This window comes from Staurois parvus, unplaced genomic scaffold (genome assembly GCF_062004578.1).
Source record: "Staurois parvus isolate SC_StPar_1 unplaced genomic scaffold, SC_StPar_1.0 ptg001447l, whole genome shotgun sequence".
Lineage (NCBI taxonomy): Eukaryota > Metazoa > Chordata > Amphibia > Anura > Ranidae > Staurois > Staurois parvus.
Window position 1 is genome coordinate 53,403 of NW_028319243.1, and position 288,358 is coordinate 341,760.

A 288,358-nucleotide genomic window follows, 5' to 3' on the forward strand; every position below is an offset into this window, starting at 1 on the left:
CCTGTTGTCTATTGAATTAGCAAGCAAATGAAGAACATGGGTCCGCAAGAGGTGGAGAAGTGGGACCCTCAATACTCTGAACAACACATTATATAATGACCACTATGGTCATGGAGGGCAGAGAAACCAACAGATCATCTTCCAATTTAATTGGATCTGCCATCAAAGTGGCCTGTGAAGGAGAGCACCTCAAGGATGATGTGGTGATGGGCGTCCCCTTTTAGGGAAATTCGCAATCTCTAAGCCCTGTTGTCCATTGAATTAGCACGTAAATGAAGAACACGGGTCTGCGAGAGGTGGAGAAGTGAGACACTCAATACTCTGAACAACACATTATATAATGACCACTATGGTCATGGAGGGCAGAGAACTCAACAGGTCATCTTCCAATTTAATTGGATCTGCCATCAAAGTGGCCTGTCAAAGACAGCACCTCAAGGGATGAAGTGGTGATGAGTGTCTCCTTTTGGGAGACTGGCGATCTCTATTTGCTCTGTTGACCATTGTCACCAGGGTTAAAATTGATGGAAAAAATCCAGTTGTCACCAGAACAGGAATAGAGATGGAAGTCTTGCAATGGGTGATACTTCCTTTCTCTGCTTTCTTTTGTGTCTACACTCTACAGGACACATGTGCAAAAAAAACTGATATGGTTTTTAACTAATCCCTTCGGTCTTGGACAAACCTTTAATCTTCTCCCGGTCACTCTAGGGTTGACCAAACCCAAATGCTTGATATCTATCAAGCCACCAAAACCTTCAAATTCCTTCCTGATCTTTTCAGAGAGAACATTTGTTTGGCTGGGACCTCCAGGAAACTAATATCCCTGCCCATGGCCTACACCTAAAATGCCCACCTTCTGGGTGGTCCCGCCCAGATTATGCCCATGTTCCCAGACAGTCCTGCCTAGATCACACCCACTTATCAGGTCGTTCTGCACCTATTTATGCAGGTACCGCCCACTGACAGCTAAACCCAATCACTAAACACATCTCATTGTCATTTTAATATTAATTTGCAATCTTCCATCTTTTGTTAAAATAATCTCTGGTGATGCTGACATGGAGGTCCTTGTTTAGGCACTTTCTGTTATAGCTTGACAACGCTCAGTCCCTGTCTCCCAACATGGCCAGGTCTGGAGGGTGGTGGGGTGGGCTTCACCACCTCAGACTTCAGTCATTCTACCCAAAACCCCTGCCTTCCTTTTCCCTGGTGACCTCCCATCCTCTGCCTTCTGACCTCCTATACACTGCCCTGCTCCCTCCTGTGCTCTTCCTTGCTGACACCCTGTACACTGCCCTGCTGCCCCCTGTCCTCTGCCCTGCTAATACCCTGTACATTGCCCTGCTGAGCACTGTATAATGCCCTGCTGACACCCTGCACGCTGCCCTGCTAATACCCTGTACACTGCCCTGCTGAGCACTGTATAATGCCCTGCTGACACCCTGCACGCTGCCCTGCTAATACCCTGTACACTGCCCTGCTGAGCACTGTATAATGCCCTGATGACACCCTGCACGCTGCCCTTCTGACACCTTGTACACTGCCCTTCTGCCCCCTGTCCTCTGCCCTGCTAATACCCTGTCACTGCCCTGCTGCACATTGTATACTGCTCTGCTGGTACCCTGTATACTGCCCTTCTAACACCTTATACACTGCCCTGCTGCATCCAGTATACTGCCTTGCTGACACCCTGTATACTGCCCTTCTGACACCCTGTATACTGCCCTGCTGTGCCCTGTACACTGCCCTGCTGACACCCTATATGCAGCCCTTCACACCCTGTACCCTGCTTTGCCCTGTCCTCTGCTCTACTGCCCCCATCCTCTGCCCTGTTTACACCGTGTACACTGCACCACTGCCTCCTGTCCTCTGCCCTGCTGACCCCTTGTACACTGCCCTGCTGCGCCCTGTATATTGACCTGCTGGCACCCTGTATGCTGACCTTCTGACACCTTGTACACTGACCTGCTATGTCCTGTATACTGCCTTTCTGACACCCTGTACACTGTCCTGCTATGCCCATCCTCTGCTCTGCTGCCCCCATCCTCTGCCCTGCTGCCCCCGTGTACACTGCCTCACTGCCTCCTGTCCTCTGCCCTGCTGACACCATGTACACTGCCTCACTGCCTCCTGTCCTCTGCCCTGCTGACCCCGTGTACACTTCCCTGCTGACAACCTGTACACTGCCCTATTGCCCCCTGTCTTCTGATTTGCTGCCCCCTGTCCTCTACCTTGCAGACCCCCTGTACATTGGCCTGCTGACCCCCTGTATATTGCCCTGCTGACCCCTTGTACACTGCCCTGCTGCGCCCTGTATATTGACCTGCTGGCTCCCTGTATGCTGACCTTCTGACACCCTGTACACTGCCCTGCTACGCCCATCCTCTGCTCTGCTGCCCCCATCCTCTGCCCTGCTGCCCCCGTGTACACTGCCTCACTGCCTCCTGTCCTCTGCCCTGCTGCCCCCGTGTACACTGCCTCACTGCCTCCTGTCCTCTGCCCTGCTGACCCCGTATACACTGCCCTGCTGACAACCTGTACACTGCCCTATTGCCCCCTGTCTTCTGATTTGCTGCCCCCTGTCCTCTGATTTGCTGCCCCCTGTCCTCTACCTTGCAGACCCCCTGTACACTGGCCTGCTGACCCCCTGTATATTGCCCTGCTAACCCCCTGTACACTGCCCTGCTGACCCCCTGTATACTGTTGTGCTGACACCCTGTACACTGCCCTGCTGCCCCCTGTCATTTGCCCTGCGGACCCCTGTAAAGTTCTCTGCTGCCCCCTTGTCCCATTCCCCCCCTGCCTTGCTGACCCCAAGTACACTGCCCTGCTGACCCCCCATCCTCTGCTCCCTTGACATTTTTTACTGCACCCCCTCATCAGACAGGCCAGATCCGGCACTGTCCCCTAGTGGGGTCACCCTGTCACATGAGCTTCTTCTGGTGACTACAAGTGGGTGCTTCAGAGCACATTACATAAACATGGTTCATCGTTGTCACCATCAGGAAACCTTCCCTGAGAAATGCTATGCAGCCATCACTGGAATGTACGTAGACAGGAAGTGGCTGCAAAGTGGCTGCGGGAGATCAGCTGCACCGAGATACAACAAAGGATGAAAAATGGTAAAATCAAGTATTTTATTTCAAACCAAGGGAATTAGTTATGATACGTAGTGCTTTAGCACACTAAAGGTCACGCAGTTGGGTTCACATCTACTGTAAGCAGACCACATGGGATGGCTGGTGGCTTGCAGATCCCTTCCCAGCCTTGCAGCTCTGCACAGTTCTAATGATGAATTTCGGTGGTAAAAAAAAACCGCAGTGACAGCTGCAAACAGGAAGAAGGAGAGCCGCCTAGATTGTAGAAGTAGACTCTCGGTAATAATACCCGAATATAATGTGTTGTATGGTCAGCCTCGAAATGACGCTCGCTTCCTGCGGAGGTGACAACGCGGTGTGCGCCATTCTATCCCGAGGCTTAAACTTTGTCATCTCTCTGCTCTTATCTTCTGTAAATGATTCAGAAGCCCTGACTGACGTGACAATTGTCATTAATGCTGAGCTACAGGAAGAGATCAGAAAACACCATTTACAGGTGAAACTCGAAAAATGAGAATATGGTGCAAAAGTTCATTTATTTCAGTGCAGCAACTTAAAAGGTGAAACTAATATATGAGACTCATTACATGCAAAGCAAGATAGTTCAAGCCGTGATTTGTCATCATTATTATGATTATGGCTTACAGCTCATGAAAACCCCAAATCCACAATCTCAGAAAATGAGAATATTCCATGCAATCAATAAAACACGGATTGTACATAGAACAATATCGGACCTCTGAAAAGTAGAAGCTGCATATGTACTCAGTACTTGGTTGGGGCCCCTTTTGCAGCAATTACTGCCTCAATGCGGCGTGGCATGGAAGCTATCAGCCTGTGGCACTGCTGAGGTGTTATGGAAGACCAGGATGCTTCAATAGCGGCCTTCAGCTCTTCTGCATTGTTTGGTCTCATGTCTCTCATCTTTCTCTTGGCAATGCCCCATAGATTCTCTATGGGGTTCAGGTCAGGCGAGTGTGCTGGCCAATCAAGCACAGTAATCCCACGGTCATTGATCCAGGTTTTGGTGCTTTTGGCAGTGTGGGCTGTGCCAAGTCCTGCTGGAAAATGAAGTCAGCATCCCCATAAAGCTGGTCTGCGGAAGGAAGCATGAAGTGCTCCAAAATCTCCTGGTAGACGGCTGCGTTGACCCTGGACTTAATGAAGCACAGTGGACCAACACCAGCAGATGACATGGCTCCCCAAATCAACACAGACTGTGGAAGCTTCACACTGGACTTCAAGCATCTTGCAGTGTGTGCCTCTCCATTCTTCCTCCATACTCGGGGTCCTTGTGCCTCTCCATTCTTCCTCCATACTCGGGGTCCTTGTGCCTCTCCATTCTTCCTCCATACTCGGGGTCCTTGGGCCTCTCCATTCTTCCTCCATACTCGGGGTCTTTGTGCCTCTCCATTCTTCCTCCATACTCGGGGTCCTTGTGCCTCTCCATTCTTCCTCCATACTCGGGGTCCTTGGGCCTCTCCATTCTTCCTCCATACTCGAGGTCCTTGTGCCTCTCCATTCTTCCTCCATACTCGGGGTCCTTGTGCCTCTCCATTTTTCCTCCATACTCGGGGTCCTTGGGCCTCTCCATTCTTCCTCCATACTCGGGGTCCTTGTGCCTCTCCATTCTTCCTCCATACTCGGGGTCCTTGGGACTCTCCGTTCTTCCTCCAAACTCGGGGTCCTTAGGCCTCTCCATTCTTCCTCCATACTCGGGGTCCTTGGGCCTCTCCATTCTTCCTCCATACTCGGGGTCCTTGGGCCTCTCCATTCTTCCTCCATACTCGGGGCCCTTGTGCCTCTCCATTCTTCCTCCATACTCCGGGTCCTTGTGCCTCTCCATTCTTCCTCCAAACTCGGGGCCCTTGTGCCTCTCCATTCTTCCTCCAAACTCGGGGCCCTTGTGCCTCTCCATTCTTCCTCCATACTCCGGGTCCTTGTTCCTCTCCATTCTTACTCCATACTCGAGGTCCTTGTGCCTCTCCATTCTTCCTCCATACTCGGGGTCCTTGTGCCTCTCCATTCTTCCTCCATACTCGGGGTCCTTGTGCCTCTCCATTCTTCCTCCATACTCGGGGCCCTTGTGCCTCTCCATTCTTCCTCCATACTCCGGGTCCTTGTTCCTCTCCATTCTTACTCCATACTCGAGGTCCTTGTGCCTCTCCATTCTTCCTCCATACTCGGGGTCCTTGTGCCTCTCCATTCTTCCTCCATACTCGGGGTCCTTGTGCCTCTCCATTCTTCCTCCATACTCGGGGTCCTTGTGCCTCTCCATTCTTCCTCCATACTCGGGGTCCTTGGGCCTCTCCATTCTTCCTCCATACTCGGGGTCCTTGGGCCTCTCCATTCTTCCTCCATACTCGGGGTCCTTGGGCCTCTCCATTCTTCCTCCATACTCGGTGTCCTTGTGCCTCTCCATTCTTCCTCCATACTCTGGGTCCTTAGGCCTCTCCATTCTTCCTCCATACTCGGGGTCCTTGGTTTCCAAAGGAGATGCAAAAGTTGCTCTCATCAGAAAAGAGGACTTTGGACCACTGAGCACCAGACCAGCTCTGTTTTTCTTTAGCCCAGGTAAGACGCTTCTGATGTTGTTTGTTGTTCAGGAGCGGCTTGAGAAGAGGAATACGACATTTGAAGCCCATGTCCAGGATCCGTCTGTGTGTGGTGGCTCTTGATGCACTGACTCCAGCCTCAGTCCACTCCTTGTGAAAGTCCTCAACACTTTTGAATGGCCTTTTCCTGACAATCCTCTCCAGGCTGCGGTCATCCCTGCTGCTTGTGCACCTTTTTCTTCCACACTTTTCCCTTCCACATAACTTTCTATTAATGTGCTTTGATACAGCACTTTGGGAACATCCAACTTCTTTTGCAATTACCTTTTGAGGCTTTCCCTCCTTATGGAGGGTGTCAATGATGGTGTCAGGTCAGCAGTCTTTCCCATGATTGTGATTCCTACTGAACCAGACTGAGAGACCATTTAAAGGCTCAGGAACCCTTTGCAGGTGTTATGGCTGAATGAGCTGATTAGAGTGGGACACTTTGAGCTGAGAATATTCCACCTTTTCACAATATTCTCATTTTCTGAGATTGTGGATTTGGGATTTTCATGAGCTGTAAGCCATAATCATCACAATGATGACAAATCACGGCTTGAACTATCTTGCTTTGCATGGAATGAGTCTCATATATTAGTTTCACCTTTTAAGTTGCTGCACTGAAATAAATGAACTTTTGCACCATATTCTAATTTTTCGAGTTTCACCTGTATATCACATAATCCAGCCTTCCCTCCTGTCTTGTTGTACCGCCTCCTCTCCTGTTTTGAAACGGCTTCCTCTGATGTCACTGCACACTGTGAGCTTCTCACATTGTGCATTAGAAGCTCCAGCAAGTCAGATAGAGGTCCGCCCCATTTCCTGGCTGGAGGACGTCCAGCATCATCCAGCACTTTCCTCCCCAGACTGTCCCTGGCCCTCTCAGTCATTCAGTGGGTGTTACCTACACATCCAGCCTGCCTTGTAACGCCCACTCCTCCAGACTGACATCAGCCCATCAAAGCATTTTGATATTTGCATAGCTCCTCCCAAGAGCCAGCCCACTGCTTGCATCAGAGCCAAGGGCTCTTGAGTGGAATACTCAGCCAGGGTGCTGTAAGCTATGAACAGGGCCCCTCCCAAAAGCCATGATCTACCTGCATTGCATAGAGAAGCACAGAGATCCATTGATGATGTAACTGGGTCTAAAATAAAAATGGAAATGTTTTTCCTAATCATTTCATTAGCATATTGATGAGACCAGAAAGGAGAAACCAGGGATGGCAAAATACAAGCAGATTCAATGTCAGGGGTGGTCCACATCTGTGTGGTCTTGCGGGCTGCGATTTGCATGGGCACGACAGCCCATTCATTTGAATGGACTCCCATACCCCAAGACATACAGAGAAGTCCCTGCACTACTTGGGAAATCGCAGTCCGCACGGGAACAGTTACGATTTCTAGTGCGGGCGGCATGCCATTAGAGTTAATAGCACCCACCCATGGGTCCCGCATTCCTCTGTGTGGGTGATGCAGCTGCAGGTATTTGTGCGGGCCCCGCAGTGGCACCACCCGCACAGATATGAACCAGGGGTTAGGTCCTGTTCACTACTAGGTGTTTGCGATCTCGGGCAAAACCGCCATGATCCCAAAGCGCTCTGCAAAAATGACAAATGGCACCAGGCGCATTCGAGTGCCATTTATTTTTAATGGCACCTAAACGCGGTGCGCATTTGCTGCAATAGTTGCAGGCAGGGGCGGACTGACAACTCATGGGGCTCCCGGGCAATAGGGGATCATGGGGCCCCTGTGTCCTTGCTCAAGCTCAAAAAAGCCTATGAAAAAGGTACCAGGGGCATCTCATGGGGCCCCCTACTGACCCTGGGCCCTCGGGCAGTGCCCGAGTTTCCAAATGGTCAGCCCACCCTTGGTTGTAGGATAAATCGTGCTGCAATCGTGGCAAACCGCATCTGGCAAAGCTTGTTACCCAAAAGAGGCTCCTGCTCCGTTTTGGGCATCAAGCGTCGCTTGATGCGGTTTGTCCTCAACACAGGGACAAGGTGCTTTGGGGGGGAAGCCCCCCTGCCTCAAAGCACCCCCCCATGTCAAACGCATGTGGCCTGGTATGGTTCATTAGGGGGGGCGCTCGGTCACCTCTCCCTTCCTGATTTGCCGGGCTGCATACTTGGATAAGGATCTGGTATGGATTTTGGGAGGGACCACCTCACCGTTTAAAAAAAAAAAATTGGCATGAGGGTTCCTCTCAAAATCCATACCAGACCTGAAGGGTTTGGTATGGATGGGGAGGGGACCCTACGCATTTTTTTTTTTTAATTGCCGGGAAATTCTTTTACATTCAGCTGACAGCTGAAATATAATAGAATGTGTTTAGTAGCTGTGCGGTATCTCACTGCGTACTCAGATACCGCTTAGTGAATTGTCCCCTCTGTTCAAAGTTCACGGTTCAACTTTCGCTATGTTCGAATGTGAACCGGGGGGGGGGGGTGTTCGGCCCATCACTACTTAACAGAGTGCTGTGATGGATTAGTCAGGCCTGCTCTGGCGCTGTTTGAATTTGTCTTAGTTCCATCTGCCTTCGGGAAGCTATGAAAACCTTCCAGAACATGGGTAGGGGCTAGGCAAATGTGCAGCATGAATATGGATACAGCCCTGGCCAACTGCATGGGAGGGTGGCTCCATTGCATGGTGGGAGTGGTACTGTAATACCTCGGTTCAGGGGCAGACTGACCATTTGGAAACTCGGGCACTGCCCGTGGGCCCGGGGTCAGTATGGGGCCTCATGAGATGCCCCTGGTACCTTTTTCATAGGCTTTTTTGAGTGTGGGCAAGGACACAGGGGCCCCATGATCCCCTATTGTCCGGGGGCCCCATGAGTTTTCAGTCCACCCCTGCCTCGGTTTATGAATTTTATTTGTTCTGCAGGACATTTCATATAGCAAAAAATTTGTAAACCGAAACACTGTGTCCCATAGGAATGCATTGAAAACCAATTAATCCGTTTCGAAGGTCAGAAAAACAGTAAACGCTACTAAAATACCACATGAGTTATTTTATTAACTCATGCGGTCTTTTAGTAGTGACAACCATGTGTTAATGTTTCAGCTGTCAGCGGGATTCCCCACTGACAGCTGAATGTAAAAGAATTGCCGGCAATTAAAAATAAAATTTAATTGCCGGCAATTCTTTTACACTCAGCTATCAGGTGCCAGTTTTTAAATGTAATTACCAGGTTTTTATCTATTTCTTCACAATACAGTAGTTCAGAAATTCAGCTGTCACTTTCCCCCTCCAGCAAAAAGAGAGAAAGTTTATTTTACTTTATTTCCCCAAGTTAAAAGAAACAATGTTTCCTTTCAGTTTCTTAAAAGATACAAAGTAACCTTTAGCTCCTGGGAAAGTGACAGCTAATGTTGTGAGCTATAGTGAAGAAAAAAAAAAGACGACAATTGCATTTACAAATCAGCACCGACATACACTTCGTATTGTGAACAAAATCAGTAAAAAATGTGTAAACCGAGGCATTATTTTCAATGGATTTTCATTCGTAAACGGAAAATTACGTTAACAGAGGCATTCGTAAACCGAGGTATTACTGTATTTATGTTCTGTGAGCACATGGGTTCAGTGTCTTTCTTTGGAGAGGATTGAACCAAGCGAGGCTGGAGGCAGGCTGCCTCTCCTGGCACTTGCTGCCATGCGGCCTCAGGTGGGTGGACCTGAGGGCCTGAAGTTGGAGAGAGTGTCCCTGGTTCTACAGTAAGCTGACCGAGGGGAGCTGTCTGCCAAAGATCTATATGGTGTCACTGGATAGAGTCGCTTGGAAGATTGGAAGGAGGCTGCCATTCTGTCCTTGGATGTGTGAGTACAGACTCTTGGGGACTCTGTGTGCTTTGCTACCCCTCTGGTGCTTGATAGTCAGCATGGGTCTGAGGAAAGGGAACACTGGCTGGTGTTCTGAAGAGCTTGTCCAACTGTTGCTACTGCAAAGGTCTTCTGCTCAGCTTTATTACTTCTGGACTGCCACAGTCTGCCGTAACAGGCTTGTACCTGAGGAGCTCAGCCCTGCAACTACTACTACCATCAATGGCACTTTGCGCACTCCTAAACTACTTGTATCCTTGTAAATGAAAGAGAAGTCAGCTACTGGTTTTCAGCCAAGACTTCCAAAATGCTCAACTAAGAGATCAGCTAGATGTCCTCGGTTGTGAATAGTTCTCATTTTGGAGTATCCGACTACAATTCCCCATCCCTATCCCCAGTTCTACAAGAAAACTCCAAAAACAAACATTCCCTAGACTGGTCATTGAAGACGATGAGAGAAAATGTGTGTATTTGGCTGTGGAAAATACTTTGTGCATGGCTGCAGGGCGAAGCAAGGGAAGACCTGGGCAAAAAAGCAAGCGGCTCCCCCACCTGTAATGCTACTCATGGAAGAGCCACTTGTATATTTGCCCAGGTCTTCCCTTGCTTTGCCCCGCAGCCAGGCACAAAGTATTTGCCACAGCCAGGTACACACAGTCTTCCGTTCTGTACTTGGCTTGCCTCTGGTTTCTGCTCCGCCTTCTGCTTGTTTGCCTGCCCCAGTATTGCTGACCTCTGCCTGTATTCTGGCCATTCCCTGCCTGCCCTCCATGTCTGAACCTGACTGTTGCTGACCTGGATTGTCTGACCACACATCCAGTTATCCCTCTGCTCTGCATGCTACCTGGTCCCTGCTGGTTCTTCTCCTGCTGTGTGCTCCAGTCTCTTCTGTCCCTGCGACCATCCAACTACCAGCCAAGCAGTTACTAGCCTGCTGTCCGCCAAGTCCAGGGTGTGCTGTCCCTGCTGCCACCTGCTATTGTGGACCATCTGACCCATCGCTGGAGAAGCACCTGCTACCTACCACTACCATGGTGAAGCAGGGGTACCACCAGTCCTCCTCTACTGGCCCTGGCCAGTAGGGGGCCCAGGCAGCTGGGTGAATCAGAGGTGCGCAGGGAAGGTAATCTGAAAACGGTGTGGGAGCCAGGGGGGGCAATTACTGGGACCGATCCCCTGTATGGCTCTCTCTGTAGCAGCTGAAAGACAACTTCTTCTCCTCCCCCTCCCGCTGGCTTTCAGCTGCTGCAGAGAGAGCCATACAGGGGATCGGTTCCAGTAACTGCCCCCAGCCGCACCCATTACCCTTCCTTTGCATCATATGTTTCCCTCTGCTGCCCAGGCCCCCTTGTGTGCCTCTACCCCCACAGTCTGCCAGCATCCCTCCTCTACTTTCTAACAGCAACTGCATGAACACAATAGGATCTTTCAGAATGGAGAGTTGAGGAAGCATCTGGTAAATATATTCCTTCCTATCCTAAAGAAACACAATGAGTGATCATTACCTCACTGTGTTCATTTATTACTGAAGCATAGTAAACTGTGTTTTTTTTTTCTCGAGGGGGGGGCTGTCAGGTTGACTGTATGGGGCCCTGTGGGTTCTGACAGCAGCACTGCTCACAAGCACTCATGCTCAGTCTTGACCACTGTCTCCATATCATTGGTTCTGGGGTCGAGGCTGTAAGAAAGGCCTCCCTCTACAGGTCAGGCTCTGCTATAAGGTACATGACACCAGAATAATTAAAACTGCCGCTGACCACTAATGCAGCATAAAGGGATTCATTAACTGCCACTGACCACTAATGCAGCATAAAGGGATTCATTAACTGCCACTGATAAACATTGGGGCCTAATAACACCAGACACATTCCTCCCAATGACACCAACAATGGGACACAATTCCTCCCAATGACACCAATAATGGGGCGCAGTTCCTCCCAATGACACCAATAATGGGGTGCAGTTCCTCCCAACGACACAACCATTGGGGCCTAATAACACCAGAGACATTCTTTCCAATGACACCAGTGATGGGGCACAATTCCTCCCAATGACACCAACAATGGGGACACAATTCTTCCCAATGATACCAATGATGGGGCACAGTTCCTCCAAATGACAAACATTGGGGCCTAATAACACCAGACACATTCCTCCCAATGACACCAACAATGGGACACAATTCCTCCCAATGACACCAATGATGGGGCACAGTTCCTCCCAATGACACCAATGATGGGTGCAGTTCCTCCCAATGACACAAACATTGGGGCCTAATAACACCAGAGGCATGCTCTCCAATAACACCAGTGATAGGGCACAGGGCGGACTGACAACTCATGGGGCCCCTGGGCAATAGGGGATCATGGGGCCCCTGTGTCCTCGCCCAAACTCAAAAAGCCTATGAAAAAGGTACAAAGGGTATCTAATGGGGCCCCCTACTGACCCTGGGCCCTCGGGCAGTGCCTGAGTTTCCAAATCCTCAGTCCGCCCCTAGGCACAATTCCTCCCAATGACACCAACAATAGTGCTCAATGACACCAATGTTGGGGCACAATTCCTACCAATGACACCAACAATGGGGCATTGCTTACTCCAACTGATGCTGGGACATTTTCGACTCCCAATGGCCACAGTCCGGCCCCCCTAAAGTCTGAAGGACAGTAAACTGGCCCTTTGTTTAGAAAGTTTGGAGACCCTTGCTCTATAGTAATCCCCTCTGCTTCTACCTTGGCAGCTACATAAAAGATTAGGTTGAGGGGGAGCGACAAAGGAGCTGGGCCAGCACAGGCAGTCATTAGACCACCCCAGAAGAGGAGAGGGCTATGACATGCAAGGAGGGAAGGAGCTGTGCTGGGGAATCGACTCTTCTATTAAATGCCTATATCATCTTATGGGAAGGTTGCTGTTGAGATGAATGGTCCGATGACAGGGCGCCCTCAAAAGGAGCAATAAAGTGGCGCCGCCCACGCCATCTTTCTCCAGAACGCCGCGGGCATTATAGAAAAATATGCAAACATTCCAAAGCGTGAAAGTTACAATCTTCTCTTTCATGTGCAGCCGGCGTTAATTTTCCTTTTCCGCAGAAGATCTCTATCGCACCTTCATACGAAAAACCACCTCCAGAAGACCTTATCTGATCTACTGTACAGAGGGGGAAGTTCTCTGCTGAGCAACAAGGAGACAATAATATAGAAAAAAGGAGAAGAAAGAAGAAGAAGAAGGAGACTTTCTTTAGATTGTGTAAAACATCTGCCCAGGAAAGTAAACCTCAGCCCTCCCCTCCCCCACTCCAGGGAGGGCGGAATTCGCTCTTCTGTATGAACAGCAAAACTTTCATTGTAACACATTGGGTGGGGGCAAAAAACGACGAGATTCTCTGCATCATTCTGATCCGGGAAGATGGACAGAATATTTCTGTGAAAAGATAAAATGTTACCAAACTTCCTGTAATTACCGGGGAAAAAAAAAGGCGGTCTATATTTTATGTCATTTTATAGCGGCTGTATTGGTGAAGTCATTACTTGGGACACTTTGGAGTCTTCTTTATGAAAAAAGTTTCCGTGTGAACATCTGAGCGTTTGCACATCTGTCACGAAAAAAATCCCCCGAAACGTGTCGAATATGTGTGTGTCCCCCCTATGATCGCCGGCTCCATCTAGTGGCCGCAAGGCAGTATTTTTCTGAAAGACCTCAATCAGGAAAAAAACCATTGTGGCCACTAGATGGAGCCAACGTTCAAACAAAATAAATGTAATAAAATATATAGTAAAAAATAAATATCTATCCATTCAGTCGTATCCAACCCTTGGAGATTGCATGGACTGTCACTCGTAAGCGACTTTTTCCATGAATTCTCGTAGCAATTATTTTACAGGGTAGGTTGCCAGGTCTTTCCCCAACCCCCACCATGCAGGAGATCCCGCGTGGCCAGGGGTGAAACTAGGACAATTTAGACAGGAGCCAATTAACCTACCAGCGTGTCTTTGAAGTGTGGGAGGAAACTGGAGCACACGGAGGAAACCCACGGGAACACAGGGAGAACATGCAAACTCCATGCAGGAGGCGCCATGGTTGGGAATTGAACCCATAACCCAATAACTGCAAGGCAGAAGTGCTAACCACTAAGCCACTGTGCCGCCCCCCCCCCCCCAAAAAAAAAAAAAATTACATAAATTTCATAAAAAGACTGAAGGGGAGTCCGGAGATCAGATTTAATCACTTTCCTACCGTGCTATAGCCAATTCTGGGAGGGCGTCATATGACATCCTCCCAGAACGTGCCCCCCCCCCCCCCCAACGCGCTCAGTCAGCGCACACCTGGCACTATCCATCATCGCTGTGTCCTTTGGCCACAGCTGATCACATGACATGTTAAAAGGCCAATCACAGCTGACCACTAATGTAAAATACACTTGCTGGCTGTCACAGCGTGAGGAAAGTACTGCTGGTAACTGGAAACCTTCAAAGCAGACATCTGCACTGATGATCAGTGCAGCCCCAAAACTGCCCAACAGTGCAGCCCATCAATGCTGCCCATCAATGCCCAACAGTGCTGTCCATCAGTGCCTAGCAGTGCTGCCCATCTGTTCCCAACAGTGCTGCCAATCTGTGCCTGTCAGTGCTGCCAGTCAGTGTCACCAATCAGTGCTGCCAGTCAGTGCCCTTCAGTACTGCCTATCAGTGCTCATAATTGCTGCCTGTCAGTGCTCATTAGTGCAGCCACATCAGTGCTGCCTATTAGTGCCCATCATTGCCGCCTATCAATGCTCATCAGTGCCACCTCATCAGTGCTGCCTATCAGTGCCCATCAGTGCTGCCTATCCGTGCCTGTCAGTGCCATCAATCAGTGCTGTCAGTCAGTGCCAGGGGCGGACTGACCATTTGGAAACTCGGGCACTGCCCGAGGGCCCGGGGTCAGTAGGGGGCCCCGTGAGATGCCCCTGGTACCTTTTTCATAGGCTTTTTTGATTTTGGGCAAGGACACAGGGGCCCCATGATCCCCTATTGCCCGGGGGACCCATGAGTTGTCAGTCCGCCCCTGGTCAGTGCCCTTCAGTGCTACCTATTAGTGCCCTTCAGTGCTGGTTATCAGTGCCCATCATTGTTGCCTATCAGTGCTCATCAGTGCTGCCTATCAGTGCCCATCATTGTCCCCTATCAGTGCTCCTCAGTGCTGCCTATCAGTGCAGCCTCCTCAACACGCATCAGTGAAGGAGAAAAAATTACTTATTTGCAAAAATTTAATAATAGAAACAAAGAAAGTTTTTTTTTTTCAAAATTGTCGCTCTTTTTTTCGTTTATAGTGCAAAAAATAAAAACCCCCAGTGGCGATTAACTCCCACTAAAAGAAAGCTCTATTTGTGTGAAAAATGTTTAAAAATGTCATATGGGTACAGTGTTGCATGACTGCGCAATTGTCATTCAAAGTGTGACAGCGCTGAAAGCTGAAAATTGGACAGGAAGGGGGTGAAAGTGCCCGGTAGGTGAGGGGTTAAATCCAATGCAGTATCATACTAGCCCTTGAGGCTTCATAGGCGGATTGGACCCTCAGAGCCCGCAGTCGGCTGCCATTCATTGTGTTTACGATGCAGAATCGGACTGTCGGTTGATCTGTAGTCAGTGTTGGGCTGAGTCAGCTGCATGCCTTCCAATATCGTCCTCTAGTGGCAGCTGGGAGTAATGACTACACAAAGAGTGCAGCATCTGACACCATCTGAGGTCTAAAGCAGCAGAGCAGGAGACAGGCTCACCGTCAGGAGAGGTCCTTTCTGGGGGTTTTGTTTTTAGTTACAGGATACAAGGTAATAAATTCAGGACAAAACACACTTAATGTCCACCCCAAATTTATATTTTAGTTGTGGGTGGAGACAGGTGGCCTGAGTCAGCTACTGGCTTGTTATATGCCTGGGATACTTCAACAGCAGGGGCGGACTGACCATTTGGAAACTCAGGCACTGCCCGAGGGCCCGGGGTCAGTAGGGGGCCCCATGAGATGCCCCTGGTACCTTTTTCATAGGCTTTTTTGAGTTTGGGCAAGGACACAGGGGCCCCATGATCCCCTATTGCCCGGGGGCCCCATGAGTTGTCAGTCCACCCCTGTTTAACAGTGAGATCTCCCAGTCATCATTCTGACTGTTCCTGCCCACCATTGTGGTTCCCAGCTCCTCCTTTCAGATTCCGCATAATAAAAGGAAAAAAAATCCAGCAGGGATGGTGGGAACCTCTCACAATGGGCGCAGCGGGTGTACAGACCTGGGAACTCAGCACAGGGATGGTGGGAACTCCTCATAATGGGCACAGCGGGTGTACAGACCCAGGAACTCAGCACAGGGATGGTGGGAACCCCTCATAATGGGCGCAGCGGGTGTACAGACCCAGGAACTCAGCACAGGGATGGTGGGAACCCCTCATAATGGGCACAGCGGGTGTCCAGACCTGGGAACTCAGCACAGGGATGGTGGGAACTCCTCATAATGGGCACAGCGGGTGTACAGACCCAGGAACTCAGCACAGGGATGGTGGGAACCCCTCATAATGGGCGCAGCGGGTGTACAGACCCAGGAACTCAGCACAGGGATGGTAGGAACCCCTCATAATGGGCACAGCGGGTGTACAGACCCGGGAACTCAGTACAGGGATGGTGGGAGCTCCTCATAATGGGCACAGAGGGTGTACAGACCCGGGAACTCAGCACAGGGATGGTAGGAACCCCTCATAATGGGCACAGCGGGTGTACAGACCCAGGAACTCAGCACAGGGATGGTGGGAGCTCCTCATAATGGGCACAGCGGGTGTACAGACCCAGGAACTCAGCACAGGGATGGTGGGAACCCCTCATAATGGGCGCAGCGGGTGTACAGACCCAGGAACTCAGCACAGGGATGGTAAGAACCCCTCATAATGGGCACAGCGGGTGTACAGACCCAGGAACTCAGCACAGCGATGGTGGAAACTCTTCATAATGGGCACAGAGGGTGTACAGACCCAGGAACTCAGCACAGCGATGGTGGGAACCCCTCATAATGGGTGCAGCGGGTGTCCAGACCAGGGAACTCAGCACAGGAATGGTGGAAACCCCTCATAATGGGCACAGCGGGTGTCCAGACCTGGGAACTCAGCACAGGGATGGTAGGAACCCCTCATAATGGGCACAGCAGGTGTACAGACCCGGGAACTCAGCACAGGGATGGTGGGAACTCCTCATAATGGGCACAGCAGGTGTACAGACCCGGGAACTCAGCACAGGGATGGTGGGAACTCCTCATAATGGGCACAGCGGGTGTACAGACCCGGGAACTCAGCACAGGGATGGTGGGAACTCCTCATAATGGGCACAGCAGGTGTACAGACCCGGGAACTCAGCACAAGGATGGTGGGAACCCCTCATAATGAGCACAACTGGGATACAGAGCCGGGAACTCAGCATAGGGATGGTGTACAGACCCGGGAACTCAGCACAGGGATGGTGGGAACTCCTCATAATGAGCACAACTGGGATACAGAGCCGGGAACTCAGCATAGGGATGGTGTATAGACCTGGGAACTCATAATGGGCAGATTGAGTGTACAGACCTGGGAATTCAGCATAGGGATGGTGGGAACCCCTTCTTAATACATAACAAATAGTTGTGCTGTCCATGTAAACCAATTTTGTACCCCTTTGGATAGAATAGAATTGTCAATTCATGGCCCATTCAGGACAACAGGAAGTGAGAGGAAATCTCACTCTCACTCTTGGCGAATCAGTGATCACATGATCGGGATCTCGCACAGAGGTCCCGTCTGACAACTGGTGTTTCACTGTCTCCGGAGGACACAGCGGGCACCGGATCGCAGTGCTGGACGCCCCCAGGGAGCGCGCACAGCTAGAAATGGCGGGTGCCGTTTATGAACGGCAACCCGCCCCTGGACTGCCACCGCCCTGCCGTTTATAAACAGCAGCCGGACAGGAAGTGGTTAATGATACTGCACCACGAGCTTTCTTCTCTCGATTCCCGAGTTCTGCTATGATCATACGAAGAGGTGGTGACCATAAAGTGATATCCCACATTTGCTGAGTGTCCTCCTGCAGAGTATTGCTCACAGACCATATGAAAATTGCTGACCATTTCCCTGCAGAGCATCGCTCCCAGAGCAGAAAGCGCTTATTCTGATTTATAATTTGATCAGCATATGGCTCCGGTGAGTTCATTCAATTTATCTGGTGGTGGATTTTGTCACGGTGAAATTATTTGGACACTGAAATTTTAATTTGAAAATTTTCCCTCAGACACAGCTGATCGCATGTAATCAGGGAAATGCTGGTTATAGGCATTTCTCTCCTTACGAGCTGTCATGCTGACAGTGGAGAGGAGAGCCGGAAATCGGCATTCTGCGGAGGGAACATCTACACTGATCATCAGGGCACTGATGGTCAGTGTGCCATGGTGATATGTGTAGCCCCAGCAGTGCCACCTGTTAGTGTCCATCAGTGCCTTGTGTCAGTGCTCATTAGTGCCACATCAATGCCACATATCAGTGCCCATCTGAGCTGCCTTTCAGTGTCACCCATCAGTGCCAGTCAGTGCCGCCTATCAGTGCCGCCTAACAGTGCCAGTCAGTGCCACCTATCAGTGCCAGTCAGTGCTGCCTATCAGTGCCATATATCAGTGCCATGTATCAGTGCTGCCTTTCAGTGCCCATCAGTGCCACCTACCAGTGCCTCCTCATCAGTGCCCATCAGTGCCACCTATCAGTGTCCAACAGTGCAGCCTATCAGTGCCCATCAGTGCAGCCTCATTAGCGCACATCAGTGAAGGAGAAAAATCACTTATTTACAAAATTTTATAACAAAAACTAAGAAAAAACTTTTTTTTTTTCAAAATTTTCTGTTTTTTGGTTTGTGTAAGAAATAATAAAAATCCCAGAGGTGATTAAATACCACCAAAATAAAGCTTTATCTGTCACAAAAAAATGATACAAATGTCATATGAGTACAGTGTTGCATGACCGCGCAATTGTCATTCAAAGTGTGACAGCGCTGAAAGCTGGAAATCGGCCTGGGCAGGAAGGGGGTATAAGTGCCCTGTAGGCAGGAAGGGGGTAGAAGAGCTCCGGTAGGCGTGAAGGGGGTAGAAGTGCCCTGTAGGCAGGAAGGGGGTAGAAGTGCCCGGTAGGCGGGAAGGGGGTAGAAGTGCCCTGTAGGCAGGAAGGGGGTAGAAGTGTCCTGTAGGCGGGAAGGGGGTAGAAGTGCCCTGTAGGCGGGAAGGGGGTAGAAGTGCCCTGTAGGCAGGAAGGGGGTAGAAGTGCCCGGTAGGCGGGAAGGGGGTAGAAGTGCCCTGTAGGCAGGAAGGGGGTAGAAGTGCCCTGTAGGCAGGAAGGGGGTAGAAGTGCCCGGTAGGCGGGAAGGGGGTAGAAGTGCCCAGTAGGCAGGAAGGGGGTAGAAGTGTCCGGTAGGCAGGAAGGGGGTAGAAGTGTCCTGTAGGCAGGAAGGGGGTAGAAGTGCCCGGTAGGCAGGAAGGGGGTAGAAGTGTCCTGTAGGCAGGAAGGGGGTAGAAGTGCCCGGTAGGCAGGAAGGGGGTAGAAGTGCCCGGTAGGCAGGAAGGGGGTAGAAGTGCCCGGTAGGTGGGAAGGGGGTAGAAGTGTCCGGTAGGCAGGAAGGGGGTAGAAGTGTCCTGTAGGCAGGAAGGGGGTAGAAGTGCCCGGTAGGCAGGAAGGGGGTAGAAGTGCCCGGTAGGCAGGAAGGGGGTAGAAGTGTCCTGTAGGCAGGAAGGGGGTAGAAGTGCCCGGTAGGCAGGAAGGGGGTAGAAGTGCCCGGTAGGCAGGAAGGGGGTAGAAGTGCCCGGTAGGCGGGAAGGGGGTAGAAGTGTCCGGTAGGCAGGAAGGGGGTAGAAGTGTCCTGTAGGCAGGAAGGGGGTAGAAGTGTGCTGTAGGCAGGAAGGGGGTAGAAGTGCCCGGTAGGCAGGAAGGGGGTAGAAGTGCCCGGTAGGCAGGAAGGGGGTAGAAGTGTCCTGTAGGCGAGGGGTTAATCACAGTGTTTATATATTTTTGGCGCTTTCCATATTATTTTTGAAGGTACAATCACCTTAAGCCCGGGTTCACATACATGTGGTGCGGTATATCACATGTGATTCGCACGGGAACCGCACCGCATTCCTTCATCACATGCGATTTGTGTGCGGTGTGATCGGAGCCGTAAATTACATATGGCTCTAATTACACCGCACACTCAGTACCCTATTTTTGGGTCCGCAGTAGAATTGGATCGCATGGATATTCACACCTATGCGATCCGATTCTGCACATCGCACCGCGTTTTGTGGAACAATTTCGGGGTGTTGTTAACTTAACATACACACCTGCAGCGGTTCGCATGAACGGGGTGCAGGGGCGGACTGACCATTCGAGCACTTGGGCACTGCCCAAGGGCCCGGGGTCAGTAGGGGGCCCCATGAAATGCCCCTGGTACCTTTTTATAGGCTTTTTTGGGTGTGCTTTCATTATGGGCAAGGACACAGGGGCCCCATGATCCCCTATTGCCCGGGGGCCCCATGAGTTGTCAGTCCGCCCCTGATGGGGTGAGATTCTGAATTCGCACAGAAAACACTGTAAATTCCACACCACGTCCGTGTGAACCCGGGCTCAACATGTGTGTTTTCTGGAAACCCAAAGAGGAAGTCGAACTATAAACAGGAAATTCATTAGCTTTGGTGTAGCAATTGTTGGCAGGGAGGAAACCTCATGATTCACCTGACATCATCCACTTCTCTAGACTTCGTCATGAAGTTGGGATTTTAAAAAAGATACACGGTGAGTGAATGTTGTCACCCAGGACAGGAAATGTGTTACTGGTGGGATCACCAAATGAAAACAAAGGATAAAAGTCTCAACAAAGAAAATGAATGTAGTAACCACACCTAAGGGAGGCCATACACGCTTCAATGAACGATCAGTTTCTTTCCTGATCAATTCTTCCAAAAGATATAATGGATCTATAGCAGGGGTGTCAAAATGGTGGCCCTCCAGCTGTTGTGGAACTACAAGTCCCATCATGCCTCTGCGTTTGGGAGTCATGCTTGTAACTGCCAATCTTACAATGCCTCATGGGATTTGTAGTTTGGCAACAGCTGGAGGGCCACCAGTTTGACACCCGTGATCTATAGTGAAATGACACCTCTTCCCAGCAAAGAAGACCCCTAATTAGATCGAGGTCAAAAAGCACTTGTGCCCCACACATAGGCAGATTATTATTTTTATACAGGATTTATGGCGCCAACAGTTTGCTCAGCACTTTACAATATAACGGGAGACAATACAGCAACAATACAGTTCAATACAAGAGGGTTAGGAGGGCCCTGATCCTGGGAGCTTACAATCTAGGAGGGAGGGGCTAGTGGTACAAAAGGTAGTAACTGTGGGGGATGGACTGGTAGGAGTAGTATTAGCTGAGGGCAGGATAGGCTTCTCTGAAGAGAGAGGTTTTCAGAGATCGCCTAAAAGTGAGCAGAGTAGGCGATAGTCTGATAAATTGGGGTAGAGAGTTCCAGAGGATATCCAGTATCCAGTAACTGATTCAAACAAGATGTTCTACAAATAGTGAACAGAGTGAACACCCAATCAAGAAGTAATTTTTTTATTTTATATATATATATATATATATATATATATATACCGCACCTAGCATAATACCATTCAAAAGGATCTGGGTTTATTTAAAGTATATACTCACAAAAGGACTGAAAGCTGAAACCACATCAAAGTGCGGTGCTCAACATCAGATTGCGTGCCGTTCCCCTACGCGTTTCATCACAACTGATGTCAGCAGAAACAGGAACACAAGACTTGTTCCTGTCTCCCCCCCGACAATGTCAGCTGTGATGAAATGCTTAGGGTAGAATGGCAATATATATATATATATACACAGGGGTGGACTGACAACTCATGGGGCCCCCGGGCAATAGAGGATCATGGGGCCCCTGTGTCCTTGCTCAAACTCAAAAAAGCCTATGAAAAAGGTACTAGGGACATCTCATGGGGCCCCCTACTGACCCCGGGCCCCCTGTATATATATCTATATATATATCTATATATATATTGATTTATTTGTTTGTGGATATTAGTGGGAGCTGCCGTTAATTTTTTTTCTACTACTTATTTATGTTGACGTTTTACACTAGCGCAGGCTACACTTGGGTTTTGAGCTTTGATAGTTGAGATATGATGATGTCAGTTGTGACGAAACGTGCAGGGAAGGGCATGCAATCCGACATAGAAGTAAGGAGCCACCTCACCCTACATGTCTCTGCCTAAACCATGCCCCCTGATGTATTTCACGCTGTCCACCACGACTTAGTCATAGGGCCTACGACTAAGCCCCTATGGGCGAGGTGAAATGCGTTGGGTGTGTGGTTTAGTTAGGTGAAAATGAGTCGGGGGCGAGCAGCTCCTTCCTTAGCTCCACAGATGGTCCTCTCTCAGAGGGCTGGTGAGGTTCAGCTTTTCTTCTGTCAAGTCTCTCCTGGAGGCAGGCCCCTTCCCTGGGCCCCCTCCCAGGCTCCACACTCTCCTGCTCTCACTTCTTCCACCAAAACTCTCTCTCTCCTACTGAGCAGGTTCAGTTATGCCTAAAGGCTGTCCCAACCCCTTGCCAAGCCTCCTGCTTGGGGATCGGTTGAGATCTTTTAGACATGCAGACCAGCCACTCAGTTCTAGAGACTTCTCCAAGTCTTTAGATCAGGTCAGGGGGAGGTTTCAGAGAGCTGATCTACAGAGCCTCTCAACCCTGACCCAAATATGACCCACCTGGCTATTCCAGATCACGTCAATTGTGATGAAATGTGTAGGTAAGGACGTGCGATCTGACGCTATCAAGATTGTGCATTGAGCAAGTGAATGACAATATATGTTCTGTATGTAGATATCAGGGGTGGACTAACCATTTGGAAACTTGGGCACTGCCCGAGGGCCCGGGGTCAGTAGGGGGCCCCATGAGATGCCCCTGGTACCTTTTTCATAGGCTTTTTTGAGTTTGGGCAAGGACGCAGGGGCCCCATGATCCCCTATTGCCCGGGGGCCCCATGAGTTGTCAGTCCACCCCTGGTCGTTCTTTTTTTACTACAGAATTATGTTGGCCTTTTTTACACCAGCACACTTGGGTTTTGATCTTTGATAGCTAAGATACTTTAATGCCAGTTATGACGAAACGTGTAGGGAAGAGCATATCATCGAACATAGAAGTAAGGAGCCACCTCACCCTACATGTCTCTGCCTAAACCATGCCCTTCTGATGCATTTCACCCCGTCCACCACAACTTTGTCATAAGGCCTACGACTAAGCCCCTATGGGTGAGGTGAAATGAGTCAGGGTGTGGCTTTGGTGGAGACATGTAGGCTGAGGCTGCACCTTTCTTCTATGTCATATGGGCTGGTTAGGAGAGCGAAGTTCCTTCTATTTATGTGCACAATACTTTCTAAATGATTGATCACCGCATTGATTTTGGGATGTAATCTCTGATCTGATACTCTTCCACTCTGGCTGATCCTCTCAGTTTGATCGAATACAATCTATATTGATCTGATGAGAGGTAATGGCTATTTAGCTGTTTGCAGGTTTGATCATTTTAATCGATTCACACATCGATTGGATAATAAAATCAAAGTGTGTATGGTGAGCTCAAGTAGATAACATGTTTGCTCCTGAGTTTGGACACGCTTTATGATAGGAACCAACGCAGGATATCATAGAAAAGTCGCTTTAATAGTTTATCTTTTTTGTTTAATTTTTGGATCCGAAAAAGATCTCATTGAAGCCAGTCCTGGTATGTGGTACAGTACAGTGAGGTGAGGGTGTCGTGGTGTCAGACTTCCATCTACTGGAGGAACAGACTGGTGATGAGAGATACACACAGAACACCCAGAGAGGCCGTCACAATGGTCCCCGGAGACAGAGGCTCCGTGTTCTTCTCCAGCCACTTGTACTCCTCATGGCGGCCCTGTCTCTGCAGCTCCGGCAGCATGATCTGTCTGATCTTCTCGTAATATTTGTCTACATAGCGGATCTAAAGGGAGCAACCACAAATAGCAACATTAACAACTTCAAGTGTTACTAAACCCCGGACCCTGCATTCACTATATCTGCTTTCCCTGGACCCTGCATTCACTATAGCTGCTTTCCCTGGACCCTGCATTCACTATATCCAGTCTCCCCGGACCCTGCATTCACTATATCCGCTCTCCCCCCGGACCCTGCATTCACTATATCCGGTCTCACCAGACTCTGCATTCACTATATCCGCTCTCACCAGACTCTGCATTCACTATATCCGCTCTCACCAGACTCTGCATTCACTATATCCGCTCTTCCTGGACTCTGCATTCACTATATCCGCTCTTCCCGGATCCTGCATTCACTATATCCGCTCTCACCAGACCCTGCATTCACTATATCCGCTCTTCCTGGACTCTGCATTCACTATATCTGGTCTCCCCGGACCCTGCATTCACTATATCCGCTCTCACCAGACCCTGCATTCACTATATCCGCTCTCACCAGACTCTGCATTCACTATATCTGCTCTCCCCGGACCCTGCATTCACTATATCCGCTCTCACCAGACTCTGCATTCACTATATCCGCTCTCACCAGACTCTGCATTCACTATATCCGCTCTCCCCAGATCCTGCATTCACTATATCCGCTCTCCCCGGATCCTGCATTCACTATATCCGCTCTCCCCGGACCCTGCATTCACTATATTCGCTCTCCCCGGACCCTGCATTCACTATATCCACTCACCCCGGATCCTGCATTCACTATATCCGCTCTCCCCGGACCCTGCATTCACTATATCCGCTCTCCCCGGACCCTGCATTCACTATATCCGGTCTCCCCGGACACTGCATTCACTATATCTGGTCTCCCCGGACCCTGCATTCACTATATCCGCTCTCCCCGGACCCTGCATTCACTATATCCTCTCTCCCCGGACCTTGCATTCACTATATCCGGTCTCCCCGGACCCTGCATTCACTATATCTGGTCTCCCCGGACCCTGCATTCACTATATCTGGTCTCCCCGGACCCTGCATTCACTATATCCGGTCTCCCCGGACCCTGAATTCACTATATCCGCTCTCCCCGGACCCCGCATTCACTATATCCGCTCTCCCCAGACCCTGCATTCTTTATATCCGCTCTCCCACAGTACACAGAACATGGAAATGCAATTATTTTATTAAATATAAACTGCTGAATCCGTTTTCTCATCAGCAGTATATAGCAGTCTTGTGACTTCTATCAGTGTCCAGCTGAGCATTGGTTAAAGCTTGTAGGAGGAGTTTTCATTCTCCCCTATGAAGCTGCAGAACCCCTGAACATCTGCCTTGACAGTGCTGATTTTACCTGTGCTGATCACATGCACTCTTCCAAGAAAAAAAAAAAACTCTCTAGCAATACACACCAAACTGAGCATGTGCCGAGTGACTCCTATAGCTCTGTACTATTAATGGATGGATTGGGGACAGTAGAAGAAGGGGAGGATCAGGGAAGACAGGATCAAGACAGGACAGAAGAAGTTTTGGCTTCAGGACAGCAGTTCCCAAACTCAGTCCTCAAGTACCTCCAACAGATCATGTTTTCAGGATTTCCTTCAGCTGTAGAGGTGGTTTAACCCTCATGCTACCAGAGCCATTTTTAATTTTTTTTTTTCTTGTACTGTACACATGTTGACAAAATCGCTTTAGGCCTGCAGATTACTTAAAACCCCCAAACATGAAATATTTTCTGTGTAGCACTACCCCCTTAGGAGTTGCAGAAGATTTGGGTCCCCCCCTATAGTACTGCACAGCCAGGCAAAACGCATTTCCTTCAGAACTTGCTCTTCAGAGACAGTAAACAGACCTTGAACTGGGTTTCTATTTTATTATTGGATGTAAACTAGGATGGAGATGAGGGATACATGGGCTGCCCAAGGAACTGAGGACAACTTCGGGAAACTATATACAAGTGCTCAGAGGGGTTTTTCTCAGTTGGAGAGGTCTCCAGACTCTCCTGGTGTAGAAATCCCTGGACACGGGGATCTAGAGTCTGACTCTTTACCAGCACAGTCCAGCTGGGGGCTAATTAGGTTTCCCACCCAAATGCCCTCTACCCTACTGTAGTCCAGGGGGGTGTAGAAGTACTCACTGTCCCTCTTCTGTAGGTTGGCAGCTGCCTTCAAGCCTTCTGCTAGGCTGGCTCCTTCCTTAGCTCCAAAGATGGTCCTCGCTCAGGGGGTCGGTGAGGTTCAGCCTTCCCTCTGTCAAGTCTTTCCTGGAGGCAGGTCCTTTCACTGGGCCCCCTCCCAGGCTCCACACTCCAGCTCCAGCTCTCACATCTTCCACCCAAACACCCTCTCCCCTACTCTAGTAGAGGGGGTGTAGAAGTACTTACTGTCCTTCTTCTGTAGGCTGTAGGTTGGCAGCTGCCTTCAAGCCTTCTGCTAGGCTGGCTCCTTCCTTAGCTCCACAGATGGTTCTCTCTCAGGGGGTCAGTGAGGTTCGGCCTTCCCTCTGTCAAGTCTTTCCTGGAGGCAGGTCCTTTCCCTGGGCCCCCTCCCAGGCTCCACACTCCAGCTCCTGCTCTCACATCGTCCACCCAAACACCCTCTCCCCTACTCTAGTCCAGGGGGTGTAGAAGTACTCACTGTCCCTCTTCTGTAGGCTGTAGGTTGGCAGCTGCCTTCAAGCCTTCTGCTAGGCTGGCTCCTTCCTTAGCTCCACAGATGGTTCTCTCTCAGGGGGTCGTGAGGTTCAGCCTTCCCTCTGTCAAGTCTTTCCTGGAGGCAGGTCCTTTCCCTGGGCCCCTTCCCAGGCTCCACACTCCAGCTCCTGCTCTCACATCTTCCACCCAAACACCCTCTCCCCTACTCTAGTAGAGGGGGTGTAGAAGTACTTACTGTCCTTCTTCTGTAGGCTGTAGGTTGGCAGCTGCCTTCAGGCCTTCTGCTAGGCTGGTTCCTTCCTTAGCTCCACAGATGGTCCTCGCTCAGGGGGTCAGTGAGGTTCAGCCTTCCCTCTGTCAAGTCTCTCCTGGAGGCAGGTCCTTTCACTGGGCCCCCTCCCAGGCTCCACACTCTCCTGCTCTCACATCTTCCCAAACTCTCTCTCTCTCCTACTGAGCAGGCTCAGCTATGCCTAAGGCTGTCCCAACCCCTTGCCAAGCCTCCTGCTTGAGGATAGGTAGAGATCCTTTAAAAATAAAGACCAGCCACTCCCCCCCCCCCGCCGAGTTCTAGAGACTTCTCCATGTCTCTAGATCAGGGGGAGGTTTCGGGGAGCTGATCTGCAGAGCCTCTCAGTCATGACCCAACTTTGACCCATCTGGCTATTCCACCTGGCTGCTATTCAGCCTCCTACTAACAAAACTAGCTCCCCCTAGCTTCCCTAGGAGGGTGCTACATCTGAAAGCAGAGACCCTGGAGAATGAAATAATGGTAGTGCCAATTTATGTGAGGTTGCAGTAAGTAGATACCCAACATGTCAAGGCTTGGAATGACTTGCACCCATTAGACGGCGAGAAACTTCGATACCCTACATTTTCCATAGGCAACGCCTTAAACCCCCTTACAAGTCATCATTTCACAGCTAGCTGTAAATAAAGGGCGCCTGATGCATGTGTTCATAAGTGGGTCTATATTGTGGTGGGGGGTAAGTGGGTGTATTTTGTGGTGGGGGGTAAGTAGGTGTAGGTTGTGATGGGGGGCTCAATGTTTTTTATGCTTTTTTTTTCCAGAAAACAATTTTTCATCAAAACAGTCAAATATTTGTTTTTTTGTGTGACGGGTTCTCTTTAACCACTAGTCTACAGGGCACTTCTACCCCCTTCCTGCCTACAGGGCACTTCTACCCCCTTCCTGCCTACCGGGCACTTCTACCCCCTTCCTCCCTACAGGACACTTCTACCCCCTTCCTGCCTACAGGACACTTCTACCCCCTTCCTGCCTACAGGACACTTCTACCCCCTTCCTGCCTACAGGACACTTCTACCCTCTTCCTGCCTACCGGGCACTTCTACCCCCTTCCTGCCTACAGGACACTTCTACCCCCTTCCTGCCTACAGGGCACTGATACCCCCTTCCTGCCTACAGGGCACTTCTACCCCCTTCCTGCCTACCGGGCACTTCTACCCCCTTCCTGCCTACAGGACACTTCTACCCCCTTCCTGCCTACAGGGCACTTCTACCCCCTTCCTGCCTACCGGGCACTTCTACCCCCTTACTGCCTACAGGGCACTTCTACCCCCTTCCTGCCTACAGGACACTTCTACCCCCTTCCTGCCTACAGGGCACTTCTACCCCCTTCCTGCCTACCGGGCACTTCTACCCCCTTCCTGCCTACAGGGCACTTCTACCCCCTTCCTGCCTACAGGGCACTTCTACCCCCTTCCTGCCTACAGGGCACTTCTACCCCCTTCCTGTCCAGGCCAATTTCCAGCTTTCAGCGCTATCGCACTTTGAATGACAATTGCGCGGTCATGCAACACTGCACCCATATGACATTTTTAGCATTTTTTTGAGACAGATAAAACTTTATTTTGGTGGTATTTAATCACCTCTGGGTTTATTTTTTCTTAAACAAACCAAAAACCACTGAAAATTTTGAAAAAAAAAGTTTTTTCTTAGTTTTTGTTATACAATTTTGTAAATAAGTGATTTTTCTCCTTCACTGATGTGTGCTAATGAGGCTGCAATGGTGAGCACTGATAGGCTTCACTGATGGACACTGATAGGTGGCACTGATACATGACACTGATATATGGCCCTGATAGGCAGCACTGACTGGCACTGATAGGCGGCACTGACTGGCACTGTTAGGCAGCACTGACTGGCACTGTTAGGCGGCACTGATGCGCACTGATAGGTGACACTGACTGGCACTGATAGGTGGCACTGATTGGCAGCACTAATAGGTGGCACTGATTGGCATTGATAGGTGGCACTGACTGGCACTGATGGGTGACATTGAAAGGCAGCTCACATGGGCACTGATATGTGGCACTGATGAGCACTGACTGCTGGCACTGATGGACACTGACAGGTGGCACTTCTGGGGCCACACTGATCATCAGGGCACTCTGATCATCAGTGCCCTGATGATCAGTGTACATGTCCCCTCCGCGGAAAGCTGATTACCGGCTCTCCTCTCCTCTGTCAGCGTGACAGCTCGAGAGGAGAGAGCGCACCGGCGATCGCCGCGCTGCGCGCTCCCTGAGCCGCGCACGCGCGGTGAGAATGGAAGGACGTCATATGACGTCCTATCAGAACGAGAGAACCACCTTGCGCCCGTCGTTGTACTATATGGTGGGCGGAAGGTGGTTAATAAGACATCAAGGCTGTTCCCCTGCCCTCCAATGTAGCCAATGTAGTGAAGCTCTGATATTTGTTTTACAGATGGAAGTGTCTTGAAAGCTAAACTCCCATGTGGGTGTTACCTAGGACGGTCTGCATGCAAATACAGCCTGGCTAGGAACACTCAGGCTGGCCATACACTGTACAATTTTCTGTCCAATTTTTGCCCGATTTCCTTTAGATTTACATTCAACTATGTAGTACAAGAGCCTTCCTAATTGGATACAATTGAAAGCGTTGTTTAGGTTTGACCTCCTATTATATGGTTTTTCGTAAATCTAAAGCAAATTTCTCAAGAAAATTGTATAATGTATGGCCAGCCTTACTCTTTCAGACTGACATCCACCCATCTAGGCATTTTGATATTTGCATAACTCCTCCCAAGAGCCCGCCCATTGCTTGCATCAGGCTTGACTGCTCTTGAGAGAAAGCTATGTACAGCACCCTGCCAGCCCCCTCCACCAGGCTTGATCTGTCTGCATAGAGATGCACAGAGACCCAGTGATGATGTTACTGGTTCTAAAATAAGAGATGTAATGAAAGCAGAAAAGTTTTATTTAAAAATGTTATTAATATGTTGATGAGGGGGGTGGGGGGAATCAGGGAAGGAAAAAAATATGCACAAAGCACAAATATCCTTAGCTTTACTTTCACCATTTGACTCATCATTAAATCTCATCAGACTCATTAGTTCAATTATTACTTTTTTGAGAATAAAGATTCTTATCCCGGGGTGTTAGTCTGCAATTTGAATCTATAAAAGTACAGCTCTTGTGAGCCCTCTGCTGGGTGCCTTATATATTACTGCAGATCTGCCTACTGATTTCATTCTGACATTTTTATTATTGTTATTATCATATTATCATCATCTTGGTGATAATAATAATACCAATATTAATAATAATAATAATAATAATAATAATAATGTATTATTATTATCACCATGATAATGATAATATAATAACAATAATAATATTAATAATAATAGAAAAAAAACAACAACAATAATATTATTGTATTATTATTATCATCATTATTATTACTATTATTATTATCATATTATCATCATCATCATCGTGATAATAATAATACCAATATTAATAATATTAATATTGTATTATTATTATCACGATGATGATGATAATATGATAATAATAATAATAGAAAAAAAAAACAACAATAATATTATTGTATTATTATTATCTTTACTATTACTGTTATTATTATTATCATATTATCATCATCATCGTGATAATAATAATAATATTAATAATAATAGAAAAAACAACAACAACAATAATATTATTGTATTATTATTATCATTACTATTACTATTATTATTATTATCATATTATCATCATCATCGTGATAATAATAATACCAATATTAATAATAATAATAATATTATATTATTATTATCACCATGATAATGATAATATGATAATAATAATAATAATAGAAAAAAAAACAACAACAATAATATTATTGTATTATTATTATCATTACTATTACTATTATTATCATATTATCATCATCATCGTGATAATAATAATATAATATTATTATTATTATTAATATTGGTATTATTATTATCACGATGATGATGATAATATGATAATAATAATAATAGTAATAGTAATGATAATAATAATACAATAATATTATTGTTGTTGTTGTTTTTTCTATTATTATTAATATTATTATTATTATCACGATGATGATGATAATATGATAATAATAATAATAATAATAGTAATAGTAAAGATAATAATAATACAATAATATTATTGTTGTTGTTTTTTTTTTCTATTATTATTATTATCATATTATCATCATCATCGTGATAATAATAATACAATATTATTATTATTATTAATATTGGTATTATTATTATCACGATGATGATGATAATATGATAATAATAATAATAATAGTAATAGTAATGATAATAATAATACCAATATTAATAATAATAATATTGTATTATTATTATCACGATGATGATGATAATATGATAATAATAATAATAGAAAAAAAAAACAACAACAATAATATTATTGTATTATTATCTTTACTATTACTATTATTATTATTATTATTATTATCATATTATCATCATCATCGTGATAATAATAATAATATTAATAATAATAGAAAAAACAACAACAACAATAATATTATTGTATTGTATTATTATTATCATCATTATTATTACTACTATTATTATTATTATTATTACTACTACTATTATAATTATTATATTTTATTATTCATTTTACTATTAATTTGTATTATTATTATCATCATCATCATCATCATCACTATTATTATAAACCTAATGGTGATATTATTATTACCATTAGGTTAATAATAATAGTAATGATGGTGATAGCAATAATGATAGTATGATAAGATTTATGATGATAATAATATTAACAATAATTATAATAATAATTTTTTTTTATTAACCTAATGGTGAAGATAATAATAATAATATACTACTACTACTACTAATATAAACAAAATAATAATAATATTAATAATAATAATATCACTATCCCACAACTTCCTTGCAGAGTGACAGGAGTGACCATGGCAATTACTTTCAATATTTTATCAATTTCCCTTTATTTAAAATTTCCGCAATACCGCTCATTTTCCCAACAAACCCATCACATGTTGTGGTCATCACTAATGCTCTCACATTTGATACAAGACTGAATTAAAAATGCTGGCTTCAGATGTACGCGTACTTTAAATATATATATATATGTGTGTGTGTGTGTGTGTGTGGTGTGTGTGTATATATATATATATTGAGCATACACATTATACTCTTTTTGCGTGAATTGATAAACACATATATTAAGTCACTTTTTGTTTGCTTCATTTTGAAACGACAGAAGCTGCGGTAGTTCCTGTAAAAAGTGAACTCTCACCTGTGCCTCAGTCATAATACTGGTGTCCATCAGATTTCGGTCATATGGCACCAATGTCACCGTCTCAAACGTTAGATATTTCTGTCCTCCAAATGTGTACTGCAGAAGAGAAAGAATAAGTTCAGTTCATCCAGCCATGAAACAGTCTGCAAGTGTCATTGAATACATTGTATTGTTTCATTGTTTTCATTATTTCATTCTTACGTAGTTCAAACATAATGCTTGATCTGTATATTACATAACCTAAAGAAACCTGGCAAGTTAAAAACATTTGTATAAAATGTTTTACTATTTAACCCCTTCTTAACATACAGTTAACCCTAATTACCTCCTTCCTCCCCTTCTCACCTTAGCTATTATTTTTCTGCATATTTTTTGTATTAGGTCTATTTTTTACCAAAATTATTATTTTTATTTTCTTTCATTCAGTTTGTTAATTTTTCTGGATTGCGTAATAAAAAATATGGAAAATTAAAAAAAAAGAAAAGCTTTATTTAAATTTGCAGATAACTCTGTACCAGAAACATTATTTTAGTGCATTTTTTAAAGAACATATTATAGAATAAATTGTATACTTTTTATTTGCAGCAAAACAATTTTTTTTAAGTAAAATGTAAACATATAACCTGGGAATCATGGACACCACATCCCAAGAAGTATTATAACAATATGAAAGAATGCAAAGGTATTTTTTAAGTGCCAGAAGCAGGGGCGGACTGACCATTTGGAAACCCGGGCACTGCCCAAGGGCCCGGGGTCAGTAGGGGGGCCCCTTGAGATGCCCCTGGTACCTTTTTCATAGGCTTTTTTGAGTTTGGGCAAGGACACAGGGGCCCCATGATCCCCTATTGCCCGGGGGCCCCATGAGTTGTCAGTCCGCCCCTGGCCAGAAGTCACACTCCTAACCTCCTGAGGAAGCAAATGATTGGCAAAACATGTTGATTTGAAGTTACGACATGTCTATTCAAGCCACGTAGATATCTCTTCATGGTTTTTAAAAACCTAACAACCACATAAAAGTTGTTTTTTACAATGTTTATTTTGTAACAAAATGTAGGATTTTGTTACTTGTGTGATTTGTGGCACCTAAAAATCCCTTTGCCTTCTTTCATATTTCTACATTTATTCTTCTTTTTTTCATATCAAAAAATAAAAATGCACTTTTTCATGAATAGATGAAATAGGAAATAAAATAATTTTTGGTAGACATTATTGCCAAAATAAAGCCTATCCCACCCCACTCCCACCCCCCCTCCAAAAAAATTGTATGTGTTACTTTGTAAACTAAGTAATGAAAATGTTATCGCCAAAATAACAGACCCACAGTGAAAATGGAAACTTTGCTCTGCTCCAAAGGGGGGGTGGGGGTTGGGGAATCCAACCTGTGTTGGGGGTTTCACTCACCTCCTTATCAGGGTTAATTAATACAGTATTAGACTGAGGAGAGTCTTAGGGGAATAGAAATGGTAAAGTATACATTGTAAAAGGTGTCAGGTAAGTGTTTTGGATGGGAGTGGGAAGTACTGCAGGGAATACATTAAGATAAAAAATACCTAAATTATTACATTCTTTCATAAGGTGGACTGTGCCTTTAAGGTGTGTATATCTATTTTTTTTTTTAATTGTATGAGGCAGTTGGGGGTTGAGGTTTGCAAAAATGGGCATTATCTGGCATAAAGTAAACCAGCAGTATACAGAGTTTTTTTTTAATTTTTTAGGAATATTTAGGAATATTTTTAACTGCTGATAATATTTAAACCATTTATGTTAAATACAAAGTATTCCTTTAATCATTATTCTAATTCAGGAGTATTGTTAATGATATTGCACGCATGTTTGTTGCAAGCCAACATCACATCAGACCGAATTTAGCTAGAAAACAAAAAGATGACCTTAGTATGTGCCTCCACCACCAGTACAATATCCTCAATCCGAATACCAAAATATCCATCATGGTAGTAGCCCGGTTCTAGAGAGAGGGAATTGTAAAGAAAAGAAGAGAGGGTCAAGGTGTGTCTTCGAGATTTTTCTGGGCATAACATACTTACAGTTAATTGACATCTATACGATCAATGACTGCTTGATTTAAAAAAAAAAATTATTATTATTATTATTAATAATAATAATTTTAAATAAATAAATTATAAAAAAAATTATATATTATATATATATACACACACACATAATATATATATATATATATATATATATATATATATATACACAGTGGGGATCGAAAGTTTGGGCACCCCAGCTAAAAATTTGTATTAATGTGCATAAAGAAGCCAAGGAAAGATGGAAAAATCTCCAAAAGGCATCAAATTACAGATTAGACATTCTTATAATATGTCAACAAAAGTTAGATTTTATTTCCATCATTTACACTTTCAAAATAACAGAAAACTAAAAAATGGCGTCTTCAAAAGTTTGGGCACCCTGCAGAATTTATAGCATGCACTGCCCCCTTTGCCAAGCTGAGACCTGCCAGTGCCATGGATTGTTCTCAATCATCGTCTGGGAAGACCAGGTGATGTCAATCTCAAAGGTTTTAAATGCCCAGACTCATCTGACCTTGCCCCAACAATCAGCACCATGGGTTCTTCTAAGCAGTTGTCTAGAAAACTGAAACTGAAAATAGTTGACTCTCACAAAGCTGGAGAAGGCTATAAGAAGATAGCAAAGCATTTTCAGATGTCAATATCCTCTGTTCGAAATGTAATTAAGAAATGGCAGTCATCAGGAACAATGGAAGTTAAAGCAAGATCTGGAAGACCAAGAAAAATATCAGACAGAACAGCTCACAGGATTGTGAGAAAAACAATTCAAAACCCACGTTTGACTGCACGATCCCTCCAGAAAGATCTGGCAGACACTGGAGTTGTGGTACACTATTCCACTATAAAGAGATACTTGTACAAATATGGTCTTCATGGAAGAGTCATCAGAAGAAAACCTCTTCTACGTCCTCACCACAAAAATCATCGTTTGAACTTTGCAAATGAACATATAGACAAGCCTGATGCATTTTGGAAACAAGTTCTGTGGACCGATGAGGTTAAAATTGAACTTTTTGGCTGGAATGAGCAAAGGTACGTTTGGAGAAGAAGGGGCACAGAATTTAATGAAAAGAACCTCTGTCCAACTGTTAAGCATGGGGTTGGATCAATCATGCTTTGGGGTTGTGTTGCAGCCAGTGGCACAGGGAACATCTCACGAGTAGAAGGAAAAATGGATTCAATAAAATTTCAGCAAATTTTGAATGGTAACTTGATGCCATCTGTGAAAAAGCTGAAGTTAAAGAGAGGATGGCTTCTACAAATGGATAATGATCCTAAACACACCTCAAAATCCACGGGGGATTACATCAAGAGGCGTAAACTGAAGGTTTTGCCATGACCTTCACAATCTCCTGACCTCAACATAATTGAAAATCTATGGAAAGACCTTAAAAGAGCAGTGCGTGACAGACAGCCCAGAAATCTCAAAGAACTGGAAGACTTTTGTAAGGAAGAATGGGCAAAGATACCTCAAACAAGAATTGAAAGACTCTTGGCTGGCTACAAAAAGCGTTTACAAGCTGTGATACTTGCCAAAGGGGGCAGTACAAGATATTAACTCTGCAGGGCGCCCAAACTTTTGCAGACGCCATTTTTTTGTTTTCTGTTATTTTGAAAGTGTAAATGATGGAAATAAAATCCAACTTTTGTTGACATATTATAAGAATGTCTAATCTGTAATTTGATGCCTTTTGGAGATTTTTCCATCTTTTCTTGGCTCCTTTATGCACATTAATACAAATTTTTAGCTGGGGTGCCCAAACTTTCGATCCCCACTGTATATATATATATATATATATATACATATACATACATGCACATATATATATATATATATATATATATATATATATAAAAAAAAAATATATATATATATATATATATATATTATACTCCAAAGACATGCTGGTTGGTTAATTGTCTCTTTTCTTGCCTAAATTGGTCCTAGTCAGGTCAGGGCTCTCTTAATGAATGGGCACACCTGGGCACTTCACAGGGTCCCCAGGTGCATGGGGGGGGCACACGGTCAGGGCCAGAAAAAGGGGGGTGAGCGCTGTGTTGGGGGGTGCACTGGCAATTTGGCCTTTCATGCCGCTCTTCGACAGGAGTAACTGCAATGTCACTCCTGTTAGAAGGAGCAGTGGCTGGCTTCTGCTGGAAAGAGGACTCCAAGCTTCCTCCTCCATCCTGCAGGGGGCAGAAGAGAACCGGCACTGAGACTGAGAACTCACTCAGTCTCAGCATGGAAGAGGAAGGAGGAGCTACTTTCATTGCAGATGGGGAAGGCATTTGTGATCTGTGTGTATAAGGGGGGAAGGGGAGGGGGGGCGGCACAACTCTGATGGATGGGGACACTGCAATGGGGACACCATGATGGGGACACCTGATGTAAGGCAAAACTATGATGGGGATCACCAGATGTACAGGGACTCTGTGATAGGGGAACCTGATGTATATTAAAACTGTGATGGGGGACACCTGATGTATGGGGACTCTGTGATAGGGGAACCTGATGTATGGGGACACCTGATGTAAGGGAAAGCCGTGATGGGGGACACCTGATGTACGGGGACTCTGTGATAGGGGAACCTGATGTATGGGGACACCTGATGTAAGGGAAAACTGTAATGGGGAACACCTGATCTATGGGGAGTCTGTGATTGGGGAACACTTGATGTATGAGGACACCTGATGTAAGGGAAAACTGTGATGGGGGATACCTGATGTACGAGGACTCTGTGATAGGGGAACCTGATGTATGGGGACACCTGATGTAAGGGAAAGCCGTCATGGGGAACACCTGATGTACGAGGACTCTGTGATAGGGAAACCTGATGTATGGGGACACCTGATGTAAGGGAAAACTGTGATGGGGAACACCTGATGTACGAGGACTCTGTGATAGGGGAACCTGATGTAAGGGAAAACTGTGATGGGCGACACCTGATGTACGAGGACTCTGTGATAGGGGAACCTGATGTAAGGGAAAACTGTGATGGGGGATACCTGATGTACGAGGACTCTGTGATAGGGGAACCTGATGTATGGGGACACCTGATGTAAGGGAAAACTGTGATGGGGGACAATTGATGTATGGGGACACCTGATGTAAGGGAAAGCCGTGATGGGAGACATCTGATGTACGGGGACTCTGTGATAGGGGAACCTGATGTATGGGGACACCTGATGTAAGGGAAAGCCGTGATGGGGAACACCTGATGTACAAGGACTCTGTGATAGGGGAACCTGATGTATGGGGACACCTGATGTAAGGGAAAGCCGTCATGGGGAACACCTGATGTACGGGGACTCTGTGATAGGGGAACCTGATGTATGGGGACACCTGATGTAAGGGAAAACTATGATGGGGAACACCTGATTGTATGGGGATTCTGTGATAGGGGAATCTGATGTATGGGGACACCTGATGTAAGGGAAAACTGTGATGGGGACTGTCTGGTAGAGGCTCCAGTGCATTACTTTGCCCAAGGGCCCACGATACTGGTAATTTGACACTGGCCCTAGTATGTACAGTATGTATATGTGATAGGGGCCTTAAATTGTAAGCACTGCATAAATTGATGGCGCTATACAAATACCTGTAATAAATAATGAATATATATATATATATATATATATATATATATATATATATATAAAATATATCTTCAATTGCTTCTTTGTTGTTAGAGCTGTTGATAGCGTAGTTCTACCTCTAAGTTGCACCGAGGCTTGTGCACAGCAACCAAGTAAAGTCAACTAAAGGTCGAAGGGCAAAGTCTGAAATCCAGTTGAATTTTATGTAAGTGTAACAAAGATCCCTGTGTGAGTCTAGATGTCTCATTGCTTTCTAGTCATCACAGAATAGACTTGTTTAATGAAATAAGACAATCAAATGTAAAAATATACCAATTGATGAGAACATTCCTTTGGTCAATGCGATATTGCTGGACTGAAATCCTACGGGCCCTGGAGAAGAAAATAATGATATACTGTAGGTAATCATTTACATGACGTATTTTTGCAAAGGTAAGCATGACTGTAGACACGACTGTCACCTGATCTGGTAATGAGATGTTGTCCCTGAACATTCTGGTGCCATATGTTGGGGAAAATTGTTTCAATAAGATAAGCTACCTCTAGAGATGTCTTTGTGTGCCTCTCCTGATCTATAACATCCTCCAATCTTCTGGGAAGAGATTCCAAAATTTTAGAGCATGCTTCTGGAAATTTGAGCCCTCACAAAGAGCATTTGTGAGGTCAGATACTGATGTCGGATGAGAAGACCTGGCTTGCAATGGACGTAGGGGCAGGACTCCATGAAGGCTACTCAGGTTCCTCCACACCAAAATCATCAAACCATGTCTTTATGGGGCTGGCATGTGTAGAGGGGCACATTCATACTGGAACAAAAAAGAGCCTTCAACAAAGTATAGTTAGCCCACCGATGTCTATAGAGTTCAACCAATAGAAAAAATATAAACTAAAAACCTGCAAGGATAGAAGAACCCTAAACCCACACTTGATCCTGAGGAAACATAAAAAAATCCCTTGTAATGCAGGGTCCAATTATCTCTAACAGGTAATAAAATTCCTTGCTTTCCTTCCTACACTATATTGCCAAAAATATTGGAACGCCATGGAATTCCAGTCTTCGTCCGTAGGGTTCAATATTGAATTGCCCCGCTCTTTGCAGCTATAACAGCTTCAATTCTTCTGGGAAGGCTGTGCACAAGGTTTAGGAGGGTGTCTATGGGAAGGTTGGACCATTCTTCCAGAAGCACATTTGTCAGGTGAGGCACTGATGTCAGGGGAGGAGGCCTGGATCACAGTCTCTATTCTAATTCATCCCAAAGGTTGAAGTCAGGACTCTGTGCAGGACAGTCAAGTTCCTCCACCCCAATCTTGCTCATCCATGTCTTTATGGACCTTGCTTTGTGCACTGGTGCACAGTCATGTTGGAACAGGAAGGGGCAGGGGCGGACTGACAACTCATGGGGCCCCCGGGCACTAGGGGATCATGGGGCCCCTGTGTCCTTGCCCAAACTAAAAAAAAGCGTATGAAAAAGGTACCAGTGGCATCTCATGGGGCCCCCTACTGACCCCGGGCCCTCGGGCAGTGCCCGAGTTTCCAAATGGTCAGTCCGCCCCTGGGAAGGGGCCATCCCCAAACTCTTCCCACAAGGTTGGGAACATGAAATTGTCCAAAATGTCTTGGTATGCTGACGCCTTAAAAGTTCCCTTCACTGGAACTAATGGGCCAAGCCCAACCCCTGAAAAACAACCCCACACCATAATCCCCCCTCCACCAAACTTTACACTTGGGGGTGGAGTTGGGGTTGCACACTGTGCAAAGAGCATCCCTGAACCCTGAACTCTGTACACAGCACATCCCTGAACTCTGCACTGTACGTAGTGTACTCCTGAACTCTGCAATCTGTAAGTAATGCACTCCTGAACCCTGCACTCTGTACACAGCGCACTCCTGAACCCTGAACTCTGTACACAGCACACCCCTGAACTCTGCACTGTACATTGTGTACTCTTGAACTCTGCACTCTAAGTAATATACTCCTGAACCTTGTACTCTGTGCATAGTGCATTCCTGAACTCTGCATTCTGTACGTAGCACACCCCTAAATCCTGCATTCTGTGCACAGCGCACCCCTATACCCCACACTCTGTACATAGCACACTCCTAAACCCTGCACTCTGTACATAGGTCACCCCTAAACTCTGCACTCTGTACATAGGTGACCCCTAAACCCTGCACTCTGTACATAGGTCACCCCTAAACTCTGCACTCTGTATGTAGTGCACCCCAGATACAACCTGCCCTTTGAGGGCAACCATACTGCTGATGTGGCCCGCAATGAAATTGAAATTGAGTTTAACACCCCTGCCCTAAGGCCATTGTTTACTGTATGGATCATCATAAGTCTATGGTATTATTACTTCCACCATACATGTATTCAAACAACATGAACCTATTCCTCCATCTTCATCTCAACAAAGAAAAAATTCAGTTAAGTTAAACTTTTCTTCATAATCTGTAATACTCACCTTTCCTGGTATTCAGCTCTGGGTCTTTTCCTATTGCCATGGGCAAACACGAGCCAGCTCTCCTGATTGGCATTGGCTTAACCACTGGCTTACATGTACATGATTGACTGCAAGTGGTTATACTGAGGGTATGGCTGCAGCTGTCAGCCATAACCCCAGTATTTTGCTTAGAGCAGACAAAACCCTACAAAGTAAAAGCAATCCTAGGGGCTAATTGGCCCCTGGATTGCTTTTACAGGTGGCGGAAGGGGGTCCACTCCCTCCTGCCTCTCTCCGGTGCCTCTCTTTACTCTTCCGTTCCAGCATCCAACCCGGCGATTGGGCCGGCTTACAAAAGAGGTGACTGGAGACTGGATTGTCTTCGATCAACTCTATGGTCAAGGAGACTGGAAGCGATGTGTGGTTTTGCCGCTTCCGGTTTCCCCAGGTTTAAACAGAGCCATTGATGAATAATAAAAGCATCTGATCACACCATTCTTGATGTGACCAGCTGCTTTTAAGGGCAGAAGAGACATCTGTGCACCTCCATGTCTTCAAGTGCACTCCTTTGCCTCCATGACATGTGCCTTTCCTTTGCTGGCCCCTGGGATCCAACCATTCCCCCATTGGGCAGAGCCATCTTAACTCTAACATGGCTTAGAGTAGTGCAGTCAGGCTGTCAATCACAACCCCCCCCTCAAAGACACCTCTGCCGTTCTTGTTACGGTCATGTATCACTTGTCTCTCCTGAGGTAAGTGGCCAGAGGGAGAAGTTGGAGATGGAGATGAGAAAAGTTCAGTTTCATACAAAAAATTCTTGACTTTATATTGGTTGACTTACACTCATGAACCGCAAAAAAGTTTCCTATTCCATGTCCAGTTCCATGTCCATAATTCAGTCCCGCCTTCCATAGGGCTTCCCTGGCAAACGCTTCTACAAGTCTTCCTGATGGAAACATGACATTACTATTAGAAATCTGATATAGTATCTAATGCCGAGATCAGACACTCTCAGCTTAACTTTATTAAGTTGTAAAGATATTTAGATGACGGCTTAAAGGTGTAGCGCTGGCCCCCGAGAGGGCCCACTGATTTGCCACAGGTTCCTCTCTCAAATTAGTGCAGTTGTAGCCAGGCACACAGCAACAGTCACTCCTCCTGGCTCAATGAGCAGTCCAGGGTTTGCCTTTTTGAAATTTATTTCTGAATATACGTAGATGGGGCACAGGGAGCTGTGGGATACTCTAGTAACCAGGGGCGGACTGACAACTCATGGGGCCCCCGGGCAATAGGGGATCATGGGGCCCCTGTGTCCTTGCCTAAACTCAAAAAAGCCTATTAAAAAGGTACCAGGGGCATCTCATGGGGCCGCCTACTGACCCCGGACCTTCGGGCAGTGCCCGAGTTTCCAAATGGTCAGTCCGCCCCTGCTAGTAATACTTTACTTTGTCACTACTTCTTAGAACAGATCCTTTGGTAGAAAACAAGGGGATGGGCAGCATTGAGACATCCTAATGTAGTGCTACCCCCACAGGAGCCGCTGAGTTTTGTTTTGGTCCCCCTAAGTGTTGCAGGGCCAAGCAACACACATTTTGCACATCTTCACACAAAGTTAAGTCAGTGAGTCAGTAAAACAGACCTTGAGCTTGTTTTTGTGGCTTTTATTAGGGCTTGATAACTTGGATGGGGTATAGTGGTATATGGGATGCCCAAAGAACAGTTAAACTTGAGGACAAACTTCTTTGCAACCTGTACACTGTACAAAAATTGGATCAGAAATACAGCACTGTCTCTTTAAGGAGCACTGAAGTCCCCTTTGGTCGTTTGGTGTACCTCCTCAGACCCCAGAGGTTATCCCTGGGCAAGGGAATCCAAGGTCTGGCAATTAAGTAGTCCTGGATGAGAACTAGTTGGGTCTTGCACCTAACCACTTTTTCCCTTTATCTGGCCCAGGGGATGTAGAAGTACTAGCACTGTCCTGTTAGCTTGGTGGGTTGTGGCTGCTTTCGGGCCTTACGCTGGGCTGGCTTCTTCCTGGCTGTACAGGATGTCCTCCCTAGAAGACTTGGAATAATGGAGATCCCCCTGTCCCGCAACCAGCCTGTAGGTAGGCTCCCCTTCCTGGGGCCCCCTCCCAGGCTCCACACTCCAGTCTTCTCTTCACCTGACTCCTCTGCTGCACAGGCTCTGCCATATTTAAGGGTTGCCCTTGGCCACTATGCCCAGCCTCTGCCTGAGGATTGGCCAAGTTCCCTGGGCCTCCTCCCCTTCTCCGGCCCTCTTCCAGAAAGTTCAAGCAGTTTCTGGAAGAGTGGGAGGGCTCCAGAAGCCCTGACCTGTAGAGTCTCCCAGCCTGTCCTGAGGTGAACCAATTACCTCACTCCCAGGCTGACTCATCCCAGGCTGCTACTCAGCCTCTGACTAGCAAAAATAACAAAGCTTATCACTAGAGGACGCTACATCAAGAAATGTCCCAGTCCATGCATGCTCAAGCACCTATGCTCAAAGGATAGTAGGTGCAACAGTCACTACACTCAGATTAGTACTCACAATGTCCCTTTCTAAGCAGGTGCAGTCTACTTTCTGCGCGGCAAGTGGAGCTCTTCTGCAGTGGCCCTGTTGTTACAGAGGAAGTCAAAAGGAACAGGGTTCCTGTATGGTTTCCTGGGTCACTGGGGAAGCTATCCTATTGGATTCTGCCGCCCCATGTGACTCTAGCAGCCATCTTGGGTCAGGCAGAGCTTATTTAAGGCCCTGGCTCCCAGGCTTGGTGCGCTTTTTGCAAGTTGGTAAAGTAGGGACAGGTATCCCACTTGTTAGGGACAACACTGGCTTTAAAGGAAAGGTTCCTGAGTAGGAGGGAAGGTGTAGGGATGCCTCTCTTTTGGACCTCTTCAGATCTGGGCACAAGATGGCCAGGCCATATTGTGCTCTCTTAACAGACACTGTCAGTCCGGCTGATACCTGCTCTCTTCACATTACTGGAAAACGTGAGGGCAGCCGGTTGGGCACTTTTCCCACCAAGTTCGTTGTGAACTGTTGCTGTTTTATTTCATTACAAGTTCTTCACTACACCTGACTGTGTGAATTGTTCTTCTTGCACCACACTGCACCCCACCTACACCTGGGGATACCTCCTTCCAATATCAACCTGACTTTTCTCCTGAGAACTCTCTAGATCAGATCCTTGGTGAAATCCCTTAATTAGTTCCTGAGATGTTCAGCAAAACAGGCCCCCAAAACTCTAGCATAGCTGGGACTTCGATGAGCATGTGGAACTTCAGCTGGGCTAAGGGTAGTGGGGATGATGGGAAATGTGAACATATCTGCAAACCAGCTTTAGGTCATGTTATCCAAAACAGGTCTGCATCACCGTTTGTTATATTAACATTTTTTTTTTTACACTTTGACTGGAGACATGACCTGCAGTCGCGGCAGAGTTACATTGACTCAGCACTCTGATGTAATTCTGTGGTGACTTCAAGCCATGTGACCATGAATTGGTACGTCACAAAACCTCCTCATTACAGTTAAATGAACAAACATTAAGCGTTAGATCATTTTATTGCCCATGTGAACTTACCCGATGTTTGTGGTGGGAATACAAGTCTACTCAGTTCAATATTCCCCATCAGGACCCGAGTGTAAGTTTCCTAGAAGATAAAAGTTAGACAATAAACTCAATATAACAAGCATCCCTGCACTGCTTCTCTAATCCTGTAGCTTTCTAGAAGCCGAGGGGGGTATGTGTTCCTTTAAGCAGTGGACCGAAACATAATATCCCAGAGGTGTTCTATTGGATTTAGGTCTGGCGAGCGTGGGGCTATTCATTGGTATCAATTCCTTCATCCTCCAGGAACTGCCTGCATACTCCCCCCACATGAGGCCGGGCATTGTTGTGCACCAGGAGGAACCCAGGACCCACTGCACCGGCTTAGGGTCTGACAATGGGTCCAAGGATTTCATCCCGATACCTAATGGCGGTCAGGGTACCATTGTCTAGCCTGTAGAGGTCTGTGCGTTCCTCTATGGATATGCCTCCCCAGACCATCACTGACCCACCACCAAAACGGTCATGCAGAACCATGTTACAGGCAGCAGAATGTTCTCCACGGCTTCTCCAGACCGTTTCATGTCTGTCACATGTGCTCAGGGTGAACCTGCTCTCATCTGTGAAAAGCACAGGGTGCAAGTGGTGGACCTGCCAATTCTGGGGTTCAATGGCAAATGCTAATCGAGCTCTATGGTGCCAGACAGTGAGCACAGGGCCCACTAGAGGACGTCGGGCCCTCAAGCCACCCTCATGAAGTCTGTTTCTGATTGTTTGGTCAGAGACATTCACACAAGTGGCCTGCTGGAGGTCATTTTGTAGGGCTCTGGCAGAGCTCATCCTGGTCCTCCTTGCACAAAGGAGCAGATACCGGTCCTGCTGATGGGTTAAGGACCTTCTACGGCCCTGTCCGGCTCTCCTAGAGTAACTGCCTGTCTCCTGGAATCTCCTCCATGTTCCTGAGACTGTGCTGGGAGACACAGCAAACCTTCTGGCAATGACACGTATTGATGTGCCATCCTGGAGACGTTAGACTGCCTGTGCAACCTCTGTAGGGTCCAGGTATGGCCTCATGCTACCAGTAGTGACACTGACCCTAACCAAATGCAAAACGAGTGAAAAACAGTAAGAAATGATGAGTAGGGAAAAATGTCAGTGGCCTCCACCTGTAAAACAATTACTGTTTTGGGGGTCGTCTTATTGTTGCCATCGAGTGCACCTGTTTGAATTTAATTAACACCAAAGCAGCTGAAACTGATTAACAACCCCCTCTGCTACTTAAAGGATAAGTTCACATTTGGACAAAAATAATAAATACACATTTTTTTGCAGGTAAAAAAATGTGCATTTATCTTGCAACCCATAGTGATCCGTGGGATCAGCTTCAGTGGTTTGCAGCCTGTAAGGGGTTAACTGTGGCAGCTCTGTGCTAAAGTCGGAGTTTGACTTCTTCGGCCTGAAACCGGCACATGCGCAGTTGCTTCAGGAGATACATATCTTCACGGTCTGGATACTCATTTTACAGCTACACCGGCACCGCTCCTTCCTCTCTGGAGGGGTGACACCAACCCTAGGGACGCCTCTGTATCTGAGTGCCCACACTTAAGATGCCGGGGAGAGAGAGACGGCCAGTGAAACCGGCTGCGGTAAGGACACCGAGGGACCGAGGGACAGGTGAGTGACTGTCTTTAAAAGTCAGCAGCTACAGTTTTTGTAGCTACTGACTTTTATTTTTTTTCAATTTTGACTGCAGCTCTGCTTTAATAAGTCCTTTAGTGTCCCTGGTCAGGTTTTTTTGGCCCCATTATCTCATTAGGCAGGATGCCAGGAGCTTCCCAAAACCATTCTTTATCATTCGGCATTGTTTGCCGCTCTGTAGTGCACACTTTTTCAGAGCGCAATATATTCAATGGGACTTCAAGGTCTAATTTCAAATTTTGGAGTTTTGCGAATTTTGGTCAAACTACAGTTAATCAAACTTTTATTTCTCCAGGTGTACCTCGGTTTACGAATGAAAATTCATTGAAAATAATGCCTTGGTAGAAATTTTTTTTGCATTACGAAGTGTATGTCGGTGCTGATTTTTAAATGCAATTTCTGGCTTTTTTTTTCCTTCACTATAGCTCACAGAATTAGCTGTCACTTTCCCCGGAGCTAAAGGATACTTTGTTTCTTTTATCTCGGGAAACAAACTAAAAAGGAAACATTTTTTTTTTATCTCGGGAAACAAACTAAAAGGAAACATTGTTTTTTTTTATCTCGGGAAACAAACTAAAAGGAAACATTGGGTTTTTTTATCTCGGGAAACAAACTAAAAGGAAACATTGTTTTTTTATTTCAGGAAACAAACTAAAAGGAAACATTGGGTTTTTTTTATCTCGGGAAACAAACTAAAAGGAAACATTGTTTTTTATTTCGGGAAACAAACTAAAAGGAAACATTGTTTTTTATTTCGGGAAACAAACTAAAAGGAAACATTGTTTTTTATTTCGGGAAACAAACTAAAAGGAAACATTGTTTCTTTTAGCTGGGGGGAAAGTGACAGCTTATTCTGTGAGCTATAGTGAAGGAAAAAAAAAGCCGGAAATTACATTTAAAAACCGCCACTGACCTATACTGACAGTGATTTTTTCTTTAACTTTTTTCTGACCTCCGGAATGGATTAATTGTTTTTCAATGCATTCCTATGGGAAACCGCATATTGGTTTATGAATTTTTCGCAATACGAAACGTCCCGGAGAACACATTAAATTCATAAACCAAGGTACACCTGTATTTTTTTAACCGTAAACCAAACTTAAACAGTGCCAATTTTTATATCTTTATGGCTCCTTTCAGGTGGACCCGATTGGTCCATCCATAGACTTCTATGGCCGGCATCCGATCCTGTACACCAAAAACAAGCGGTTGGGGATCCGTTCCCCATATGTCCAGCGGATTGGATGACAATTGGGTGGAAACGGACAGATGTTCCATTTCCATCCGACTGTCTCATTGAAATCAGCTTGCAGTGTCTGTGTCTGCTTTACAGCAGACCTGTCATCCGCCTGCTCAGTGGGGATCAGCGGAGAGATTCCCCACTGAGCAGGTGGATCACGCTAACGCATCCACCCCGTCTGAAAGGGGCCTGTGGGAACTGAAAACATGTTTTTGATATATTTTTGGCTATATAAACCAAAGAATTGCTGTTCAACCCTTTACATTTTCACTGTCTGAGAACTTCTCTGACCATGGAATAGTTGACTTGCCGGTTGTGTTGAATAGACATACTTTTTCAAAAGCAGTAGGTTTCCCCCAGTGAACGGTTCTTGTAATGTCAGTCGTTCCATCACTATAAAACAATAAATATTAGCCTAGTTTACAGTGGAACTTTACCCATAACAATATCTTTAGCAAGGAATAGACTGTACATTCCACATTAATAATCATGTTACCAAAACAGGGGTGACTGACAACTCATGGGGACCCTGGGCAATAGGGGATCATGGGGCCCATGTCCTTGCCCAAACTCAAAAAAGCCTATGAAAAAGGTACCAGGGGCATCTCATGGGGCCCCCTACTGACCCGGGGCCCTCAGGCAGTGCCGAGTTTCTAAATGGTCAGTCCGCCCCTGTACCAAAATTAGTGTGTGCTGTAAATTGCCTCCAGCAAAGCTCCTGTTTCTTCTTGCTGGAAGCTGCCATTTTGCTAAAGTCTGGAGCCCCTGAGCAGCAGTAAATCTTTAGGCCTCATGTACACTGATGCTCCTAAACATGAGTTTAGGAGCTTTTGGTATTTTTTTGCCAAATCCCCTGAACTCACCTCAACAAAAGCCAATGTGTCCATGTACACATAGGCTTTTACCAAAGTTTAGGAGCAGCAGAATTTAGGGGCAGTTAAACGTTCCTCTTCTGAATGCAGAATAATCACGTTCAGGGGAGGAACATTTTGGCCAAAAAATGCTAATCACAGCAAAACCGTGTGTAAATGTGACTAAACGCATCAAAACGTGGCTAAACACTAGCCGCTCTTGGGCATTTATCCATGTCAATGGAAAATACTCTGGCCAATCAAATGAATAAACATCCAAGCTCTAAACATGGCTAAACACAGCTAAACGCAGTACTACATTTATTTGCGTTTCTGCCGCATTTAGCATTTTTCTGCTGCCAGGAGAGTTTAACGACTAAGGGAGTTCATGATGTTCATGAGGCCCTGTCAGCTGATCAGCCTCTAGTGGCTCTAATCTTTCGGCACAGCACCAAAATTTAGAGAGTAACTGAGCATGCCCACATGGAAGAAAAATATATGTGAAATATATTTTAAAAATATTCTTCCCATATATATTGACATATATTTAAAATGCTACAATTTTGGCCGTATTCAATATATTTCAAAAAAATAAATATATATATATTGTGGCAGTGCGGTATCCTGCCACGGTGGAAATCACAGTGGTGACCCAGGATTCTCAACCATACAGGTTGAGGGGCTCCAGGCAGATCTCCTAATGCAGAGGAAACTGGTTTATCAGTTTCCTCTTTGGTTGGTAAAGCCTGTTTTGGGACCTGTAGCCTGGAGATTTCTAAGAGAATTGGGAGGGATGAAATCTCCAATCCTGGGCCCATATTTTGGGAGCAGCCAGCGTGCTGATTGCACAGGTGTGTGCAGGCCTTTTAGGGGAAGCCAGGCCATGATTCTGGGCTCCACCCCGGCAGATAGGAGTCAGGCGGCTCCACCCTGGCAGACAGGAGGTCTCTTCCGTGGAGTCATGTGGGCTACACCTAGGAGAGGTGGAAGCCAGACTAGCTGTGTGCTAGTGCCATACTTTGGGAAGAGTCTGCAGGAGGCAGACTTAAAACTGCGTACAAGCCAGGAGGCTGAATATTATTTGAATTCGTGTGATGGTGGATACCCCTGCGTGGGAAATCTTTGTTATTGAACTGTCATTTAAATAAAAGTGGGCAAACAGGCCCTTAAAAAATAAGCGAGTTGCCGTGTGCTTTGAAGAAGCTCTACCACTTGAAGCGAGTTCCCACAATATATACATATATCTATATATATAATCTATCTATCTATCTATTTATATATATATATATATATATATATATATATATATATACTGCATGTTCAAATGCTTTTTTATTACAACATATATGAAAACATTTTTTAAAAATACATGTAAAATATACTGTATGTTTTTAAGAATACAAATCTACATTTTTGGAATGCATTTACAAATATATGTAAAAAAATATGTAAAAATTACTTTTTTATATGTTAAAAGAAATCTGAAGAATATATTTAAATATATTTCTATATATATTTAGTATATATTTGTAAAATATTTTGTAATAAAAATGCATTTCAACATGCAGTATATATGTATAAATGTATATCTATATACAACCTTTGATCCCTCGGTGGACGGTTCTACGGAGGTCGATTTATCCACCTGTTCTGGATCTAGGGCTCTGCGCGCTGGAGATGTTCTCTTTAGTGCAGGGGCGGACTGACAACTCATGGGGCCCCTGGGCAATAGGGGATCATGGGGCCCCTGTGTCCTTGCCCAAACTCAAAAAAGCCTATGAAAACGATACCAGGGGCATCTCATGGGGCCCAATACTGACCCCGGGCCCTTGGGCAGTGCCTGAGTTTCCAAATGGTCAGTCCGCCCCTGCTTGAGTGTCACAAGTGTACCAAGTTCTTTCCATTTTTAATAATGGGTTGAATGGTACTCCAAGGGTACATATCTTTTTAACCCAACCCTGATTGGGGCTTCTCCATATCTTATTTCAGGGTTGTTTACAAAGATCTTTGGTCTTCATGATGCTATCAAGTCAGTTTCTACTACATTTGTGAGTACACATCTTATTTTAATAAAATCTTTGTATTGCTGAGGTAATGCGCAATGTTGGTGTGCTTTCTTTTGTTCTTATTTGTACACTTGTAACACTGCCTAGACAAAGCCATTCACTAAGAACTCAGTAACCAGGTGAGGAGAGTATTTGTCTGAGAAGCAACAAAGAGGTCAACAGTAACTCTGAAGGAGCTGCAAAGATCCACAGCTGAGATGGGAGAAACCTGGGATTTTTCTCCACCAAACCAGGGTTTATGGAAAAATAAGGAGATGAAATCCATTTGCTGGAAAAACACATCAAATCCTGTTTAGAATTTTCCATAATACATGTGGGAGGCACAACAAATACAGGGAAAAATATTCTCAGGTTGGAGAATAACATTTTGGTCCTAGCGAAAAGCTCTGGTATAAAAGCCCACAGAGGGCATCATCTCCCCCTTAGAGAAATGCTATGTTGGTGGCTTCATGTTGTCTAGAGACTTCATAGTATTCAAAGTAGAATGGATGAAGTAAAATACAGGGCAACTGTAGAGGAAAACCTGGTTCATTCTTCATCAGACCTGAAACTAGAGTAGAGCAGGGGCGGACTGACCATTTGGAAACTCGGGCACTGCCCGAGGGCCCGGGGTCAGTAGGGGGCCCCATGAGATGCCCTTGGTACCTTTTTCATAGGCTTTTTTGAGTATGGGCAAGGACACAGGGGCCCCATGGTCCCCTATTGCCCAGGGGCCCCATGAATTGTCAGTCCGCCCCTGGAGCAGAGGTTCACCTTACAGTGGTACAATAACAGCCAAATCTATTCTGGAGCGGTCCAGAGCAACCCAGTGGGGTAGTAATCATGACAAGCCTTGTGTTTCCAGCGTCACTCTAGAAATTTTATATCCCAGAATGCTCTGTAAAGATTCTCTGTAACAATTTCAACCACAGCAAAACTTTGCCCTTTCCTGCCACCTTTAATCCAAATGCCAAATCTTTGCTATGGACTGCTGCTGTCAGGACCTAGATCACTGGCTGGTTGCACAGTGGTTACCTGGATAGAGAGTTGGAATTCCAATGTCCACCAGCGAGTGTCTCCCAGCAGCCAGCAGATTCCAGTAATCAGTCCCCACTTGGCTGCTGGCTGCTGGGAGGGTATTTACTCTCTCTACTATTACACTTCGCTACAGTGTTTTGCATTTGCATTCCAACTAGATGCATGCTTGCTGTTATATCTTGAGCTTGATTCATAGTTACATAGTTAGTCTGGCTGAAAAAAGACAAAAGCCCATCCAATTCAACCATAAAAAAACCTAAAAAATGTATAATCCTACATCCACAGTTGATCTAGAGGAAGGCAACCAGCAAAGCATGGTCCAATTTGCTCCTGCAGGGGAAAAAACTCCTTCCTGATCCCCCGAGGCAATCGGATATTCCCTGGGTCAACTTTATCTATAAATATTAGTATCCAGTTATATTCTGTGTATCCAATAAAGAATCCAGGCTTTTTTTTCACATCAATCCACTGAGCTGGCCAGAACCAACTCTTGAGGGAGTCTATTTCAAATTTTCACTACTCTTACTGTGAAGAAACCTTTCTGTATTTGGAGAATAAATTTATTTTCCTCCAGATGTAAAGAGCGCCCCCTTGTCCTCTGTGATGACCTCAGGGTGAATAACTCTACACTGAGTTCACTATATGAACCACTGATGTATTTATACATGGAGATCATATCCCCCCTTATGTATTATACATGGAGATCATATCCCCCCCTTATGTATTATACATGGAGATCATATCCCCCCTTATGTATTATACATGGTGATCATATCCCCCCCTTATGTATTATACATGGAGATCATATCCCCCTTATGTATTATACATGGAGATCATATCCCCCCTTATGTATTATACTTGGAGATCATATCCCCCCTTATGTATTATACATGGAGATCATATCCCCTCATGTATTATACATGGAGATCATATCCCTCTCTTATGTATAATACATGGAGATCATATCCCCCCTTATGTATTATACATGGAGATCATATCCCCCCCCCCCTATGTATTATACATGGAGATCATATCCCCCCTTATGTATTATACATGGAGATCATATCCCCCTTATGTATTACACATGGAGATCATATCCCCCTTTATGTATTATACATGGAGATCATATCCCCCCTTATGTATTATACATGGAGATCATATCCCCCCTTATGTATTATACATGGAGATCATATCCCCCCTTATGTATTATACATGGAGATCATATCCCCCCTTATGTATTATACATGGAGATCATATCCCCCTTATGTATTACACATGGTGATCATATCCCCCCTTATGTATTATACATGGAGATCATATCCCCCCTTATGTATTATACATGGAGATCATATCCCACCTTATGTATTATACATGGAGATCATATTCCCCCTTATGTATTATACATGGTGATCATATTCCCCCTTATGTATTATACATGGAGATCATATTCCCCCTTATGTATTATACATGGAGATCATATCCCCCCCTTATGTATTATACATGGTGATCATATCCCCCCCTTATGTATTATACATGGTGATCATATCCCCCTTATGTATTATACATGGAGATCATATCCCCCCCTTATGTATTATACATGGAGATCATATCCCCCCTTATGTATTATACATGGAGATCATATCCCCCTTATGTATTATACATGGAGATCATATCCCCCCTTATGTATTATACATGGAGATCATATCCCCCCTTAATCTCCTCTTCTCAGTAGAGAATACATTCAGTTCCTCTAATCTTTCCTCATAGCTGATCTCCTCCATGCCTCTTATCAGTTTGGTTGCCCTTCTCTGTACTTTCTCCAGTTCCCCAATGTTCTTTTTGTGAATTGGTGCCCAAAACTGAACTGCATATTCCAGATGAGGTTTTACTCATGGTTATCTCTCTCTCTCTCTCTGGAGTCTATACCTCTCCTAATACAAAGGATTTTGCTTGCTTTAGAAACCACAACTTGGCATTGCTGCCATTATTAAGCTTGTGATCTACCAGAACCCCCAGATCCTTCTCCACCACTGACCCTCCCCAGTTGTACCCCCCCTAGTATGTATGATGCATGCCTGATCCCAGGTTTTGTACCTCCCTTCTTTGCATCTCTGGTATTGCCCTGTTTTTCTGTGTTCCCCATTTTGTATATATTGTATATAGTTATTTGCTAGTTAGGCTTTCTGTTACTTAGGTTGTTTGTTAGGTATTTTTGTCAGCTGGTTATGGTTCACTTGTGTGTTCATGTTGGCTGTGTATTTTGTTTACCAGTGTTTGGATCGGGTATTGTTTCACTGAAAATAATTCACTTAAATCATATGTAGTCTGGTCTCAGTTTCCTATGTGCAGCTACACAGATCTTGCCATCCCTACTGTCAGCTGATGCAGTTGGCATCCCAAACAGCTGAACATGGCTGTGTTGCTGGGTTAGTACACCATTCCCAAAAACCATTTTCCTCACATTTTGATTCCATACCTTCACAATCCCTGATGAAAGGGGGTGATGTTTGGTCCCCGAAAAACATTGGCTTTTGTACTAAATTTATTATTGGAAGGAACATCATTTTGGACTCAAACTTTCCATTGTGGCACTTCAATTCCAGATCCAAATATTCCTTTTATGACCCAAGGAGTATTGCCAGAAAACCATTGGCATTTAGATAAAAAGTGTCCCCTATCTCCACCTCAAAACTCCAATGTCATCTATCCACCCCCATAAAACTTTCCCATCACTTTGACCTTCCTGTTGACTAGTGAGGCCACCCATCACATCATGAGACAATAGGAAGATGTGGACAGTCAATGGGTGGGGTTATACAGTGACCATCCAGACCGAGGCCCCAAGTTCCTTTCCAGAATTGAAAATTATTAGAGTACTTTGTAAAGAAACAATATTTACAGATACACAAAGGCTTCTTATCCTGTGCTTGTCTTTGATGGTTCTCATTCATGGGTTATGGTGTGGCTAGTATTAGTCACATTGAACTAGACTTGTTCTGTATGGTTGGAGATATTTCACCACTCATCCAAGTGGCTTCCTCTGTTCAAATGAGTGCCATGAACCTACTCCAAGGTTTATACCTACATGGGTATTACCCATGTGAGTAGAAACGCTGGGTTTTATAACTGAGAATTATCATATAGAAAAATGACTTAATCTTCTTATAGGTTAATTATAAAGAAGTTAAAAGGAAGATTCTTCTGAAGAATACTCACAGATACTGTCCTCCAGAGTCCACCAGGTACATTTCATTCACAGTCAACTGTCGGTTGGTATCATTTGTTGCGCTGCAAAAATGAAAAGCAGATGAGTCACAATTTTGTCGTCCCCAGACTTCCCACCTAAAACAGGACTCAGGGTGGTTAACACAGCATGGTGGTTAACCCTTTTAAAGGTTAAAACAGGTGGTGAAGAGGTGACATATCTCCTCCTAGCTGCCTGGCAAACATCCTATTCGGAAGGGTGGCATTGGGTGTCACAAGTCTGAAGGAGCCCGTAAAGTAAAATTACAAAGAGTTCCTGTCATTTACCATTTAAGGTACATCTGTTCTAAATAAATATGTCCAAGACTAAGCCATGTGACAGATACTAGTGTAGGTATCATGAGGTCCCTGGAAAGATGGGTATTTCAGGCAGCTTCTGAGACAAGTCAAGAAAATCATGGTAATGAGGAAGATAAAAGGTAAAAGGTATGAAAATGTGGAATCAACTTCCACAGGTTGTTTTAGCTCTGCAGTTTACTTCAAGAACAGACTAGGTGTGTTTCTAAAAGCACAAAATATATGTCAGGGTCCTGTCCATGGCAGGAGTTCTGGAAGATCTGGCATTTCTGCCAATACTCTACATGGCCGCAGAAGTACACATCAGCCTCAGTCTGGGGCCAGACAGTCTTTATAAGGAGGCTCATCACTTCCCCTGGTTGCTGGATGATCTCTAGCTCTTCGTGCCCTGTTCCTGGTTCCTGTTTCCTGTGGTTCTGACATGTGATTTCCTTTTACCGACTCGGCTTGCTCCTGGACCTGTCTACTCTGATTTACATCTGATCTGATCTCGGCTTGTCTTACGGATACTCTCTCTCTCTCTCTCTCGCTCCTCTCTTAATGACCTCGGCTATCCCATCTGACTACGACTGCTCTGATTCCCACCTGGTACCTGACCTTGGCTTGAACCGACTATCCAGTAAACATCCAAATCCCGGAAGGGCTTGCATACCACGCACAGGCGCCTCCTGTCTGCAGACCTATCTCCGTGCACCAGCTGTGCTTCTGAGTGGACCACCAACCAGCACTCCTACAGGCGACCTGTGAAACTTTGGGCCAGACTCCTGCTGTCCCACTCTCAGGGGAGTCTGGAACTTAGCCGCAAGGGAAGCCCTCTCTCCATTGGCCTCCATCACCAGGTACGTGATATATAACTGACTAAATGTTATTTATTATGATTCAGCGAATATCTGGTTGCCATAGGACAGCCATTCTCAACTAGGGTTCCATGGAACACTGGGGTTCCTCCAGAGATGGCTAGAGGTTCCTTGAGCTGTTGCTGACTGACCTCCCATTTGATGGTGCCTGCATAGATCCAGGGCCAATGCCACTTGGCAGAACCAGCTTCATGGCACCACTGTAAAGGTCTTTTCTTCCCACTGGCCACCAATGTAAGGGGCATTTTTGCAGCTGAATTGGTTTTGCAGGGGTTCCCCAAGACCTGAAAATTATTTCAAGGGCCCCTCTGGGGTAAAAAAAAATGATAAAGGCTGCCTTAGATGATCAGGAAGACTGAGCTATGTAAGGATTGTTGATTTTTACTGGATCAACTATGGGCTAGGGTTCCAAGAATGCAGGTGTTTAAGGTGGTTCCAAAGGCAAAAGGTTTTTTATCTTAATGCATTCTACGCATTAAGGTAAAAAAGCTTATGGATGCAGCTGCACCCCCAGCCCCCCCTATACTTACCTGAGAACCATCTCGATCCAGTGATGTGCATGGGTCTCTCTCTCCTCATTGGCTCACACAGCAGCAAGAGCCATTGGCTCCTGCTGCTATCAATCACAGCCAGTCAGCCAATGAGCAGAGGGGGGGGGGGAAGAGCCATGCTCTGTGTGTGAATGGACAATGTCCATCCACAGGAATGAGGCTTGGGGAGCTAGCCTGCTCCAGTGCCCCATAGCAAGAGGCTATGGGGAGGAGCCAGGACCACCAAAAAGAAGGGGCTCAGGGCTCCTCTGTGAAAAACCATTGCACAGAGCAGGTAAGTATGACATATTTGTTATTTAAAAAAAAGACAACCTTTACAATCACTTTAATTTAAATAATTTTTGTCAATTGGTCGAAATCAATAGGCATGCATCTTCTTTCAACTTAACTATGTAACTGGCAACTTATGGTGTCTACGATTTGTCAGGCAGCTTATAGAGGACATTTTTATTTAAAACTTGACTTAAAGTGGATCTCCAACCAAAAGGGGAAGTTCCGCTTTCAGTCTCTGCCCCCCCAATCCCTATTAAGGATTGGCACCTTTGGGGAGTGAAGGGGGGAGGGAGGGGATACCAAAATTTGACAGGTACCCACTTCCGCTGCGATCTCCTACGCGATCGGAAGCGGAAGTTGTCCTCTCCCCCTTCCTCCCCGTAGTCTTCTGGGACACGTGACAGATCCCGGAAGACTACAGAGCCATTCACAAAGCGCAGCGCTTCTCGCGCATTCGCAGCGGGCACCCGGCTGTGAAGCCGCAAGCTGTGAACACACTGAAGATGCTGGTGCTGGGGAGAGAAGATGGCCGGTGAAACCAGCCGTGGTGAGGACACCGCTGGACTGAGGGACAGGTAAGTGGCTTTATTTTAAAAGTCAACAGCTACAGTTTTTGTAGCTGCTGACTTTTTTTTTTCAGGTGGAACTCCGCTTTAAGGACATGGAAACTTGACACCATAGCACTAGGAGCCCCCAGAGAAGCTGATAATTGGAACCACTATGCAATCCGGACAGGAAGGTCTAGGTGTTGCAGTCCTCTTAAGACCGGGGAATCTTGTAACTGCACAAACAATAAAAAGCAAGGCACACATATCTAGTGCATTATCTCCAGCACTTTATTGAAGCATAAAAGATATACTCACAAAACCAGTGTGATCTCTCCCCTTTTTTTTCCTCTCTCTCTCCCTCCATTTATGCCTCTCTCATGATCTTGAAGTTTACTAGACTATGGCAGGACACGGAGGATGAGACACGCTTATTGGGGAAGAGTTCATGGTCAGAGCTTCACCTTAAAAGCTGAATCAAAGGTGGGGTTAGGACCACAAATGATTCATAGGCAAAATGTAAGGGAAATGGGGGGGGGGGAGGGAGAGGAGTGGGGACGGGAGGGGGGGTGGAAGGAGGGTATGGGGAGGGGATAGGTAGTTTAAGACTCTGAAATAGTGGGAGAAACATCAGTCTGGAGAAATCCTAGAGATCAAAGGGGAAGATGTGGAGGAAAGAGGAAGAGAAAAGAGATGGGAAAGATAGAGGTGTGGAAAGGAGAAGAATGGAAGAGATTCACTTTGTGACTTATAATGTTAAAGGGTTATATAGCCCTGGGAAGAGATTTGGGATTTATAAAGAAATTCAACATAGATTTTCTTCAGTGGTTTTTTTACAGGAGACACATTTGGTGCAAGAATCAAACGTGAAATTAAATTCCAGATATTTTCCAATGTGGTTTTATGCAGATTCCCCAATTAAATGTGCCAAAGGAGTGGCAATAGATTTTGTGAAAAATATAAGGTTTAAGCTGGAAGACAGATTAGTAGATCCGGAAGGGAGATTTCTGTTTCTGAAGGGAAAATTAAAGGAAATAGACTGTACACTAGCAAATATTTATTGCCCGAATAAGAAACCGGAGGTATTCCTAAAAAAATACTCTGAGGAAGTTAATGGATTTCAAAAAAGGCAATTTAATTGTGGCAGGTGATTTCAATCTCTGCATGGATCCCCAGATCGATATGACGTCCCCTGTGCAGAGAGATGGTAGTAGGTCTCCGAAATCCTTGAAAAAAAATGATATATCAATGTCAACTTGAAGGACAGAGATTATATGTGTTATTCTCATGCACATGAGATGTATTCAAGACTGGATTATATATTGCTGGACCATTGACTTATCGAGTCTCTGGTCAAAGTAAAAATAGAAGTGATGTCAATATCGGACCATGCCACTGTCACAATGAAATTATTATGAGGAAATGAGCAGATCGGGGGGAAATTATGGAGGTTAAATGAGACACTTCTCCAGGATTCAGAGGTGGATCAAAGAATAAAAAAAGAAATTGAGCAATTTTTTGAGGAAAATGATTCTGGGGAAGTGTCCGTAGGAGCAGTGTGGGAGGCTCATAAGGCCTATTATAGAGGAATCCTGATAGGGATTGGAGCAAAAAAGAAGAGGGAAAGAAGAGAAAAAATAAACACGCTTCTTAGTGAACTCTGTGAGTTAGAGCAGATACATAAACATAAAGTAACAAAAGAGATTATGCAGAGGGTAATAAATGAAAGAAGAATTAAATAAATTTCTGGAAGAAGATAAGAGAGTGGTGTTTAATACAATGATAAGTGAGAGATACAGATGGGGAGATAGGCCAGGAAAGTATTTAATGAGGGCTCAGAGAAAAAAAAAAATCTAGGAACTATATAGAGAAAATAAGAGACCACAAAGGAGAATTAATGTATTCAACTAAAGGTATAGCTAAAGTGTTTAAAGAATATTATAATAATCTATATAATATTATCCCCCACAGCTCCATAAGTAAAGATGAAGTAGGAAAAATAGAAAAAAAGACAGACATACTTAAAAAAGGCAGGATTGACAAAATTAAGTGAGGAGCAATTAAAATCCCTAGAATCAGTAATAATGCAGGAGGAAATACACTTAGTATTAAAGAGCACTATAGCTGGGAAAAGTCCAGAACCTGATGGATACACAGTGAGATATTATAAAAAATAAATTTAGTATCTAAACTGAGGATATATATGAATGCATTGGGAGGAGAGATGGAAATGAGGAGGGAATCCCTACAAGCCCATGTATTTCTCATACATAAGGAAGGTAAAGATGATACTCACTGTTCAAGTTACGGACCGATTTCCTTATTAAACACAGATACCAAACTATATGTGAAAGTTCTGGCAAACAGGTTGAAAGACCTAATGTCGGAATGGATACACATAGACCAAGTAGGCTTTGTCCCAGGGAGAGAGGGTAGAGATAACGGACTGAGATCTCTGTTTCTCATACAAAAAAGTAGGAAAGAGAAAATCCCTGCGGTGGTACTGTCTATCGATGCTGAAAAGGCATTTGATAGAGTAGATTGGGGATATATGTTGGATACATTGGAAATATTGGGGATGGGACCTAGAAAGAGAGAGTGGATAAGAAAATTATATAGTCAACCTTCTGCAGCAATCGTGGTTAATGGGGAATTGTTAGAGTATTTCGGGATGCAGAGCAGAACTAGACAGGGATGCTCTTTGTCTCCATTGCTATATGTTTTATCATTGGAATCTCTTTTGGCTACAGTAAGAAATAATATAGATATAAAAAGAATTTGGATAGGAGATACGCAGCATAAGGTGGCAGCTTATGCAGATGACATGCTGTTCTATGTGGGAAATCCAAGAATAACATTGCCAAATTTAATGAAATCACTGAAAGAATATGGGGAGATGTCAAATTTAAAAATTAACCCAACAAAAACAGAAATTTTAAACATAAATCTTCCAAATAGAGAGAAAAATAGGTTACAGGAGGAATTTCCCTTTGTTTGGAGAGAAAAAGAATTGAAATATCTAGGAATAAAATTAGCTGTATCCTCCAAGAACTTGTATAAATTGAATTATATCCCATTGTTAAATGAGATCAGGGATGAACAAAGGAAATTAGGGGGGGGGGGAACCCCGTCATGGATAGGTCGTATACATTTGATAAAAATGGTGATTGTTCCAAAAATATTATATAAATTTCAAATGATACCAATTAAACTACCCGAAGTATACTTTAGATCAATTAAAAAAATGTTAATAAGATTTATTTGGAGGAATAAAAAACCAGGAATAATCCAGGAAATTTTATGTAGAAATAAAGAGAAAGGAGGATTGGGAGTCCCAGATTTAAAAATATATAACTTGGTAATAATGGTGAGAATTTTTGACTGGACATATAATGCAGAGGGGAAAAGCTGAGTTAAAATAGAAAATATACTAAGAAATACTAAATTAAGTGGAATTGTATAGTTACCTCCACAATACAGAGGATTAGCAGACAGTACAAGTTAGTTCACATTTAATGTTTTAAGAGTTTGGGATGTTTTACACAAACAGAATGGAATGGAAATTTAATTCATTGTTAATGACCTTAAAGTCCACAGAGTTTTTCCCCCCGGGTAAAGAAGGTATCACAGGAAAGTGGATTAGGAAGGAAGATGCACAATTAAGGGATATAATGGTGGGGGAGGAAATAGGATCACTTAAGGAATTGGAAAAAAAAAGGAGAAGTTTTTACGAGAATGGATGAGTGGCATTATTTTCAATTGAAACACTTTATAGGAAAGCTTCCAAAGCCTTTAAGAATAAGAGAGGATTGGAATCCTTTTGAGCACTTGTTAGGTACACGGGTACACGGGGAGATGGGAAACACGAAACCTCTAAAATATATAAGATTCTCACTGAAATAAACGCAGATATACAGTGGGGCAAAAAAGTATTTAGTCCCCACCAATTGTACAAGTTCTCCCACTTACAAAGATAAGAGAGGCCTGTAATTGGCATCATAGGGAGACCTCAACTATGAGAGACAAAATGAGAAAACAAATCCAGACAATCACATTGGCTGATCTGGAAAGAATTTATTTGCAAATTATGGTGGAAAATAAGTATTTGGTCACCTACAAACAAGCAAGATTTCTGGCTCTCACAGACCTGTACCTTCTTCTTTAAGAGGCTCCTCTGTCCTGCACTCATTACCTGTATCAATGGCACCTGTTTAAACTTGTTATCAGTATAAAAGACACCTGTCCACAACCTCAAACAGTCACACTCCAAACTCCACTATGGTGAAGACTAAAGAGCTGTCGAAGGACACCAGAAACAAAATTGTAGACCTGCACCAGGCTGGGAAGACTGAATCTGCAATAGGCAAGCAGCTTGGTGTGAACAAATCAACTGCGGGAGCAATAATTAGAAAATGGAAGACATACAAGACCACTGATAATTTCCCTCGATCTGGGGCTCCACGCAAGATCTCACCCCGTGGGGTCAAAATGATCACAAGAACGGTGAGCAAAAATCCCAGGACCACACAGGGGGACCTAGTGAATGACCTGCAGAGAGCTGGGACCAACGTAACAAAGGCTACCATCAGTAACACACTACGCCGCCAGGGACTCAGATCCTGCAGTGCCAGACGTGTCCCCCTGCTTAAGCCAGTACATGTCCGGGCTTAATGGGAGAATGTCATATGGTCAGATGAAACCAAAATAGAACTGTTTGGTAGAAACACAACTCGTCATGTTTGGAGGAGAGAGAATGCTGAGTTGCATCCAAAGAACACCATACCTACTGTGAAGCATGGGGGTGGCAACATCATGCTTTGGGGCTGTTTCTCCGCAAAGGGACCAGGCCGACTGATCCATGTACAGGACAGAATGAATGGGGTCATGTATCGTGAGATTTTGAGTGCAAACCTCCTTCCTTCAGCAAGGGCATTGAAGATGAAACGTGGCTGGGTCTTCCAACATGACAGTGATCCCAAACATACCGCCCGGGCAACAAAGGAGTGGCTTCGTAAGAAGCATTTCAAGGTCCTGGAGTGGCCTAGCCAGTCTCCAGATCTCAACCCCATAGAAAACCTTTGGAGGGAGTTGAAAGTCCGTGTTGCCCAGCGACAGCCCCAAAACATCACTGCTCTAGAGGAGATCTGCATGGAGGATGGGCCAACATACCAGCAACAGTGTGTGCCAACCTTGTGAAGACTTCCAGGAAACGTCTGACCTCTGTCATTGCCAACAAAGGATATATAACAAAGTACTGAGATGAACTTTTCATATTCACCAAATACTTATTTTCCACCATAATTTGCAAATAAATTCTTTCCAGATCAGCCAATTGTCTGGATTTGTTTTCTCATTTTGTCTCTCATAGTTGAGGTCTACCTATGATGCCAATTACAGGCCTCTCTCATCTTTGTAAGTGGGAGAACTTGCACAATTGGTGGCTGAATAAATACTTTTTTGCCCCACTGTAAGTCCTCCATATATAAAAAAATAGGAAAGAGAAATAGGAGTTACAATAGATGCAGAAAAACAGAGGAAAATGTATAGAATAATTCACGGAAATATAAATATGCTGGGGGTAGAAATGAATTATAAGTATTTGGCAAGATGGTATATTACACCGAGTGTGGCACATAGATTGAGTGGAGATAATTCACCTTTATGTTGGTGTGGATGTGGAGGTAGAGGTACAATGTATCACATATGGTGGGAGTGTTCTAAAATGCAAGAGTATTGGGGGAAAATAGTAAGCTTGATTCAGAAAATTACAGAGGTTGATATTCTAGTAAACCCAGAGATTTGCCTTTTTCATAGTACTAAGCTTTCAGTTAAAAAATACAAAGAATCTGGTTTATTGTACTATTTGAATCCAGCAAAGGGACTGATACCCAAGTATTGGAGGAGACAGGAGGTGCCGAACATAAAAGAGTGGGTGGATAGGGAGGATCAAATATGTAAATTGGTGGAACTTTGTCATTTGAATGAAGATAAGATGGAGAGTCACCATACAAGATGGAACAAATGGGAGGAATTCAAAAAGTCAAGGCTAGCCTTAGAGGTTATGGAGGATTAACATAGAATAATATGGAAACATATTTTGTTCTTCTTTTATAGGGATTACGATCTCCAGAAATAAACAAGAAAATGCAGAGCAGAAGGGGTTAGGGATTGGATGGGGGGGATGGGTGGTAAATAGGTAGGGGGAGGGGGGGGGGAAGGGATGAAACGATAAATGTTTTGATAATATGCTAAGGTTTTAATGAGTATGTTTGTATAACTTGTTTATCTGAAAAATTAATAAATATTTAAATAATAAAAAAAAACCCAGTGTGAATAATAGCATTGTATAAAACCTGGAAACCAGAAGCATGCCCATCATGGAACTCCTTAGGTTCAAGTGGATGATAGTACCAGCTGGTGTTTCAGGGGACATTCCCCTTTCTTCAGACCAGAGGAGGGACATACCCTCACTTATCTCCATATCTATAAGCGTTGTGGGGAAATTGCTTTTTAAAGTTCAAAGCACAGGACATTGAAATATACCTTCTTCAGTAGCAGAATCTTGGCAACCTGCCTGCTTTCTAATGTAAACAGTCAGCGTGGGTTTCCAGCCACATCCTCCAGGATCATGTAGGCCACTTCCCTGAACTTCTGGGTAGGGAAGCAAACACAGGAACCTGGAGGTTGCATGCCCTTGCAGTCATAACATTTTCTTGACATGAGGACACTGACTACACCTACAGGCACAGGCAGCCACATCTACATGCAAGGCATGCCCTCTGCTCCTTTTCCAAGACAGTGAGTGATGGACAGCATTTCTCAAGGCAAAACCTTGGAAGCCACTTGTCAATCACTCCTTCTGGAGGAGGAGCAAAGGGTTTGTCTTCTGGTTGCCCTCTCAGTCTTCCTGTGCCTGTTGGTGCAGGAAGCGCCATGACGTCACCCTTGGTCAAATCCTGGAAGCATGCACAGAATGGTGGCTCCATAAAAGCAGCAGCAACATGGCTCAGTGGCTAAATGATTAGCACATCCACCTGGAAGTCCTAGGGTTGTTGGTTCAAATCCCAGCCACAGCACCTCCTGCCTGAAGTTTGCATGTTCTCCCTGTGCCTGTGTGCGTTTCCTCCAGGTACTCCGGTTTCCTCCTACACTCCAAAGACAAAAACGTTTTCTTGAGGGGGGGCCTGCCAGGTTGGCTTTATGGGGCCCTGTGGTTTCTAGCAGCAGCCCTGCCCCCTCTACACAGTCCCTTAGGGAAACATGCACAGATGAGGCTGTCAATCCCCTGCTGTGTGCTGCATGGAGGGAGGGGAAGGGGCAGTGCCATCGCCAGGGATTGCTTGGTGTCAGATGTGACTAATACAGCTAGCAGAGGGAGGAGAGAATAGTTAGAAATCACACTACGTTCTTTGGGTTGAGGCAAATGCACACCGTAGAAAGTTATGCTTTGTTCATTTTTCCTATTAGAGGTTTAAAACCACTTTAAGAAGGGTCAACACTTAATGAATGGGCAGCACAGTGGCTAAATGGTTAGCATTTTAACCTGGTAGTACTAGGGTTGCTGGTTCAAATCACAACCATGGCACCACCTGCCTGGAGTTTGCATGTTCTCCCTGTGCCTGTGTGAGTTTCCTCCTACACTCCAAAGACATGCTGGTAGGTTAGTTGGCTCCTGTATAAATTGGCCCTAGTAAGTGTATGTATGAATGTGAGTTAGGGACTGTAGCAATTGTATGTACAGATAAGGACGCGGTCATCCATCTTGCTCAAGACCCTCCATCTTGTATCATTTCTCACTCCAAATCAGCTCCCCCCTCCCTCTCTGTCGAGTGACACGTGGTCCCTATGTGCTGGGTTCAGAAGTGCACAGGACACAGTTGGATATCCTTCATGGTTGTAAACCCAAATAGCTGATGCCAGGGTGTCTGGCAAACTCTTGCTCTGAAGCTAATCGTAAAGCCATAAACCCGTCAGTCACTGGACTTTAAACACATTCCAGAATAGCCGTAAAACATACATCCCATTTAAAAACCACTTTTCATAACTTAAAATAGGGATTTGGTCATAGCAGAGTTCCCCACCTAAACACCCTCCCCAAATGAGGCGATTGGTTCCCTGCTTTAAGGAGACACCCTGCTGGTGGACTAGAAAATAGGCTATCAGGCCTGAGAGAGATAAGTTGAAGAATTCTCCCTTTTAACATCGGAACCAACTTTGGGAGAAAAGACACCCTTTTGCTCTGACACTTGAACGCTGTTTAAACTGACGGCAAGTACTCTACCTCTCTAAACTTCTTTCTGTTATCTCTCTGTTGTGGTATTGCTCTCTGTATTTATATATATATATATATATTGGCTACATCTTTTTCTGTAAATACTTTTATTGCACCATTTTGACCTTTTTAGTAATAAATCTTATTTTCTGAACAGTGTTGAACTGTTTCTAAAGCTCTTTAATGCAAACCAAGAATCTCTCTCTCTAAAGAGCGCTACTGTGTGTTTTAAACCTCTATATACATCTGTCTGCGGTGACAGTGTGTATACAGACAATTATTCAAACATCATAGTGTTACTGCTAAGATTGGCGAGTTTCCTCCTTCTCCATACAAAAAGGCTGTGGTGGCAGTGTGAAGGGTTAATTGCGTAATTAACCTGACCCAGTAACAATCACTCCCAGGCACACAGGTTGTGGTCCGTTAGCTGGAAAACCTTTGTGCAGGGTGCAGCTGAGCGTGGCATTGTTACGCACATGACAGCGCGGTTTTAGATTGGCTAGTCCTTCGGTCACGAGTTGGTGAGAAGGGCTGGGGTCTGACGCCGCGTTCATCACAGGGACCTTAGATTGTACACCCCTTGAGGGTTAGGGACTGATGTGAATGTACAATATATATGTAAAGCGCTGCGTAAACTGACAGCACTATATAAGTACCTGTAATAGAAACCTGTAAGGGAAAGTGCAACCAGTGCAAAGGAGACCAACTGGAGGGATTGGAATTGTCAAATTCAATACATCAGGAAGCAGCACATATACATCTTAACCTCAGCATTAGGAATTATGAAACAAAAGGTTTTAAAATCACCTTAAGGATCTTTGAAAATGAATAAGTTACATTCAAAGGGGGTCGGGGGTGGCTTGTTTTAAATGATTTCATTGTCCATAGTCTGGGCATGGGCTGACTTTTATAGCGGTACAAAACATTCATGACGTTTGTATCATCACCGGGGCCGGGACAAGGGGTAGGCAGGAGGGGAAGCTGCCCTGGGCACAGTTGGGGATTTGGAGGGTTGTGCTAGATCAGCAATGGGCAAACTACGGCCCGTGGGCCGTATACGGCCTGGCGGACCTTTTAATCCGGCCCGCGGAGCGTGATACTGTCAGGATGATCTGTCCCCCTCGACGTATCTGCGCATGTGCCAGAGATCGCCGATCGGCTGCTAATGCCTGAAACTGGCACATGCGCAGATACGTCGAGGGGGACAGATCCTCATAGGAGACAGATTTTCATGCTACACCGGAACGGCGCGGGAACACGGCGAGAGGAACGCGTGGAGCAAAGGTAAGTGAATTGACACAGGGGGGGCTTGGGGACTTAATATGGGGGATGAATTAATATGGGGAATGAATTACTATAGGGGGGATGAATTACTATATGGGGGATGAATTACTATGGGGGATGAATTACTATAGGGGGGATGAATTACTATAGGGGGGATGAATTACTATATGGGGGATTAATTACTATGGGGGATGAATTACTATGGGGGATGAATTACTATATGGGGGATGAATTAATATGGGGGATGAATTACTATATGGGGGATGAATTACTATGGGGGATGAATTACTATAGGGGGGATGAATTACTATATGGGGGGTGAATTACTATGGGGGATGAATTACTATGGGGGATGAATTACTATAGGGGGGTGAATTACTATATGGGGGATTAATTACTATATGGGGGATGAATTACTATGGGGGATGAATTACTATGGGGGATGAATTACTATATGGGGGATTAATTACTATGGGGGATGAATTACTATATGGGGAATTAATTACTATGGGGGATGAATTACTATGGGGGATGAATTACTATATGGGGGATGAATTACTATGGGGGATGAATTACTATATGGGGGATTAATTACTATGCTTACTATGGGAGAATATTACTATACTTACTATGGATGACACATACACATCATTCATCTACTCTTGGTCCGGCCCCCGGGTCCAATATATGAACCCATTGCGGCCCTCAAGTCAAAAAGTTTGCCCACCCCTGTGCTAGATGGAGGGTGATTTGGAGGGGAATTTGTACTAGGAGGGTGTATTTGTGTTAGGAAGAGGAATTTGAGAGAGGAGGATTTGTGCTAGTAGGAATGATTGTAGGGGGTTTGTACTAGGAGGGGAAATTAGGGGGAGAATTAGTGTTAGAAGAAGGGATTTGTGCAGGGAGAGGGAGATTTGTGGAGCGAGCGGATTTGAGCTGGGAGGGGGGGGGGATTTGTAATGGAAGAGGGTACATTTTTTTGGTTTAGGGAGAATTTTGACTTGCAAAGGGGGTAAGTGTGAATCAGGGGCGGACTGACCATTCGAGCACTCGGGCCCTGCCCGAGGGCCCGGGGTCAGTAGGGGGCCCCATGAGATGCCCCTGGTACCTTTCATTGGCTTTTCAGTCCGCCCCTGGTGTGAATATTAGTGTTTTAAATTTTTTGGGGGGGGTTGGAGGTAGGGGATTTTAGCTGACACAATGCTGACACAATGCTCATACATTTGGGGGGTGCAGTTTGACATCTTCACCTTGGGCGCTAGATGACCTTGTCCCGGTACTGATCATTACCTATAGTGTGCGAGAGCCGCATTCAGACCGCCTGCAGAAATGGTTTCAAAACTCGGCCCTTTAGAATGTTCCTGCTTCCTGTAATGGAAAATAAATGCAATTAATAAGACACATTGACGTGTATATAAACCAAAAGTGTTACATTTTGTACAGTCATGGCCAAAAATATTGCCCCCCCCCACCGCAATTTCTGTCAGATAACGCACCACTTCACCCAGAAAATTATTGCAATTACAAATGTTTTTGGTATGACACAAAAAAGTGGAGAAACAAAAAGCCAAATATCATACATTCCACACAAAACCCCAAAAATGCACTTCGGGTGCAATTACCAGTTAACCCCTTCATGCCGGGGCCTCCCGGCCCTTTAAGGGTTTCTGAAGGCGGGAGGTGGGGCGGGGTTTAGGGTCCTGTGACCGCCATGACGCTCCATCACGGCGGTCACATGATCGGGAAAAGTCTCGAAAGAGGAGATCAGGACCTTTCCATGAGTACCGGACATGTGTGCTGGGAGTGCGCAGGGCGTGCGCTCTTGGCACATATGTCCTTTTTTAAAAGCGCAAATGTGCAGCTGCTCGGCGTCAAGGCCCACATTTGCGTGCGGCCGGCGTGAAGAGGTTAATAGCACTGCAAGTGTTGGTAGCACAGGGAGGGTGATGGGTGCAGTGGGGGGCAATTACTGGAACTGATCCCCTGCGTGGCTCGCTCTGCAGCAGCTAAAAGTCAGTGGGAAGGGGAGGAGAAGAATCCAGCTTTCAGCTGCTGCAGAGAGAGCCATACAGGGGATCGGTTCCAGTGATTTACCCCCAACCAGGGGCGGACTGACCATTTGGAAACTCGGGCACTGCCCGAGGGCCCGGGGTCAGTAGGGGGCCCCATGAGATGCCCCTGGTACCTTTTTTATAGGCTTTTTTGAGTTTGGGCAAGGACACAGGGGCCCCATGATCCCCTATTGCCCGGGGGCCCCATGAGTTGTCAGTCCGCCCCTGCCCCCAACCATACCAATCACCCTCCCTGTCCACATCTGATTCACCCAGCTGCCTGGGCCCCCCTGCTGGCCATAAGGATTGGGGGTACTCCCTTATATATGGCCCTGAGAGGGGGTGTGTCCATTCCCTGCACTCAGGTCTACAATTACACTCAGCTTTCCTCTCACAGGGAGGGTGATGAGTGCAGTGGGGGGCAATTACTGGAACTGATCCCTTGCGTGGCTCTCTCTGCAGCAGCTGAAAGTCAGTGGGAGGGGGAGGAGAAGAATCCAGCTTTCAGCTGCTGCAGAGAGACCCATACAGGGGATCGGTTCCAGTGATTGACCCTCAACCATACCAATCACCCTCCCTGTCTACATCTGATTCACCCAGCTGCCTGGGCCCCCCTGCTGGCCAGAAGGATTGGGGGTACTCCCTTATATATGGCCCTGAGAGGGGGTGTGTCCATTCCCTGCACTCAGGTCTCCAATTACACTCAGCTTTCCTCTCACAGGGAGGGTGATGAGTGCAGTGGGGGGCAATTACTGGAACTGATCCCTTGCGTGGCTCTCTCTGCAGCAGCTGAAAGTCAGTGGGAGGGGGAGGAGAAGAATCCAGCTTTCAGCTGCTGCAGAGAAAGCCATACAGGGGTTCAGTTCCAGTGATTGACCCCCAACCATACCAATCACCCTCCCCGCCCACATCTGATTCACCCAGCTGCATGGGCCCCCCTGCTGGCCAGAAGGATTGGCGGTACTCCCTTATCCACGGCCCTGAGAGCGGGTGTGTCCATTCCCTGCACTCAGGTCTCCAATTACACTCAGCTTTCCTCTCTATGCTGTGCAGTGTGTGACATCAAATCCCTGTGCAATGCCTTATGCTATGGTACTGTCTAGTCAGCAACTTTATCATTCATTGAAGTGGAATTGCAAGATATCAGTAACCAATCTTAAACCTGCCTCCACCCCCCTTCTAATACCTATCCGAACTAAGCTGCGGAAGAAAGATGCATACAGATACCTATTAGGCTGCTCCATTCCGGTCATGTGATTAGCTCTCCTCTGTCAACTGGCAATGGTTTTAGGGGAGAAGAGGGAACGCCGATAACTGATGGGTCATAGTAAGCCTATGGGTGATGTCACCGCTCAGGCATTCCGGCCATTGCCGCTCTCCTATCCCTTCTGGCTATCGCTGGCTGATACAGGGGAGATCACATGAAGGGACCAGAGCCTCTGCTGTCATTTTGACAGCCGGGATTTGCCAGCAAGAGTGGGGTGGGGGGAGAATGACAGGAATTATGTAGTATGCTCTCTGAATTTTAATGAAGTTTGAGTCCATGCGCTATGCAGTCTATGAATGGGAACGGACATATCAGGCTTTTATTTGGTACAACATTTTCTGTCCGCCCTATAGCAGTACGGCTACAGGGTGGCACGGGTGCGCAAAATCACGCGTGTGTGTGTGTGTATATATATATATACGTGATTTTGCATTTCCGGGTAGATGGTGTTCACAGGGCGCGCGCGCGCCCTACCCACGCCACCATTCGTGGCTGCGGCTGTCAATCACTGGGTCCCGGCCGGCGATTACTCGCCGACACCCGGTGATTGCCAAGCATCTCTGAAAACAAAACAGTTCTCCTCCCTGTCAGCTTGTGCACACTGCTTTGTATGGCTGCAGTTATGCAAAGCAGTGTGATTACAGTGAAGCACTAACACAGTTCCCATTGTGAAACAGCACACAGTTAACCCTTTGATCGCCCCAGATGTTAACCCCTTCCTGCCCAGTGCCATTAGTACAGTGTCAGTGCTTTTTATGGATCTGCTGTATCATGGGACACAGCTGATTACTTGGTAAAAGACCGCTGTAATTGGCCCTTTACCATGTCATGTGATCAGCTGTGTCCAAATTGACCCATGTATGGCCGGCCTTAGATAAACCGCAAACATTCCTGCAACCAGAACTAAAATATTTGTTTGTAATACATGAATTCCTATATCGTTAGCTCCATCTAGTGGCCAAAATGCAGTATCATTTTTCAGTGAGGTATTTCAGGAAACTCTACCACATTTCGACCACTAGATGGAGCTGATGATATAGGAATTCATCTATTACAAAAACTACGGGGCAGTTTCGTCCAGCTTGCAGGAATGCTTCTGACAACATTCATCCAACATTCATCGCTTTATATGCAGACCCCCAAGTTTTATTCAGGTACTTGCAATAGATGCATTTTAACCCCTTCACTCCTGAGGGTAAAACAAATCTTAAAGCCTAAGCACAATTCTGCAACTTTGGCAGCAAAACTGTACATCTCATCCCAACTACTTTGTGCATCCAGGTGCATTATAGCTTGGTTTTTGTTTTTCAGGACAAATTGGGCTTTCATTTGGTGGTAAATAGTAATAGATATTTCCTGATTTATTTATTTTTTATTATTAATATTATTATTATTATTATTATTATTATCAAAGGAAAACTAACCAAAAATAGTTTACATTTTTTTTTATGAATTTAGTTGTACATTTCTTGCTATTACCATAACCAACCATCAAAGAACAACCCCAAATCATTTCTCCTGCTCCTGACGATCGCAGTGATACCACATATGTGTATGCTAGTTGTTGTTTGTACCCGTAGTACAGCCCAGAAACAGTAGTGTGCTTTTTATTTATCCTTTTTATCCTGCCACTAACTGACACTGACACTAATTAAAAAAAAAAAATCCTGACAAAAAAAAAATTACTGAGCCTTCACCCTGACCTTGACCTTTGACCCTGACCTTGTCCCAAACACTAACCCTGGTACTGACCTAGATCAATCCTTGATCATTTTTATTCAATATTCTATTTCATTTTTCTATTTTTATTTTATTTATTTAGTCTCTGAAAGGACAGAAAATACAATGTATCTCTCTCCTCCATTCAAGAGACAGAAAACATGGGGGGCGGGCGTCACAGTGACTGATCACTGTGATATCCAATCAGAGGCTTTCACAGAAATCATGTGTGAGGCTTTCACAGTGATCCTGATTCCTGGTCCTGATGGGATCTTGATTCTTGGTCCTGATGGGATCCTGATTCCTGTTCCTGATGGGATCCCGATTCCTGTTCCTGATGGGATCCTGATTCCTGTTCCTGATGGGATCCTGATTCCTGTTCTTGATGGGATCCCGATTCCTGTTCCTGATGGGATCCAGATTCCTGTTGGGATCCCGATTCCTGGTCCTGATGAGATCCTGATTCCTGGTCCTGGTGGGATCCCGATTCCTGGTCCTGGTGGGATCCCAATTTCTGTCCCTGATGGGATCCCGATTCCTGTCCCTGATGGGATCCCGATTCCTGTCCCTGATGGGATCCCGATTCCGGGTCCTGATGGGATCCCGATTCCGGGTCCTGATGGGATCCCGATTCCTGTTCCTGATGGGTTCCCGATTCCTGTTCCTGATGGGATCCAGATTCCTGTTCCTGATGGGATCCAGATTCCTGTTCCTGATGGGATCCAGATTCCTGTTCCTGATGGGATCCAGATTCCTTTTCCTGATGGGATCCCGATTCCTGTTCCTGATGGGATCCCGATTCCGGGTCCTGATGGCATCACGATTCCAGGTCCTGATCCGATCCTGATTCCAGGTCCTAATCGTTAGAACGGGACCCCGGGCTCTCACTGATAACCCAGTCTTTGTGCTGGGACCGTGTCATGCGGCGCGCTCCCAGCACAAGTCAGACAGACAGGTACACATATTAGCGGTCCCACAGAAAAAAGCCCAGTCCAGCAGGGCCACTAATTTGCACACACTCAGCTCCAAGGGGTTCAAATAAGTAAAAAAAATATATGCAAATTTAAAAAAATGAATACTTTTTTTTTTTTAAAGTCTATTTTTTATGAACCAGAACAGTTTCAGTGACAGTTAAGGAAGACGTTTAGAGGATTTTGTTTTTGTTGCTGTGATTTTAAGATAAGTTGGACCTCAGTTGGGGTGTCCTGACACGGGCATTAGGATCTGAGACTTTTACATTAGCTACATATATTCAAACATATATTCTCCAGATCAACACACACACACATACATATATATATATATATATATATATATATATATATATATATATGTGTGTGTGTGTGTGTTGATCTGGAGAATATATGTTTCTGTATATGGGATTTGTTTACAATTTTGATAAAATTAATAACAAATTTAAAAAAAGGACATACCAGGCCCAAGTGGACATTCCTGAGCCCCAGCAGCCAGTCAACTGTCAACAGTTGGGAGTCATAGAAAACAACTGGACCACTCTATGCATGGCACACACCAGTCCCCTCTTGCATTGTTTTGTATTAAAAAGGTGAAATTCTGTCTCTCCATGGTGGGAGTGCTAACGGGTGCAAATGGATATTTTTGGGGATGTCCAAGCACCCCCCCTCACCATCATTCCATGCCACTGTCATCACTCCATGCTGGCTCAGGTCTACAAATTAGCACAGCAGGAATGCGGTTTTGTATAGTTTTGGTCTCATGACTTGTGATCTTGGCACCCATAGAGATAATTGGTGACCTGAAATAAGATATAGTCAGGACAGGGGAGCTAATGTAAAAGTCTCAGATCCTAATGCCCGTGTCAGGACACCCCAACTGAGGTCCAACTTATCTTAAAATCACAGCAACAAAAACAAAATCCTCTAAACGTCTTCCTTAACTGTCACTGAAACTGTTCTGGTTCACAACAGTTCGTTAAAGCACATCTTGTTCGTTTTATTTCAAACCCATTGTGGTGGTGTATAGAGTCAAAAATATTAGAATTTTGTCGATGTCCCAATATTTATGGACCTGACTGTATATATAGATATATAAACATTTACCCATTTCCCTCCCCTACCCATGGTCACCCCTTATTTCCACACCTCTTCTTCCTGTTCCACTTTCCATTTTATTCCGCCCTTCCTATTTCCCCCTTCCTTTGTCCTTCTCTTTCGATTTTACATTAATCAGTTCTGAGTTGTTTTAAAGAACCCCCCATCTATCCCAAATATTCCTAAACTTCTCAACTCTACCCACATGGAAAAAAAAATATATTTGACATATATTTTAAAAATATTCTTCCCATATTCAATATATTTAAAATAAATAAATAATAATAAAATGTATATATATATATATATATATATACATACACACACTGCATGTTGAAATGTGTTTTTTTATATATTACTAAATATCTAAAAATATTTTTATAAATATATATATTTTTAAATATATTCTTCAGATTTTTTTTTTAACATATAAAAAAGTAATTTTAACATATATTTTTACATATATTTGTAAATGCATTCCAAAAATGTAGATTTGTATTTTTAAAGACATACAGTATATTTGAAATGTATTTTTTAAAATATTCGTCATATATATATTATAATAAAAACACACTTCAACATGCAGTATATATATATATATATATATATATATATATATATATATATATATATATAAATATATTGAATATGGCCAAAATTGCAGCAATTCAAAAATATGGCAGTATATTTGGGAAGAATATTTTTAAAATCTATTTCAATGATATTTTTCTTCCATGTGGGATGGTACAGAACTCTGTTCTAAGTTACCTTAGACATCAGGTTCACATTACAATTTGTCTCCTAAAAGCGCATTTTCTTTCAAATGTCAGTTTGTAAAATAATTGGTGCAACTTACGTAGTGTAAAGTACAGCAGTGAAGGTTCATCTCCATCTAGTAAGAAAAATATATATTCCTGCGCCAAAGCCCAAATAAATCACCCTTCTAAATTGCTGCTGTGCAAAAATTGTGAATACACAAACATTAAAATATATAAATAAACAGCGCAAAAATAGACCTAAAATTAATACTTAATAAATCACAAAATATAAATGTTCCATATCATTAAGTGCATATCTGTGTTAAAAAAATATTTTTTTCAAGAAAAAGACACTTTAAATAGTCCCTTGTGGTGAAAAATACGAACTCCAAATACTTTTTCTAATCTTCCACCTTTCACCCGTGTACACCAAAATCAAATGCACTCACCAGATTTTGGTGAGTGAAAAGCCTTTAGGATCTTATGGGAATCCTACACCCTCTTTCCATCAGCTCAGTGATAGCCTCTCCAAGAAAAATCCTCTTACAGGTCCACACCGTAGCTCCCAAGTTTGCTCCACCGTGTCATCAAAGAGAAAACTCACATAGTGTAATATTGCCAAAACGATCTTGTATAATAACAAACAGAATCCAGGCCACTCACATTTCAACAGCTTAAAAAAAAGGCATGTTTATTAAGCCCATGACATCCTGATGTTCACAACCAGCCAGCATACTCCAGGGTTCCCACACCAATGTAGCCAGATAGAGCAGAGAAACATCAAAGAGCCAACCTGAATCCCACAAAATGGCCGCTGGAACGCACCGCTCGGCGTGCGTTCCACTCACCGGAAGTGACGTCAGACGTAAGACGCATGAACCGGAAGTATGTCAACGCGTTTCGCCCCTCCCATAGGGCGTTCTCAAGACTCTCCATCTAGTGGCCAACGTGCACACTATTTACTTCAATGTCAGCCCACAAGAGCGTGCACGAGATACCTCCAGAAACCATTTTAAAAAATATGTTTCATATATCTTGTAATAAAAACACATTTCAACATACAGTGTGTATATATATATATATATATATATATATTTTAATTGAAATATATTGAATATGGCCAAAATTGTAGTATTTCAAATATGTGTCAATATATTTGGTAAGAAGATTTTTTAAAATATATTTCAAATATATTTTTCTTCCATATGGGTATCCTCGCTCCTGTGGTATAACTCTTCCACCCTGTAAATAAGTTCCACTCTGCTTGCCCAATCTATAACTCCTGAGCCTGCCAAAACCTAGGACTCAGTCCCTTTTTTGCATTAATCATATGAGGAATCACTGAATTCTTATATTGTTTCTCCGTGAGAACCGTATTCTGAAATAAGCACACCCAAGGGTCCCTCGGCACGCTAATCCCAGATATTTCCTGTATTTGTTTTATCATTTCCTCCCGATATTGCTGTATTTCTGGGCACTCACACCAGATATGTGTCATTGTACCTTCCAATCCACGTCCCCTCCAACATAGAGGTGAGTTTTCTATCCGTTGTTTATGGGCCACACTTGGTGTCACATACCACCTAGCTAAACATTTATAATTCATTTCCATTGTGTTCATATCCTCCGTACCGTGTATCAACTTAAATATTCTATTTTTTTTCTTTATCATTCAATTTTACTCCTAATTCCTTCTCTCGCTTTTCCAAGAACATTGGAGAGACAGCCCCAGACATAGCGGTGAGCAGGGGCGGACTGACCATTTGGAAACCCGGGCACTGCCCGAGGGCCCGGGGTCAGTAGGGGGCCCCATGAGATGCCCCTGGTACCTTTTTCATAGGCTTTTTTGAGTTTGGGCAAGGACATAGGGGCCCCATGATCCCCTATTGCCCGGGGGCCCCATGAGTTGTCAGTCCGCCCCTGGCGGTGAGGATCCTATGTCTTCTCTATATATCCGTATTAAAAAGTTGCTCGAATGGATTCATCTCTTCCTCTGTTCTTCGTGGCTTTGGGAGAGTTGTGACAAAATGTCTAAATTGAAAATATCTCCCACTTATCTGATACATAAAATATTTCCTTTTTATCTTTTAACTCCGTATTTGTGCTCAATTCCCCTTTATCCATAATATCTTTCAGACGTGCATTTCTATCTCTTATCCATTTACCTGCCACCATTTCCTGGGGGGGGAAATTCTGTTCCCCACAATGGTACTAACAGTGAGTTATATTCCCATCCTTCTTTTGTGTGAATTCTATCCCAAATCCTAAAAACATTACGTGTTAAAGTGCTTGTATAATTCGATCATTTTCAAAACTTTTGTGGAATCCAAAACTGTATCTCACTAAGTGTGCATTCCATCTTTACCCAGCTTTTTCCCTGTACTTTGGGTATCCCGCCCTCCCCCCTCGCTTTTACTGCATCTTATCTCTAACCTCCTTTTTTTTTTTCTTTCATCTCTTCTAACATTCTGCTAACTTTGTGAGTAGTACTGCTTAGACCTTGAAGAAGGGGACTTTCCCCGAAAGCTTGTCCTCAAAATTGTATGTTAGTGCAAATAAAAAAAGTATCACGGACAGTACTCAATTGTTTCTGTCCCTGTGCATTATAAATCCAGTCTGCTATTCGTGAGGGCAACACCGAGTTATAATACAGGCATTCCTCGGTTTACGAATTTAATGTGTTCTGCGGGACTTTTCGTATTGCGAAAAATTTGTAAACCGAAATACGGTTTCCCATAGGGATGCGTTGAAAACCAAGTAATCCATTCCGGAGGTCAGAAAAAAGTTAAAAAAAGTATTTTATCTGTTCAAAACTCTTTATATAGTGCACTTTAAAGGCATAAATACTGTACAGGGACATGATTAAAAATTAATTTGTAAATGCATTGAAAAACAATTAATCCGTTCCGAAGGTCAGAAAAAAGTTTTATCTGTTCAAAACTCTTTATTTTAAAGGCATAGTACTGTATAGGGGTATGATTAAGAAAAAATTTGTAAATACATTGAAAACCAATTAATCCATTCCGAAGGTCTGAAAAAAGTTAAAAAAAAAGTATTTTATCTGTTCAAAACTCTTTATAAAGTGCACTTTAAAGGCATAAATACTGTACAGGGACATGTTTTTAAAAAATTGTAAATGCATTGAAAACCAATTAATCCATTCGTATTGCAAAAAAAATTTGTAAATCGAGTCATTATTTTCAATGGATTTACATTTTTAAACTGAAAATTACGTTACCCGAGGCGTTCGTAAACCGAGGTACTCCTGTATCTTTTAAAATCTGATAGGTTCAAACCCCGTTAATTTTACCCCTGCACAAATACTCTTGGTCTTTTATTTGCCCAGATATATTTTAATATCATCTTTTTTATTATCTCAAAAAATGACCTTGGTAGATATATTGGGAGCATTTGAAATTTATACAATATCTATTATTATTATTATCATTTTTTCTGAATTTATACGGTCAATCCATGAGATTGCTCCGATTTTTAATTTACCCGATAAATATTTCTATCGTCGGGGGTTAATTTTACACCTAGGCAACTCATTTCCTTCTCCTTCCATATGAAAGGGAAAGCTTCCTATAGGAGCTGTTTTTCTATTTTTGAGACATTAATCTTTAGTATTTCTGACTTAGCAGGGATGATTTTTAAATCTGACAAATCTCCGTAGTATTTTAAACTTTTAATTAAATTGGGTAAAGTTACTCTAGGATTCACCATGTAAAACAGCATATCGTCTGCATACGCCACTACTTTATGCTCTACATCCCCTATCTCAATTCCCTTTACATCTGCATTTCATTGGACAGTCGCCAATAACGGTTCCAATGATATCACGTAGAGTAATGGAGAGAGTGGGCATCTTTGTCTATTCCATTATGCCTTTTGAAAAATTGTGATAGCATGCCGTTTACCTTGACTGCCGCAGCTGGGGAACTATATAACTCTTTAATCCATTGCATCATCCTAGGTCCAATACCCAAGACTTTCAATGTATCGAACATAAATCCCCAATTTACCCTGACGAAAGCTTTCTCAGCATGATAGAACAATCGCTGATTGATTTTCTTTCCTACTTTATTGCAAAAGCATTAATGTTCTCAAGCCATTATCTTTACCTTCTCTCCCCGGGACAAAACCCACCTGATCTGTATGGATCCATTCTGGCATCAGCTCCTTCATTCTATTTGCTAATACTTTTGCATCAATATTTAGTAACGATGTGGACGTGTGGACCTGTAGCTAGCACAATTGGGACAGGTCTTTCCCTTCTTTCGGCAAGATTGTAATGTATGCCTGTAATGACTCCTCCCTTATTTCCAATCCTTCACCCAGGGCGTTCATGTATACACACATCTTAGGTACAAGTAATTCCTTAAATTTTCTATAATATTTCAATTTATATCCATCTGGTCCGGGGCTCTTTCCTGTTGCTGTTTCTTTAAGGGCTACATATATTTCTTCCTGCGTAATGGGTTTATCCAGGGCAGCTAATTTCTCTTCTGCTAATCTAGGCAATCCTGCCTCTTTTAGATATACCTGTATTTTACTCTTCCTTTCTTCAACCCGCTCCTTCGATTCTTTTGATTTAATTTCATATAAATTACTATAATACCGTTGGAACACTTTAGTGATATCAGTGATTAAATACACCATTTTTCCATTTCTATCTATGATTTTTTTCAATATAATTTTTTGATTTCTTTTCCCTCAATTTTCTCATCAAATATTTTCCTGGTTTATTCCCCCACCGATATCGCTCTTTGGCCACCATGTTAAACATTCCATCAGATCTTTTAGCTCTTCCCTTTTTTGGGTTATATTTCTGTCTGAGCCTTGTGCAGTTGTTCTAAGTCATATAATTCCTTAATTAAATCGTTCTTTTCCTGTCCCCATTCTCTCTTTTTTTTTGCCTCCTTTGAAATCACAATTTTCCTGATGTAGATCTTATGCACCTCCCAGATAGTTACAGAAGCCTCATCTGTCTCCTTAAACATAAAATATTCTTCCAACTCCCCTTTTAATCTTTTTTCAGTCTCCTCATCTTGTATAAGATCCTCATTTTATCTCCATATTACCTCCCTCCCTTTCTCTAACCCATTTTAATCTTGTTATAACTGGTGCATGATTTGATATTGTCATTACTTCGATTTTAGATTTTACCAAAGACTCAGAGGGGTTTATTTACTAAAGCTGGAGAGTCCAAAATCAGACTCACTTCTGCATAGAAACCAATCAGCTTCCAGGTTTCATTGCCAAAGCTTCATTGAACAAGCTGAGGTTAGAAGCTGATTGGTTTCTATGCAGAAGGGAGTCTGATTTTGGACTCTCCAGCTTTAGTAAATAAACCCCAGAGAGTCTATGATCTATCATTATGTAATCCAGTCTTGAATACACCCTATGTACCGGAGAGAAAAAGGTATAATCTCTATCTCTTGGATGTTTTATTCTCCATGAGTCCATCAATTGGCATTAGTGTTCCATTTTCTTTACCCTCTTCAAATTTTCCCTTCCTTCTCTCCGTGAGCATGATGAGGCATCCATCAAAGTATCCATACAGAGATTCAAGTCTCCGGCTACTATCAGGTGGCCCTTCTTAAAATGTAATACTTTTCTTAACAAATTTTCCAAGTAAATCATTGAGTTCTTATTTGGAAAATATATATTTGCTAATGTGCATTGTATTCCCTGTAATTTCCCTTCCAGCCCTTTTGGGTCCATTAACCTATCTTCCATGGTGAATCTTATATTTTTTGATAACCAATTGCCACCCCTTTTGCATGTTTGGTGAATCCGCATAGTACCACACTGGGTAGTGTTTAAAATATAATTTGACATTTGTATCCTGTGATATATATGTCTCTTGTAAAAACACTACATCAGTGGCGTACCGATGGATCTCTCTTAACACCTTGTGCCTTTCAGACGGGGTATTCAAACCTTTCACATTATAAGTCATGGAATTACAAACAATCATATCTACTGTTTACTTTCTCCTCCTTCTTCATATCCAATTAAAAGGAAGTAGGTGTAAACCTTCTGGAACAGGAGACTTTCTCCAAGGTTACCCTTCCTCCCTCCCTCCCCAATCCTCACCCCCCCCTCCCATGCCCCCTGCCCCCCTTCCTCCCCCCCATCCACACCAAAACTCCTAAGGCCCATATCCAGCCCTGGAACCGGATGTACAAAGATTCCTAATAATGATGCTCCTCAAGGGTGGTTCTCAGAGCATGTACACTTAACAGGGCCCCCTTCTCTTTCCCTAAGTCTATCCCTATTACTCCTCCCTATCCCTGCCATTATTCCAAAGTTATACCTACTACTACTTTTTCTCCTGACATGCCCTACCCACCACACCTGCCCAGGGGCGCACTGACCATTTGGAAACTCGGGCACTGCAAGAGGGCCCGGGGTCAGTAGGGGGCCCCATGAGATGCCCCTGGTACCTTTTTCATAGGCTTTTTTGAGTTTGGGTAAGGACACAGGGGCCCCGTGATCCCCTATTGCCCGGGGGCTCCATGAGTTGTCAGTCCGCCCCTGCACCCGCCCATTATCCCTCCGCCCACTCTCCATCCCACTTGTTTATCTCTGGGAGCTGCTTATCTCATTCTCCTATTTTTGGAAACGTATTGCCATTTCTCTTGCTCTAACTCTGCACTCTCCCTTGTCTCTTCTGACCATTCCGGTATGTCCAGTATCCGTAGATGTAATCTTTCACAAAAGTTCCGGTAATCCTCTGGAAATCTCAGCTTCACTGAATGTCCATCTTTCCAGCCGACCAGACATGATGGAAACCTCCAATTATATTGGATATTTTTATTACGCATTTGTTCCAAAAAAGGTTTCAATGTTCTCCTCCTTGCCAATGTCGCTGGTGCTAAATCTGCAAATATTTATATATTTGATTCTCCATGTTTTATTGCAGAAATCCCTCTGATCTTCTTCCAGTTTTTATCTGTGTCCTCATACTCATGAAGGCGAACTACCACATCTCTAGGAGTTTCTGATGCATTCTTGTGGTCTTCTAATCATATATACTCTGTCTATCTTCAATTGGTCTGCCTCCGGTCTACATATCAGGGGTTTAATACTTTTCTTATTTCATCTGCCAGATCTTCCCCATTAGAGACCTCTGGTAGGCCACGGATTCTCAAATTATTCCTCTTCTCTCTGTTCTCTCGATCTTCCATCCTATATAATAACTTCCTTTTCGACTTTCTTCTATCAGCTCTTCCAGTTTAACAATTACTTGTGCATGTTTTTCTATTTTTTCTTCAGTTTCCTCTACTCGTGTGAGAATCTGTCCCAAATCATTATGTAGTTCCGTCAGTTAATTTTTTATAGAGTATTCCAATTTCGCTCACATTTCGGCAGTTTCCGTTTTCGTAGGCATTTGCGCGTCTACTCCTTGTTCTATATTTTCCACTTCCACTTCACTTTCCATATTCAGAGATTCTTTAGTCTGATTCAAACTCATCATTCCTGATGCCCTCCTGGACTGATCTCCTTTATGAATTCCCCAGTCATATCCTCCTTTTGCTCCTTGTTGTCTTTCTGGAGTTACACCCTCTGGGCTTTTCTCCTGTAGGAGCATGTATTTTTTAATAGTGCTTGTACTTATTTGGGGTGTTTTTGTTCCCCACCTTTCACCGATCTATTCTTCATTATGACAAATTTTGAGTTGCTTAATTTACCACTCAAGGAAATGAACTGTTTCCGCCGACACTGAGAATTAGACTTTATACTTCACGGCTCGGCACTATGCCTTCCTCTTCTCCTTTCTCACTGGCTCCACTGGGTGACTCCTAGTTTTTATCACCTCTCTCATTAACCACCATACACAGTTTCAATTTAAGTCCACCAAAACTTTCCCCAGGGGGGGGGGGTTTAGAGATGTGAAGTCAACAAAATGCCATACATTATAAGAAAAGATAACACAGTCTATTAAGATTCACCACTGCTTCTGTCACTCACCCCCTCCGACAGTCTCCTTACGGAGGATTAGCTTGCAGACTTCAGCTGGTAATCCCTTTATCGACTCTTGTGTTAGGGTGGCTGCACCTGTAGAGGGGTCACCCTCCTTTGGCTGTCGCTGCTCTGCGCCGGCTCTTCTCTTCCTCTCCCGTGTCAGTGTCTCAGCTGGTTCGTCTGAGTATACCACCGCCCAGGGAGGGGCTGACAACTCATGGGGAACCCGGGCAATAAGAGATCATGGGGCCCCTGTGTCCTTACTCACACTCAAACCACACCCAAAATAGCCTATGAAAGGTACCAGGGGCATCTCATGGGACCCCCTACTGACCCTGGGCCTTCAGGGAGTGCCCGAGTGCCCAAATGGTCAGTCCAACCCTGCTGCTGCCTGCACATGAGCGCTCCTCCAACCAGCGTGTGCTCGCTCTCCCTAGCAGGGATACTCCTCAGCTACCTCTGGCTCCTCCCTCCCAAGGAGTCACTGCCGAACCCCAGGGGCAGGTAAGGTGGGTGAGCGGATAAGGTGAGTGGGCGAGCGGGGCAGGGGGGTGTTGCTATCGCTCAAACCACGCTCGCTTAGCTCTGCGCCCTTACTTTCTTCAGCGGGGATCAGGAGCACCTAGCCTGTGCGTCCTGTCAGCACCATGCTCCGGGCTTGGGCCTGGTATGTCCTGAGCTAAAAGAGGAAAGGATGCGTGGAGAGTAAACTGAGCTTGAGGGGTGGGATTGGAAAGAAGCTGACCACCAGTCACCAGAGGAACCCAGTTCAGATGACGTAGAGGTAAGTATTTTAATACTTTCAGTATGTTAGGGAAAGTTTGCAAGATGTTTTTGCTGAACATGCCTGGCTTTATATTAGGTTGAATTGTGAAGGGAGCTAAGAAGCAGATATACAAATATATATATTTTTTTCATTTTTATGAAATCCCACTGCTTTGCTTTTCATGTTAAGACCAATGCTTGGTGCAGCTTGAATATTTCCTCCTATTCAGATGTGCTGTACTTTAGATTTTCTGGGGGATAATTTAATTTGAAGACAGCATACATTTGTCTTGATGAATGAAATGTATTGCAGAAATTTGCTGATACTCTGTTTATATTTGCGGTATTTGCATTATGCTGGGGGTTATCATTGCTGTTGGGTATTATTGTTAGAGTTTATTATTGGGGGAGGGGAGGGTTAACCATTGATGGCCCTGACACTTGCTGGAGGCTTTTTTTTTATTGCTGGGGTTATTGGTGCTGGGGGTTATTGTTGTTAGGTATAATTGCTGAGGTCTATTGCTGCTGGTGGTTATTACTGTCCCTGACACTTGCTGGGGGTTATTATAGCTAAGGGCTATTGTTGCTGAGGGTTAATATAGTTTAGGGTTATTGTTGCAGGGGGTTATTGCTGCAGGTTATTTTTGCTGGTGGTAATTGCTGACGCTAATACTTGCTGGGGTTATCATTGCTGTCATGACACTTGCTGGGGTTTATCACTACTGCCCCCGATACTTGCTGGAGGTTTTCATTGATACCCCACACACTTGCTGGGGGTATTATTGCTAAGGGGTATTGTTGCTGGGGGTTATTGATGGTCCTGACTCATGCTGGCCTTGACACTTTTTGGAGGTTGTTATTATTGCTGAAGGTTATGGTTGCTGATGTTATTTGCTTGTGGGTATAATTGCAAAGGGGCATGATTATTGCTGGAAGTGATTGCTGGTACTTCAATTTGCTGAGGGTTCTTGCTAGCCTGGACACAAGCTGAGGGTTATCATTGGTGGAGCTGACACTTACTGGGGGTATTATTACTGGTGGTTCATTTTTCTGGTGGTTGTTGCTGGGGGTTATCCTTGATGGCCCTGACACTTGCTGGTGCTTATTGCTGACCCTGACAAATGCTCAGTGTTAGAGGGTTATTATTGCTGTCACTGGCATCAAGAATGGAGTTTATTTTACTCACACAATCTCTTCAGTATACCCCCAGGCCCTATTTTTTTCTTAACGATGGCAATGCAAAGGGGAAAAGGTGGCACACACACACAACAAGCCATACAACTTGAAGCAACATCAATTTTTTTTGCCAGGCCCACAAGTGCACTTCATTTTTCTTTTTAATCCCTTAAAGGCACATGGCAGGCTGCCTACATAGTGCACTCTATTTTGATTCTCACCCCCTTAAAGGTGTTGCTCCTAACTCTTCAAATGTTGGCAACTCTCATTTATTTTTATGGTCACTGACACCAATTACAGAACTGATTTTTGCACTTGCTGACCGGCATTATAATGGACACCCAAGGGCGGACTGACCATTTGGAAACTCGGGCACTGCCCGAGGGCCCGGGGTCAGTAGGGGGCCCCATGAGATGCCCCTGGTAAATTTTTCATAGGCTTTTTTGAGTTTGGGTAAGGACACAGGGGCCCCATGATCCCCTATTGCCCGGGGGCCCCATGAGTTGTCAGTCCACCCCTGTGGACACCATTACATGGTTTGTGGAGTTGTTTTGCACAGAGAAGCCCCGATCCTCCTCTTCTCGGTTCCCGGCCGGTGCTCCTAGCTCCTCCTTCCTGCCGAGTGCCCCCAGAGCAAGCAGCTTGCTATAGCGGCAACCGAGCAGGCTTTCTCCAGAGCCATTGCTCTTGGTGAAAATTCACGCGCAGAGCGCTGCTTTTCCCCACACCCTGGCTCTCTTATCATTGGCACGCTGGCTGTGTTTGGCAGTAGCGGAGGCCGATGGCTCTTGTTACTATCTCAGCCAGTGAGGAGGGAGAGACCCAGGGGAATCGATCCTCTCTTGCACATCACTGGATTGAGAGGGGGATCAGGTGTGTATTGGGGGGGGTTGGCCCTGCACACGGAAAGTGTTTTTACTTTCATGCATAGAATAATGAATCCTTGAACCTTAATAACCACTTTAATGAAAGTGTAGTTGTGCATTAAAGATCTAATTTATAGTGACACTGTAATCGCTGGAGAAAAAGAAATAGGAAATCAAAGCCAAAATCAATCAATGAAATAATGACCTATCATACTTTAACACGGAGTATCTGTCAGGGTCAGCAATAAGCACCAGCAAGTGTCTGAGCCAGTAAATATAGCCTTCAGCAATAACCACCAAAAATATTAATCACCAGTAATAGTAACCACCAGCAAGTGTCAGGGCCACCAATGATAACCCCCAGCAAGTGTCAGGGCCACCAATGATAACCCCCAGCAAGTGTCAGGTCCACCAATGATAACCCCCAGCAAGTGTCAGGGCCACCAATGATAACCCTCAGCAAGTGTCAGGGCCACCAATGATAACCCCCAGCAAGTGTCAGGGCCACCATTGATAACCCCCAGCAAGTGTCAGGGTCACCAATGATAACCCTCAGCAAGTGTCAGGGCCACCAATGATAACCCCCAGCAAGTGTCAGGGCCACCAATGATAACCCCCAGCAAGTGTCAGTGCCACCAATGATAACCCTTAGCAGGTGTCAGGGTTACCAGTGATAACCCCCAGCAAGTGTCAGGGCCACCAATGATAACCCTCAGCAAGTGTCAGGGCCACCAATGATAACCCCCAGCAAGTGTCAGGGCCACCAATGATAACCCTCAGCAAGTGTCAGGGCCACCAATGATAACCCCCAGCAAGTGTCAGGGCCACCAATGATAACCCTCAGCAAGTGTCAGGGTGGGGGGGTCACAGTGTCATTAAATGATTGGAGGTATAGTTTTCCTGAGTTGTGAGAGTCATCATTCAAAGGCCATGGCTGTGCTGTAGGTCTTATTGGTCTAGTATGGGAACTACTGGTGTTAGCGATCATTTTTATTTAACGAAACTCTAGTTGTGCTTTGAGGATCTCATTTACAGTCCCATTGTGATCATTGGAGAAAGATTTAGGATATCAAAGCCAAAAAAAACCAATGAAAGTGTGAGCTATCAAAAGATTAAACACACTTACGCTCGTAGTCCATCTACATATTGTGCGCCGCTCAATTCAGACACTGTATTGGTAGGGATGTTCTTTTCCAACCACACCAAATACTCAATGACTGCCACGGCATCTCGGATCTATGACACAAAAAAGAATGTTACCAATTTCCATGGGAAAAAAAAACCCCATGGGGATTAAATATGTAGAGCAACCCCGAAAGGAGCTGGTTGGTAATTTGGGTTCTCTGTTCTGCACTGACACTGTACTAATGGCACTGGGTAGGCAGGGGTTAACATGTGGGGTGATCAAAGGGTTAACTGTGTGCTGTGTGCATTTTACTAGGGGGCGTTATGTTGGTGCTTCACTGTAATCACACTGCTTTGGATGGCTGTCCTGTGCACAGCCATCCAAAGCAGTGTGCATGAGCTGACAGGGAAGAGAACTGTTCGTAAACTAAACAGTTCTCCTCCCTGTTGGAGATCCTCAGAAATCACGGAAGATCCTCAGAAATGCAAAATCACGTGTATATATACATGAGATTGCGCACCCGTGTCGCCCTGTAGCAGTATTTCTGCTATAATACTATAACTAGCCCTAAGTGCACTCTAGAAGAATGGCTAGAATATGGTTCAACAATCTATGTGTAGCAGCTGTAAAGGGGCAGTCTTTAGTCCTATCTCTTCGGTTGGCTAGCATTGGGGCCCATTTGTACCGTTGGTGCACATGAGAACAGTCCCAGTCAAGTCTATAGGCAACAATAAGGTTACTAGATGGCTGTATGGTCAGTTCCTAAAGGGCTTAATCTCTCTAGCAGCAGATAGTAAATCCTCACAGCAGCAGCTCACCAGTCCCAGCAATATTACAGCTCACCCTCCGGTCACACACAGTGATTAGTCCACTTTCTGCTCTGTTCCCAGGTGACTCTAGCTGTCAACACCCCAAAACTCAGCACTCCAGATCCCATTTAGGCCATCAATATGCAGCAGTGATGGTGCACACTGGACAACAATGTGCACTCTACGGTCTCCCTCATGAACAGCTGGAGGGCCACAGGATGAGCACCTATGCACTACAGCCTGAGAAAGTGCAGCCCTTTCCCTTTCCCCTCCTCCTGGCAATCTCTCTCTGGGAAATGGAGTTCAAAGCTTTTATTCACAGTAGAATCTCTCCTCTGGACTACAGTTCCCACAGTGCAGTGCTGCCTGACTCAGTCTATTGAACTCTTCCTGCTCAGCAGCTCCCTCCTCTGGCTGATATGGCTGTTAACTAGTTCAGCAGCACAAGGTAGCAGCTGCAGCCAGTGTTTCTCCCATTCTAGATTCTTAGCCAAGCACCTCACTACATTTGTTTTATGTAAAAGAATTTTATAGCTCCAGGAATAGCAATCTCCCTTCATCTCCAAACACCAGCCTGGTACTAACAAGAACCAGGTATCCCTCTAGCAAGTCATAGTACCTGTAAAGTACCTTTGCCCGATCCTTTGCTTAAATAAGAAAAGACAAGAGCTTTTTTTCAGCGGGAACGCAGGGGAACACAGTTCCGGCACCTCCAGCACTGGATGTATGTAATGGCAAGGGGTGCTGGGGTGTGCTGGAGAGTTCATTGATGCTGGCTGCTGTGGGATCTATTGTTGGTGGAGAAGCTCTATTTTTGCAGAGGGGGTCTATTGCTGCTGGGGAAGTCTATTGTTGCTGGTGGGGGATCTATTGTTGGTGGAGATGCTCTATTTTTGCGGAGGAGGTCTATTGCTGCTGGGGAGGTCTATTGATGCTGGTGGGGGATCTATTGTTGGTGGAGAAGCTCTATTGCTGCTGGGGAGGTCTATTGTTGCTGGTGGGGGATCTATTGTTGCTGGGATGGGTCTTATGTTGCTGGGTGGCCAATTGTTGCTGGGAGGGATCTATTGTGGCTGGAGGGGTATTTTTTGTGAGGGGGTCCATTGTTGATGGCAAGGTCTACTGTTGCTCGGGGGATCTATTGTTCTTTGTTGCAGGGGATCTGTTTTACTGCTTTTCTTGTTATCATGACCAAAATGATACCTGGGTCTCAATTCTATAAAAGGGGCAGTACCGGGAGGTGGGTAGGGGGGTTGGACCAAGGAACGGTGCTCGGAGGTGGGTAATTATTTTACAAACTGACATTTGAAAGAAGACGCGCTTTTTGGAGACAAATTGTAATGTGAACCTGATGTCTAAGGTAGCTTAGAATAGAGTGTTGTACCACCCACATGGAAAAAGATATATTTGAAATACATTTTAAAAATATTCTTCCCAAATATACTGCCATATTTTTTGAATTGCTACAATTTTGGCCATATTCAATATATTTATATATATATACACATACATACATATACACACACATATATACATACACATACATACTGCATGTTGAAATGTGTTGTTATTACAAAATATATGAAAAATATTTTTGAAATACATTTCAAATTTACTGCGTGTCTTTAAAAATACAAATCTACATTTTTGGAATGCATTTACAAATATATGTAAAAATATATGTTAAAGTGACTTTTTTATATGTTAAAAAAAATCTGAAGAATATATTAAAAAAAAATATATATTTTTTTTTTAAATATTTTTTTTAACTATATTCTTCAGATTTTTTTTTTAACATATAAAAAAAGTCATTTTAACATATATTTGTAAAAGCATTCCAACATTCCAAAAATGTAGATTTGTATTTTTAAAGACATACAGTATATTTGAAATGTATTTAAAAATATATTTTTCTTATATTTTGTAAGAAAAACGCATTTCAACAGTGTGTATGTGTCATTTCAAATATATTTTTCTTCCACATGGGACTATATTGGAACTAACACATAAATCAGCAAAGTCAGCAATAAACAGTGCATATAAGCATTGACTGCAATGTGAATAATCATCCTATAACTAGTCTAGAGTGCACTCTAGGAGGATGGCTAGGATATGGAGCAATGTCCCCTGAGAGGTACCACTTAGAAAGAGAACCTTCACCTATTGCTCATGCTAACAGCTATAAAGGGGCAGTCTTTAGTCCTAACTCTTCAGCCGGCTAGGGTTGAGGCCCGGTTGTACTCGGTGGATGGGTTCAGTTGGTCCTGTGGTTTCTCACTGAAGGTCACTTCATAGTTTTATTATTACTGGTCATAAACTTAATACAAAACGAAAAGTTTACTCACGTGACAAGTCCTCAGTAACTGCTGCTCCTTCTCATTTTTCACAGATTTTGTCATCATGATTGGGGAGTAGCTCTCAGATAGAAGCTTATTCTGCAGATAATTCAGAAAAAGAATGAAGTAATAAAATAAAATGTTAGGAAATTCCTAGGTGGCCACCAATTCTTCAAGGCATGTTAGGCTTTGCTTAGAAAAAAAAAAACAATACAAATATACTTTTTATTTATTTAAAGGTACATCTGCCTATTCTTTGACTTGCATGGTTTCTCCCCCCCTCCCCCTTCATCAACAGGCTAATGAAATTCCTAAATGAAACCTTTCTGTTTTGGTGCCACTCCAAGCTATGGATGGAAGGAAAAAGATCACCCCACCAGCAAGTGAGAAGAGGGGATCATGAGTCTGAGTGTCAGCCAATACAAGTGAAGGGATGGAAACTGCTCAACCTGAACTTTAATGGCCCCCAGTCTTAGTCCGTAGGGTTCAATATTGAGTTGGCCCCGCCCTTTGCAGCTATAACAGCTTCAACACTTCTGGGAAGGCCGTCCACAAGGTTTAGGAGGGTGTCTATGGGAAGGTTGGACCATTCTTCCAGAAGCACATTTGTCTCCGCTCTAATTCATCCCAAAGGTGTTCTATGGGATTGGGGTCAGGACTCTGTGCAGGACAGTCAAGTTCCTCCACCCCAAACTGGCTCCTCCATGTCTTTATGGACCTTGCTTTGTGCACTGGTGCGCAGTCATGTTGGAACAGGAAGGGGCCATCCCCAAACTCCTCCCACAAAGTTGGGAGCATGAAATTGTCCAAAATGTCTTGGTATGCTGATGCCTTAAGAGTTCCCTTCACTGGAACTAGGGGGCCAAGCCCAACCCCTGAAAAACAACCCCACACCATAGTCCCCCCTCCACCAAACTTTACACTTGGCACAATGCAGTCAGGCAAGTACCGTTCTCTTGGTAACCGCCAAACCCAGACACGTCAATCGGATTGCCAGACAGAGAAGCATGATCAGTCACTCAAGAGCACACGTCTCCACTGCTCTAGAGTCCAGTGGTGGCGTGCTTTACACCATCCGACGCTTTGCATTGCACTTGGTGATGTAAGGCTTGGATGCAGCTGCTCGGCCATGGAAACCCATTCCATGAAGCTCTCTACGTACTGTTGTTGGGCTCATCTGAAGGCCACACCAAGTTTTGAGGTCTTTAGCTATTGACTCTGCAGACAGTTGGCGACTTCTGCGCACTGTGCGCGTCAGCATGCGCTGACCCCGCCCTGTCATGTGACGTGGCCTACCACTTGGTGGCTGAGTTGCTGTTGTTCCCAGTTGCTTCCACTTTGTTATAATCCCACTAACAGTTGAGCGTGGAATATTTAGTAGCCAGGAAATGTCACGGATGGACTTATTGCACAGGTGGCCACCTATCACGGGACCACGCTTGGAGTCACTGAGCTCCTGAGAGCGACCCATTCTTTCACCAATGTTTGTAGAAGCCGTCTGCATGCCTAGGGGCTTGTATACACCTGTGTCCATGGAGGGGATTGGAACACCTGAATCACATGATTTGGAGGGCGGGCCCAATACTTCTGGCAATATAGTGTGTGTGTATGTATATATATATGTATCTTATATCTTGTATATGTATATGTGTTATGTTAAGCCATTTTAGATCCATATCAGAAATGTACAGGTTTCTCTGGTACATGGGGGGTGTACAGGGGTGAGAGCTGACCTGGGTAAAATATTCTTCAAATCTTGCCTGTGACTCATACCATTGAACAGGCCGGGGGGGCACAAGCCAGCATACTATGTCACCCATCACCGCTGATTATTTTACCTTGGGTATAATTTCATACACTCCATAATTGGTGTACTGAGATCCAATCCAGACTTTCACATCCCCCTTCACATAATCCATGAGGGTCTCCCGGACTTTTTCATACTCAATGATCTCGACGCACATGGGCCCAGGACAGTTGTTTCTCAGATAATTTCGGACAGCATCTGTGGTACGGCTGACATTGACAAACAACCTGCACAGAGAGGGAGAGGGGGACAGAGGGATCATTTATATAAAAGTCTGTGCTTACTACATGAAATTGTATCTAGATTACCAGTCCCCAGATGAGGTGGCTGCAATCATTTTCTGATTTCAGGTTTTTTTCTTTATTTTCACCAGGTGATCTTGCCAGGAATATACTTTCTGCCTCGGAATGACAATTCTTACTCAATGGTGAAGCAGCGTTGTCACCCTAGAATAGGTCTACAGAACACCTCCCCCACTCCTCATCTCCATATCATGGGGGGAGGAAGTGCTCTGTGGGTCATGGAGGTGACCTGGGCAGGAATGATATAACTCTTTGGAATTCCAGTACAACAGAGGCACCATGTTGCCCATTACAGAAAGTTATCAGATCGCATGATTACTGGCAGGATCAATACATATTTGTTGATTTGTACTTATTGAACAGCTATGCCAAAACAGTTTCAATGTAAATTTAACAGACCAATAAGGAAGAAAATAAGAGAGATCAATTGTTATCTCCTAAGAAAAACATTTCTACAGTTTCAGTGGAACTTCCAAGTCTGTACAGTGCTGTGAAAAAGTATTTGCCCCTGGTTTTTAAATTTTCTTTCGCATTTGTCAAACTTAAATGATTCAGATCATCAAACACATCTTAACTACATGCCGCCCAGCCACTGTACATATACGGCGGCAGGGCGACACTCGCAGGCAAAACCATGTTTTAAAACGCGTGTTTTGTAAACAAATAGGGGGCGCGCCGCCACCCTATTTGTCCCGCGGATCACCACCGCAGATGTCAGTCGCCGGGTCACAGCCGCTCCTTAGCGGCTATGTCCCGGCGATCGGCGGCAAACAGTGACAGACAGCACAGCTGCAGTAGCTGTGCTGTCTGTCACTTCCCTGTCAGCTCGAGGATGAGCTGATCGAGAAAGAACAGTTTCTCTTTCTCGATCAGCGGTGTCCCGCCCAGTACACACCCCGCCCCCTAGTAAAACACTCTCCTCACTCCTATAACCCTTCCCTACAAAATAGTTAACCCCTTCCTCCCCATTGCCATTAGTACAGTGTCAGTTTTTTTTTTTGCACTGATCTCTGTATTAGTGTTTTTGGGGATGTCAGTGACCCCAAGTCAGTACCCCCCAATGTCAGAATGTCCGCCGCAGTCCCGCCATAAGTCGCTGCCATAAGTCCCTGATCGCCGCCATAATTCGCTGATCGCCGCCATAATTAGTATAAAAAAACCCTTAAAATCCCAGTATCTTTCCCGCCATTTGTAAACGCTATAACTTTCACGTAAACCAATTATTTTACACGTATTGGAGTTTTTTTTAGCAAAGACATGTCGCAGAATGCATTTTGGCAGAAATTTATGACTAAATTTGCTTTTTGCTTTTTTTAAACTAGCGCTGTATAGCAGAAAAATGGTGTAAATTGCAGTATCTATACCATAGTTTGTAGACGCTATAACTTCCACACAAAGCAATCAATATACACTTATTGGGATTCTTTTTACCAAAAACATGGAGCAGAATACATTTTGGCCTAAATTTATGACCAACTTTGAGTTTACTATATATTTTTTATAGCTGAAAATAAAAAACATTGTTTTTCTTCAAAATTTTTGGCATTTTTTTGTTTATAGCGTGAAAAATAAAAAGCGCACAGGTGATCAAATTACACCGAAAGAAAGCTCTATTTGTGTGAAAAAAAGGACGTAAATTTCGTTTGGGTGCAGCATTGCATGACCGCGCAATTATCAGTTGAATTAGTGCAGCGCCGAGTAGCAAAAAGAGGCGTGGTCATTAAGGGGGGTAAATCCTCTGGAGCTCAAGTGGTTAATATTACACAACGAGTAAATACAAAACGCATTCTTTAAAAATGATGTTTTCATTTATTAAAAGGAAAAAAGCCTGGCAATATGTGAAAAAGAAATTGACCCCCCCCCCTTCATAAATCAGGAATGAACTGTAAATTACCACATTTTCACATTTGTTTGGAACGCCGAGTTAAATTTCACTTGCCACACCCAGGCCTGATTACTGCCAGACCTGCTGAATCAACAAATCACTTAAATAGAAGCTGTCTGACAAAGTGAAGCATGCTAAAAGATCTCAAAAAGCAACACATCGTGCCACGATGTGAAGAAATTCAAGAACAGATAAGAAACAAAGTAATTGACATGTACGACAGTCTGAAAATGGTTAAAAAAAAAACAATTCTAAGGCTTTAGGACTCCAGCAAACCACATTGAGGGTCATTAACCACAAATGGAGAAAACTTGGAACAGTGGTGAACCTTCCCAGGAGTGGCTGGTCTACCAAAATTTCTTCAAGAGCAGAACGGCGACTCATCCAGGAGGTCATGAAGAAACAACAGAACAACATCTAAAGAACTGCAGGCCTCACTTGCCTCAACTAAGGTTAGTGTTCATGATTCAACAATAAGAAAGAGACCGGGCAAAAATGGCCGCCATGGGAGAGTTCCAAGGTGAAAGCCAATGCTGACCAAAAAGAACACAAAGGCTCATCTCACACATTTTCCAAAAATATTGATTATCTCCAAAACTTTTAAGAAAATATTCTGTGGACTGATGAGACAAAAGTTGAACTTTTGAGATGGTGTGCGTCCCGTTACATCTGGCATAAAACTAACATAAAAAGAACATCATACCAACAGTCACACAAGGTGGTGGTCAGGGGCGGACTGACCATTGGGGAACTTGGGCACTGCCCAAGGGCTCGGGGTCAGTAGGGGGCCCCATGAGATGTCCCTGGTACCTTTCGTAGGCTTTTTTGGGTGTGGTTTGAGTGTGGGCGAGGACACAGGGGCCCCCATGATTCCCTATTGCCCGGGGGCCCCATAAGTTGTCAGTTCGCCCCTGGCGTTGGTAGTGTGGTGGTCTGGGTTCAGGACCTAGATGACTTGCCGTAATTAATGGAACCATGAATTCTGCTCTCTGCCAGAAAATCCAGAAGGAATGTCCGGCCATCAGTTCCTGACCTCAAGCTCAAGCACACTTAGGTTATGCAGTAGGACAACGATCCAAAAATCAGCAGCAAGTCCACCTCTGAATGGCTCAAAAAAAAAAAACAACAAAATAAAGGATTTGGAGTGGCCTAGTCAAAGTCTGGACTTAAATCCGATTGAGATGCTGTGGCATGACCTTAAACAGGCCATTCCTGCTGGAAAACCCTGCAATGTGGCTGAATTAAAACAGTTCTGCAAAGAAGAGGAGGTCAAAATTCCTCCACAGCGATGGGGAAGACTGCCAGTTATTGCAAAAGCTTGATTGCAGTTGTTGCCACCAAGGGTGGCATAGCCAGATATTAGGTTTAGGGCCCACATTAAAGAAAAATACATTTGAAATATATTTTAAAAATATCCTTCCCAAATATATTGACATACAGTGAGGAACAGAAGTATTTGAACCCCCTGCGATTTTGCAAGTTCTCCCACTTAGAAATCATGGAGGGGTCTGACATTCACATTGTAGGTGCATTCCCACTCTGAGAGACAGAATTAAAAAAAAAATTCAGGAAATCCCATTGTATGATTTGTAAAGAATGTATTTGTCTCGCACTGCTGAACAGAAGTATTTGAACACCTGAGAAGATCCGTGTTAATATTTGGTACAGAAGCCTTTGTTTGCAATTACAGAGGTCAGACGTTTCCTGTAGTCCTTGACCAGGTTTGCACTGCAACAGGGATTTTGGCCAACTCCTCCACACAGATCTCCTCTAGATCTGTCAGGTTTCGGGGCTGTCGCTGAGCAACACGGAGTTTCAGCTCCCTCCAAAAATGTTCTATTGAATTTAGGTGTGGAGACTGGCTAGGCCACTCCAGAACCTTGATATGCTTCTTACGGAGCCACTCCTTGGTTCTCCTGGCTGTGTGCTTCGGGTCGTTGTCATGTTGGAAGACCCAGCCACGACCCATCTTCAATGCTCTCACTGAGGGAAGGAGGTTGTTGCTCAAAATCTCACAATAAATGACCCCATTCATCCTCTCCTTAATACAGTGCAGTCGTCCTGTCCCCTTCGCAGAAAAGCACCCCCAAAGCATGATGTTACCACCCCATGTTTCACAGTAGGGATGGTGTTCTTGGGATGAAACTCATCCTTCTTTTTCCTCCAAACACGACGAGTGAAGTTTAGACCAAAAAGGTCTACTTTGGTCTCATCTGACCACATGACTTTCTCCCATGCCTCCTCTGGATCATCCAGATGGTCATTGGCAGACTTCAGACGGGCCTGGACATGTGATGACTTGAGCAGGGGAACCTTCCGTGCAATGCATGATTTGAAACCATGACGGCGTAGTGTTCTACCGACAGTGACCTTTGAAACTGTGGTCCCAGCTCTCTTCATGTCATTGACCAGCTCCTCCCTTGTAGTTCTGGGCTGATTCCTCACCTTTCTGATCATCAGTGGTACCCCACGAGGTGAGATCTTGCATGGAGCCCCAGTCCGAGGGAGACTGACAGTCGTCTTTAGCGTCTTCCATTTTCTAATAATTGCTCCAACAGTTGATCTATTTTCACCAAGCTGCTTGGCAATTGCCCCGTAGCCCTTTCCAGCCTTGTGGAGGTCCACAATTTTGTCTCTGGTGTCTTTTGACAGCTCTTTGGTCTTGCCCATGGTAGTAGTTGGCGTCTGACTGACTGTGGGGTGGACAGGTGTCTTTAAAGAGCTCAGACAGGTGCTACTAAGTTAGATTAATGAGTGGAGTAGAGGTGGACTTTTTAAAGGTGCAGTAACAGGTCTTTGAGAGCCAGAATTCTTGCTGTTTCTTAGGTGTTCAAATACTTCTGTTCAGCCGTGCGAGACAAATAAATTCTTTACAAATCATACAAATCATACAATGGGATTTCCTGAATTTGTTTTTTATTCTGTCTTTCAGAGTGGGAATGCACCTACAATGTGAATGTCAGACCCTCCATGATTTCTAAGTGGGAGAACGTGCAAAATCGAAGGGTGTTCAAATACTTCTGTTCATCACTGTATATTTGAATTACTACAATTTTGGCCGTATTCAATATATTTCATATATATATTCATATATACAGTATACAGCACAATGCACGTACTTGATGGAGTTCTTGGTCAGCATTGCATAGGAGTAGAAGAAGGGATTGTATGGAATGTCCTGTCCTCGAAGATTGAAGAGCCCTAAGGAAGGCAAAGAACACTGTTAATGAAGAAGTGATCATCTATATATGTATGGGCCAGTGAAATAAAACAAAAATTAAAAATAAAAATTCACACAAAACTTGTTGGGATATAGCCTAGAGCATAGAAGCCTTGTCAGGTGACATGTGTGTCCCCATCAGGAGATTTCCCCAAACTTCCAGTTTCAGAGACACAACAGCAAGTGAGTGAAAATCTCTCACAAGTTAGTGGGAATCTTTGACAGCTTTCGCAGAAACTAGTGACCCTATTGTGAGGCATTCCCTCCATTTCTGCTCCAGAGGAAGCTATAACACTTGAGTTAGATCTGCTACAACAAAAATGTAATGGATTTTCTTTTAATTAGCAGGAAAGTGTAGGATTTGTTTACTCAACACCTAGTTTGAATTGCTGCTGCACTCTGGAGGATGTAAATGAGCACTCTGAAGGAGGATGTAAGGAGGCACTCTGGAGGAAGTAAAGGAGCACTCTGGAGGATGTGAAAGGAGTACTCTGAAGGAGGATGTAAGGGGGCACTCTTGAGGATGTAAAGGTGTACTCTGAAGGAGGATGTAAGGGGGCACTCTGGAGGATGTAAAGGAGTACTCTGATGGAGGATGTAAGGGGGCACTCTTGAGGATGTAAAGGAGTACTCTGAAGGAGGATGTAAGGGGGCACTCTGGAGGATGTAAAGGAGTACTCTGATGGAGGATGTAAGGGGGCACTCTTGAGGATGTAAAGGAGTACTCTGAAGGAGGATGTAAGGGGGCACTCTGGAGGATGTAAAGGAGTACTCTGAAGGAGGATGTAAGGGGGTACTCTGGAGGATGTAAAGGAGTACTCTGATGGAGGATGTAAGGCGGCACTCTGGAGGATGTAAAGGAGTACTCTGAAGGAGGATGTAAGGGGGCACTCTGGAGGATGTAAAGGAGTACTCTGATGGAGGATGTAAGGCGGCACTCTGGAGGATGTAAAGGAGTACTCTGAAGGAGGATGTAAGGGGGCACTCTGGAGGATGTAAAGGAGTACTCTGAAGGCGGATGTAAGGGGGCACTCTGGAGGATGTAAAGGAGTACTCTGAAGGAGGATGTAAGGGGGCACTCTGGAGGATGTAAAGGAGTACTCTGAAGGAGGATGTAAGGGGGCACTCTGGAGGATGTAAAGGAGTACTCTGAAGGCGGATGTAAGGGGGCACTCTGGAGGATGTAAAGGAGTACTCTGAAGGAGGATGTAAGGGGGCACTCTGGAGGATGTAAAGGAGTACTCTGAAGGAGGATGTAAGGGGGCACTCTGGAGGATGTAAAGGAGTACTCTGATGGAGGATGTAAGGGAGCACTTGAAGGATGTAAAGGAGTACTCTGAAGGACAATGTAAGGTTGAAGTCTGGAGGATGTAAGGGGGCACTCTGGAGGATGTAAAGGAGTATTCTAAAGGAGTTGTAGGGGGGAACTCTGGAGGATGTAAGGGGGCACTATGGAGGATGCAAAGGAGGACTCTGAAGGAGGATGTAAGACGGCACTCTGGAGGATGTAAAGGAGTACTCTGAAGGGAGATGTCAGGAGGGAATACCGCCGGGGGGGGGGTTAAAGGGATGAGGTGGCAACCCTAGTCATGCACTTGGCGAGAGACCACCTGAACAAGGGCTGGTGAGGGCAAACCGGAAGCCTAGAGGAGCACTCAATCCATGTCAAACCAAAAGAGAGAAGCCGGTTATCATGATAACATGTTTCAGGTACTTGCCCCTTCCTCAGATCATATTCCTGAACCCAGCATTAAAGTGTATTTCAATCTTATCTGTTCCTGGGCTCGTGACTCTATTGACTTCCACCGGGTTGGAAACGTTCCTCTATTTGTTGTTTTTTTGCTTTCATTTTGAATGGCAACCCAACTCACTTTGTCGATGGATATGTTTTGCAGCGCAAAAAACTAATCAATATTTTATACTTAAAAATAATATTACAGCACAAAAATTAAACTAACAATAGTAATTATATCAACAGTGATATAATAATAATCAATAATAATCAAAAATAATAAAAAGCCCGCTGTCCCACATGAATGGTAATGCAGTGTTCCAGTCAAAGAAACGGTGCCAAAAAAAACAAATGTGTTCCTTAAAGTCACCTTCCGGGACAATCCACACTCACCAGATATGATTGGCTCTTAGCTTGTATGACTTAAGAGTCAAATGAGCTTTTATTGTGTGTTCCCCGGAATGAACCAGATGTTTGGTGGTTTTTTTACCTTATGAACAGCAGCATTAATTATTTGGATTACATAGAATTTTAAAGGTTTTTATAACCACTTCCCATCTGGCCCATGTATATAAAGGGCCGGACGGTGGCAGTGCAGGGTCAGGTGGCCGTTTATAAATGGCCCCCCCGTCCCCTGCTTGTACGCGCTCCCTGGGAGCAGGCAGCACCGCGATCCGGTGCCCGCTGTGTTCTCCGGACAGTGAAACACTGATTGTTGGACAGGACCTCTGTGCGAGGTCCCAATCATGTGATCACTGATTGGCCAATCAGTGATCACATGCAGAGTAGTAAGCAAGATGTCACTTCTGACATCATTGCTTACTACGTGTGAAATCTGTGAATGATCACAGAGATCACATGGTACAGGGCTATTCACAACAATCACAGCTCACACAGTAGTTCTCAATGGCTGCAAGAATGCAGCTAGAGAGAAGGAGGAATGATTGCTTTTACAGCCTTTATGGGTGTAAAAGCAATCAGTGTAAACAAAAAAAAAAATCTTCCATCACCCCCCACAAATAGTACAGTGTCACCATGGTGACACTGTACTGCTAGGGTGACAGTATGTAAAAAAAATAAATAATGATATAAAAATTTCTTAAAAAATGTAAAAAAAAAAGTTTAAAAAATTATAATCTTTGGTTAGAAACTAATTTGTTTTTTTTTTTTACTAAAAAGATAACGGAATAAATTTTGGCCAACATTTTTGATGAAATACTATTTGTTTGCAAAATTTTATATGAAAAACACTTTTTTCCAAAATGTTTTGACTTTTTCATTTACATAGCAAAAAAAATAAAAATCCCAGCGGTGAATAAATACCACCAAAATAAAGTTTTATCTGTCTCAAAAAAATGCTAAAAATTCATATGGGTACAGTGTTGCATGACCGCGCAATTGTCATTCAAAGTGTGATAGCGCTGAAAACAGAAAATTGTCCTGGACAGGAAGGGGGTGAAAGTGTCCGAAATGGAAGGGGGTGAAAGTGTCCGGACTGGAAGGGGGGCAAGTGTCCGGACTGGAAGGGGGTAAAAGTGTCCAGACTGGAAGGGGGTAAAAGTGTCCGGACTGGAAGGGGGTAAAAGTGTCCGGACTGGAAGGGGGTAAAAGTGTCCAGACTGGAAGGGGGTGAAAGTGTCCGGACTGGAAGGGGGTAAAAGTGTCCCGACTGGAAGTGGGTGAAAGTGTCCGGACTGGAAGGGGGTGAAAGTGTCCGGACTGGAAGGGGGTGAAAGTGTCCGGACTGGAAGGGGGGGAAAGTGTCCGGACTGGAAGGGGGTGAAAGTGTCCGGACTGGAAGGGGGTAAAAGTGTCCGGACTGGAAGGGGGTGAAAGTGTCCAGACTGGAAGGGGGTAAAGTGTCCGGACTGGAAGAGGGTAAAAGTGTCCGGACTGGAAGGGGGGGAAAGTGTCCGGACTGGAAGGGGGGAAAGTGTCCGAACCGGAAGGGGGTAAAAGTGTCCGGACAGGAAGGGGGTGAAAGTGTCCAGACTGGAAGAGGGTAAAAGTGTCCGGACAGGAAGGGGGTGAAAGTGTCCAGACTGGAAGGGGGTAAAAGTGTCCGGACAGGAAGGGGGTGAAAGTGTCCGGACTGGAAGGGGGGAAAGTGTCCGGACTGGAAGAGGGTAAAAGTGTCCGGACTGGAAGGGGGTAAAAGTGTCCGGACAGGAAGGGGGGGAAAGTGTCCGGACTGGAAGGGGGTGAAAGTGTACGGACTGGAAGGGGGTGAAAGTGTCCGGACTGGAAGGGGGGGAAAGTGTCCGGACTGGAAGGGGGGAAAGTGTCCGGACTGGAAGGGGGGGAAAGTGTCCGGACTGGAAGGGGGGGGAAAGTGTCCGGACTGGAAGGGGGGTAGAGTGTCCGGACTGGAAGGGGGGGAAAGTGTCCGGACTGGAAGGGGGGGGAAAGTGTCCGGACTGGAAGAGGGTAAAAGTGTCCGGACTGGAAGAGGGTAAAAGTGTCCGGACTGGAAGGGGGTGAAAGTGTCCGGACTGGAAGGGGGGAAAGTGTCCGGACAGGAAGGGGGTGAAAGTGTCCGGACTGGAAGGGGGTGAAAGTGTCTGGACTGGAAGGGGGTGAAAGTGTCTGGACTGGAAGGGGGTGAAAGTGTCCGGACTGGAAGGGGGTGAAAGTGTCTGGACTGGAAGGGGGTGAAAGTGTCCGGACTGGAAGGGGGTGAAAGTGTCTGGACTGGAAGGGGGTGAAAGTGTCTGGACTAGAAGTGGTTAAGTGCGGGTTAATTTGACATAAATATTTTATACTTGTATATGTGAAGAGCAATTAATAGACCATACAATAAATGCAGCCTCAGTTATATTTACTAAAGAACACAAAATATTTATTTAATGGACTAATCAAGAAGCCCCTTTTTTTTTCCACTCGTTAGGCAAAATAATCAGCGTTCCCCATGCAGGTTTGTTCTGACTTCCTCCTGATAAACGTGTCCTTATTTTTCCCTTCTGGTTGGCTTTGCAGCCATGTGATGGAAATATTTGTACTTTGTCCCGGCTACATTTCCTCTTGGTTAGTTATTTCACTTACACGCGGTTTCCTCCAGAGCGGAGAGCAGCAGCGAAGTCGGCTTCTGGGAATGTTCTTCCATCTGATTCCGAATTTTATTGACCTTTTCCTGCCAGCTGTTCCCTATAACACAGAGGTGAAATAAGGTGACCATGATTAGTAGGTCCTAAATTTGTTATCGTCTCACTTTTCTAATGCTTCATAGCGGATTGGTTCATCACAGGGGTATATTTGTAGGGGCCTATTTACATTTTTGTAGTGCGTTGCGTTGAGGCAGACTGTTGAAAGCAGTGGGCCGCTAATGCCCCCTCATGTGCCAAAAATCAGACGCAAAACATTTTTGGCGATATAATGCAAAACTGTTTGATGCGTTGCAATGCAGGTGTGTTGGGGTACGAATGGCACCACGATGCATTGACGCATGTAATGTGGCTGAGCACTGTGGTCACTCGCAATGGCGTAAGTGGACCCTCAATGGTTTTGCACCCAAGATTCGTACAGGGTTCACTCATTTTCACTTAAGAGACAATTAGAAAAATGTGTGAATCTTGGGTAAAAGTTGTATGAATCTTGGGAAAAACACTGATAAATAGACCACTGAGTAATACTCTGCAATACATGTACATTTCCCCATGTTTTATCTCTTAAAAAAGCAGCAAGGTTAGAAAAGTGCCTGTTCTGCCAGAAATCCTGGGAGCTCCTAGCTTCCTGCTGTTGGTTGACAGTGCTGCCTCTGCTGCACTGAGATCCCTAGAAGTGTTGTCAGCACTGCCTGCTGAACTATGAAACTTCACCTCTCCAGTCTTCTTGACCCACTTTGTCTCTCTCTACATGCATGCATTGATTTACTAGAAAGACAATTCTGCTGTTTTGACTGCATATACTATTCCTCTCATTGACACCAACAATGGGGCACCATTCCGCCCACTGATACCAATGATGGAGCACCATTCTGCCCACTGATACCAATGATGGGGCACTATTGCGCCCACTGATACCAATGATGGGGCACTATTCCTCCCACTGATACCAATGATGGGACACTATTCCTCCCACTGACACCAATGATGGGGCACTATTCCTCCCACTGATACTAATGATGGGGCACCATTCCGCCCACTGATACCAATGATGGGGCACTATTCCTCCCACTGATACCAATGATGGGGCACCATTCCGCCCACTGATACCAATGATGGGGCACTATTCCTCCCACTGATACCAATGATGGGGCACTATTCCTCCCACTGATACCAATGATGGGGCACTATTCCTCCCACTGATACCAATGATGGGGCACTATTCCTCCCACTGACACCAATGATGGGGCACTATTCCTCCCACTGATACCAATGATGGGGCACTATTCCTCCCACTGACACCAATGATGGGGCACTATTCCTCCCACTGATACCAATGATGGGGCACTATTCCTCCTACTAATACCAATGATGGGGCACTATTCCTCCCACTGATACCAATGATGGGGCACTATTCCTCCCACTGACACCAATGATGGGGCACCATTCTGCCCACTGATACCAATGATGGGGCACTATTCCTCCCACTGATACCAATGATGGGGCACTATTCCTCCTACTAATACCAATGATGGGGCAGTATTCCTCCCACTGATATCATAGATGGGGTACCATTCCTCCCAATGACACCAATGATGGGGCACCATTCCTCCTACTGACACCAATGATGGGGCACTATTCCTCCCACTGTTACCAATGCTGGGGCATCATTCCTTCCACTGATATCAATGATGGGGCATCATTCCTTCCACTGATACCAACAATGGGGTACCCTTCTTCCCACTGATACCAATGAAGGGGCACTATTCCTCCCACTGATACCAATAATGGGACATCATTCCTTCCACTGATACCAATAATCGGGTACCCTTCTGCCCACTGATACCAATGATGGAGCATTATTCCTCCCACTATCACCAATGATGGGGCACTATTCCTCCCTCTGATACCAATGATGGGGCACTATTCCTCCCACTGATACCAATGATGGGGCACTATTCCTCCCACTGACACCAATGATGGGGCACTATTCCTCCCACTGATACCAATAATGGGGCACTATTCCTCCCACTGACACCAATGATGGGGCACTATTCCTCCCACTGATACCAATGATGGGGCACTATTCCTCCCACTGATACCAATGATGGGGCACTATTCCTCCCACTGATACCAATGATGGGGCACTATTCCTCCACTGACACCAGTGATGGGGCACTATTCCTCCCACTGATACCAATAATGGGGCACTATTCCTCCCACTGATACCAATGATGGGGCACTATTCCTCCCACTGATACCAATGATGGGGCACTATTCCTCCCACTGATACCAATGATGGGGCACTATTCCTCTTACTGATACCAATGATGGGGCACTATTCCTCCCACTGACACCAATGATGGGGTGCTAATACTCCACTGATACAAATGATGGGGCATCATTCCTTTCACTGATACCAATGAAGTGGCACTATTCCTCCCACTGACAACAATGATGGGGCACTATTCCTCCCACTGATAAAATCATGGGGCATCATTCCTCTCCCTGATACCAATAATGGGGCACAATTCCTTCCACTGACACCAATATTAAGGCACCATTCCTCTCACTAATAATAATGATAGGGTAGCATTATTTCCTTCCCATCCCATTGAATAATAAAAGCTTTTTCTCGCTTTTTATATTCTTGAGAAAAAAATAATGCAGGAACATGATCTATAGGAGAGGAGATTATGGCCCATTTACATTTTTGCAGTGGGTTAACGTGTTTTATATTGCACGTTGTGATAAGGCAGTCTTTTAAAAATCATAGGCTGCTAATGCACCAAAACATCCTGAAAATCAGAAATGCCCCATAGCATTTGTAATGAAATGCACTGCAACCCATGTGCGTTGCCTTAGTGCATTTGGATGCCACTCAAAATGAATAGCACTGCAATGCAGCTAACATGCCTTACGGCAATGAAAAAATATATAAATGGGTTCCTTGGGGATAAGTTTTGCTATCACAGAAGATTAGCTTTAAGGTTTTTAAGGATGGAATAGAGGTGTAAGAAACAATTAAGAAAGTAAAACCAATAACAGTTCTACTAAGTAAATTAATTTATAGAATGATGCTTATGCAAGGCTTGGTATGGGCAGCCTAACAAAAATGGTAATACTCTAATACAGGGGTACTGAATTAAAATTCATGGAGAACCGGCTGGTAACATTTTCTTTCTGCAGAGGTCCAAAACTCATTTTTCTTCCATTACTCAGGTCTTTCACATCACAGCCCCCTTTACACTAATGTCCTCGGCCCCCCCGTACATCACAACTCCCTTTCACATCAGAGCCCCACAACATTATACCCCCGCTTACATCACAGTCCCCCTTCACATCACAGTCTTTCCTTGACATCACAGTCCCCCTTCACATCACAGTCTTTCCTTGACATCACAGTCCCCCTTCACATCACAATCTTTCCTTGACATCACAGTCCCCCTTCACATCACAGTCTTTCCTTGACATCACAGTCCCCCTTCACATCACAGTCTTTCCTTGACATCACAGTCCCCCTTCACATTACAGTCTTTCCTTGACATCACAGTCCCCCTTCACATCACAGTCTTTCCTTGACATCACAGTCCCCCTTGCAATCACAACCCCCCACATCACAGCTCCGCATCTCCTGACTTCACAGACCCTTCATATCACAGCTCCTCCCTCTCACATCACAGCCCCCCCCATATCACAGTTCCCCCTCTAACATCACAGTTCCCCTATATCGCAGCTCTCCTCACATCACAGCCCCCCATATCGCAGCTCCCCTCACATCACAGTCCCCCCCCATATCACAGCTCCCCCTCTAACATCACAGTTCCCCCATATCGCAGCTACCCTCACATCACAGCCCCCCATATCACATCTCCCCCTCTAACATCACAGTTCCCCCCAGGGGCGGACTGACAACTCATGGGGCCCCCCGGGCAATAGGGGATCATGGGGCCCCTGTGTCCTTGCCCAAACTCAAAAAAGCCTATGAAAAAAGTACCAGGGGCATCTCATGGGGCCCCCTACTGACCCCGGGCCCTCGGGCAGTGCCTGAGTTTCCAAATGGTCAGCCCACCCCTGGTTCCCCCATATCGCAGCTCTCCTCACATCACAGCCCCCCATATCACAGCTTCCCCTCTAACATCACAGTTCTCCCATATCACAACTCTCCTCACATCACAGCCCCCCAGTATTACATCTCCCCCTCTCACATCACAACTCCCTCTTATCACAGCCCCCCATTCCACAGCTCTCTTCTCTCACTTCACAGCCCCTCCCTCTAACAGCACCCCCATATCACAGCTCCCCCATATCACAGCTCCCCCAATATCACAGTTCCCCAATCTCATTGTCTCCGCCCATATCACAGATCCCTCCCTGATATCACAGCACCCTCTACCCCATAATCTTCCCCATACCTTAATGCATTGTGGAGGGCTGGAGGAATGGCGGGGGGACTTCTGTTCTGTATGTACTCATCTTCCACCACCGTCGTCACCGCTGCTGTTGAAGTCACAGTAGGGAAGAGGGCAGGAGGAGTGGAAGGAAGGACTCCACTTCTGAATATACTGGCTTGCCACGGCTACCCTTAAACTCAGAGCAGGGAGGAGGGCGGGAGGAATGAAAGGAAGGACTCCTTTTAATGTACTGGCCAGGGGCAGACTGAACATTTGGAAACTCGGGCACTGCCCGAGGGCCCGGGGTCAGTAGGGGGCCCCATGAGATGCCCCTGGTACCTTTTTCATAGGCTTTTTTGAGTTTGGGAAAGGACACAGGGGCCCCATGATCCCCTATTGCCCAGGGGGCCCATGAGTTGTCAGTCCGCCTCTGGTACTGGCTTGCCCCCGCTGAACTCAGAGCAAGGAGGAGGACAGGAGACATATACGGTTTCCACTGAGGGCTGGAGCTGCCCCACTCTTCCTGGTAAAAATCGAGTGATTTGCATGAAAGGTTCGCTCCCCTTCCCCACTCCCCTGTAGACCTGCAGAGTTTCCTGACCTCCTCCCTGCTCTGAGTTCAGCGGCGACAAGCCGGTACATTCAGATGAGGCGTCCTTCCTTCCATTCCTCCTGCCCTCTTCCCTGCTGGAATTCAACAGCAGCAACCACGACTGCTGTGGCAAAAGAGTACGTACAGAACAGGAGTCCACCCAGCCATTCCTCCCAGTTACTAGAAGGTGCAGCGGTGGGAGAAGAGGAGTCCACTCAGCCTGCTAAGTGGTGTGGCCGCGGTCCGGACAGGACTGTTACTCGGTCCGTATTCGGACCGCGGTCCGCCATTTAGTGATGCCTGCTCTAATAGAACTCTGATCTTCTTAAGGTTTAAATATAACTTAACGCATTGACCACTCTAAAACAGACAAGGCTAAATCACATTTTAGATTTCAAAACTTTAAATAATAAAAAATAGCAAAGATGGTAAATTCTGCACTACATTAGCATACAAATTCAGCTTTACGACAAATGTTTTCTTTCTAAGCTTGTATGGGACACTATTTTTTTGACTTAGGGTTCATCTAGTCACTTGAACTCTCCGGTCCTCTTTACACATCCTTGAATAACAAACACAATATATTTTATACCTAGAAATTCCTCAGGGATTGCATAGATTTCATTATCAGGCAGAGGGGGGCGCTGACTCCCCCACACCGTATCCACTAGATTGACAGGTACAGAGCGCAGAATCCTTCCAGATTCTTCAAACACAGTGTTGTATGACTCCCATTCATCTAGGAGAGGAACCAAAATAAAAACTATTTACACAGAAAATAAATGAGTAATAACAGAACAGAAAGATCAATGTACTTACCAACCCTGTAAGTTTAGGTGTTAAATTTCAATCTAGCATTAAGCAAAATCTGCCATTTTGCCAGTTTTTGGGCAATATTACAGGTTCTCTTGACAGCCCATTGATTACCTGCGGCACAGTTTGCTGATGCTTCATTCTCAAGTTGGAGCTCTTTGAAATACCCAACACTTCCAGGTGTGGGGGAGCATGTGAACTTCTCCCCTTCCCACCAAGATGCAATGTTTGGACCTGAGTGGCTATTTCCCACACCTGAACACAGTCACATGGCAGCTTCAACACCAACTAGGTTGCTAGTTGTTCCTTTACTAACCACTAATGTAACCATTAATGTAAAGGGAATTCTTCCTCCAATTGTCTACCAATCTGAGGGTCCATATCCCTCTGACCATAATAAAAATGGAGCACTTGATCAATGACTACCATAGTAAGGGGAAGCCTTCTCTATTGACCACTAATATAAAGGGCATTCTTTCTCCAACTTTACACCAATGGTATCCCTTGTCCCACTGACTAAATGTAAGGAAGATCCTTCTTCACTGACCATCAATGTGGAGCACTACTGACCACCAATGTAAGGAGATGCCTTCTCCACTGATCACTAATGTTAAGGACATTCTTCCTCCAACTATCCACCAATGGTATCCTTTGTCCCACTGACTATAAATGTAAGGAAGGCCCTTCTTCAATTTGGTAAAGGATGTTCTTCCCTCAGCTATCAAACAATGGCACCCCTTGTCCCATTGACTATAAATGTGAGTGGGGCCCTTCTTTAATGACCATCACAGAGGACAAGGGGGCACTCTTTACGTCTGGAGAAAAATAAATTTAATCTCCAAACACGGAAATGTTTCTTCACAGTGAGAGCTGTGAGAATGTGGAATAGACTCCCTCAAGAGTTGGTTGTGGCCAGCTCAGTGGATTGCTGTAGGAAAGTCCTGGATTCTTTCTTGGATACACATTTATAGGTAACATAACATTTATAGGTAGAGTTGATCCAGGGAATATCCGATTGCCTCTCGGGGGATCAGGAAGGAATTTTTTTTCCCTGCAGGAGCAAATTGGATCATGCTTTGCTGGGGGGGGGGGGGGGGGGTTGCCTTCCTCTGCATCAACTGTGGGTATACTATTATAATTTTTTTTTTTGTAATGGTTGAACTGTATGGACTTTTGTCTTTTTTCAGCCAGACTAACTATATAACTATATAACCATCTACTGACCCCTAATGTAAGAGGAAGCCTTTTCCACTGATAACAACATTCTTCTCCCAACTGCCAACCATTGGCATATCCCTTCCCACTGACCATAAATGTAAGGGAAGCCCTTTTTTCTTGCCCACCAATATAAGGGGGTAGCCTTCTCCACTGACCACCATTGTAAGACTGTATTAAAAATGTCACTGTCTGCTTTTCTTTTGTGGACATTAGGATTATATTCACTACTTACTAATCATGTTGATTTAAATTGAGCTATAGTTATATTCATTTTTGACAAGTCCTTTATTAAAAAAAAATAAAGATCCCAACAAAAAATGTCCCACGTTGTAAATCCATTGTCATTCATGATGCCCACCGCTTGCCAACTTATTTAAATTAAAAACCTGAGACCAATCCCCTCCGTACTGCTTGCCAAAAGACAGCACTCCAGGCTGTCATCAGCTTTATAAGGGAAGAGGCAAGGATACTAGTGACATCATTGCCCCAACATGACCAGAGACCATTCTTTGCAGTGATGTCACTGCAATCTTCTCCCCTTTGCCTACGTGGCAAGGCATTCCTGGCCATGTAAGCCAATGTACCGGTGATTGCAGGGGTTGCTAGGGATACAGTGGGTGCCAGTACTTACTGCTTCCTCCGGAACCACTGACAGTGGGAAACTATCATCCACAGAAGTGGTAGAAACATTGCTTCAAAATATGTTGCATGAAGCCCTACTACATAAACCAATTTCAACCCTCACAAATGCTCAGAGAAAGCTGGTGGGGTTTGTGTTCCTAGCAGCCCAACAGACATTGACTACTGCCTGGAGTCAATTATTTCTCAACTTTGCCAAGGTCCAACAATAGCTCATGGGGACTATGGTCCATGAGAAGCTCAAATCCATTCTTGAGGACTCTCACACAAAATTTTTGAAGGTCTGGGACACTTGGATTTCTTATAACACTTAATTGAACATTGACCAAACCCTACTTTAGATATGAGGACAACTGTCACCCACATATGTCATACCCAACAGGTGGTCCACATGGGACTATTCCCTGCTTTCCCTTCCCCTCCCCTTTCAACTCTCCTCTTTCACTCAGGCAAATATTCCTTCTGGTTCCCCCTTTATCCTTGGCTCTCTACTTTTTCCCCTTCCCTGTTGTCTATGTGCATTTCTTCGCTCCTTCATACTCTAAAATTTAGTCTTGGGCCTGATTGGCACCTTTTTCTCCCCCTTCCCTTAGAGGTATTCTTACCCAATGACATGGAGTACTACCCTATAGCAAAACAAGTATCCTCCTCTTTGAAGGTATCAACGATGCCCTTGGTGTCCTGATAACTGTAATACCTTGTCTCTACATATGATTGCTACTATAAAACGCATGTAGACTCCGAAATCCTCTGTTTTGCATTCTATTTTGTGTACTACTTTTGTATTTCTTGCCTTGTCTATAAAAGCCCAATAAAACTTTTGTGAAACAAAATATGTTGCTTGCCTCCGGTCAAACAGTGGACCAAACTTGTTACTCCTGATTAAAATGGTTTATTGCTCCTTGATCATATTTTCGGTTACAGATTATATAGGTTTGAGAGAAATAAAACTTACTAATAGACCAGAGAAAGGGATCAAAGCCAATCTTATCTCCAGATTTCCCCTCTTGCAGAATCCAGGACACCATGGCAGAAACTGACGCTGAAAACAATGATACAAAAACATTTCAGAATGTATTGTGTTGCCTTTCTATCATCTGGACCCAGATGGGTGTGCGTGAAAATCCCAGCAGATCAGCAGTTTTTGAAATACTCAGACCAGCCTATCTGGCATCAACAAACATGCCACATTCAAAGGCACTTAAATCCCCTTTCTTCCCCATTCTGATGCTCAGTTTGAACTTCAGCAAGTCGTCTTCACCACGTCTAGATGCCTAAATGCATTGAGTTGCTGCCTTGGGATTGGCTGATTAGCAGTTTGTGTTACCAAGCAACTGAACAGGTGGACCTAATAAAGTGACTTCTGAGTGTATATGTGAAGTAGAAGCTTGCTACACCTCCAGGTCATACAGATCACATTACTTCTAAAATCATGTTATCTGCTCCTCTCTCCAGAAGAACGCCGCCAATTTTGTTCAGGCATCATCCAGGGTCACCATCTACTTCCTGGACTGAGATGCCCGCTCTGAGATGACGTAATATTTTATGCAAAAAAGTGTTCCTCTTTTGAAATAAACTAGAAATAATTTCTCCCAAGGGACCTAATCTCAAGACAAGAATCACATGTTCTGTGCCTACCAGCCTTGTGGACAGGGCTGGGACAAGGGGTGGACAGGAGGGAAGGATGCCCTGGGCGCTGTGGTATCATGTGAGGTTGGCGGGGGCCACTACGAGGATATTAAGGTTGAGGGTATTTGTGTTGGGCTGGGGAATTGGGGGCGGCAGGGGGTTACAATTGTTTTAGGTGGAGAAATTTTAGGAGTGTTGATTTCAGGGGATTTGTGTTGGAAGGGTTTGTGCTAGAAGAGCTAATAAGATAGAGGGGGGAGGCTAATTGTGCTAAGATGGGAAATTTTTGTTGGGGGGGGATTTGTGCTGGTAGGAATGATTGGGGGATATCTGTGCTAGGAATGTTTTTTTGGGGGGTCATTTGTGCTGGGGGGATTTGGGGGATTGGGGGGGGCAAAGATCTGTGCTGGTAGATGGGGATTTTAGCAGGGGGGTGAATTCGTATTGGAGGGGGATTTATGCTTAGGGGGTAAGCATGCAGATTAGTGCTCAATTTTTTTTGGAGGGGGGGAAATTTTTACGACCCCCAAACACACCTCCAAGACGACCACTGCCTTGCTAAAGAAGCTGAGGGTAAAGGTGATGGACTGGCCAAGCATGTCTCCAGACCTAAACCCCATTGAGCATCTGTGGGGCGTCCTCAAATGGAAGGTGGAGGAGCGCAAGGTCTCTAACATCCACCAGCTCTGTGATGACGTCATGGAGAAGTGGAAGAGGACTCCAGTGGCAACCTGTGAAGCTCTGGTGAACTCTATGCCCAAGATGGTTAAGGCAATACTGGAAAATAATGGCAGCCACACAAAATATTGACACTTTGGGCCCAATTTGGAGATTGTCACTTAGGGGTGGACTCACTTTTGTTGCCAGCGGTTTAGACATTAATGAGTTATTTTGAGGGGACAAATTTACATGTTATACAAGCTGTACACTGACTACATCTCATTGTAGCAAAGTGTCATTTCTTCAGTGTTGTCACATGAAAAGATAGAATCAAATATTTACCAAAATGTGAAGGGGGGGGGCTCACTTCTAGGAGATACTGTAATTACAATATTTTTATGGCAGAAGTAAAAACTCACTGGATTTTTGCAACTCCCAATTGCAGTCAGATCAATGTACTTACCAGCCCTGTAAGTTTAGGTGTTACATTTCAATCTAGCATTAAGTAAAATCTGACATTTTGCCAGTTTTTGGGCAATATTACAGGTTCTCTTGACAGTCCATTGATTACCTGCGGCACACTTCGCTGATGCTTCATTCTCAAGTTGGAGCTCTTGGAAATACCCAGCACTTCCAGGTATGGGGGAGCATGTGACCTTCTCCCCTTCCCCCCAAAATGCAATGTTTGGACCTGAGTGGCTATTTCCCACACCTGAACACAGTCACATGGCAGCTTCAACACCAATTAGGTTGCTAGTTGTTCCTTTACTAACCACTAATGTAACCATTAATGTAAAGGGAATTCTTCCTCCAATTGTCTACCAATCTGAGGGTCCATATCCCTCTGACCATAATAAAAATGGAGCACTTGATCAATGACTACCATAGTAAGGGGAAGCCTTCTTCATTGACCACTAATATAAAGGACATTCTTTCTCCAACTTTACACCAATGGTATCCCTTGTCCCACTGACAATAAATGTATGGAAGATCCTTCTTCACTGACCATCAATGTGGAGCACTACTGACCACCAATGTAAGGGGATGCCTTCTCCACTGATCACTAATGTTAAGGACATTCTTCCTCCAACTATCCACCAATGGTATCCCTTGTCCCACTGACCATTGACCACTAATATAAACGACATCCTTTCTCCAATGGTATCCCTTGTCCCACTGACCATAAATGTAAGGAAAGCCCTTCTTCAATGTCCATCAATGTGCAAAACTACTGACCCCCAATGTAAAGGGAAGCCTTCTCCACTGATAAATATGGTAGAGGATGTTCTTCTCCCAGTTATCAACCAATGGCATCCCTTGTCCCACTGATTATAAATGTGAGGAGGACCCTTCTTCATTGACCATCTACTTACCTGTAATCCAGTGGCAACCTGTGAAGCTCTGGTGACCTCCATGCCCAAGAGGGTTAAGGCAGTGCTGGAAAATAATGGCGGCCACACAAAATATTGACACTTTGGGCAAAATTTGGACCTTGTCACTTAGGGGTGGACTCACTGTTGTTGCTCGTGGATTAGACATTAATGGCGGTGTGTTGAGTTATTTTGAGGGGACAGAAAATTTACATGTTATACAAACTGTACACTGACTACGTCACATTGTTGCAAAGTGTCATTTCTTCAGTGTTGTCACATGAAAAGAGAGAATCAAATATTTACAAAAATGTGAGGGGTGGACTCACTTCTGGGAGATACTGTATATGTATATATATATACATATACATTGTATTCAGTCCGGGGGAGGGGTGGACTCACTTGTGGGAGATACTGTAATTGCAATAATTTTTATGGCAGAAGTAAAAGCTGACCGGATTTTTGCAACTCCCAATTGCAGTCCATCTGACGCTCGGCCTGGGTCCAGTAACGACTGTCGGTGAACAAGGCTGCTCTTGTCATTGTGACCACCGCATCCCCTAAAATGAAAAAAAAAATCATATTATATTTTATGCTATGGAAGTGTATGTGTAGTCAAAACTTTTTACATTTTTGAATAGAGTAGGAAAGTGTTATAACCCCTGCCAGGTTATTCCCTGCTGTCTGTGCACCATTGTGGAAATTTCCCTTCACTTCCTGTTGCAAAGATCCAGCGGAAAGTTAGAGGAAATCAGGTGGATTCTCCTCTTAAACAATTCTCTCAGTTGAAAGAGTTTCCCCGCTCATCTCTTATTCTAGGGGGGACGCTATGATTTTAGATTTCCTCTCTCTTTCTCCCTTTCTTAATGAACAGTCTTTGCAAAATGTGTCTAAAAAATGTTTTCGTATTAATTATGACCAGGGCTTTTATTCAGCAGGAACGCGGGGGAGCGCAGACCCGGCACCTCCCGCACTGAATGTATGTAATCACAAGGGGTGCCGAGATGTGCTACAGGGTCTATTGTTGCTGGCTGCTGGGGGACCTATTGTCCAGAGAGAATCAGTTGTTGCTGGGAGAGAAACTGGGAGAGTGCCTGTTGTTGCTGGTTGATGGAGGATCTATTGATGCTGGCTGCTGGGAGATCTATAGTTGCTAGAAGGGTCTATTGTTGCTGGAGGGTTTATTGTGGTTGGAGGAGTCTGTTGTTGCTGGTTGATGGAGGATCTATTGATTCTGGCTGCTGGGAGATCTATTTATGCTGGCTGCTGGGAAATCTATTGTTGCTAGAGGGGTCTGTTGTGGATGTAGGGGTTTATTGTGGCTGGACTGGGTTATTGTTGCTGGTTCATGGAGGATCTATTGATATTGGCTGCTGGGAGATGTATTTGCGTGGGCTGTTGGGAAATCTGTTGTTGATAGAGGGGCCTATTGTTGCTGGAGGGGTCTGTTGTTGCTGGTTGATGGAGGATCTATTGATGCTGGTTGCTGGGAGATCTATTGATGCTGGCTGCTGGGAGATCTATTGATGCTGGCTGCTTGGAGATCTATTGTTGCTAGAGGGGTCTATTGTGTCTGTAGGGTTTATTGTGGCTGGATGGGTATATTGTTACTGGTTGATGGAGGATCTATTGATGCTGGCTGCTGGGAGATCTACTTATGCGGGCTGTTGGGAAATCTATTGATGATAGAGGGGTCTATTGTTGCTGGAAGGTTTTATTGTGGCTGGAGGGCTCTGTTGTTGCTGGTTGATGGAGGATCTATTGATGCGGGCTGTTGGGAGATCTATTTGTGCTGGTTGCTGGGAGATCTATGGTTGATAGAAGGGTCTACTGTGGCTGTAGGGGTTTATTGTGGCTGGAAGGGTCTGTTGTTTTTTGTTGATGAAGAATCTATTGATGCTGGCTGCTGGGAGATCTATTTATGCTGCCTGTTGGGAAATCTATTGTTGCTGGAGGAGTCTACTGTTGCTGGAGGGGCTTATTGTGGCTGGAGGGATCTGTTGTTGCTGGTTGATGGAGGAACTACTTATCCTGGCTGCTGGGAGATCTATTTATGCGGGCTGGTGGGAATCTATTGTTGATAGGGGGGTCTATTGTTCCTGGAGGAGTTTATTGTGGCTTGAGGGATCAGTTGTTGCTGGGAGAGAAACTGGGAGGGGTCTGTTGTTGCTGGTTGATGGAGGATCTATTGATGCGGGCTGCTGGAAGATCTATTTATGCTGGCTGCTGGGAGACCTATTGTTGCTAGAGGGGTCTATTGTGGCTGGAGGAGTCTGTTGTTGCTGGTTGATGGAGGATCTATTGATGCTGGCTGCTGGGAGATCTATTTATGCTGGCTGTTGGGAAATCTATTGTTGATAGAGGGGTCTATTGTGGCTGTAGGGGTTTATTGTGGCTGGAGGGTGCCTGTTGTTGCTGATTGATGGAGTACTATTAATTCTGGCTGCTGAGAGATCTATTTATGCGGGCTGTTGGGAAATCTATTGTTGATAGAGGGGTCTATTTTTTCTGAAGGGGTTTATTATGGCTGGAGGGGTCTGTTGTTGCTGGTTGATGGAGGATCAATTGATGCTGGCTGCTGGGAGATCTATTTATGCGGGCTGTTGGGAAATCTATTGTTGATAGGGGGGTCTATTGCTGCTAGAGGAGTTTATTGTGGCTCGAGGGATCTGTTGTTGCTGGGAGAGATACTGGGAGGGTGCCTGTTGTTGCTGGTTGATGGAGGATCTATTGATGCTGGCTGCTGGAAGATCTATTTATACTGGCTTCTGGGAGATCTATTGTTGCTAGAGGGGTCTATTGTGGCTGAAGGGGTATGTTGTTGCTGGTTAATGGAGGATCTATTGATGTGGGCTGCTGGGAGATCTATTGTTGCTAGAGGTGTCTGTTGTGGCTAGAGGGTTCTGTTGTTGCTGGTTGATGGAGGAACTACTGATGCTGGCTGCTGGGATATATATTGTTGCTAGAGGGGTCTATTATGGCTGGAGGGGTTTATTGTGGCTGGAGGGTTCTATTGTTGCTGGTTGATTGGGGAATCTCTTGATGCTGGCTGCTGGGAGATCCATTGATGATACATCATCAGTAGCTGGCTGCATCCAGAAGGAGCAGCCAGCTGAAGAGGACCAAACGGCTGGTGCGGGATCTGATGTATGTCATCAGAACAGTGGACTGCAGAGGGACAATGCTGGATTCACTGTGCCAGTAAGTATCTGTCTGGAAGAGAACAAAGTACTACAGGAAAGAGGGGGAAACAAATGGCTGGGAGTTGAGTACCACTTTGGGTCATCAAGCCAAAAAATACAACCTGATGGATGGACTGATAATTTAGAGTCCAGAGCTTCACATCTACTTTTCCATGAACTTGGTATAGTCTGGGCCTGTTTTATACTTGTTTGGCTTCTATCCTCTTCATGGTGGAATGGTTTCTTTATCGTGACCATTGTGATTGCCTCTCCTAGCAGGCACATGGTCGGGAGTCACCATCTCTTGGCTCCCCATCAGAAGCCTTGTCCAAGATCTGTGAGAGCTTGCAGTGTGCTGGGAATGCGCTCAGACTGGCGTGGATGCCTATGTGCGGCGGCTGGGCGTTAAAGTCCACTTTTCCTGGCACTGCATATATGCGTTACGCAGTCAGAGGTTCACACAGAGATAATGACATTTCTAACACGAGTTAACAGACCTAATGTTACCCCAAGTAATGTTGTTAATTTAATTCTCATTTTTTGCATATCTTATACAGTATCTGAGCATTTTCATGGTCAGAATTGACGATCGGCATGTTTGTTCCAGGATCAATGATGTAATGGAACTGTTCAGATGAACTCTAGATGCACATAGACTTCAATTTCATCCTCTGCGATCACATCAGATAACTTTGTTAAAGATGAACATTCTTCTTTAAGTTACAGAAGAATTCCAGCCATTTATATAAACCCATGACCATAAACCGGTAATTCTCTCTTATGATCGTCAATCATTTACCAACTTTCTTCTGAACTGGAGAAAATATTTATGAAGAGTGCAAAGTCAATTAAAAAAGATTCTCTGAGAGATAAAATGAAGACGAATAATTTATAACATGATTTCTCACCTGGCCAGTAAGTCTGTTATTGTGAAACTTCTTTCAACCCCTTGCCTACCAGGCACTTATACCAGACCAAGCTGACCAGCAAAAGTCTGAGCCGTCTTCAACCACTTGCCTACCGGGCACTTATACCAGACCAAGCTGACCAGCAAAGGTCTGAGCCGTCTTCAACCACTTGCCTACCGGGCACTTATACCAGACCAAGCTGACCAGCAAAAGTCTGAGCCGTCTTCAACCCCTTGCCTACCGGGCACTTATACCAGACCAAGCTGACCAGCAAAAGTCGGAGCCTTCTTCAACCCCTTGCCTACCGGGCACTTATATCAGACCAAGCTGACCAGCAAAAGTCCGAGCCGTCTTCAACCCCTTGCCTACCGGGCACTTATACCAGACCAAGCTGACCAGCAAAAGTCTGAGCCGTCTTCAACCCCTTGCCTACCGGGCACTTATACCAGACCAAGCTGACCAGCAAAAGTCTGAGCCGTCTTCAACCCCTTGCCTACCGGGCACTTATACCAGACCAAGCTGACCAGCAAAAGTCGGAGCCGTCTTCAACCCCTTGCCTACCGGGCACTTATACCAGACCAAGCTGACCAGCAAAAGTCCGAGCCGTCTTCAACCCCTTGCCTACCGGGCACTTATACCAGACCAAGCCGACCAGCAAAAGTCGGAGCCGTCTTCAACCACTTGCCTACCAGTCACTTATACCAGACCAAGCCGACCAGCAAAAGTCTGAGCCGTCTTCAACCACTTGCCTACAGTGCACTTATACCCCCTTCCTGCCCAGGACAATTTTCAGCTTTCGGCGCTGTCACACTTTGAATGACAATTGCGCGGTGATGCAACACTGTACCCATATGAAATGTTTATCAATTTTTTGAAACAGACAGAGCTTTCTTTTGGTAGTATTTAATCACCTCTGGGATTTTTTATTTTTTGCTAAACAAACCAAAAACAATTGAAAATTTTGAAAAAAAAAGTTTTTTCTTAGTTTTTGTTATTAAATTTTGTAAAGAAGTGATTTTTCTCCTTCACTGATGTGCGCTAATGAGGCTGCACTAATGGGCACTGATAGGCTGCACCGATGGGCACTGATAGGTGGCACTGATGGGCACTGAGGCGGAGGCACTGGTAGGTGGCACTGATGGGCATTGACAGGCATCACTGATGGGTACTGAAAGGCAGCACTCACATATGGCAAATCCGACACAGCGAACACTTTTCTCCTGTGCTGGGAATGGACTCTGAGGAAGAGGCTGTGCCCTCAAACCGCGTTAGCCAGTTGATCATCCAGGGTTCCATTGTATGGACTCAGCTGCTGTTTGGATCGAACTTCTTGTTCGGTGTGATATGCCTGTGTTTTTATGTCCATTGTGAGTATGATACTTACTTTGTTCTTTCAATAAATACTTTTAAACGATAATGCACTAGGTCAGTGCGCCCTCTTTTTGTTTTTCCATTTGCAAGCACTCATATATGGCACTGACTGGCACTGATAAGTGGCACAGACTGGCACTGTTAGGTGACACTGATGGGCACTGATAGGCAGCACTGACTGGCTCTGATAGGTGACACTGATTGGCAGCACTGATAGGTGGCACTAACTGGCATTGACAGGTGGCACTGACTGGCACTGATAGGTGGCACTGAAAGGCAGCTCAGATGGGCACTGATATGTGGCATTGATGTGGCACTGATTGGCACTGGCAGGTGGCATTGATGAGTACTGACAGCTGGCATTGATGGACACGTACAGGTGGCACTGCTGAGGCTACACTGATCATTAGGCCACACTGATCACCAGTGCCCTGATGATCAGTGTACGTGTTCCCTCTGAGGAATGGTGATTACCGGCTCTCCTCTCTTCTCCTCTGTCAGCGTGACAGCTCGTGAGGAGAGAAATGGCATTTACATGTGATCAGCTGTGATTGGACACAGCTGATCACATGACCGAGCCAACATATTTGGCTCTTTCCATTGATCGGTGATCCGCTGTGTCCGAGGGACACAGAGCACCACCAATCACCACACTGCGCGCCCCCGGAGCCATGCATGCGCGGTTAGAGTGGGAGAAAGTCATATGACATCCTGCCAGAACGAGAGAACCGCCTTGCGCCCGTCATTTTCTTATATGGAGGGCGGGAGGCAGTTAAGGAGGGGTAAAAGGGGCAGCTGCCCTGGGTTCAGTCCTTGTTGTAGGGCCGAAAGAAGCTGCTCCATACTTGCTAACTGTACTGGTTTACATTCCCTTGTCCCTTGAAGTCTTTGTCCGGGGCTGTGTCAGATATCTCAGTGTGAAGTGCTGTCACTTGCTGGCCAGCTCTGTCCTGTTGCCATGTACAGATGAATCAGGTGTGCAGACCATCAGCATTCACATGGAAAGAGTGGCTGCTATGTGGCATTCATATGTAAATAGTGGTGGCATTCATATGTATATTATGCCCCCCCCCCCTGAGGTTCCAGACAGCTCCTCTTTTAGTGGTCAGCATAAATTCCCCATACACAGGTGGCCAGTGTAGAAATGTATTGGTTGTTGGTGTAAAATCCCCCATTATATTGGTTTTCAGTGTAAACTGTTCATTACATTGGTGGCCAGTGTAAAGTTCCCTTTACATTGGTGTAAATACAGAATTGCCCTTACACTGGTGGTCAGTGTAAATCCCCTTACATTGGTCATCAGTTTTAATCCCCCCTAAAATTGGTGGTCAATGTAGAAATGTCACCTCCCATCCCCATCCAGCACTGCCACTGATCCCATCCACCCCAAGCACTGCCATTGACTCCAACCCCCCATCAGCAATGTCATTCATCCCATCTTCCCCACCACTACCACTGATTCCACCCCATCCCACCTCCACTGCCACTGATCCCATCCACCCCAAGCACTGCGAATGATCCCAATCCCCTATCAGCACTGTCATTCATCCCATCTTCCCCACCACTACCACTGATTCCACTCCATTCCACCACCACTGCCACTGAACCCATCCCCCCCACCACTGCCACTGATCCCATAAACCCTCCCTGCAGCACTGCCACTGATCACACCCTCCCGCCCAGCACTGCCATTGATCTCAGGAGTCCTAGGAATTTTCTGTCTATAGGTGGGTCCCCTAACCTTCTCAGTCCATGGTGTGCAGGCAGTGAGGAGATGATGTGCTGTAACCTTCAGCAACCAATCAGTGAGACATAATCAATTGCTGTAACCTCTAGCAACCAGAAAGTGGTAATAATGTGCAGTAACCTCTAACAACCAATCAGTGAGTGGTAATAATGTGCAGTAACCTCAAACAACCAATCAGTGAGTGGTAATGATGTGCAGTAACCTCTAACAACCAATCAGTGAGTGTTAATGATGTGCAGTAACCTCTAACAACCAATCCGTGAGTGGTAATAATGTACAGTAACCTCTAGCAACCAATCAGTGTGCTGTGATGATGTGCAGTAACCTCTAGCAACCAATCAGCATGCAGAAATCATGTGCTGTAACCTCCAGCAACTAATCAGGAAACTGTAATGTGTGCTATAACCTCTAGTAACTAGTCAGTGAGAGGTAATGATATGCTGTAACCTCCGGTAATCAATTGCAATTGCTGCCTGATCTGCTGCAGTAAACCGATTTTAAGTTTATCAGCTATTTATTGTATATCTCAGAGCAGATGGACAGCTAAATTGCATGGGGGGGGGGGCAAAAAAATGTTTGCCCATGGCCCAATCACTATTAAGGACGGCCCTGCAAAGAGTCAGTTTAGAGGAATTCACCGCTGACGGGGGTGCTTACGATGGCCAGATTTTATTCATTTATGTAACACCTTTATCTCTTGTCAGAGAGCAGCAACCTTAACGGATTTTACGAAACATAATAAATGCACATTTTTGCAGGTAAAAAAATGTCCATTCATTATTTTTTGTTTACGGAGCCTCAAAAGCAGATCGCTGGTGCCATGCAGGTCTCCTGCAGACCCGTCGCTGTATCTGTGTGCCCGTACATCCCGTACAGGCAAGCAGATACCTACTGACAGGAAGACTCAATGAACTACCACAGCACTCCACCAGGGGCGGACTGACAACTCATGGGGCCCCCGGGCAATAGGGGATCATGGGGCCCCTGTGTCCTTGCCCAAACTCAAAAAAATCCTATGAAAAAGGGACCAGGGGCATCTCATGGGGCCCCCTACTGACCCTGGGCCCTTGGGCAGTGCCCGAGTTTCCAAATGGTCAGCCCGCCCCTGCACTCCACAGCGCCTTGGGAGTTCATTGAGAACTACAAGCTGATAGGCGTAAAGGCTGCCGGGACTTGTAGTTTTCTCATTCACAGAATACAGACGGGGGAGCGGGGGCCGTTCCTTTCAAAACAAGTTACATGTTAACCCTGAATATGGGTGTAACATGTAACAGGTTATGAAAGGTAAACATCCTTTAAGCTGGGTTGTGTTGCCAGCTATACTGTACTGCCAAAAGTATTGGCCCCGCCCTCCAAATCATGTGATTCAGGTATTCCAATCCCCTCCATGGCCACAGGTGTATACAATCATCACCTAGGCATGCAGATGGCTTCTACAAACATTGGGGAAAGAATGGGTCGCTCTCAGGAGCTCAGTGACTCCAAGCGTGGTCCCGTGATAGGTGGCCCCCTGTGCAATAAGTCCATCCGTGACATTTCCTGGCTACTAAATATTCCACGCTCAACTGTTAGTGGGATTATAACAAAGTGGAAGCAACTGGGAACAACAGCAACTCAGCCACCAAGTGGTAGGCCACGTCACATGACAGAGCGGGGTCAGCGCATGCTGAAGCACACAGTGCGCAGAAGTCACCAACTGTCTGCAGAGTCAATAGCTAAAGACCTCCAAACTTGGTGTGGCCTTCAGATGAGCCCAACACCAGTGTGTAGAGAGCTTCATGGAATGGGTTTCCATGGCCGAGCAGCTGCATCCAAGCCTTACATCACCAAGTGCAATGCAAAGCGTTGGATGCCGTGGTGTAAAGCACGCCACCACTGGATTCTAGAGCAGCGGAGATGTGTTCTCTGTAGTGACCAATCACGCTTCTTTGTCTGGCAATCCGATGGACGTAGATACAAAGATAACACCTCCTGCTCTCTAGGAATCGAGGAACCTCAAAACAATTCCACCAGTGCAGCTCTACAATAAGGCTGGGGAAGCCCGACTGATACTGTGAAGTGAAGCAAAAAGAAAGAACGCACCAACCTTGCGCATTACCTCAGTAATTCAGTGATTTTAATAAATAAAATATATATACTCACAAACAAGAATGTAAAACAAGCGTTACAGATCCTCAAAGGAACTGGGGAGTGTAGAGCCAGTGTGAGTCAAGTCACGAGGGTAGACTCAAAGTCAGGCTGATGCGTTTCGAAGGGAGACCCTTCTTCATCAGAGCTCTCCCTTCGAAACGCGTCAACCTCACTTTGAGAGTCTACCCTCATGACTTGACTCACACTGGCTCTACACTCCCTAGTTCCTTTGAGGATCTGTAATGCTTTTTTTACATCCTTGTTTGTGAGTATATATATTTTATTTATTAAAATCACTGAATTACTCAGGTAATGCGCAAGGTTGGTGCCCTCTTACTTTTTGCTTCACTTCACAGAATTCGATGGACGTGTCTGGTTTTGGCAGTTGCCAGGAGAACGGTACTTGCCTGACTGCATTGTGCCAAGTGTAAAGTTTGGTGGAGGGGGGATTATGGTGTGGGGTTGTTTATCAGAGGTTGGGCTTGGCCCCCTAGTTCCAGTGAAGGGAACTCTTAAGGCGTCAGCATACCAAGACATTTTGGACAATTTCATGCTCCCAACTTTGTGGGAAGAGTTTGGGGATGGCCCCTTCCTGTTCCAAAATGACTGCTCACTAGTGCACAAAGCAAAGTCCATAAAGACATGGAGGAGCAAGTTTGGGGTTCAGGAACTTGACTGTCCTGCACAGAGTCCTGACCTCAACCCCATAGAACTCCTCTAAGATGAATTAGAGTGGAGACTGCAAGCCAGGCCTTCTCGTCCAACATCAGTGCCTGAACTCACAAACGGGCGGACTGACAACTCATAGGGCAATAGGGGATCATGGGGTCCCTGTATCCTTCCCGAAGCTCAAAAAAGCCTATGAAAAACGTACCAGGGGCATCTCATGGGGCCCCCTACTGACACCTGGCCCTCGGGCAGTGCCCGAGTTTCCAAATGGTCAGTCTGCCCCTGTTCACAAATATACTTCTGGAAGAATGGTCCAACCTTCCCATAGACACCCTCCTAAACCTTGTGGATGACCTTCCCAGAAGAGTTGAAGCTGTTATAGCTGCAAAGGGCGGAGCCAACTCAATATTGAACCCTACGGACTAAGACTGGGGTGCCATTAAAGTTCATGTGGAAAATACTTTTGGCAATATAGTGTATGTTGAATAAATTGACATACCAGTGACGTCATTGGAGTGTGACCTTCTCTGTTTGTAGCCTTTAAAACATCAATTACTATCTCAAAGGTTTAGCCACCACTTATACTGTCAATTATTGAAAGTGGACCTTCATCCTAAAAACTAACTGTTTGTATCTGGCTCCAGTCCCCACAATTGGATATGTTTTGTTCTTTGATTTCTTTTCTTTTTTTTTTGCACTTCCTTCTTTCTTGCCTAGTATAATGTTGTGTCTGATCCAGGCTGAAGGTCTCTGCATGGCCTTCAGTACCCTCATACGCAAAGCTGCTGCATGGCTCTGCCAGGCCCTGAAGATCACATAGAACCCTTTGACCAGGGGTGGACTGACCATTCAGACACTCGGGCACTAGCCGAGGGCCGGGGTCAGTAGGGGGCCCCATGAGATGCCCCTGGTACCTTTCATGGGCTTTTTTTGGGAGTGGTTTGAGTGTGGGTGAGGACACAGGGGCCCCATGATCCCCTATTGCCCGGGGGCCCCATGAGTTGTCAGTCTACCCTTGCCTTTGACACATCTGTGCATGCTCAGGACAATCAAAGATGGCAGCATGCACATGTACATACACTTCATAGCAGGAAAGCTATGTTGTGGATCGTTACCTGCAGATCCAGTGAAGCCGGTCATCCACTGCCTTCGTTTTTCCCGGTCGGCGATGTATTCCCCCTATGTACAGGACACAAAGAGGTTGATTTTCTAAAGGAGTAGAATTTGTTCACTGCAAAGTGAATGTTAGTAAATACGGTGAAGCTGTGTTCAGTTGCGCAGCATTTTTCCTAACACATGATTGGTTGAAGTGAACAGCTTTATCCTATTAACTGAACTGGGTGAACATTCTCTTCGTGAACAGTCTGTACTTCTTTAGTAAATCCACCCCACAGAGAGGTTAAAAGAACGTTTCAATTTTAATTTTTAAGTAAACTTCTTGAGTGGGAAAATAATTAAATTTTCTGTTGTTTTCCTTTTACTCTTTTGACACCATTGGGGAGATTTATCCTCACTTCCTACCCCTGCGACCCTAATAGAAATAAACAAGGAGGGTTCATTTATCACCAGGGCCAATAGGCAGGAACAGCTATACCAACAAGCAAGCTCTAAACCAACCAACGTGTTGGTATGCTGATGTCTTAGGAGTTCCCTTCACTGGAACTAGGGGGCCAAGCCCAACCCCTGAAAAAGAACCCCACACCATAATCTCCCCTCCACCAAAACTTTACACTTGGTTTTAAACACCTGTGGCCATGAAGGTGATTGGAACACCTGAATCCAATGACTTGGAGGGATGTCCCAATACTTTTGGCATTATAGTGCATGTTGGGGGCTCAACACCCCAAGTAGTCAGGGCTTTGAAGTCAGAAGAGAAAACCAACACATGTTGGAGGCTCAGCAATTCCTTCTTCAGGGCTAAGAAATCCAAAGAGAAAGCCAACACATGTCAAGGGCTCAATACCCCCTTCATCAGGGCTTGGAAGTCAGAAGAGAAAACCAACAAGTGTTGGAGGCTCAGCAATTCCTTTGTCAGGGCTAAGAAATCCAAAGAGAAAGCCAACACATATCAGGGGCTCAATACCCCCTTCATCAGGGCTTGGAAGTCAGAAGAGAAAGCCAACATGAGTTGGGGGCTCAGCAATGCCTTTGTCAGGGCTAAGAAATACAAAGAGAAAGCCAACACATGTCAGGGGCTCAATACCCCCTTCATCAGGGCTTGGAAGTCAGAAGAGAAAGCCAACATGAGTTGGGGGCTCAGCAATGCCTTTGTCAGGGCTAAGAAATACAAAGAGAAAGCCAACACATGTCAGGGGCTCAATACCCCCTTCATCAGGGCTTGGAAGTCAGAATAGTTTCAGTTGGCAACAGAAAGGAGGACAGAACAGACTCTGGACTTTCTGCTTCTCAGTTCCACCCCCAGCTTCCTCCTGGCAGCAGCACAAGGCTCTGTAATTTAAGGGATGGAAGGGGACTCTTGATGGTTGGGGAGGGGGGCTCCTGATATCTGGTGTAAGGGGGGGGTGCTCTGGATATCTAGTCTTACTGACACAACCAGCCCTTTTATGGGCAACCATAATGCTGATGCAGCATCATTAGTTGGAATAGAACTTGACTCAGACACGTTTTATTAACTCCCCATTGTATTCTAAGCCATTCCAAACCTTACTATAATTTTGGCCATATTCAATATATTTAAAAAAAAAAAATATATATATATATATATATATATATACTGTCAATGTGTTTTTTATATATTACAAAATATATGAAAAATATTTTTCAAATATATTCTTCAGATTTTTTTAACATATAAAAAAGTCATTTTAACATATATTGTTACATATATTTGTAAATGCATTCCAAAAATGATTTGTATTTTTAAAGACATAAAGTATATTTGAAAATGTATTTTTAAAAATATGTTCCATATATTTTGTAATAAAAACACATTTCAACATACAGTATATATATATATATATATTTATATTGAAATATATATTTTGAAATATGTTGAATACGGCCAAAATTGCAGTATTTCAAATTTATGTCAATATACAGGTGAAACTCGAAAAATTAGAATATCGTGAAAAAGTTCATTTATTTCATTAATGCAACTAAAAAGGTGAAACTAATATATGAGATAGACTCATTACATGCAAAGCAAGATAGTTCAAGCCGTGATTTGTCATCATTGTGATGATTATGGCTTACAGCTCATGAAAACCCCAAATCCACAATCTCAGAAAATGAGAATATTGTGAAAAGGTGGAATATTCTCGGCTCAAAGTGTCCCACTCTAATCAGATAATTCAGCCATAACACCTGCAAAGGGTTCCTGAGCCTTTAAATGGTCTCTCAGTCTGGTTCAGTAGGAATCACAATCATGGGAAAGACTGCTGACCTGACACCATCATTGACACCCTCCATAAGGAGGGAAAGCCTCAAAAGGTAATTGCAAAAGAAGTTGGATGTTCCCAAAGTGCTGTATCAAAGCACATTAATAGAAAGTTATGTGGAAGGGAAAAGTGTGGAAGAAAAAGGTGCACAAGCAGCAGGGATGACCGCAGTCTGGAGAGGATTGTCAGGAAAAGGCCATTCAAAAGTGTTGGGGACTTTCACAAGGAGTGGACTGAGGCTGGAGTCAGTGCATCAAGAGCCACCACACACAGACGGATCCTGGTCATGGGCTTCAAATGTTGTTTTGCTCTTTTCAAGCCGCTCCTGAACAACAAACAACGTCAGAAGCGTCTTACCTGGGCTAATGAAAAACAGACCTGGCCTGTTGCTCAGTGGTCCAAAGTCCTCTTTTCTGATGAGAGCAACTTTTGCATCTGATTTGGAAATCAAGGACCCAGAGTATGGAGGAAGAATGGAGAGGCCCAAGGACCCAGAGTATGGAGGGAGAATGGAGAGGCCCAAGGACCCCGAATATGGAGGAAGAATGGAGAGACCCAGGGACCCGGAGTATGGAGGAAGAATGGAGAGGCCCAAGGACCCCGAGTATGGAGGAAGAATGGAGAGGTCCAAGGACCCGGAGTATGGAGGAAGAATGGAGAGGCCCAAGGACCCCGAGTATGGAGGAAGAAAGGAGAGGCACAAGGACCCCGAGTATGGAGGAAGAATGGAGAGGCACAAGGACCCCGAGTATAAAGGAAGAATGGAGAGGCCCAAGGACCCCGAGTATGGAGGAAGAATGGAGAGGCACAAGGACCCCGAGTATGGAGGAAGAATGGAGAGGCACAAGGACCCCGAGTATAAAGGAAGAATGGAGAGGCACACACTGCAAGATGCTTGAAGTCCAGTGTGAAGTTTCCACAGTCTGTGTTGATTTGGGGAGCCATGTCATCTGCTGGTGTTGGTCCACTGTGCTTCATTAAGTCCAGGGTCAACACAGCCGTCTACCAGGAGATTTTGGGGCACTTCATACTTCCTTCCGCAGACGACCTTTCTGGGAATGCTGACTTCATTTTCCAGCAGGACTTGGCACCGCCCACACTGCCAAAAGCACCAAAACCTGGTTCAATGACCATGGGATTACTGTGCTTGACTGGCCAGCAAACTCACCTGACCTGAACCCCATAGAGAATCTATGAGGCATTGCCAAGAGAAAGATGAGAGACATGAGACCGAACAATGCAGAAGAGCTGAAGGCCGCTATTGAAGCATCCTGGTCTTCCATAACACCTCAGCAGTGCCCCAGGCTGATAGCTTCCATGCCACGCCGCATTGAGGCAGTAATTGCTGCAAAAGGGGCCCAAACCAAGTACTGAGTACATATGCATGCTTCTACTTTTCAGAGGTGCAATATTGTTCTATGTACAATCCGTGTTTTATTGATTGCATGGAATATTCTCATTTTCTGAGATTGTGGATTTGGGGTTTTCATGAGCTGGAAGCCATAATCATCACAATGATGACAAATCACGGCTTGAACTATATTGCTTTGCATGGAATGAGTCTCATATATTAGTTTCACCTTTTAAGTTGCTGCACTGAAATAAATGAACTTTTGCACCATATTCTCATTTTTTGAGTTTCACCTGTATTTGGGAAGAATATTTTTAAAATATATTTCAAATCTATGTTTCTTCCATGTGGGAAGAAGCGGTGTTGGGTGGACTTCACTGGCAGGATCCACAAGTGTTTGTTGTACTTTTCAGGGGGTCTAAGAGGAAATGGTAAGTGTAGCTCGTACTTTTTATAAAGGGAGTCCATAGTTCTATTTTTTTTTAATGTAATTTGTTTTCCATGTAATACCCACAAGTTCCTCTTTTTAATCAGGTTATATCTCGGTCATATATTACAACACTTTAATCATTCTTCTTGCTTTTTTCTGTTACTGATTAAAAACATTAAATTTGGACAATTCACATAAACTCGGTGGAACTCAAATAAACAGGAAAGTCCTAACAAAAGCTGGAAGCCGCTGGAATACGCATTGGAACCTCGGCGCCCGCTCTGCGTCCTACTGGGAAACATTCTGCCCGGTTTACTGGTAGAGGGTGGATCAGATGTGTGCGGTGGGATAGGAACCGATATTTCAGTAAATCGGGCCCCTGATGCTGGGGAACTGAGCCATTTGCAATCACACAGTGGCCCCATTACTGCAGTAGGCTCCCAGCAGAGCAGAGAGGTGGTTAGCTCTCCATAGCCAGGGCCATGGATAAGGGGGTACCACCAGTCCTTCTGTATGGGGCCCAGGCCAGCAGGGGGGCCCAGGCAGCTGGGGGAATCGGATGTGGGCAGGAAGGGTGATCAGCACTGTGGGGGGCAATTATTGGAATCGATCCCCTGTATGGCTCTCATTGCAGCATCTGAAAGCTGGATTCTTCCCCTCTCCCTCCCGCTGGTTTTCAGCTGCTGCAGAGATAGCCATACAGGGGATCGGTTCCAGTGACTGCCCCTCCCCCCCATCCCACCATGCTGATCATCCTCACTGTGCACATTTGATTCACCCAACTACCTGGGCCCCCACAGTGCCGGCTTCCCTCCTCTCCTTCCAGCTGCAAGCACACATTAGGATCCTTCAGGATGGAGAGTAGGGGAACGGTATGATAAATATATCAAATTAACCAGCCCCTTTCATTCCTGAATGAACACAATGAGTGATCAGTACTGATCGCTCAGTGTGTTCATTCATAACTGAAGCATAGGAAACTGTGTTTTTTTTAAGGGGGCCCTGTCAGTTTGGCTGTATGGGACGCCGTGGTTTCTAACAGCAGCCCTGTCCATAGCAGATGTGTCACCGGAACAGGAGTTGAGGGGAAATCTTCCAATGGGGACACCTGCTTCAGTGTCACCTTTTTTCTTTTCTATATCACTTTGATCAGATTCCACTCGTTTCTTGTGTCTCTAGGATACAGGCAGCAAACAGATGTAGGCTGTGCGGATTGAGCATAATGGATTGGAGTCTGATCCATTATGCTCCCCAATCCGCAGATCCGATCCATCCTGCGGGGATTGTCGGCTTTCTTTACAACCTACCTTTTCGCAGAGCGGGTCCGGTGTCACCCCGTATAGGTTGCATACTGACGATCCCCGAGGGATGGATCGGATCTGCGGATTGGGGAGCATAATGGATCAGAGTCCGATCCCTTATGCTCAATCCGCAGATCCGAACCATCCTGCGGGGATCGGAGGGGGTGTCACCAAGTGTTATCACACCGGGTGACACCAACCCTAGGGACGCCCCTGCATGGTGAGTACCGACCTGAATGTAGGATCCTAGTGACTGTGAACCGCTAATATCCCTTGTGTATTAGTGTCAGTGCTGGCTGAAATTGGGGACATTCTCTAGATCGGGGGTGGCACACTCAATTGAATCGCGGGCCGCATCAGTATTATGGTTGCCGGTTGAATCTGTAAGATGATCAAAGCACCCCCTGCCACCCCTTACATCAGATGTCAAGAATCCCCCACCCTCGCTTACATCACAGTGCACCCCCTTACCTTGTGCTGTTGCTGGGAAGAAGTTGAGGGGGAGCTGGGAAGCAAAAAGTGCAGGGTCTGGAGGAGGACCAGGGGAGGGCTGGAGTCAGCTGGTGGAGTCAGGGGAGGTGGAGATGAGGAGGTGCTGCTGGAGCTCTGTCCTCCTCTTTGCAGCCAGCTGCTGAGACGGGGGGGGGGGGCAGAGACAAGCCTCTCCAGAGCTGCACAGAGAAGGCAGTTTATGGCAGAGGAGATCTGCCCTCCTCTCTGCTGCCAACTGCTAAAACAAGGCGGGGGTGGAGATGAAGGAGGTGCCGCAGCTTCAGGAGAGGTGCAAGGGCCACTAGAAATGGCCTGGTGAGCCGGTTCAGCCTGTGCGCCTTATGTTGGACCCATGCGCTCTAGTTTTCTGAGCCAGAAGAGAGACTGACATTGTGTGCCTGACTGCAGATACACTAGGATGTGAAAGAACCCGGGGACTACTCCGTGCTGCCAAATATATGTGTCTTTCTGGCATTGCTGTATTGTGCTGGGAGAGCACTCAATTGTACACCACCAGGACTGTGACTGCACTGTCACTGGCATCCCCCAGCACTGTGACTGCACTGTCACTGGCATCCCCCAGCACTGTGACTGCACTGCCACTGGCATCTCCCAGCACTGTGACTGCACTGTCACTGGCATCCCCCAGCACTGTGACTGCACTGTCACTGGCATCCCCCAGCACTGTGACTGCACTGCCACTGGCATCCCCCAGCACTGTGACTGCACTGTCATTGGCATCCCCCAGCACTGTGACTGCACTGCCACTGGCATCCCCCAGCACTGTGACTGCACTTCCACTGGCATCCCCCAACACTGTGACTGCACTGTCATTGGCATCCCCCAGCACTGTGACTGCACTGCCACTGGCATCCCCCAGCACTGTGACTGTACTGTCACTGGCATCCCCCAGCACTGTGACTGCACTGTCACTGGCATCCCCCAGCACTGTGACTGCACTGTGACTGGCATTCCTCAGCACTGTGACTGCACTGTCACTGGCATCTCCTGGTCACACAGTAAAGATTGAGAGCAGATAGGATGAGCTGTTAATCATGTGATCACTGTGACAGCCAATCACATGATCAGGAAGCTCATGAAACACCTCCAGAGTTTCATAGTTACATAGTTAGTCTGGCTGAAAAAAGACAAAAGTCCATCCAGTTCAACCATAGAAAAAAAAAAAGCTATAATCCTACACCCACAGTTGATCCAGAGGAAGGCAAAAAAACCCAACAAAGCACGATCCAGTTTGCACCTGCTGGTAAAAAGATTCCTTCCGGGTCCCCAGAGAGGCAATCGGATATTCCCTGGATCAACTTTCCCTATAAATGTTATATCCAGTTATATTCTGTGTATCCAAGAAAGAATCCAGGACTTTCCTACAGCAATCCACTGAGCTGGCCACAACCAACTCTGGAGGGAGTCTATTCCACATTCTCACAGCTCTCACTGCGAAGAAACCTTTCCTTGTTTGGAGATCAAATCTCTTTTCCTCCAGACATAAAGAGCGCCCCCTTGTCCTCTGTGATGACCTCAGGGGGAATAACTCTACACCGAGTTCACTATATGAACCACTGATGTATTTATACATGGAGATCATACCCCCCCTTATGTATTATACATGGAGATCATATTCCCCCTTATGTATTATACATGGAGATCATACCCCCCCTTATGTATTATACATGGAGATCATACACCCCCTTATGTATTATACATGGAGATCATATCCCCCTTATGTATTATACATGGAGATCATATCCCCCCCTTATGTATTATACATGGAGATCATATCCCCCCCTTATGTATTATACATGGAGATCATATCCCCCCTTATGTATTATACATGGAGATCATATCCCCCCTTATGTATTATACATGGAGATCATATCCCCCCTTATGTATTATACATGGAGATCATATCCCCCCTTATGTATTATACATGGCGATCATATCCCCCCTTATGTATTATACATGGAGATCATATCCCCCCCTTATGTATTATACATGGAGATCATATCCCCCCTTATGTATTATACATGGAGATCATATCCCCCCTTATGTATTATACATGGAGATCATATCCCCCTTATGTATTATACATGGAGATCATATCCCCCTTATGTATTATACATGGAGATCATACCCCCCCCCCCTTATGTATTATACATGATATCATATCTCCCCTTATGTATTATACATGGAGATCATATCCCCCCCCCCCTTATGTATTATACATGGAGATCATATCCCCCCTTATGTATTGTACATGTAGATCATATCCCCCCCTTATGTATTATACATGATATCATATCTCCCCTTATGTATTATACATGGAGATCATATCCCCCCCTTATGTATTATACATGGAGATCATATTCCCCCTTATGTATTATACATGGAGATCATATCCCCCCTTATGTATTATACACGGAGATCATATCCCCCCTTATGTATTATACATGGAGATCATATCCCCCCCTTATGTATTATACATGGAGATCATATTCCCCCTTATGTATTATACATGGAGATCATATCCCCCTTATGTATTATACATGGAGATCATATCCCCCTTATGTATTATACATGGTTATCATATCCCCCTTATGTATTATACATGGTTATCATATCCCCCTTATGTATTATACATGGAGATCATATCCCCCCTTATGTATTATACATGGAGATCATATCCCCCCCTTATGTATTATACATGGAGATCATATCCCCCTTATGTATTATACATGGTGATCATATCCCCCTTATGTATTATACATGGAGATCATATCCCCCTTATGTATTATACATGGTGATCATATCCCCCTTATGTATTATACATGGAGATCATATCCCCCCTTATGTATTATACATGGAGATCATATCCCCCCTTATGTATTGTACATGTAGATCATATCCCCCCCCCCTTATGTATTATACATGGAGATCATATCCCCCCTTATGTATTGTACATGTAGATCATATCCCCCCCTTATGTATTATACATGGAGATTGTATCCCCCCCTTATGTATTATACTGTACATGGAGATCATTTCCCCCCCTTATGTATTATACATGGAGATGATATCCCCCCTTATGTATTATACATGGAGATCATATCCCCCCTTGTGTATTATACATGGTGATCATATCCCCCCTTATGTATTATACATGGAGATCATATCCCCCCTTATGTATTATACATGGAGATCATATCCCCCCTTATGTATTATACATGGAGATCATATCCCCCCTTATGTATTATACATGGTTATCATATCCCCCTTATGTATTATACATGGAGATCATATCCCCCCTTATGTATTATACATGGAGATCATATCCCCCCTTATGTATTGTACATGTAGATCATATCCCCCCCTTATGTATTATACATGGAGATCATATCCCCCCTTATGTATTGTACATGTAGATCATATCCCCCCCTTATGTATTATACATGGAGATTGTATCCCCCCCTTATGTATTATACTGTACATGGAGATCATTTCCCCCCTTATGTATTATACATGGTGATTATATCCTCCCTTATGTATTATACATGGAGATCATATCCCCCCTTATGTATTATACATGGAGATCATATCCCCCCTTATGTATTATACAAGGAGATCATATCCCCCCTTATGTATTATATATGGAGATCATATCCCCCCTTATGTATTATACATGGAGATCATATCCCCCCTTATGTATTATACATGGTGATCATATCCCCCTTATGTATTATACACGGAGATCATATCCCCCCTTATGTACTATACATGGAGATCATATCCCCCCTTAAGTATTATACATGGAGATCATATCCCCTTCTTATGTATTATACATGGAGATCATATCCTCCCTTATGTATTATACATGGAGATCATATCCCCCTTATGTATTATACATGGAGATCATATCCCCCCTTATGTATTATACATGGAGATCATATCCCCCCTTATGTATTATACATGGAGATCATATCCCCCCTTATGTATTATACATGGAGATCATATCCCCCCTTATGTATTATACTGTACATGGGGATCATATCCCCCTTATGTATTATACATGGAGATCATATCCCCCCTAAGTATTATACATGGAGATCATATCCCCCTTTATGTATTATACATGATGATCATATCCCCCTTATGTATTATACATGGAGATCATATCCCCCCTTATGTATTATACATGGAGATCATATCCCCCCTAATGTATTATACATGGAGATCATATCCCCCCTTATGTATTATACATGGAGATCATATCCCCCCTAAGTATTATACATGGATATCATATCCCCCCTTATGTATTATACATGGAGATCATATCCCCCCTTATGTATTATACATGATGATCATATCCCCCTTATGTATTATACATGGAGATCATATCCCCCCTTATGTATTATACATGGAGATCATATCCCCCCTTATGTATTATACATGGAGATCATATCCCCCCTTATGTATTATACATGGAGATCATATCCCTTCTTATGTATTATACATGGAGATCATATCTCCCCCTTATGTATTATACATGGTGATCATATCCCCCCTTATGTATTATACATGGAGATCATATCCCCCTATGTATTATACATGGATATCATATCCCCCTTACGTATTATACATGGAGATCATATCCCCCCTAAGTATTATACATGGATATCATATCCCCCTTACGTATTATACATGGAGATCATATCCCCCCTAAGTATTATACATGGATATCATATCCCCCTTATGTATTATACATGGAGATCATATCCCCCCTAAGTATTATACATGGAGATCATATCCCCCTTATGTATTATACATGGTGATCATATCCCCCCCTTATGTATTATACATGGAGATCATATCCCCCCTTATGTATTATACATGGAGATCATATCCCCCCTTATGTATTATACATGGAGATCATATCCCCCCTTATGTATTATACATGGAGATCATATCTCCCCCTTATGTATTATACATGGAGATCATATCCCCCCTTATGTATTATACATGGAGATCATATCCCCCCTTAAGTATTATACATGGAGATCATATCCCCCTTATGTATTATACATGGAGATCATATCCCCCCCTTATGTATTATACATGGAGATCACATCCCCCCTTATGTATTATACATGGAGATCATATCCCCCTTATGTATTATACATGGAGATCATATCCCCCCTTATGTATTATACATGGAGATCATATCCCCCCCTTATGTATTATACATGGAGATCATATCCCCCCCTTATGTATTATACATGGAGATCATATCCCCCTTATGTATTATACATGGTGATCATATCCCCCCTTATGTATTATACGTGGAGATCATATCCCCCTTATGTATTATACATGGAGATCATATCCCCCCTTATGTATTATACATGGAGATCATATCCCCCTCTTATGTATTATACATGGAGATCATATCCCCCCTTATGTATTATACATGGAGATCATATCCCCCTTATGTATTATACATGTAGATCATATCCCCCCTTATGTATTATACATGGAGATCATATCCCCCCCTTATGTATTGTATAGACAACTTCTGTCTTTCATGAATCCATGCTGTCTGTTGTTTAAAATATTTTTCCAGCAAGAACTCATCTATGTGGTCTTTTATTAAACTCTCCAGTATCTTCTCAACTATAGAAGTTACACTAACAGGTCTGTAATTACATGGTAAAGATTTTGACCCCTTTTTAAATATTGGCCCCACATTGGCCTTACACCAATCCAGGGGTACTATGCCAGTCATTAAAGGGTCCCTAAAAATGAGAAACAATGGCTTTGAAATGACAGAGCTCAATTCTTTAAGGCCCCGTGGGTGTATGCCATCCGGTCCAGGGGTGTTATTCACCTTTATTCTGGCTAAATATTTTCGGATCATATCTCCTGAGCCCTGGCTCATACTGACGCGGTGCGGCACATTGCATGTGATTTGCACAGGAACCGTACCACATTCCTGTGCAAATCACATGCGATCTCTGTGCGGTGTAATTTGAGCCATTCATTTTGTATAGCCCAAATCGCACCGAATCCGCACCAAAATAGTGCAGGACCCTTTTTTTGTCCGCACCAGAATCTGATCGCATGGGTGTTCATGTTCTGAAAAGAAGCATGCTGACAGAAGGAGAGAGGAGAGTGACAGAGAGATGAGCTCATCGCTGTGCTGCTTCTACTTCTAGAAACATCATGATGGCTCTTCCTTCACTGCAACAAGTATGTGAGACACAAGTATGGTAGAATCAGAGTCAGGGCTTCCCTGGGGCCCCCAAGAGGTTGAGGGTGGGGAGTTCCTCTTACCAGGTGGGGGTCAGTTGATGGGATGATGTATGCACTGATGTTGTGGCTTTGCATCTCTTGGCGGAGTCTGTTGAGCCCTTCGGTGGAATTTTTCACAGCGGGCGGAATGTACTGCCACGAAAACAACACATATATCTACTATGAGTCAAACATGTCATAAAATACATGAACACAATAAATACATCAAAAAATAAAATTACAAAATTGGATCTTAGCCCAGGTCAGTCTATATTAGATCGGGATTGGCACACAGTGGGTGATTGGGTCTTATTATAATTTTGCGACGGGGCGCTCTGATTTCTACTTACACCCCCTACCCTGACTCCACCTATATCTAATATACCACTTTGGATAACTCAGGGGTGTATTTATTATAAAAAAACAAAATGTTCATCTATTAAAGTGTTACTAAACCCCGGACCCTGCATTCACTATATCTGGTCTCCCCGGACCCTGCATTCACTATATCTGGTCTCCCCGGACCCTGCATTCACTATATCTGCTCTCCCCGGACCCTGCATTCACTATATCCGGTCTCCCCGGACTCCGCATTTAGTATATCCGCTCTCCCCTGATACCGCTTTCACTATATCCGCTCTCCCCGGACCCTGCATTCACTATATCCGCTCTCCCCGGACCCTGCATTCCCTATATCCGCTTGCCCCAGATCCTGCATTCACTATTTCCGCTTGCCCCAGACCCTGCATTCGCTATATCCGCTCTCCCCGGACCCTGAATTCACTATATCCGCTCTCCCCGGACCCTGCATTCACTATATCCGCTTGCCCCAGATCCTGCATTCACTATATCCGCTCTCCCCGGACCCTGCATTCACTATATCCGCTCTCCCCGGACCCTGCATTCACTATATCCGCTTGCCCCAGATCCTGCATTCACTATATCCGCTCTCCCCGGACCCTGCATTCACTATATCCGGTCTCCCCGGACTCCGCATTTACTATATCCGCTCTCCCCTGACACCGCTTTCACTATATCCGCTCTCCCCGCACCCTGCATTCCCTATATCCGCTTGCCCCAGATCCTGCATTCACTATTTCCGCTCTCCCCGGACCCTGAATTCACTATATCCGCTCTCCCCGGACCCCGCATTCACTATATCCGCTTGCCCCAGATCCTGCATTCACTATATCCGCTCTCCCTGGACCCTGCATTCCCTATATCCGCTTGCCCCAGATCCTGCATTCACTATTTCCGCTTGCCCCAGATCCTGCATTCACTATTTCCGCTTGCCCCAGACCCTGCATTCGCTATATCCGCTCTCCCCGGACCCTGCATTCACTGTATCCGCTCTCCCCGGACCCTGCATTCACTATATCCGCTCTCCCCGGACCCTGCATTCACTATATCCGCTCTCCCCGGACCCGGCATTCACTACATCTGGTCTCCCCGGACCCTGCATTCACTATATCCGCTCTCCCCGGACCCTGCATTCACTATATCCGCTCTCCCCGGACCCTGCATTCACTATATCCGCTCTCCCCGGACCCGGCATTCACTATATCCGGTCTCCCCAGACCCCGCATTCACTACATCTGGTCTCCCCAGACCCCGCATTCACTATATCTGGTCTCCCCGGACCCCGCATTCACTATATCCGCTCTCCCCGGACCCCGCATTCACTATATCCGCTCTCCCCGGACCCCGCATTCACTATATCCGCTCTCCCCGGACCCCGCATTCACTATATCCGCTCTCCCCGGACCCTGCATTCACTATATCCGCTCTCCCCGGACCCTGCATTCACTATATCTGGTCTCCCTAGACCCTGCATTCACTATATCTGGTCCCTCACAGTACACACAACATGGAAATGCAATTATTTTAGTAAATATAAACTGCTAAATCCCTTTTCTCATCAGCAGTATATAGCAGTCTTGTGACTTCTATCAGTGTCTAGCAGAGCACTGGTTAAAGCTTGTAGGAGGAGTTTTCTTTCTGCTCTAGGAGAATGCAGAACCCCCGGCCTCTATTTGGACAGTGCTGATTGGCCCTGTGCTGATCACATGCACTCTCCCCAAAAAAAAAAAAATCTCTCTAGAAATACACACCAAACCGAGCATGTGTAGAGTGACTCCACACCATATGTCATATTAGGAGACAAGAGGGGGGCACTGTAACAAGAGGAGGGGCAGGGAAGACAGGATCAAACAGCCTTTTTACACACTGCAGAGGATTAACCCCTTAGGTTCCACAGTGAGTATAACAAGCATGCTTTACTGCATCTACAGACTGATTGTACTGTTGGGGGTTTAGTAACTTTTCCTTCCTGGAATAAAGACCGCTCACTGCTGTTCTCTCTCCTTGTGCAGGAGGACTGGTCTGGTTTCCTGTAGTGTTCTGCAGGCGGCCTGTAGTGGGTGGAATCTGCCGGGTCCCTCCCACAGCTCTGCTCTCTCCTTGTGTAGTGTGACTGGTGTTGTCTCCGCCCCCTCCTGTAGTTTTCTGCAGTTAGCCTGTAGTGGGCGGAGCCTGTTGTGCCCCTCCCACAGCTCTTCTCTGTCCTTGTTCGGGGGGACTGGTCTTGTCTCCGCCCCTCCGGTTGTTTTCTGTAGTGGGTGGAGCCTGCTGGGCCCCTCCCACAGCTCTGCTCTCTCCTTGTGCGGGGAACTGGTCTTGTCTCCGCCCCTCCTGTTGTTTTATGTAGTGGGCGGAGCCTGCTGGGCCCCTCCCACAGCTCTGCTCTCTCCTTGTGCGGGGGGACTGGTCTTGTCTCCGCCCCTCCTGTTGTTTTATGTAGTGGGTGGAGCCTGCTGAGCCCCTCCCACAGCTCTTCTCTCTCCTTGTTTGGGGGGGACTGGTCTTGTCTCCGCCCCTCCTGTAGTTTTATGTGGTGGGTGGAGCCTGTGGGGCCCCTCCCACAGCTCTGCTCTCTCCTTGTGCGGGGGGACTGGTCTTGTCTCCGCCCCTCCTGTTGTTTTATGTAGTGGGCGGAGCCTGCTGGGCCCCTCCCACAGCTCTGCTCTCTCCTTGTGCGGGGGGACTGGTCTTGTCTCCGCTCCTCCTGTTGTTTTATGTAGTGGGTGGAGCCTGCTGGGCCCCTCTCACAGCTCTGCCCTCTCCTTGTGCTGGGGGACTGGTCTTGTCTCCGCCCCTCCTGTAGTTTATGTAGTGGGTGGAGCCTGCTGGGCTCCTTCCACAGCTCTGCCCTCTCCTTGTTCTGGGGGACTGGTCTTGTCTCTGCCCCTCCTGTAGTTTTATGTAGTGGGTGGAGCCTGTGGGGCCCCTCCCATAGCTCTTACCGGAGGCGTGGTGGAGCAGTCTCTGATGGTCATGTCTCGGGGCTTTTTGTGAAGTACAGCAGAGAATCCTGTGTGTAAGAAGAGAGTTAATAGAAGAAGAAAGAATTCCAATAAGATCTTTAGCCTCTAAATTGAAAAAAATAAATAAAACATTAAATAATAATTTAAAAAAACCACCTACTGCTCCTGCTTCATGCCGAACAACATTGCACTGATGCAGTGGTGGAACCAGGGTCGCAAAGGTCGCACTTGCAACCGGACCCTGACATTCCTCCACCGCAGGGGCCCGCTGAGGGACTAGTGCTGCCACAAAGTCATATGACTTGCTTGCGATTTCCTCCAGACTGGACATTCTTTAGAATCCGACACTTCCAGAAGTGTCAATCGCTGCTCAAAAGTTTTGGAAAAACGAACGAATTTCGAATCAGCGATGGGAAAATCGTGCGAGGAAATATAAACAAAAAAAAGATGAGCGTGAGCCGGAAAGAAAAGAAAATTCTTGGCTACGAAAACTCTTTTCTGTAGCAACACGAAATTGAAGGCTCGGTTGGTTGAATTTCGAAATCAACGTCGGCGCCAAAACGCACAAAATTTCAGAATTTTATAAAGAACATTCTTCAGAATTCGACCCGTGCACGGCCTGCTTTAATGTGCATTGTGGTAATGCGCCTGTTTCTGCAATGTACCGCGCTGGAAAGGTGCGAATCGGCCATCGAAGTCCAGATACAAGTTTCCGATGGTAAGCAGATGAAAACCGTACAAACAACGCGTTTCGGAGACTAAGCCCAGCCCCCTTCATCAGGAATAAAACACATAGGGGGGAGATTTACTAAAGGCAAATAGACTGTGCACTTTGTAAAGTGGAGTCGCACTGTGCAAGAGCAGTTGCTCCAGAGCGCCGCCCTATAGCAGAAATACCGCTGCAGATCGGTACGGCTGCGCAAACCCACATGGAAGAAAAATATATTTGAAATATATTTTTTAAATATTCTTCCCAAATATATTGATATAAATGAAAAGTTACAATTTTGGCCATATTCAATATATTTAAATAATATACATATATGTGTGTGTGTGTGTATATATATATATATTTTGCATGTTGAAATGCGTTTTTATTACAAAATATCTGAAAAATATTTTTAAAAAGTCAATTTTCAAATATACTGCATGTCTTTAAAACTACAAATCTACATTTTTGGAATGCATTTACAAATATATGTTAAAATGACTTTTTGATATGTTAAAAAAAATTTGAAGAATATATTTTTTTTTTTAAATATATTTTTTTAAAATACATTCTTCAGATTTTTTTTAACATATCAAAAAGTCATTTTAACATATATTTTTACATATATTTGTAAATGCATTCCAAAAATGTAGATTTGTAGTTTTAACCACTTCCAGACCGGACACTTTTACCCCCTTCCTGCCCAGGCCAATTTTCAGCTTTCAGCGCTATCACACTTTGAATGACAATTGCGCGGTCATGCAACACTGTACCCCAATTAATTTTTTACCATTTTTTTGAGACAGATAAAGCTTTATTTTGGTGGTATTTATTCACCACTGGGATTTGTATTTTTTTTGCTATGTAAATGAAATGTCCAAAAATTTTGAAAAAAAGTGTTTTTTTTATAAAATTTTGCAAATAAATAATATTTCATCATAAATCTTAGCCAAAGTTTATTCCGTTATCTTTTTAGTAAAAAAAAAATCCAAATTAGTTTATAAGCAAAAATTATCATTTTTAAACATTTTTTTTTACATTTTTATTTTATTTTTTTATATTATTATTTTTTATTTATTTTATTTTTTTTACATACTGTCACCCTAGCAGTACAGTGTCACCATGGTGACACTGTACTACTTGTGGGGGGGTGATGAAGATTTTTTTTTTTTTTTTTTTACACTGATTGCTTTTACACCCATATAGGATGTAAAAGCAATCATTTCTCTTTCTCTCTGGCTGCATTCTTGCACTCATTGAGAAGAACTGAGTGAGCTGTGATTGGTCACAGCTTGTCACATGGTACAAGGCTTTTGTGAATAGCCCTGTACCATGTGACCTCGGTGATCATTCACAGATTTCACACATAGTAAGCAATGATGTCAGAAGTGACATCTTGCTTACTACTTTGCATGTGATCACTGATTGGCCAATCAGTGATCACATGATCGGGACCTCGTACAGAGGTCCCGTCCGACGATCGGTGTTTCACTGTGTCCGGAGCACACAGCGGGCACCGGATCGCGGTGCTACGTGCTCCCAGGGAGCGCGCACAAGCAGGGTGCGGGGAGGCCATTTATAAACGGCCACCCGACCCTGCAGTGCCACCGTCCGGCCGTTTATATACAACGGACAGACGGGAAGTGGTTAAAGACATGCAGTATATTTGAAAAGATCAAGCCCAGGTTTGCGGCAGAATAGTGGGAGCAAAAGAGGAGAAACACTCAGCCTTCCATTAATAGAAGATTACCAAGCAATTTATTCCATTTGGAGAGGTGTCACTTTAGAAATCATGCGAACAGTCGATTTGCACCATATAGTCCCACTTAGATGGGACCTAATATACGAAGGGACTTTTTATAAATTTTTTTGGACGTTTATGAATTACTCTTTTTATATTTATTTCCTTATTTATTCTTACGAATTTATTTATTTATTTATTTTTATGAATTAATATTAATCATTTTTTATTTTTTAGTTTATTTTTATGAATTAATATTAATCATTTTTTATTTTTTAGTTTATTTAATTATTATTTTATCAAAGCTTTTTTTTTTTTTTTTTTTTTTTTGAGTTATTTTGTGCACTTGTAGAAATTAAGGATAATTTATTTATTGAATATTAATTAACTAATTATTTATTGGATATTAGGTGTTACCAAATGAATTTATCTGTTTATTTATTTATGATTTTTATATAAACTATATAAATATATATAAATATTTTAAATATTTTTATTTAATTTATTTATTATTTATTTATTATTTATTATTATTATTATTATTAATTATTATTTATTATTTATTTAATATATTAACCATTAGCCGCCCGGCCAATAGCCGTTTGGCGGCTTGAAAAGCGCTGCAGCTTTCCGGGTCCACGCCATTTGGCGTGCTCCCGCACATGCGCCGTTTGCGCTATTGCAGAGCGGCGCAGCAGCGGGATCTGTCACCGCCCGTGCACCTCGGACACGGCCGATGACAGATCCGAGTACCGGCTCCCGTTGCCGGTACCATGTGACCTGCCGCGACCAATCACAGCAGGTCACATGACAGTTGTATACAATGGATGGCTTCATTCATGATGCCATCCATTGTATACTAGTGCCTAGCTGTGAATGGTCACAGCTAATCACATGCACATGTCATGTGATTAGCTGTGACCAAATCACAGCTAAGCACAAAAAAAAAAAAAAAGCTGAATGAATCGATTTCATTTAGCTAAATGCTTGCTTATAGCAAAGTAATTCTTTGCTATAAGCAAATTGTGTAAAAAAAAAAAAAAAAAAATACTGATCACTTCCCCAAAGTAGTACAATGTTACTATGGTAACATTGTACTATTTTGGTCATAGTAAAATATGAAAAAAAATCTTAAAAAAAATAAAAAAAAATGTAATAAAAAATTAAATATAATAAAAAAATAAAAAAAAATTAAAAAAAAATATAATTTTTTTTTTTTCCATACTGTCACCAGTCAGTGTCCCTGTTCACCGCCATGCCAGTTATATGATGACGCTGTACTGCACTGGTGACAGTATGTAAAAAAAAAAATAGTGAAAATAATATTTTTCATTTTTTCATTTTCGGAAAAATTATGACAAAAAAATACAACTTCAAAAAACTCGCCATGCCTCTTATGAAGTACGTCCGACTGTCTACTCAGCAAAAAGGGGTCATTTGGGGATATCTGTACTGTCCTGACATTTGGGGGATATCTGTACTATTCTGACATTTGGGGGATATCTGTACTATTCTGACATTTGGGGGATATCTGTACTGTTCTGACATTCTTGGACCTCAAGAAATTAGATTGGCTGTCAGTACTTCAGGATTGATCAATATTCAGATCTATACCATAGTTTGTGAACTCTATAACTTTCCTACAAACTAAATAATACATCCTAATTTGGGTTATTTTCACCAAAGACATGGAGCAGAATACATCTCGGCCTAAATTTATGAAGAACAATTATTTATTTGTAAACTTTTATAACAGAAACAAAGAAAAATGTGTTTTTTTTTCAAAATTTTTGGTCTTTTTTTGTTAATTTAGCAAAAAATAAAAACCCCAGCGGTGATTAAATACCACCAAAAGAAAGCTCTAGTTGTGTGAAGAAAATGATAAAATTTTAGTTTGGGTACAATGTTGTATGACTGCGCAATTGTCATTCAAAGTGTGAGAGCGCTGAAACCTGAAAAATGGCCTGGGCAGGAAGGTGTAAAATTGCCCGGTATTGAAACGGTTAATATATTTATATAAATATATATAAATATTTTATATAAACTAGATAAATAATATAAGGGCGCGGCACCATTTTTCACCTCCTTTGCTCATGTTTATATATGTGATGAGAATATAATTAGGAGCTAGCGAACTTACTCTGGAACAAATATTAGTAGCGGCTCGTAGGTTATTACCAATTTAGTACTTTTAAAAATATTTTTCATATATTTTGTAATAAAAACGCATTTCAACATGCAATACATATATGTATATATCTCCTAGATTGTAAGCTCCAAGGATCAGGGCCCTCCTAAACCTCTTGTATTGTTACTGTATTGTCTCCCGTAAAGCGCGGAGCAAACTGTTGGCGCTATATAAGTCCTGTATAATAATAATATTTATTGAAATATATTGAATACGGCCAAAATTGTAGCATTTCATATATATGTCAATATATTTGAGAAGAATTTAAAAAAAAAAATATTTCAAATATATTTTTCTTCCATATGGGAAATCACACATACAGTATATATACGTGACTTTGCATTACCGGGTAGGGGGCGCGCATGCGCTTTACCCGCGCCGCCATTCGCGGCCTCGGCTGTCGATCACCTGTTCCCCCCAATGTCAGAATGCCCGCCGCAGTCCCGCAATAAGTCGCTGATCGCCGCCATTACTAGTAAAATATATATATATAAGTATATATACACAGCGTGCAGTTAACCCTTTGATCGCCCTAGATGTTAACCCCTTCCTGCCCAGTGCCATTAGTACAGTGTCAGTGCTTTTTACTAGCGCTGATCATTGTATTGGTGTCACTGGGGATGTCAGTGGTAGTTAATCAGTTCCCCCCCCCAAGTGTCAGAATGCCCACCGCAGTCCCGCAATAAGTCGCTGATCGCCGCCATTACTAGTAAAATATATATATATAAGTATATATACACAGCGTGCAGTTAACCCTTTGATCGCCCTTGATGTTAACCCCTTCCTGCCCAGTGCCATTAGTACAGTGTCAGTGCTTTTTACTAGCGCTGATCACTGTATTGGTGTCACTGGGGATGTCAGTGGCAGTTAATCAGTCCCCCCCCCCCCCCCAAGTGTCAGAATGCCCACCGCAGTCCCACAATAAGTCGCTGATCGCCGCCATTACTAGTAAAAAAAAAAATTCCCAGTATCTATACCGCCATTTTTAAACGCTATAACTTTCCCGTAAACCAATTAATTTACACGTATTGGGATTTTTTTTAGCAAAGAAACGGAGCGGAATACATTTTCGCCTAAATTTATGATGAAAATTAATTTCTACATTTTTTCTACTGGACATGTTTAATAGCAAAAAGTCACAAATATTGTTTTTTTTTTAATTTAATTTGTTTATAATGTAAATTTTAATGTAAATTGTTTATAGTGCATATACGTGATTTTGCAGTTCCAGGTAGAGGTCATCCCTGCGCCCTACCCGCACCGCCATTAGCGGCCCCAGCTGTCAATCACTGGGTCCCAGCCGGTGATTACTCGCCGGCACCCGGGGATCGCTAAGTATCTCTCTGATGGGGGAGAGACACGGATCTCTCCCCTGTCAGCTCCTGCACACTGCTTTGTATGGCTCTGCATAGCAGCATGCTTACAGTGAAACACACACACAGCACACAGTTAACCCTTTGATCGCCCCAGAGGTTAACCCCTTCCTGCCCAGTGTCATTAGTACAGTGTCAGTGCTTTTTATTAGCACTGATCACTGTATTGGTGTCACTGGGGATGTCAGTGACACCAAGTCAGCTCCCCCCCCCCCCCCGTGTGTCAGAATGCCCGCAGCAATCCCGCTATAAGTCGCTGATCATCGCCATTACTAGTAATAAAAAAGAAAAAAAAATTCCAGTATCTATACCGCCATTTGTAAACGCTAATTTTCACGTAAACCAATTAATTTACACGTATTGGGATTCTTTTTTTTTTACCAAAAACACGGAGCAGAATACATTTTGGCCTAAGTTTATGACGAAATTAGATTTTTTAAATTTTTTTTCTGGACATGTTTAATAGCAAAAAATCAAAATTATATATTTTTTTCAAAATTATCAGTCTTTTTTTGTTTATAGCTCAAAAAATAAAAAAAGCAGAGGTGATCAAATACCACCGAAAGAAAGCTCTGTTTGTGGGGAAAAAATAATTGTTCTTTTCTTCTCAAAATTGTCGGTCTTTTTCTTTTTTAATAGCACAAAAAATAAAAAACGCACACAAATACCACCGAAAGAAAGCTCTATTTGTGGGGAAAAAATAATTGTTTTTTTTTCTCAAAATTGTCGGTCTTTTTTTTTTTAATAGCACAAAAAATAAAAAACGCACAGGCGATCAAATACCACCGAAAGAAAGCTCTATTTGTGGGGAAAAAAAAGAATTTTTTTTTTTTTTTAAATTGTTGGTCTTTTTTTTTTTATAGCACAAAAAATAAAAAACACACACAAATACCACCGAAAACCAGTATATCATAAAAATGCAGCGCTATGAGTAAATGAGGAACTGATACATGTATAAATACAGTAAGTAAAGGAATTAGTCCATGCAGCAGTTAATAATGTGACTTCAAGTGCTCTTCTTTAATTCATATTTTCCTGATATTCAGGCGTTGTGCGGAATGGTGCGGAAGAAATGTGCACTCACCAGAACGCACATATAAATGAGCGTTTGTTAAATATAGGTTCCCCTCTGGATCATTAGGAAAAGGTCTGTAAGGCGATAGCCTCCCTTCAGGATTCCTGGGTACTCCTGTCTGTTCCCTCAGTAGGTGGTCTGCGGACTTCTCCTTACAGCATGCTCCTTGTCCAGTAGATGGATGAGTTGCTGAAAATTGATGCTCCCCAGGGGAGTCAAGACAAGGACATACCCATAGTGTAGTAGGTAAAATATCAAATTTATTAGCATACCAAGCATACCAAGCTATTCGTTGGTGGACAGCAGTAAATGCAAACGAATTATGGACTAACCGTCCAGATTGAAAGATGGCCGCCGGAGCTCCACGATGCTCCGACGGCGTGACGTCACGGCGTTCTTGGCTCCTCCTACGCGTTTCGTGCACACGCACGTCGTCTGGGGGGAATTGCCAAATTGATTTGGCAATTCCCCCCAGACGACGTGCGTGTGCACGAAACGCGTAGGAGGAGCCAAGAACGCCGTGACGTCACGCCGTCGGAGCATCGTGGAGCTCCGGCGGCCATCTTTCAATCTGGACGGTTAGTCCATAATTCGTTTGCATTTACTGCTGTCCACCAACGAATAGCTTGGTATGCTTGGTATGCTAATAAATTTGATATTTTACCTACTACACTATGGGTATGTCCTTGTCTTGACTCCCCTGGGGAGCATCAATTTTCAGCAACTCATCCATCTACTGGACAAGGAGCATGCTGTAAGGAGAAGTCCGCAGACCACCTACTGAGGGAACAGACAGGAGTACCCAGGAATCCTGAAGGGAGGCTATCGCCTTACAGACCTTTTCCTAATGATCCAGAGGGGAACCTATATTTAACAAACGCTCATTTATATGTGCGTTCTGGTGAGTGCACATTTCTTCCGCACCATTCCGCACAACGCCTGAATATCAGGAAAATATGAATTAAAGAAGAGCACTTGAAGTCACATTATTAACTGCTGCATGGACTAATTCCTTTACTTACTGTATTTATACATGTATCAGTTCCTCATTTACTCATAGCGCTGCATTTTTATGATATACTGGTTTTCTAGGGTGTTTGGTTACCTCATGTTCAGCGGCTATTTATCTTATAGGGGCGCTCGTTTATAACTTCTTTACTAAATACCACCGAAAGAAAGCTCTATTTGTGGGGAAAAAATTATTGTTTTTTTTCTCAAAATTGTCGGTCTTTTTTTTTTTTTTAATAGCACAAAAAATAAAAAACACACACAAATACCACCGAAAGAAAGCTCTATTTGTGGGGAAAAGATAATTGTTTTTTTTTTCTCAAAATTGTCGGTCTTTTTTTTTTTTAATAGCACAAACAATAAAAAACACACACAAATACCACCGAAAGAAAGCTCTGTTTGTGGGTAAAAAATAATTGTTCTTTTCTTCTCAAAATTGTCGGTCTTTTTTTTTTTTAAATAGCACAAAAAATAAAAAACGCACACAAATACCACCGAAAGAAAGCTCTATTTGTGGGGAAAAGATAATTGTTTTTTTTTCTCAAAATTGTCGGTTTTTTTTTTTTATAGCACAAAAAATAAAAAACACACACAAATACCACCGAAAGAAAGCTCTATTTGTGGGTAAAAAATTATTGTTTTTTTTCTCAAAATTGTTGGTCTTTTTTTTTTTTAATAGCACAAAAAATAAAAAACGCACAGGCGATCACATACCACTGAAAGAAAGCTCTATTTGTGGGGGAAAAAAAAGAATTGTTTTTTTTTTCTCAAAATTGTTGGTCTTTTTTTTTTATAGCACAAAAAATAAAAAACACACACAAATACCACCGAAAGAAAGCTGTATTTGTGAGGAAAAAATTATTGGTTTTTTTCTCAAAATTGTCGGTCTTCTTTTCTTTTATTAGCACGAAAAATAAAAAACGCACAAAAAATAAAAAACGCACACAAATACCACCGAAAGAAAGCTCTATTTGTGGGGAAAAAAATATTGTTTTTTTTTCTCAAAATTGTCAGTTTTTTTTTTTTTTAATAGCACAAAAAATAAAAAACGCACAAAAAATAAAAAACGCACACAAATACCAGCTCTATTTGTTGGGAAAAAAAAGAATTGTTTTTTTTTTTCTCAAAATTGTTGGTCTTTTTTTTTTATAGCACAAAAAATAAAAAACACACACAAATAAAAAACGCACACAAATACCAGCTCTATTTGTTGGGAAAAAAAAGAATTGTTTTTTTTTTTCTCAAAATTGTTGGTCTTTTTTTTTTATAGCACAAAAAATAAAAAACACACACAAATACCACCGAAAGAAAGCTCTATTTGTGGGGAAAAGATAATTGTTTTTTTTTTCTCAAAATTGTCGGTCTTTTTTTTTTTTAATAGCACAAACAATAAAAAACACACACAAATACCACCGAAAGAAAGCTCTGTTTGTGGGTAAAAAATAATTGTTCTTTTCTTCTCAAAATTGTCGGTCTTTTTTTTTTTAAATAGCACAAAAAATAAAAAACGCACACAAATACCACCGAAAGAAAGCTCTATTTGTGGGGAAAAGATAATTGTTTTTTTTTCTCGAAATTGTCGGGTTTTTTTTTTTTATAGCACAAAAAATAAAAAACACACACAAATACCACCGAAAGAAAGCTCTATTTGTGGGTAAAAAATTATTGTTTTTTTTTCTCAAAATTGTCGGTCTTTTTTTTTTTAAATAGCACAGAAAATAAAAAACGCACACAAATACCACCGAAAGAAAGCTCTATTTGTGGGGAAAAGATAATTGTTTTTTTTCTCAAAATTGTTGGTCTTTTTTTTTTTTAATAGCACAAAAAATAAAAAACGCACAGGCGATCACATACCACTGAAAGAAAGCTCTATTTGTGGGGAAAAAAAAAGAATTGTTTTTTTTTTCTCAAAATTGTTGGTCTTTTTTTTTTATAGCACAAAAAATAAAAAACACACACAAATACCACCGAAAGAAAGCTGTATTTGTGAGGAAAAAATTATTGTTTTTTTTCTCAAAATTGTCGGTCTTCTTTTCTTTTATTAGCACGAAAAATAAAAAACGCACAAAAAATAAAAAACGCACACAAATACCACCGAAAGAAAGCTCTATTTGTGGGGAAAAAAATATTGTTTTTTTTTCTCAAAATTGTCAGTTTTTTTTTTTTTTAATAGCACAAAAAATAAAAAACGCACAAAAAATAAAAAACGCACACAAATACCAGCTCTATTTGTTGGGAAAAAAAAGAATTGTTTTTTTTTTTCTCAAAATTGTTGGTCTTTTTTTTTTATAGCACAAAAAATAAAAAACACACACAAATAAAAAACGCACACAAATACCAGCTCTATTTGTTGGGAAAAAAAAGAATTGTTTTTTTTTTTCTCAAAATTGTTGGTCTTTTTTTTTTATAGCACAAAAAATAAAAAACACACACAAATACCACCGAAAGAAAGCTCTATTTGTGGGGAAAAGATAATTGTTTTTTTTTCTCGAAATTGTCGGGTTTTTTTTTTTTATAGCACAAAAAATAAAAAACACACACAAATACCACCGAAAGAAAGCTCTATTTGTGGGTAAAAAATTATTGTTTTTTTTTCTCAAAATTGTCGGTCTTTTTTTTTTTAAATAGCACAGAAAATAAAAAACGCACACAAATACCACCGAAAGAAAGCTCTATTTGTGGGGAAAAGATAATTGTTTTTTTTCTCAAAATTGTTGGTCTTTTTTTTTTTTAATAGCACAAAAAATAAAAAACGCACAGGCGATCACATACCACTGAAAGAAAGCTCTATTTGTGGGGAAAAAAAAAGAATTGTTTTTTTTTTCTCAAAATTGTTGGTCTTTTTTTTTTATAGCACAAAAAATAAAAAACACACACAAATACCACCGAAAGAAAGCTGTATTTGTGAGGAAAAAATTATTGTTTTTTTTCTCAAAATTGTCGGTCTTCTTTTCTTTTATTAGCACGAAAAATAAAAAACGCACAAAAAATAAAAAACGCACACAAATACCACCGAAAGAAAGCTCTATTTGTGGGGAAAAAAATATTGTTTTTTTTTCTCAAAATTGTCAGTTTTTTTTTTTTTAATAGCACAAAAAATAAAAAACGCACAAAAAATAAAAAACGCACACAAATACCACCGAAAGAAAGCTCTATTTGTTGGGAAAAAAAAGAATTGTTTTTTTTTTTCTCAAAATTGTTGGTCTTTTTTTTTTATAGCACAAAAAATAAAAAACACACACAAATACCACCGAAAGAAAGCTCTATTTGTGGGGAAAAAATTATTGTTGTTTTTCTCAAAATTGTCGGTCTTTTTTTCCTTTAATAGCACAAAAAATAAAAAACGCACACAAATACCACCGAAAGAAAGCTCTATTTGTTGGGAAAACAAAGAATTGTTTTCTTTTTCTCAAAATTGTTGGTCTTTTTTTTTTTATAGCACAAAAAATAAAAAACGCACACAAATACCACCGAAAGAAAGCTCCATTTGTGGGGAAAAAAAGGACGTGAATTTCATTTGGGTGCAGCGTTGCATGACCGCGCAATTGTCAGTTATGCAGGCCATAGACGGTTTGTTTATCGGCCGAATTTTCGTCCGAAAGAATAATCGGCTGATATTCGCACCGTTAGTGGGGCAATGGCATCGGCCAATTTTCGCGGTTCCTCCTCATTTCTTTTATCGGTCATGCTGAAAAATGTCCGAAAAACGGCTGATTTTTGTAATCATTGGTGGCAACAGAACGACCGATTTTTCGTTTTTTCAGCCGAAAATCCGGCCGATAAACGAACCGTGTATGGCCTGCATTAAAGTAAAGCAGCGCTGTATCGCAAAAAAAATGGCCTAGTCAGGAAGGGGGGGGGGGATCCCCCCGAGGGGGAGGGGTTAATACATAATCAGAAGCTCTGCTGACTTCCGTCATCCAATCATGTGCCAGCAAAAGTAAAAAGAATAAAAATAAATAATAAAATGAATAAAGTAAAGATTATTATTATTGTTATTATTATTATTATTATTCAGGATTTATAGTTTGCTCAGCGCTTTACAATATAACGGGAGACAATACAGCAACAATACAGTTCAATACAAGAGGGATTTGAGGGCCCTGATCCTGGGAGCTTACAATCTAGGAGATTATTATTATTATTATTAATAATAATAATAATAATAATAATGATAATAGAACTAATAAAGAAAAAAAGAGACTAAAAATAATAATAGAACTATTAAAGAAAAAAATTATAATAATAGTAATAATGCAACTAATAAAGTAAAAAAAATGGTGACAATTAGAACTAATAAAGCAAAAAAATTATAATAATGTAAAAAAAATGGTAATATTGAAAATAGAACTAATAAAGAAAGAATGAACTAATAAAGTAAGAAAATGGTGAAAAAATTATAGAACTAATAAAGTAAAAAAAAAAACAAATTATAAATAAATAAATTGAATAAAGTAAAAGTTATTATTATTAAAATGCACAAAAAAAAGCACTAAAAACGCACTGAAACGCACATGTCCCTATTTAAACTAAAGAAAAAGAGAGGGGGAAAAAACTCACTAGAACGCATCAAAAACGCACCAAAAAACGCACCAAAAACGCACTGGAACGCACATGTCTCTATTTAAATTGAAGAAAAAGAGAGGGGAAAATCGAACTGGAACGCATCAAAAACGCACATCCGGAATGCATCTGAACTGCGTTTCTTTAGTGTGACCCGGGGCTAAAGATGAAATATTTTTTTGGGTGTTTAAAGGGGAACTCCTCTTATACGTATCACAACAATTCACCCCCCCCCCCAATTCTCATTCACAGTCCATTCTCATTATCATTCTGGAAAAGCTGCAGAACTCACCATACTGAACGAAGGTGCAAATTCCCAGAATCCAGAGGAGTCCCGACATGTCTCCTCCAATCCTGCGCTCACAGGGATCAATTCTTCTGTCCTCTTCAGATATTTACTATCAGACTGAACACCGCCCAACTGAACGGCAGCGAGAGACCTGCCTCCATTGTACGACTTCCTAAGGACAATCCACCGCTCTCCCTTCCTGGACTCAGCATTCCACCTACTAATAGAGAACTGCACACTGCAAGCTCACAAGGAAAAATGGATATAATAAAGTTAAAAAAAAAAATAATAATAATATCAATAGAACTAAATAAGTAAAAAAAAAATAATAAAGAAAAAAAATGATAATAATAATAATATTTATAATAATAATCACAACCATAATAATAATCATAATAATAGAACTGCTAAAGTGAAAAAAAGGTAATGATGATAAATAAAGAACTAAAAAAAGTACAAAAAAAAATGATAATAATAACAATAGATCTAACAAAAAAAAAAATTAACTAACTTAATTAAAGTAGAAAAAAAAATGATAATAATAACAACAATTAAAGAAAAAAATAAACCAGTAAAGTAAAAAAACAAAACATGATAATAATAATAATAAAAAAGTAATAATAATAATTAAAGAAATAAAAAAGTAAATAAAAAGATTATAATAATAATAATAGAAATAACAAAGAAAAAAAAGTAACTAACTTTATTAAAGTAAAAAAAAATGTAATAATAATAACTAATAAAGAAAAAAAATAAACTAATAAATTAAAAAAAAAACATGAGATAATAATAGAACCAATAAAGTAAAAAAATTATGAAAAAATTATAGAACTAATAAAGTAATAATAATAATAATTAAAAAAAATGAATAAAGATTATTATTATTATTAGTAGTAATAATAGAACTAATAAAGTGCTCAGCACAGTGCTCTGTGATTCTCTATTTTGTCACAACTGGAGCACATGTGGTGTTGGGCATATCGTAGCGCAGCGCCAGTCCGTTCATCTGAACACGGAGAAGTGTGGCACACAAAAACCATATTTATTTGCGTGCCGAAAAAGTTTGAATGTGGCCTTAAAGTAGATGTAAATCCAACTGCATGACATTCAGCCCCGAGTATTGTAAACAAACGCAATGTTCCATTGTAATATACAATCTGTTCTTATTTCCATCATTTTCCCCCATCTCGGTGCTGCTGATCTCCTCCAGCCTCTCTCAGACACTTCCTGTCTACATGCGCTCACTCCGGTATTGGCTGCTCTGGAAAGGCAGATGATGGTGTCAGTGGCGGCCCATGTCTGCTCAGGCGCGTCGTGAACATGCGAATCGGCATTTCAGCAAGTTGTAAATATTGTTAATATGTGATAATAAAGTTGTCTCTTGGGGGGAGGGGAGGGCAAGAAAAGAGTTATTAGAAGGGGTAAAATAGAAATGTTAAGACTACTTAAATGTATTGTGTTTCTTTTTATGAAATTTTTTTGTAATAACATGAAAAACCAATAAATATTTAAATTAAAAAAAATTAAAAAAAATAAAGTTGTCTCTTGTAGAATGAACGGGACATCTAGAATCTGTTTGTTTCATTGTTGCCAAATTAAAAGGTTCTTAGAATGTATTCCTGAATATACAGTACATGTTATTCTCTTAGATTGTAAGCTCCCAGGATCAGGGCCCTCCTATCCCTCTTGTATTGATCTGTATTGTTGCTGTATTGTCTCCCTTTATATTGTAAAGTGCTGAGCAAACTGTTGGCGCCATAAATCCTGTATAATAATAATAATATATAAATCCTGTATAATAATAATAATAATATAAATCCTGTATAATAATAATAATAATATAAATCCTGTATAATAATAATAATATAAATCCTGTATAATAATAATAATAATAATAATAATATAAATCCTGTATAATAATAATATAAATCCTGTATAATAATAATAATAATAATAATATAAATCCTGTATAATAATAATAATATAAATCCTGTATAATAATAATAATAATAATAATAATAATAATAATAATAATAATATAAATCCTGTATAATAATAATAATAATAATAATATAAATCCTGTATAATAATAATATAAATCCTGTATAATAATAATAATAATAATATAAATCCTGTATAATAATAATAATATAAATCCTGTATAATAATAATAATAATAATAATAATAATATAAATCCTGTATAATAATAATATAAATCCTGTATAATAATAATAATAATATAAATCCTGTATAATAATAATAATATAAATCCTGTATAATAATAATAATAATAATAATATAAATCCTGTATAATAATAATAATAATTATATAAATCCTGAATAATAATAAGAATCACAATGTTCATAATAATATTCATAATAATAATAATAATATTCATAATAATAATAATAATACTATTCATAATAATCATAACAATAATAATAATAATATAATCATAATAATAATATTCATAATAATCATCATCATAATAAGAATAATATTCACAATAATCATAATAATCATCATAATAATATTCATAACAAACATATTAATAATAATAATAATAATAATAATAAAATCATAATAATAATATTCACAATAATAATCATAATAATACTATTCATAATATAAAAAAAAAATAATAATAATAATATTCATAATAATCATCATAATAATATTCATAATAAACATATTAATAATAATAATAATAATAATAATAATAAAATCATAATAATAATATTCACAATAATAATCATAATAATAATAATACTATTCATAATATAAAAAAATAATAATAATAATCATCACCATCATAATCATAATAATATTAATATTCACAACAATAATAATAATAATAATTGTATGACTTTCTGGTGACTCTAAGCTGTACTGGATGCAACATATTCTAAGAACATTTGAGCCTAATGCAGGCCATACATGGTTCGAATGCCGAACGATTTTTCGTCCGAAAATCGGAAACATTGTTCGCTCGGTAATCCGATGGCGCCATCATTGATTTTGAAAATCGTCCGACCGAGTCATAAAGTTCACCCCATATAACAGGCAAAACTTCTGTTCCTTCCAGATCACGACTCATGCGCAGATTCTGTTCGGAGAAATCATTCTACGATTTGACCATCAGTCGAGTCAGTCACAAGTCGAAAATCGGTAGTTTTTCACGAATTTTCCAACATGCCCGATCACTGAAAAGGGGAGGAACCACGAAAATCGACCGGTGTCACTGACCCCACTAACAGAGCGAAAATCGGCCGATTATTCTTAGGTCCGATTTTCGACCCATGTATGGCCGGCCTAAGCCCCAATTCACACTGATGCGACTTATCCTGTGACTTGCAGCACGTGCCTGATGGAGGGGTCCTGCGAGGCTCCAAAACGTTGCTTTTGCTGCAACAATGCGATCGCTGAATCGGGGCGTCCCTACAGTTGGTGTCACCCAGTGCGGCAACAAGTGGTGTCACCCCTCTGTAACACACCACTGTCACCACAATAATACCAATGGTCACGCCGCACGCGCTTCTTCGAGGTTCGAAAGTACTGAATTCAGTGAAGCTGATTGGCTCCGACTCTGAGCCTCCAACGACGTTAGATTCGATCGCATGCGCCGCTCAGAACCGCCAGCTCCTTCCTGTTCCTTAATCCCAGCGGATGCGCTTATTGTTCATTTGAAAACGAATGATCCATCCAGAATTTGGTGCCACTGCCTCGCAAAACCTCCTGGAGAGGGTCCGGCCCAAATATAATTTCCTCTCTTTTTTAATTTTGGTGTCACCCGGTACGATAGGTGTCACCAGCGCGCTGAATAAAGTTTTGGACCCGTTCTGGAGTTCTGGTGCGCTGGAGTCGTTCTCTGGCTCTATCTACGGTTCCAGCCGGTGGCCGCTGCAGCACCCGCTTACATACACAGCCATTTCTACAGGGACGCGTGCGCGGGGAATAGTGCGTTGGAACCGACACACAAAGTCGCATGACAAGTTTTATTTCTTTATTTATTTCAGCTCCGTCAATTTACGCCACGCTTTACATATATGTTGTACATTCACATCAGTCCCCGCCCCCGAGGAGCGTACAATCTTAGGTCCCTAACTCACATTCATACATACATATACTAGGGACAATTTAGACAGGAGCCAATTCACCTACCAGCATGTCTTTGCACCCCGGGCAATTTTTTATGAAAATATACACCTTAATAAATAAAAAAAAAATACAATATATACCCCACTTTTTCTGTAAAATATAAAAGATGATGATGATTAAAAATGATATTGCACTCACACTTTTAAAACTTCAAAAACTCTTCCAATACAAAGATCTCCGATTTTTACTTCCATGTGACATCACTTCCGGTCATCGTCTACCTCCGCTGACACCCTTGGCAATTTTTTAGGAAAAAATACACCTTCATAAATTTAAAAAAATACAATATATACCCCAATTTTTTTGTAAAATATAAAAGATGATGATGATTAAAAATGATATTTGCATGACATCACTTCTGCTCAGCACCTGCCTCCGCTCACACCCCGGGCAATTTTTTGGGAAAAAATACACTTTAATAAATTTTTTAAAAAAATGCAATATATACCTCAATTTTTTTGTAAAATATAATAGATGATGATGATTAAAAATGATATTGCACTCACATTTTAAAACTTCAAAAACTCTTCCACTACAAAGATCTCCAATTTTTACTTCCGTGTGACGTCACTTCCGGTCAGCGTCTGTCTTCTCTCACACCAAGGGCAATTTTTTAGGAAAAAAAATACACCTTAATAAATTTAAAAAAAAACACAATATATATACCACAATTTTTTGTAAAATATAAAAGATGATGATGATTATTGCACTTACACTTTTAAAACTTCAAAAACTCTTCCAATACAAACATCTCCAATTTTTACTTCCTTGTGACGTCACTTCCGGTCAGTGTTTGCCTCCGCTCACACCCTGGGCAATTTTTTGAGAAAAAATACCCACTTTAGTAATTTAAAAAAAAAGATTTTTTTTTTAAAACTTCAAATACTCTTCCAATGCAAAAATCTCTGATTTATACTTCCATGTGACGTCACAGCGTCTGACTCCGCTCACACCCTATGCAATTTTTTGGGAAAAAATACACTTTAATAAAACTTTTTAAAAAATACAATATATACCACAATTTTTTGTAAAATATAAAAGATGATGATAACTAAAAATGATATTGCACTTACACTTTTAAAACTTCAAAAACTCTTCCACTACAAAGATCTCCAATTTTTACTTCCACGTGACGTCACTTCCGGTCAGCGTCTGTCTTCTCTCACACCAAGGGCATTTTTTGAGAAAAAATACCCACTTTAGTAATTTAAAAAAAAAGATTTTTTTTTTTAAAACTTCAAATACTCTTCCAATGCAAAAATCTCTGATTTATACTTCCATCGGACGTCACAGCGTCTGACTCCGCTCACACCCTGTGCAATTTTTTGGGAAAAAATACACTTTAATAAAATGTTTTAAAAAATACAATATATACGACAATTTTTTGTAAAATATAAAAGATGATGATGATTAAAAATGATATTGCACTTACACTTTTAAAACTTCAAAAACTCTTCCACTACAAAGATCTCCAATTTTTACTTCCACGTGACGTCACTTCCGGTCAGCGTCTGTCTTCTCTCACACCAAGGGCAATTTTTTAGGAAAAAATACACCTTAATAAATAAAAAAAAAAAAATACAATATATACCACAGTTTTTTGTAAAATATAAAAGATGATGATGATTATTGCACTTACACTTTTAAAACTTCAAAAACTCTTCCAATGCAAAGATCTTCGATTTATACTTCCATGTGACGTCACAGCGTCTGCCTCCGCTCACACCCCCGGCAATTTTTTGGGGAAAAATACACTTTAATAAACTTTTGAAAAAATACAATATATACCACAATCTCCATAGGGGACACTTTAAAAAATGTTTACAGGTTACCTGTTTAGAGTGACAGAGGAGGTCTAGCACTAGAATTATTGCTCTCGCTCTGACGTTTGCGGCGATACCTCACATGTGTGCTGAGGACACCTTTTACATATGTGTGCGTGATTTACATATGCGTTCACTTCTGCACACGAGCACGGAGGAATGGGGGTGCTTTTAAAAAAAAGTCCTATTTATTTTATTTTTACACTGTCCTTTTATTTATTTATTAATTTTTTCACTGTACATTTATTTATTTATTTATTTATTTATTTGCTATACATTTATTTATGTATTTATTTTTACACTGTCCCTTTATTTATTTATTTTTTCACTGTACATTTATTTATTTATTAATTTTTTCGCTGTACATTTATTTATTTATTTATTTATTTATTTATTCGCTATACATTTATTTATTTATTTATTTTTACACTGTCCCTTTATTTATTTATTTTTTCACTGTACATTTATTTATTTATTTATTTATTCGCTATACATTTATTTATTTATTTATTTTTACACTGTCCCTTTATTTATTTATTTTTTCACTGTACATTTATTTATTTATTAATTTTTTCACTGTACATTTATTTATTTATTTATTTATTTATTCGCTATACATTTATTTATTTATTTTTACACTGTCCCTTTATTTATTTATTTTTTCACTGTACATTTATTTATTTATTAATTTTTTCACTGTACATTTATTTATTTATTTATTTGCTATACATGTATTTATTTATTTATTTTTACACTGTCCCTTTATTTATTTATTTTTTCACTGTACATTTATTTATTCATTTTTTCACTGTACATTTATTTATTTATTTATTCGCTGTACTTTTATTTATTTATTTATTTATTTTTACACTGTCCCTTTATTTATTTATTTTTTCACTGTACATTTATTTATTTATTTGTTTTTACATATAGTTACATAGTTAGTCTGGCTGAAAAAAAAGACAAAAATCCATCCAGTTCAACCATTAAAAAAAATAAAATAAATAATAATAATTATATTCCTACACCCAAGGTTGATCCAGAGGAAGGCAAAAAAAAACCCAGCAAAGCAAATTTTAAATCACTTTTATTCCTATTACAAGGAATGCAAACCTCCCTTAGAAATAAGAATGACAGGTCCTCTTTAAAGAGAGATCTGGGGCCAAAAAGAAGCAAATCTCTCCTTTACCTATAAAAGCAAAGGATAAAAAAAAAAAATTGTTTCCATTCACCTATGACCGGACGTGACATTATCTTTCCAGTCCTCCAACACCATAGAGGTGATCAGAGACCATAGAGTCTCTCATTTCCTCTGGGAGCAGCCGGCCGCACACTTGTTTCATGTACACGTTGGTTTTAATGGTAAGAAACACCGGCGAGCAGAGGGAGGGGGGACATCTCCCCCCACCCCCCAACCGCTTCGGAAAGCGTACCAGTGGCTAATGAGGAGGGAGGGGCTAAGTTCGACTTGAACATGGGCCGTTCGTGTGTTCGGCGAAAACACACAAACGGTACGGGCGTTCGGAGGACTGTTTCCCCCCCCCTCGGAACAGTGCATTGTGATTGTTTAAAGCAATGCACCTGACAACAGGTCAGGTGCAATGCTTTGGCCAATCACAGCGCATGATGGCATCACAAGGGGGGGGGTGAACCCCGACAGTATTTAACCACTTCAATACCGGGCACTTTTACCCCCTTCCTGCCCAGGCCAGTTTTCAGGTTTCAGCGCTCTCACACTTTGAATGACAATTGCGCGGTCATACAACATTGTACCCAAACTAAAATTTTATCATTTTCTTCACACAACTAGAGCTTTATTTTGGTGGTATTTAATCACCGCTGGGGTTTTTATTTTCTGCTAAATTAACAAAAAATACCGAAAATTTTGAAAAAAAATACATTTTTCTTTCTGTTATAAAAATTTGCAAATAAATAATTGTTCTTCATAAATTTAGGCCGAGATGTATTCTGCTACATGTCTTTGGGGAAAATAACCCAAATCAGTGTTTATTATGTAGTCTGTAGGAAAGTTATAGAGTTCACATGCTATGGTATAGATCTGAAAATTGATCAATCCTGAAGTACTGACAGCCAATCTAATTTCTTGAGGTCCAAGAATGTCAGGACAGTACAGATATCCCCCAAATGTCAGGACAGTACAGATATCCCCCAAATGTCAGGACTGTACAGATATCCCCCAAATGTCAGGACAGTACAGATACCCCCCAAATGTCAGGACAGTACAGATATCCCCCAAATGTCAGGACAGTACAGATACCCCCCAAATGTCAGGACAGTACAGATATCCCCCAAATGTCAGAACAGTACAGATATCCCCCAAATGTCAGAACGGTACAGATATCCCCCAAATGTCAGGACAGTACAGATACCCCCCAAATGTCAGGACAGTACAGATATCCCCCAAATGTCAGAACAGTACAGATATCCCCCAAATGTCAGGACAGTACAGATATCCCCCAAATGTCAGAACAGTACAGATATCCCCCCAAATGTCAGGACAGTACAGATATCCCCCAAATGTCAGGACAGTACAGATATTCCCCCAAATGTCAGGACAGTACACATATCCCCCAAATGTCAGGACAGTACAGATATTCCCCCAAATGTCAGGACAGTACACATATCCCCCCAAATGTCAGGACAGTACAGACATCCCCCCAAATGTCAGGACAGTACACATCTCCCCCAAATGTCAGGACAGTACAGACATCCCCCAAATGTCAGGACAGTACAGACATCCCCCAAATGTCAGGACAGTACAGATATCCCCCAAATGTCAGGACAGTACAGATATCCCCCAAATGTCAGGACAGTACAGATATCCCCCAAATGTCAGAATAGTACAGATATCCCCCAAATGTCAGGACAGTACAGATATCCCCCAAATGTCAGATGATACAGATATCCCCCAAACGTCAGAACAGTACAGATATCCCCCAAATGTCAGGACAGTACAGATATCCCCCAAATGTCAGGACAGTACAGATATCCCCCAAATGTCAGGACAGTACAGATATCCCCAAATGTCAGCACAGTACAGATATCCCCCAAATGTCAGAACAGTACAGATATCCCCCAAATGTCAGCACAGTACAGATATCCCCCAAATGTCAGGACAGTACAGATATCCCCCAAATGACCCCTTTTTGCAAAGTAGACAGTCTGACATATTTCATAACAGGCATGGTGAGTTTTTTTGAAGTTGTATTTTTTTTGTCATAATTTTTCAGAAAATGAAAAAATGAAAAAAATTATTTTCACTATTTTTGTTTTACATACTGTCACCAGTGCAGTACAGCGTCATCATGTAACTGGCATGGCGGTGATCAGGGACACTGATTGGTGACAGTATGAAAAAAAATATATATAATTTTTTTTCATTTTTAATTTTTTTTATTATTTTTAATTTTTTATTCAATTTTTTTCTTTTTGTTAAGATTTTATTTCATATTTCACTATGACCAAAGTAGTAGAATGTTACTGGTGACAGATCGCGCCGCTGCGCAGCTCTGCAGGCGCGCAAACTGTGCATGCCCGAAAGGACGCCATATGGCTTCCACCCGGAAAGATGAGGGTTTTTGCTGGCCGCCATTCGGCCATAGGCCGGGAGGGAACCGGTTAAGAATTGTCATCGGGGGTGCAGCTGTTAGACAGCGGGAGGCAGTGTTTGCGAGCAGAGCGTTTTTTTTTTTTTTCAGGTAGCGGCAGTGGTGGGCATCGTGATTGACGTTGGATCTACTTCAGGGGACTTTAATTTTTGATTTTAATAAAGGACTTGTCAAAGACTGACTTCTGTCATTTTTTACACTACCCTTTTTTTTTGTGAATGGGTAGCTGCATGTACTGCATACTCATTCACATGGGAGGGGGGTCAGGATCTGGGGGCCCCCTTGTTAAAAGGGGTTTCCAGATTCCAATAAGCCCCTTGCCTGCAGATCCCCACAACCACAGGCCACGGTTGTGGGGAAGAGGCCCTTGTCTCCATCAACATGGGGACAAGGTGCTTTTGGGGGGGAGCTCCTCTGCCCCAAAGCACTTCCCCATGTTGAGGGCACGTGGCCTGGTATGGTTCAGGAGCAGGGTAGCATTCACTCGCCCCCCCCCCCCTTTCTTTAACTGCAGGGCTGTATGCTTGGATAAGGGTCTGGTATGGATTTTAGAGGGGACCCCATGCCATTTTTAAAAATAATTTTGGCATGGGGGTTCCCCTCAAAATCCATACCAGACCCAAAGGGCTTGGTATAGATGGGAGGGGGGAACCCAAGCCATTTTTAAAAACAATTTTGGCACGGGGGTTCCCCAAAAAATCCATACCAGACCCAAAGGGCTTGGAATAGATAGGAGGGTGACCCCAAGCCATTTTTAAAAACAATTTTGGCATGGGGGTTCCCCTCAAAATCCCTACCAGACCCAAAGGGCTTGGTATAGATGGGAGGGGGACCCCAAGCCATTTTTAAAAACAATTTTGACATGGCGGTTCCCCTCAAAATCCATACCAGACCCAAAGTGCTTGGTATATTATTGTTATTATTATACAGTATTTATAAAGCGCCAACAGTTTGCTCAGCGCTGTACATTACAAAGGGAGACAGAACATGACAGTACAATAACAATACAATGTGATACACGAGGGGTTCGAGGGCCCAGCTCCTTCGAGCTTACAATCTAGGACGGAGGGGATAGTGGTACAGGAGGAGTTAGCTGTGGGGGATGGGGTGGTAGGAGGAGTGGAGGAGGTTGGCAATTAGCAGGGGGTGGGGTAGGCTTCCCTGAAGAGATGGGTTTTTAGGGTGTGCCTAAAGGAGAGGAGAGTAGGTGATAGTCTGATGGATTGGGGTAGAGAGTTCCAGAGGATGGGTGACGCCCTGGAGAAATCCTGGAGGCGTGCATGGGAGGAGGAGACCAGGGAACTAGAGAGAAGGAGGTCTTGTGAGGAGCGGAGTGTGCGTATTGGGTGGTACTTGGATATTAGGTCAGTGATGTAGTTCGGGGCAGTATGGTGGACAGCTTTGTACGTCAGTGTTAGGATTTTGAATTTGATCCATTGGGCAATCGGAAGCCAGTGGAGGGATTGGCAGAGGGGGGTGGCAGAAACGGAGTGGTTGGTGAATGAGTCTTGCTGTCGTATTCAGGATCGACTAAAACGGGGATAGCCAGCGGCGAGGCAGGCCAGTGAGGAGGGAGTTGCAGTAGTCGAGTCGTGATATGATGAGGGAGTGGATGAGCTGTTTAGTGGTTTCTGGAGTTAGGAACGTGCGGATTTTGGCGATGTTGCGGAGGTGGAGTCTGCATGAGTTTGTTAAAGATTGGACTTGGGGCTGGAAGGATAGTTTGGGGTCCAGAATGACACCAAGTACTCTGCCCTTCGGGGCGGGCCTGATAGTGGCATTGTTGGACATGATGGAGAAGTCAATGGGGGGTGGGGGGAAGACTAGGAGCTTGGTTTTGGATAGGTTCAGTTTAAGGAAGTGGAGCGACATCCAATCTGATATGTTATTTAGTAGGTTTGTGATTTGGGCGGAGATTGAGGGGGTGAGAGATAGATTTGTGTGTCGTCGGCATAGAGGTGGTAGTTGAAGCTGCGAGAGTGTATGAGTTGGCCAAGGGAGGAGGTATAGATGGAGAATAGAAGGGGCCTGAGTACGGAGCCTTGAGGGACCCCAACAGAGAGGGGGAGTGAGGGGAAGGTGGTAGCGTTATAGGTAACGCTGAAGGAGCATTGTGATAGGTAGGATGAGAGCCAGGAGAGAGCAGAATCTCTGAGGCCGAGGGAGTGTAGTTTTTTTAGGAGGAGGGGGTGGTTGACTGTGTTGAAGGCCGCGGAGAGGTCAAGGAGTAGGAGCACTGAATAGTGGCCATTAGCTTTGGCGGTTCGGTGGAGTGTAGGGGACGGAAGCCGGACTGTAGAGGATCGAGGAGGTTGTTGTCGTTGAGGTGAGAGCTTAGACGATTGTAGACTAAGCACTCGAGGAGTTTGGATGTGAATGGGAGCAGGGAGATGTCGGGTCATTGGGGTCCAGGGATGGCTTTAGTTCCAGTGAAGGGAACTCTTAAGGCCACATTTTGGACAGTTTCATGCTCCCAACCTTTGTGAGAAGAGTTTGGGGATGGCCCCTTCTTGTTCCAACATGACTGCGCACCAGTGCACAAAGCAAGGTCCATAAAGACATGGAGGAGCCAGTTTGGGGTGGAGGAACTTGACTGTCCTGCACAGAGTCCTGACCTCAACCCCATAGACCACCTTTGGGATGAATTAGAGTGGAGACTGCAAGCCAGGCCTCCTCCCCCGACATCAGTGCCTCACGTGACAAATGTGCTTCTGGAAGAATGGTCCAACCTTCCCATAGACACCCTCCTAAACCTTGTGGACAGCCTTCCCAGAAGAGTTGAAGCTGTTATAGCTGCAAAGAGCGGGGCCAACTCAATATTGAACCCTACGGACGAAGACTGGGATGCCATTAAAGGTCATGTGCGGGGAAAGGCCGGCGACCCCATACTTTTGGCAATAAAGCATGTATTTTGTGCTCCCTGGTTCCTCCTTTAGCACAGTCTATTTTTTATTCTGCAGGAAAGCAGTAAATGATTATTACATAGAGTATTACTTGTTACAAAGTTCAAAGATTCCCCTCCTATCTCCAGTACAGGATGGTGTCAGGTCACTGATTAACTCCTGATTAGCTCTCTTGTGTTAATGGATAGAGGATGGATGTGAGGATCAGATGCCGAAAACGTAAAGCTGAACTCTGGGCCGATATAAAAGGCACACATTGAATACAGCTCTATAATCATTAACCACTTCCAGTCCGGACACTTTCACCCCCTTCCAGTCCAGACCAGGGGCGGACTGACAACTCATGGGGGCCCCGGGCAATAGGGGATCATGGGGCCCCTGTGTCCTTGCCCAAACTCAAAAAAGCCTATGAAAAAGGTACCAGGGGCATTTCATGGGGCCCCCTACTGACTCCGGGCCCTCGGGCAGTGCCTGAGTTTCCAAATGGTCAGTCCGCCCCTGGTCCAGACACTTTCCCCCCCGTCATGTGCAGGCCAATTTTCAGCTTTCAGTGCTATCACACTTTGAATGACAATTACGCAGTCATGCAACACTGTACCCATATGAAGTTTTTAGCATTTTTTGAGATAGATAATACTTTATTTTGGTGGTATTTATTCACCACTGGGATTTTTTTTTGCTATGTAAATGAAAAAGTCTAAAAATGTTTTTAAAAAAGTGTTTTTCTTATAACATTTTGCAAATGAATAATCTTTCTTTATAAATCTTATTCCGTTATCTTTTTAGTAAAAAAAAAAAAACCAAATTAGTTAATAAAAATTATTATTATTTAAATTTTTTTTTATTGTTTATAAACATTGATCAGACGGGTGATAGAGATACAAAGTAACATTGTTTATAAACATCGATCAGATGGGAGATAGAGAGATACAAAGTAACATTGTTTATAAACATCGATCAGATGGGAGATAGAGAGATACAAAGTAACATTGTTTATAAACATCGATCAGATGGGAGATAGAGAGATACAAAGTAACATTTTTTATAAACATGGATCAGATGAGAGATAGAGAGATACAAAGTAACATTGTTTATAAACATCGATCAGATGGGAGATAGAGAGATACAAAGTAACATTGTTTATAAACATCGATCAGATGAGAGATAGAGAGATACAATGTAACATTGTTTATAAACATCGATCAGATGGGAGATAGAGAGATACAAAGTAACATTGTTTATAAACATCGATCAGATGAGAGATAGAGAGATACAATGTAACATTGTTTATAAACATCGATCAGATGAGAGATAGAGAGATACAAAGTAACATTGTTTATAAACATGGATCAGATGAGAGATAGAGAGATACAAAGTAACATTGTTTATAAACATCGATCAGATGGGAGATAGAGAGATACAAAGTAACATTGTTTATAAACATCGATCAGATGAGAGATAGAGAGATACAAAGTAACATTGTTTATAAACATGGATCAGATGGGATATAGAGAGATACAATGTAACATTGTTGCTTTTGTATCTACTCTGTTTAATTCCTCTGCAGATCAAAAAAATTACTTTTGGCTTCATGCACGCTGTCATTTTTTTAAACTAAAAAAAGCTGGAAAAAACACTAAATAAAAAATGTTGGTAATAGTGTTGTAGTCATGTTTTGGTAGCGCTTAGAAGCTTTCAGAAGTGTTTAGGAGCATTGTGTTTTATTAGCAATTTTCTAGTACTTGTAGAGGGAAAGAAAAGAAAGAACCAAGCTGTCATGAGCATTTTAGTAGCGTTTAGCAGCATTTCGGACCATTTAGCATTTTTTTTCTGCTGGAAAAACACTACAAAAACAATTATTTTTCTGCTCCTAGATGCTGAAGGTCAAAAAATGCTAATTGCCTAAAGTAGTGTGCATGGACACATAGAAGAACACGATTTAGCTTCTAGGAGCAGAAAAAAACGCTAGTGTGCACGGAGCCTCAATCTTTATATGGTGTCAATTAAAGCATCCTGATAAGTAGAAAAACTTTTTAAAAAACTAAAATCTGTATAGCCCCTTATTAACCATTACTTTATATTTATTAATCCCTGCTCCCAGAGCTCTGATTTTCCTGCTGATGCTTTTATAAATGTTTTTATTATTATTATTATTGATTATTATTATTATTATTATTATTATTGATTATTGTTATTATTATTACTATTATTATTATTTATTATTATTATTATTTATTATTATTAATTTTATTTTTTATTATTATTATTATTATTTATCATTATTATTATTATTATTATTGATCATTATTATTATTTATCATTATTGTTATTAATTATTATTATTTGTATTATTATTATTAATAATAATAATCATTATTACAATTATTTATTATTATTATTATTATTATTATTATTAGTATTATTATTTATTATTATTATCATCATTATTATTATTATTATTTCTATTTTTCTAACCATTGATTACAATTTTATTTTTTTCATTCTTCTTTTTTTTTTAGTCTCATTCAAAAAAGGATGCAAAAAAAAGAAAACAACAAAAAAAAAAAAATCGCTTTATACGTTGTATCTACAGTAACAATGTGTTAGAACAATGATCAAAGTATAAAACGTGTTTTTAGTTTAGTATTTTTTTTTTTGCATTGCATAAAAAGTAAAGTTAAATTTTACTTTTTAAGTTGTTGCTAAATAAAGAGACCCATAGCAGATATGTATGATATTGCTGCGGTCTATACTGGGTGCACAGGGGTGATCGCCTTAGTGTCACAGTGGGGGGAGGGGGGGTTATTTACTAAATCTGAATGGTGCAGAATCGGGTGCAGCTCTGAATAGTAACCAATCAGCTTTCAGGTTTTATTGTCAAAGCTTAATTGAACAAGCTGAAGCTAGAAGCTGATTGGCTACCGTGCACAACTGCACCAGATTCTGAGTGCTCCAGTTTTAGTAAATCTCCCCCGCTATGTTCCTGTTTCTATGATTTGTGCGCACTTCTATAATAACATATACAGCGCTGAGCAAACTGCTGGCGCTATATAAATCCTGTATTATAATAATAATAATAACAATAATAATCTTTACTTTATTCATTTTATTATTTATTTTTATTCTTTTTACTTTATTAGTGCCATTATTACTATTATTATAATTTTTTTTCTTTAATAGTTCTATTATTATTATTAATATTTTCTTTTTTATAGACTATATTAATAGTTGTTTTGTGAAATGCTGTTATGCTGCCATCTAGTGAAACTTGTTGGTCTGACAATTTGCATCTTAACTCTGGCTCCAGGTAAGGTTTCACACTTTGAATGACAATTGCGCGGTCATGTGACACTGTACCCAAACTAAATTGTTATTTTTTTTTTTAGAAAAATACAGCTTTCTTTTGGTGGTATTTTTTCACCACCATAGGTTTTATTTTTTGCTAAACAAACAAAAAAATGTTTTCTTAGTTTGTGGTATAAAGTATTGTAAATAAGTGATTTCTCTCCTTCACTAAAGTGTACTGATGACCAGGGGCGGACTGACCATTTGGAAACTCGGGCACTGCCCGAGGGCCCGGGGTCAGTAGGGGGCCCCATGAGATGCCCCTGGTACCTTTTTCATAGGCTTTTTTGAGTTTGGGCAAGGACACAGGGGCCCCATTATCCCCTATTGCCTGGGGGTCCCATGAGTTGTCAGTCCGCCCCTGCTGATGAGGCTACACTGATGGGCATTGATAGGTGGCACTGGTGGGTGGCACTGATGGGCACTGATTATTATTTTTATTATTATTATTATTATACAGGATTTATGGTGCCAACAGTTTGCTCAGCACTTTACAATATAAAGGGAGACAATACAGCAACAATACAGTTCAATACAAGAGGGTTTGGAGGGCCCTGATCCTGGGAGCTTACAATCTAAGAGGGAGGGGCTGGTGGTACAAAAGGTAATTACTGTAGGGGATGGACTGGTAGGAGGAGTAGAGGTTTGGTTATTAGCTGAATAATAGCAGAATGGGTTGGTTGTTAACCAGTTTCAGCTGCTTTGGTGTTAATGAAATTAATAACAGGTGCACTAGATGGGCAACAATGAGACAACCCCCAAAACAGGAATAGTGTTACAGGTGGAGCCCACTGACATTTTTTTCCCTTCTCATCTTTTCTGACTGTTTTTCTCTAGTTTTGCATTTGGCTAGGATCAGTGTCACTGCTGGTAGCATGAGGCCATACCTGGACCCTACAGAGGTTGCACAGGCAGTCCAACTCCTCCAGGATGGCACATCAATACGTACCATTGCCAGAAGGTTTACCGTGTCTCCCAGCAAAGTCTCAAGAGCATGGAGGAGATTCCAGGAGACAAGAGCATGGAGGAGATTCCAGGAGACAAGAGCATGGAGGAGAGTCCAGGAGACAGGCAGTTCCTCTAGGAGAGCTGGACAGGGCCGTAGAAGGTCCTTAACCCATCAGCAGGACCGGTATCTGCAAGGAGGAACAGGATGAGCTCTGCCAGAGCCCTACAAAATGACCTCCAGCAGGCCACTGGTGTGAATGTCTCTGACCAAACAATCAGAAACAGACTTCATGAGGGTGGCCTGAGGGCCCGACGTCCTCTAGTGGGCCCTGTGCTCACTGCCCGGCACCATAGAGCTTGAATGGCATTTGCCATTGAACCCCAGAATTGTCAGGTCCACCACTGGCACCCTGTGCTTTTCACAGATGAGAGCAGGTTCACCCTGAGCACATGTGACAGACGTGAAAGGGTCTGGAGAAGCCATGGAGAACGTTCTGCTGCCTGTAACATGGTTCAGTATGACCGTTATGGTGGTGGGTCAGTGATGGTCTGGGGAGGCATATCCATGGAGGGACACACAGACCTCTACAGGCTAGACAATGGCACCCTGACTGCCATTAGGTATTGGGATGAAATCCTTGGACCCATTGTCAGACCCTACGCTGGCCCTGGGTTCCTCCTGGTGCAGTGGGTCCTGGGTTCCTCCTGGTGCAGTGGGTCCTGGGTTCCTCCTGGTGCAGTGGGTCCTGGGTTCCTCCTGGTGCAGTGGGTCCTGGGTTCCTCCTGGTGCAGTAGGTCCTGGGTTCCTCCTGGTGCACAACAATGTCCGGCCTCATGTGGTGAGAGTATGCAGGCAGTTCATGGAGGATGAAAGAATTGATACCATTGAATGGCCCCCACGCTCTCCTGACCTAAATCCAATAGAACACCTCTGGGATGTCATTTTTTGGTTCATCCGAAGCCGCCAGGTTGCACCTCAGACTGTCCAGGAGCTCAGTGATGCCCTGGTCCCGATCTGGGAGGAAATCCCCCAGGACACCATCCATTGTTCCATTAGGACCCTCCCCCAGCGTTGTCAGGCATGCATACAAGCACGTGGGGGCCATACAAACTACTGAGGACCATTCTGAGTTGCTGCAATGACATTTCACCAAAATGGACTCGCCAGCTGCCTTATTATTTCACTTTGATTTTCGGGGGGTCTTTGAATTCAGTCCTCTGTAGGTCGATCATTTTCATTTCCATCAAACGATGGGGCATCCTTACGTTTCTCACCCATCCCCCGTCCATGTCAGTATAGAGATCCAGCAGGAGATTTGTCCCCATTGAGATCTGATGGGTTTTCAGAGTGTTCCTTTCATTTTTCTGAGCAGTGTATATCTATATATAGATATATATATTTATAGATAGATAGATGGATAGATAGATAGATAGATAGATAGATAGATAGATAGATAGATAGATAGATAGATAGATTCTGTATATAATGGTTATTTTTTTATCTGTCTAGAGTTCTATATTTAGCACTGCGGGTTGAGGCCAGGTGTGGCGCTGTAGTGCCCACACCTCAGTGTTCAGAAAACGTCGTCCAGCAGATGGCAGAAGTGAGCATGCAGATGAAGTAAGTGGCCACCCGCAATCGGGAGATAGATCATTACACTTCAGTTAAGTCAGTGAGGATCCTTTCACCACCAATGGTGGAAATCTAATATATACTTTTGCATCATGTAGACCAGACGAGTATTGCTCCAATATGGCTTGCTCAAGAGCTTTATAGCTTTATCTCACATTTCCAAATTATATTATGGTTTGAAATCTATATCCTTTCTTTTATCGCGGCCAGAATTCAAAATAATAAAGTAAAAAAAAAAAAAAAGACTTTTATTTAGGGCCAGTAAGTATGGAATATTGCATAGGGATGTTTATCATTTTCTAACGCAGAGTCAAATTAAACTTTTTCTACAGCTCACAACAAACCGAAGCCGAAGCCTGAAAATCCCCGTCTATAATTGTAGATGAAATGAAACATAGAATTCTGCCCTGATCCGTACTAAACTGGAAGCCATTGGATGCGACAAAATTAGTCGAGTTGAAAAAAATGTGGCAGCCTTGGATTAAGCACTGTCTACCTCCCCACTTTAATGATTCATTGCTAATGCCTTGGTGATGTCCTCCCCTATACACCATTACTAGGCATCCCAGTACCCAGGGCCTCACTACCTTTGGGGAACCAACCTCTCTCGTCTCTCAGCCTCCACTCCACCTTCAGTTCCCCTTTTCCCCTTCTCTGTCTTTCCAATCACTTATTTGCCTATTTATTTTTTCCTACTATTCTCTTTTCCATTTCCAATTTATACCCATGGTACCAGGGGCGGACTGACCATTTAGAAACCCGGGCACTGCCCGAGGGCCTGGGGTCAGTAGGGGGCCCCATGAGATGTCCCTGGTACCTTTTTCATAGGCTTTTTTGAGTTTGGCCAAGGACACAGGGGCCCCATGATCCCCTATTGCCCGGGGACCTCACGAGTTGTCAGTCCACCCCTGCTCCTGAACCATACCAGACCACATGCTCTCAACATGGGGGGGTGCTTTGGGGCGGAGGGGGCTCTCCCCCCCCCAAAGCATATTGTCCCCCTACTGACCCCGGGCCCTCGGGCAGTGCCTGAGTTTCCAAATGGTCAGTCCGCCCACTCCAGTTGTAGACTACTGGTGGAGGCAAGAACACTTCACACAATTTCCCCAGAAATTGTAGCTTTTCTAGTTATTATTATTATTATTTATATATATATCTATTTTTTTGGATCCTCCTACACTGCAGTGCCCGAGTTCCCAAATGGTCAGTCCGCCCCTGTGTAAGATACCGCTTTTGCAGGCCATAGATGGGTCGTTTATCGGCCAAACTTTCATCCGCAAAAAATTGGCCGATAATCACGCCGCTAGTGGGGCCAGCCTGTCAGCCGTTTTTCGCTGATCTCCTCATTTATTTTTATCTGTCATGCTGGAAAATGGGTGGCAGCGTCGGCAACGAGGCTGACCGATTTTTCATTCTGCCGATAAACGGCCCGTCTATGGCCTGCCTTAGTGAATTGTGCGCCTCTCACCGGGCCCCCTACTGACCACTGGTTCTCGGGCAATACCCGAGTGGTCAGTCTGCCCCTGGTCATCAAATGACAGCAGGCGCAAACCTTCCTTTTCCCACCAGCTAGGAAAATCGGTTCTACAAAAAAATGATGCTTTGACATTAGTTTTGTTGGTATGATATTCAATATTGCTACATTGTATACTTCAGTATATTCATCCTTCAGAGGAAGAATTTCAGCTCATGACTTAATCTTGCCTACCATGTTATCAGCTGTCAGAATCAGATTAGGAAATGTTTTTTTTAGTCATTTATCTTTTCAATCACAAGTGGGAAAAAAAAAAGCATTTCCTTTGGTTGCCATATATATACACACAGTATGTATCATCGCACGCTCTCTTCCTTTTTATTTTTTTTGTACATTCGAAAATGGAGCAGAGCACAAAGCTGGCAGCCGTTTACTTCGGAATATGTTTTCTCTTCATGGCTTACCCGCGCGTTTCTTCAAAGAGACTTTACAACCCGGATCTGATCATCGAGCGCATCGTCGGTTTAATAGAAAACCTGCAAGATGAACTCAAACCTTTGGTAAGAGAAGCCTTCAAGATCCCAGAGATCAATGCTGATACTTCAAACAGTTTCCGCACTTTTTTTAAACTCCATTATAAGTATGAAAGTGCGGAACATTTTTGAAGAACCCCTCATAATATTAATATTAAGAAAACTGTCTGTGTAAAGTTTTATGATGCTATTTTTTTTTTTATTTTATTCTAGAATTCAAAACACTTCAAATTGGAGGGTCCAACAACAAGGGCTCGGGTAAGATTTGTGAAATTTTACTTAACCACTTCATGTCCGGACCAGGGGTGGACTGACCATTTGGAAACTTGGGCACTGCCCGAGGGCCCGGGGTCAGTAGGAGGCACCATGAGATGTCTCTGGTACCTTTTTCATAGGCTTTTTTGAGTTTGGGCAAGGACACAGGGGACCCATGATCCCCTATTGCCCGGGGGCCCCATAAGTTGTCAGTCCGCCCCTTGTGCAGACACTTTTACCCCCTTCTTGCCCAGGCCAATTTTCAGCTTTCAGCGCTGTCACACTTTGAATGATTTTGGACTTTGAACTGGTGGTACCCCCTTATCCACGGCCCTGGGCACAGGGCTGTCTTAATCAGGGGCAGACTGACAACTCATGGGGCCCCCGGGCAATTGGGGATCATGGGGCCCCTGTGTCCTTGCCCAAACTCAAAAAAGCCTATGAAAAAGGTACCAGGGGCATCTCATGGGGCCCCCTACTGACCCCGGGCCCTCGAGCAGTGCCCGAGTTTCCAAATGGTCAGTCTGCCCCTGGTCTTAATAGCATCATGGGTTCCTGGGCAAAGTAATGCCCTGGGGCCCCTACCAGCCTGCGCCCAATTACACACCGACTCCCAAGAATCTAAGTATAAATAGATGATGGAATGATATATGTATATAGAGACAAAAAGACGCGCTCGGGCCCAGTGCATTACCTTTAACCATTTCAAGTCCGGACACATTCCCCCCCTTCCAGTCCGGACACTGTCCCCCCCTTCCAGTCCGGACACTTTCATCCCCTTCCAGTCCGGACACTTTCACCCCCTTCCAGTCCGGACACTTTTACCTCCTTCCAGTCCAGACACTTTCACCCCCTTCCAGTCCGGACACTTTCCCCCCTTCCAGTCCGGACACTTTCCCCCCTTCCAGTCCGGACACTTTCACCCCCTTCCAGTCCGGACACCTTCACCCCCTTCCAGTCCGGACACTTTCCTCCCCTTCCAGTCCGGACACTTTCCTCCCCTTCCAGTCCGGACACTTTCACCCCCTTCCAGTCCGGACACTTTCACCCCCTTCCAGTCCGGACACTTTCACCCTCTTCCAGTCCGAACACTTTCACCCTCTTCCAGTCCGGACACTTTCACCCCTTCCAGTCCGGACACTTTCCCCCTCTTCCAGTCCGGACACTTTCCCCCTCTTCCAGTCCGGACACTTTCCCCCCCTTCCAGTCCGGACACTTTCCCCCCCTTCCAGTCCGGACACTTTCCCCCCCTTCCAGTCCGGACACTTTCACCCCCTTCTAGTCTGGACACTTTCACCCCCTTCCAGTCCGGACACTTTCCCCCCCCCCCCCTTCCTCTCCAGGCCAATTTTCAGCTTTCAGCACTATCACACTTTGAACGACAATTGCGCGGTCATGCAACACTGTACCCATATGAATTTTTTAGCATTTTTTTGAGACGGATAAAACTTTATTTTGGTGGTATTTTATTCACCACTGGGATTTTTATTTTTTTTTGCTATATAAATTAAAAAGTCCAATCATTTTGAAAAAAAAGTGTTTTTCTTATTAAATTTTGCAAATAATAATCTTTCTTCATAAATCTTGGCCAAAATGTATTCAGTTATCTTTTTAGTAAAAAAAAAAAACTCATATTAGTTTATAACCAAAAATCATAATTTTCCCCAAATTTTTTTTTAGTTTTATTTTATTTTTTTATATTATTAATGTTTTTTTTTTTAATTATACGTACTGTCACCCTAGTAGTACAGCATTCCCTCAGTGAATTCAGCTATCTTTTTAGCAAAAAAATAACCCAAATTAGTTCATAACCAAAAATTATAATTTTTCCAAAAATGTTTTTTACATTTTTTTAATTTTTTATATTATTATTTATGTTTTTTTTTTTTACATACTGTCACCCTAGCAATGCAGTGTCACCATAGTGACACTGTACTACTTGTGGGGGGTGAAGAAGTTTTTTTTTTTTTTCTTTTGTACACTGATTGCTTTTACACCCATAGTCTGTAAAAGCAATTGTTTCTCCTTCTCTCTGGTTGCATTCTCGCAGCCATTGAGAAATACTGTGTGAGCTGTGATTGGTCACAGCTTGTCACATGGTACAAGGCTGTTGTGAATAGCCCTGTACCATGTGACCTCTCTGACCATTCACAGATTTCACACGTAGCAAGCAATGATGTCAGAAGTGACATCTTGATTACTCCTATTCATGTGATCACTGATTGGCCAATCAGTGATCACATGATTAGGACCTCACACAGAGGTCCCGTACAGCGATCGGTGTACACAGGACACAGCGGGCACAAAAATGCGGTGACGCGCGCTCCCAGGGAGCGCGCACAGTCCAAAATGGCGAGCGTGGTTTATGAACGGCAACCCGCCCCTGCACTGCCACTGTCCAGCCGTTTATATACATGGGCCGGACGGGAAGTGGTTAAACATTTATTGTTTTAAAGGTTTGGCACTAGTTTTATCACATCCATTTTGGTTGTTTTCTTAGTCCCCAGTGACATCAGTCTGTTTATAAAAAAATGTCTCCAGCATTTACTGAGCTGCTGCATTTTGTGTAATACTTTTATTGCCTCTGCTCATCAGCTCCTTCTAGTGTCCATAATGCGGTATTTTCCTCATTGAGGTATTACACTTAAATAGCACATTATGACCACTAGATGGGGGTGATGATCATAAGAAATCAACATATTAAGAAAGAGCAAAATACTTTTTTTTTTTTTTTGCATGAGACCATCACTCAGCAATTTTTTATTTAATAAATAAACCCTTCAGTGATTAGCTGTTTATCCTACCAGTAGAAGTGTTGTTTTTCTTCTTCCTGACAATGCTGTAAACCTAATGAAAGCTTTGGGTCCCCTCTCCGGCTTCTACCCACATGGAAGAAAAATATATTTGAAATATATTTTAAAAATATTATTCCCAATTATATTGAGCTATATTTGAAATGCTACAATTTTTGCCATATTCAATATATTTCAAAATATATTTCAATAAATATATATATATATTTTTCATGTTTTGTAATAAAGATGCATTTCAACATACAGTATATATATAAAAATATATATGTTATAATGACTTTTATATGTTAAAAAAAATCTGAAGAATATAGTAAAAAATATATATTTTGAAAAATATTTTTCATATATTTTGTAATATATAAAAAATGCATTTCAACATGCAGTATATATATATAAATATATAAATAAAAAATTTTGGCCATATTTAATATATTTCAATATATTTCAATAAATATGTATATATTTTTCATATTTTGTAATAAAAAACTCATTTCAACATACAGTATATATATATATATATATATATATATGATAAAATTACTTTTTTATGTGTTAAAAAAAATCTGAAGAATATATTTAAAAAATATATATTTTTAAAAATATTTTTCAGATATTTTGTGATATATAAAAAACGCATTTCATCATGCAGTATATATATATATATATATATATATATATATATATAAAATTTTGGCCATATTAAATATATTTCAATGAATATGTATATATTTTTCATATTTTGTAATAAAAACACATTTCAACATACAGTATATATATATATATATATATATATATATATATATATTAAATATGTTAAAATGACTTTTTTATGTGTTAAAATAATCTGAAGAATATATTTAAAAAATATATATTTTTAAAAATATTTTTCAGATATTTTGTGATATATAAAAAACGCATTTCAACATGCAGTATATATATAAAATTTTGGCCATATTCAATATATTTCAATAAATATGTATATATTTTTCATATTTTGTAATAAAAACGCATTTCAGCATACAGTATATAATGGGGCTCTACCACCTGCAGGACTTCAGGGGCCTCATAGACAACTATTACAGAAGACGGCACGCTGTCATTGATGCTGAAGGGAGTGACAACCAGGATTAAGAACTAAGAAATCATGGGGCCCCCGGGCAATAGGGGTCATGGGGTCCCTGTGCCCTCACACACACTCAAACCACACCCAAAAAAGCCTATAAAAGGTATTGGGGCATCTCATGGGGCCCCTTACTGACCCCGGGCCCTTGGGCAGTGCCCGAGTTTCTGAATGGTCAGTCCGCCCCTGGTTCGCTTGCATACAAAGGTGTTTGCTTTTTGCTCCTTAACCCCTTCCCGTCCGCCCTATAGCAGAAATACTGCTACAGGGCGGCATGGGTGCGCAAAATCACGTATATATGTGATCTTGCATTTCCCCTACCTGCGCCGCTGTCAGTCACCGGGCCCCGGCCAGTAGTTACTCGACCGGCGCCCAGTGATTTCCCATGATCACTGACAGGGAGGAGGACTGTTTGTTTACTAACAGTCCTCCTCCCTGTCAGTTCGGGCCAGGGGTAGACTGACCATTTGGGCCCTCGGGGTTAGAAGTGGGCCCCATGAGATGCCCCTTGTACCTTTCATAGGCTTTTTTGGGTGTGGTTTGAGTGTGAGCGAGGACACGGGGGCCCCATGATTTCCTATTGCCCGGGGGCCCCATGAGTTGTCAGTCCTCCCTTGGTACGGGCATACTACACAGCACAGCCATCCACAGCAGTGTGAGTACACTGAACAGCGCACACCCCCCCGACCCCTAGTAAAACACTCCCAGCACACAGTTAACCCTTTGATCGCCCCTCATGTTAACGCCTTCCTGCCCAGTGCCATTAGTAGAGTGTCAGTGCTTTTTATTAGCACTGATCACTGTATTGGTGTCACTGGGGATGTCAGTGACACCAAGTCAGTCCCCCCCCCCCCCCGTGTCAGAATGCCCGCTGCGTTCCCAATATAAGTCGCTGATCGCCGCCATTACTAGTAAAAATGACAAAAAAAAATCCAGTATCTTTCCCCCATTTGTAAACGTTATAACTTTCACGTAAACCAATTAATTTACACGTATTGGGATTTATTTATTTTTTTTAGCAAAAACACGGAGCGGAATACATTTTGGCCTAAATTTATAGCGAAATTTGATTTGCTAAAAATTTTTTACTGGACACTTTTAATAGCAAAAAGCCAAAAATATTGTTTTTTTCTCAAAATTGTCGGCCTTTTTTCTTAATAGCACAATAAAAAACGCACAGGCGATCAAATACCACCAAAAGAAAGCTCAAGTCCTGGAAAAAAAAGGATGTAAATGTCATTTGGGTGCGGCGTCGCATGACCGCGCACTTGACAGCTAAAGTAACGCAGCGCCGTAAAACAAAAAATGGCCTGGTCAGGACGGGGGGATGGGGGGGGGTAAATCGTCTGGAGGGTGCGAAGTGAATGTTATCAGACTGTTTTCTCTCCAGGTTGAAAGTTCTAGTGTGCATCAGGAAAATAACACATTGTGACCACTAGATGGAGCCGATGATCATAGAAAATAAATACTGATTTACTATGAATGTCAGCGCCATCTAGTGGCCACATCGCTGTATTTTCCTGATTCACCTGAAGAATGCTTTTGAAAACAGTCTAATAACATTCGATTTTTGCTCCCATTGACACCGAACTATCGTCAGCTCAGTTTCACTGTATGAAAACCTTTGCAATTGTTTTTTTATTAGTACACTTGTTACCCGGATACAAGGTGCAGGAAGGTGTATTGCGGCTGCCAGAGGATGTTAGAGCTGTCCAACAATTTTTGTCCAACAATGATAGGTCCGCTTTAAGAAAATCACAGACTTTTCTAAATTTTTTTTAATTTTTTAATTTTTTTTTATTTTAATTTTTTTTCTTCTTCAGCAAAACGATGAACATTGCGCAGGATCGTTTATAGATATATTTAAAAGCGGAACGGAAAACATTTCTGGTCATTTTCCGAAAAATGGTATCGTCCACACCAGCAACCGCATAAGTAAGTGTGTGACAATCCTGGTGGACGAAGACTGCAAAAAGCTACAGGTAAGCGGTGTGTATTTATGAAGATCTAAGAATTCTACTTATTTATGTATTATTATTAATATAAATACCAAACGTGTTTAAAATTTATATAATTTTAATTTTGTATTTTTAAAAACAAAAAAAAAGGAAAATATATATTAATATAAATACCAAACGTGTTTAAAATTTATATCATTTAAATTTTGTATTTTTAAAAACAAAAAAAAAAGGAAAAAATATATCAATATAAATACCAAACGTGTTTAAAATTTATATAATTTAAATTTTGTATTTTTAAAAACAAAAAAAAAGGAAAAAATATATTAATATAAATACCAAACGTGTTTAAAATTTATATCATTTAAATTTTGTATTTTTAAAAACCAAAAAAAAAGGAAAAAATATATTAATATAAATACCAAACGTGTTTAAAATTTATATAATTTAAATTTCGTATTTTTAAAAACAAAAAAAAAGGAAAAAATATATTAATATAAATACCAAACGTGTTTAAAATTTATATCATTTAAATTTTGTGTTTTTAAAAACAAAAAAAAAGGAAAAAATATATTAATATAAATACCAAACGTGTTTAAAATTTATATCATTTAAATTTTGTGTTTTTAAAAACAAAAAAAAAAGGAAAAAATATAGTAATATAAATACCAAACGTGTTTAAAATTTATATAATTTAAATTTTGTATTTTTAAAAACAAAAAAAAAGGAAAAAATATATTAATATAAATACCAAACGTGTTTAAAATTTATATAATTTAAATTTCGTATTTTTAAAAACAAAAAAAAAGGAAAAAATATATTAAAATAAATACCAAACGTGTTTAAAATTTATGTAATTTAAATTTTGTATTTTTAAAAACCAAAAAAAGGAAAAAATATATTAATATAAATACCAAACGTGTTTAAAATTTATATAATTTAAATTTTGTATTTTTAAAAACAAAAAAAAAGGAAAAAATATATTAATATAAATACCAAACGTGTTTAAAATTTATATAATTTAAATTTTGTATTTTTAAAAACAAAAAAAAAAGGAAAAAATATATTAATATAAATACCAAACGTGTTTAAAATTTATATAATTTAAATTTTCTATTTTTAAAAACAAAAAAAAGGAAAAAATATATTAAAATAAATACCAAACGTGTTTAAAATTTATATAATTTAAATTTTGTATTTTTAAAAACAAAAAAAAGGAAAAAATATATTAAAATAAATACCAAACGTGTTTAAAATTTATATAATTTAAATTTTGTATTTTTAAAAACAAAAAAAAGGAAAAAATATATTAAAATAAATACCAAACGTGTTTAAAATTTATATAATTTAAATTTTGTATTTTTAAAAACAAAAAAAAGGAAAAAATATATTAAAATAAATACCAAACGTGTTTAAAATTTATATAATTTAAATTTTGTATTTTTAAAAACAAAAAAAAAGGAAAAAATACAGAAACATAAAAACAATTTCAGTAAATAATTTTAATGTTTTTTTAATTAATTTTAATAAATCCAATACAAAGTATTTAATCAAATATATATATATATGGGACTCAATGGCTCACCCTGGATGTGAAAGCTCACAGGTTATTTCCTCTTAGCTTGAGTCCCATATATATATATATATATATATATATATATATATTTGATTAAATACTTTGTATTGGATTTATTAAAGTTGTTTGGTAATTGTATAATTCCTTTAGACTGCCTCGGCGGTTGAAATCTCTTCAAAAATCCTCCCTGAAGAAGCCCGTGAGGGCGAAACGTGTAGGGAGTAACTACAATGATATAATCAAGTTTAAATCTCAGTTTCACTCTTAGTACTTAAGTTGTTTTTATGTTTCTGGTTTTTTTTTTCCTTTTTTTGTTTTTAAAAAATACGTAATAAAAATTATATAACTTTTTAATATGTTTGGTATTCATGTTCATGCACCCTGAAAGTCCCATCTTCTCTATTGAATATTTGAAATTTTAAGGGATGTGGTGCAATAACCATATCTGGTCGCTCGCTCATCACTTCACTGTTACTATTTATTATTATTATTTATTTCAGGTATTTATATAGCGCCGTCCATTTACGCAGCGCAATACACATATATTGTACATTCACATCGGTCCCTAACCCTCAAGGGGTGTACAATCTAAGGTCCCTAACCCTCAAGGGGCGCACAATCTAAGGTCCCTAACCCTCAAGGGGTATACAATCTAAGGTCCCTAACCCTCAAGGGGTGTACAATCTAAGGTCCCTAACCCTCAAGGGGCGTACAATCTAAGGTCCCTAACCCTCAAGGGGCGTACAATCTAAGGTCCCTAACCCTCAAGGGGCGTACAATCTAAGGTCCCTAACCCTCAAGGGGTGTACAATCTAAGGTCCCTAACCCTCAAGGGGCGTACAATCTAAGGTCCCTAACCCTCAAGGGGCGTACAATCTAAGGTCCCTAACCCTCAAGGGGCGTACAATCTAAGGTCCCTAACCCTCAAGGGGCGTACAATCTAAGGTCCCTAACCCTCAAGGGGCGTACAATCTAAGGTCCCTAACCCTCAAGGGGCGTACAATCTAAGGTCCCTAACCCTCAAGGGGCGTACAATCTAAGGTCTTCCACACAGCAAATGTCACAAATAACCTCCAAAATAAGTACCTGAAATAAATAAATAAATAAAATACAGTGGGGCAAAAAAGTATTTAGTCACCACCAATTGTACAAGTTCTCCCACTTACAAAGATGAGAGAGGCCTGTAATTGGCATCATAGGGAGACCTCAACTATGAGAGACAAAATGAGAAAACAAATCCAGACAATCACATTGGCTGATCTGGAAAGAATTTATTTGCAAATTATGGTGGAAAATAAGTATTTGGTCACCTACAAACAAGCAAGATTTCTGGCTCTCACAGACCTGTACCTTCTTCTTTAAGAGGCTCCTCTGTCCTGCACTCATTACCTGTATCAATGGCACCTGTTTGAACTTGTTATCAGTATAAAAGACACCTATCCACAACCTCAAACAGTCACACTCCAAACTCCACTATGGTGAAGACCAAAGAGCTGTCGAAGGACACCAGAAACAAAATTGTAGACCTGCACCAGGCTGGGAAGACTGAATCTGCAATAGGCAAGCAGCTTGTTGTGAACAAATCAACTGTGGGAGCAATAATTAGAAAATCAAAATCAAGTACAGGGGAACATGACCATAAACTAACTGGAGCAATATTTTAACCACTTTCCTACCAGGCACTTATACCCCCTTCCTGTCCAGGCCAATTTTCAGCTTTCAGCGCTGCCGCACTTTGATTGACAATTGCGCGGTCATGCAACATTGTACCCATATGAAATTTTGATCATTTTTTTCTCACAAATAGAGCTTTCTTTTGGTGGTATTTAATCGCCACTGGGCGCTTTACTTTTTGCGCTATAAATAAAAAAAGTGCAAAAAATTTGAAAAAAAAAAAGTTTATTTGTTTCTTTTATAAAATTTTTCAAACAGGTATTTTTTCTCCTTCACTGATGTGCGTTGATGAGGCAGCACTGATGGGCACTGATAGGCGGCACTGATGGGCACTGATAGGCAGCACTAAAGGGCACTGATAGGCAGTACTAATGAGGTGGCACGGATAGGCGGCACTGATAGACAGCACTAATTAGGGGTCACGGATAGGTGGCACTGATATGCAGCACTGATAGGCGGCACTGATAGGTGACACTGATGATGGGTACTGATAGACGGCACTGACTGGCATCACTGCTGGGCACTGAGTGGCGGCACTGACTGGCACAACCCCTGGGCACTGACTGGTGGCACTGACTGGCAGCACTGCTGGGCTGCACTGGTGGGTGGCACTGGTGGGCAGCACTGGTGGGTCGGCACAGGTGGGTGGCACTGGTGGGCACAGGTGGGTGGGCACAGGTGGGTGGCACTGCTGGGCACATGCAGGTGGCACGTCTGGGCACAGGTAGGTGGCACTGCAGAGTGGCACAGGTGGGTGCACTGCTGGGCACAGGTGGGGGCACTGCTGGGCACAGGTGGGTGCACTGCTGGGCACGGGTGGGCAGAGCTAGTGGGCGCACTGCTGGGCGGAACTTGCGGGTGTCACTGCTGGGCACCGATCATCAGGGCACTGATCATCAGTGCCCTGATGATCGGTGCCGATCCCCGCTCTGACAACTGCCGGTTCTCGGCAGTACTTTCCTCACGATCTGACAGCGTGAGGAAAGTGCAGCCAAGAACCGGCACTTTCATTTCCCTGTGATCAGCGTGTCATTGGACACCGCTGATCACGTGGTAAAAGGCCGCTGTGATTGGCCTTTTACCACATCACGTGATCAGCTGTGTCCGTAGGACACAGCGATCACGGAGATCGCCGGGTGCGCGCCCCCTGGGGCCCGCAGGAGAGCGCATTCTGGGGGGACGTCATATGATGTCCACCCAGAACTGGCCGGCCGCAGTGAAGCCGTCATTCGGCTATGCGCGGTCAGCAAGAGGTTAAATCATCATTTTAGTGTCATGTTAATCGGAACCAATGATAAAACAAATTCATAATTTTATTATAAATATATTTATAATTTTATCTTTTTTTTTATCTACAGTAAAACTTTTTTTTCTATTGATTTGAACACAAAATCAAAATCAAGTACACGGGAACATGACCTTAAACTAACTGGAGCAATATTTTAAATCAGAGTCAGAATTTTAGTGTCATTTTAATCGGAACAAATGATAAAAAAAAAATCATAATTTTATTATAAATATATTTCTAATTTTATCTTTTGTTATTTACAGTAAAATGGGTTTTTTTTTATTGATTTGAACACAAAATCAAAATCAAGTACAGGGGAACACGACCTTAAACTAACTGGAGCAATAATTTAAATCATCATTTTAGTGTCATTTTAATCGGAACAAATTATAAAAAAAATCATAATTTTATTATAAATATATTTATAATTTTATCTTTTATGTACAGTAAAAAAAATTTTTGTTTAAATGATTTGAACACAAAATCAGAATGAAGTACAGGGGAAGATGACCTTAAACTAACTGGAGCAATATTTTAAATCAGAGTCAGAATTTTAGTGTCATTTTAATCGGAACAAATGATAAAAAAAAAATCATAATTTTATTATAAATATATTTATAATTTTATCTTTTGTTATTTACAGTAAAATGGGTTTTTTTTTAATTGATTTGAACACAAAATCAAAATCAAGTACAGGGGAACACGACCATAAACTAACTGGAACAATATTTTAAATCAGAGTCAGAATTTCAGCATCATTTTAATCGGAACAAATGAAAAAAAATTCATAATTTTATTATAAATATATTTATAATTTTATCTTTTTTTATGTACAGTAAAAAAAAAAATTTTTTTTAAATGATTTGAACACAAAATCAGAATGAAGCTCAGGGGAACATGACCTTAACGTACTGGAGGAAAGTTCAAGACTAATCTCAGAAAGTACTATGTTACTGAAAGAGTAGTGGAGGCAGTGAGCCGGTCAACAGTAAATAGCTTCAGACATGCTTGGGACAAACAGATCTGTACTCAGACAAAAAAGGTAAAAAAAAAGAAAAGTCCTCCTGTAAATCAGAGTCCACATCAAAGTCCCCTCCCTACATCAGAGTCCACCATAAATGTCCTCCCATAAATCAGAATCTACCATCAAAGTCCCCCAGTACATCAGAGTCCTCATCAAAGTCCCCCCGTGCATCACAGTCTACCATCAAATTCTCCCCGTACATCAGAGTACTTAATAAAAGTCCTCCCATAAATCAGAGTCCTCATCAAAGTCCCCCCGTACATCAGAGTCTACCATCAAAGTCCCCCTGTACATCAGAGTACTTAATAAAAGTCCTCCCATAAATCAGAGTCTTCATCAAAGTCCCCCCGTACATCAGAGTCCACCATAAAAGTCCCCCCCGTACATCAGAGTCCACCATCAAAGTCCCCCCGTACATCAGAGTCCACCATAAAAGTCCCCCCATACATCATAGTCCCCATCAAAGTCCCCCCGTACATCAGAGTCCACCATAAAAGTCCTTCCATAAATCAGAGTCTACCATCAAAGTTCCCCCCGTACATCAGAGTCCCCATCAAAGTCCCACCGTACATCAGAGTCTTCCATCAAAGTCTCCCCATACATCAGAGTCACCCATCAAAGTTCCCCCGTACATCATAGTCCCCATCAAAGTCCTCCCCATACATCAGAGTCCCCATCAAAGTCCCTCCGCACATCAGAGTCCACCATCAAAATCTCACAGTACATCAGAGTCCACCATCAAAATCCCCCCATACATCAGAGTCCACCATCAAAGTCCCCCCCGTACATCAGAGTCTACCATCAAAGTCCCCCCCGTACATCAGAGTCTACCATCAAAGTCCCCCCCGTACATCAGAGTCCACCATCAAAGTCCCCCCCGTACATCAGAGTCTACCATCAAAGTCCCCCCCGTACATCAGAGTCTACCATCAAAGTCCCCCCCATACATCAGAGTCCACCATCAAAGTCCCCCCCGTACATCAGAGTCTACCATTAAAGTCCCCCCCGTACATCAGAGTCTACCATCAAAGTCCCCCAGTACATAAGAGTCCCCATCAAAGTCCCTCCCATACATCAGAGTCCACCATCAAAATCCCACAGTACATCAGAGTCCCCATCAAAGTCTCCCTCTTACATCAGAGTCCACCATCAAAGTACCCCAGTACATAAGAGTCCCCATCAAAGTCCCCCCCATACATCAGAGTCCACCATCAAAATCCCACAGTACATCAGAGTCCCCATCAAAGTCCCCCTGTAAATCAGAGTCCCCATCAAAGTCCCCCCATACATCAGAATTCACCATAAAAGTCCTGCCATAAATCAGAGTCCCCATCAAAGTCCCCCGTACATCAGAGTCCCCATCAAAGTCCCCCGTACATCAGAGTCCAAAATCAAAGTTTCCCATAAATCAGAGTCCCCATCAAAGTCCTCCCATACATCAGAGTCCACCATAAAAGTCCTCCCATAAATCAGAGCTCCCATCAAAGTCCCCCTGTACATCAGAGTCACCATCAAAGTCCCCCCCGTACATCAAAGTCTACCATCAAAGTCCCCCCCTACATCTGAGTCACCCATCAAAGTCCCCCCGTACATCTGAGCCACCCATCAAAGTCTCCCTGTACATCAGAGTCCCTATCAAAGTCCTCCCATACATCAGAGTCCACCATCAAAGTCCCCCTGTACATCTGAATCACCCCTCAAAGTCCTCCATACATCAGAGTCACCAATCAAAGTCCCCCTGTACATCTGAGTCACCCCTCAAAGTCCTCCATCAGGTGCGGACTGACAACTCATGGGGCCCCCGGGCAATAGGGGATCATGGGGCCCCTGTGTCCTTGTGTACTCAAAAAAGCCTATGAAAAAGGTACCAGGGGCATCTCATAGGGCCCCCTACTGACCCCAGGCCCTCGGGCAGAGCCTGAGTTTCCTAATGGTCAGTCCGCCCCTGTCCTCCATACATCAGAGTCACCCATCAAAGTCCACCCATACTTCAAAGTCCCTAAGTCCCCTTACCATCTGCGACTCCCCTCACATCAGAGTCCACTTTACATTAGAGTAGTTTGGTCGTAGTCAGGTCAGGTGTAAGAGCTGATCCATTAATGGTGATTATGTCACACATCAACTGTGCGTGGCTTCAATACGTATGAAGATAGACCCCTCCCCCTTTCCCGGTATACTCAGTAAGTTTTCCATTTTGTCTTTTGCAGCATTACCACCGTGAGAGATGTCAGCACGAGTTGAACAACCAGACGGTGAACCATTTTGTGGAAGGCTTTTTAAATTTCTCCCAAGATCTTCTGAACAAGGACACATGTGGACACGCCTTTAGACAGAAGTACGACCGCCGCCGGGACAACTTGACCGAACCCGCTGATATCTGTTAATTCATTATTGAGAGCCTTGAAAAATAATGTCATTGCAAATTTTTCTCATGGATTTTCCAACACTCGATGCTTTATGTCACGGCAATCTCTCATCCGCTCCACTAAGCAACCACACGATCCCTCCCCACCCATGACAGCGAGCTCGGCAGGTCACCTGAGGAAGTCTGTACTGAGGAAGTATGGAAGCCGCTGATCTCTACTGAAAATTATAATTAACATGCATTGCTGCCATGCTGATCCGTCGGCTTTAGTACTTTCAGAGTCGTTGACCTGGAACATACACTCACCGGCCACTTTATTAGGTCCACCTTTCTAGTGCTAAGAAAATCTCCCCCACACCATGACACCACCACCACCACCAGCCTGAACCATTGATACAAGGCAGGATGGATCCACCACACCATGACACCACCACCACCAGCCTGAACCATTGATACAAGGCAGGATGGATCCATCACACCATGACACCACCACCAGCCTGAACCATTGATACAAGGCAGCATGGATCCACCACACCATGACACCACCAGCACACTATGACACCACCACCACCAGCCTGAACCATTGATACAAGGCAGGATGGATCCACCACACCATGACACCACCACCACCACCAGCCTGAACCATTGATACAGGACAGGATGGATCCACCACACCATGACACCACCACCACCAGCCTGAACCATTGATACAAGGCAGGATGGATCCGCCACACCATGACACCACCACCACCAGCCTGAACCATTGATACAAGGCAGGATGGATCCATCCCACCATGACACCCCCACCACCACCAGCCTGAACCGTTAATACAAGGCAGGATGGATCCACCACACCATGACACCACCATCAGCTCCAGCCTGAACCATTGATACAAGACAGGATGGATCCACTATACCATTACACCACCACCACCAGCCTGAACCGTTGATACAAGGCAGGATGGGTCCAGCACACCATGACACCACCACCACCACCAGCCTGAACCATTCATACAAGGCAGGATAGATCCACCACACCATGACACCACCACCACCAGCACACCATGACACCACCACCACCAGCCTGAACCGTTATTACAAGGCAGGATGGATCCACCACACCATGACATTACCACCACCAGCCTGAACCGTTGATACAAGGCAAGATGGATCCACCACCCCACCACCACCACCACCACCAGCCTGAACTGTTGATACAAGGCATGATGGATCCATCACACCATGACACCACCATCAGCCTAAACCATTGATACAAGGCAGGATGGATCCATCACACCATGACACCACCACCACCAGCCTTAACCATTGATACAAGGCAGGATGGATCCACCACACCATGACACCACCACCACCATCAGCCTAAACCATTGATACAAGGCAGGGTGGATCCACCACAACATGACACCACCACCAACACCAGCCTGAACCGTTGATAGAAGGCAGGATGGATCCCCCACACCATGACACCACCACCACCAGCCTGAACCGTTGATACAAGGCAGGATGGATCCACCACACCATGACACCACCACCACCAGCCTGAACCGTTAATACAAGGCAGGATGGTTCCCCCACACCATGACAGCACCACCAGCTCCAGCCTGAACCGTTGATACAAGGCAGGATGGATCCATGCTTTCATGTGGTTTACGCCAAATTCTGACCCTACCATCTGAGTGTTGCAGCAACCAGTCTGCCCATTCTCCTCTGACCTCAGCAAGGCATTTTCCTCCACACAACCACTCCTCACTGGATATTTTCTCTTTTTCGGACCATTCTCTGTAAACCCTAGAGATGGTTGTGTGTGAAAATCCCAGCAGATCAGCAGTTTTTGAAACACTCAGCCCAGCCTGTCTGGCACTAATAACCATGCCATGCTCAAAGTCACTTAAATCCCCTTTCTTCCCCATTCTGATGCTAAGTTTTACCTTCAGCAAGTCATCTTCACCACATCTAGATGCCTAAACGCATTGAGTTGCTGCCATGGGATTGGCTGATTAGCAATTTGTGTTACCAAGCAATTGAACAGGTGTACCTAATAATGTGGCCGGTGAGTGTATACACGAATTAGAAAATGCGTACACCGCTCCAGGTGAGCGAACCATAACAACTCAGCCCCATCCAAGCCGGTGCTGGTCTGGCTCATTGAAATCTAGCAAACCATTCAGAAATACTAGACTCCGATTTTCAGCAAACTTCCTCCATTAAATGGCAGCAGGGGGTCACCTCTGATAGGACTCTTTGAAAACTGAAGTGAAACTCGCCAGCGCCCCCCTTCTGCCATTTCATAAAAGAAGCTGAAGCTCAAAGTGCAGTTTTCTATGCATTCTATGCCATTACCGACCTCCTTCTGAAAATGCTAGTTGCCTGACTCTTATTCTGATCCTCTGGCCTAAATACCTTCTAGATTAGGAGCTTGGAACAAATACGCAGCTTGGGTACGGCAGAAGTCATTATTCTGAGTCAGTTACTTAAAGTGGTATTCAGGGGCGGACTGACAACTCATGGGGCCCACAGGCAATAGGGGATCATGGGGCCCCTGTGTCCTTGCACAAACTCAAAAAAGCCTATGAAAAAGGTACCAGGGGCATCTCATGGGGCCCCCTACTGACCCCGGGCCCTCGGGCAGTGCCTGAGTTTCCAAATGGTCAGTCCACCCCTGAGTGGTTGTAAACCTCAGACATGAAACATGAACAAGACACATCCCTCTATAGCATGTACTTGCTTCAGTCCAGAGCACTAACTGTCATTTCTGTCTTCAGCCTCCTTCCTCCGCTAACTGCATGAGTCACTTCTGACAAGTTTTCCTGACACCAAGAGAAAAATGGTGACAGGGGCGGGAACTCCGGCACACAGCCTGTGATTGACAGCCTAAACTCGGTTCCTGTGTGCTCTGTGGGGGGTCCCTTCCAGGGCTGCTGTTAGAAACCATGGGGCCCCAAACAGCCAACCTGTCAGCCCCCCCCCCCAAAAAAAACAACAATACAGTTTACTATGCTTCAGTTATGAATGAATACAGTGAGTGATCGGTACCGATCACTCATTGTGTTGATTCAGGAAAGGAAGGGGCTTGTAAATGTGATATATTTACTAGAACCTTCTCCCACTCTCCATGCTGAAGGATCCTATTGTGTGCTTGCAAATGCCAGGTGGGAAGGAGAGGAGGGAAGCCGGCAGCACTGTGGGGGCACATGGGGGCCTGGGCAGCAGGGGGAAACCTATGGTGCACAGGGAGGGTGATGGGTATGATGGGGGGCAATTACTGGAACCAATCCCCTCTATGGCTCTCTCTTCAACAGCTAAAAACCAGTGGGAGGGAGCCAGCTCTCAGTTGCTGCAGAGAGAGCCATACAGGGAATCACGTCCAGTAATTGCCCCCAATGTGCCAATCACCCTCCCTGCCCACATCTGATTCACCCAGCTGCCTGGGCCCCCCTGCTGTCCTGGGCCCCAGGAGGACTGGTGGTACCCCCTTATCCACGGCCCTGGTCCCTTCCCTCTAATCAGTTCTCACTGAGCTCTGCAGAATGTAACTTTAGCTTCCAACCCCGTGCTATCTGAAAGCTCAGACAAGCTGTATAAATTCTGCACTTTGAATGGGTGTAGGGGGCAGACGGCTATAGATAAATGGGTACAACTTACGTAGGAGGATTTGTTTCATCTCTGTGGCCAGTCACTTCACTGGTTATATGGAAGGATTTACCACTACTGTAAGTATTGAAGCCAGAGGATAAGCATGGCAGCCAGCAGCTAGCATTTTCTGACAGATCTTGGCTTTGGTAGCCTCCATGTTACTCTCATGACAGGGCTCCTTTAATGGAAAAAATCTGTTACTTTATGGAATGCAGAAAAACATGATATTTATAAATGTTGTTTTCTATATGAGAGGGATTTTATAATATAAAATATTTGTAGTTGGAGTGAAACCCGTTCTTGGCTGAGATAAAGCTGACATATAATCTGCTCACAGAGCTTCCCTGCCCAACGTGCTAACTTGCTAAATATTGCCTTTTTCATTACATATCTTATGTTAGATTCAGTGACACCATCACTGGGTCTCTGTGCTTCTCTAAACAGTGCATGCAGACATTGGTTGGTGGTTCCTGAAACTCAAATACCTGCTCCCCCCCTCCCCCCATGCTGTGGTTCTCTAGATGCCTCCTATGTCCTGTAGTGATGTATGAGCTGGCAGGAGGAACACATTAGCCACCAATCACAGCGCTGCAATTTAAATTTCATGATTTGTGTGCAATTTCAGAAGACTTTATTACGACTTGTGAAGGTTTTCAAGGATTTCTTGCATTGTATTCTATATACCGTATTTTTCGCTCCATAAAATGCACCTAGATTTTAGAGGAAGTAAACAAGAAAAAAAATATTCTGAACCAATGGACTGCGGACACAGTACAGGAGATGACCGGAGACTGCGGACACAGTACAGGAGATGACCAGAGACTGCGGACAAAGTACAGGAGATGACCAGAGACTGCGGACACAGTACAGGAGATGACCAGAGACTGCGGACACAGTACAGGAGATGACCAGAGACTGCGGACACAGTACAGGGGATGACCAGAGACTGCGGACACAGTACAGGAGATGACCAGAGACTGCGGACACGGTACAGGAGATGACCAGAGACTGCGGACACAGTACAGGAGATGACCAGAGACTGCGGACACGGTACAGGAGATGACCAGAGACTGCGGACGTAGTACAGGAGATGACCAGAGACTGCGGACATAGTACAGGAGATGACCAGAGACTGCGGACATAGTACAGGAGATGACCAGAGACTGCGGACACAGTACAGGAGATGACCAGAGACTGCGGACACAGTACAGGAGATGACCAGAGACTGCGGACATAGTACAGGAGATGACCAGAGACTGCGGATACAGTACAGGAGATGACCAGAGACTGCAGACACAGTACAGGGGATGACCAGAGACCAGAGACTGCGGACACGGTACAGGGGATGACCGGAGACTGCGGACACAGTACAGGAGATTACCGGAGACTGCGGACACAGTACAGGAGATGACCGGAGACTGCGGACATAGTACAGGAGATGACCAGAGACTGCGGACATAGTACAGGAGATGACCAGAGACTTCGGACATAGTACAGGAGATGACCAGAGACTGCGGACATAGTACAGGAGATGATGGGAGACTGCAGACACAGTACAGGAGATGACCGGAGACTGAGGACACAGTACAGGAGATGACCAGAGACTGCAGACACAGTACAGGGGATGACCAGAGACTGCGGACATAGTACAGGAGATGACCAGAGACTGCGGACACAGTACAGGAGATGACCAGAGACTGCAGACATAGTACAGGAGATGACCAGAGACTGCGGACATAGTACAGGAGATGACCAGAGACTGCGGACATAGTACAGGAGATGACCAGAGACTGCGGACATAGTACAGGGAATGACCGGAGACTGCGGACATAGTACAGGAGATGACCAGAGACTGCGGACAGTACAGGAGATGACCAGAGACTGCGGACACAGTACAGGAGATGACCAGAGACTGCGGACATAGTACAGGAAGTGACCAGAGATTGCGGACATAGTACAGGAGGTGACCAGAGACTGCGGACATAGTACAGGAGATGACCAGAGACTGCGGACATGGTACAGGAGATGACCAGAGACTGCGGACACAGTACAGGGGATGACCAGAGACTGCGGACACGGTACAGGAGATGACCAGAGATTGCGGACATGGTACAGGAGATGACCAGAGACTGCGGACACGGTACAGGCGATGACCAGAGACTGTGGACACAGTACAGGAGATGACCAGAGCCTGCGGACACAGTACAGGAGATGATCAGAGACTGCGGACACAGTACAGGAGATGACCAGAGACTGCGGACACGGTACAGGAGATGACCAGAGACTGCGGACACGGTACAGGCGATGACCAGAGACTGTGGACACAGTACAGGAGATGACCAGAGACTGCGGACACAGTAAAGGAGATGACCAAAGACTGCGGACCTTGGGGGAGGGGAGCGGGTATCTGAATTTGACAGGTACCCGCTCCCACTTCCACAGTGTTGTCCTCCCTTTAGTATGGGCACCCGGCTGTGATAGGTGGGTGCCCACTGCACATGCTCGAGAAGCGTTGCACTTTGTGAATGGTCCAGCGTCTTCTGGGAGCTGTCATGTGTCCCACTCACAAAGTGCAGCGCTCTTGGTAAGGTCCTGCTGCAGAGTAGAGCCGAGCGGCCAGCCCGGTATTCTGACATGGCGGCGGCGGCGGCGCAAATACCTGACCGACCACTCCACTGACATTTCCCCCCTTTTTTTGGGGGAAAAAAGTGCGTCTTGTGGAGTGAAAAATACGGTATGTAAAATCGTAATAAACTGCAGAAAAGTTCACGCAAGAACTACTTTAGAAATCGCGCCGCAGCAAATCGCACGTGGTAAGACGCTGACATTCATTAGATGCCATTTCAGGTGCGATTTCAATACGCAAATTCAGTATGACCGGCACTTGAAGTGGTTGTAAAGGCTGAAGGTTTTTTTTACCTTCATGCATTTCACCCTGCCCCCCCCCCAATACTCACCTAACCCCCCTCCCGATCCAGCACTGGCGTCTTGGCTATCCCGGGACTCCCTCTTCTCATTGGTTGAGACAGAAACAGAAGCCATTGACTCCCACTGCTGTCAATCACAGCCAGCGAGCCAATGAGAAGATAGAGGGTGAATGGGCACATGGAGCTGCGGGTGCCCCATAGCAAGCTGCTTGCTGTGGGGGCACCCGACAGGAGGGAGGGACCAGGAGAGCCTGCGGGGGAGCCGAAAAAAGGAGGATCCAGGCTGTTCTGTGCAAAACCACTGCATGTTCGTTATTTTCCCCCAAAAAAAGAACCTTTAGAATCGCTTTAATAATGACTTGCTTAGCCTGTGATCTGCAATCTATTCCACAAAGGTAATCCATAATGATTGAAAAATGTTTTACGTTTTATAAATAAATGAGCACAACCGTGGATCTGGTTAATGATTGTACATTTGTGTTCCTTCTCTGTTTGTGGTTCGGCTGTTATGTATGAAAAGGTTTCCTGCTATTAGGTAGAATAATTGTATCCATTTCATCAATGACAGAGAAGAAATCATCCTGCTCATGAATACGGGTCAGTAAAGGCAGGGGCGGACTGACAACCCATGGGGCCCCCGGGCAATAGGGGATCATGGGGCCCCTGTGTCCTTGCCCACACTCAAAGCACACCCAAAAAAGCCTATAAAAGGTACCAGGGGCATTTCATGGGGCCCCCTACTGACCCCGGGCCCTCGGGCAGTGCCCGAGTGCTTGAATGGTCAGTCCGCCCCTGGGTAAAGGTGTTCGTCATGTGATGTACAGCAGAGGCATCCCTAGGGTTGGTGTGCGGTAACACTTGGTGACACCCCCTCCGACGATCCCTGCAGGATGGATGGGATCTGCGGATTGAGCATAATGGATCGGACTCCGATCTATTATGCTCCCCAATCCGCAGATCCCATCCATCCTGCGGGGATCGTCGGCATGCAACCTATACGGGGTGACACCGGACCCCCTCCAAGAAAAAGTAAGTTGTAAAGAAAGCTGACGATCCCCGCAGGATGGATCAGATCCATCCTGCAGGGATCGTCGGCTTGCTTTACAACTTACCTTTTCGTGGAGCAGGTTCGGTGTCACCCAGTGCGGTAGGTGTCACCCGGTGCGGGCCGCACCCCCCAGCACCTGCCTCGGGACGCCACGGATGTACAGTATTACCAGGGTAGTGACACCAGGGGCGTTTTATGAAAGCAGCGGGGCTGTGTGGTCATACCTTGGGTCCTTCTGCTGAGAAAAAGCAGGTGCAGCATGCGCAGTCACGCACTAAACACAATCAATTTGCTGCAGTGGTGATTGAACACAGGAGAGATTGGTAACAATAGTTCACTGTGTTCATTCAGGAAGAGGCTGGTAAACTTGACATGTCCTCTGCTCTCCATACTGACACCAATCTCCTGCCCAGGCAGCTGGTGGGAGGGGGAAGAAGGGAAGCTAGCCAGCAGCACTGCAGGGAGGGGGTGCTGGAGTATCGGTGAGGGAGAAGGCCAGTAAGGGAGGTCAGAGGTGGGGGCATCTACTTGCAGATTTAAATCCCCCTGTGGCTTTTATATAGCACTTGAAGACAGTGGGAGGGGAGAGGAGGGGAAGCCAGCAGCTGCAGGGGAGACACGGGGGTCAGTGCTATGGGGGGAATGGGTGGTGCTGCGAGGGATTGGTTGGAGTACTCCTGGTGTGCAGTGTGTGAGAGGGCACTGTAGGCTCCCCTTCCCTTGGGGGCCCCTCACACAGTTGCACACATGATGATAAGCCAACAAGTGACACTGATTTAAAGTCATCATGAACTTTCAGTTTGATCTAAATACATTTCAGGAACATAAAAACAAATGTGCAGTTCTTTTTTTTTGTAGCCACAGCCTACTTAGAAAAGCCTGTTCCCTGCCAGTCCCCTGCCAGCATTGAGCAGACAAGGACCCTTGCTGTCTGTTAGGAAGTAGCTGTTCTGATTCAGCAAGGGGCATGTTAGAGCTCTGCAGAGAGACCACTGCTTCCTCATTGATGGTGAGGGTTCTTTTGTCCAGAGTGCTGGCAGGGAACAGGCTTCCCTACCCAGGCTGTGGCTGCTTTTTAAAAACAACTGGCTGTAACCGGTGTACACATTTTGTTTGATATACTTGGAGGCAGGCCAAACTACAGGGGGAGTCAGGAGGGCACAGTACAGGGGAGTCAGGAGGGCACAGTACAGGGGAGTCAGGAGGGCACAGTACAGGGGAGTCAGGAGGGCACAGTACAGGGGAGTCAGGAGGGCACAATACTGGGATCAGGAGGGCACAATACTGAGGGAGTCAGGAGCAGGGGCGGACTGACAACTCATGGGGCCCCCAGGCAATAGGGGATCATGGGGCCCCTGTGTCCTTGCCCAAACTCAAAAAACCTATGAAAAAGGTACCAGGGGCATCTCATGGGGCCCCCTATTAACCTCGGGCCCTCGGGCAGTGCCCGAGTTTCCAAATGGTCAGTCCGCCCCTGGTCAGGAGGGCACAATACTGGGATCAGGAGGGCACAGTACAGGGGAGTCAGGAGGGTACAATACTTGGATCAGGAGGGCACAATACTGGGATCATGAGGGCACAATACAGGGGGAGTCAGGAGGGCACAATACTGGGATCAGGAGGGCACAGTACAGGGGGAGTCAGGAGGGCACAATACTGGGATCATGAGGGCACGGTACGGGGGAGTCATGGGGGCACAAAACTGGGATCAGGAGGGCACAGTACAGGGGGAGTCCTGTAGGATCAATACTAGGATCAGGAGGGAACAATACTGGGATCAGGAGGGAACAATACTGGGATCAGGAGGGCACAATACTGGGATCAGGAGGGCACAATACTGGGATCAGAAGGGCACAGTACAGGGGGATCAGGAGGGCACAGTACAGGGGGAATCATGAGGGCACAATACTGGGATCAGGAGGGAACAATACTGGGATCAAGAGGGAACAATATTGGGATCAAGAGGGAACAATACTGGGATCAGGAGGGAACAATACTGGGATCAAGAGGGAACAATACTGGGATCAAGAGGGAACAATACTGGGATCAAGATGGCACAATACTGGGATCAGGAGGGCACAGTACAGGGGGAGTCATGAGGGCACAATACTGGGATCAGGAGGGCACAGTACAGGGGGAGTCATGAGGGCACAATACTGGGATCAGAAGGGCACAATACTGGGATCAGGAGGGCACAATACTGGGATCAGGAGGGCACAATACTGGGATCAGGAGGGCACAATACTGGGATCAGGAGGGCACAGTACAGGGGGAGTCATGAGGGCACAATACTGGGATCAGGAGGGCACAATACTGGGATCAGGAGGGCACAATACTTGGATCAGGAGGGCACAATACTGGGATCAGGAGGGCACAATACTGGGATCAGGAGGGCACAATACTTGGATCAGGAGGGCACAATACTGGGATCAGGAGGGCACAGTACAGGTTCTGGACAGCTTAGTAAAATGAGTGACTGTCCTGGCAAAACTGGGCCAGTTGGCAAGTATGATGTAATGCTATGTTATCATGGCTCCCCTGGGCATTTCCCTGGGGTGCCCATTCATTACGACAGCCCTGCCGGGAGGGTATGAAATCTGAACAGAAAATTCAGTTGGGATATAGAAGATAAATTATATCAGATGAAACAATTATTGTGTGGCTGAGTTGAGAGATAATATTATGTCTATAAGTCCTACCCACAGACGCTTTGTGAACAATCAATTGGGCAGATTTGTATCTGAATATTGTATCATCACATCTAAGTGAGGCCGCTGGGATTCACTAGCACTAGTAGTCTCTCTCCTCACCTCTGGATTAAAGAAGAACTCCGGGATAGGCAGAAAAATCACCTATTAGTACACCATCCCACACAAAACACCAACCAGTTAATAACATTTTGAAAATCCTTACCATTTAGGAGAAAAGTCTAACTGAATTTTCACAACCTCATCTCTGTCATTCAAAAGATAACAGCATCTGCTCTGCCAAGGAGGAGGTGTAACAGCCGGGTAAAAGGAAACTACAGTTCCCATCAACCACAGGGAATTGTAGTGAATGTGGGCAGGTACTATGTGTCTGAGAGTCTCGGTCCACCCACCACTGCAAGTGGGGCTGAATGACATCACCGCTTCCTGGAGAAAGAACTATAGAAGGGATGTGCCAGTGGCCCCCCCAGAGACCAGTGACCCCCCAAGGAGGCAGAGCAGCCAATGGTCTTACAAACAGGAAACCAAAGAGAACTAGTGGTTTAATTTGAAAATGAATCGGCTATTTCAGAGCAACTACTGAGTGACCCAGAAGACGGATGACATTTTCAGTGAAGGTAGGAAATCAGCAACAAGGACATGTAAAGAAGTTTTTGCCCGGAGTTCTGCTTTAAGGAATTAGGAAAGTCCTGCAGAAAAAAAGTCAGTATCTGATCCAGCTCAGAGGAAGGCCATTGACACATTTGTAGCATCTAATACCTTCCTCTGAGCTGCATAGGATTCTCTGTTACTGACACTTTGTAACAATGGATAATGGCTACAACTGATCACTCAGCACCACCTCTCCAAGCACAGGGTCAGCAGTGACAGCACAGTGGCTAAGTGGTTAGCACTTCCGCCTAGCAGCACAAAGGTCATCACCTGCATGGAGTTTGCATTCTCTCTTTGTGCCTGCGTGGGTTTCCTGCGGGTACTCCGGTTTCCTTCCACACTCCAAAGACATGCTGGTAGGTAAATTGTCCCTATTATGTGTATGAATGGGAGTTAGGGACCTTAGAGTGTACATACCTTAACCCCCCTGGCGGTATTCCCGAATGTAGCTCGGGGTAAAGTTTAGCACCACAAATGGTAACCCCCCCCGAGCTACACTCGGGAATACACTGCGGCGCTGCTCCGGGATCTCTTCTGCACTTACCTTGTCCTGCGCTCCCGCGATGTCCCCCCTGCAGTGTCCCCGGCAATGTCCTCTGGTCGATGCCGGCATCTGTCTTCTGGGTTCCGTTCCCTGCGACGTCGGGACATACGGGGGACGGAACTGGCGGGCAATTTGAAAGTTGTAAAAGTGACATTCACTAAATACACTAAAATCACATAGTATAACATTCCTGTATCAAACCATTTCACATACATTTTGTCCCGAATGCTTTGTCCGGCGCCCTGTCTGCATTTTTACTGTTCTTTCTGCCTGGAAACTGAGAAACGTCCATGGCGTCCAAAAAGCGTCCCTTTAGGTCAGACGCGGTTTTAGACCGGCTAGAGAACAGCGATAGTAAATCAGAACCACTTGCAGAATTGAGTGATAATGATTCGTGGGGGAAATTCCTCATCAGACACTGAAAACGATTCTGCGACTTTGCTCAGCGATGTGCGAACTTGGCGCTATATTTCACATTTCAGTGTTTTTGGTTTGATTATATTATTTAATTAAATTTATTATTATTATATTATTATTTTTTATGATTATTTATTAAATTATAATTTACAATTTCGTGTTTCAAATTTTATCATCCCCGGGATGTTTACTAGACTCTTGTTCGGACAGATTTCAGTGAGTTATTCCTAAAAATTACAGGCCTACAATAAAAAAAATACATATTTCCATGCAAAAAAATGTACCGCTTTGAGCACAGAAATATGGACATAATCAGACCGCTAGGGAGGCTATGGGTTAGGGACTAATGTGAATGTATAGTATATATATGTAAAGTGCTGTGTATGTACCTGAAATTAACCAGTTCTGCGCTGCACTATAGCAGAAATACTGCTACAGGGCGCCACGGGTGCGCAAAATCACGCATATATATGTGATTTTGCAGTTCTGGGTAGGGGGTGCGTGTGCCGCCATTTGCTACCTCGGCTGTCAATCACTGGGACCCGATCGGTGATTAGAAAGAAAGAAAAAAAAGAAAAGAAACAAAGAAAGAAAAAAGAGAGAGAGAAAGAAAAAGAGAGAGAGAGAAAGAGAGAGAGAGAGAGGGGGAGGGGAGAGAGAGAGGGGGGGGAGAAAGAAAGAAAGAAAGAAAGAAAGAAAGAGAGAAAGAAAGAAAGAAAGAGAGAGAAAGAAAGAAAGAAAGAGAGAAAGAAAGAAAGAAAGAAAGAAAGAAAGAAAGAAAGAAAGAAAGAAAGAAAGAAAGAAAGAAAGAAAGAAAGAAAGAAAGAAAGAAAGAAAGAAAGAAAAAGAAAGATAAAAAGAAATGAAAGCAAGAGAGAGAGAGAGAGAGAAAGAAAGAAAGAAAGAAAGAAAGAAAGAAGAGAGAGAAAGAAAGAGAGAAAGAAAGAAAGAAAGAAAGAAAGAAAGAAAGAAAGAAAGAAAGAAAGAAAGAGAAAGAAAGACAGAAAGAAAGAAAGAAAGAAAGAAAGAAAGAAAGAAAGAAAGAAAGAAAGAAAAACAGAAAAAGAAAGAAAGAAAGAAAGACAGAAGCAGAAAGAAAGAAAAAGAAAGAAAGAAAGAAAGAAGAAAGAGAAAGAAAGAAAGACAGAAAAAGAAAGACAGAAAAAGAAAGAAAGAAAAAGAAAGAAAGAAAGAAAGAAAGAAAGAAAGAAAGAAAGGAAAGAAAGAAAGACAGAGAAAGAAAGAAAGAAAGAAAGAAAAAGAAAGAAAGAAAGAAAGAAAGAAAGAAAGAAAGAAAGAAAAAGAAAGAAAGAAAGAAAGAAAGAAAGAAAGAAAAATGATATGCGCAATGCAATTGATATGGAGACAAACTACATCTGGGAAATTATCAGTCCTAGAAAAACAAACAAATCTAAATGATACAAAATAAATCATTCTATTATTATTCATACAAATATATTAAAAACATTCTTTTCTAATGAATCAATAGCCAAACTCCGCCCTCACATCTCGCTTTTATCTGCCTCTTTATCATCCCTCAAATGTTAATTCATTTTTTTCTTAGTAAGTCTTATCTTCTTTTGAGAAAGAAAGAAAGAAAGAAAGAAAGAAAGAAAGAAAGAAAGAAAGAAAAAAAGAAAGAAAGAAAGAAAGAAAAAGAAAGAGAGGGAGAGAAAGGGAGAAAGAAAGAAAGAAAGAAAGAAAGAAAGAAAGAAAGAAAGAGAAAGAAAGACAGAAAAAGAAAGACAGAAAAATAAAGGAAGAAAAAGAAAGAAAGAAAGACAGAAGAAGAAAGAAAGAAAGAAAGAAAGAAAAAGAAAGAAAGAAAGAAAGAAAGAAAGAAAGAAAAATGATATGCGCAATGCAATTGATATGGAGACAAACTACATCTGGGAAATTATCAGTCCTAGAAAAACAAACAAATCTAAATGATACAAAATAAATCATTCTATTATTATTCATACAAATATATTAAAAACATTCTTTTCTAATGAATCAATAGCCAAACTCCCCCCTCACATCTCGCTTTTATCTGCCTCTTTATCATCCCTCAAATGTTAATTCATTTTTTTCTTAGTCTTATCTTCTTTTAGTGAAAGAAAAAAACCAAAAACCCCAAAAAACAGAAACCCATTTCCTCTGTCTGTAACATTTGTATAACAGGAGCCAGGCTCGGCAAGTGTCTTCTGCCCTAAATGTTTGATCTGAAATGGAGTGTCATGCAAAGCTCGTAGGCATTTATCTTGGAATGTGTTGTGTTTTTATGGTATTTATGTGCGTCTCTTCAGTCACCGTCTACAACCCGCGTCTTATTATAGAACACATTTCTGAATTACTGAAGGATCTGCACAACATACTCAAAAATAAGGTAAGTCTGAGCCTCAGCGCTCATATGCTAATGTGATGATAATTATTATATTCATTCAATTAATAATTATTGTGGAGTGAAATTTCAGTTTTGTTGAGTAAGGCTGGCCATACACTGTACAATTTTCTGTCCAATTTCTGCCCAATTTCCTTTAGATTTACCTTCAACTATGTAGTACAAGGGCCCGCCTAACTGGATACTATTGATAGTGTTGTTTAGGTTTGACCTCCTATTGTATGGTTTTTGGTAAATCTAAAGAAAAATTCTCAAGAAAATTGTATAATGTATAGCCAGAAGGTAAATCTAAAGGAAATTGGGCAGAAATTGGACAGATAATTGAAAGAAAGTTCTATAATGTATGGCCAGCCTAAGTGAAGGTTTTTTTTTTTTGCAGCTCCTATCTTTTCAGATACTGCCGTAGTCCTTCCTGACCATTTTTCAAGCTTACTATTGATGGGGATGGTATGCCTTTACTTTAGGGGACCTGTCAGAACGGAATCTGTCCCCACATCTAAGGCTGGCCATACATTATACAATTTTCTTGACAATTTTGCTTTAGATTTACCAAAAACCATATAATACGAGGTCAAACCTAAACAACACTTTCAGTTGTATCCAATCAGGTAGGCCCTTGCGCTATCTAGTTGAAGGTAAATCTAAAGGAAATTGGGCAGAAATTGGACAGAAAATTGTAGACTTCATTCACACCTGAGCATTTCATCAAAGCAACGCATATTTTAAACACGTGAAAAAATGCGTGTCGCAACTTGTGATGCCATTCAGTGTTAACCGCATGCCGCCCAGCCACTGTACATATACGGCGGCAGGGCGGCACTCACAGGCAAAACCACGTTTTAAAACGTGTGTTTTGTAAACAAATAGGGGGCGCGCACGAGGCGCGCCGCAGCCCTATTTGTCCCGCGGTTCACCACCGCAGATGTCAGTCGCCGGGTCACAGCCGCTCCTTAGCGGCTATGTCCCGGCGACCGGCGGCAAACAGTGACAGAGAATACAGCTGCAGTAGCTGTGCTGTCTGTCACTTCCCTGTCAGCTCGAGGATGAGCTGATTGAGAAAGAACAGTTTCTCTTTCTCGATCAGCCTTGTCCCGCCCAGTACACACCCCGCCCCCTAGTAAAACACTCCCCTCACTCCTATAACCCTTCCCTGCAAAATAAAGTTAACCCCTTCCTCCCCAGTGCCATTAGTACAGTGTCAGTGTTTTGTTTTTTGCACTGATCACTGTATTAGTGTTTTTGGGGATGTCAGTGACCCCAAGTCAGTACCCCCCAATGTCAAAATGTCCGCCGCAGTCCCGCAGTCCCGCCATAAGTCGCTGGTCACCGCCATAAGTCCCTGATCGCCGCCATAATTCAGTGATCGCCGCCATTATTAGTATAAAAAAAACCCTAAAAATCCCAGTATCTTTCCCGCCATTTATAAACGCTATAACTTTCACGTAAACCAATTAATTTACACGTATTGGGTTTTTTTTTTTTAGCAAAGACATGTCGCAGAATGCATTTTGGCAGAAATTTATAACTAAATTTGATTTTTGCATTTTTTTTTTCCTGGACATGTTTTATAGCAAAAAGTCCAAAATATTGTTTTTTTTTTCCTCAAAATTGTCAGACTTTTTTTTTTATAGCGCAAAAAATAAAAACCGCACAGGCGATCAAATACCACCAAAAGAAAGTTCAATTTGTGGGGAAAAAAGGATGTAAATTTCATTTATGTACCGTATTGCATGACCGCGCAATTGTCCGTTAAACTAGCGCAGCGCTGTATAGCAGAAAAATGGCGTAAATTGCAGTATCTATACCATAGTTTGTAGACGCTATAACTTCCACACAAAGCAATCAATATACACTTATTGGGATTTTTTTTACCAAAAACATGGAGCAGAATACATTTTGGCCTAAATTTATAACCAACTTTGAGTTTACTATATATTTTTTATAGCTGAAAATAAAAAATATTGTTTTTCTTCAAAATTTTGGGCTTTTTTTTGTTTATAGCGTGAAAAATAAAAAGCGCACAGGTGATCAAATTACACCGAAAGAAAGCTCTATTTGTGTGAAAAAAAGGACGTAAATTTCGTTTGGGTGCAGCATTGCATGACCGCGCAATTATCAGTTGAATTAGTGCAGCGCCGAGTAGCAAAAAGAGGCGTGGTCATTAAGGGGGGTAAATCCTCTGGAGCTCAAGTGGTTAATGGCATCCGCAATGTGACAAGTAGAAGTATGTTTTTTCTGCACCAAAAAACCCCCCCAGCAAACATGGGAAAACACGCGGGGCTCAGCGAGTCAAAAAGCTGCATGAGTTACTTTGCCGTGTTGGTGGTGCGTAGGGCGGCCCATGGAAATGAATGGGAAGCCCTATGCGCATAGCATGAGAACGCACTCAAAAACACCCAATGGTGTGATTTTGCACGTATTCTCCATACACCTAAGTGGGATTGCAGCCTCATATGCAGAAGCATCTTCCAGGTCAGCGACTTCCAAGGTCCAAGATGGCGGCCATGAAAGTTTCAATATTAGTCAGCTACCATATTTTCCAGCTTTCTATTAATAGTGGGACTGATGTATGCATTGTTATTAGAAAATCCGCAACCTCACCACCACTACATGCCTGGAAAAGTATTTCGCCAAAGATGAATCTTCTATCGCAGGAGATGCCTGTAATTTGATTTCGCCCTCTGTGCAGCTTTCTGGGCAAAGCAGCCAGCCAGTCACTGGAACATACATATACTCAGGGCTGCTGATAGAATCCACGGGGTCCCATACAGCTAACCTGACAGGGCCCCTCTTCTAAAAAAAAACCCACAGATTATGTTTCTGTTATGAATGAACACAGTGAGTGATTGGTCCCAATCACTCATTGGGTTCATTCGGGAAAGGAAGGGGGTGGTGAATGTAGACATATTTACCGAGCCCTTCATCCACACTCCTTCCTGAAGGATCCTATTGTGTGCTTGCAGCTGCTGGTGGGAAGAAAAGGAGGGAAGTCTGCAGCACTGCAGGGGTGGGGGGGCCTGGGCAACAGGGGGAACAGCATGGTGCATATGGAGGATGATGGGTGTGGTGGGGGGGGGCAGTTACTGGAACCGATCCCCTGTATGGCTCTCTCGGCAGCAGCTGAAAGCCAGCGTGAGGGAAAGAAGAAGACATCAGCTTTCAGCTGCAGAGAGAGCCATACAGGGGATTGGTTCCAATTACTCCCCTCCATGCCGTGCCAGTCATCCTTCCTGCCAACATCCGATTCACCTAGCTGCCTGGGCCCCGTACAGGAGGAGGAGGACTGGCTATCCCCTCTTCAGTCCATCCTGAACACGGCTGCCAGACTCATTCACCTTTCCAACCGCTCTGTCTCCGCCACCCCCCTCTGCCAATCCCTCCACTGGCTTCCGATTGCGCAACGGATCAAATTCAAAATCCTAACGCTGACGTACAAAGCTGTCCACCATACTGCCCCGAACTACATCACTGACCTAATATCCAAGTACCGCTCAGCGTGCACACTCCGCTCCTCACAAGACCTCCTTCTCTCTAGTTCCCTGGTCTCCTCCTCCCATGCCCGCCTCCAGGACTTCTCCAGGGTGTCACCCATCCTCTGGAACTCCCTGCCCCAACCCATCAGATTATCACCTACTCTCCTCTCCTTTAGGCGCACCCTGAAAACCCATCTCTTCAGGGAAGCCTACCCCACCCCCTGCTAACTTGCCAACCTCCTCCACTCTTCCTACCACTCCATCCCCCACAGCTATCTCCTCCTGTACCACCATCCCCTCCCTCCTAGATTGTAAGCTCCAAAGAGCAGGGCCCTCGATCCCCTCATGTTTTGCATTGTATTGGTATTGTTCTGTCACATGTTCTGTCCCCCTTTGTAATGTACAGCGCTGAGCGAACTATTGGCGCTTTATAAATACTGTATAATAATAATAATAATAATAATATCTCCTTATCCATGGCCCTGTGTGTATATATACAGACGTTCCTCGGTTTATGAACGCCGCCTCGGTTAATGTAATTTTCAGTTTACAAATTTTTTTTCGCAATACGAACAGATTAATTTGTTTTCACTGCATTTACAAATTTTTTTTTAATCATGGCCCTGTACAGTATTTATACCTTTAAAGTGCACTTTATAAAGAGTTTTAAACAGATAAAAAAAATGTTTTACTTTTTTTTTGACCTCCAGAATGGATTAATTGTCTTTCAATGCATTTACAAATTTTTATTTTAATCTCCTCGGCGGTCTGATTATTTCAGATTTTTGGTGCTGAAAGCGGTACATTATTTTGCATGGAAATATGTAGTTTTTTTTATTGTAGGCTGTAATTTTTAGGAATAACTCACTGAAATCTGTCCGAACAAGAGTCTAGTAAACATCCCGGGGATGATAAAACTTGAAACACGAAATCATAAATTATAATTTAATAAATAATCATAAAAAATAATAATAATACATTTAATTCAATAATATATTCAAACCAAAAACACAGAAACGTGAAATAGAGCGCCAAGTTCGCACATCGCTGAGCAAAGTCGCAGAATCGTTTTCAGTTTCTGATGAGGAATTTCCCCCACGAATCATTATCACTCAATTCTGCAAGTGGTTCTGATTTACTAAAAACATATAAATAAGCGAGCGCCTTCCAAAATAGCAGCAGCTGTACACCAAAGGCACCGTATAAGACCTTCCAACAGACAATAGTATATAAAAAGTGCAGCGCTAATACAAAATTAGATAAAAGTATATATACATGTATAAATTCATGCAATATAAAGTGTCTTCGTGCATACAGATATACGCCACTATACTGTGGCTAATAGGACGTGAGGAAGGATTGTTACATCCAAAGGTGAGTTCAGCGTGAGGATGTGAACCAAGTCTCAAACAATCTATAGCTCTCCAGACGACACTGACTGTGTGCACGGTGAAACAATGGGGGTACAAATTGCGCACTCACCAGATGCGCAACCTTTGTGCGCTTTTCTATAATATAAGGACCTCCAATCATTCAACTAGGGTCTGGCCAGATCTGGTCAGGTCCCCTTCTTTCTCCAGAACCTTGCGATCAGCCTTCTCCTTAAGTGATCACCACTCTCCGAATAAACCTGGCTCCCGCAGGAGCTCAGAAAGAAGCAAAGGAGGCCAATAGTGCAGTATGTCTATGGGTGCATTTATTCCCACATACAAACAAAGGGTACAAGGTATGGAGTAGAATAAAGATACTGACCCAGTATATAGTTGCCGCCGGGACCCCTCGTGGTGCCGGCGGGGATAGCGTCGAACAGCTGAAGCCTGACCCTGACGCGTTTCGAGCGACAGCTCTTAGTCAAAGGGTTTAGCCGGTCTAAAACCGCTTTTGACCTAAAGGGACGCTTTTTGGACGCCATGGACGTTTCTCAGTTTCCAGGCAGAAAGAACAGTAAAAATGCAGGCAGGGCGCCGGAGAAAGCACTCGGGACAAAATGTATGTGAAATGGATTGAAACAGCAATGTTTTACTATGTAAAATTTGTTTTTAAAAAATGACATTTTTTTAAATTTTCAAATTTCCCACCACCGGCGGCGCCCGTACGTCCCGACGTCACAGGGACCGGAACACAGAAGCCGGATGCCGGCATCAGCCGGAGGAGATGGCCGGGGATGCTGCAGGGGACACATCGCGGGAGCGAAGGACAAGGTAAGTGCTGCAGGGACTCCCTATGTAGTGCCGCATGGTAAGCTCGAGTGTAGCTCGGGGTTACCGCTTTAAGCACTGACATTTTACCCCGAGCTACACTCGGGAATACCGCCAGGGAGGTTAATCATGTCCCTTAATGCCTTTAAAGTGCACTTTATAAAACATTTTGAACAGATAAAACTTTTTTTGACTTTTTTCTGACCTCTGGAACGGATTAATTGGCTTTCAATGCATTTACGAATTAATTTTTAATCATGTCCCTGTACAGTATTTATGCCTTTAAAGTGCACTTTATAAAGAGTTTTGAACAGATAAAAGACTTTTTTTCTTACTTTTTTCTGACCTCCGGAATGGATGAATTGGTTTTCAATGCATTCCTATGGGAAACCACGTTTCGGTTTACAAATTTTTTGCAATACGAAAAGTCCCGCAGAACGCATTAAATTTGGAAACCGAGGTACGCCTGTATATAGTTTTAATAAAACAGTATAATATACATTGTTTACATTTTTATTTTCTTTCTATTTTAGGATGTGAATCTGAGAACTAAAGAGCCATGTCCCATAAAACGTCATATGGTAAGATAAGCTATTTATTAACCCCTCACCTACCGGGCACTTCTACCCCCTTCCTGCCTACAGGGCACTTCTACCCCCTTCCTGCCTACAGGGCACTTCTACCCCCTTCCTGCCTACAGGACACTTCTACCCCCTTCCTGCCTACAGGGCACTTCTACCCCCTTCCTGCCTAACGGGCACTTCTACCCCCTTCCTGCCTACAGGGCACTTCTACCCCCTTCCTGCCTACAGGACACTTCTACCCCCTTCCTGCCTACAGGACACTTCTACCCCCTTCCTGCCTACAGGACACTTCTACCCCCTTCCTGCCTACAGGGCACTTCTACCCCCTTCCTGCCTACAGGACACTTCTACCCCCTTCCTGCCTACAGGACACTTCTACCCCCTTCCTGCCTACAGGGCACTTCTACCCCCTTCCTGCCCAGGTCAATTGCCAGCTTTCAGCGCTGTCACACTTTGAATGACAATTGCGCGGTCATGCAACACTGTACCCGTATGAAATTTTTATCATTTTTTTGAGACAGATAGAGCTTTCTTTTGGTGGTATTTAATCACCTCGGGGTTTTTTATTTTTTGCAAAACAAACCAAAAACAACTGAAAATTTTGAAAAAAAAAAGTTTTTTCCTAGTTTTTGTTATACAATTTTGTAAATTAGTGATTTTTCTCCTTCACTGATGTGCGCTGATGCCCTGATGATCAGTGTAGATGTCCCCTCCGAGGAATGCCGATTACCGGCTCTCCTCTCCTCTGTCAGCGTGACAGCTCGAGAGGAGAGAAATGCCGATAACCGGCATTTCCATGTTTACATGTGATCACCTGTGATTGGACACAGCTGATCACATGACCGGGCCGACATCTTCGGCTCTTTCTGTGATCCGCTGTGTCCGAAGGACACAGCTCAGCGGCGATCGCCACGCTGCGCGCTCCCTGAGCTGCGCATGCGCGCTGAGAATGGAAGGACGTCATATGACGTCCTATCAGAACGAGAGAACCACCTTGCGCCCGTCATTGGACTATAGGGCGGGTGGAAGGTGGTTAATATTAATATTTGTATTGTTATTATTATTATTATTATTGTTAATAATATTCAGGTTTTATATAGCACTGACTGCACTGAGCTTTACAAAATAAAGACAAACAATACAGTTACCAAACATTTCAGGACAAGAGGGTTAGAAGGGCCCTGCCCATGAGAGCTTACAATCTAATAGGGTGGGGGAAGTGATACAGAATGTAATAGCTCTGGGGGGGGGGGGGGGGGGTGATTCAATGGAGAAAGCAGAGGGACAATTTTTAGACAGTGGGGGGAGGGGAGAGTCTTTCCTGAAGAGTTGAATCTTTCTGCGATCAACTAACTAATTTTTCTTACTCCAGGCACGGATATTGTTATCCATTACATAAGCACAGGCAGGGCTGCTGTTAGAAACAGGGCCCCCTCCCAAAAAAAAAAAAATCTCAATTTACTACGCTTCAGTTATGAATGAACACAATAAGTGATTGATACAGATCACTCGTGTTCATCCGGGAAAGGAAGGGTCTGGTAAATGTGACATATTTACCAAACCTTTCCCCCGCTCTCCATCTTGAAGGATTCTATTTTGTGATTGCAGCTGCCGGTGGGAAGGAGGGGAGGAGGGAAGCCAGCAGCATTGCGGGGGTGGGGGCACACGGGGGGGGGGGGGCTAGGAAGCAGGGGGAAACATATGGTTTACAGGGAGGGTGATGGGTCCATTGGGGCAATTACTGGAACCAATCCCCTGTATGGTTCTCTCTGCAGCAGCTGAAGGCCAGCATGAGGGAGGAGAAGAATCTGGGTTTCACCTGCTGCAGAGAGAACCATACAAGGGGGTACCACCAGTCCTCCTGTACGGGGACCAGGCCAGCAGGGGGATCCAGGCAGCTGGGTATATTTGATGTGGGCAGGGAGGGTGACCAGCATGGCAGGGAGGGAAATTACTGGAACCGATCCCCTGTATGGTTCTCTCTGCAGCAACTGAAAGCCAGCAGGAGGGAGAGGAGAAGAAGCCGGCTTTCAGCTGCTGCAGGGAAAACCATACAAGGGGGTATCACCAGTCCTCCTTTACGGGGACCAGGCCAGCAGGGGGACCCAGGCAGCTGGGTGAATTTGATGTGGGCGGGGAGAGTGACCAGCACGGCAAGGAGGGCAATTACTGGAACCGATCCCCTGTACGGTTCTCTCTGCAGCAGCTGAAAGCCAGCAAGAGGGAGATGAGAAGAAGCGGCTTTCAGCTGCTGCAGAGAGAGGCAGAAGACATAATGGTTGCGTCATCTTCTAGTAGATTATGCATTTCAATGAAAAAACTGAATTTTCTACATTTTCTATTTTTTTTTGTTCAGGAATCTAAAAGGCGCTGTGCTGGAACCTTCCTGGATATGTTTCAGTATGGTACCAAAATGTTTGGCCAGAAGCTCCACAACATTTCCGATGTATACAGTATCACCAAAAGCATAGATAGCTGTGTGGATCAACTCAAGGAGGATTGCAAGGGTTTGCTGGTAAGAACAAGTTGCTTTGCATTGAAATGGAACATTATACTAGTTTTACTCAGGCCATACACGGGTTGAATTTTGAACAAATTTTGAAGAAAACAAAAAATTTCTTGCCTATGGCAACCCGATGGTGCCACCATTGATTTCACAATTAGACCAACCAAGCCTTTAATTTTTCACCTCGTAGCTACAGAAAATACATTTTCGTGGCCAAGAATTTTCTTCTCCCACCAGGTCACAGCTCATGCACATTTCTTTTTTGACTACATTTCTTGCACGATTCTTCCACCGTTGATTAGAAATTCGTTTGTTTTTTAAAAAATCTCCAACATGCCCGATCACTCAATTTTAATGGTCGCTCGAAAATCAGCCATTGCTGTGGCCCACTAACGGTGCAAAATTCAAACAAAAATTCTTAGAAAATATTTTCAAAAGAAAATTCTTTCTGGATTCTGCCACCATTGATTAGCTACGAGTCCCTGTAGCGTAACGCGTAGGGGACGGGCGGTGACGTCATCACGCATCCACAGAGGAACGGCGAGTATACACCCTGAAGGCAGACACACCTATAAGGCTGACCATATTACGATCTGGATACATTTTATGTAAAGCGCTACTTTATCTTTCACAATGTGAGTGGGAAATCAAAGCACATTAAACAACTGAAATCCCGGATAAGACACTATGTTTCTTTTCCCTCCTTTTCATGTTCCATATATGGAGGATTAAGCCAAGCAGCCAGCGGAGAAAGTTCTATTGAGAAGGCTGTGCTGAGGAGAGAGAGGTTCACGCAGTGGACACAGATCCATAATACAATCCAGTCTGAATAATACCATCTCAATTCACATAGAGGAGAACTATCATTCCCACTTTATTTTTTTGTTTTTTTTGTTTTTTCATATTAATTTTTTGTTTTTTCACATTTATAGAATATTTAATTTCTTTTATATTTATACAAATTATATATTTAAGTATTACTGTTTGATGAAATTATTTGTTTATTGGTGGCATACACAGGTATTCACTATATCACATGAGTTAGAATATATTGGAGCGCGGTACAAAATTGGATTATATGACTCAATTTTAATGGTCGTTCGAAAATCGGCCGTCGCTGTGGTCCACTAACGGTGCAAAATTCAAACAAAAGTTCTTCGAAAATATTTTCAAAAGAAAATTCTGCCATTTTTGATTTTCAAAAGAAAATTCTGCCATTTTTGATTAGAAATTCGTTTGTTTTTCAAAAAATTTCCAACCTGCCCGATCACTCAAATTTAATGGTCGTTCGGAAATCGGCCGCTGCTGTGGTCCACTAACGGTGCAAAATTCAAACAAAAATTCTTCGAAAATATTTTCAAAAGAAAATTCTTTCTGGATTCTGCCACCATTGATTAGAAATTTGTTTGTTTTTCAAAAAATTTCCAACATGCCCGATCACTCAATTTTAATGGTCGCTCGAAAATCAGCCATTGCTGTGGCCCACTAACTGTGCAAAATTCAAACAAAAATTCTTTGAAAATATTTTCAAAAGAAAATTCTTTCTGGATTCTGCCACCATTGATTAGAAATTTGTTTGTTTTTCAAAAAATTTCCAACATGCCCGATCACTCAAATGTAATGGTCGTTCGAAAATCAGCCATTGCTGTGGCTCACTAACTGTGCAAAATTCAAACAAAAATTCTTCGAAAATATTTTCAAAAGAAAATTCTTTCTGGATTCTGCCACCATTGATTAGAAATTTGTTTGTTTTTCAAAAAATTTCCAACATGCCCGATCACTCAAATGTAATGGTCGTTCGGAAATCGGCCGCTGCTGTGGTCCACTAACGGTGCAAAATTCAAACAAAAATTCTTTGAAAATATTTTCAAAAGAAAATTCTTTCTGGATTCTGCAACCATTGATTAGAAATTTGTTTGTTTTTCAAAAAATTTCCAACATGCCCGATCACTCAAATTTAATGGTCGTTCGGAAATCGGCCGCTGCTGTGGTCCACTAATGGTGCAAAATTCAAACAAAAATTCTTCGAAAATATTTTCAAAAGAAAATTCTGCCATTTTTGATTTTCAAAAGAAAATTCTGCCATTTTTGATTAGAAATTCGTTTGTTTTTCAAAAAATTTCCAACATGCCCGATCACTCAAATTTAATGGTCGTTCGGAAATCGGCCGCTGCTGTGGTCCACTAACGGTGCAAAATTCAAACAAAAATTCTTCGAAAATATTTTCAAAAGAAAATTCTTTCTGGATTCTGCCACCATTGATTAGAAATTTGTTTGTTTTTTTAAAAAATTTCCAACATGCCCGATCACTCAATTTTAATGGTCGCTCAAAAATCAGCCATTGCTGTGGCCCACTAACGGTGCAAAATTCAAACAAAAATTCTTCGAAAATATTTTCAAAAGAAAATTCTGCCATTTTTGATTTTCAAAAGAAAATTCTGCCATTTTTGATTAGAAATTCGTTTGTTTTTCAAAAATTTCCAACCTGCCCGATCACTCAAATTTAATGGTCGTTCGGAAATCGGCCGCTGCTGTGGTCCACTAACGGTGCAAAATTCAAACAAAAATTCTTCGAAAATATTTTCAAAAGAAAATTCTTTCTGGATTCTGCCACCATTGATTAGAAATTTGTTTGTTTTTTTAAAAAATTTCCAACATGCCCGATCACTCAATTTTAATGGTCGCTCGAAAATCAGCCATTGCTGTGGCCCACTAACTGTGCAAAATTCAAACAAAAATTCTTAGAAAATATTTTCAAAAGAAAATTCTGCCATTTTTGATTTTCAAAAGAAAATTCTGCCATTTTTGATTAGAAATTCGTTTTTTTTTCAAAAAATTTCCAACATTCCCGATCACTCAAATTTAATGGTCGTTCGGAAATCGGCCGCTGCTGTGGTCCACTAACGGTGCAAAATTCAAACAAAAATTCTTCGAAAATATTTTCAAAAGAAAATTCTTTCTGGATTCTGCCACCATTGATTAGAAATTTGTTTGTTTTTCAAAAAATTTCCAACATGCCCGATCACTCAAATTTAATGGTTGTTCGGAAATCGGCCGCTGCTGTGGTCCACTAACGGTGCAAAATTCAAACAAAAATTCTTTGAAAATATTTTCAAAAGAAAATTCTTTCAGGATTCTGCCATTATTGATTAGAAATTCGTTTGTTTTTTAAAAAATTTCCAACATGCCCGATCACTCAATTTTAATGGTCGCTCGAAAATCAGCCATTGCTGTGGCCCACTAACGGTGCAAAATTCAAACAAAAATTCTTTGAAAATATTTTCAAAAGAAAATTCTTTCTGGATTCTGCCACCATTGATTAGAAATTTGTTTGTTTTTCAAAAAATTTCCAACATGCCCGATCACTCAAATTTAATGGTCGCTCAAAAATCAGCCATTGCTGTGGCCCACTAACGGTGCAAAATTCAATCAAAAATCCTTCTAAAATATTTTCAAAAGAAAATTCTGCCATTTTTGATTTTCAAAAGAAAATTCTGCCATTTTTGATTAGAAATTTGTTTGTTTTTCAAAAAATTTCCAACATGCCCGATCACTCAAATTTAATGGTCGTTCGGAAATCGGCCGCTGCTGTGGTCCACTAACGGTGCAAAATTCAAACAAAAATTCTTCGAAAATATTTTCAAAAGAAAATTCTTTCTGGATTCTGCAACCAGTGATTAGAAATTTGTTTGTTTTTCAAAAAATTTCCAACATGCCCGATCACTCAAATTTAATGGTCGTTCGGAAATCGGCCGCTGCTGTGGTCCACTAACGGTGCAAAATTCAAACAAAAATTCTTCGAAAATATTTTCAAAAGAAAATTCTTTCTGGATTCTGCAACCAGTGATTAGAAATTTGTTTGTTTTTCAAAAAATTTCCAACATGCCCGATCACTCAAATTTAATGGTCGTTCGGAAATCGGCCGCTACTGTGGTCCACTAACGGTGCAAAATTCAAACAAAAATTCTTTGAAAATATTTTCAAAAGAAAATTCTTTCAGGATTCTGCCATTATTGATTAGAAATTTGTTTGTTTTTTAAAAAATTTCCAACATGCCTGATCACTCAATTGTAATGGTCGCTCGAAAATCAGCCATTGCTGTGGTCCACTAACGGTGCAAAATTCAAACAAAAATTCTTAGAAAATATTTTCAAAAGAAAATTCTTTCTGGATTCTGCCACCATTGATTAGAAATTTGTTTGTTTTTCAAAAAATTTTCAACATGCCCGATCACTCAAATTTAATGGTCGTTCAGAAATCGGACGCTGCTGTGGTCCACTAATGGTGCAAAATTCAAACAAAAATCCTTCTAAAATATTCTCAAAAGAAAATTCTGCCATTTTTGATTTTCAAAAGAAAATTCTGCCATTTTTGATTAGAAATTCGTTTGTTTTTCAAAAAATTTCCAACATGCCCGATCACTCAATTTTAATGGTCGTTCGAAAATCGGCCGTTGCTGTGGTCCACTAACGGTGCAAAATTCAAACAAAAATTCTTCAAAAATATTTTCAAAAGAAAATTCTTTCTGGATTCTGCCACCATTGATTAGAAATTTGTTCATTTTTCAAAAAATTTCCAACATGCCCGATCACTCAAATTTAATGGTCGTTCGGAAATCGGCCGTCGCTGTGGCCCACTAATGGTGCAAAATTCAAACAAAAATTCTTTGAAAATATTTTCAAAAGAAAATTCTTTCTGGATTCTGCCACCATTGATTAGAAATTTGTTTGTTTTTCAAAAAATTTCCAACATGCCCGATCACTCAAATTTAATGGTCGCTCAAAAATCAGCCATTGCTGTGGCCCACTAACGGTGCAAAATTCAAACAAAAATCCTTCTAAAATATTTTCAAAAGAAAATTCTGCCATTTTTGATTTTCAAAAGAAAATTCTGCCATTTTTGATTAGAAATTTGTTTGTTTTTCAAAAAATTTCCAACATGCCCGATCACTCAAATTTAATGGTCGTTCGGAAATCGGCCGCTGCTGTGGTCCACTAACGGTGCAAAATTCAAACAAAAATTCTTCGAAAATATTTTCAAAAGAAAATTCTTTCTGGATTCTGCAACCATTGATTAGAAATTTGTTTGTTTTTCAAAAAATTTCCAACATGCCCGATCACTCAAATTTAATGGTCGTTCGGAAATCGGCCGCTACTGTGGTCCACTAACGGTGCAAAATTCAAACAAAAATTCTTTGAAAATATTTTCAAAAGAAAATTCTTTCAGGATTCTGCCATTATTGATTAGAAATTCGTTTGTTTTTTAAAAAATTTCCAACATGCCCGATCACTCAAATTTAATGGTCGTTCGGAAATCGGCCGTCGCTGTGGCCCACTAATGGTGCAAAATTCAAACAAAAATTCTTCGAAAATATTTTCAAAAGAAAATTCTGCCATTTTTGATTTTCAAAAGAAAATTCTGCCATTTTTGATTAGAAATTCGTTTGTTTATCAAAAAATTTCCAACCTGCCCAATCACTCAAATTTAATGGTCGTTCGGAAATCGGCCGCTGCTGTGGCCCAATAATGGTGCAAAATTCAAACAAAAATTCTTCGAAAATATTTTCAAAAGAAAATTCTTTCTGGATTCTGCCATTATTGATTAGAAATTTGTTTGTTTTTCAAAAAATTTCCAACATGCCCGATCACTCAAATTTAATGGTCGTTCGGAAATCGGACGCTGCTGTGCTCCACTAACGGTGCAAAATTCAAACAAAAATTCTTTGAAAATATTTTCAAAAGAAAATTCTTTCAGGATTCTGCCATTATTGATTAGAAATTTGTTTGTTTTTCAAAAAATTTTCAACATGCCCGATCACTCAATTTTAATGGTCGCTCAAAAATCAGCCATTGCTGTGGCCCACTAACGGTGCAAAATTCAAACAAAAATTCTTAGAAAATATTTTCAAAAGAAAATTCTGCCATTTTTGATTTTCAAAAGAAAATTCTGCCATTTTTGATTAGAAATTCGTTTGTTTTTCAAAAAATTTCCAACCTGCCCGATCACTCAAATTTAATGGTCGTTCAGAAATCGGCCGCTGCTGTGGCCCACTAATGGTGCAAAATTCAAACAAAAATTCTTCGAAAATATTTTCAAAAGAAAATTCTTTCTGGATTCTGCCACCATTGATTAGAAATTTGTTTGTTTTTCAAAAAATTTCCAACATGCCTGATCACTCAATTTTAATGGTCGCTCAAAAATTGGCCGTTGCTGTGGCCCACTAACGGTGCAAAATTCAAACAAAAATTCTTAGAAAATATTTTCAAAAGAAAATTCTGCCATTTTTGATTTTCAAAAGAAAATTCTGCCATTTTTGATTAGAAATTCGTTTGTTTTTCAAAAAATTTCCAACCTGCCCGATCACTCAAATTTAATGGTCGTTCGGAAATCGGCCGCTGCTGTGGCCCACTAATGGTGCAAAATTCAAACAAAAATTCTTCGAAAATATTTTCAAAAGAAAATTCTGCCATTTTTGATTTTCAAAAGTAAATTCTGCTATTTTTGATTAGAAATTCTTTTGTTTTTCAAAAAATTTCCAACATGCCCGATCACTCAAATTTAATGGTCGTTCAGAAATCGGCCGCTGCTGTGGCCCAATAATGGTGCAAAATTCAAACAAAAATTCTTCGAAAATATTTTCAAAAGAAAATTCTTTCTGGATTCTGCCACCATTGATTAGAAATTTGTTTGTTTTTCAAAAAATTTCCAACATGCCCGATCACTCAAATTTAATGGTCGTTCGGAAATCGGACGCTGCTGTGCTCCACTAACGGTGCAAAATTCAAACAAAAATTCTTTGAAAATATTTTCAAAAGAAAATTCTTTCAGGATTCTGCCATTATTGATTAGAAATTTGATTGTTTTTTAAAAAATTTCCAACATGCCCGATCACTCAATTTTAATGGTCGCTCGAAAATTGGCCGTTGCTGTGGCCCACTAACGGTGCAAAATTCAAACAAAAATTCTTAGAAAATATTTTCAAAAGAAAATTCTTTTGGGATTCTGCCATTATTGATTAGAAATTTGTTTGTTTTTTAAAAAATTTTCAACATGCCCGATCACTCAAATTTAATGGTCGTAGAAAATTTAAACAAAAATTCTTCGAAAATATTTTCAAAAGAAAATTTGACCCGTGTATGGCCGGCTTTAACCCCTTGATTCCGACTGCATGCTAATTAGCGGCCTCATAGAAATGTTTTTTTTTCCCGAGGGGGCTGCTAATTTGCGTACCTGTCTTTCTGCTGGGAGCGCATCGCACAGCATGCTCCCAGCACGCAGACTGGGGTGTCACTGAGAGGCCCGGGTCACGTTCTAAAGATCGGGACCCAGAACTCCTGATTCCGGGTCATCTGATCGCTGTGATAGCCTTGGACTGGCTGTCACAGTGATCAGTCACTGTAAAGCCCGCTCCCCTTGTTTTCTCTCTCTGAATGGGAGGAGAGAGATACAGGCGGACCTCAGTTTACAAATTGAATGCGTTCTGCGGGACGTTTCGTATTGAGATAAATGCCTAAACTGAAACGCGGATTCCCATAGGAATTAATTGAAAACCAGAGATCAGTTTTTCCGGAGATCAGAAAAAAGTAAAAAACAAGTCAGTACAGGAGATGACCAGAGACTGCGGATACAGTACAGGAGATGACCGGAGACTGCGGACATAGTACAGGAGATGACCAGAGACTGCGGACACAGTACAGGAGATGACCAGAGACTGCGGACATAGTACAGGAGATGACCAGAGACTGCAGACACAGTACAGGAGATGACCAGAGACTGCAGACAGTACAGGAGATGACCAGAGACTGCGGACATAGTACAGGAGATGACCAGAGACTGCAGACACAGTACAGGAGATGACCAGAGACTGCGGACATAGTACAGGAGATGACCAGAGACTGCAGACACAGTACAGGAGATGACCAGAGACTGCAGACAGTACAGGAGATGACCAGAGACTGCGGACATAGTACAGGAGATGACCAGAGACTGCAGACACAGTACAGGAGATGACCAGAGACTGCAGACAGTACAGGAGATGACCAGAGACTGCGGACACAGTACAGGAGATGACCAGAGACTGCGGACACAGTACAGGAGATGACCAGAGACTGCGGACACAGTACAGGAGATGACCAGAGACTGCGGACATAGTACAGGAGATGACCAGAGACTGCGGACAGTACAGGAGATGACCAGAGACTGCGGACACAGTACAGGAGATGACCAGAGACTGCGGACAGTACAGGAGATGACCAGTGACTGCAGACACAGTACAGAAGATGACCAGAGACTGCGGATACAGTACAGGAGATGACCAGAGACTGCGGACACAGTACAGGAGATGACCAGAGACTGCGGATACAGTACAGGAGATGACCAGAGACTGCGGACACAGTACAGGAGATGACCAGAGACTGCGGACATAGTACAGGGGATGACCAGAGACTGAGGACACAGTAGAGGAGATGACCAGAGACTGCGGACACAGTACAGGGGATGACCAGAGACTGCGGACACAGTACAGGAGATGACCAGAGACTGCGGACAGTACAGGGATGACCAGAGACTGTGGACACAGTACAGGAGATGACCAGAGACTGCAGACAGTACAGGAGATGACCAGAGACTGCGGACACAGTACAGGGATGACCAGAGACTGCGGACACAGTACAGGAGATGACCAGAGACTGCGGACACAGTACAGGAGATGACCAGAGACTGCGGACACATTAGAGGAGATGACAAGAGACTGCGGACACAGTACAGGAGATGACCAGAGACTGCGGACATAGTACAGGAGATGACCAGAGACTGCGGACATAGTACAGGAGATGACCAGAGACTGCGGACAGTACAGGGATGACCAGAGACTGCGGACACAGTACAGGAGATGACCAGAGACTGCGGACAAAGTACAGGAGATGACCAGAGACTGCGGACAGTACAGGGGATGACCAGAGACTGCGGACATAGTACAGGAGATGACCAGAGACTGCGGACAGTACAGGGATGACCAGAGACTGCGGACACAGTACAGGAGATGACCAGAGACTGCGGACATAGTACAGGAGATGACCAGAGACTGCGGACATAGTACAGGAGATGACCAGAGACTGCGGACAGTACAGGGATGACCAGAGACTGCGGACACAGTACAGGAGATGACCAGAGACTGCGGACATAGTACAGGAGATGACCAGAGACTGCGGACACAGTACAGGAGATGACCAGAGACTGCGGACAGTACAGGGATGACCAGAGACTGCGGACACAGTACAGGAGATGACCAGAGACTGCGGACAGTACAGGAGATGACTGCTGACCTTTGGGGAGGGGGGGGGAGGGGGTACCTGAATTTGACAGGTACCCGCTCTTACTGTTGTTCTTTGACCATAACCTGTTCCTCTATCCAGCCGTGTGCTGTCTTCCCGGCTTCTGTAATGGCGCTCGGCATGACAGCCGGGTGCCCAGTGCGCATGAGCGAGAAGCACTTGCGCTTTGTGATTGGTCTGGCGGCTTCTGGGATCTATCATGTGTCCCAGGTACCGCCTTACCATTCACAAAAAAGCACCGCTTCTCGCTCATGCGCACTGGGCACCCGGCTGTCATGCCGAGCGCCCACATTACAGAAGCCGGGAAGACAGCGCGCCGCTGGATAGAGGAACAGGTAAGGTCAAGGAACAACTCCGCGGAAGTAAGAGCGGCTACCTGTCAAATTCAGGTACCCGCTCCCCCCCCTCCCCAAAGGTCCGCAGTCATCTCCATAAGGTCTGTCACGGCGGCGGTGGAAATACCGGACCGGCCGCTCCATATTCGCTCCATAAGATGCACTAACATTTTCCTCCCTTTTTTTGGGGGGAATAAAGTGCGTCTTATGGAGCGAAAAATACGGTAACTTACACATATGTGGCATCTTTATGATCGTCAGAGGCAGGGAAAATAATTATGGATTGTTCTTTGGTGGTAGGTTATGGTAGTATCAAGAAATATACAGCTAAATTTAAAAAAAACTATTTTTTGCTATTTTGGGCCAGTTTGGGTAATAAAAAAAAAAATCAGGAGATATCCATTACCATTTACCACCAAAAGAAAGCCCAATTTGTCCTGAAAAAAAATCGCGGTATAATCCACCTAGATGTACAAAGTAGCTGTGATGATACGGACGGTTTTGCTAACACGGGTCAAAGTTGCAAAATTGTGCTTAGGCATTAAGATTTGTTTTACCCTCAGGCATGAAGGGGTTAGAGAGAGTGGGAAAGGGTAAGAACCCCTGTCAGGATTTGATCGCAGAAGTCCATCGTCAATCGTGTTTCATGTTGTCTAGGAATGCAGTTCCTCATTATTCACAATGGACATCCACCACCAGAGATGAACTAGGTTCAGACCAAACCCAGCAGTTTCAACAGAATCCTGTGGGAAACTGTCACATGATCGCTCCCCTGCTGGTCCAATTAGCTGTAGCCAGGGGATTCGCCATCCCGCCCACATGGAAGAAAAACATATTTGACATATATTTTAACCACTTCCAGACCGGACACTTTTACCCCCTTCCTGACCAGGGCAATTTTCAGCTTTCAGCGCTATCACACTTTAAATGACAATTGCGCGGTCATGCAACACTGTACCCAAATGAATTTTTTACCATTTTTTTGAGACAGATAAAGCTTTATTTTGGTGGTATTTATTCACCGCTGGGATTTTTATTTTTTTTGCTATGTAAATGGAAAAGTCCCAAAATTTTGAAAAAAAGTGTTTTTTTTATAACATTTTGCAAATAAATAATATTTCATCATAAATCTTGGCCAAAATTTATTCCGTTATCTTTTTAGTAAAAAAAAAAAAAATCCAAATTAGTTTATAACCAAAAATTATAATTTTTAAACATTTTTTTTTACATTTTTATTTTATTTTTTTTGTATTATTATTTTTTATTTTTATTTTTTTTACATACTGTCACCCTAGCAGTACAGTGTCACCATGGTGACACTGTACTACTTGTGGGGGGTGATGAAGATTTTTTTTTTTTTTTACACTGATTGCTTTTACACCCATATAGGATGTAAAAGCAATAATTTCTCTTTCTCTCTGTGTGCATTCTTGCAGCCATTGAGAAGTACTGAGTGAGCTGTGATTGGTCACAGCTTGTCACATGGTACAAGGCTGTTGTGAATAGCCTTGTACCATGTGACCTCTGTGATCATTCACAGATTTCACACGTAGTAAGCAATGATGTCAGAAGTGACATCTTGCTTACTACTTTGCATGTGATCACTGATTGGCCAATCAGTGATCACATGATCGGGACCTCGTACAGAGGTCCCGTCCGACGATCGGTGTTTCACTGTGTCCGGAGGACACAACGGGCACCGGATCGCGGTGCTGCGCGCTCCCAGGGAGCGCGCACAAGCAGGGTGCGGGGAGGCCGTTTATAAACAGCCACCCGACCCTGCACTGCCACCGTCCGGCCGTTTTATATGCAACGGCCGGTCGGGAAGTGGTTAAAAATATTCTTTCCATATATATTGACATAAATTAGAAATGCTGAAATGTTGGCCGTATTCAATATATTTCATTTAAAAAAAAATATATATATATACTGTTCCTGAGGAGTAGGGAAAGGTTAGGGTTAGGCCAGGGGCGGACTGGCAACTCATGGGGCCCCCCGGGCAATAGGGGATCATGGGGCCCCTGTGTCCTTGGCCAAACTCCAAAAAGCCTATGAAAAAGGTACCAGGGGCATCTCATGGGGCCCCCTACTGACCCTGGGCCTTCGGGAAGTGCCCGAGTTTCCAAATGGTCAGTCCGCCCCTGGTCTAGGCCCAGACTGGCCATAGGGCACAAAAGGCATTTGCTCAGTGGGCCGGAGACGCCAGGCCTCATGTCCTTGTGGGGCCCAAAGCAGCTGCAGCAGCTGGGCTGCTCCTTGAGCCCACATTCAGTTCAGCTGTCTGGGCCGAGAGGGGGGCGGACACTTCAGGTCAGCTGTCCTCAATCTCCTTTCTCAGTCTCAAAGGTGAAACATCAGAGGTCTTTTTAGACCCCTGGTATCTCACTAAGCCCCCCCCAATGGGGTTCCTAAAACAATCTTAAAAAAAAATATAATAAAAAAAAAAATAAATAAAATTACAAAAATAAAAAACTACTGATTTATTATCATATACATAACTTCATGAGGTTGATAAATTACAGAGACTGAAGAAGGCTAAACATAACTAAAAGACATCAAGAAACCGGTAACTGTCATTATTTGTAATTTGTTGTTTTTTGGGGTTTTTTTAAAAAGGCTGTTCAGGCAAAAATGGGCCTATTTTTGATCCTAGTCTGTGCCTGCTTGTGGCCTACGTCCAGGAGCGGACTGACAACTCATGGGGCCCCCGGGCAATAGGGGATGATGGGGCCCCTGTGTCCTTGCCCAAACTCAAATAAGCCTATGAAAAAGATACCAGGGGCATCTCATGGGGCCCCCTACTGACCCCGGGCCCTCGGGCAGTGCCCGAGTTTCCAAATGGTCAGTCCGCCCCTGCCTACGTCTACAACTCACCAAGCTCCCTCTTGGACTGGCCAGGACGCATTTCACCTCCCTTGGCAGGCGCTCTCTTCAGCTCGGGTCTACTACCGATGACTTTCTGCTGCATTGACAGTCAGATGAGCTGCCAATAGATCAGGTGTAGCTGGTGCTACCCCCTCGCATCCGACTCCACTCTCTCTGTGGGCTCTGTGTTCCTTTCTGACCACTCTCTTCCCTCCTTCTCCATTGGCTGCAATTGGAAGAGAGAGTAGGGAAGCATGATGGGACATGTAGTCCCCGTTCAGGTGGCTCCATGCTACACCTAAAGGAGCAAACTATATTCCACACAAGGCCTTGTTGCAGGAGAGGTAGTGTTAGCTGGAGCCTAGGAGAAAACTGGACAGTGCTGCAAGAAGAGTGTGAGATACAAGACGGTTGGGAGAGCTGAGGGCCATTTCAAGAGTCCAGACCGGTCTGAATTGCAAGACGGAGAAAGGGTTTCCAAATCGCTGACTGTATGGAGAGGCAAGGTAGTCAATCTTGCAAGCGGATGGTTCACGGTAACATGATCAGCATCTCTTCTTCCTCCTAGGGATTGAGAGAACAAGCCCCCCCCTACCTGAGAGACCATCCTTCACTCTGCTAAGACTACAGACTGGGTGAGAGGGTTCCATAATCCAAGCTGCGTCCATTTACAAGAGATTCTGTCATTTTTAGTTGCTTCACCTTGCATCACAGTTTGGCACTTTGGACACAGACTTCCAAGCTCAATCCAGCCTACAGATTTAGCGTCAGAACCCCCCTTCATGCTCTAAACGCAGGACTCTTGCTGCTGCACTGGTAACCTTGCTGGTAGGAATATTATTAGTATCACATCCGGCTGTAAAAGAACTTCAAATCTAATGTGCACCAACTAGGGCCCCAGGAAGCGCGCAGCAGAATCTGTTCTGATACTAAAGATGGTGTTATTACATGCAACTTCATTCCGTGAGTTAAACCCTGTTTCTAGTCATTGAGAACCCATAAGTGAGTCTAATTTCTCTTTATTTTCTCTACTCAGCTCAATTTGGGATAGAAACAGCTCAGTCCTGGGAGAAACATTTAAACTCTGGTCCTCCAGGATGATTGAATATATTTAAAGTGGTACTGCATATGTTCCCTTTTGACTAAGTATTCCAGGCTGATTATCTTTCGCGCTCAGTTACCATTGTTTCTTTGTGTTACAATCAAAACATTGGTTCACCATAAACTGTGTCAATATTTTGAGTCTCACAGCCAGTATAGGGTTATTGTTCTTGGAGTCGAGGTGCAGAACAGGAAACCCAAAATTACCAAACGGCTCCTTTGGGGGTGGCGCTACACAGCTATGGAAGGGGAATCCTCCAACGGGATGTCTTCTGGTGACAGCTGTTTTAGCCACTTACCATCCAACTTTTCGTGGTTATACCAAAGTGATGCCCCCACGACAGACATCACCCGGTACTGTTTTTCTGAGCTGGCGGTCGGTCTGGAGGATTTTTTACATCTTATAGATCCTAAAGAACACCTGTCACATACCTATTGCTGTCACTAGGATGTTTACATTCCTTGTGACAGCAAAAACAGTAATAAAAAAAAAAAAAGAAACAGTGTAAAAATAAACATCAAAAAAAATAAATAATAATTAAAAAAATAAAAATTTAAAGCGCCCTCATCCTCCCATCCTCACGCTCAAAGGCGAATGCACGCATCGGTCCTGCACGCACGCAAACAGTGATCGACCCACACATATGCAGTATCACCGCGAACGTCAAATCATGGGCAATTTGAAAGCGTGACATGTTTGGTATCTAATTACTCGGTGTGTCATCTTTTATATTTTACAAAAAAAAATGAGTTATGTATTGTTACGCCACGGTTAACATAATTTTCGGTTTACACATGAAAATCCATTGAAAATAATGCCTCGGTTTACACATTTTTTTCACAATGCAAAGCAAGTTTCCCCAGGATGCAATGCACCTGGGAGGATTATAGCGCCGGCCCCGTGCCTTTAAAGTGCACTTTATAAAGAGTTTTGAACAGAAAATACTTTTTTTTACATTTTTTCTGACCTCAGGAACGGATTAATTGGTTTTCAATGCATTTACAAATTTTTTTTAATCACGTCCCTGTACAGTATTTATGCCTTTAAAGTGCACTTTATAAAGAGTTTTGAACAGATATGACTTTTTTTTTAACTTTTTTCTGACCACTGGAATGGATTAATTGGTTTTCAATGCATTTAAAAAATTTTTTAACCACTTCCCGCCCACCATATAAGGTAATCACGGGCGCAAGGTGGATCTCTCATTCTTGGAGGACGTCATATGACGTCCTCCCATTCTAACCACGCATGCACGGCTCCGGGAGCGCGCTGAGCGGCCATCAGTGCTGCGCTGTGTCCCTTGGACACAGCAGATCACCGATCAATGGAAAGAGCCGAAGATGTCGGCTCAGTCATGTGATCAGCTGTGTCCAATCACAGCTGATCACATGTAAACAGGGAAATGCCAGTTATCGGCATTTCTCTCCACTCGAGCCGTCACGCTGACAGAGGAGAGGAGAGCCGGTAATCAGCATTCCTCAGAGGGGACATATACACTGATTATCAGGGCACTGATGATCAGTGTATCCTGATGATCTGTGTAGCCCCAGCAGTGCCACCTGTCAGTGTCCATCAATGCCTTGTGTTAGTGCTCATAAGTGCCACCTGCCAGTACCCATCAGTGTCACATCAATGCCACATATCAGTGCCTACTTTTTTTTTCAAAATTTTCAGTTGTTTTTGGTTTGTTTGGCAAAAAATAAAAAACCCCGAGGTGATTAAATATCACCAAAAGAGAGCTCTATCTGTCTCAAAAAAAATGATAAAAATGTCATATGGGTACAGTGTTGCATGACCGCGCAATTGTCATTCAAAGTGCGACAGCGCTGAAAGCTGAAAATTGGCCTGGGCAGGAAGGGGGTATAAGTGCCCTGTAGGCAAGTGGTTAATCATGTCCCTGTACAGTATTTATGACTTTAAAGCACACTTTATAAAGAGTTTTGAACAGCTAAAATACTTTTTTTTTACTTTTTTCTGACCTCTGGAACGGATTATTTTTTTTCAATGCAATTACGAATTAATTTTTAATCATGTCCCTGTACAGTATTGATGCCTTTAAAGCACCCTTTATAAAGGGTTTTGAACAGATTACTTTTTTTCTGATCTCCAGAACGGATTAATTGGTTTTCAATGCATTCCTATGGGAAACCGCGTTTCGGTTTACGAATTCTTTGCAACATGAAACTTTCCGCAAATTCGTAAACCGAGGTTCGCCTGTGTGTATTTATGTATATATATATATGTGTGTGTGTGTGTGTGTGTATCAGGGGCGGACTGACCATTTGGAAACTCGGGCACTGCCTGAGGGCCCGGGGTCAGTAGGGGGCCCCATGAGATGCCCCTGGTACCTTTTTCATGGGCTTTTTGGAGTTTGGGCAAGGACACAGGGGCCCCATGATCCCCTATTGCCCGGGGGCCCCATGAGTTGTCAGTCCGCCCCTGGTGTGTATATATATGTATGTGTGTGTGTGTATATATGTATGTGTGTATATATATGTATGTGTGTATATATGTATGTGTGTATATATATGTATGTGTGTATATATGTATGTGTGTATATATATGTATGTGTGTGTATATATACAGTGGGGATCGAAAGTTTGGGCACCCCAGCTAAAAATTTGTATTAATGTGCATAAAGAAGCCAAGGAAAGATGGAAAAATCTCCAAAAGGCATCAAATTACAGATTAGACATTCTTATAATATGTCAACAAAAGTTGGATTTTATTTCCATCATTTACACTTTCAAAATAACAGAAAACAAAAAAATGGCGTCTGCAAAAGTTTGGGCACCCTGCAGAATTTATAGCATGCACTGCCCCCTTTGCCAAGCTGAGACCTGCCAGTGTCATGGATTGTTCTCAATCATCGTCTGGGAAGACCAGGTGATGTCAATCTCAAAGGTTTTAAATGCCCAGACTCATCTGACCTTGCCCCAACAATCAGCACCATGGGTTCTTCTAAGCAGTTGTCTAGAAAACTGAAACTGAAAATAGTTGACGCTCACAAAGCTGGAGAAGGCTATAAGAAGATAGCAAAGCGTTTTCAGATGTCAATATCCTCTGTTCGGAATGTAATTAAGAAATGGAAGTCATCAGGAACAGTGGAAGTTAAAGCAAGATCTGGAAGACCAAGAAAAATATCAGACAGAACAGCTCGCAGGATTGTGAGAAAAACAATTCAAAACCCACGTTTGACTGCATGATCCCTCCGGAAAGATCTGGCAGACACTGGAGTTGTGGTACACTATTCCACTATAAAGAGATACTTGTACAAATATGGTCTTCATGGAAGAGTCATCAGAAGGAAACCTCTTCTACGTCCTCACCACAAAAATCATCGTTTGAACTTTGCAAATGAACATATAGACAAGCCTGATGCATTTTGGAAACAAGTTCTGTGGACCGATAAGGTTAAAATTTAACTTTTTGGCCGGAATGAGCAAAGGTACGTTTGGAGAAGAATGGGCACAGAATTTAATGAAAAGAACCTCTGTCCAAGTGTTAAGCATGGGGTTGGATCAATCATGCTTTGTGGTTGTGTTGCAGCCAGTGGCACAGGGAACATCTCACGAGTAGAAGGAAAAATGGATTCAATAAAATTTCAGCAAATTTTGGATGGTAACTTGATGCCATCTGTGAAAAAGCTAAAGTTAAAGAGAGGATGGCTTCTACAAATGGATAATGATCCTAAACACACCTCGAAATCCACGAGGGATTACATCAAGAGGCGTAAACTGAAGGTTTTGCCGTGGCCTTCACAATCTCCTGACCTCAACATAATTGAAAATCTATGGATAGACCTTAAAAGAGCAGTGCGTGACAGACAGCCCAGAAATCTCAAAGAACTGGAAGACTTTTGTAAGGAAGAATGGGCAAAGATACCTCAAACAAGAATTGAAAGACTCTTGGCTGGCTACAAAAAGCGTTTACAAGCTGTGATACTTGCCAAAGGGGGCAGTACAAGATATTAACTCTGCAGGGTGCCCAAACTTTTGCAGACGCCATTTTTTCATTTTCTGTTGTTTTGAAAGTGTAAATGATGGAAATAAAATCTAACTTTTGTTGACATATTATAAGAATGTCTAATCTGTAATTTGATGCCTTTTGGAGATTTTTCCATCTTTCCTTGGCTTCTTTATGCACATTAATACAAATTTTTAGCTGGGGTGCCCAAACTTTCGATCCCCACTGTATGTATATGTATATATATGTGTATGTGTGTGTGTATATATATATATACATATATGTATATATATAATGATTTGAGGTTCTAAGTAATTTTCTAGCAAAAAAAAAACAAACCTTGATTGTTACATGTGAACAAAAAGGACTTCCAATTTCCTGTCTTATCTTCTGGCTACAAAATGAAGAAATTCCTAAAAAACAGTCACTTATAATATATGATTACATTGTGTCTTCCAGGAACATAACACAACATGCAAACAATTTACAACTGAGAGAGAAATTATTCATTTCGTGGAGAATTTCAAGGAATTCTCAAGTTGTTTTGGGCCATTGGATGTATGTTGTCCACATGCACCCAACCAAGAACACGACGGCAGTAAAGAGGACCATCCAGATGGACATACTCCGATCTGCGGCAGGCGGTAGAGTTTTCAAAGCATCACCTGGCCGTCCAAAGCAAAGCAACACCGGAAGAAAATGTGCCAAACAATTATCCATGCCTTGTAATCTTTCAAAACTAACATTGCTGGATATTCAGTCAAATTTAAAAAAAAAATGTAATTTCCTCTTTAATGTTTGTATGGTGCGAGAAATTTCTCATCTTTTCTCGTTGGCCAAGAACCAGCTGTACTTGTCCATGGCCCAGTGTGAGCCTTGCATGAGGATTGTGGGAAAATAAAATTGTTACTTTTTGTTCTGTATTATCCAGATCCTCACAGAACCCTTTTATTTTATTTGTTTTTTCAGGTACTTATATAGCGCCATCAATTTACGCAGTGCTTTACATATATATTGTTCATTCACATCAGTACCCGCCCCTGAGGAGCGTACAATCTAAGGTCCCTAACTCACATTCACACACTAGGGCAATTTAGACAGGATCCAATTAACCTACCAGCATGTCTTTGGAGTGTGGTAGGAAACCCACACAGGCACAGGGAGAACATGCAAACTCCAGGCAGGTGGAGCTGTGGTTGGGATTTGAACCAACGACTCCAGTTCTGCCAGGAGGAAGTGCAAACCAGTTAGCCCTGGTGTTATTTCAGTAATTAACAATTAACAGGAGTGACTTGACAAGAGGAATACGACATTTGAAGCCCATGTCCAGGATAGTCTGTGTGTGGTGGCTCTTGATGCACTGACTCCAGCCTCAGTCCACTCCTTGTGAAAGTCCCCAACACTTTTGAATGGCCTTTTCCTGACAATCCTCTCCAGGCTGCGGTCATCCCTGCTGCTTGTGCACCCTTTTCTTCCACACTTTTCCCTTCCACATAACTTTCTATTAATGTGCTTTGATACAGCACTTTGGGAACATCCAACTTCTTTTGCAATTACCTTTTGAGGCTTTCCCTCCTTATGGAGGGTGTCAGTGATGGTGTCAGGTCAGCAGTCTTTCCCATGATTGTGATTCCTACTGAACCAGACTGAGAGACCATTTAAAGGCTCAGGAACCCTTTGCAGGTGTTATGGCTGAATGAGCTGATTAGAGTGGGACACTTTGAGCCGAGATTATTCCACCTTTTCACAATATTCTCATTTTCTGAGATTGTGGATTTGGGGTTTTCATGAGCTGTAAGCCATAATCATCACAATGATGACAAATCACGGCTTGAACTATCTTGCTTTGCATGTAATGAGTCTCATATATTAGTTTCACCTTTTAAGTTGCTGCACTGAAATAAATGAACTTTTGCACCATATTCTAATTTTTCGAGTTTCACCTGTATGTGGTAATCCACCAGGTCAGATTTCTATGGATCTAAGATCTTTCCTATAAATATTTGTCATTTAATTTTTATTGTAGAAGAATAACCTCTTCAATACCAATTTCACCCCCTTCCTGCCAAGGCCCATTTTCACCTTTTAGCGCTTCGACTGACTATGAAAAATGATAAAAATTCCATTTGGGTACATTGTTGCATGACGGCAAAATGGAAATAGAATTTTTTTTGAGACATAAAGAGCTTTCTATTGGTGGTATTTGCTCACCACTGGGTTTTTTTTCTTGCTAAACAAATGAAAAAAGTGTTTGAAAAACATTTTTTTCTCTTATTTTCTGCAAACAGGTATTTTTTCTCCACCACTGATGTGCGCTGATGAGGTTGCACTGATGGGCACTGATATATCATTGGAATTTTAAATTCTTTGCTAAATTAACAAAAAAATACCAAAAATGTGATACAATAAAACACGTTTTTCTTTGTTTCTGTTGTACAATTTTGCAAATAAATAATTGTTCTTCATAAATTTAGGCCGAGATATAATCTGCTACATTTCTTTGGTGAAAATAACCCAAATTAGTATTTATTATTTAGTCTGTAGGAAACTTTTAGAGTTCACAAACTATGGGATATATCTGAAAATTGATCAATCCTGAAGTACTGACGGCCGATCTAATTTATTGAGGCCCAAAAAGGTTAGGAAAGTAGGATATCCCCCCCAAATGTCCCTTTTCTGCAAAGTAGACAGTCCGAGGTATTTAGTAGGAGGCGTGGATAGTTTTTTAAAGTTATAATTTTTTTGGAAAATGAAGAAATTAAAAAAAAATTGTTACAATTATTTTTTTTTAACATACTGTCACCAGTGCGGTACAGTGTCATCATATAACTGGTGTGGCAGTGAACAGGGACAATGACTGTTGTCAGTATGAAAACAAAAATTTTTTTGCTTTACATTTTTTCTAAATGTTTAATAATTTTTTTTTCTTTTTTATTACATTTTTTCTTTTTTTATGATTTTTTTTATAACAAACTGTGACCAGAGTAGTATAATGTTATCATAGTAACATTGTACTACTCTGGGGAAGTGATCAATGTTTTTCTTTTTATTACACATTATGATTGCTTATAGCAAATAATTTCATTGCTATAAGCAAGCATTTAACTGAATGAAATTGATTCATTCAGGTTTTTTTTTGTTGTGGTTAGCTATGATTGGCCACAGCTAATCACGTGACACAGATGGGCTGTGATTGGCCCAGTCTGTACCATGTGATTACTGTGAAGCAATTGTATACAATGGTAGGCATGAAAGGAAGCCATCCATTGTTCCATTGTTTACAATTGTCATGTGACCTGCTGTGATTGGTCACAGTGGTCACATGGTACACAGATCTGTAATCGACTGTGTCCCAGGGATCTTATTTAACTGGTTAAATGAGAAGTGAACTTTCAGACAAAGCGCACTTAGGCTGGATTCACACTGCTACATACCACTTGCTTGTGACTTTTGTGGTTTAAGTTTGCAGTCTATGGCACTCAAGTCACACCAAAGTTGCACCAAAAGTAGTGCAGGAACCTTTTTTTTTAGGTCCACCTTGCTAGTAGCGGGTTGGGCCCCCTTTTGCCTTCAGAACTGACTTCATCCTTCGTTTTGCTCCATATTGACATCATAGGTTCACAGCAGGGGCGGACTGACAACTCAATTGGCCCCCGGGCAATAGGGGATCATGGGGCCCCTGTGTCCTTGCCCAAACTCAAAAAAGCCTATGAAAAGATACCAGGGGCATCTCATGGGGCCCCCTACTGACCCCTGGCCCTCAGGCAGTGCCCGAGTTTCCAAATGGTCAGTCCGCCCCTGGTTCACACAGCACATCCATGATGTGAATTTCCCGTTCCACCACATCCCAAAGGTGCTCTATTGGATGGAGATCTGGTGATTGTGGAGGCCATTGGAGTACAGGGAACTTATTGTCGTGTTCAAGAAACCAGTTGGAGATGATTTGAGCTTTGTGACATGGTGCATTATCCTGCTGGAAGGAGCCATCAGAAGATGGGGACACTGGAGTCATAGAGGGATGGACATGGTCAGCAACAATACTCAGGTGGGCCGTGGCCTTTAAACAATGCTCAATTGGTACTAAGGGGCCCAAAGTGTGTCAAGAAAATCTCCCTCACACCATGACACCACCACCACCAACAGCCTGGACAGTTGACAAGGCAGGATGGATCCACCACACCATGACACCACCACCAACCTGAACCATTGATACAAGGCAGGATGGATCCATGCTTTCATGTTGTTTACGCCAAATTCTGACTCTACCATCTGAATGTCACAGCTGAAATCCAGACTCATCAGACCAGGCAATGTTTTTTCAATCTTCTATTGTCCAATTTTGGTGAGCCTGTTCTTTGCTGACAGGAGTGGCACCAGGTGTGGTCTTCTCCTGCTGTAGCCCATCTGCTTCCAGGTACGACGTGTTGTGCGTTCAGAGATGGTATTCTGCATACCTTGGTTGTAAGGAGTGGTGATTGGAGTTAGTGTTGCCTTTCTATCCTCTGGAACCAGTCTGCCCATTCTTCTCTGACATCAACAAGGCCTTTTCCTCCACACAACTGCCGCTCACTGGGTATTTTCTCTTTTTCGGATCATTCTCTGTAAACCCTAGAGATGGTTGTATGTGAAAATCCCAGCAGATCAGCAGTTTTTGAAATACTCAGACCAGCCCGTCTGGCACCAACAACCATGCCATGCTCAAAGTCACTTAAATCCCCTTTCTTCCCCATTCTGATGCTCAGTTTGAACTTCAGCAAGTTGTCTTCACCACGTCTAGATGCCTAAATGCACTGAGTTGTTGCCATGTGATTGGCTGATCAGCAATTTGTGTTACCAAGCAATTCGAACAGGTGGACCTGAGAAAGTGGCTGGTGAGTGTATATTATAATCTATCCTATTAATAGAAAGAAAATATGTATGCAAAAGCATACATCGATCGATGCGGGTATCCTGTGGAATGAGTGTGTTTATCAGCATTCCTGGATACACAGAGAAATATGACGAAAATGATGACTACATTATGAATTTTATATATATATATATATATATATATATATAAAATGATCCTAAATTCATATAAGGGTCCATTAACCTCCTCGGCGGTATGATTCTTTCCGATTTTTTGTGCTGAAAGCGGTACATTTTTTTGCACGGAAATATGTAGTTTTTTTTTATTGTAGGCTGTAATTTTTAGGAATAACTCACTGAAATCTGTCCGAACAAGAGTCTAGTAAACATCCCGGGTAGGATAAAATTTGAAACACGAAATCATAAATTATAATTTAATAAATAATCATAAAAAATAATAATATAATAATACTAAATTTAATTCAATAATATAATCAAACCAAAAACACTGAAATGTGAAATACAGAGGCAAGTTCGCACATCGCTAAGCAAAGTCGCAAAATCATTTTCAGTGTCTGATGACGAATTTCCCCCACGAATCATTATCACTCAATTCTGCAAGTGGTTCTGATTTACTATCGCTGTTCTAAAACCGCTTTTGACGTAAAGGGACGCTTTTTGGACGCCATGGACTTTTCTAAGTTTCCAGGCAAAAAGAACATTCAAAATGCAGGCAGGGCGCCGGACAAAGCACTCGGGACACAATGTATGTGAAATGCATTGAAACAGCAATGACAGCAAAAATGACATTTTTTTAAAAATTCAAATTTCCCGCCGCTGGTGGCGCCCGTACGTGCCGACGTCACAGGGAAAGGAACACGGAAGCCGGATGCCGGCATCGGCCGGAGGAGATGGCCGGGGACGCTGCAGGGGACACATCGCGGGAGCGAAGGACAAGGTAAGTGCTGCAGGGACCCCCAGAGCAGCGCCGGATGGTAAGCCCGAGTGTAGCTCGGGGTTACCGCTTCTGGTATAGAAATTTTACCCCGAGCTACACTCGGGAATACTGCTAAGGAGGTTAATCAAAAATTTTGGTAAGCATTTATCATGGTTGTTGTAATAAAAAAATACATTTCATATATATATATAAATTTCTAAATGATAACAATGGTACAACTCATCATAGTCAACCTAGAAAGATATCATCCTAATCACAATGGTCATAAAATCGATAGGATCCTGTAGTCATGATATGTACATCATTGAAAATAAAATAAATAGAAACATACAAATCTCATCCTGAAACAAATCAAACGAAAAACTAGTAAAAAAATAAAAGTTTGTCCGGAGCTGGACTTTAAAACTGAACTCCAAGAAAACCAAATATTGCCTAAATCCATTCCTCATGTGTGTTCCTCTGGAATCTCGGTGTGATTTGTGTATTTCTTCCAGATCTGTGCAGTAATCCAGTGTGAGACTTTTCCTTCCTGTAATGAAGACCGCTCACTGCTGCTGCTCTCTCCTTGTGCAGGGAGACTGGTCTGGTCTCCGCCCCCTGCTGTAGTTTTCTGCAGGCAGCCAGTAGTGGGTGGAGCCTGCTGGGCCCCTCCCGCAGCTCTGCTCTCTCTCCTTGTGCGGGGTGACTGCTCTTCTCTTCTCCCCTTTTCTGTAGCTTTCTGCAGGTAGCCAGTAGTTGGTGGAGTCTGCTGGATCCCTCCCACAGCTCTACCTCCTAGATTGTAAGCTCGAAAGAGCAGGGCCCTTGAACCCCTCGTGTATTGTTTTGTTACTGTATTGTCCAGGGGCAGACTGACAACTCATGGGGCCCCTGGGCAATAGGGGATCATGGGGCCCCTGTGTCCTTAGCCAAACTCAAAAAAGCCTATGAAAAAGGTACCAGGGGCATCTCATGGGGCCCCCTACTGACCCTGGGCCCTCGGGCAGTGCCCGAGTTTCCAAATGGTCAGTCCGCCCCTGGTATTGTCTCATGTACTGTCCCCCACTATAATGTACAGCGCTGAGCATACCTTTTGGCGCTTTATAAATACTGTATAACAATAGTAATAATACTCTCTCCTCAGGTTGACTGGTCCTGTCTCCACCCTCTCCTGTAGTTTTCTGCAGGCAGCCAGTAGTGGGTGGAGCCTACTGGGTCCCTCCCACAGCTCTTCTCTCTCCACAGGGTGACTGGTCATGTCTCCGCCCCCCTTCTGTAGTTTTCTACAGGCAGCCAGTAGTGGGTGGAGCCTACTGGGTCCCTCCCACAGCTCTTCTCTCTCCACAGGGTGACTGGTCATGTCTCCACCCTCTCCTGTAGTTTTCTGCAGGCAGCCAGTAGTGGGTGGAGCCTACTGGGTCCCTCCCACAGCTCTCTCTCCACACAGTGACTGGTCATGTCTCCGCCCCCCTTCTGTAGTTTTCTACAGGCAGCCAGTAGTGGGTGGAGGCTGCTGGGCCCCTCCCACAGCTCTGCTCTCTCCACAGGGTGACTAGTCCTGTCTCCGCCCCCCTTCTGTAGTTTTCTACAGGCAGCCAGTAGTGGGTGGAGGCTGCTGGGCCCCTCCCACAGCTCTGCTTTCTGCACAGGCTATGTAAAGCACAGTAATGATTTCACTGCTATTTAACAAGGTAATATCTAGGTTTGCAAAGGTATTGAGTGCACACAAATTAGATTTATATCCTTTGTGGCTATTGAAGAATATGTAGAAGTGAAAGTGCCCGGAGTTCAGTTTCAAGGAGCCCTGTTTCTGATTGTTTGGTCGGAGACATTCACACCAGTGGTCTGCTGGAGGTCATTTTGTAGGGCTCTGGCAGTGCTCATCCTGTTCCTCCTTGCACAAAGGAGCAGATACTGGTCCTGCTGATGGGTTAAGGAGCTTCTACAGCCCTGTCCAGCTCTCCTAGAGTAACTGCCTGTCTTCTGGAATCTCCTCCATGCTCTTGAGACTGTGCTGGGAGACACAGCAAACCTTTTGGCAATGGCATGTATTGATGTGCCATCCTGGAGGAGTTGGACTGCCTGCATCTGTAGGGTCCAGGTATGGCCTCATGCTACCAGTAGTGACACCGACCCTAGCCAAATGCAAAACTACTGAAAAACAGTCAGAAAAGATGAAAAGGGATTAAATATCAGTGACTTTAACTTGTAAAATCATTCCTATTTTGGGGGTTGTCTCATTGTTGCCCATCTAGTGCACCTGTTGTTAATTTCATTAACACCAAAGCAGCTGAAACTGATGAACAACCCCCTCTGCTACTTACCTGACCAGATCCATATCTCAGGAGTTTCATTGACTTGATGCTAGACTCTGATTAAAAAGTCTTCCTTTAATTTTCTTGAGCAGTGTATTTGGAATCTGTTTTCGAATTTGATTTCATATTTGAATCCCGGTCAAAATTTAGTTTTGTTATTTTGGATTTGTTGAAATTAGTTCTTATTGTAATTGGGAAATTCAGACACATCTGAAACTCAGAAAAAGATAATTTTGTCCAAATTTAGATTTGGAAAACGAACCACACATGTCTAGCACCCCCCCCCCCCCATCTCAGGAATTCACCCTGTGTTAGGCTACGTTCACACTAGCCTTGTGTGCAGGCGGCAGAGAGGTGTTTGGGAAGCGTTTTTACCGCTTCCCAAATGCCTCTGCCAATTCTGCACATTACAGCACATGGTGCTGTTCTAACGGGAGCGTTTGCGTCGCGTCGCGGCAAAACGGACGCCTCTGGACGAGTCAGGAGACTTTGAAGCCTCCTATTCTCGTCTATGGTGCCGCTCCGCAAACGCCCGGCCGGCGTTTGCGGTGCGGTTGCGACGCGGTTGCGGGGCATTTGCGGAGCGGTAACACCACTCAAACTGCATTATAGGCGTTTGTGGGGCGTTATTAACGCTCGGCAAACGCCTAGCAACCGCCACTAAACCGCGCATGCGGCGTTTGAGGAGCGTTTGCCGAGCGTTAAAAAACGCTCCGCAAACGCCGGACCAACGCTTGCCAAACGCTATAGGGGCGTTTGGCAAGCGTTGGCAAAACAGCCTAGTGTGAACGAGCCCTTAATCACATACAAGGTTGGTATACCTGTGACAAGTCATCATTTGATCTTGCTGATCAGTATAATTAAAACCGAATATTCTGCCAAAAACTACATTTATGATTGAACTGCCAATCGAAGAAAAGAAGAGATACAAAGGAGCAGCTTGCTTATTAGAATCTGAATAACAACATCTACTCGGATTTTTTAACAAAATTTGCAAAACAGTTTGTGAACCAAATGCTGGAAGATTCACTCATTTCTGATGGGGAAAGAATTATTAGGATCAATGCTGACCACTCCTCTTCCTCGATCAGGTATATTTTTAATAAAAGGGGGGGAGGGGGGGAGCAAACACAACTATCAGAGTATTGTAATGTCAGCTCTTGGGGTCAAAAAGGAATTGCCTAAAATTGGAACAATAACAAATGTAAAAAAGAATAATTGAATTCAGAGGGGCACTCAATGGCATCACATCCCAAAATGTATCAAATTGCCAAGAGAAGAGTGGAAGAGATACAAAGGAAGTAAAAGAGGAGGAGAATTAATTCCTCCCATTGGAAAGGAAATAAACGCGAATTTGAGGGTACCATAAATAATAAGAAAAATAAATATGAGTTAAAAATTACAGTTTCTTTTCATCAATAAAAAATCTCAAGTTAAAAAATATACATTTGAGTATCCCAAACTTAATGGTAATACTTTCAGGGGCATTATTTTTGGATAAAACCAGTTCTGGTTTACTATATATTTTTACACCAATTTTTACCATTAAGTATACTGTATATTAGATTTTTATCATGAATTTTATGCACTTACTCACTATTTTGTGACCCATTTATAAGTTTATATCTATCATGGTATTCAGCGCACCCACCTTGCCGTGGTCTGCTAGTATAGCTATGTGCCACTCACTGCGGGGCCACTTTAAGGCCCTAGATATCGATATGAATTCTTCACTGTTATACTTCAATGTTACCTGAGCACTGGCACTTTCCTTATGGGCATATAGAAGACGGGGGTTTACCTTTTTATTCAGTCCCTGGGGTCTATGGCTTGCTAACTTTCAGCTAGCCTAGATCGATAAACGGAGAAAAATCTCCCTGCCCTTTCTACTTTGTTTGTAGTATTGCGGATCCACGGCAAAATGGCGCCGTCGTATACGCGCATGCGCACTGTCCGATCTTCGGGAAGATGGCCGCGGCTAACTGCGCACGCGCCGTCTTCCCCTATATAAGCCATTGACGTCGGTCACGCCTCTGTACAGCCTCCCCTCTGATGATGTGCCTAAAGCACGAAAGGCCTAAGGAGGAGCTGTGCAGAGCGTGACGTCATTTCACCGCCGGAGCCACGAGGAGGCCCGGTGGCCATCTTTGTTGGGGTCCGTACTGCTAAATTTATGTGATATGCATACTACCCTGTTTTATCTTACCAATAAATAATTTCTGGGAACATACTACACTATCTCTGGCACCTTTTTGGGGCTCCTATGTGGAGCTATTACCCCCACAGAGAAGGTGCCTGTACCATCTAGAGGAGGGATCATCACCACTATAGAGGATTGCCTGGCTGACCTTAAGGGGATCTCTGGACCTGAATAGGAGCTCTGGATGACCCACCATGAGAAGGATGCCCACCACCTGGTCTTTGACGGATCTAACATCTAGGATGATTATTCCTACATGCGCATAATCCATGCGTTTCTGGTGAGTGCGCATTGCTATCATTTGATGCAGTAAAGCTCTGGATATTTTCACCATTCTAGAGAGCACCGTGGATACTTGATTGACTTTTATATTGATATCTTTTGCTGCATTTGATCTAATTTTAAGCGCTGCACTACTTTTTACGTTTATATTTGCAATTTAAAGGCATTGTGGTTGCCTTAAGTGTTCTAGCTGCTATATTTATACAAGAGCGCTCACTACAATTTATTTTTAAGCTTAATGGTAATACTTGTTCAGTAACTACGTATCCAGTGCAATATTTCTCAACACGTTCCGCCTGTTTCGGGCTTCTTCAGGAGATATTAAATATAGCGCCTACAACAACAAATCGTGTTGATTATACAATATGTCAATACATTAAATACCCTAAGTACACAGATCAATAGGAAAACAAATTTAGATCATTGCAAGTCATATGTGATATACATCATATAGATATCTCAGAAGTTATTGAGATTCAGCATCAGGGGCGGACTGACTATTTGGAAACTCGGGCACTGCCCAAGGGCCCGGGGTCAGTAGGGGGCCCCATGAGATGCCCTTGGTACCATTTTCATAGGATTTTTTGAGTTTGGGCAAGGACACAGGGGCCCCATGATCCCCTATTGCCTGGGGGCCCCATGAGTTGTCAGTCCGCCCCTGGTCAGCATAGAACCTAATAATTCTTCCCCAATCAGAAATGAGTGAATCTTCCAGCTTTCGGTTCACAAACTGTTTTGCAAATTTTGCTCAAAGATCAGGGTAGATCTTGTTATTCAGCTTCTAACAAGCAAGCTGTTGTCAAACCAAAGGCATTGGAATCTGTGCCTTGCTATGAGGAACATGTAGCAATTCCAGACTTAAAGTGGAACCTTACCCATAACAACTTGATGAAAAAAAAAGGTTTTTAAGCAAGGAACACGGCTGGGACAAGAGGTGGGCAGAAGGGACAACTGCCCTGGGCGCAATGGTTTACTGTAAGGATGGGGGCGCCTTCCTACTGTTACAAGGCTGATAGGAGTATTGATAGAGGAAGAGATTTTGACAAGCAAGTGACTGCTGGGTGTCGGACTTTGGATTACCTTGCCCCAGCATTATTATCATTCCATAATAATAATGATGCTACCAAAATAAGTGTGTGTTGTAAATTGCCTCCAGCAATGTTCCTGCTTCTTCTGGCTGGAGGCAGGGGTGTATTTACCACAAGGCATTTGCCTAGGGTGGCATTTTTCAGCACCACCCCCCAGAAGAAGGGACACATGCGGCGTAGAGACTAGGTAGGATCCATAGAGGTTGCGGGCTGCTTGATGGTGTATGGAGAGTCCAACTCTTGTTCCTGGGGATGTCTGGAGCTGGGAAAGTGAATGTCTCTCTCTCTCGCCAGGGGGGGTGGATGGGTGGGTGTTAGTGGATGGCTCTTTCAGGTGGGGGGTGGGCAAAGGTTGGTCAATAAATAATGAATAAACCAGCGCAAACATAGACCTCTACACACCATCAATACATAAAGTGCATCATAATAAAAAATCAATAAAATGAATAATGAAAGTCCACAGAAAACACCAAAAAGATTTTTTTGTCTGTGAAATATATATATATATATATATCAAGTGAAAAAATATCAAGTGAAAAAATATTAATCAAGTGACTTTCTTCTTTCCCAAAGACTCTTCAAATACACCATAAGAAACTTTCACCTTCCACCCGTGAAACCAACATCAAATACACTCACCAGATTTAGGTGAATGGGACACTTTTTAGGAATTTAAGGGATCCTAATACCCTCTTTGCTGTTCACTCTAAAGCAGCGGTTCTCAACCTGGGGGTCGCGACCCCTTTGGGGGTCGAACGACGCTTCCACAGGGGTCGCCTAAGACCATCGGAAAACACATATTTCCGATGGTCTTAGGAACCGAGACACCGCTCCTCGCCGCCACCGCCGTCTCCAGGTGTGGGCGGGATGACATGCCGCCCCTGTCATCAGGACACACCTCGAGATCAATCCTCGCCTGTGATTGGCCGCCGGCACTGTAGCTCAGGAGAGGCACACAGGCGGCCAATCACCGGCTGGAGCAGGGGTCTGCAAGGTAAGTATCATTGGTGTCAGTGGGAATAGTGCCCCATCATTGGTGTCACTAATACCAATGATGGGGCACTATTCCTCCCACTGATCCCAACGATGGGACACTATTCCTCCCACTGACACCAACGATGGGACACTATTCCTCCCACTGACACCAACGATGGGGCACTATTCCTCCCACTGACACCAACGATGGGGCACTATTCCTCCCCCAAATGACACCAACGATGGGGCACTATTCCTCCCCCACTGACACCAAGGATGGGGCACGATTCCTCCCCCCACTGACACCAACGATGGGGCACAATTCCTCCCCCTACTGACACCAAGGATGGGGCACTATTCCTCCCCCCACTGACACCAAGGATGGGGCACTATTCCTCCCCCCACTGACACCAAGGATGGGGCACTATTCCTCCCCCCACTGACACCAAGGATGGGGCACTATTCCTCCCCCCACTGACACCAAGGATGGGGCACTATTCCTCCCCCCACTGACACCTATGATGGGGCACTATTCCTCCCCCCACTGACACCTATGATGGGGCACTATTCCCCCCACTGACACCAATGATGGGGCACTATTCCCCCCACTGACACCTATGATGGGGCACTATTCCTCCCCCCACTGACACCAATGATGGGGCACTATTCCTCCTCCCACTGACAGCAATGATGGGGCACTATTCCTCCCACTGATACCAATGATGGGGCACTATTCCTCCCACTGATACCGATGATGAGGCACTATTCCTCCCACTGACACCGATGATGGGGCACTATTCCTCCCACTGACACCGATGATGGGGCACTATTCCTCCCACTGATACCGATGATGGGGCACTATTCCTCCCACTGATACCGATGATGGGGCACTATTCCTCCCACTGACACCGATGATGGGGCACTATTCCTCCCACTGACACCGATGATGGGGCACTATTCCCCCCACTGACACCGATGATGGGGCACTATTCCTCCTCCCACTGACAGCAATGATGGGGCACTATTCCTCCCACTGATACCAATGATGGGGCACTATTCCTCCTCCCACTGACAGCAATGATGGGGCACTATTCCTCCCACTGATACCAATGATGGGGCACTATTCCTCCCACTGACACCACTGATAGGGGACTATTCCTCCCACTGATACCAATGATGGGGCACTATTCCTCCCACTGATACCAATGATGGGACACTATTCCTCCCACTGATACCAATGATGGGGCACTATTCCCCCCCACTGACACCAATGATGGGGCACTATTCCTCCCACTGATACCAATGATGAGGCACTATTCCTCCCACTGATACCAATGATGGGGCACTATTCCTCCCACTGACACCAATGACGGGGCACTATTCCTCCCACTGACACCAATGACGGGGCACTATTCCTCCCATTGACACCAATGACGAGGCACTATTCCTCCCACTGACACCAATGACGGGGCACTATTCCTCCCACTGACACCAATGACGGGGCACTATTCCTCCCACTGACACCAATGACGGGGCACTATTCCTCCCACTGACACCAATGACGGGGCACTATTCCTCCCACTGATACCAATGATGGGGCACTATTCCTCCCAATGACACCAATGATGGGGCACTATTCCTCCTACTGCAAAATTACAGTTATGAAGTAGCAACGAAAATAATTTTATGGGGGTCACCACAACATGAGGAACTGTATTAAGAGGTCGCGGCGCTAGAAAGGTTGAGAACCACTGCTCTAAAGGGATCTTCAACGATACAAATAGGCTCCACCGTTCAACCAGGGAGAAAAATATATATATATTTCACGGACAAAAAAATCTTTTTGGTGTTTTCTGTGGACTTTCATTATTAATTTTATTGATTTTTATTAATATTAATTATTAATTTTATTAATTTTTTATTATGATGCACTTTATGTATTGATGGTGTGTAGAGGTCTATGTTTGCGCTGGTTTATTCATTATTTATTGTGGTTTGTGTTTTTTGCACAGTGCACAGCAGCAGTATAGAACCTGTGGGAATCTGTTGGCGCAGGAATAATAGTTTATATAAAGGTTGGTCAATGTCAGGCTCTCTCCATTGGGGGGGGGGGGGATTTTTGTGTTGCCTAGGGCAGCACAAAACCTAAATACACCATTGGCTGGAGGCGGCCATTTTGCTGAAGCCCAGAGCCCCTGGGCAGCAGTACATTTTTAGGCTGTCCGCAGATCAGCTTCTACAAATTCAGCACAGTGCCTAAGAATAGAGAGCAACTGAGCATGTGCAGAGCAGGGTGAGGCAGTGCATTACCGGATTTTACTGAACAGTATAGGCACTTCATTTTAATGTTTTACATATCTATACCTGCAAAAAGGACCAGCCTGCAGAGATCTAACATGACTTCATTTTCTGACTGAAGTTCCACTTTAAAAAGGAAGAGTACAGTGGGAAGAGGGTCTTTTTATTGCAGCTTTGAGGGGGACATTGAAATCACTCCAATTCTTTACATACACCGGGCATGCCTTAAAGCTGTACATGGTGTGCAATTTTAATGAGTAAGGCTAGGCCCAAAAGTACTAGAGACAAAAACACAGGCAGGGGGTTTCCTCTAGGAATTAAGAGACTGTAGAGAGGATAGCAGTGTAAAAGTGGCCAGCAACAGGATATTTTTTAATTAAGAAGAATAGTTTGAAATTTACTGCATGCAAAGGGGGAGATTTACTAAACCTGGTGCACTCAGAATCTGGTGAAGCTGTGCATGGTAGCCAATCAGCTTCTAACTTCAGCTTGTTTAACCTTTTGGTGCTGGCCGCATGTGTGGCCTCCCGGCGTCTGGGCCTTGAAGCACATTTGTGTGTAATTAAGAAAAACATATGTGCTGAGAGCACAGGCCCTGCGCGCTCTCTGCTCACATGTCCGCTACTCACGGAAAGGTCCGATCTCCTCTTTCGATCGGGACCTTTCCCGATCATGTGACTGCTATGACGGCGAATCACAGCGGTCACATGACCCTAAAACCCCGCACCACCTCCCGGCTTCTAAAACCCTTAAAGGGCTGGAAGGCACCGGCGCCAAGGGGTTAATTAAGCTTTGGCAATAAAACCTGGAAGTTGATTGGTTTCTATGAAGAGCTGCAACAGATTTTGCACCCTCTGGTTTTAGTAAATAACCCCCAAAGAGTACAGGCAAGTGTTTCACTACAAGAATTAAGAGACTCTAAATGACATAGCAACAAGGCAATTTTAATGAGCAAGGCTAAGCCCAAAGGTACTAGAGACAAAAACACAGGTAGGAGGGTTTCTCTGGGAATAAAGAGACTGTAGAGGGGACAACATGTGTAAAAGTGGCCAGTAGCAGGATATTTTTAATAAAGAAGAATAGGTTGAACTTTACTAGATGCAAAGGGGGAGATAAAACTGGTGTGCTCAGAATCTGGTGCAGCTGTGCATGGGAGCCAATCAGTTTCTAACGTCAGCTTGTTCAATTAAGCTGTGACAATAAAACCTGGAAGCTGATTGGTCTCTATGTAGAGTTGTACCAGAATTTGCATGTTCCAGTTTTAGGGCTCATGCACGCTGCAGCTGATAAACGCATGTTTAGGAGCTGTTCAGCGTTTTTTTCAGCAGCCCCTGAACTCTCCCTAATGTTTTCCTATGTGTCCATGTACACATCTTCATTTACAGTCGTTTACAGGCATTTGAGTTTGCAGTCGTTTTTTTGAACGCAGAAAACTTACGTTCAGCAGTCGATTTTATCAGCATTTCAAACGCAAAATGCTTGTAAACAAGGCTAAATGCGGATAAATGCGGCAAATCGCGTTTATAAGCGTTTGCGTTTGAATTTTTTTTTTAACTCTTCCAGTTCCCGATGCAGTCCAGAGCCTTTTTTCATCATGGAAAATGCATGAAAAGCGTTTTCAAGGTACTCAGATGGACAAAACACTGAACACAGGATGTTCCTACCCAGCTTGTCACACATTGTAATGACCAATTCACACCTCAGACCTCTCCCACCCTTGGAAACAAAAGATATGTTAATGACCATTCACACCTCAGACCTCTCCCACCCTTGGAAACAAAGATATATTAATGAACAATTCACACCTCAGACCTCTCCCACAATTGGAAACAAAAGATATGTTAATGAACAATTCACACCTCGGACCTCTCCCACCCTTGGAAACAAAAGATATGTTAATAAACAATTCACACCTCGGACCTCTCCCACCCTAGGAAAGAAAAGATATGTTAATGAACATTCACACCTCAAATTCTTCATGAAGACCCCCTGTCAGGTGGCCCTAATGACTCCCTCCACCAGACACCTTTCCCACCCTTGGAAACAAAAGAAATGTTAATGAGCAACTCACACCTAAGTAAGCTCAACACATACTGCTGTCTCTGCTTCTACTCTCTGTATTTCTCTGAAACTGTCTGAAATAGTTAATAATTTACCACTTTTCAGTGCATTCTGGGCATTTGGGAGATACTCCTGTGCTTATCTTTAAAAGCGCTTCTAAACGCAAACGCACATAAACGCGTTATGCAAAACGCGGCTAAACAGATTTTTTTTAACCTACGTTTTCCAGCAGTCAGTTTCCATCACTCAGAAGTGTCCGGTGTACATGGGGCCTTAGTAAATAACCACCAAACAGTACAGGCAGGTGTTTTACTACAAACATTAAGATAACGCAGCAGGGTTATTTTTTTAAGCAAATTGGGCCCAAATGTACTAGAGACAAAGAGCACAGACATGGGCATTACTACAAGAATCAAGAGACTGTAGATAACACAGCAACAGGGAAGTTTTAATCAGCAAGACTAGGCCCAAAGTTACTTGAGACAAAAACACAGGCAGCGAGTTTCCTATAGGAATTAAGAGACTGTAGAGAGGACAGCAGTGTAAAATTGGCCAGCAACAGGACATTTTTTTATGAGGGATAACTGTCTAAAATGTACTAGAAACAAAGGAAGAGATTTACTAAAGCTGGAGCACTCTGAATCTGCTGCAGCTGTGCATGGCAGCTAATCAGCTTCTAAATTCAGCTTGATCAATTAAGATTTGAGAATAAAACCTGGAAGCCGATTGGTTTTGTGTTTTCCAGTTTTAGTAAATCGCCCCCAAAGAGTAAAGGCAATTGCTATACTACAAAAATTAAGATGATGCAGCAGCAGGGCAATTGTATTAAGCAAATTGGGCCAAAATGTACTAGAGACAAAGAGCACAGACATGGGCATTACTAAAAGAATCAAGAGACTGTAGATGACACAGCAACAGGGAAGTTTTAATCAGCAAGGCTAGGCCCAAAAGTACTTGAGACAAAAACTCAGGCAGGGGGTTTCTTATAGGAATTAAGAGACTGTAGGGAAGACAGTAGTGTAAAATTGGCCAGCAACAGGACATTTTTTTATGAGGGATAACTGGCTACAATGTGCTAGAAACAAAGTGAGAGATTTACCAAAACTGGAACACTCGAAATCTGGTGCAGCTGTGCATGGCAGCCAATCAGCTTCTAAATCCAGCTTGTTTAATTAAGCTTTGACAATAAAACCTGGAAGCTGATTTTGTGTTCTCCGGTTTTCAGCAATTGCTATACTACAAAAATTAAGATGGCACGGCAGCAAGGCAATTTTATTAGACAAATTGGGCCCAAATGTACTAGCGACAAAGAGCACAGACATGGGCTTTACTATAATAATTAGGGTCCTACAGATGAGATAATAGTGTAAATCTGGCCAGCAGCAGGACACTTTTATTAAGCCAATGCACTGTATGCCTAACTTTTATTTTTACTATGTGAATGGGGGGAGGGGTGTCCAGTGAATGTGAATGATATAACTTGAGGTGGTTTAGGCGCACACTGTCCTTGCACTTATTGATGCAGCAACACACTGGGGGGAATTTACAAAAACTGGGGAATGCAAAATTTGGTGCAGGTGTGCATGGCAGCCAATCAGCTTCTAACTTCAATTTGTTCAATCATGCTTTGACAAAACAACTGGATGCTGATTGGTTTCTATGCAGAGCTGCATCATATTTTGCACTCTCTAGCTTTAGTAAATCTCCCCTTATGCAGATTATTATTATTATACAGTATTTATATAGCGCCAACGGTTTGCTCAGTGCTGTACAATACAATGGGAGACAGTACATGAGACAGTACAGTAACAATACAATTCGATACACGAGGGGTTCGAGGGCCCTGCTCCTTGGAGCTTACAATCTAGGAGGGAGGGGATAGTGGTACAGGAGGAAATAGTTGTGGGGGATGGAGTGGTAAAAGGAGGTTCCAAGAACAGATGATTGGTCACAACTGAATGTTTTGCTTTTTGCACCCCAAAAAAAAAAGAACCAAGATAAACAATATCAGGACATCTATGGCAACACAAACCTCACATCTCCATGCAGTCACACTAGCATTCAGTTTTGGGTCACTGTGTTTTTAAAAATTAAATGATTGCTTTGTAAATCAAGTAAAGTAAGTTCTACAAGCACAGAGAGGGACATTTATTTTTATAAAACAACATACAAGACTTTTGTGTACACTTTAAATGATAAAGCAGCTATTTTTGGGGTCACACTGTAGGTGGTGCGCCCAAACCAGGATGTTCCTTCTATTGTGGAGGGGACTCTAATAAAAGGCAGATTTTCCATTTTTTTTCATTTAATGCCTCTCCGGCTTGCATCCAGTAAATTAAAAATGACTATCAACATAAAATGAAGAAAACAATACACTCATTTTTTTTAACCTGGAGTCAGGGGCGTATTTACCACAAGGCAAACAAGGCACTTGCCTAGGGTGGCATTTTTCATGGGGGCAGCACCTCCCCTCAGATGAAGGGATGAATGAAGGAACACATGTGCCATGGGAACCAGGTGGGATCCGAGAGAGGCTGCGAGATGCTTGATGGTGTATGTAGAGCTTGACTCTCATTCTAGTGGATGTCTGGAGCTGTGAAGATGAGTGTCTTTCTCTCTATCCCTGGGAGGAAGGGGGGGGGGGTAGTGGAACACTCTCCCAGGTGGGGGGCAGGGGTGTCGGTCGGTGTCTGTGGGGGTAGATGATTTTTTTTTGTTGCCTAGGGCAGCACAAAACCTAAATACACCACTGCCTGGAATTTATTATTTTTTTACATTTTGGATTAAGTAGGAATTGTATACAAACCCTGATAATTGTTATCTGTGTCCTATTAGAGAGATTTCCCTTCACTTTTTGGACTCAATAGAAAATGATAAAAAATCTCTCCAATGTGAAGGAAAGGATGAGGATTTCCCCTTCTTTCTTATCCTAGTAGCAATTCCATATTTTGGATTTCCCATCCATCACAATGGTTATGCAGACAAATGAAGAGAGTGAATCTCATAAGGGGGGACAAAGACAACAATACAAACCAAATTCAGCTTTAGATACATTTTAATGTAGGTATAGCATAGCTACTGTATATTATTTTACAAAGTAATTATTCCTGCAAACGAAAGCAGAGGTATGAATAAAACAAGAAAAGTGGGGATTTAGTATTTTATGAAGTTTCTTGCATTTTATTCCAGCAGGATCCTATATTGTAAGTTCTATCGAGCCGGGCCCTCTGTTTCCTCTTGTATCAAATTGTATTGTAACTGTAATGTCTGCCTTCATTTTGTAAAATGCTGCGCAAACTGTTGGCGCTATATAATTCCTGTATAATAATATAATTATTTATTTTATTATTATTTTATTATTTACATTACATTATTATTAATTACATTATTTTATTACTATTTATTTACAATAATAATACCAATAATAATAATCCTAGGTTAATTGTGAGCGACTTTCTCTTTTTTTGTGGGTGAAATCTATGGAGCGGCCAGCGACCATTGGAGGCGAGCACCCTGAGCCGGAGGATTTAGGAGTGCCTGAAGCACAACACTACCATTTTCAACAGAGAAGAACCGCTATATATGCAGTAAAAGTTCACAAAGAGCTATAAATATTGATTGTCACTCAAAGCAAACGTTCTGTATTGTAACTTCCAGCAACGTCTGAAAACCTGTTCATAAATTTGATGGTAATTTCTGCGATAAAGGTCTGAAAAAAATGTTGCCATTCCTACCCAAATTAATGATTGACAGTGGAAAAAAAAGTCTTGCTGCCAAAAGCGTCTGTTTGTCTCCATCAAGATCGGCATTGCTCAGAAGGGCGGATGTACTGTATTGTGATGGGGTTTGATCACAAGAATTAAGATAAACAATATCAGCACATCTATGGCAACACAAACCACACATCTCCGTGCAGTCACATTAGCATTCAGTTTTGGGTCACTGTGTTTTTAAAAATGAATGATTGCTTTGTAAATCAAGTAAAGTAAGTTCTACAAGCACAGAGGGGGACATTTCTTTTTATAATATAGACTCCAAGACTTTTGTGCACATGTTAAATGATAAAGCAGCTATTTTTGGGGTCTCACTGTAGGTGGTGCGCCTAAACCAGGATGTTCCTTCTGTTGTGGAGGGGACTTTAATAAAAGGCAGATTTTTCCATTGCTTTCATTTAATGCCTTTCCAGCTTGCATCCAGTAAATTAATATCAATTTAAGCCTGGTAACTCGACCCAGGATCAGGGGTTTTTCAGAAATCAGCCATGTCACTGCTGCAATACTGCTTGCTCCATGATAGGGCACTGCCAAGAGGTAGACGACTGTCACTGTTCCAATGCCACTCAGGGTATTACCTTAAGGAAGCCTTTACATTAATCCAAGAGAACTCACCCTAGAGTAGGAAGATAGACCTTCCACTGCTCCAATACCTCTCAACCCCAAGGACAGGGCATTACCAAGTTTGAGTTCTACCACAGCTCCAATACCACTCACTACAGGACCGGACATTACCAGGAAGCCATCCTACCACTGATCCAATATCACTCACTCCAGGACAGGACATTATCAGGAGGCAGTCCTACCACTGCAGAATTATTCCTCACTCCCAGCATTATCAAGAGCCAGACCTTATACTGCTCCAAGACCGCTCAACCCCATGTCAAGGCATTACCATGAAGCCACCTTACCATTCGTTCAATACTACTCACCTCAGGACAAGGCATTACCAAGGAGGCCATCCTACTGTGATGGATTTGGTAAAATGCCTATTTCGTTTCCTATTGAATATATATATATATACGCTATTTCTATAAGTTTTATAAATATTTACTTTTATACTTTAATACATATGTTGTGTGAATATTTTCTGCCTGCTGGGCTTTGTGGTACTTTAAGAAATCCTTGCTTAAGAAATATTTGCTCACAGGAACAGACCCCCTCCCATCGTGTGATTTGGAAGACAAAAGAATGTTTTTCTCTTTTTAAGATAAGACTGAAGAAGATCACACCTATACCATGACGGAGATTGTTTTCGTGTAAAGTGACCAATCAAAGACTAATATAATGCTTATGCTGTTATCACGTGATGTTCGCATCATTTTTCATATATAAGCTCACAGTTTCATTTCAATAAATTAGAGAGAAGTTTTCACAGACCAAAGGTGTCAGTGTGAGTTTCTTTATGTGCGCACATTCCACAAGCTGGCCAGCGTCATAAATTTTGGACAGGAACAGATAAGCACTGGATGATTAAGTCCAAGACTAAAACAATTTGGTGCCAAGAAACCCGGGAACTGAATAATGAACCTGCAGCCAGCCGCTATGAAAAGGCGTTCGGTGTCAGTCAAACTGGACAGGCCGGAGAGCTTGATCACCTCTCGGAGCATGGTAAGATATATTTTGCTATCTTACCATTGCTTATCCTGTCTTTGTTGTTGATTCATACCTGTGCCTAGTACGGCTGCTAAAGGTCAATAAAGGCAGGTAACCTTGTATGCCCGGAGTTTATTTAAATATACCTGCATGTGCTTATCTGTTACCTGGGTCTCTGTTGTGTGTTTTTATGTATCAGTCTTGAGGTGGAAGAGGAGTGGACCTACTGAGGGTTTTGACACATAATTTCTCTGGGTGTGTGGTAACCTTGTGTGTTGACCACAACAGAGGAGGTGTCGGATATGCATCACGGTAGTGTGACAGCGGGTGCCGTAACTGTTTGTGTGGGTTACGATGAGTTACTCAGTGGTCTGTACTCAGAGCCCACCAAGATAGACTGCTATGTTATGTCCTAAATGTGTGTCTGTAAGCTAATGTTTGCCATTCATAACAGAAGGTTGGGGTTTGTTAAGGGTTAAGGAAAGTCTGGACAGCAGCCTGTGAAGTGTCTTAGATTCCTGTTAGGAAGGACAGAGAAGGGGGGAGGAGATGGGTCAGACGCTGATAAGACCCCTAGAAAGGAATGTTAGCATGTGACCTGGTTGCAGAGAGAGAAAAAGAAAAGTATGTGGAATTAAAGATAAGGAGGTATGGCGAAAAAAAAAAAAAAAAGAGAAGAAAGATGTCTTAGTTGACAAACATGTGCTTGAGGACAGCAAGAAGTTTGGTATAATGTAGCCGAAGTTATCCACAAAGAGTAGTGGACAGAACAGGTATTGCTACAGGGGAAAAAAAAAAAATAAACTGTTTATGTGTACCATTAATGTGTTAAAATATTGAAAAGGATTACTGGCATGTCATATTGTGAAGGAAGTGAAGCAGTTAAAGTTATAGTAAGTAGCGAAAGTTTGTAAGCTGAAGGTCAGGACTGGCATAAATCATTGTAGGAACAGAGAGGAATGTTATGTGATAAAGGTTTGCTGAACGTGACAGAAGTTTTGTACAGAACTGGAAAAGTGTTGTATAAAGAAGGATAGTTGGAAGAAATTCAAGAAAATGGCAATTGTATAATGTATTTGTATCACAAAATTGTAATTGGAAGTTTGCTAAAACCACCGCCCTATGTTGGAATGTGGGGTGGAGGAGGGGAGGGACAGCCCTGCCCTTTGTCTAACGCTTACTTTATGCCCACCACCCCAGCCCTGCCCAGTGCACTTCCTGATGGCAGCCATCTTGCTGCTCCTGCTTTGTCCCTTCCTGCCCAGTACACTTCCTGCTAGCAGCCATCTTGCTACACCTGTGTTGTCACTTCCTGCCCAGCCCAGTGCACTTCCGTTCGCCGGCCATCTTGGTACACCCGGAAGGCCTAAATAAGGCATATACCCAGTTCTCCCTGTTCTAAACCAGGATGGTTCCTACCACACTCCCGTTTTCCCCAATATGGAAGTGTCACCTTCACAAGCCGGATACATGAATGACAATGTATTCGAGTCGGATGATCAACAACCTCAAGCAGGAAGGATGCCGATAGGTATGACTCCCAAACCTATGTCAGATGTCCAATTGAATGACGATGCATCTGAATGGAGTGATCGACAGCTGCAAGCGACAAGGGCACCAATAGATTTGATTCCCAAACCCACGCACAGTGGAGTACAAACTAAACCGGAACAGTACACAAGACAACACCGACATTCAAGATTACCGGAAGGGGCACCGGTAATGTATGTCGCTTTTACCCCATCACAAGCAGCGGCCTTAGTGACGAGTCTGCCTGACCCAGAGAAACAGCCAATGCCCTTTTACCGCTGGGTAGTGCAGATACAAGAAACTTACTCAGCTGCTTGGAAAGACCTGCTCAGTCTATGCCAAATTAAAGCAGGACATGTTTTCTGGCCAGTTATGCAGATGGGCTTCAATGATGCCTGCCTGACAAGTGCTATTTCCTGTTCTTCAGGCGTGGAGTTTTGTGTCCAGCTCCACGACTAAACAAAGGAGAAATTGGCGTATCAGACTACCACAATTCAAGACATCACCCAAGATAAAGGGGAGTCTGTGGAGAAGTATTATGCCAGACTCATACAGGCCTTTGATGATCTGGGCTTCTCTCAATATGAAAAGGCACAAACACACATGCTCTCAACTGCTTTTGTCTCAGGGCTCAAAGAGGATATCAGGAAAGGTCTGATGGTGGCCCGCCCTGAATACCGCTCTATGAAGATGTCTGATGACTGTTGGTGGCCAGAGGCATAGAAAATAAAAAAGGAAAAAAAACCAGCGCCCCTCATGGTGGTCAATGATGAAGATCCCACCTACACTCGTCCACCACCATTGCCAAATATCAGGGAAAGGATCACCTGTTATAACTGTGGGAAACGGGGACACTTTAGAAGAGAATGCAGAGCCCCAAGATATCCCAGATAAGACAGGGACCCCCGAGACGGGCAGCGTGAATATCAACCACCACGCCCCAACTCTCGTTAGGAAATGGGCAAACCCGTGTCACCCCTTATGGCAGTATTTACAAACAAGACTGGGGGACCGTGTAGCTGTAATCCAGGATATTCCCCAACCTAAAGCAGCTAAACAACTGCATGCCTTTCTTGGACTCATATCCTACTGCAAGGCATGGATCCCTGATGCATCGGTCCGTATGCAACCATTTTATGATGCTCTCAAGTCTGTGCCATTTACCTTGTCAAGCAAGGCCATGGATAATTTTATTCTGCTGAAGCAAGCAATATCCACCGCTCCTGCCTTGGGACTTCCAGATTATGAGAAACCTTTCAAACTGTGTCAGAAAAGCAAGGCCACGTCACGGGGGTCCTAGCTCAAGAACATGGAGGGCAAACCAGACCCATTGGGTACTATTCTTGTCATTTGGATCCCGTAGCTAGGGGTGGTCCTTCATCTCTAAGAGCTGTCTTCTCTGCTCAAGCACTATTGGACAGAACTTCAGACCTCGTTTTACCATACCCCGTTTCTTCTGGCACCGCATGACATTGCTGCCATCCTGAATCAAGTACAACCCCGACACCTGTCCACGGCCAGACATCTACGGTTGCAAATCTCCCTCCTCATTCCTGACAATGTGACCCTCCAAAGGTGTCTCACTCTCAACCCAGCCACCCTTCTGCCATTTTTCGAGGGGGGAAGATGAAGGCGAAGGTGAAGAAGGAGACCCCTGTACTACTCCACATGACTGCCTTGAAATGATGCGCATGGAAACCACACATCTCCCTACAGTGAGTGAAATTCCTCTGGAAAACCCTGACTACACACTTTTTGTGGATGGCTCCATATATGCAGATGAAGGAGGCAAGTACCACACAGGTTATGCTGTGACCTCGGAATTTGAAATTCTACAAGCAGGAGCATTACCACCAACTTTATCTGCCCAGGAAGCAGAGCTTCAAGCCCTCACTACAGCATGTAAAATGGCAGAAGGTAAAAGAGCCAATATTTACACAGACTCCAGATACGCCTTTGGGATGGCCCATGACTTTGGACCCATATGGAAGGCAAGAGGATTTATGACTGCGGCAGGTACATCCATAAGACATGGAGCAGCCATTGGACGACTGCTGGAAGCACTCCTTCTATCCATTCAAGTGGCTATTCTGAAGGTAAAAGTTCATGGGAAATTAAACTCTTCAGAAGCCAAAGGCAATAATCTGGCAGATTTGGCGGCAAAACGAGCGGCCATGGGACCACCAGAAATGGAAGGAGAGGTGACCGGAGAGTGGGAACCAATGTTCACCTTACAGACCTTACCTGTGGACAGAAACTACCTCAAGGAACTCCAAGAAGCAGCAAGTCAAGAAGAAAAAGAAAGCTGGAGATGGAGAGGAGCTATTTTCAAAGACGGTCTGTTTGAGTGCAACAAGAGGCTTTGTTTACCCAAGAATATGTTTCCAGCTGTAGTCCAGTGGGCACACGGAGCAGCCCATCTGTCAAAGAGCCTCATGAACTCTGTCATCAACAAGTACGATATAGCGCCTGGAATCACCACATCGACGAACAATTTTTGCAGAGCATGTGCCATCTGTGCAAAATGCAATCCGGGACGCACAGAGAAGACACCACAGAAACACTTGGCCAAACCCCTATACCCTTTTCAAAGGATACAAATTGACCATATCCAGATGCCAAAGAGTGGGCGGTTGAGTACACCCTAGTGGTGTTGGACATGTTTTCCAGTTGGCCAGAGGCCTTTGCTGTAACTAACAGGACTGCTAAAACAACTGTGAAGAAACTCCTCACTGAGGTTGTATGCAGATATGGGCTTCCAGAGGTGATAGAGAGTGACCAGGGCCCCACTTTCACAGCTTCAGTAACCAAAGAAATATGGGCGGCATTAGGAGTCACTCTGGCGTTCCATACCCCCTATCACCCCCAAAGTAGTGGGAAAATAGAAAGAATGCTAAAAGTAGCCCAAGAGACTGGCATGAGTTGGCCAGACAGTCTGCTTATTGCCCTATTTAGTGTCAGATACACACCAAGAGAGAACACTCCCTATCCCCTTATGAGATTTTGTTTAGCTCAGCCCCCATATTTGGTTGTTATTTTCCACAACAGTTGCAATTACAATTTGATGTGTTAACTGATTATGTGACTGTATTATCACATGAATTAACCCGTATCCATGTCCAAGTGTTTTCTCCATTCCAGATTCTGAGTCAGATACAGGAACTCACAGCCTATTACCCGGAGATTGGGTATTAGTAAAGACATTTATGAGGAAACATTCCCTTGAGCCAAGATATGATGGTCCATTCCAAGTTCTGCTGACCACAGCCCCTTCTGACAAGGTGGCCAGGAAGAACACTTGGATACACGCCTCCCACTGCAAGAAAGTCCCGAACCCTGAGGGAAAGGCGTCATCTACACCATGACAACTATGTTGTATATCCTTTTTCTAATGAGTCTGACAGAGGCTCAACAGGTGGATATCACTGAAATAGGTGACACCACTATATTTTGGTACAACTCATCCAACACTCATGTAGCTATTTACACCTTTGATTTCTGTAGTACAGATCCCATGTGGTGCTATGACCGTAATCTATATGATCTTGACACAACGAGCATGTTCTGATAGTAGTGACCAGGTATACATATGTGTCATGGATGATTACTGGGGACCAAAAGATTAGAATAAGATTGGAAGGCATTTGGACTGGTGAGTATGCCCTTGTAAAGGCCATTATGCCTCTCCACATCCTAGCAGAGAATATCCCTGACCCAATGCCTGGCCGTAGGAGGAAACAAAAAGCTCCTTCTGGTAGTTTTGACCCACATGTGTATATAGATGCCATTGGAGTCCCAAGGGGGGTGTCTAATAAATTTAAAGCCAAAGACCAAGTAAAGCAGGTTTTGAATCCCTGATTCCCATGATAACTGTTAATAAAAATGTAGATTAGATAAATTACATATACTACAACCAACAGAGGTTTGTGAATTACACCAGGGATGCCCTTCAAGGAATCGTTGACCAGTTAGCCCCTACATCCTACATGACATTCCAGAATAGGATGGCTCTAGACATGATTTTAGCAGAAAAAGGAGGTGTCTGTAAAATGATAGAAGGAACCGGAACATGTTGTACATATATTCCTGACAATACTGGCCCGAATGGTAAGGTTACTCTGGGTATAAATAAATTGGAAGATCTGTCAGTGGAGCTGAAGAACTCAGGTATCTCAGACCCGTGGGATCAATATTTTAGCTGGATGAGTGGGTGAAAAAAAGTGCTCGCCCAAATAGGGGTAACTGTACTAATAATTCTAGTTCTTTTAGCTCTGATTGTATGTTGTATTCTACCATTTGTAAAGAAGTTAATAAGCAAAGCTGTAGACAACAGAACACCTACCTTCCTGAACCAGGACCAAGAGGATCCCCATATGATGGATGAAGAAAAACCTTACACCCCATTACGGTCCCTCCCCGCCAATAGTAATCTCACAATTTTGTAGGGATAGCATCTGACTTCCTTATGTACAAAGTCTGTGGCAAGGGAGGTGATGAAATAGTCATCACTTGTCTAACGTACAGCACAAAAGAGTTCCAAGGTACATAAGGACAGATGAGCGAGGTCTTATAGGGACAGATGAGCGAGGTCTTATAGGGACAGATGAGCGAGGTCTTATAGGGACAGAATAAAATAGTCATTTTAAGGGGGGACTGTGATGGATTTGGTAAAATGCCTATTTCGTTTCCTATTGAATATATATATATATACGCTATTTCTATAAGTTTTATAAATATTTACTTTTATACTTTAATACATATGTTGTGTGAATATTTTCTGCCTGCTGGGCTTTGTGGTACTTTAAGAAATCCTTGCTTAAGAAATATTTGCTCACAGGAACAGACCCCCTCCCATCGTGTGATTTGGAAGACAAAAGAATGTTTTTCTCTTTTTAAGATAAGACTGAAGAAGATCACACCTATACCATGACGGAGATTGTTTTCGTGTAAAGTGACCAATCAAAGACTAATATAATGCTTATGCTGTTATCACGTGATGTTCGCATCATTTTTCATATATAAGCTCACGGTTTCATTTCAATAAATTAGAGAGAAGTTTTCACAGACCAAACGTGTCAGTGTGAGTTTCTTTATGTGCGCACATTCCACAAGCTGGCCAGCGTCATAAATTTTGGACAGGAACAGATAAGCACTGGATGATTAAGTCCAAGACTAAAACACTACCACTTCTTTAAAACCTCTCAGTCAAGAGCAAGGCATTATGAGGAGGCCATCCTACCACTGATCCAATACCACTCACCCCAAGACAGGACATTATAAAGAGGGAGTTCTACCACCTCTTGAACACCGCTTACTCCAGTAAAGGGCTTTACCAAGATGGAGGTCTACCACTACCAGGGGCGGACTGACAACTCATGGGGCCCCTGTGTCCTTACCCAAACTCAAAAAAGCCCATGAAAAAGGTACCAGGGCCCCCTACTGACCCCAGGCCCTCGGGCAGCGCCCGAGTTTCCAAATGGTCAGTCCGCCCCTGACCACTACTCCAATACCATTAAAGCTAAGACACGCCATTACCAGGGGGCTGTCCTACCACTGTTCCAATACCTCACCCCAGGAAAAGGCATTACCAGAAAGGCATCCTACCACCTCTTCAATACCTCTCACCTCAGGACGGTGCCTTACCACTCCAGGACAGGATATTACCAGGAGAAAGTCCTATCACTGCAGCATTATTGCTCACCCCAGCACAAGCCATTACCAGGAGGTCATCCTACCATTCTCCAATGCCAATCACCCAAGACCAGTCATTTGATGGCTTAACAAGTCAGTTGAGAGCACAAGCAACCGTGACAGTTATAGTACATGGAATGCTTTGGATGTAACTGTTTTGAGAAACAGTTAAATCTTTGGGTTTACTTCCGTAAAGAACAGTGTTTCTATGAAAACTCTTCACTATGTTTACGGCAAGAACCAATATGTCCAGTGTGCCCTGCCACTTATCTTTACGAACATCTGTTTTTCTGTATTCTGTGTCAGCAGTGGTGTATTTAGGTTTTGTGCTGCACTAGGTAACACACAAATCGGCAGCCCGAGCACCCCATCATGGTGAGAGCCTGGCACTGACAAACACCCCCCCCCCCATGCAGAGACAGCCTGAAATTGACCAACACCACGCCCACCCCACCCAAGTGAGCCTTCCACTACCACCACCCCCCCATACGCTGGCCACCACCTGGGCGAGAGAGAGAGAAGATGCTCCCCTTCACAACTTCGAACATCCCTGGGAAGGAAAGTCCGTCTCTGCTAGGAGCGGACTGACCATTTGAGCACTCGAGCACTGCCCGAGGGCCCGGGGTCAGTAGGGGGCCCCATGAAATGCCCCTGGTACTTTTCATAGGCTTTTTTGGGTGTGATTTGTGCGTGAGCGAGGACACAGGGGCCCCATGATCTCTTATTGCCCGGGGGCCCCATGAGTTGTCAGTCCGCCCCTGGTCTCTGCATACACCGTCAAGCAGCCCACAGCCTCGGATCCCACCTAGTCCGCATGTCGCATGTGTGTCCCTTCTTCCTTACCTTCTTCCGGGGAGGTGGCGCTGTCCTGCTGAAAAATGCCACCCTAGGTAAATGTATGGTAAATACCATGGGCGGACTGACAGCTCATGAGGCCCCCGGGCAATAGGGGATCATGGGGTCCCTGTAGCCTTGCCCACACTCAAAAAAGCCTATAAAAAAAAGGTACCAGGAGCATTTCATGGGGCCCCCTACTGATCCCGGGCCCTCGGGCAGTGCCCGAGTGCATGAATGGTCAGTCCGCCCCTGGTAAATACGCCCCTGTGCGTCAGTGACATTGCAGTGACGCCCTTAGTTTGAGGTGATGATAGATGAGGATTTAATTTGATAGCTAATTTGGATTGCAGAAGATTAGGAAAAAAAACTGTAGCTTCCTGTGATTTTCCCAGTGCAGCATTTACACATTTTGCGCGCCCCCATATATTTACCCCAAAATATCAGCCCCAAAGTCTGCTGATTTAAATATATCACATTAGTACGACTTTAATGTAACATTTGTAGGAGAGTAGTGAAGTGAACAAACGCGTTTTACTTTAGGTGATCTTTATTTCTCTTTCTTCACTAGATTGTGAAGCATGCAGAGGAAAAAAAATGATTTCTTTAAATTGGTCACATAACACTCAGATTATTATTATACAGGATTTATGGCGCCAACAGTTTGCTCAGCGCTTTACAATATAACGGGAGACAATACAGAAACAATACAGTTCAATACAAGAGGATTAGGAGCAGGGGCGGACTGACAACTCATGGGGCCCCTGGGCAATAGGGGATCATGGGGCCCCTGTGTCCTTGCCCACACTCAAAAAAGCCTATAAAAGGTACCAGGGGCATTTCACGGGCCCCCTACTGACCCCGGGCTCTTGGGCACTGCCCGAGTGCTCGAATGGTCAGTCCGCCCTGGTTAGGAGGGATCTGCTACTTGGAGCTTACAATCTAAGAGGGAGGGGATGAAAGTACAAAAGGTAATAACTGTGGGGGAAGGACTGGTAGGCGGAAAGAAGATTCTGTTATTAGCTGACGAGAGGATAGTCTTCCCTGAAGAGATACGTTTTCAGAGATCGCCTAAAAGTATACACGATAGTCTGATAGATTGGGGTAGAGAGTTCCAGAGGATGGGGGAAGCTCCGGAGAAGTCCTGGAGATGAGCGTGGGAGGAGGAGACGAGCTAGAGAGCAGTAGGTCGTGGGAGGAGCGGATGAGATCACATCAGGTTGACAAGGGCACACAGTAGCACAGTGGTGACCTTTTCACAGGTTTTTGACTGCTAAAACTTCATATGGTATTGCCTTCACTTCTGTGACCATTCCATGCGCAGTAAACGCACGTCATCCAGATCACCCAACACCATTGCTGCAACCTGGGGATTAATCAGTAGAAGCAATATATCATTATGTGTTGATGTTGAGTTAATGCCTTAATGTTGATTTTGCATGACTGCAGCACCTGCCTAGTTCTAACACTTTGGTGGCTGCTCATGTGACTGGGATTAATTTTGCCTTTTCCAAGACTCTGTTGATCTCAGCTAAAGGTTGTCCCTTTGCAAAGGTTCACAGCTGTGGCCAATCCGTGGGGAGAGTTGCCCAGATGGTGGCTGGGAGTGTGTATAAATAATCTGAGACTTGGAACAGAGGTGTCTTGTCTATGAGGAGGATATCACAGCCTAGAGGGGCTGTTTTCCCCCTAGGCAAGCATGCCACGTGTCTGTGGTTCTTTGAGGTCCCAGCTGGGCTAGCTGGGAGGTCCTATTTTGCTAAAAGCTGCTGGAGCTTGTAGCAATCGTGCACACAGAGATGGACGCGGTCTTCCATTTTGCTCCAAACCCCTCCATCTTGTATCTCTCTCTCCCAAATCAGATTTCTCCGATATCCCCCCTCCCTCTCTGTTGAGTGACGTGTGGTCTGTTTGATGCAGAGATCACAGGCAGCAAACTCATTGGGAGGGCATCCTGGCTATAAACCCCAATTAGCTGGGGCCCATATGTCTGTGAGACTCTTGCTTGGAATGGGATCATAAAGCCATAAACCAAGTCCCTCGCTGAGCCTCAAAGACATTCCAGATAAGCAATAAAGCAGACATCACATTCAAGACCCACTTTCCCCTATGATTACATATCTTGGAATATGAGAGACTTTCATAAAAACCGGGCATATATTCAACCCGGTCACTTTAATACAAGTCGTCTGATATATTACACCCCCTAGCTGACATATACAGGAAAGCAGAAAATTATATCTCCTTAACCGTCACAACAGGTATGTCATATTTCATATGTAGAAGTTCAGCAGAAGATTCTGCGTATTAATCTACTCATGGATAGAATGTTATATATATATCCAGGGTAAGTTATGAACCATGACATCAACTATGAGAGTTTTTGGTCATAGCTTGGGTCTCCTCCTGCAACACCCGCCATATGAGGCGATTGGTTCTCTGCTTCAGGGAGACACCCTGCTGAGTTCCTAGAAAAAGCTAAGCTAAGCTGAGTTGAGTTAGTTGAAGATTCTCCCTTTCAACATCAGAACCAACTTTGGGAGATAAGGCATCCTTTTGGCTCAGGAAACCTGATCTGCTTAAACCAAGGCTGATGGCAAGTACTTTATCCCTTTAAACTTCTGTTATCTCTTTGCTGTGTTATTGCTCTCTGTATATTTATATATATATATTGGCTACATCGTTTTCTGTAAATATTTTTATTGCACCCTTTTGACCTTTTAGTAAGAAATCTTACTTTCTGAAAGTGTTGAACTGTTTCTAAAACTCTTTAATGCAAACTAAGAACCCCTGCCTCTGAAGAGCGCTACTGTGTGTGTGTTTTAAACTTTGGTATATCTCTCCCTGTGGTGACAGCGGTATACCGACGCTTATGCAAACATCATAGTATTATTGCTGATATTGCCGAGTTTCCTCTCTGTACAAAAAGGAGGTGGTGGCAGTGTGAAGGGTTAATTGCATAATTAACCTGATCCAGTTACAATCGCTTCCAGGCTGCAAGTACACAGATTGTGGTCCATTAGCTGGAAAATCTGTGTGCAGGGTGCAGCTGGGCATGGCATTATTATGCACGTGACAGCGCGGTTTTAGATTGGCTAGACCTTCGGTCACGAGTTTGGTGAGTAGGGCTGGGGTCTAACGCCTCGATCGTCACAGAGCTGACTGAAGGACTTGTCGTCTGAGGATCTAGTCTGGTATCACTGGGGGAAAATGTCTGGAATATATTAGAAGGAGGCCACCAATTATCCAAGGACATTAATGAGCACAGTGAGAGATCCTAGAGACTGTTGCCATCCCTCTGGTGCTAAAGTCAGCTGTGTTCAAAGGGACATTGTGCCTCATGTCTTGAAGAGCTCAGTCCTTTAATTACTTGTGAGAGGACTCTGCTCATATCTTTAGGAGGAAGTTTAGCATCTTCAAGTTGCTACTACCAAGCTCAGTCCACCATTTGCTCAAATACTCAAATACCTAAGGTAGCATTCCAGTCAAAACTTGAACTAACTCTAAACCTACTCCTACCCCCATTCTCAAGATACTCTATCTAACCCTGTAAAGAAGAGATCACTATACTTGCCTATTCTGAAGACGCTCCAGTCTCCAGTCTCTAGCAGCAGCTTCTGTTTAGAGCAGCAATGGGCAAACTACGGCCCGCGGGCCGTATACGGCCCGGCGGACCTTTTAATCCGGCCCGCGGAGCGTGGCAAACATTGGCTGTCAGGATGTAGGCGAGGCAGTGTGACGAACTCCTCTCCTCTCACAGTCCGCCCTGAAGACCGGAACGGTGCGGGAACACGGCGAGAGGAACGCGCGGAGCAAAGGTAAGTGAATTGACACAATATGGGGAATGAAGTACTATAGGGGGGATGAATTACTATGGGGGATGAATTACTATAGGGGGGGATGAATTACTATATGGGGGATGAATTACTATATGGGGGATGAATTACTAGGGGGGATGAATTACTATATGGGGGATGAATTACTATGGGGGATGAATTACTATGGGGGATGAATTACTATGGGGGATGAATTACTATATGGGGGATTAATTACTATGCTTACTATGGGGGAATATTACTATACTACTATGGATGGCATGGTAGTGGCTGGGCCGGCCAGCAGCTAGTCCGGCCCCCGGGTCCAATATATGAACTCATTGCGGCCCTCAAGTCAAAAAGTTTGCCCACCCCTGGTTTAGAGAGAGAAAGCCGACAACAACTGAGAAGTCACACATAGACTTACTATGGGGCTTCCATGGTCAGCTCAGCCTGGGACCGGACTGGAGTGGCGCAGCTTCAGAATTGGTAAGTATAGCAATCTCTTTTTTATAGGATTAGATAGAATAGCTTTAGAATGGGGGTGGGAGTAGTTTTAGAGTTAGTAAAGTTATGAATGGAATTCCACTTTAACTGGTTCCCGCCCGGCCTATAGACAAATGACGGCCAGACAAGACATTCGCCATTCTTGGTGGATCTCATATGACGTCCTCCACAGAACTTGCCTCGCATGCCGGTGACAGATCCCTGTGCCGGGCCACTGCCAGTACCATGCGATTGCAAGCTCTGTGGACGCTGTGTCCTTTGGACACAGCTGATCACATGACTTAGTAAAGGGCCAATCACAATGCCCTTTTACCACGTGATCAGCTGTGTCCAATGACACAACTGATCACAATGAGAAATACAGTTGCGGGTTATAGGCTGTACTTTCCTCATGCTGTCACAGAGTGAGGAGAGAGGAGAACCGGTAGTCTACAACTGTATTTACACATCAGAGGACATCAGTGCACTCCTATGGAGACATCAGTGCAGCCAGGGGCGGTCTGACCATTTGGAAACTCAGGCACTGCCCGAGGGCCCGGGGTCAGTAGGGGGCCCCATGAGATGCCCCTGGTACCCTTTTCATAGGCTTTTTTGAGTTTGAGCAAGGACACAGGGGCCCTATGATCCCCTATTGCCCGGGAGCCCCATGAGTTGTCAGTCTGCCCCTGAGTGCAACCCCAACATTGCCCATCAGTGCATTCTCAAAAGCATCCATCAGCTCAGTGCCAACAGTGTCCATCAGTACTGCCAGTCAGTGTCCATCAGTGCCGCCAGCCAATGCCGTCTATTAGTGATCTTCAATGCCGCCTACCAGTGCCTATCACTGCTCATCAGTGCAGTCTATCAGTGCCCATCTGTGCTGCCTCATCAGCGCACATCAGTGAAGGGGAAAAATTACCTGTTTGCAAACCTTCTGGCAATGGTACGTATTGATGTGCTATCCTGGAGGAGTTGGACTGCCTGTGCAACCTCTGTAGGGTCCAGGTATGGCCTCATGCTACCAGTAGTGACACTGACCCGAGCCAAATGCAAAACTAGTGAAAAACAGTCTGAAAAGATGAGTAGGGAAAAGAATGTCGGTGACCTCCACCTGTAAAACCATTCCTGTTTTGGGGGTCGTCTCATTGTTGCCCATCTAGTGCACCTGTAGTTAATTTCATTAACGCCAAAGCAGCTGAAACTGATGAACAACCCCCTCTGCTACTTACCTGACCAGATCCATATCCTAGGAGTTTCATGATGCTAGACCAGCAATGGGCAAACTACGGCCCGCGGGCCGTATACGGCCCGGCGGACCTTTTAATCCGGCCCGCGGAGCGTAATACATTGGCTGTCAGGATGTGTGTAGGCGGGGCAGCGTGACGAACGTGAGGGGAGCTAGGCTCCTCTCACAGTCCGCCCTGAAGACCGGAACGGCGCGGGAACACGGCGAGAGGAACGCGCGGAGCAAAGGTAAGTAAATTGACACAGGGGGGACTTACTATGGGGGATGAATTACTATATGGGGGATGAATTACTATAGGGGGGATGAATTACTATGGGGGATGAATTACTATATGGGGGATGAATTACTATGGGGGATGAATTACTATGGGGGATGAATTACTATATGGGGGATGAATTACTATGGGGGATGAATTACTATATGGGGGATGAATTACTATATGGGGGATGAATTACTATGGGGGATGAATTACTATATGGGGGATGAATTACTATGGGGGATGAATTACTATATGGGGGATGAATTACTATGGGGGATGAATTACTATGGGGGATGAATTACTATATGGGGGATGAATTACTATATGGGGGATGAATTACTATAGGGGGGATGAATTACTATAGGGGGGATGAATTACTATATGGGGGATGAATTACTATGGGGGATGAATTACTATGGGGGATGAATTACTATATGGGGGATGAATTACTATATGGGGGATGAATTACTATGGGGGATGAATTACTATATGGTTATTTGATGAGTTCAGAGTGTGCAGAACCCATGTCTGCGACTGAATGAAGGGCGGTACATAAGGAGTCGATGCGCAGACGTCCTTACCCTTCTGAAAAAGTCAAAGGAAGTGACGAAACGCGTCAGGGACACGTGACGTCATACGCATCGACGTTGACCGGAAGTGCGATCGCGGCCATCTTGGAAGTGGGAACATGCGGTTTATGTTTCCCTGAACCTGTCCATGTGTACACTGCTTGTGAGGAGGAGCTGTTACCACGGAATTTTTATGTGAGTTACCAATAAAGAAGAATATCTTTTATATTGTGACTGGTTTTCTGGAGAAAAGTGGAGGAAGTGACCCTAGTCTTTGGAGAAAATTGATGAGAGGAGAGTGTAACCCAGAGTGGTTAATCTGCCCTACTGTTTCTGCTTTAGGGTAATTACCCATCCTTATTAGAGTTGGAGAGTGGTGATCTGGGCTTTGGTTATCACCTTTTATATATATTTTTGGGTGTGGGGTTATACACTGGCAGTATTATCTGTGGAGTGGTTTTCACACATTGCATTGCTTTTCCTATGTGAATGTGCTTTCACTTATATTGTCATTTCACTTAGGTGTTTTGACACTTGGTTTGAGTATACATGTTTATTTTGCATGCTGCACAGTGAGTGGCACCTGTGTTTTATTATTTAAGGTATGACACTATGTCGAGTTTTTTTTCCTTTTTGAGGTGCACGAATATCAGGATGTGCGGGTATTAAGAAGGTTTTGGTGATGAAAGAAGAAGAAAAAGTTTAAGTTTTTGTGTTTCACTTGTGAGGATTATTTTTGGGATTTTTTGATTTTATTTTTGGACATAAATTATATAAATTTATAAATTATATATAATTTTTATATATAATTTTTTATATATAATTTTTATAATTTTTGGTTTTATTTCATTTAATTTGATGTATCTGCTCATAGAAAAGTCACATACATATTGTTAAGCTGGCCTTCAAGGGTGAAGGTAGATCACTTTTCTGGGATATTATAGGTTTAAGTGTTGTGATATAGAAGTATAGGATTAATTACTATGCTTACTATGGGGGAATATTACTATACTTACTATGGATGACACATAGACATCATTCATCTACTCTTGGTCCGGCCCCCGGGTCCAATATATGAACCCATTGCGGCCCTCAAGTCAAAACGTTTGCCCACCCCTATGCTAGACTCTGATTATAAAGTGTTCCTTTCATTTTTTGGAGCAGTCTGTATTCAGCTGCTGATTTCCAGCGTTTCATGTATTATTTTCCCCCTTCCCGTGACCCCCCCCCATCCTTTCCATCACTACCAACAACACCACCATCAATCCCGCCCAGCAAGCCAAGGTCCTTGGCGTCATTCTGGACTCAAACCTTTCCTTTCAACCTCATGTCAAATCACTCACAAACACATGCAGGCTCCACCTCCGGAACATCGCCAAGATACGCTCCTTCCTTACCCCAGACACCACTAAACTACTCGTACACTCCCTGATTATCTCACGCCTGGACTACTGCAACTCCCTCCTCACCGGCCTACCCCAGTGCAGGCTCTCCCCGCTTCAGACCATCCTGAACTCAGCGGCCAGACTCATCCACCTCACCAGCCGCTCCACCTCTGCCACCCCCCTCTGCCTCTCCCTCCACTGGCTCCCCATTGCCCAACGCATTAAATTCAAACTGCTCACTCTGACCTATAAAGCCATTCACAACACTGCCCCTAACTACCTCACCGACCTGATTCCCAGGTACCACCCTACCCGTACCCTTCGCTCTTCACAGGACCTCCTTCTATCTTGCTCCCTGGTCTCCTCCTCCCACGCACGACTGCAAGACTTCTCCAGGTCCTCCCCCATCCTCTGGAACTCACTACCCCAATCCATCAGACTGTCACCTTCCCTCCTCACCTTCAGGCGCTCCCTGAAAACCCACCTCTTCAGGGAAGCCTACCCCACCCTCACCTAACAGCCGCTGCCCTTCCCTCCTCCTACCACTCCATCCCCCACAGCCATTTCCTCCTGTACCACTACCCCCTCCCTCCTAGATTGTAAGCTCGAAAGAGTAGGGCCCTCTAACCCCTTGTGTGCTGTTTGATGTTACTGTACTGTGCCATGTATTGTCCCCCCTCTATTGTACAGCGCTGAGCAAACCCTTTGGCGCTATATAAACTCGATAAATAAATAAATAAATAATAAATAATTTTACACATAAGCTAACAAGGAAAATTATTTTTTTTATTATTATACAGGATTTATACAGCACCAACAGTTTGCTCAGTGCTTGACAATATGATGGGAGAAGGCACAGTTACAATCAAATTGCAGACAAGAGGGTCAGGAAGGTCTTGCTCATAAGAGCTTACAATCTAAAAGAGTTAAAGATGCAAGTCAAAGTGCAAAGATAATATGTTAGCATCCTCTGCGTGACACAAACCAGTTTATCTCCTTCAATCTGAGATTTCCATCTGTATGCTGCTTCTAAGAATTGACAGTACAGTCCGGATGCAGAGATGACAATCAGAACGCCGAAAGCGTCGGCAGGGCCGCGACTTGAGTGGGAGGTTATTGTGTCCTCCTGAGGATAATAATAGCAGTCTTGTGATTGCCGCATTGTGCGTTCTACATGTTGTTCTAGATTTCTTGCATGTTCAAGTACAATTGTAAAATGGGTCACATGTGGAATAAATTGGACATTTTGTCCTTTTAGGCCCGCTTGCTCCTTGTTTTCTGGCCATCAGAAAACGAACCACTTTGTGACCACGGTATGCCTTTTGTAGCTCCTGTGCATAATGTTCTTGAGCCTGGGGAAACCTAAAGTGGTTGTAATCCTCTTCCGTGAAATATGAACAAAGCACATCCCTCTATGGTGTGCAGGGGCGGACTGACCATTTGGAAACTCGGGCACTGCCTGAGGGCCCGGGGTCAGTAGGTGGCCCCATGAGATGCCCCTGGTACTTTTTTCATAGGTTTTTTTGAGTTTGGGCAAGGACACAGGGGCCCCATGATCCCCTATTGCCCGGGGGCCCCATGAGTTGTCAGTCCACCCCTGATGGTGTGTGTAACGGAACCGACCCCAGACTGCGCTTGGGTACTTCCGTTAGAATACCGCTTCCCCGTCCGAACACCGACAACAAACACCACAGCCAACCATACAAGACTGGAGGACACCAGTCTTGAAGTAAACCAGGAAGTAGACTACTTTATTTTAACATAGATACAATATATATACATTCAAGGGAACAACCCCCCCTCCCTGTATCAGGGCGGGGCAATCTACATTTAGTAACAAGAGACACACCAGCAGACAGAACCATCAGGAGGGAGGGCTGCTAGAGACACCCCCCAGCAAGCCAATACACATAAGCACATACATATAATAGTTTGCTCCCAAGCAAGACACACAATAGAACAATGGGATGCAACCACATAACACCAAACAATCCACAACCCCCCACACCACCTGTCTCCTAGACATGTCTACACAATATGAGGACAGATCACCCTGTACCCCTAACAGGCACAGGCTGACTTACACATAAGAGGGATATGGGGAGCTGAGACAGGGGTCTCCCCACCCCTCCAAAGTGAGCTGTGTTCCATGGGCCCCCCACCCAAAGTGACTCCCGTCACAATTTGTACTTATTTTAATCCAGAGCACTAAGGCTAGGTGGTGCTGCTGCAGATCTGCACAAAACTCCATGCAGCCGCACCACCCCCACAGAGGAATGCGGACCCACGGGCGTGTGTCATTACTTCTAATGGAAAACGCAACCATACTGGGAACTGAGGTCCCTGTGAGAGCTGCGTTTTCGGAAGAACTGCAGGGACTTCTTCTCTGCATGTCACGGGACACGAAGTCTATTCCGCAAGGCCACATATATGTGAACAGGGGCTAAGTGTCAATTCTGTCTGCTGCCTTTTTCCTCTGCTATCTGTATGAGTCACTTCTGACAGGTTTTCCTGACACCAAGAGGTTAAAAGGTGACAGGGGAAGGAGATGCAACAGACATCCTGTGATTGACAGCCCTTTTGAGAGATACAAAGTAACACTGTTAGGTTTGTATCTACTCTGTTCTATTCATCTGCAGATCAAAGAGATGAACTTTGATCTGTAGATGAGGTCCCTTAAAGCTACTTGAAATGTAGAAAAAATAAATTATTCAAATGTGTCTATTTACCCCTTTATTAACACTTAGTGTACCCTAATCAGCTCAAATTATTCTCTTTTCTCCTTCTCCCTTCAACTACTGTTTACCTGTTTGTTTTTTTTTTTATTATTTCTACTTTATTTACCATTAATATTTCAACTTTTTAAAATTTTTCTTTGTTTTCTTAATTTTTTTAGTGTCACAAAACTAAAAATAAGAAATGATAATGCATTTGTAAATAACTTTGTAATTTTTTTGCAGCAGAATCATAATAGTGTCACTGTAAACTGGGCATATTATTAAAAAATATATATCATTTTATCTCACAGTAACACAATTTTTTTTTACCAGTTCCCACCGAGCCTATTGTAATATGAAGGCTGGGCGGGACTTTCATCATTCCAGGTTGATGTCATATGCAGGGGCGGACTGACAACTCATGGGGCCCCCGGGCAATAGGGGATCATGGGGACCCCGTGTCCTTGCCCAAACCCAAAAAAAGCCTATGAAAAAGGTACCAGGGGGTACCGTCTCATGGGGCCCCCTACTGACCCTGGACCCTCGGGCAGTGCCCGAGTTTCCAAATGGTCAGTCTGCCCCTGGTCATATGACAGCCTCCCAGAATGCGCCTTGCGTGTGACCGTGCTGCAGGTGCGATCTGTCACCCTGGATGTGTCCACTGGACAGAAACGATGACAGATCACTGTACAGCCTGCTGTTGGTACCATGTGATCGCTGTGGCTAATCACAGTAGATCCTATGACAACTGTAAACACTGATGGCTTTCTTTCATGCCATTTAATGTGTGCAATTGTGGTGCTAGCTGTGATTGGTCCATCACCCGATGTGCCCACTGGGCAGAAACGATGACAGATCACTGTAAAGCCTGCTGTTGGTACCATGTGATCGCTGTGACCAATTACAGTAGATCCTATGACAATTGTAAACAATAAATGGCTTTCTTTCATGCCAATCATTGTGTGCAATTGTGTTGCTAGCTGTGATTGATCCATCGCCCGATGTGCCCACTGGGCAGAAACAATGACAGATCACTGTACAGCCTGCTGTTGATACCATATGATCGCTGTGACCGATCACCGTAGATCCTATGACAATTGTAAACAATAAATGGCTTTCTTTCATGCCAATCATTGTGTGCAATTGTGTTGCTAGCTGTGATTGGTCACAGAGATCACATGGTACAGACAGGGCCAATCACAACCCATCTGTACCATGTGATTAGCTGTGGCCAATCACAGCTAATCATAACAATACTTACTGAATGAATCAATATCATTTAGTAAAATGCTTATTTAGTAAAATTCACTGCTATAAGCAATCATAATGTGTAAAAAAAAATCCTGATCACTTCCTCAGAGTAGTACAATGTTACTATTGTAACATTATATTGCGTTGGTCGCAGCTTGTTAAAAAAAAAATAAAAAAGGAAAAAAATGTAATTAAAAATAAAAAAAATTGAAAAAAACTTTTTTTCCTTACTGTTCCTGATCACCGCCACACCAGTTATATGATGATGCTGTACTGCACCGGTGATAGTATGTTTAAAAAAAAACCTGTGAGAAATGTTTTTCTTAATTTCTTCATTTTCAAAAAAATATTGACAAAAAAATTACAACTTCAAAAAACTCTCCATACCTCTTACTAAATACTAAAGACTGTCTACTTTCCAAAAAGGGGTCATTTGGGGGATCTTTGCCCATCCTGACATGTTCGGGCCTAAAGAAGTGAGATCGGCTGTCAGTGCAATTTTCAAATATACGGTATATCCAGGGGTGGACTGACAACTCATGGGGCCCCTGGGCAATAGGGGATCATGGGGCCCCTGTGTCCTTGCCCAAACTCAAAAAAGCCTATGAAAAAGGTACCAGGGGCATCTCATGGGGCCCCCTACTGACCCCGGGCCCTCGGGCAGTGCCCGAGTTTCCAAATAGTCAGTTCCCCCCTGGGTATATCCTATAATTTGTAGACTATAATTTTCCTACAGAGTAAGTAATATACACTGATTTGGGTTATTTTCACCAAAGAAATGTGGCAGATTACATTTTGCCCTAAATTTCTGAAGAACAATTATTTATTTGCAACATTTTATTATGGAAACGACAAAGAAAAATGTGGTTCTCTTTTTCAAAATTTGCTGTCTTTTTTTTGGTTATTTAGCAAAAAAAATAAACCCAGTGGTGATTAAATACCACCAAAAGAAAGCTCTATTTGTGTTAAAAAAAAATTATAAAAAAGTATATTTGGGTACGGTGTTGCATGACCGTGCAATTGTTATTCAAAGTGCGACAACGCTAAAAGCTGAAAATTGGGCTAGGCAAAAAGGGGGTGAAAGTGCCCAGCATTGAAGTGGTTAAGGAACACTGGCAAAAAAGAAAAAAAAATGCCTTTTTTTAGGTTTGTTCCTTTTTTTTTGGCTAAGGATTGCATAAAAACGTTAATTTTTGCAAGACAATACTATGAAAAAAAGGCCTCGTTTGTCTTTAAAAAACAATATATATTTTACCTTGTTATCTTAGTAACTGCAACATAAACAGGACCATAGTAGGAAAGCAAAAACTGCTCTGGGTCATAGGGGGGTATAGGGTGGTGGGAGGGGAAGTGGTCAACCACTAGATGTCCGGGACAGTTTTATCATTTTTAACATACAGTTGTGCTCAAAAGTTTGCATGCCCTGGCAGAAATCATAAAATGTTGGCACTGATATTGAAAATATAACTTTTATTACGTCTTTTATTGAAGGATAGTGATTATATAAAGCCATTTATTATTACATAGTTGTTTGGCTCCTTTTAAATCCCGAAATGGCCAGGAACAAAAGTTTTAATCTACTGGAACGTTTGGCCTTGGTACAGACACACGAGGTGACACACAAAGGGTTAAAATGCCAATTAGAGGTTCATTTCACACATCTGGGGCTTTATAAATGACAACTAAAGTGTTACTAAAAAGATGATGTTGTGTTGAGTAAATACATAGCAGACATGTCAAGATATAAACCACAGGTGCCTGTGAAATGTGTGAAATGTGAGCTAAGGCAATAGAATTTTCACTCTCACTTCCACATTAGATACCCCGTGTGTGTGGTGCAACCACCGTTTACCTACGCATGCCGGACCTACCGTATGTGCATATTTATATCTGAACGTGAGCATAGGGGGATGGGGTGCTTTTAAGTTTTATTTTTAATTTAAATATTTACACTTTTTGTTTTTTTTTAATCCATTTAAAATGTTTGTTTTTTCTATGTGTATTCACACATGTACGTTTTATAAATCATAGTCTCTATCATTCTCATGTACTTCTTCCATCTGAAGTACCTGGCTGATCCTGCCAGTTACCATTCCTTCTTGTTCTAAACCGATCTGTATCAATGCTGGCCATTCAGCGGTACAGGACACACAGCATGGCTATATTGGGTAGTTGGTTCAGCCACCACACCCTCCTAATCACAGCCTGCCTTTGGCACATACCCCTCCTAATCACAGCCTGCCTTTGGCACATACCCCTCCTAATGACAGCCTGCCTTTGGCACATACCCCTCCTAATCACAGCCTGCCTTTGGCACATACCCCTCCTAATCACAGCCTGCCTTTGGCACATACCCCTCCTAATCACAGCCTGCCTTTGGCACATACCCCTCCTAATCACAGCCTGCCTCTGGCACATACCCCTCCTAATCACAGCCTGCCTCTGGCACACACCCTTCCAATCACAGCCTGCCTCTGGGACATACCCAGCAAGGTCCATAAAGACATGGAGGAGCCAGTTTGGGATGGAGGAACTTGACTGTCCTGCACAGAGTCCTGACCTCAACCCCATAGAACAGCTTTGGGATGAATTAGAGCGGAGACTGCGAGCCGGGCCTCCTCCCCCGACATCAGTGCCTGACCTGACAAATGTGCTTCTGGAAGAATGGTCCAACCTTCCCATAGACACCCTCCTAAACCTTGTGGACGGCCTTCCCAGAAGAGTTGAAGCTGTTATAGCTGCAAAGGGCGGGGCCAACTCAATATTGAACCCTACGGACTAAGACTGGGGGGCCAATAAAGGTCATGTGCGTGTAAAGGCTGGCCGACCAATACTTCTGGAAGAATGGTCCAACCTCCCCATAGACACCCTCCTAAACCTTGTGGACGGCCTTCCCAGAAGAGTTGAAGCTGTTATAGCTGCAAAGGGCGGGGCCAACTCAATATTGAACCCTATGGACTAAGACTGGGGGACCATTAACCATTTGACGCCCGGCCCGGCCAATAGCCGTTTGGCGGCCGCGAAAATGCATTACCTTTCCGGGGTGTACGCCATTTGATGTCCTCCCGCCATTTGACGTCCTCCCGCGCGGTTGCAGAGCCCCACAGCGGCACGATCTGTCACCGGCCGTGTACCTTGGACACGGCCGATGACAGATCTGAGTACCTGCCCCTGTTGCCGGTACCATGTGACCTGCTGTGACCAATCACAGCAGGTCACATGACAGTTGTATACAATGGATGGCTTCATTCATGCCATCCATTGTATACTAGTGTCTAGCTGTGAATGGTCACAGTGATCACATGCACATGTCGTGATTAGCTGTGGCCAAATCACAGCTAAGCACAAAAAAAAAAACCAAAACAAAAAAAACCTGAATGAATCGATGTCATTTAAGTAAATGCTTGCTTATAGCAAAGAATTACTTTAAGCAAATTCTGTAAAAAAAAAAAAAAAAATACTGATCACTTCCCCAAAGTAGTACAATGTTACTATGGTAACATTGTACTATTTTGGTCATAGTAAAGAATGAAAAAAAAATCTTAAAAAAACTACAAAGAAATGTAATAAAAAAAAAATAATAATAATAAATAAAATATATATATATTTTTTCATACTGTCACCAGTCAGTGTCCCTGATCACTGCCATGCCAGTTATATGATGACGCTGTACTGCACTGGTGACAGTATGTAAAAAAAAAAATTGTGAAAATTATTTTTTTCATTTTTTCATTTTCCGAAAAATTATGACAAAAAAAATACAACTTCAAAAAACTCGCCATTCCTCTTATGAAGTACGTCGGACTGTCTACTCTGCAACAAGGATTCATTTGGGGGATATCTGTACTGTCCTGACATTTGGGGGATATCTGTACTGTCCTGACATTTGGGGGATATCTGTACTGTTCTGACATTTGGGGGATATCTGTACTGTCCTGACATTTGGGGGATATCTGTACTGTTCTGACATTTGGGGGATATCTGTACTGTCCTGACATTTGGGGGATATCTGTACTGTTCTGACATTTGGGGGGGATATCTGTACCGTCCTGACATTTGGGGGATATCTGTACTGTCCTGACATTTGGGGGATATCTGTACCATCCTGACATTTGGGGGATATCTGTACCGTCCTGACATTTGGGGGATATCTGTACTGTTCTGACATTTGGGGGATATCTGTACCGTTCTGACATTTGGGGGATATCTGTACCATCCTGACATTTGGGGGATATCTGTACTGTTCTGACATTTGGGGGGATATCTGTACTGTCCTGACATTTGGGGGATATCTGTACTGTTCTGACATTTGGGGGGATATCTGTACTGTCCTGACATTTGGGGGATATCTGTACTGTCCTGACATTTGGGGGATATCTGTACTGTCCTGACATTTGGGGGATATCTGTACTGTTCTGACATTCTTGGACCTCAAGCAATTAGATTGGCTGTCAGTACTTCAGGATTGATCAATATTCAGATCTATACCATAGTTTGTGAACTCTATAACTTTCCTACAGACTAAATAATACATCCTAATTTGGGTTATTTTCACCAAAGACATGTAGCAGAATACATCTCGGCCTAAATTTATGAAGAACAATTATTTATTTGTAAACTTTTATAACAGAAACAAAGAAAAACGTGGTTTTTTTTCAAACTTTTTGGTCTTTTTTTGTTAATTTAGCAAAAAATAAAAACCCCAGCGGTGATTAAATACCACCAAAAAAAAGCTCTAGTTGTGTGAAGAAAATGATAAAAGTTTAGTTTGGGTACAATGTTGTATGACCGCGCAATTGTCATTCAAAGTGTGAGAGCGCTGAAACCCGAAAAATGGCCTGGGCAGGAAGGGGGAAAAGTGCCCGGTATGGAAGGGGTTAAAGTTCATGTGTGTGGAAAGGCCGGCCGACCAATACTTTTGGAAATTTAGTGTATATATATATATATATATATTACTAAAGATGAATACTTGTACTCTTTATATTTGAATCCCTTTATTATAATGTCCTCTATATTGAAGAGCAATGTCATTTCATGGCAGCTTTTGATTCTCGGGTTCTGAGTGAACACTTTACTACGTAATCCTTTTTATCAGGTCAGGGGTTTTGAGATGACTGGACTGCCGCCTCACTGAATGGCGAGAAGTCTAACCAAGGATTAGATAAGATGAAAGATTTTTCTTTTGAGGTGGGAATTTCCTGGGTGGTAAAAATACAGTTGAAGCCGCAGAAAGGTTTGTGTGGGTTTCTATAGTTTGTGCAACTAAAAGACAGAACTCTAAATAGGAGAAATGTAAAGAGACAACAACCTTCCTAATGCTGGCTATAGACGGGCCAATTTTTGCACCATTAGTGGGTTAATTGGTCGTCCGTTTTTCTGGCTTTTTGCACATTTTTTTATCGGGTATGTTGGAAAATGCATGGCCGATTTTGACGATCGGACGATTTTCCCGGCAATGATGGGAAAATCGGCCGATCGTTTTACTGATAAAAAATCTGCGCATGAGCCGTGACCTGCAAGAAGAAGAAAAATAAGAAGAGGAAAAAGAAGAAGAAAAATAATAATAAGAAGAAGAAATAGAAGAAGAAGAGGAAAAATAAGAAGAGGAAAAAGAGTTTGACGATCGGCCAATTTTCCCGGCAATGATGGTCAAATCGGCTGATCGTTTTACCGATAAAAAATCTGCGCATAAGCCGTGACCTGCAAGAAGAAGAAGAAAAAGAAGAAGGAGAAAAAAAAAGAAGAAAAGAGGAAGAAGAAAAAAAAGAAGAAGAAAAAGAAGAATAAAAATAATAATAAGAAGAAAAATAAGAAGAAGAAAAAGAGAAAAAGAAGAAGAAAAATAATAAGAAGAAGAAGAAGAAAAAGGAGAAGAAAAAGAAGAAGAAGAAAAATAAGAAGTAAAAGATTTTGACGATCGGCCGATTTTACCGGCAATGATGGGCGAATCAGCTGATCGTTTTACCGATAAAAAATCTGCGCATGAGCCGTGACCTGCAAGAAGAAAAAGAAGGAGAAGAAGAAGAAGAAAAAGAAGAAGAAAAAGAAGAATTCCAGTCCGCTATTATATATTACATGAAAAAGTCTTGCGGTTGCAACAATGTATCTATTTGTATCCGAATGAAAACATCTGTATCCAAAATAGATAGAAATGGATATATTGTTGCAACCGCAAGACTTTTCATGTAAAATATAATAGCGGAGCTCTCTGCAAGGGACAGAAGTAATTATGGGGTTAAATGTCGGCCGTAGACGGGACGAAAATCGGCCGATTTTTTTTTACCATTAATGGTAACGTTGGCCAACCGAACAACCGATTTTTCTTTTTTTTTTTTTTTTTTTTAAAAGTCTGGTTTCCGACCTGTCTATGGCCTGCTTAAAAGATTATATGTGTATTTATTATATTTTTACATTTTGCTTCCCTTGTGCAGACATCCAAAACCCCTGAGACTGTCACTTGGTGCCGCCATCTTGAATGTGATGTCAGCGGGCCCAGAGCAGACTCAGAACTGCCATTCAAGTGACACTCTATAGCACATTTGTCAAATACAAGTCCTGCAGGCTGAATTTGGACTGCCAGGCCATTGCATGTGGCCCTCACACCTCGCACCTCTCCTGAAGATTCCCCCCCCCCCCCAGCACCGTCTCCACCTCCTCCTTGGCTCAGCAGTTGGGAGCGCAAAGAAGGACAGAACTCCTCTACCACATCCTGCAGTTTTCCATGCAGCTGCGGAGAGGTTCATCTCTGCCTTCCCTATCTCAGCATTCCTTCATCCCTCCTCTGGTCCTCCTCCAGACTCTGCACTTTCTGCTTCCCAGCTCCACCCCCAGCTTCTTCCCAGAAGCACAAATGAAGGTGGCTTCTGATGGTGGGGGACTCTTGACATCTGATGTAGGGGGAGGCACTCTGGACATCTAGTCTTACAGATACAACCGGCCCTTTGAGGGCAACCATAATGCTGATGTGGCCCACAATGAAATTGAGTTTGAAACTCCTCACCTATAGTACTTCTCTTTGCTCCCAACCCCCCCCCCCCCCCCGTCCCCAGTAGCATCATAAAAATTGAAGTAGGGAGGTGAAAGAAAAGGTAGAGGAGCTGGATCAGCATAGACAGTAGATAGACGAACCCAGTAGATGAAAGGGTAAGTCTTTGCTAGGAAATTTACTAATCATGTTTTCTAACAAGTTCAAGAGCACATGGTTAGTGAATAAAAAAATGATTTATGGAGAAAAATGTCTAAGTTGGTGAATGGGTCTCTTTTAGACCCCATGTACGCCAGGCATTTGCCCAGCTCTTCTACACATGAAAAGCTGCGTCAAAAATGCACCTAAAGCTGCATTTTTACAAACACATTTAAACTCGTCAAGCGTTTGGGTGTTCATTCATGTCATTGGCCAGAATATAAATCAGTTGCCTACCGCCCTATAGCAGAAATACTGCTACAGGGCAGCAGGGCTCTGCAAAATCATGTATATATACGTGATTTACATTTCTGGGTAGGGAGCGTGGGCACCACCATACCTGCACTGCCACCAGGTCCTGGTCAGAGATTCCACGCCGGCGATCGCCGTGTAAAACTGACAGGGGAGAGACCTGGGTGCAGGGGCGGACTGACCATTCAGGAACCCGGGCACTGCCTGAGGGCCCAGGGTCAGTAGGGGGCCCCATGAGATGCCCCTGGCACCATTCATAGGCTTTTTTGGGTGTGGCTTGAGTGCGGGCAAGGAATCAGGGGCCCCATGAGCCCCATTATGTTGTTAGTCCGCCCCTGCCTGGGTGTAAACAACACAGGTCTCTCTCCTGCCAGCAAGGACATGCTGCTTTGTATCTCTCTGCACAGCATGTCTCCCTAGTAAAACACACAGCACACAGTTAACCCTTTGATCGCCCAGATGTTAACCCCTTCCTGCCCAGTGCCATTAGTACAGTGTCAGTGCTTTTTATTAGCACTGATCACTGTATTAGTGTCATTGGGGATGTCAGTGGCAGTTAGTCAGTTCCCCCCAGTGTCAGAATGCCCGCCGGAGTCCCGCTATAAGTTACTGATCACCGCCATTACTAGTATAAAAAATAAATAAATAAAAATTCCAGCATCTATGCTGCCATTTGTAGACGCTATAACTTTCACATAAACAAATTAATTTACATGTATTGGGATTTTTTTTTTTAGCATAGACACGGAGCAGAATACATTTTGGTCTAAATTGATGCTAAAATCTGATTTTTAAAATTTTTTCATTGGACATGTTTTATAGCAAAAATTCAAAAATATTGTTTTTTTTCAAAATTGTAGGTAATTTGATTGTTTATAGCACAAAAAATAAAACCCGCAGAGGGGATAAAATACCACCAATTTGGGGGAAAAAAAGGACATAAATTTAATTTCGGTGCAGCGTTGCATGACCGTGCAATTGCCAGTTAAAGTAATGCAGTGCCGTATCGCAAAAAATTGCCTTATCAGGAAGGAGGGGCAATCCTCTGGAGGGCAAGTGGTTAAGCCCCAGGGGACAGGGTGAAACGCGTTGGGGCATGGCTTGGATGGTACCAGCTGCTACCTTTCAGATGACATACAGTTGAGCATCGTGTGTGGCAATGGAATCTTTCTGAATGGTTTCATTGGGTCTATGGAGTCAGGAAGGACCCACAGTGGGTTCCAACCAGGGACAGACTGACCATTTGGAAACTCGGGCATTGCCCGAGGGCCCGGGGTCAGTAGGGGGCCCCATGAGATGCCCCTGCTACCTTTTTCATAGGCTTTTTTGAGTTTGGGCAAGGACACAGGGGCCCCATGATCCCTTATTGCCCGGGGCCCCATGAGTTGTCAGTCCGCCCCTGGTTCCAACACAGTTTGGTGACACCTTTAGTGGAGATCCTAAGTTTTTTTTTGGGGGGGATCCCCATTGGCAATATGGTTGAAATGAATACAGACTACAATTAGTAGAGTGATGTTTTTATTTCCTGTCTAACAGAGAGTGAAGGAGATTTGAATGCCCGAACTTTTGCTTGCTTGGCCCCTTGTTCAGCGGGAGCTGAGCATCATATATAGAAGTAGCATCTCTGCCAGGCTGCATGCTTGGAATAGGGTCAGGAATGGATTTCCTGGGGGACCTCATACTTTTTTTTTGTGTAGGGCCCCCTTATAATGCATACATGACTCAATGGGGTTTATTTACTAAAGCTGGAGAGTGCAAAATCAGACTCACTTCTGCATAGAAACCAATCAGCTTCCAGGTTTCATTGCCAAAGCTTCATTGAACAAGCTGAGGTTAGAAGCTGATTGGTTTCTATGCAGAAGGGAGTCTGATTTTGGACTCTCCAGCTTTAGTAAATAAACCCCAATATGTCTGATATGTATTAAGGGGAGACTCTGCACGATTTGTTTCTTTTTGTTCTTGCTGGAGGATGTGCTACAGAAAAAGTGACTTTTACAAAGAAAAAAAATACAATTCATGTTGCTGGCAAATGACACTCCAATGCCAACTTCTTTTAAAAAACAAAACACAAAAAAACTGACCCTTCTATAGGCCCCCAAAAATAATAACACGTCAATATATTTAGGAGAGCCTTTGGAGGGGGCCTATGCTCAAATCCGGACACTTTCACCCCCTTCCAGTCCGGACACTTTCACCCCCTTCCAGTCCGGACACTTTCACCCCCTTCCAGTCCAGACGCTTTCCCCCCCTTCCAGTCCGGACGCTTTCCCCCCCTTCCAGTCCGGACGCTTTCCCCCCCTTCCAGTCCGGACGCTTTCCCCCCCTTCCAGTCCGGACGCTTTCCCCCCCTTCCAGTCCGGACGCCTACGCCCCCTTCCAGTCCGGACGCTTTCGCCCCCTTCCAGTCCGGACGCTTACGCCCCCTTCCAGTCCGGACACTTTCCCCCCCTTCCTGTCCGGACACTTTCCCCCCCTTCCTGTCCGGACACTTTCCCCCCCTTCCAGTCCGGACACTTTCCCCCCCCTTCCAGTCCGGACACTTTCCCCCCCTTCCTGTCCGGACACTTTCCCCCCCCTTCCAGTCCGGACACTTTCCCCCCCTTCCAGTCCGGACACTTTCCCCCCCTTCCAGTCCGGACACTTTCCCCCCCTTCCAGTCCCGACACTTTTACCCCCTTCCAGTCCGGACACTTTTACCCCCTTCCAGTCCGGACACTTTCCCCCCCTTCCAGTCCCGACACTTTCCCCCCCTTCCAGTCCCGACACTTTCACCCCCTTCCAGTCCCGACACTTTCCCCCCCTTCCAGTCCGGACACTTTTATCCCCTTCCAGTCCGGACACTTTTACCCTCTTCCAGTCCGGACACTTTCACCCCCTTCCAGTCCGGACGCTTTCGTCCCCTTCCAGTCCGGACACTTTCCCCCCCTTCCAGTCCGGACGCTTTTGCCCCTTTCCAGTCCGGACGCTTACGCCCCCTTCCAGTCCGGACACTTTCCCCCCCTTCCAGTCCGGACACTTTCCCCCCCTTCCAGTCCGGACACTTTCCCCCCCTTCCAGTCCGGACACTTTCACCCCCTTCCAGTCCCGACACTTTCACCCCCTTCCAGTCCCGACACTTTCCCCCCCTTCCAGTCCCGACACTTTCCCCCCCCTTCCAGTCCCGACACTTTTATCCCCTTCCAGTCCAGGCCAATTTTCAGCTTTCAGCGCTGTCACACTTTGAATGACAATTGCGCGGTCATGCAACACTGTACCCATATGAATTTGTTAGCATTTTTTTGAGACAAATAAAGCTTTATTTTGTTGGTATTTATTCACCGCTGGGATTTTTATTTTTTTTTGCTATATAAATGAAAAAGTCCAAAAATGTTGAAAAAAAGTGTTTTTCTTATAAAAGTTTGCAAATAAATAATATTTCATCATAAATCTTGGCCAAAATGTATTACATTATCTTTTTAGTAAAAAAAAAAAAAAAACAAATTAGTTTATAACCAAAAATTATAATTTTTAAACATATTTTTTACATTATTTTTTAATATTATTATTTATGTTTTTTTTTTTTACACTGATTGCTTTTACACCCATATAGGATGTATATGGGCCCCTGCTCCCCCCCCACCCAAGCTAATTAAAAAAATTGCATTGGTGTTTCCCAGGGCAAGGTGCATCACTCCCCCCAAAAATAGAACAAAAAGAGGCCACCTGAAATGACACGAATGACTAGTGTCATAGTCATATCTCCGGCTCACTTAACATGTAAGTGTGGATCCATAAACCCCGAAAATGCATACTAAACAATATGGTAGTGTGACCAGAGCACCCCTACCTAGAAAAAGGAGGTTACTGAATGATCCACGCGGAGTAATATGGGTACAAAAATTACAAACAATATTTTATTTGATCACATAGATCATAAGGAGGTTAAACATGAGCACGGTGAACATGTCAAACAGATAAAATCATTTTTAAAAAACACTTAGCGTCTTCATTTCAGGGTCATTCTGGCAAGTAGAGTACCATATAAGGCAATATAGGGTAATGGTGTGGCTTAATCCTAGGTTTCCATAAATCTCCAACTTGTATTAGAATGAACCATATATTCTGCAGATATGTTCTCAATATGAGCCAGGATGTGTAGAGTAGCCTCCTGGTGTGTAGAAACTGGAACATAAAAATAAAAAATAGATATATATGAAGATATGGGAGCTGAATCGCACCTAAGCCACACCAAACCTCCCTATACAGTAGTCAGTGGACACTTTCATTACCTTCTCAGTTGTAAGGCTGTCATACCCGCTTCTCAAATGTGGGGACTTCCTGGGTAACCACCCCAAGTGAAACAAAGTCCACAGTACCAAATGATTCTGGGGATATATATAAAGATTATTGTATAGATCACAGGCATCAAGAAAAACCCTGAAAACAAAGACAAAATATAGGTATATTACCATCAATAAAGATCAAGAAGACTCCCGTCGACTTGAAATAGGATCAGGTCCTTGATGCTTGTTCAAAGGTGCATATGGGGGTGGGAAGCCAGGTAGTCACAATGCGTAAATTCCAAACACATATATTATGTATGTAGCAGGCCGTGAGTACCTGAGTCTATATACCCAATAAAGGGTTTCCAAAAATTACTCAATCTGAGAAAGATGAAGCGGTTTAAATAGGATATGGCTTTGTCACAGCATACAATGACTAAGTAGGGTAGCGTATATATGTATATACATTATCCTCTGAAGAGGATTTCCAAAAAATTCCCCAAGAATGCAGGCTAAATTAGGCCCATATGACATACCCTCTTAACTCCATATATGCTCTATGAATCTAAACAGCAGTGAGCTAAAATAACTTGCCACCGGTGGAAGGTATATTCCCATAAGGGATTGCCGTTTGCGAACCGCTGTAATAGTAGCCTTATGGTGGTTTTCAGGGGGCCTCGTGCCTTCCTAGCAAGGAGCTGTGACACCGCCGTTCCTTCCCACCTCGTGGGCGCCGCACCCTATGAAGACGCCGAGCGTAGTGATGTCATTACGTTGACGCGTTTCGTCCGCCAATCACCACAGACTTCGTCAGAACTGGGAGGGGACTTCATTCCTTTGCCTTATATGGTGCACTAATTGCATACCAAAAAGTCTCCACGTTGCCCTCTTGTGTTGAAAAAGTATCACTACATTCAAAAAATCCAAAGTGAATTAAAAAACATATATTAAATTTAAATTGACTGCTGGCAATAGAGAGGAGGGACCATACTACAATAAACCAGATCATCTTTAAAGAGGATATTGGAAAAGGATGATTATTATGATTCAAGAAGGGAGGTATCAAGGCCAGGTTCAAACACCTAATTTTAATATTAATCTAATTGTTATAGAGATTTAATCTACAGTGGGAAAAGAAAGGGCCTAGTGGTTAGGTTCATACTTTGTCCAAATAAGTCCATATTTCCTTCCCATACATGATACCCCAGTACGAGTTATAGCTCGAAGTATCTTAAAGGTTCCAGAAAATTCAATTTAAGAAAACTTTAAAATTGAGTTCTGTATTTAGTCCGTATGGGACAAGTGCACCCAGGGTATAGATCCAGAATTTTTCTTTTTGTAGGAGGAATTTGTCAAAGTCGCCTCGACGAGCTGAAATATTCAGCAAAAAAATCCCTTTCACTTTCAAGCCTTCTGTTTTACCCCCATGTACTTCTCTAAAGTGTTGTGCCAGTGGGTTCTCTTTTTCTCCCTTCCCTACGTTCCTATTTTCATTTCTGATATCTCTCAGGTGTTCACCAATCCTAGTCCTGAGGTTCCTTTTCATTTTTCCTATGTATATCTTCTTGCATGGACATTCTATCATATATATTATTCTACTACTGGAACAGTTAATGAAACTTCGTATCTGGAATGCCTTAGATTTATCATTATTAAAGAACTGGTTGGACTTATGTACAAATGGAGAAATTTGACAATGGCCGCATGGAAACATACCACATAGGCCCGTCTTCCTAGTTAACCAATTCCTTTGTGGTGCCCTCTGAAACTCTGATTGTACTAGTATGTCATTTAAATTCCGAGCTCTTTTTGCTACCATTTGAGGGCTCCCCCCTACCACTCTTGCTATCTGCGGATTTTGAGTTAGTAAGTACCAATGAGAGTCCAGGGCCTTCTTGACTTCACCCCATTGTTGTCCAAATTTAGTTATGAATCTTATTGGTTGGTTTACCGAATTCGCCTCTACCTTTGATTTTGGTTTATTTATAAGCTCCTCTCTTGTTCTACCCAGAGCTCTTCTTTTTGCTCTTCTTAGGGTTCTATGTGAGTAACCTCTTTCTCTAAATCTCTTGTAGAGCTGAATAGATTCATTCCTATATTGAGCTTCTTCTGTACAGTTCCTTCTTATTCTCTGAAACTGACCAATAGGTATTCCCTGTTTTAAACTCCTTGGATGATAACTATTAGCATGTAAAAGTGTATTCGCCGCTGTTTCCTTTCTAAACGTTTTAGTGACTAATTTATTTCCTTGTATTGAGATTGATAGATCCAAAAATTTTATTACCTCTCTATCTGCTGTGTAAGTAAGTTTGATATTCCTATCATTCTCATTTAGGAATTCCATAAATTTTTCCAACTGATCCATACCTCCATCCCAGACCATCAGGACATCATCAATATATCGCAGCCATTTTATTGCATGTTGCTTATAAGGAGTGGAGGGGTATACCAACTCCTCCTCCCATAAGCCTAGATGTAAACATGCAAATGCCGGGGCCCAAGGTGCTCCCATGGAGGTACCACATGTTTGCTGGTAGAAGGAACCCAGAAACTGGAAACCGTTATGGGTCAACATAAATTCCAGCAGGTCCAATATAAATTCGTTCTGAGCCTCCATTTCAGGGAAATATAACTCCAAAAAGTAGGCCACAGCTCTCCGTCCCCAGATGTGCGGAATAGAGGTATATAATGATTCCACATCAATACCCACCAGAAGTGCACCTTTAGGTACTTTTACGGTTAAAATCTTTTTCAATACATCTCCCGTGTCCCTTACATAGGATCTAAGTTCCAAGACCAGATCCTTAATTAGGTCATCCACAAATCTACCTATTAGTTCCAACGGACCACCAATAGCAGATACTATGGGGCGTCCCGGTGGTTGAGTAGGATTTTTATGTATTTTTGGGATTACATAAAAGGTGGGGATGTTATAGACATCAACTGTCAGCATGTCACATTCCTGTTTAGTTAGTAAGTTTGCTTCACGTGCCAATTCCACTTTCTTATTTAGGGCAACAACGAGTTTGGGGAAAGGGTTGGTATGTAGTTTACGATATGTATCGAGGCCCTTTAGTTGTCTAAGTACCTCCTTTTCATATTCCACACTCTCTAGTAATACTACGTTTCCCCCCTTGTCACTTTTTTTAATCACAATATTTTTAGCATTCTTGAGTTCCCTAAGAGCTGTTCTTTCACCTTTAGTCAAGTTATCAGGGTTCCTCATTGTCCAGTTTATTTTACCAAGATCCTCATGTACTAAGTCTAAAAAAGTACTTAGCCATTTGTTTTCCCTAATATTAGGCATTTTCTAGATGGAGTTTTAAGTCTAGTGTGTCTTTTCCACTTATTTGAGACATCCACCTCCCCAGTCTCACCACTCATGGGAGTCTCCTCAAGAAGACTTATAAGGTCACTTAATGCCTGTTGTTCCCTCTCTAAGTTAAGGTCACAGGGATTTAGTTCTTCTCTAGATAGATATGGAATTCTTAGAAGGATCTTTCTCAGGAATAGATTTAAATCTTTATAGACCTCAAACAGGTCCATTTTGTCCGTAGGGGAAAAGGTCAAGCCTTTCCGTAATAAATCATAATGTCTTTTTTTCAACACAAATTTAGAGAGATTGATTACCTTGAGATCATTGGTTCCCTCCTCTAGGTTAACCTTTACCTCTTGTGACTTCTGGTTCGATTTTGACTGGGTGGTTTCAGGGCAGCTGTGGTATTTCTTTCTTCCTTTGTCCCATTTATTTGTTTGTCTGTTTTAATATCCCCTGATTTTCGCCAACCGTTTTTTCCTCTAAAAAACTAACAGATCTCTTGTTAATTTCATCATCATCCTCACTCATTGACGAATAATGTCTATTATTCCTAGAGAAATGTTTTTTTACGTTTTGATCGACTCCTTCCTCTACTATTTGATAGATCAAATATCTCACCTTTCTCCCAGTCCTCTAAATCTCTTCTGAATTTCTGTTGTTTCGTGAATTTCAGATATTTTTGTATTTTTTCTATCTCTTTTCTAAGAAAGTCATTATGTTTATCAAACTCGGGATCATTCTTCAGGGGATCAAGTGATTTTGCACTCTCATCAATTAAGGGGGAATAAAACCTATCGTATGGATTTGGTCAAAGAATATTAATTGTCCAGCAGTCAGTGTACACCGTGCAGATGTTTAAACAAAATCAAAACCTCCAAAGGTGGCAGAACAGGTTATAATAACCTTTAAGAAAGTATGTCACAAAAATAGAACAAAAAGAGGCCACCTGAAATGACACGAATGACTAGTGTCATAGTCATATCTCCGGCTCACTTAACATGTAAGTGTGGATCCATAAACCCAGAAAATGCATACTAAACAATATGGTAGTGTGACCAGAGCACCCCTACCTAGAAAAAGGAGGTTACTGAATGATCCACGTGGAGTAATATGGGTACAAAAATGGAAACCTAGGATTAAGCCACACCATTACCCTATATTGCCTTATATGGTACTCTACTTGCCAGAATGACCCTGAAATGAAGACGCTAAGTGTTTTTAAAAATGATTTTATCTGTTTGACATGTTCACCGTGCTCATGTTTAACCTCCCTATGATCTATGTGATCAAATAAAATATTGTTTGTAATTTTTGTACCCATATTATTCCGCGTGGATCATTCAGTAACCTCCTTTTTCTAGGTAGGGGTGCTCTGGTCACACTACCATATTGTTTAGTATGCATTTTCTGGGTTTATGGATCCACACTTACATGTTAAGTGAGCCGGAGATATGACTATGACACTAGTCATTCGTGTCATTTCAGGTGGCCTCTTTTTGTTCTATTTTTGTGACATACTTTCTTAAAGGTTATTATAACCTGTTCTGCCACCTTTGGAGGTTTTGATTTTGTTTAAACATCTGCACGGTGTACACTGACTGCTGGACAATTAATATTCTTTGACCAAATCCATACGATAGGTTTTATTCCCCTCTCTTTTCAGGGAAGGGAGAATATTAGGGGGGGAAATGGCCTACCAGATCAATGAGGAGATGGATGCTGAAATTAGATCTGCATTTACAAAGAACTTTGACCCCCAAGTAGAGGGAAACGAAGGGGACATCAAGACTAAGTTTAAATTACATAGGAAGCTAACTACCAAATATTTGAATAGAAAGTGGGATATTACATCCCTTGAATCTTATATAGAGAGAGGGATTGTTCCGAGGGGACTAAGGGAAAGAGTAATTCCAGCTGAACATCTTCACACCCCCAGATTTCTGGAAGGGTGGAAAGAGGTCTGTATAAAGCATGGCATAGAGATCATGCGATTAACTCTGGAAGAAGAGAAGGTCCAATTGAATGAACTCTCTAACGAAATTGATGAGAGTGCAAAATCGCTTGATCCCCTGAAGAATGATCCCGAGTTTGATAAACATAATGACTTTCTTAGAAAAGAGATAGAAAAAATACAAAAAAATCTGAAATTCACGAAACAACAGAAATTCAGAAGAGATTTAGAGGACTGGGAGAAAGGTGAGATATTTGATCTATCAAATAGTAGAGGAAGGAGTCGATCAAAACGTAAAAAAACATTTCTCTAGGAATAATAGACATTATTCGTCAATGAGTGAGGATGATGATGAAATTAACAAGAGATCTGTTAGTTTTTTAGAGGAAAAAACGGTTGGCGAAAATCAGGGGATATTAAAACAGACAAACAAACAAATAAATGGGACAAAGGAAGAAAGAAATACCACAGCTGCCCTGAAACCACCCAGTCAAAATCGAACCAGAAGTCACAAGAGGTAAAGGTTAACCTAGAGGAGGGAACCAATGATCTCAAGGTAATCAATCTCTCTAAATTTGTGTTGAAAAAAAGACATTATGATTTATTACGGAAAGGCTTGCCCTTTTCCCCTACGGACAAAATGGACCTGTTTGAGGTCTATAAAGATTTAAATCTATTCCTGAGAAAGATCCTTCTAAGAATTCCATATCTATCTAGAGAAGAACTAAATCCCTGTGACCTTAACTCAGAGAGGGAACAACAGGCATTAAGTGACCTTATAAGTCTTCTTGAGGAGACTCCCATGAGTGGTGAGACTGGGGAGGTGGATGTCTCAAATAAGTGGAAAAGACACACTAGACTTAAAACTCCATCTAGAAAATGCCTAATATTAGGGAAAACAAATGGCTAAGTACTTTTTTAGACTTAGTACATGAGGATCTTGGTAAAATAAACTGGACAATGAGGAACCCTGATAACTTGACTAAAGGTGAAAGAACAGCTCTTAGGGAACTCAAGAATGCTAAAAATATTGTGATTAAAAAAAGTGACAAGGGGGGAAACGTAGTATTACTAGAGAGTGTGGAATATGAAAAGGAGGTACTTAGACAACTAAAGGGCCTCGATACATATCGTAAACTACATACCAACCCTTTCCCCAAACTCGTTGTTGCCCTAAATAAAAAAGTGGAATTGGCACGTGAAGCAAACTTACTAACTAAACAGGAATGTGACATGCTGACAGTTGATGTCTATAACATCCCCACCTTTTATGTAATCCCAAAAATACATAAAAATCCTACTCAACCACCGGGACGCCCCATAGTATCTGCTATTGGTGGTCCGTTGGAACTAATAGGTAGATTTGTGGATGACCTAATTAAGGATCTGGTCTTGGAACTTAGATCCTATGTAAGGGACACGGGAGATGTATTGAAAAAGATTTTAACCGTAAAAGTACCTAAAGGTGCACTTCTGGTGGGTATTGATGTGGAATCATTATATACCTCTATTCCACACATCTGGGGACGGAGAGCTGTGGCCTACTTTTTGGAGTTATATTTCCCTGAAATGGAGGCTCAGAACGAATTTATATTGGACCTGCTGGAATTTATGTTGACCCATAACGGTTTCCAGTTTCTGGGTTCCTTCTACCAGCAAACATGTGGTACCTCCATGGGAGCACCTTGGGCCCCGGCATTTGCATGTTTACATCTAGGCTTATGGGAGGAGGAGTTGGTATACCCCTCCACTCCTTATAAGCAACATGCAATAAAATGGCTGCGATATATTGATGATGTCCTGATGGTCTGGGATGGAGGTATGGATCAGTTGGAAAAATTTATGGAATTCCTAAATGAGAATGATAGGAATATCAAACTTACTTACACAGCAGATAGAGAGGTAATAACATTTTTGGATCTATCAATCTCAATACAAGGAAATAAATTAGTCACTAAAACGTTTAGAAAGGAAACAGCGGCAAATACACTTTTACATGCTAATAGTTATCATCCAAGGAGTTTAAAACAGGGAATACCTATTGGTCAGTTTCAGAGAATAAGAAGGAACTGTACAGAAGAAGCTCAATATAGGAATGAATCTATTCAGCTCTACAAGAGATTTAGAGAAAGAGGTTACTCACATAGAACCCTAAGAAGAGCAAAAAGAAGAGCTCTGGGTAGAACAAGAGAGGAGCTTATAAATAAACCAAAATCAAAGGTAGAGGCGAATTCGGTAAACCAACCAATAAGATTCATAACTAAATTTGGACAACAATGGGGTGAAGTCAAGAAGGCCCTGGACTCTCATTGGTACTTACTAACTCAAAATCCGCAGATAGCAAGAGTGGTAGGGGGGAGCCCTCAAATGGTAGCAAAAAGAGCTCGGAATTTAAATGACATACTAGTACAATCAGAGTTTCAGAGGGCACCACAAAGGAATTGGTTAACTAGGAGGACAGGCCTGTGTGGTATGTTTCCATGCGGCCATTGTCAAATTTGTCCAT

At 43.3% G+C, this 288,358-nt stretch overlaps 3 protein-coding genes and 1 pseudogene across 3 annotated transcripts; 3 read left to right on the forward strand and 1 right to left on the reverse strand.

The window, feature by feature from the left end:
- Window positions 1–23,238: 23,238 nt before the first annotated feature.
- Window positions 23,239–151,663, reverse strand: XPNPEP2 (X-prolyl aminopeptidase 2). Its single transcript, XM_089662247.1, has 21 exons — window positions 151,519–151,663; window positions 138,549–138,616; window positions 135,289–135,399; window positions 123,090–123,153; window positions 112,423–112,527; window positions 109,264–109,350; window positions 106,231–106,377; window positions 100,594–100,695; window positions 95,719–95,800; window positions 90,444–90,639; window positions 88,615–88,704; window positions 85,461–85,570; window positions 66,980–67,057; window positions 53,563–53,634; window positions 46,745–46,805; window positions 43,508–43,577; window positions 40,766–40,870; window positions 37,792–37,851; window positions 33,718–33,794; window positions 31,826–31,924; window positions 23,239–23,558 (listed from the first exon to the last, which is right to left on the reverse strand). The coding sequence occupies exons 1-21, from the start codon at window positions 151,565–151,567 to the stop codon at window positions 23,370–23,372; spliced, it is 2,022 nt and encodes a 673-aa protein (XP_089518373.1). The 5' UTR covers window positions 151,568–151,663; the 3' UTR covers window positions 23,239–23,369.
- Window positions 75,069–193,081, forward strand: LOC149435928 (uncharacterized). Its single transcript, XM_089662248.1, has 5 exons — window positions 75,069–75,086; window positions 171,841–171,990; window positions 172,177–172,221; window positions 177,975–178,133; window positions 185,879–193,081. Exons 2-5 carry the CDS (start codon window positions 171,886–171,888, stop codon window positions 186,053–186,055), a joined length of 486 nt encoding a protein of 161 aa, XP_089518374.1. The 5' UTR covers window positions 75,069–75,086; window positions 171,841–171,885; the 3' UTR covers window positions 186,056–193,081.
- Window positions 193,082–199,913: 6,832 nt separating this feature from the next.
- LOC149435929 (uncharacterized) lies at window positions 199,914–227,652 on the forward strand. The gene is made up of 4 exons (XM_089662244.1): window positions 199,914–200,353; window positions 206,573–206,620; window positions 208,980–209,138; window positions 227,189–227,652. The coding sequence occupies exons 1-4, from the start codon at window positions 200,195–200,197 to the stop codon at window positions 227,375–227,377; spliced, it is 555 nt and encodes a 184-aa protein (XP_089518370.1). The 5' UTR covers window positions 199,914–200,194; the 3' UTR covers window positions 227,378–227,652.
- A 23,749-nt stretch (window positions 227,653–251,401) lies between these two features.
- On the forward strand, window positions 251,402–253,677 carry LOC149435930 (uncharacterized; annotated as a pseudogene).
- The last annotated feature ends 34,681 nt before the right edge of the window (window positions 253,678–288,358 follow it).

Coding starts and splice junctions, on each gene's coding strand:
- LOC149435928 (XM_089662248.1), top strand. CDS start 171,886: ATGGCTTACCCGCGCGTTTCTTCAAAGAGACTTTACAACCCGGATCTG. Junction 171,991..172,176: donor AAGATGAACTCAAACCTTTG/GTAAGAGAAGCC, acceptor ATTTTATTCTAG/AATTCAAAACACTTCAAATT. Junction 172,222..177,974: donor GTCCAACAACAAGGGCTCGG/GTAAGATTTGTG, acceptor TTTCTTCTTCAG/CAAAACGATGAACATTGCGC.
- LOC149435929 (XM_089662244.1), top strand. CDS start 200,195: ATGGAGTGTCATGCAAAGCTCGTAGGCATTTATCTTGGAATGTGTTGT. Junction 206,621..208,979: donor GTCCCATAAAACGTCATATG/GTAAGATAAGCT, acceptor TTTTTTGTTCAG/GAATCTAAAAGGCGCTGTGC. Junction 209,139..227,188: donor AGGATTGCAAGGGTTTGCTG/GTAAGAACAAGT, acceptor TGTGTCTTCCAG/GAACATAACACAACATGCAA.
- XPNPEP2 (XM_089662247.1), bottom strand. CDS start 151,567: ATGTCGGGACTCCTCTGGATTCTGGGAATTTGCACCTTCGTTCAGTAT. Junction 95,801..100,593: donor CGCTCTGGAGGAAACCGCGT/GTAAGTGAAATA, acceptor TGCCTTCCTTAG/GGCTCTTCAATCTTCGAGGA. Junction 43,578..46,744: donor AACCTACTGCTTTTGAAAAA/GTATGTCTATTC, acceptor TTTATCTTCTAG/GAAACTTACACTCGGGTCCT.